General features: G+C 38.3%; 3 protein-coding genes and 1 long non-coding RNA gene across 4 annotated transcripts; 3 read left to right on the top strand and 1 right to left on the bottom strand.

The window, feature by feature from the left end:
• Positions 1-57,400: 57,400 nt before the first annotated feature.
• CEP85L (centrosomal protein 85 like) lies at positions 57,401-212,643 on the bottom strand. The gene is made up of 13 exons (XM_060167295.1): positions 212,556-212,643; positions 191,575-191,736; positions 156,513-157,300; positions 124,488-124,609; positions 115,199-115,316; positions 96,375-96,554; positions 89,670-89,822; positions 87,318-87,472; positions 85,048-85,165; positions 84,451-84,501; positions 68,417-68,521; positions 66,106-66,337; positions 57,401-61,957 (listed from the first exon to the last, which is right to left on the bottom strand). Exons 1-13 carry the CDS (start codon positions 212,626-212,628, stop codon positions 61,794-61,796), a joined length of 2,421 nt encoding a protein of 806 aa, XP_060023278.1. The 5' UTR covers positions 212,629-212,643; the 3' UTR covers positions 57,401-61,793.
• On the top strand, positions 139,979-151,720 carry PLN (phospholamban). The gene is made up of 2 exons (XM_060167294.1): positions 139,979-140,092; positions 148,957-151,720. Exon 2 carries the CDS (start codon positions 149,054-149,056, stop codon positions 149,210-149,212), a length of 159 nt encoding a protein of 52 aa, XP_060023277.1. The 5' UTR covers positions 139,979-140,092; positions 148,957-149,053; the 3' UTR covers positions 149,213-151,720.
• LOC132530253 (uncharacterized) lies at positions 211,995-238,443 on the top strand. Its single transcript, XR_009543744.1, has 2 exons — positions 211,995-212,255; positions 238,101-238,443. It is a non-coding gene; the product is annotated as an uncharacterized LOC132530253 (long non-coding RNA).
• Positions 238,444-279,902: 41,459 nt separating this feature from the next.
• LOC132530320 (large ribosomal subunit protein eL24) lies at positions 279,903-280,451 on the top strand. The gene has a single exon (XM_060167473.1). It carries the CDS (start codon positions 279,926-279,928, stop codon positions 280,397-280,399), a length of 474 nt encoding a protein of 157 aa, XP_060023456.1. The 5' UTR covers positions 279,903-279,925; the 3' UTR covers positions 280,400-280,451.
• Positions 280,452-288,358: the final 7,907 nt, after the last annotated feature.

The following is a 288,358-nucleotide window of genomic DNA, read 5'->3' as shown; positions in this document are numbered from 1 at the left end:
CGCCTGCCGATGCAGGGGACACGGGTTCGTGACCCGGTTCGGGAAGATCCCACATGCCGTGGAGCGGCTGCGCCCGTGAGCCATGGCCGCTGGGCCTGTGCGTCCGGAGCCTGTGCTCGCGACAGGAGAGGCCACAACAGTGAGAGGCCCGCGTACCGCAAAGAAAAAAACAAACAAAAAACAAACAAAAAAAACATGACTATATCCAAAATGTAGTAAATTCATATTATATACTTTACCAGGTGATCAGACAGTAATAAATTGCAGTGTCTTGGCATCTGTTTTTATACTAAGGCTTGAACATTAATTTATTCAATCGGCTAATAGTTATTACCTGCCTGTTCAGGTGCTGGGGGGAAAGCAGGGGACAAAAGGGCCATTGGAGAGTTTTGAGCAGACAAGGGATAGGATACAATTTTTTTTTTTTTTTTTTTTTTTTGTGGTACGCGGGCCTCTCACTGCTGTGGCCTCTCCCGTTGCGGAGCACAGGCTCCGGACGCGCAGGCTCAGCGGCCATGGCTCACGGGCCCAGCCGCTCCGCGGCATGTGGGATCCTCCCGGACCGGGGCACGAACCGGTGTCCCCTGCATCGGCAGGCGGACTCTCAACCACTGCGCCACCAGGGAAGCCCAGGATACAATTTTGAAGGACCACTCTAGTCACCATGTTGAAAATAGACCATGAGGCAGGGGTGGGATGTGGGCGACGGTGAAGCATGAAAACCAGTTAGGAGGCTGTTGCAATGAAGGTGAGCGAGCATGGTGGCTTGTACCAGTGTAGGAGTGGAATGAATGATGTTTTCAAGGAAGAGCCAACAGGATCAGCTAATGCAGTGATGTGAATGTAGAAGGAAGCAATGAGTCGGGGACAACTCCAGAATATTTGACTTCAGCAACTGAAAGAATGCAGTTGCCACTAACTAAAATGGGCAAAACCGGAAAGATGCAACTGAGGGATAAAATTTGTTTCGTTTGGGCATATTGTTTGAACACCCTAAAAGACAGTTAAGAGTGATATTAATAAACACGATTGGACCTAGGAATGTGGAGTTTAGAGGAAATACTGGGTTGGGTAGTTTCCAACTTTAATTTTGAAGTAAAGAGCTTAATTATAGCTCGTTGTCACCCATAAAGGCTGTAACAAAGCATTTCTCACTAGAGTGTTAGTAACTATTATATTTTATGGATTCGACCCATATCTACTTATTAAGCACCGGGCACCATTATAGGTTCTGGGGGATATAAAAATCACTACGGTCCTTATTCTAGTAACTAAATCTAGAGAAGGAGACCAAAGAATAAGAACAAAAACCTATGGTACTAAAAATGTTGTTAAGAGTTTGTTCATGGTGCTAATGAAAACACAGAAGCAGACATAATCAACTACACCCAGGAAGGCCAGAGATAGTGTTTGAGCTGAGTCCTTAGGGTTGAGTTTGAGTTTTGCAGACAGACAAGGGCATTTTAGGCAAAGGAAACATGCACAAATGCACAGGGGCAGGGAGGGCAGGGCTCATCCTGGGACCCACGGAGTCCGGGCCATGTAGGGGAAGGCGACTGTTAACAGCAGGATGAAGAGGAAATCGTGGGCGGAGTGTGTGGAAGGTAGGATGTGCCAGTTGCTATGCTACCCCATAAAAGAAGAGGGAACAAACACAGGCAGCAGGAGTAAAGACACACACGTCCGTGCCCCGTGGCCGCTGGGCTCTGCTGAGTTGCAGTTAATCTCCTGGCAGCAGAGGAAGTGGCCCTGCTGGCAGGGAGGGACAGACAGGTGCCAGGAGCTGACCTGGGCTTGAAAGGGTGCCCTTCAGAGGGTTGTCTCCAGTTGCTGAGAACAGGACGAGCCGCTGCGGGAGCGGGCAGCAAAAGCCCAGGCACACCCGGGAAAGAACTTTGCCTCCATCTGAGAAGATGGAGAGCCACTAGCAAGCTTTCATTCAGAGAGGGGTCCATGATGAGCTTCCTAAGGGGTTACTCCCCGCCAGGAGACTTTGACCGGGAATGATGCTTCAACTCAGAGAAATTCATCTCATTTGGTGGAAATGCATCAGGATCACAAGCCTGTACAGAGCATTGGTCTGATCTCCCCCAGATCAGATCACGTGAAAGGCGAACCACTCCTTTTTCACTTAAGACCACCCTGAAAATGTGAGATTTCTGTCCAGGCTTAGCCTCCACGAGTCACAAAAGAAATGCTTTTACTTTGGATATTTTAGAGCATCTGCAAATGTTTATCAAATTTTGTCAAAGTGTTAAGATTTAAACAAACTGTATAAAGGATAATCTATTAAAACTTTGTTCATTGTGATGTGTGTGTGTGTGTGTGTGTGTGTGTGTGTGTGTGTGTGTTGAAACTGAAGGGAAAGGGAAACACCTAGGGTTATAAAAGAGGATAATATCCGGGAGGAAACCTTCAAGATGGCAGAAGAGTAAGACGCGGAGATCACCTTCCTCCCCACAAATACATCAGAAATACATCTACATCTGGAACAACTCCTACAGAACACCTACTGAACGCTGGCAGAAGACCTCAGACCTCCCAAAAGGCAAGAAACACCCCGCGTACCTGGTTAGGGCAAAAGAAAAAACAGAGACAAAGAATAGGGACGGGACCCACACCAGTGGGAGGGAGCTGTGAAGAAGGAAAGGTTTCCAAACACTAGGAAGCCCATTCGCGGGCGGAGACTGCGGGTGGCGGAGGGGGAAAGCTTCGGAGCCGCGGAGGATAGCGCAGCCACAGGGGTGTGGAGGGTAAAGCGGCGAGATTCCCGCACAGAGGAACAGGGCCGACCGGCACTCACCAGCCCGAGAGGCTTGTCTGCTCACCCGCCGGGGCGGGCGGGGCGCGGAGCTCAGGCTCGGGATTCGGTCAGAGCACAGGGAGAGGACTGGGGCTGGCGGCGTGAACACAGCCTGAAGGGGGCTAGTGCACCACGGCTAGCCGGGAGGGAGTCCGGAAAAAGTCTGGAGCTGCCGAGGAGGCAAGAGACTTTTTCTTCCCTCTTTGTTTCCTGGTGCGCGAGGAGAGGGGATTAAGAGCGCTGCTTAAAGGAGCTCCAGAGACGGGCGCGAGCCGCGGCTAAAAGCGTGGACCCCAGAGACGGGCATGAGACGCTAAGGCTGCTGCTGCCGCCACCAAGAAGCCTGTGTGCGAGCACAGGTCACTGTCCACACCACCCCTCCCGGGAGCCTGTGCAGCCCGCCACTGCCAGGGTCCCGTGATCCAGGGACAACTTACCTGGGAGAACGCACGGCGCGCCTCAGGCTGGTGCAACGTCCCGCCGGCCTCTGCCGCCGCAGGCCCGCCCCGCACGCCGTGCCCCTCCCTCCCCGCGGCCTGAGTGAGCCAGAGCCTCCGAATCAGCTGCGCCTTTAACCCCGTCCTGTATGAGCGAAGAACAGACGCCCTCAGGCGACCTACACGCAGAGGCGGGGCCAAATCCAAAGCTGAACTTCAGCAGCTGTGAGAACAAAGAAGAGAAAGGGAAATCTCTCCAGCAGCCTCAGGAGCAGCGGATTAAAGCTCCACAATCAACTTGATGTACCCTGCATCTGTGGAATACCTGAATAGACAACGAATCATCCCAAAATTGAGGTGGTGGATTTTGGGAGCAACTGTAGATTTGGGGTTTGCTGTATGCGACTGACTGGTTTAGGCTTTTATGTTTAACTTAGTTTAGTATTTAGAGCTTATTATCATTGGTAGATTTGTTTATTGATTTGGTTGCTCCCTTCCTTTTTTCTTTTTATATATAGATGTATATATATTTTTCCTTTTTCTCTTTTTGTGAGTGTGTATGTGTATGCTTCTTTGTGTGATATTCTCTGTATAGCTTTGCTTTTACCATTTGTCCTAGGGTTCTTTGTTTTTAGTAGTTTTTAGCACTTGTTATCAATGGTGGATTTGTTTTTTGACTGGTTGCTCTCTTTTTTCTTTCTTTTTTCTTTACTTTTTTATTTTTAATAATTTTTTTATTTTTTATTTTAATAACTTTCTTTTCTTTTCATTCTTTCTTTCTTTCTTTCTTTCTTTTTTTGTCCCTTTTCTTCTAAGCCATGTGGCTGACAGGGTCTTGGTGCTCCAACTGGGTGTCAGGCCTGTGCCTCTGAGGTCGGAGAGCTGAGTTCAGGACATTGGACCACCAGAGACCTCCCAGCTCCACATAATATCAAACAGCAAAAGCTCCCTCAGAGATCACCATCTCAACACTAAGATCCAGCTCCACTCAACGACCAGCAAGCTACAGTGCTGGACCCCCTATGCCAAACAACTAGCAAGACAGGAATACAACCCCACTCATTAACAGAGAGGCTGCCTAAAATCATACTAAGATCACAGACACCCCAAAACACACCACTGGACATAGTCCTGCCCACCAAAAAGACAAGATCCAGCCTCATCAACCAGAACACAGGCACCAGTCCACTCCAGAAGGAAGCCTACACAACCCACTGAACCAACTTTACCCACTGGGGGCAGACACCAAAAACAACAGGAACTACGAACCTGTAGCCTGTAAAAAGGAGACCCCAAACACAGTAAGTTAAGCAAAATGAGAAGACAGAGAAACACACAGCAGATGAAGGAGCAAGGTAAAAACCCACCAGACCAAACAAATGAAGAGGAAATAGGCCATCTACCTGGAAAGAATTCAGGGTAATCACAGTAAAGGTGATCCAAAATCTTGGAAATAGAATAGACAAAATGCAAGAAACATTTAACAAGGACCTAGAAGAACTAAAGAGCAAATAAACAAAGATGAACAACACAATAAATGAAATTTAAAATTCTCTGAAAGGAATAAGTAGAAGAATAACTGAGGCAGAAGAACGGATAAGTGACCTGGAAGATAAAATAGTGGAAATAACTACTGCAGAGCAGAATAAAAAAAAAAAATAATCAAAAGAATTGAGGACAGTCTCAGAGACCTCTGGGACAATATTAAACGCACCAACATTCGAATTATAGGGGTCCCAGAAAAAGAAGAGAAAAAGAAAGGGACTGAGAAAATATTTGAAGAGATTATGGTTGAAAACTTCCCTAATATGGGAAAGGAAATAATCAAGTCCAGGAAGCACAGACAATCCCATACAGGATAAATCCAAGGAGAAACATGCTAAGACACATATTAATCAAACTATCAAAAATTAAATACAAAGAAAACATTAAAAGCAGCAAGGGAAAAACAACAAATAACATACAAGGGAATCCCCATAAGGTTAACAGCAGATCTTTCAGCAGAAACTCTGCAAGACAGAAGGAAGTGGCAGGACATATTTAAAGTGATGAAAGGGAAGAAACTACAGCCAAGACTACTCTACCCAGCAAGGATCTCGTTCAGATTCGACAGAGAAATTAAAACCTTTACTGACAAGCAAAAGCTAAGAGAATTCAGCACCGCCAGCCCAGCTTTACAGCAAATGTGAAAGGAACTTCTCTAGGCAGGAAACATAAGAGAAGGAAAAGACCTACAATAAGAAACCCCAAACAATTAAGAAAATGGTAATAGCAACATACATATCGATAACTACCTTAAATTTAATGGATTAAATGCTCCAACCAAAAGACATAGACTGGCTGAATGGATACAAAACAAAGACCCGTATATATGCTGTCTACAAGAGACCCACTTCACACCTAGGGACACCTACAGACTGAAAGTGAGGGGATGGAAAAAGATATTCCATGTAAATGGAAATCAAAAGAAAGCTGGAGTAGCAATTTTCATATCAGACAAAATAGATTTAAAAATAAAGACTATTACAAGAGACAAAGAAGGACCCTACATAATGATCAAGGGATCAATCCAAGAAGAATATATAACGATTCTAAATATTTATGCACCCAACCTAGGAGCAACTCAATACATCAGGCAAATGCTAACAGCCATAAAAGGGGAAATCGACAGTAAGACAATCATAGTAGGGGACTTTAACACCCCACTTTCACCAATGGACAGATCATCCAAAATGAAAATAAATAAGGAAACACAAGCTTTAAATGATACATTAAACAAGATGGACTTAATTGATATTTATAGGACATTCCATCCAAAAACAACAAAATACACATTTTTCCCAAGTGCTCATGGAACATTCTCCAGGATAGATCATACCTTGGGTCACAAATCAAGCCTTGGTAAATTTAAGAAAATTGAAATTGTATCAAGTATCTTTTCCAACTACAACACCATGAGACTAGATATCAATTACAGGAGAAGATCTGTAAAAAATACAAACACATGGAGGGTAAACATTACACTAGCAAATAACCAAGAGATCACTGAAGACATCGAAGAGGAAATCAAAAAATACCTAGAAACAAATGACAATGAAAACACGATGACCCAAAGCCTATGGGATGCAGCAAAAGCAGTTCTAAGAAGGAAGTTTATAGCAATAAAATCCTACCTTAAGAAACAGGAAACATCTCAAATAAATAACCTAACCTTACACCTAAAGCAATTAGAGAAAGAAGAACAAAAAATCCCCAAAGATAGCAAAAGGAAAGAATCATAAAGATCAGATCAGAAATAAATGAAAAAGAAATGAAGGAAACAGTAGCAAAGATTAGTAAAACTAAAAACTGGTTCTTTGAGAAGATAAACAAAATTGATAAACCATTAGCCAGATTCGTCAAGAAAAAAAAGAAGACTCAAATCAATAGAATTAGAAATGAAAAAGAAGTAACAACTGACACTGCAGAAATACATAGGATCATGAGAGATTACTATAAGCAACTATATGCCAATAAAATGGACAACCTGGAAGAAACGGACAAATTTTTGTTAAAGCACAACCTTCCAAGCCTGAACGAGGAAGAAATAGAAAATATAAACAGACCAATCACAAGCACTGAAATTGAAACTGTGATTAAAAATCTTGTAACAAACAAAAGCCCAGGACCAGATGGCTTCACAGGCAAATTCTATGAAACATTTACAGAAGAGCTAACCTGTCCTTCTCAAACACTTCCAACATATAGCAGAGGGAGGAACACTCCCAAACTCATTCTATGAGACCACCATCACCCTGATACCAAAACCAGACAAAGATGTCTCAAAGAAAGAAAACTACAGGCCAATATCACTCATGAACATAGATGCAAAATTCTCAACAAAATACTAGCAAACAGAATCCAACAGCACATTAAAAGGATAGTACACCGTGATCAAGTGGGGTTTATCCCAGGAATGCAAGGATTCTTCAATATATGCAAATCAATCAATGTGATAAACCATATTAACAAATTGAAGGAGAAAAACCATGTGATCATCTCAATAGATGCCGAAAAAGCTTCTGTCAAAATTCAACACCCATTTATGATAAACCCCTCCAGAAAGTAGGCATAGGGGGAACTTACGTCAACATAATAAAGGCCATACATGACAAACTCACAGCCAACATTTTTCTCAATGGTGAAAAAGTGAAACCATTTCCTCTAAGATCAGGAACAAGACAAGGTTGTCCACTCTCACCACTATTATTCAACATACTTTTGGAAGTTTTAGCCATAGCAATCAGATGAGAAAAAGAAATAAAAGGAATCCAAATCAGAAAAGAAGTAAAGCTGTCACTGTTTGCAGATGACATGATACTATACATAGAGAATCCTAAAGATGCTACCGGAAAATTACTAGAGCTAGTCAATGAATTTGGTAAAGTAGCAGGATAAAAAAATTAACGCACAGAAATCTCTTGCATTCCTATACACTAATGATGAAAAATCTGAAAGAGAAATTAAGGAAACACTCCCATTTACCACTGCAACAGAAAGAATAAAATACCTAGGAATAAACCTACCTAAGGAGACAAAGGACCTGTATGCAGAAAATTATAAGACACTGATGAAAGAAATTAAAGATGGTACAAACAGATGGAGAGATATACCATGTTCTTGGATTGGAAGAATCAACATTGTGAAAATGACTCTACTACCCAAAGCAATCTACAGATTCATTGCAATCCCTATCAAACTACCAATGGCATTTTCCATAGAACTAGAACAAAAAAATTCACAATTTGTATGGAAACAAAAAAGACCCCGAATAGCCAAAGCAGTCTTGAGAAAGAAAAATGGAGCTAGAGGAATCAGGCTCCCAGACTTCAGACTATACTACAAAGCTACAGTAATCAAGGCAGTATGGTACTGGCACAAAAACAGAAATATAGATTAATGGAACAGGATAGAAAGCCCTGAGATAAACCCATGCACATATGGTCACCTTACTTTTGATAAAGGAGGCAAGAATATACAATGGAGAAAAGACAGCCTCTTCAATAAGCAGTGCTGGGAAAACTGGACAGCTACCTGTAAAAGAATGAAATTAGAACACTCCATAACACCATATACAAAAATAAACTCAAAATGGATTAAAGACCTAAATGTAAGGCCAGACACTATCAAACTCTTAGAGGAAAACATTGGCAGAACACTCTATGACATAAATCACAGCAAGATCCTTTTTGACCCACCTCCTAGAGAAATGGCAATAAAAACAAAAATAAACAAATGGGACCTAATGAAACTTAAAAGCTTTTGCACATCAAAGGAAACCATAAATAAGATGAAAAGACAACCCTCAGAATGGGAGAAAATATTTGCAAATGAAGCAACTGACAAGGGATTAATCTCCAAAATTTACAATAGCTCATGCAGCTCAATATCAAAATACAAACAACCCAATCCAAAAATGGGCAGAAGACCTACATAGACATTTCTCCAAAGAAGATATACAGTTTGCCAACAAACACATGAAAGGATGGTCAACATCACTAATCATTAGAGAAATGCAAATCAAAACTACAATGAGGTGTCACCTCACACTGGTCAGAATGGCCATCATCAAAAAATCTACAAACAATAATTTCTAGAGAGGGTGTGGAGAAAAGGGAACACTCTTGCACTATTGATGGCAATGTAAACTGATGCAGCCACTATGGAGGACAGTATGGATGTTCCTTATAAAAGTAAAAATAGAACTACCATGCGACCCAGCAATCCCACTCCTGGGCATATACCCCGAGAAAAACATAATTCAAAAAGAGTCATGTACCACAATGTTCATTGCAGCTCTATTTACAATAACCAGGATATGGAAGCAACCTATGTGTCCATTGACAGATGAATGGATTAAAAAGATGTGGCACATATATACAATGAATATTACGCAGCCATAAACAGAAATGAAATTGAGTTATTTGTAGTGAGGCACATGGACCTAGAGTTTGTCATACAGAGTGAAGTAAGTCAGAAAGAGAAAAACAAATACCATATGCTAACACAAATATATGAAATCTAAAAAAAAAACGTTCTGAAGAATCTAGGGGCAGGAAAGAAATAAAGACGCAGACGCAGAGAATGGACTTGAGACATGGAGAGGGGGAAGGGTAAGCTGGGATGAAGTGAGAGAGTGGCATGGACATACATACACTACCAAATGTAAAATACTTAGCTAGTGGGAAGCAGCCGCATAGCACAGGGAAATCAGCTCGGTGCTTTGTGACCACGTAGAGGGATGGGATAGGGAGGTTGGGAGGGAGACGCAAGAGGGAGGGGATATGGGGATATATGTATATGTATAGCTGATTCACTTTGTTATAAAGCAGAAACTAACACACCATTGTAAAGCAATTATACTCCAATAAAGATGTTTAAAAAAAAAGAAAAAGAGGATAATCTCCTCCAGCTCCGATCCTCAGGAACCCTTTTCATTGATAGATCGAGGCACCTGTGCCTCTCCATGAAATGAGTTGCGTGCTGTGGCTTACACTGTATATGACAGATACATACAGTTGTAAGCATGGCAGGTCTTAAAAGAGTATATTGGCTGATAATGTTGTGGTGATTTTCCAGGTAGAGAAAAGTCTTTTCCAGGGTGGCTTTCTGCTCCTGGCTTTTAGGGTGCGGGGCTGAATAAGGTAGCCTGTCATCACTCTTTCCTGTCTTTTCATTCCCACATCCTGTCCTCAAGAAAACAGCCAAACAACGTGTATTGCTCTGGTACAAAGTTTCCAGAAGTAACCAGCCAGAATTTTCACTTATTGTTTCATTATTTGGGGGGTAGGGGATCAAGAAACTAGTCTACATAGAAAAAGCCTACATTACGTACACATACGCACACACTCTGGGGATGTGCATGTATTTTTAAAAAAATGTTTATTCTACATATGATGCTAGGATCTTCTTGTGTTTGATCTACCCCATCAAATATCCTGACTCCATAATTTATGGAAAGTCCAATGCCCTTGTCAAGAGTGATCTGAATTTCTGAAGGTATTAGGTAAATATGGTCGCTTCTTTATCTGATCTCCTGCTTCAGCTAGACTGTTTTGTTTACAGTCACTGCCCTGCATGTGAGGAATCTGGTCCATACCACGTGAAACCAGCCGTGGTTGCCTGCCACTTTCACAGAGTTGCCAAACAAACTACTCACCCAGTCTTTGGATGTGAAGGCAACTTTACTGAAGGTCTAGAGGAATGATGGGAAGTTTATAGCACAGCAACTCATACAACTTTAAAGCTAAATATCTTCATCTCTCTCCTTAGAAGTCCTTGGCTTCTCCATTTTATTGCTAAGCCATCTTGTCTCTTTTCTTTCTCCTCTGTATCCTCCTTCCTGCCCCTTTTTTTCTGATCAAAATAAGAGCCTTTACAGATGTCTCTGGAGAGATGGGGAGAGAAAAAAAGATAGGCTATAAATAACCATTATGTACAACTTCCAATGGAAAAATTTTCCCAGTCACCCCTTCCAGCTTGAACTCCAAACTCTCTGCAGCATTCACTCCATTTAATCATAGCTGCCTACCTTCCTTTTTACTTTTATTTTCTCAGGGAAGGAAAAATTGGACATTGAAAGGCAAATGGGAATTCCCTCTGAGTGCAAATGGGAGAAGTCAGGAGGAAGTTTTCAAAGTGCATATTGGAGGCATATACTACTGAGGGACACCGCTGACAGCAAGAGTGGGTTTAACATGAGTTAAAAGGAATTTTCTACATAGGCCTGAAAATAGAAATTAAGTTGGAGCAGGAGAGGACTGGTTGTTCACAAGGGTGTGAAGGAGGGGGCAGATGTTAATTCAATCTGTTACCTGAGTGACCGAGAGGAGCAAAGTCCTGCAAAGAAAGAAACCTGCAGCCTCCGGGAGGTTTAATTCCCACATCTGGGAAGGCTTCCCTGCATCTATAGCTGTGATTTACAAGGAAGGAGACGGTACACCTGGAGACAAACTGATTTCCTGAAAGGGGATCAAATTCTGCATCCTTTTCTCACTGCCTGCTGACCTCTTGTTAGGACCCCGATGAAGACCAAGATATTATTGGAGATCTCACGAGGCAGGCAGGCGGAAGGAAGTCGATATCATCTTTGAAGATGACTTCAGACACAGCGGAGGCCAGTGACAACATTCTGCTTTCAGTTACTGACCTTTTGAATAAAAACACTGGCTTGTATCAGCCCCAGGTTTTTGTTGGGAAACATATTCTAGCATTTCTTTCACATTTGTGTGTGTGTGTGTGTGTGTGTGTGTGTGTGTGTGTGTGCACCCCATGTACTTTCCAGTCACAAAGGGCCCTTTTGTTGTCACTAATGAAAACAGGAGAGACCGTTACAGGACATGGACGGCACTGTGCCCAGGAAATTGCATCCTCATTTCAAGCCAGACAGTTCCAATGGACAGAGTGGCCTTAGCTACTCTCAACTGTTTATGTGTCCTTTGGAGCATCCGGACAAGGAAGTAACTTGTCAGTCAGAAGGAAAGCAAGTCAAAGCAGGATGAACAAGGCGAGTTTATGGGGATGGAAGACTGATGAAATCAAGCAAGAAGCAGTCATTCTTCTCAGCCAGTGGAGCCATAAGCCCTGTCCAATATTTTCAACTTCAGACATTGAACGGATCGTTTGGGGTGAGGTCAGCCAGGCAGAGTCCAGCTCACTCTCTTCACTGTCTCACCTGTCCCCCGCCCCATCCTTTTCCATAAGGAGCCTCAGAGGTGATTTGTGCTGACTACCCTCTACGTTAATATCCTATGTTTAAGTACCTCAGCCCCTCATTGTACTTAGCAATCCTTTCAGGATAGGAATCAAGCAAGTGAGAACATCTCTGAGATGACTGGGCCAGTTCGGGGACACATTTAGATCAGATCCCATGAAAGGCGTTTAAGTGAAGTGTTAAAAATTGGAAGACAACGAACAATTGGCTGAATATTGGGCTGCCATGTTTCGGTGGGTACACCCCAGCTGTGGAGACAGGGGGATGTCCTGGTGAGGGGCTGTGTTTGCAAATTGATAGGGGAAAGGTCACCTGGCAGGTAAACAGGGTCCTGCTGAGAGTGGTGGGCTCTCCCTAGTGGTATTAGGGAAACACGGAGCAGGGAAGGCATTGACTGCCTCCTTGGAAGGAGTGACTCTAGACCTTTCCAACCATTTGCTGCCTTTTCAACCCCTCACCACCTTCTCTCCTCACAGATCTCTGTGAAGCTTGCATTTCACACATGGACACGCGGGGTCATGTGCTCACCGTCCTTTACTCATTCTCTTTCTCTCCTCAAGGGATCACCTGTAATATAAAGTCAGCTTAGATCCTGTGATCCCCAAATACTCCCATCTCACCAGATTTTTCTGAGTCCGTTTAGACAGCAAGATTAAATCAGGAAGAGGACTGAACCAAAATTCTCTGAGGAGAATTTCTTGCATGGCTTTGCTCTCCCTGGCCTTAAAAGAAGCAGCAGGAGAAAAAAGTGATACTGAATGCCACACAATATAGCACATTTTAGGAGAGAGGTAGCTTTTAGTTTTAGTGATTATTTTGTGTTTACAAAGCACAAACACTTATATGCAAGCTCTCAGTAAGAGACCACTTGGTTGCCTTTAAGCTATAGTCAAATATTGCAGGCTTGTTCTGAAGAAATGTACTGAAATTCTGCTTACTTCAAAGGGAAAAACTAGAAGAAATAGGAAAAAAGATATTTTGACTCAACATAAAAAAAGAGTTAACCTTTACTGCCTTGAAAAGTAGTAAACCTGCCAGCACTGAAAATCTTCATTCAAAATGGTGATCTGGTTTGTATAAATTAGAGAAACCTAAGCTGAAACAACAAATACAGCCAAAAGATTCAGTGACTTAAAGAACAAGGTTTGGGGAATTCCCTGGTGGCCCAGTGATTAGGACTCCACGCTTCCACTGCAGGGGGCACAGGTTCGATCCCTGGTCGGGGAACTAAGATCCTGCAAGCCACTCAGCACAGCCCAAAAGAAAAAAAAGAAAAGAAAAAAAAAAAGCTTTTTCAGTGTGTTTTTTCTTTCCTCGTGTAACAGTCCAGAGCAGGTATTCAGGGACTCAGGTAGATGACTATTCTAGTATTCCAGACTTGTCCTGAATGTCACCATCCAGTGTCCTGGAAAGAGGAAACAGCATGAAGAACCACCCAGGGGAAGTCACCACCCTGCCCCCACTGCACTGGCCATAACTAACTGCAACGGAGGCTGAGAAGTATGTTCACCCCAGACAGTGACAGGCTCGCTTGGCACTTCTAATACAGTGAGTGGATAACAGGAGGAGTGGACTTGGGGTGAGTGCTGGGAAATCTCTGCTGTATGAATGGATGCGTTGCACTTGGACTCAGGCCAACAAAGTTTGACTCATGCGCAGCAATTCAATAGCTCTGGTACACTTAGGTGAATCATTTAACCTCTCTAAAGTGGTGTTTCCTCATCTGCAAAACAGGAGGAACCTTAGCAACATCGATCTTACTGATGTGAGAATAAAGGGAAAAGAAACAAGATATCCAAGAGCACTGGGGTCATTAGGCCAACTTTCCGTTGTTTTCATCGCCATCTTCAGTGTACGAGTACACAGTGGAGAGCTTCCACAATGCACTCTACGTCCGGGAACAAATGACAAATGAAGCAGATTTCAAATGCAGAATGAGGATTTTACACTACAAGGGGAAACAGAACCACTTAAACACGGCCATCAGAAATTAGACGTGAAGGAAGGATTGGGGAGAAATGAGCTATTGAAGAGGACGATAGAGCTTCTTTGTCTAGATAATCTTAAAAGAAGGTGTGATTCTTATTTCCTGGGGGAAATGTTTTAGAGGACTGTACCAGGTGATTGCTTCTCCAAGTCCTTTCTAGAGCTGTTTTTCTTGGTCTGGCATTAGCCTGTACAGGCATCACCAAAAATAAGGCACCGTTGAGCATTTTTTCATAGAAAACTTAAGATTCCTCATTCTACTATAATATATAGAGAAGGAAATAGATATTATAAGCTGGAAAGCTGGAGACATTTGTAGACCATGCAAAACATTCATCTGCAATAACGAACCTATTGCGTCAGTAGTACAGGAAAAGTACTTGAACAGAGCTGAAAGTTTGTGTTTGCTGCCTGCCCATTGCTATCTTTAGCATGGCTTTCCAAAAAAAAAAAAAAAAAAAAAAATCAGAAGGCAGTAAATAAATGATTGACTTGAAAGTAGAAATTGAAGGAAATAGAAGTACAGAAATATGTAGTTGCACACTCAATCATTTGCTTATTCATTAAACAAATATGTCCCAGGCGCTTGGAATACATCCATGAACTAAACACACAAAGAACTTATATTCCAGTTGGTGAGAAATACAATAAGCAATAAATGTAATAAGTAAATTATGTATGTTAGGAAATAGTAAGCGCTATGAAAACAAAACAGTGGCAGAGAGGAAGACTAGGGGGCAGGGGTGTGAGCAGTTTGTGCTTTTGAATAGGCTGGTCAGGTGGACCTTATGAGAAGGCAATATTTGAGCAAAGAACACTGCGGGTTGGGGAGTTGGATCCAGAATGTCTGGAGAAAGCGTGTTCCAGGCAGAGGGATCAGCAGGCAAGGACTTGAGATGAGGAAGGGCCTGCGTCACACCCCGCGGGCTATTGGGAGGGGGGTCACTGGATGTGACACTCTTGGCAGTCCTCCAGTGGCCACCCTCCTCCCTTGGGGAAGAATGAGAACACGGTGGGAAAAGGAGCTAGCAGTTTTCCCCTGGAAACATAAAGAATGACGAATAAGATTTTTTTCCCTTAACAATCAAGATTATTAAACTGTACAAATAGGAATAGCTTTAATTTTAGACTAGAATAATTAATCATCACATATCTTTAAAAATCCCATTTTACAGTGCATTGTATAACAGGAACTAGGTCATTCTTATGCTCAGAATATTCTTCCTTGCTTAGCCAATGTATTTCTCTGAGAGGCAACATAACGTTATAAAACCAGCCTAGATTTGGGGGTCAGACTGAATTCAGTTCTAATCTTTTTTTTTTTTTTTTTTTTTTGTGGTACGCAGGCCTCTCACTGTTGTGGCCTCTCCCGTTGTGGAGCACAGGCTCCGGACGTGCAGGCTCAGCGGCCATGGCTTACGGGCCCAGCCGCTCCGCAGTATGTGGGATCCTCCCGGACCGGGGCACGAACACGCGTTCCCCGCATCGGCAGACGGACTCTTCAACCACTGCAACACCAGGGAAGCCCTCAGTTCTCATCTTGACCCCTCCACCTACTAGCTGTGTATTTTACTTAACAGCCTTAGGCTTCAATTCCTGGCTGTAGGAGAGGAACAGTGATATTGGATGAATGAGACAGCGTATGGAGGATAAATAGTATAGTATCCATCCCACAGACTGTGCCTAAAAAGGTTAGCTTCTCCTTAAAGCAGGAGACTCAGTGGCGATGTGGAATGCCTGCTTTCTGCTATACATGAGAAAAAAAGTTCTTCTCCCTGAAACACCGGCTCTTCTACATGAAACACCGGCTCTTCTATATGAAACACAGTTTGTCAAAGTGGAAAGAGAAAATTTTGCTTTCCATTCAAACACCTTAGCTTCATTCTGGGGCTTCCTCTGATAGCATGGTGACCTCAAGCACCACACTTCTAATGAAGAACTGTCTGTGAGAATTCGGTACAATGATGAGAAGGATCGTCTTATGAAAGAAACTATTCTTGTGATGCCTTCAGCCCTAGCTCAAAGTCCTGTGGTTTCCAGTAGATCAAATAAAGCCTGGGGTAAAAATAGAACCTCTATGGAGATTTGTTCGTAGAAGCCAACTTGCTAGAAGGCAGCATTTCTCAATGATTTCACAGTCTGGTATTTTCACTGATGATATTTCAGTTATATGCTGTCAATTGCAAATTTCTCTAACACCATAGTATTGGCTCAAAGCTCTTTCTAATTAAGAAAGATGCTGTGAAGAGTCATGATAAAGGGATTTCAAATGCTTTGATTAAAATGACATTCACAGCACTGACATTTAAATGACAAATTTGGTTCCTCTTCCATTCTATAAGTTCATCCATACTTTTGTATTGTATATGGAAGGAGATTTGGAGAATTTCAGGAGCAAAGCCACCACCTTTAGCAGCAGTCTCTTTATAAAACAAAATCTTTCCTGTTCAAAGAAAAAAATCCTGCTTCTATACAGACAGCTTTATTTTCAAAAGATATGAACATATAATTGGATTAAACTACTTCATAACATTCTTTGATATTCTTCAGCATTTCCCCACAGAAATTTATACCTTTGTCTACTGTAGGATAGCACAGAGAAGTGGATTTTTGGGTTTAAAATTTCTTTGTTTTATCTCCAGACCCACTGGTTGTTTGATCTTGGGCAAGAGAGCCTCAGTTTTCTCAAATGTAATATAGGGATAGCTCGTAGGATTGTTCTGCAGATTTACCAAGAAAATTTTTTAGAAAACATCTAATATTGGGGTTGATGCCTACCAAGCAGTCAGTAAGTGATCGCTATTATTTTCATGAACAGCCATCATAGTACTTTTGTTCCGTTTTTGAAACCTGGGTCAAATGACATACATTCTGGAGAGAGATATTTATAACTAGGGGAAAAATGAAGCAAAATATAATAAAAGAGCATCTTTTAAAACTACCTACCGTTTTTGCATGGTTATTATGTGCCAGGCAATATACTGAGACATTTCTACAAGTTATCCCGTTCGATACTCAAAATAACGTTTTTTCTTTTTTAAAATTCACACACCATAAACTCACCATTTTAAATTGTACAGTTCAGTTGTTTTTTGTACACTCACAAGGTTATGCAACCATTATTTAATTCCAGAATTGTATCACCACAAAAAGAAACTCCACACCCATTACCAGTCCTTCCCCATCCCTCTCTCCCCAGTCCCTGGTAACCACTAATCTACTTTCTGTCTCTATGGATTTGCCTACAAATGGAATCATACAATATGTGGCCTTTTGTGTCCGGCTTCGCTCTTTTTGCATACTGTATTCAAGGTTCATCCATGTCATAGCGTGTGTCAGTACTCCATTCATTTTTACGGCTGAATAATATTCCATTGCGTTTATCCATTCATCAGCTGATGGGACAATAACATTTTACTGTTGAGGATACTGAGACTTAGAAAGTTTAAAGAAACTTGCCAGAGATTGTATAAGTAATATGTGCCAGGGCAAGGATTTGAGCTCGGGCTTCTTTCTTTAAATCCAGAATTCATATTCTTAATCATTTTACCTTACTGTATCCAAATGTAAAAATAAGTTAGTATATAATGAGAAATAAAAAAATATGCATCCACTTCTTTTGCTTATTTTTCTGTTTTTTCTGTCCTTCTTAAAGGTCTACAGGTATTCTCAATATAAATATTATTTTGAGTCTAATCCTATATTGATGGTGTGTATTGTAAGTATTTTCTTCCAGTTTCTAACTTGTCCTTTCACTGTCTTGAATGTGTCCTTCGATAAATAAAACTTCTCAACTTCAGTATGGTCAAATATATCAATATTCATACAGCTGTAATTTTTATGTCTTGCTTAGGAAGCCTTCCCCTACACCAAGGTCTAAAACATAATCACTTATATATTCTAACAAGAGCACAAAGTTTCCTTTTTTATATTTAAGTCCTTAATCAATCTGAAGTTAATTTTGTATATGAAATGTTCTAATTTCACCTTTTTCCAAACATCATTTCATCCATGCATTTCATAGAAGAGGAAACATGCATGGCAAATAAATACTTGAAATGATATTCAGCTGTATTAGTGACAGAGGAAACACAAATTGAAAACAAGCTGTGATAGCATATTATATTCTTTCAAATAACAAAAAATGTTTAAAGTTTGACAATACCAAGTATTTTGGAGAATGTGATTCCACAGGATCTCTTATACATAGCTGAAGGGAATGAAAAGTATTAAAACCATTCGGAAAACAGTTTCATACTATAAAGGTGAACACTGACGCCCCCTGTGAACAGCAGTTCTAAGAGGAGCGATACTTAACACCATCGTTCATAATAACAAAACTTATAAACAACCCAAGAGCTCATGTCAGGAGATCAATGAATAAACATTGGTATGTTCACATCAAAGAGTACAGCAGCCAAAATGAATTACAGTTACACAATATTATAAGTGACTCTTAGCAATATGACATTAGGCGAAAAAAGTTAAGTCCTAGAAGATAACATACAATGTGAGACTCATTTTGGTAAAGTTAAAAATAATTCTAATGACAAATAGAACAAGGGAAAAATGAACACTGATGCAGAATGGAGGTTACCTTATGTTGGGGGAGGCACAGGGGAGTGGTGGAGAAGGACCAATAAACCTGCAGGTTATCATCTTAGTTCTAGGTTTCTTTGTTTTGTTTTGTCTACTGAGTGGTATATTCACGAGTGACATTATTTTCTCCCAATTTTTTTGAGATGTAATTGACATACCATTGTATAAGTTTAAGGTGTACAATGGAATGATTTGTTATATGTATATGTTGCAAAATGATCACCACTGTAAGTCTAGTTAACATCCATCACATTGCACAGTTACAATTTTTTCCTTGTGATGAGAACTTTTAAGATCTACTCTCTTAGCAACTTTCGAATATACAACATAGCATTGTTAACTACAGTCACCATGCTGCACCTTACTTCCCCAGGACTTATTTCTCTTATAACTAGAAGTTTGTATCTCTTGACCACCTTCACCCATTTCCCCCACCCCTACACCCTGCCCCTGGCAGCCACCAATTGGCTCCTGGTCACTATAAATTTGTTTTTTTTCTAAATTCCATATGTAAATGAAATTATACAGTTTTTGTCATTCTCTGTATGACTTATTTCACTTAGCATAATGCCCTCAAGGTCCTGCATGTTGTAGCAAATGGCAGATGCTCTTCTTTCTCATGGCTGAGTAATATTTCATTATATATATAGTGGCACATTTAATTATACATATTATGGAATATATATATATATATATATATGACATACTTTTGTTATCCATTCATCCATTGATGGATGTTTAGGTTGCTTCCATGTCTCAGCTATTGTAAATAATGCTGCAGTGAATATGAAGGTGCAGATATCTTTTGAAGTTAGTGTTTTCATTTTCTTAAGATAAATTCCCAGAATTGGACTTGCTGAATCATGAGGTAGTTCTCTTTACTTTTCTGAGGAACCACCATGTTTTTTTTTCATAATGGCTGCACTGAGTTACATTCCCCCCGACACTGCACAGCGTTGCCTTTTCTCCACAACCTCACTAACATTTGTTATCTATTGTCTTTTGGATAATAGCCGTTCTAACAGATGTGAGATGGTATCTCATTGTGGTTTTAATTTGTGTTTCTCTGATTATTAGTGATGATAAGTACCTTTTCATATGCCTGTTGGCCATTTGAATGTCCTCTTTGGAAAAATGTCTATTTAGAAATTTGCCCGTATTTAAATTGGGTTTTTTGCTCTTGAGTTGTATGACATCTTTTTATAGTTTGGATATTAACCCCTTATCAGATATATGATTTACAAATATTTTCTTCCATTCAGTAGGTTGCCTCTTCATTTTGTTGATCATTTCTTTTGCTGTGCAGAAGCTTTTTAATGTGATGATTATTAAACGTCACTTGCTGATGACATTATTAAAGGAAACCAACCAGCAAAGAAGTAAATAAAAGAGACCATTCATGGAGCAATGTTAAGAGTGTCATGAACCAGAAATGTGATTAATCCAATTCCGAGGAGCTATGGTCCAATACGAAATTTAAAAAAAAGAAAAATAGCTAATAAATCCCCATTTTAAAAAGAAGTCCAGTAGCAGATCGATGAATTTCTATAATAAAGGAGAAGATGCAAGTGACATGAGAAAGGGTCAGCTTTAGCTTGCTTGTTTGTGGAGACACTGTTCTAACTGCCGCATATAGCACTTGGCAGCTATACGAGCAAGGATTCGGAGAACAGGTGGTGAAAGCAAAAGTGCCCAGGACATGGGCCCCCCTGAACACCCCAGCAGAATGGTCCACAGGAACAGGATACTTATCATGGGCACCCAGGTCAGAGGTTGGACCGTTGGACTATTCAGAGACATTTGTCTATTCCCAGCTCCTGCACACACAAATTGTCTAACTAGGAGCATTTTTTCAAATTATCAAAATCCTATCACAATCCTTCTCTGGGCTGATCAGGTGTGAAGCACTGTACAGAACAGAAGTGCTTCTGAGCTGGCCTCAACCTGAGAAAGCTTGAGAGTGACCTCCAGAAGGGTCTGTGGTCGCTTCAGTTTACTACCAGGCCAGCTATTTTATGTTTAGTATTCTCTTGCTCTTCTCGGTGGTTTTACCACAAGTACACGTATCCCTGAACAAAAAAAGATTTTAATTGCTTACCTTTCAACTAGAATTATTTATTTTGTTTGTTGTCTCTCTCCCTCTGACAGATATAAGTTCTCAGAGGGCAGAGATTTTTGTCTGTTTTGTTTACTTCTGTATTTCTGGTGCCTGACACATAGCAGGTGTCACAAATATTTGTTAAATCTATGAATGAACTGATACAGGCGAGTGGAAGTGGTTCCTGACATCACCCTCATCCCTCACTGAGGCCCACCTGTAGATCTATATGAACTTTAACATCTGTGGAGAAAGGACTTCATTAGGTCATAGCCCTTTTTGCTGCCAGTAGTCAAGGATTCACTCCATTAACTCATGAAAAATTCTTGCTGTATCGTATGTATGCACTTTTGTTTCCCATTTATTGCTGTGTCATCAGGCCTATGGCAGGCATGACTAGAGTCAAAGCCCAATCCCATAGTGGTATCATACAGCACCCTTACTATGGTGATTTACAGTGTCTTAGCCCATCCATTCTAAAACCTCTACATATGGCCCCATCTCTGTGTCTTTTCTAAGACAGAGTCAAACCCTAATCTTGCACAAATGGCCTCCGATATGCAGGGTTTCATTGCCGGATTCACGGGACCTAGAGGTCCAGGGGCCTCTGATGAGAGACTTCCCTAGACTGGCATCCTTAGCAAACCTGAGGAAGAAATGAGAAGGAAGAAGGAAACCAGTCTACTTGACCACTGGTCTCTCTAACCTGGGGGAACAGAAAGCAAGATTGCAAAGCTGAATTCGGGGATCTATCTTGGGTCACCTCCAAGCACTAATGCCTCTTCCTCAGCTTGACATCTCCCTACTTCCTCTACTCGGCTTAGATTTTCTTCCTTGCCCTTGAATTCATAGAGTATGAAGCTCCTCTATCAAATGACAGCCCTGCCCCCTTTCCTCATATGGCCCCACTTCATTCTTTGCTTTGTCCAGCCTGTACTCTTTTGATGCCCAGAAACTGCAAAGGCCAGTTCTGAGCTCATCAGAAAGTAAAACCCCTACCTAAAGTTGGCAAGAGGCATCCTTTCGTCAACCTTGCAGTGTTTCCAGAACTGACATCTCACAGACTTCAGTGTAGTTTTGTTCAACAATACCTCACCCAGAGCCGAGAAATAAAAAATACCCCCTATTCAGATACGCTCTTCTGAATGAGGATGCACTGGGATATACAAAGCTGATTTTTGGTCTCAGAAACAGTCTTTTTTTTTTTTTCTTTTTATAGAATTTAAATTTTTTACAGCGAACCATGGGGATTTTCAATATATATCGAGGGAGTTTACAGAGATGAGGGGTATTTATAACATATCATCTTGAATCAAATTCATTTGAACAAGGTAATTGTCCCCTTGTGATAAGGGAGCAGCTTGTTTATGGGGTTGCCATTGTTACCCATTTCTAAAAGGGCTTCTGCCTTTAAAAAGGACTTTCTAACTCATGAGCCACCTATTCCTTTCCTCCTGTCTTGGGTGAAGTCACTGAGCTATCTTTATAATTTCATCATTATTTTCCGAGCAACACACTGAGCAGCTATAAACGGAACATTAGGGAAATTCAAACCCATGCAACTGGTAGGGAAATTGGATTAAACAATGGTCTACCATTGTGGTCAAAAGTGACCACGGTGAAAATTAATTAAAGAGAAATATTTCTGTTGCCTTTGGCATCATTCTGCAGCTTAGAGAATAAATGTTCCAGATAATAGCAATGACTCCCAAAGTGAGATGGTGATTTATATATTTTCTTCCTGAAGAAACTACTGGTTATGGACAGGGAGAAGTTCCCCACTTTCTAGTTGGCCTGTGAAAATGATTTGGTGTAACTTGCAATTTCTGTGGATGCAACTGGAATGTCAGAGGTGAGAATTCTCTTCTAGGACAGAGTTCTCTTTCACCTGGTGTCAGTTTCCCTGCCCACCCTTCATCCCAACACATGTTCGTCATAAATAACTCGCTTGGCAATACAGTCTCTTCTCTGAGTTCTGTCAGTGGTTCTCTGAGTGCTTCCAGCCTGTCTATTTGGGCCACAGCACCCGCAAAGCAAGTTATCTCAGAGCTGGTTCAAAACAAGAAATGAAATCTTCCTGACCTCTTTCTGGCCTCCTCCTTGGAAAAAGAATAGGAGTTGCTTGTTAGCAAGTCTTTGAACTTTTGCGTCATCTTTCCTTGAATTTTGAAGAGGAGTTCTGCAGCAAGTGGCTTTGATTTTTGTTTAATTGACGTTCTGATATCGAGTTCTTGGTTTTAACTGTTTTTTTTTCTCTAAGACTGTATATTATTCATTTAACGTGATGTAGTTTGTGTTTGATCTACTCTCTGTGGAAATAGGTTTTGCATGGATTTTTAAATGTTCTTCTAAAAGAAGATAACTAAATGATGAACAAATTTCTCTCCTACTTCAGTGTAACTAAGCTTACTGGTAGCCAAACAAAATGAGTTGTTATGAGCTCAGAACACAGCTTTTACTTTGTATTTTAAAATAGAAAAAAGGGAAAAAGCACTTAGTTGTATCAAAAACAGAACTTGAAGAAGCAAGTTCTTGATGGAGGCCTTTTGAATCCAGACAGGTAAATACGTAAAATTTCCAAGGTAAGGTGTGACTGGTGAGTGTAGATTTGAAATCAGAAGAGTGAGGCAAAATGAGCGAGCAGATTAAAACCATTATAATATATATATAATATATATTATATATAAATATACTATATATCTATTACTGAATCACTTTGCTATACACCTGAAACTAACACAATATTGTAAATCAGCTATACTTCAATAAAATAATTTTAAAACCTGTAAGATATAAACTTGCAATTAAATATATCAAAACCAAATGTAATAAATACTCAAACCCCACCGCTTCCTACTTATATTACTACATTTGCTAGTATCTGTGGGCTTGAGGTAATTTTCATGGATTGTATCTGTGTGGTAGAAATAGCACATGATGGAGCCTTACTGCACATCTCTTCCCAGCTCCATGTGCAGTGATGTGAGATTGGTAGCTTGAAAATAGCTTTGCTGGAGTATTTACACCATGAAATTTGACAAATGGTACAAAGCAGGGCTTTTCACCAGACCTCCAGTTGTTTCAAACATTTACCAGCACTCTACTACCAAACAGCGTAAGAATCTTGCCATTTCAGAGCGTGAGTAGATCTGAAGGGCCTATTCTGGACGGTTGATTGCTCTAAATGTGTTTTGTTTTTTACCATACAGCATTCTTTCCCTCTTCATCGTTTAGCATTATTCCTTTCTCTGTGGAGTTACCTCTTTCTTATTCCATGCAGTTGGGCCAAAGAGTGGAGACACAAAGACCCCAGCTCTCCCTGTCATCAGGGGTGACTTGAGTCATAGTACTGCAAGGCACTGGCCACAGTGATTGGTTCAGGCATGAACATTTGAGCCAAACTGGAACAGAGTCCTCCTTGAAATGTAATCGATAGATGCTGGCTGGGATTAAGAACAGCATATGTAGGCTTGAAGCCACCATTAGCCATCTTTGCCACGTGTAATGATACATAAGGGGAAGCAGGACCCTGATGACATTATTTGAAATTTGTTTCAAGCCCGATGCGCCTTAGACTTCCCCGTTACCTGAGCCAATATATTCCCTTTCTTGCATGACCAATAGGCATTTTTTTTTATCTTGAGTAACTCTGATAAAATGCCATACAATATCGTACGGAGAACTCTCTTCTTGGGCTACAGGGACAGAGATGCATAGAGGGGATTGCAATTTGATCTATATTGTGACCAGATTTGTAGACCAATAAAATATTCTTTACACACAGTCTTATTGTATTTATCAACCAGGATTTTGTGTAAATTTATGAGATTCTATTTAAAATGCTAAATATTGTATTTGCTTGATTCTTTGAAGTTCATGAAAGATAAGGACAATGCAAAGTCTATCATCACATCCCCAGGACTTATGCCAGCATCACATACAATATAATAAGAAAGTACTCAGGAAATACCGGTTGAGAGAAAGCCTGTCTCCTGAAGACGCTGCATTCATCTGTACCATGATGATGATTCAGCAGTTTTATGCAATACCCCACAGCTTTCTTTGTAGAAAGGCATATGGACTACACTGTTTGATGTGAGGCAGAGTAAGCAGATTCTATAAATAAAGAAATTCGAGCTCATCAGTATGCTCTTTGACCTTGAGAGTTGAAGTTGTTTCTGTATAAGCCAGATTTCCCATTTCTGAGTCTCTGGGCTCAAGGGAACCAAGCCAGAGAAGAGAAATACCCTACCCTGCTTTATAACAAGCAAAAAAGGTTAAGCCGTTGGCTATTCGCAGATTAGCAAATAGCTAATTTAAATTAAATTAGCTATTTTAAATTAAAAGTAATTTAAAGCTATAACTAAGCTTTCAAAATTTAAACATTTTTTTCTGGTATATCTCATACACACCCACAGCAACATCCAACGAGAATGCTTTTGTCAGAACAGAACTGAGGTTGCCAACAGGGAGGCAAGGATTGGAAGTTTGGGATTAGCGTAGGCAAACTATAATATGTAGTATGGATAAATAACAAGGTCCTACTGTACAGCACAGGGAACTATATTCAATATCCTGTGACAAACCATAATGGAAAAGACTATGAAAAAAATATATATATATAACTAAGTCACTTTGTTGTACAAAAGAAATCAACGCAACATTGTAAATCAACTATACTTCAATAAAATTTCAATAAATAAATACATAAAAAAGAATGCTCTTGTCAAAACAAGAGCAGTGTCTGCATCCCAGTTAGAATCTTTTGGGAGAACACCTGCCTCCCCTTCTACGTTTCCACAGAGATGAAGGAGCAATGTCGGAATGAATACCTCTGGATCTTCTCTTTGTCCCTTTACTCATTTTTCCTCATTAGAATAAAAACAGATCTGTCTGAAGAGACAGAGAATAATCTGGCACACGTTTACCAAGCTGACCAGGGTGGGGATGAGGCACAGCACTGAAAGGCCAGTAGCACATCTGTCTCCCCTTCAGCTGGGCCTCTGTTCTGCCAGACATCAGGTTAGTAAACAGCCATGATTCTTTGTGGGGTTGGCTGGAGAAAATGTGCGCTCTGCAGAAAGAGCTCTCCCTACAGGTAAGGAACAAGGCCCAGATTGGGAGGAAAGGAGGGAATTGTGGCCTCCACGTCAGCCTAAGCTCAACCATCTAACACTGTTTATCAGGGGTTGCCGAGCCAGCAGGGGATCTGCTGATTTGCTCTAGCATTGAAGCCGTAACAGGAACAGCAACTATAATCTGAGTCACCGTCTGATTAAGTTCACAGTAATCCACTATCATTCTCTATGATCCGTCTGTCTTCTTCATCAGCCAAATAGCAAATGCAGATTTGGTTGAAATCAACACCTAAACCTTCCAAATCCTTGATGGTGGTGCTAATCTCTGCAGTACCTCTAAGACTGCAGCGTTACTCCTGGTTTACTAATTGGGTAAGCTTTAACGGCGTCCATTTGCTCCCCCTACTACAACAGCTCTCATTTCACAGAACCGGTCTGGGCCTTCTGCCAGTTGCTGAACACGTCTGTTCTAACAGAGCAGTCTAGAATTGAAGGGTGGGTTCAGGAACTTACCGGATACACTGTTACATTAACACGAGCCAGAAGTTCTTTGATCACTTGACATCATTTAACCCCACTCTGACTGGTGGACCACAGTAGCATTTTGTGTCTCCAGGAGATAGTGTCAATTCAGAGCCAGAGTCATAACATCTGATCAGTCTCCTTTCCCCACTGCACAGTCACCCTGGGAAATACCCACAGGTCCCTTTTGGGAAGACTATGAGGAATGTTACCGTATGAACTTTGCCTGTGTAGCAGGGTTTTCCCTTTAGAGAATTCAGTATTCAAGGATCCCTCCTTTATTTTTTTATTTTTATTTTTTACAGGTTATAAAGAAAGTATATTTTCAGTGCAGTCATGACATTCCTGGTTCTTTAAATTAAAGAAGAAACGTCCACTGAAACCCCATGTTTCATCACTTTAAAATATTTTTTTAAAATAGCCAAATAGCAGGTAAATAAATGCAATGAATTTTTGGACGCCAAAGAATGCACGTGGACTACAGCCATAGGAATATTCTTACGTATTTGAAATGCAGGTATTAAGGGTCCCTCCTTTAAGGCATCCTTCATCCAAGGGGCTCTATATTTGTCAAGAGGCTCAAGGCTGGTTGAGAGAATGTGACTCTATTATGGTGATTCAAGAACCTCTGTTCATCAGACTTAGGGCTTTTCTATTTACACAACTCGAATAAGACTTCAGTGGGATGTACACCTACTTTCATTCTAAGGACACCACAATCAATCCCCAATGCCAAAGATTTCTGCGGGTCAGACTATTCTAATGACGACTTCCGCTCAGCTGTTCACCATAGTAACCATGGCCACACTGTCTCTGGCAATTAAGTACATTTAAAGGGCAGATTTTGAATCCTGTCCTCTCAACCACTGTAGAGAGGACCATCTGCCATGGACCTGGGCCCCATCCAGGTGTGCTTCCTGCTTGAGGACAGAAAGCAGAGGAGCACCCCCCATGCCTGGATCCAGAAGAGGAGAGGAGAAACCCCCTGCCCCTGAACAGAGTGAAAAAAGACAAATGGATGGAGACTGAACCCGGCTTCAGGGGCCCAGTTACTCACCCACCAGCTGACTTGGCTCAAACTCAATAGATGTCAAGTCTGAGCCGCATTGCCACTCCTTCTCCCTTGGGGAAGAGCAGAATAAGAAGATGGAGAGAGGCAACATTTCCAATCCTTGCACTTACCCTGACAAGAAAAGGGGACAGATGCCCCCCTATGCGGAAACAAGACTCCTAATAAGACTCTGGATGAAAGCGTAGGATTTGGATTAGCTGAAATGACAGGCTTCACGTGCTTGACATGGGGGGAAACAGTAGTCAGGAACACAAAGGCAGGAGAGGATGGCAAATCCTGGAGGGTTCTGGTCCTGACAAGTGACTTCCACTCTACTAGAGCTCCTGTCCCAGGAGGGAAGTAGGTGTCAATCAGGAACCAAAGCCTGACTTGGGATACAAAATGTACAAACGTGGAGGTCATTAGGAAAGGGAAGGTTCAAATGACACATGGATACATAGGGTGAGAACTTACAGTATTTAGGGCAAAAGAAGTAATTCCAAAGCCATCCTCAGTCCATAAGTAGAGATTTCCTAAAGTGTCTCCAACCTTTATTAGGTGAAAAATAGACAGCTATTCCCCAATCATCCCAACTCCCTAGAAATGTGAAACTTTAGGCAAGTTCGCCCTGAAGTTGCAGTTGTGCAAAAATATGTCATTTATGGAACGATAAGCCTTGGATAATTAATCTTGGTTAATGTTCATGTGGTTATTAAAAATCAACTAAGACTTTAACTTTCATTTGCATTTCATTTTTATACTTTCCAGAAAGAAAAAATTTACAGAAAATACATCTCCTGGTACCAAACCACAAATTCCAGTTCAGTTCAAGACGCTGAAAGAATAGGACCCCTGCCTTCCCAGAGACGCAGAAACCAACAGGTGCTCCGCTTTGAAAAGGAGGCTAAGAATAAAGCAGGCACAGCAAATAGTTCTGGGCAGGAAAGAAACCAGTCAAACTCTTGCCAAAAATTATTGTATTAAGTGCTAAATCCTACTTAAAGGTGGCAACCACAATTTAGTCTTTTAGAAATCTCTCCCTTTATAAATAGAGCCTCCTGCTATTTTCTAAGAAACAGAAGAACTTCTGTCTGCAAGATGATTGATTTTTTTTTTTTTTTTGAGAAGAGCTGGAATTTAAAACTGGCATCAAAACCCAGCCAACTTGAGGCTAGGGAGAAGAAAGTAACACTGGTTATTTTATCTAAAGATGAGCCATTCAAATTTTTGGTACATCAATACCACGTTTGCCTGAGAAAAAATTAAGGAAGTCTGGTTGCATAAATACCTCCTATTCATGACTTTTCACCTGCCTCTGTGAGTGCAAGATTGGGTGATGGTATTGGCAATTATTTGGAACAGTCACCAGGGTCTGCTTCCCCCAAGAGCAGCCCAGTTAAGTGGCATGTCTATGGTGTTCTTTTTCATAGTGACAAATGGACCTGAGGCTGATGAAATTACATGGAGCTCCACATGACGGGCCATGGTCAGGTAGAGACTCACCAGGAGGATGTGGAAAAGTTCTTTTTTGAGGGGAGAAATTTAAAGGTGGAGATGGTAGGGGCAGGGGAGGTGGGATGTTGTGTTTTTAAAACATTCAGGAGGGTCTTCCCTGGTGGCGCAGTTGTTGAGAGTCCGCCTGCTGATGCAGGGGACACGGGTTCGTGCCCCGGTCCGTGAAGATCCTATATGCCGCAGAGCGGCTGGGCCCGTGAGCCATGGCCACTAAGCCTGCGTGTCCGGAGCCTGTGCTCCGCAACAGGAGAGGCCACAACAGTGAGAGGCCCACATACCGCAAAAAAAAAAAAAAAAACATTCAGGAGATCAAAATAGGTATGCAGGCTTGGGTGATCCTTCAGGGAAAGTAGGAATGATGTCACCTACTTCATTGTGGAATAATTTAAAATGACTAATGACATGAAAGTTAACTATCTTCCCTTCGACATATTTCCAAAGCCTTCAGTAATGAAAACAGTTTCTTCTTTGTCAATTTCCTATGCTTAAAAGAAAATTTATGGGCTTCCCTGGTGGTTCAGTGGTTGAGAATCTGCCTGCTAATGCAGGGCATACGGGTTCGAGCCCTGGTCTGGGAGGATCCCACATGCCGCGGAGCAACTAGGCCCGTGAGCCACAACTACTGAGCCTGTGCTTCTGGAGCCTGTGCTCCGCAACAAGAGAGGCCGCGATAGTGAGAGGCTGGCGCACCGCGATGAAGAGTGGCCCCCGCTTGCCACAACTAGAGAAAGCCCTTGCACAGAAACGAAGACCCAACACAGCAAAAATAAATAAATTAATTAATAAAAACTCCTACCTCCAACATCTAAAAAATAAAATAAAATATCTGCATTTTCGCAAATAATACAATTTGTGCTTTCACTTTCCTCATCAAGATCATAAAAACAGCTTGTTGGTGATAAACTTCAGTAGTTGTTCCTTCTATAGCCCAAGAGTCTAGAACAGTTCCTGGCACATAGTAAATGCTTGTCTTAGCCTGGAGTCCCAAGAAAGCAGAGCCTGAGACAAAGGCTTTAAATTCAACCACTTTGCTGGTGGAAGAAATCCCAGAAGAGCAAAAGTGAGGGAAAGGGGTTCTGAGAGCAAATGTTTCATTTGATCTTTTAAGACCATCCTTTGCTAAGTGTAGAAACTGCATCTCAAAACAATCCTCTGGGAGAGGAAGAGAGAAGAATGCATCCCTTGGCCCCCATCTCCCACTGGTCTCCCTTACGTTTCTGAGTTGTGCATGTATGGGACCCCCCAGAGTTCCACACCTCGTGGTCAACAGAAAAGCTGTGAGCAGGCCATGTGGGCTAGTTGCACCGGGGGTAAGTTGGTAAGAGCTCACGCAGAGGAAGAAAGGATGGGAAGTGGTACATAAGAGGAGTCTAACATAGTACTCAAAAAGTATTTGCTGAAAGGATAGAATTTTATTATAATAGTCTGAGTTATTGATTGAAGAGGTGTAAAATGTCCCCAGTAATTCATTATCATAATCATCAGTAGTTTAGTGAAGAAAAGACACAGGTTCTGTTTTAAAAGATCTTGTTTTGTGGAAGAATTTTAATATTTACTGATTTTTGAAATATTTTTCCAACTATCAGCTCAGTCTAACTATAGCTGATTAACTGGGGGACCTGCAGCCATGCGACAAAAAGTCACAGATAATGCAGCTGCCCCTCGACTGGATTAAAGAAAAATTGTTCCTAAAAGCATGGAGCAAATCACATATTTCCACGAGCATCATCAACAATAAGTACCCACTAAGTTAGCTTAAGTGATTTTTCAAATTTGCCACTGTCCCCTGAAGACCTCACACAGACTCATCCTTCCCCATCACATCATCCTTTTCTGACTACGACTCATCCTTCAAAGCTAAACTGAGAAATCAGTTACCAAAAAGCCTTCACATTCCCTCTCTCTCCCCCTTCCCCCATCCCTGCCTTTTCCCCTGTCTCCTTGCCTCCCACCCTTTGTCCCTCCCATTACTTTGTGCTGGGTGCTTTCACGTCACTCAGTTTTGCTGCTATGGCTGCATCTATCATATTCCACTGTAACAGTGAATATTTCCCCCACTAGATTGTCAGCTCTTCCAATGCTGGGATTGAGACACTTCTCTTCTTAGGACCTGACACACAGCAGGTATCCAACAAATTTCAGCTGAATGAAAGAATGAGCCAGTTGCTGTTTGAATAAGAGGGGAAATTGCAAAGGATTTTGGGAAGAGAGGGTAGCTGATGGTGATAGTGGGCTGAGTCAGGGAAATCTTAGAGGAGCTAGATGCAGAAGGAAGATGAGATTCATGGACCTAGAGAGAAGGGAAATGCTGTTCCAGCTGGGGCTGTGGCCATAAGGCAGAAATGTATTTAATTTACTGTGAAGCAGTGGATTCTCCAGCTTGGCGAGGGCAGGAAGCTCTAGAGCAGGTCACAGGAAATAAAACCGGAGACGAAAGTGGGGGTCAGGTTGCAGGGAGCACCGAATGCCAGGCTTAGCAGCCTTACTTTGTCCTCTATTTTAAGTTCTCAAAATATTTTGAGCAGTAGGCAGCACAGCCAAGTGGCATTTAAAAACAGCTGGTAGACGTGTGGAAGAGCAATTGGGAGGGAGAGACCAACCACACTTAGAAGCAGAAAGTGACTTTCCTTGTCAAGCTCTGAGCCAAAGATGAAAGTTCGGCTTTGGAAAAAACAATTGGGGAGGGGTTTAAAGATTATTTGCAAATTCAGTGCTTTTCTGTCCCTAGCTTAGAGCTGACATTCTCCAAGATGTGACCCCAACTCCACCACAGTCTAGTCTCCTGACCTCCTGCCAAACTGACCCTTTTGTGGTCTCCACACATGACCTCTATTGCCTCATCTCTGGGAAGATCTTGGTGCCTGGAAGACTCTCCCTTGTACCCTTTTCCTCTGGTCAAAATGTGACCCGCACTTTATCCCTCTCTTTAAATGCCCTCTCATCCATGATAGAAGGTGAATGTAAGAAGTTCATTCCCAAGTGACACATGTCACTTTCCCTTGGGCCGTCTGGGGACAAGCTATCCCTACCTCAGAATGTGTAGGGGTCAAATCTAACCATATCTCTCTTGAGTTTTACATATGGAGGAAGAATAAAGTGTGATGTAATAAACAAAAACCTGGATTTTAGTTTGTTCTGTATGTCCTGGGTCACACACAACCTTGGTATCCTTACAGGCAAAATAAAGGGGTTGGATGAGGTCTTCTCCGAGGTGCCTCACGGCTCACACTCCAAGTGACTAATAGTGAGAATTTGTTAGTGACTAGTGAGAACTATTAGTCACTCCATGTGACTAATAGTGTTTCAGGGAGACACACGGGGGCTAAAGGCATGGCACCTAGAGTGACTGGCTCCTTGGAGATGCCCAATAGACATGTCTTGATTGATGGACTAACTGGAGATCCACTCTAATCACTTAGATGTTCTATTTGCCTCTGTTTGGAGCTGGCTGGGTGCAGGGCCCAAGGATCAGAGCTGACTGTTGTTATGGCAGTGACTGCAGTATCTTTCCCCCAGTTTTACTGAGATACACTTGACTTACAACAATTGTGTATGTTCAAGATGTATGGGACAAGTTGATATATGTATATCTTGAAAAATGATTCCCTCAATAAGGTTATTTACCACATCCATCATGGCACATAGATTGTGTGCATGTGTGCTGAGAACACTTAAGATCTACTCTCTTAGTAACTTTCAAGTATACAATACAGTGTTGTTAACTATCGCCACCACACTGTACTGACTGCAGTCCTTAAAGCAGTGCTTCTCAAACTCGAATACACATATGTATCACCTGGGAATCTTGTTAAAAAGTGGATTTGGGTTTAGTAGGTCCGAGTGGGGGGGCCTGAGATTCTGCATTTCTATCAAGTTCCCTGTGATGTGGATGTAGTTGCTTCCCCAGCCAGACTTTGAATAGCAAGAACTTAAAGCGCAGTACAGTCCATCCTCCATATCCCTGGGTTCGGCATCTGCGGATGCAACCAAACGTGAGGATGTGGAACCCACTGCTCAGAGGCCAACTGTACATTACACCCTTTTATATAAGGGGCTTGAGCATCCAAGAACTTTGGTATGCATAGAGGTCTTGGAACCAATCCCGTGGATACCGTGGGACAACTGTAGTAGGCCGTAGAGTCCAGATCTGTGATTTTCAAAGTAGGGCTCACAGTCAGACATGAGTAGGGAGGGCCATAGTGGGCTGAGGGCTAACTTTATGGGGCAGATAAAGTATAATTCCACAGACTTTAATTTTTATATTCTAATAAGTGCTGCTTAGTGGTGGAGGTTCCTACTGGGAGATTTGGTTGTCGTGCGGTGTGACTGAAATTATGTAAAGTGCATTCATTCGCCTAACAACTACTGGTGAGCAGTGCCCTGTGCCAGGCACTTGTCTAGGCACTGGGAGTACCTCTGAACAAACAACAGGAAACTCCCTGCTCTCATGAAGCTCATATTTTAATAAGGAAAGTATTGTAAACGAAACAAGACACACACATAGTTAGAATTCCTACACTTTAAAAAAAAAACACACTTTTCATCACTTAGCAGTGTTTTCTTAAGCTGCTTATTGTTGTTTGCAATGCAGCTATTCTTGCCTTTTAAATGTAAATTGATATTAGCTTAGCTTAATTATCAATGTAATTGTGGTCTGTTGTGTGAATCCAAGGGTGGGTAGTTACGTATGTTTGCCCCACTGGTATTTTAGGCCTACACATTTCCATTATCTAGACTCTCAGACATGCAGGCATTTGAGATTCAATTATGAATCATTCACATCCCATTTCCAGCTATCAGTTTAGTGTAATTAGAACCGATTAACTGGTGACCAGCAGCAATGTGACGAAAAGTCACGGATGACAGACTTGTCCCTCCCTCAATTGGATTAAAGAAAAATTATACATAAAAACTTGGAGCAAATCATATATTTCCATGAGCGTCATCAGCACCAATCCTAAAGCAGATTTACTGAATCTCTTATGAAATTCTGCTGGGCTGGTGACATTTAACTGTGATCACCAAGTCCTTTTTTCACAGAAGGAAGAAATGGATAGGGTAGATGGGCCATAATTCTTCATGTTCACTGAATCCTTATCAGCGAGAATCATGTGGAGGTTGAAATTTATAAGAATGCCTGCCATAATCAAAGATTTCTACCACCTGGAGTTTTACAATTATTATTGTATGCAAGAGTCATGACTTTTCTATTAGGCTGATGATTTCATTAGCCATGTACTTCCTTAGTTTCTGCTTCTCTGTCCTCTCTTTTACCATCAAGGGGGCTATTAAGGGCTTGATTTTCTCCTTTTTAGATGAGAGCAGGGTTTCTTTCTAAGTTTGGACATTTTAAGATGTTGGATGCTTCCCCTACACGGGCTCAGTCCAAATAGAAAAGTGAGTGATGTTGTCCTGGTAAGTAGTTTGGAAGTCAGACTGACCAGTGTCACCCAGCTTTTTTCACTTTGAAATACATGATCTTTTTCAAATGTTCTACAATAGGCACATACTGTTTTCATATATTTAAAAGTACTTTTTAGATAAAATAAATGATTTGTTGATGACAATTGACTTAGTACAGTCACTGTTTATGAAATGAGGTGAAATTTTTAAAACTGCTTCTTTTTTAGCTAAAGGAGGAGGCAGTCAATCATCTTTTTTATTTCAGAAAACCGAGTTAGTACCCATTACCCTGGGAAAACTGTATAACTGGACCTTTTTACCTTATGTGACTTAGAAAAGGTCGCCTCTCCCCTCAGAGCTCTGGGAAGCGTCATGATAATTTGTATACTCGTGGAAGGGAAAGCCCAACTCCAAATGCCCTTCCTAACACCCGCAGTTATTTTCTAGCTGACAGAGTGGACCAGAATGGCTCAGACCCAAGTCTTCTGGCCAGAGAGGACAGCCCGGACCCCAAAGGGGACTTCACCTGCAACACAGGGATGATGGCCACAGATGGGCGCGTGAGAGAGCAGGGTCCAGCAGGGCACGTGCCTGCAGCTGCAAGTGCCCTCGCCTGGCCAAGCTGCCAGCGTCTCCTTTTTACAAAGGCAGAACTCACCCTCTCTGAACTGAAGTAGCTGCCACGTTTCTAGACCAATCAAAAGGGAGAGGAGAACTCAAATGGAAGATGCTATACTCTCCTAAAATTTAGCTATTAATAGGGAAAAGATAGCCATATTTGTACCTTAGGCTGGCGAAATAAGTTCATTTGTACTTATTTTGTGTGTTTACCATAGGCAGGTTAAGGAGGCAATATTCCCTCAACAAGAGTTCTACGCAAACATCAGGAGCCTGGATGTTTGTTGAGAATATTCTGAGTAAAGCTTTAGCAGCAAGTTTTAGCTGTGTGGTCACTGCACTATACACCACAGCTGTGAGTCTGAAGGGCCTGTTTCCTGGGAGAAATACTCAGGAGACCCATGGGCAGCACAGGAAGTGATGACAAAGGAATGTAGCAAATGAGCAAATATCTGGATGCATCCGAGTGTCAGGGACCCTCTGAGCTGAGAGGGACTTGTTTGCAGACAGGAGGGTAACTGTGGCTCCTGTCTGTTTGAAAGCCCTTACCCTGGAGGGAAGGGGAGATAGTTCTGCCAAAGCTTCTGGGAAGTTTCCACTTGCCCTGAAAGCCTTCCTAGCCCAGGTGCTGCAGCATCTGACACGACCTCACAGTCTTTCATTCCTTTGTAATGTGCCTTTCAAGGTGCCATTTAAAACATTGGAATGAAAACCCATTAAAGAATATGTAAGCAAGAGTGAGAAGGAGGGTTGCCAGGGACAAAGAAGCCACTCATGCCTCATCACCATTTTGCTTAAGGGCACTGTGTTATTTTCCTAGGGCTAGCATAACAAAGGACCACGAATTGGGTAGCTGAAAACAGCAAAATATACTCTCTCCCGGAAACTGTGCCCCATGGGAGGGAGAAGCAAGACGGAGGGGCTATGGGGATATATGTATACGTTTAGCTGATACACTTTTCAATAGAGCGGAAACTAACACACAACTGTAAAGCAATTATACTCCAATAAAGATGTTAAAAAAAAAAGAGGGTTGGGCTTCCCTGGTGGCGCAGTGGTTGAGAGTCCGCCTGCCAATGCAAGGGACATGGGTTCATGCCCCGGTCCGGAAAGATCCCACGTGTCGCGGAGCGGCTGGGCCCGTGAGCCACGGCCGCTGAGCTTGCGCGTCCGGAGCCTGTGCTCCGCAACGGGAGAGGCCACAACAGTGAGAGGCCCGCGTACCGCAAAAAAAAAAAAAAAAAGAAGCCAGACCATGCTGGCACTCTAATCTGGGACTTCTGGTCTCTAGAACTGTGAAAAATAAATGTATGTTTCTTTTCTAAGCCAAAAAAAAAAAAAAAACCCTGAAACCATGCTCCATAGGGTTAATAAAAACTGGTGGCTAACAGAAGCTCTTGGGCTTATCTTACAGAACAGCAGATAAGGCAACAGCTTGTTAAAAAAAAAAAAACCCTCTGCCTGTAACACAACAAATCTGGCTGAAACCAGATGGAACCAACATGACTGAGCCGAGTCTGCACAGAATAGACCTGCTTGTTTAATAGATGACCTTTTGATGTCACAGCCCCAAATCTCCCCACATTTCACACTAATTCCCCCCGGATTTGCACATGCATCCCAGGAAGAAGCATGTAGCTCAGCAGCACCTGCACAGGAAGAGGATTACGTCACCTTTTCCTGCCTCCATCACTTTCCCTTGCACCTCCGACCACCCTATGCTCTTCACCTGTCGCTCTCCCAAGTTCCCCACCTTCAGGGAGACAGAGCTGAGATTTGTTTTCCTGTCTCCTCAGTTGGCTGCCTCACGGATAAACTTTTTCTCTGCTGCAAACCTTAGCTTCTCAGCATTTGGCTTGCTGCATGTTGGGCAAAGGAACCTGGTTCGGTGACACTGTGGCTAGAAGTCCAAAGCCAAGGTGTTGACAAGGCCTCTCTGAGAATTTTAGGGAAAAGTCCTTCCTTGCCTCTTCCTCGCCTCTGGTGGTCATCGGCAGTGCTTGGTACTCCTTCGCCTGGAGATGCACCACTCCAATATCTGTCCCTGTTTTACATGGTATTCTTCCCTCTCTGTCTGTGTTTCTGTTTTCTCTCTTTATAAGGACACCAGTCATTGGATTAGGGCGCATCCTAATGTAATATGATCTCATTTTAACTAATTACATCTGCAAAGGCCCTACTTCCAAATAAGGTCTGAGGTTCCAGGTGGACATCAATTTGGGGGGGACCCTATTCAACCTGTATATAGTATAGTATAGTACAGCAGCTATACCTCCTTTTGGCTCTATTTGCTTCTTCTAATATTCTAAATATGAAGAATTATCAAGGTGAAAAGAGGATTTCTTATGATTTGGATTAGTACACAGCTGAAAGGAGATTTTTTATTTATTTTAAAAATAAGCTTTTTCACTAGATGAGGTCATTCAAGGTCAAAGATTACCTCGCGTGGGGTTGGAACCCACTGATAATATCTTACATGATCTTCAAACCAGCTGTTGCCAACATTCCTAATGTAGGTAGAAAAATAATTATAAACAGAGCTCTCCCCCAAATCTGCCTTTGGATGTTCCTTTCAGCAAGTTCCCTCTAGAATACCATGATTTACATCCATCTCCTGTCCCCAACCGCAATCTCCTTCTTGTTGACAATAGTCTCTGGGACTCTGGGACATTGAAAGGAGAAAATTCACACAAAATTACTGCTGACCTCTTTCTGTGGGATTCTTTAGGAATACCCTTCCTAAATATCTAGACCTGTATGAAGAAAGAATCCAGAGGAAATAACAAATGCTTGTTAATACATTAATGTTATCTCCTCAAAGTGTAGAGATCAGGCAATCACACACACACCCATTGCCTAAGTATCAGATATACAAGCTGAAACAGGTGGGTTGTAAGCTACAAAACTATCCAGTCAATAATGAGAGAAACAGAAAAGTGTGCTTCCAAAAAATAGAAAATGAAAGCCAAGTGAAGATTTCTTTTCTAAATAAACATATTTTAACAGAATATACTTATGGCTGTCTGTTTCAGTGCTGTGTTGCTTTGCCCAAGGTAGCCTGGTAAGGAAACATTGCACATCTGGATTGGGTTCAGGAAGAATTTATAAACATCATCTATAGCCACAAGCCTCAACAATCTTTGAAGTAATACAAATGTCCCATAATCTAAAGAAAAACAGAAGCACAGAAAAATTTGTAAGGAAATTTGCAATAAGAAAAACTGGTTACTGAGTATCTTCAACAGAAAGTTAGGCATCATTTAGAGCACGGTCTTCCAGGTTATCTGATTTAAGCCTGTCATTGCCTTGAAGCTATTTTACAACTCTTATAAGTTGTAGATAACTGATAATAAGGTAAAATAACTGTCTACTGACAATTCTTATTTATCAATATGTGATAAATTCTGACTAGCGGAGGTTCTGCTGACTTCCCTTCCCCACAAAGGAAAAGCATTTTGCAACCACTTGCAAATTCATTTCAGTATTCCTAATTTATAAATGTGTTTGTTCTTTGGCTTCTCTTTTGAATTACTTGTAATAGCTTTTCCAGTTCCTGCAATTAATTAATGAGTTAAATAAAATCTTTGATGCATGTTCACTTTATATTCATATGAGTCATATTACTTTAAAAAGTTATCCTTTTACAGATTTATGGAACAAAACATGCCACCACTTTCAGACTGAAAAGAAGTCTTCAATGTTTACTGAAAATTAAATCTATCCATTAGATTAAATTTAAGTGAATTTATATATTCCTGTTATATATTCCTGGAATAGCACTCTTGTATGAAAGCATTAATCCCTGCATAGATGGACTGACAGTTCAAGGTTATTAAAGGTACTGTTTTTCCATAGTGTCCTCATTTTTTATCACTTCTGCCTGGAAAGTTTTCTAGACCAGCTCTGCTCCAGAGCTAAGGAAAAACTGGGATACAGCCATAAGAAATGTGAATTCATTTGGCTTGCTTTGTGAACTATCACATACATTAAAGCTGAGATTGACAGCAATGTAATTCTAAAAATAATTAATTGCTTTATAACAATGCCATAGCTACTACATTCAAACAACTTGACAATTTACATGTCACAGAGTAAGTGAAAAAGGAACAGGTAAGTGAGCTGCCCATCCTTTACCTAGAGGATGAGGACCCACAAGACTGACGTTCTGACTTCAGGTAACCCCTCATCCCCACACACTCAGGCCCTAGACCAAGTTGAGAAGAAATTAGAGTATGTCTTTGGTACATTTTAGTTGCCAATTTCTGCCAACCTACTATGACTACCTCAACAGCCAGTATTCTCTAGCCCAGTCTCTGCTGTCAAGAGAAGATTTTGAATAACTCTTTCACACTAAAATATTAATAACTTTCAACATCTTTCCTTTCCCAGAAGGAGCTTTATTTTAAAAGAGAATTGCAACTCCCACATATACAGTTAGCTGATCTTTGACAACGAGCAAAGGCAATTTAATGGAGAAAGGATAGTCTTTTCAGCAAATGGTACTGGAAAAACATGATATACACATGCAAAAAAAGTGAATCTAGACACAGAACTTAGAGCTTTCACAAAAATTAACTCAAAATGAGTCAAGACCTAAATATAAAATGAAAACTACAAAACACCTAGAAGATAACATAGGGAAAAAAATCTATGTGACCTTGGGGTTTGGTCATGGCTTTTTCGATACCCCATCAAAAACATAACCCATCAAAGAAAAAATTTAAAAGTTGGACTTCGTTTAAAGTTAAAATTCCTGTTTTGAGAAAGACACTTTTAAGAGAATGAACTACGAGCCATAGACTGGAAAATGTAAACCATGGCCAACGCATACCTGATAAAGGACTTCTGTCCAAAATGTGCAAACAACTCTTAAAATTCAACAATAAGAAACTAAACTAAACTAAACTCAATTTAAAAAATGGGCGAAAGATCTGAACAGACACTTCACCAAAGAAGACATAGAAATGGCGAATAATAATATGAAAAGATGCTCAACATTGTATATCATCAGGGAAATGCAAATCAAAACACTAAGGAGATGCCACTCCACACCTGTTAGAATAAAGTCCAAAACAGTGACAACACCAAATGCAGTAAGAAATCTCATTCATTGCTGGTGAGAATGCAAAATGGTAGGTCATTTTGGAAGACTGCTTGGCAGTGTTTTATAAAGCTAAATACACCATATAACCCAGCAATTGCACTCCTAGGTATTTATTCCAGAACGTTGAAAACATGTCCACACGAAAAACCAGTATGCGGAAGTTTACAGAAGCCTTATTCATAATTGCCAAAATCTGGAAACAACCAACTGTCCTTCAGTAAGTGAAAGTATAAACTGTGGTATATCTATACAATGGAATATTCAGTGATAAGAAGAACTAAGCCTTCGAGCCATGGAAAAAAGCTATCAAGCCATATGAAAGAATCTTACATGCATACTGCTAAGTGGCTGAAGCCAATCTAAAAAGGTTACAATGCTATATAATCACAACTATATGACATTTTGGAAAAGGTAATACTATAGAGACAGCAAAAAAGATCAGTGGTTGCCAGGAGTTTGAGGGGAGGGAGGAATAAATGGAGCACAGAGTATTTTTAAGGTGGTCAGACTATCCTGTTTAATACTGTACTGCGATGGTGTATACCTGACACTATGTATTCGCCAAAATGCATAGCACTGTTCAAACAACAGTGAACCCAATTATAAACTATAGGCTTTAGTAAAAATAATGTATCAGTATTGGTTGGTCACTTATAAGAAATGTATCACACTAATGGAAGACATTAACAATAGGAAAAATTGTGTGTGGCAGCAGTGGAATGAGAGTGGGTATATTTTCAGTGCAATTTTTCTGTAAACCTAACGTTTCTCTAAAAACAAAATCTATTAAAAGAGAAATTCAAGCTGAGTGAAATGTTTAACACAAAAGTGTGAATCACTCGTGAAATGTTGGCAGATGTTTTGGAATAAGCAATCCCCACTACGTCGCTTCATTCACATAAAACAGAGGCAAGCACTCCTCCTCTCTACCAATAATGTGGCCTTCCTGAGTACCAGAGAGGGATTTTACTGCGTTCTTTCTTAGTCAGATTCATTCTTTTTTTCTGCTTCTGCCCCAGATTCATTGATGGCAAAATATTAGCATCGAATCATAAATCCTTACACATTTGGCCACACTTTTTGCACATAAAAGTTACTATTGGGCTTCCCTGGTGGCGCAGTGGTTGAGAGTCCGCCTGCCGACGCAGGGGACACGGGTTCGTGCCCCGGTCCGGGAAGATCCCACATGCCGCGGAGCGGCTGGGCCCGTGAGCTATGGCCGCTGAGCCTGCGCGTCCGGAGCCTGTGCTCCGCAACGGGAGAGGCCACAACAGTGACAGGCCCGCGTACCTCCAAAAAAAAAAAAGTTACCATCACTTTCATTCTGAACTCAAAAGCCAGATAAAAACACTTGCTATCACACCAAGTTTACCAATCTTTGGTGCCCTCATCAGCGTCGGTGCTCTGTTCCACCACCTTTCCTTCTCCACTACAGTGTTTACTCTAGGCACCTCCTCTAGCTCTGACCTTATGGTTATTCCTCTGTTTACTACTTGCCACTTTCCAACACGACTTAGAGCTATTGAGGGCAATTGTTGAAAGATACAAATACAAGTATTTTTTTATCACAGGTTCAAATACTACACAAAGGTTATTTATGAAAAGGACTAACAAAATTACCCCACTTTACCTACATTAGGAAATTGGACATTTTAATCTAGCTCAAAAATTTTAAAACCCATATCCCTAGACGCGGAGATCACCTTCCTCCCCACAGATACAACAGAAATACATCTACGCGTGGAACAGCTCCTACGGAGCACCTACTGAACGCTGGCAGAAGACCTCAGACCTCCCAAAAGGCAAGGAACCCCCCACGTACCTGGCTAGGGCAAAAGAAAAAACTAAACAGAGACAAAAGGATAGGCACGGGTCCTGCACCAGCGGGAGAGAGCTGTGAAGGAGGAAAAGAATCCACACACTAGGAAGCCCCTTTGCGGGCGGAGACTTCGGGTGGCGGAGTGGGGGAGCTTGGGAGCCGCGGAGGAGAGCACAGCAACAGGGGTGCAGAGAGCAAAGCGGAGAGATTCCAGCGCAGAGGATCGGGCCGACCGGCACTCACCAGCTGAGAGGCTTGTCTGCTCACCCGCCGGGGCGGGCGGGGCTGGCAGCTGAGGCTCCGGCTTCTGTCGGAGCGCCGGGAGAGGACTGAGGTTGGCGGCGTGAACACAGCCTGCAGGGCGTTAGTGCACCGCGGCTAGCCGGGAGGGAGTCCGGGGAAAAGTCTGGACCTGCCGAAGAGGCAAGAGACTTTTTCTTCCCTCTTTGTTTCCTGGTGCACGAGGAGAGGGGATTAAGAGAGCTGCTTAAAGGAGCTCCAGAGACGGGCGCGAGCCGCGGCTAAAAGCGCGGACCCCAGAGACGGGCATGAGACACTAGGGCCGCTGCTGCCGCCACCAAGAAGCCTGTGTGCGAACACAGGTCACTATCCACAACCCCTTCCGGGGAGCCTGTGCAGCCCGCCACTGCCAGGGTCCCGGGATCCAGGGACAACTCCCCCGGGAGAACACACGGCGCGCCTCAGGCTGTTGCCACGTCACGCGGCGCGCCTCAGGCTGGTGCAACGTCACGCAGGCCTCTGCCGCCGCAGGCCCGCCCCGCACGCCGTGCCCCGCCCCCCGCCCCCGCCGCCCCCAGCCTGAGTGAGCCAGAGCCTCCGAATCAGCGGCTCCTTTAACCCCGTCCTGTCTGAGCAACTAACAGATGCCCACCGGCGACCTACACGCACAGGCGGGGCCAAATCCAAAGCTGAGCCCCTGGGAACTGTGAGAACAAAGAAGAGAAAGGGTAATCTCTCCCAGCAGCCCCAGAAGCAGCGGATTAAAGCTCCACAATCAACTTGATGTACCCTGCATCTGTGGAATACATGAATAGACAACGAATCATCCCAAATTAAGGAGCCCTGTGGATAAAAGGCTCTTGGTGCTGCAGCCAGGAGTCAGTGCTATGCCTCTGAGGTGGGAGAGCCAACTTCAGGACACTGGTCCACAAGAGGCCTCCCAGCTGCACATAATATCAAACGGCGAAAATCTCCCAGAGATCTCCATCTCAACGCCAGCACCCAGCTTCACTCAACGACCAGCAAGCTACAGTGCTGGACATCCTATGCCAAATAACTAGCAAGACAGGAACACAACCCCACCCATTAGCAGAGAGGCTGCCCAAAATCATAATAAGTCTACAGACACCCCAAAACACACCACCAGACGTGGACCTGCCCACCAGAAAGACAAGATCCAGCCTCATCCACCAGAACACAGGCACTAGTACCCTCCACCAGGAAGCCTACACAACCCACTGAACCAACCTTAGCCACTGGGGACAGACACAAAAAACAACAGGAACTACGAACCTTCAGCCTGCAAAAAGGAGACCCCAAACACAGTAAGATAAGCAAAATGAAAAGACAGAAAAACACACAGCAGATGAAGGAGCAAGATAAAAATGCACCAGACCTAACAAATGAAGAGGAAATAGGCAGTCTACCTGAAAAAGAATTCAGAATAATGATAGTAAAGATGATCCAAAATCTTGGAAATAGAATAGACAAAATGCAAGAATCATTTAACAAGGACCTAGAAGAACTAAAGATGAAACAAACAATGATGAACAACACAATAAATGAAATGAAAAATACTCTAGATGGGATCAATAACAGAATAACTGAGGCAGAAGAACGGATAAGTGACCTGGAAGATAAAATAGTGGAAATAACTACTGCAGAGCAGAATAAAGAAAAAAGAATGAAAAGAACTGAGGACAGTCTCAGAGACCTCTGGGACAACATTAAACGCACCAACATTCGAATTATAGGGGTTCCAGAAGAAGAAGAGAAAAAGAAAGGGACTGAGAAAATATTTGAAGAGATTATAGTTGAAAACTTCCCTAATATGGGAAAGGAAATAGTTAATCAAGTCCAGGAAGCACAGAGAGTCCCATACAGGATAAATCCAAGGAGAAATACGCCAAGACACATATTAATCAAACTGTCAAAAATTAAATACAAAGAAAACATATTAAAAGCAGCAAGGGAAAAACAACAAATAACACACAAGGGAATCCCCATAAGGTTAACAGCTGATCTTTCAGCAGAAACTCTGCAAGCCAGAAGGGAGTGGCAGGACATATTGAAAGTGTTGAAGGAGAAAAACCTGCAACCAAGATTACTCTACCCAGCAAGGATCTCATTCAGATTTGATGGAGAAATTAAAACCTTTACAGACAAGCAAAAGCTGAGAGAGTTCAGCACCACCAAACCAGCTCTACAACAACTGCTAAAGGAACTTCTCTAGGCAAGAAACACAAAAGAAGGAAAAGACCTACAATAACGAACCCAAAACAATTAAGAAAATGGGAATGGGAACACACATATTGATAATTACCTTACATGTAAATGGACTAAATGCTCCCACCAAAAGACACAGATTGGCTGAATGGATACAAAAACAAGACGCATATATTTGCTGTCTACAAGAGACCCACTTCAGACCTAGAGACACATACCAACTGAAAGTAAGGGAATGGAAAAAGGTATTTCATGCAAATGGAAACCAAAAGAAAGCTGGAGTAACAATTCTCATATCAGACAAAATAGACTTTAAAACAAAGACTATTAGAAGAGACAAAGAAGGACACTACATAATGATCAAGGGATCGATCCAAGAAGAAGATATAACAATTGTAAATATTTATGCACCCAACATAGGAGCACCTCAATACATAAGGCAAATACTGACAGCCATAAGGGGAAATTGACAGTAACACATTCATAGTAGGGGACTTTAACACCCCACTTTCACCAATGGACAGATCATCCAAAATGAAAATAAATAAGGAAACACAAGCTTTAAATGATACATTAAACAAGATGGACTTAATTGATATTTATAGGACATTCCATCCAAAAACAACAGAATACACATTTTTCTCAAGTGCTCATGGAACATTCTCCAGGTTAGATCATATCTTGGGTCACAAATCAAGCCTTGGTAAATTTAAGAAAATTGAAATTTTATCAAGTATCTTTTCCGACCACAACGCTCTGAAGCTAGGTATCAATTACAGGAAAAGATCTGTAAAAAATACAAACACATGGAGGCTAAACAATACACTGCTTAATAACGAAGTGATCACTGAAGAAATCAAAGAGGAAATCAAAAAATACCTAGAAACAAATGACAATGGAGACAGGACGACTCAAAATCTATGGGATGTAGCAAAAGCAGTTCTAAGAGGGAAGTTTATAGCAATACAATCCTACCTTAAGAAACAGGAAACATCTCGAATAAACAACCTAACCTTGCACCTAAAGCAATTAGAGAAAGAAGAACAAAAAACCCCCAAAGTTAGCAGAAGGAAAGAAATCATAAAAATCAGATCAGAAATAAATGAAAAAGAAATGAAGGAAATGATAGCAAAGATCAATAAAACTAAAAGCTGGTTCTTTGAAAGGATAAACAAAATTGATAAACCATTAGCCAGACTCATCAAGAAAAAAAGGGAGAAGACTCAAATCAATAGAATTAGAAATGAAAAAGGAGAAGTAACAACTGACACTGCAGAAATACAAAAGATCATGAGAGATTACTACAAGCAACTCTATGCCAATAAAATGGACAACCTGGAAGAAATGGACAAATTCTTAGAAAGGCACAACCTGCCAAGACTGAATCACGAAGAAATAGAAAATATGAACAGACCAATCACAAGCACTGAAATTGAAACTGTGATTAAAAATCTTCCAACAAACAAAAGCCCAGGACCAGATGGCTTCACAGGCGAATTCTATCAAACATTTAGAGAAGAGCTATCACCTATCCTTCTCAGACTCTTCCAAAATATAGCAGAGGGAGGAACACTCCCAAACTCATTCTACAAGGCCACCATCACCCTGATACCAAAACCAGACAAGGATGTCACAAAGAAAGAAAACTACAGGCCAATATCACTGATGAACATAGATGCAAAGATCCTCAACAAAATACTAGCAAACAGAATCCAACAGCACATTAAACGGATCATACACCATGATCAAGTGGGGTTTATTCCAGGTATGCAAGGATTCTTCAATATACGCAAATCAATCAACGTGATACACCATATCAACAAATTGAAGGAGAAAAACCATGTGATCATCTCAATAGATGCAGAGAAAGCTTTTGACAAAATTCAACACCGATTTATGATAAAAACCCTGCAGAAAGTAGGCATAGAGGGAACTTTCCTCAACATAATAAAGGCCATATATGACAAACCCACAGCCAACATCGTCCTCAATGGTGAAAAACTGAAAGCATTTCCACTAAGATCAGGAGCAAGACAAGGTTGCCCACTCTCACCACTCTTATTCAACATAGTTTTGGAAGTTTTAGCCACAGCAATCAGAGAAGAAAAGGAAATAAAAGGAATCCAAATCGGAAAAGAAGAAGTAAAGCTGTCACTCTTTGCAGATGACATGATACTATACATAGAGAATCCTAAAGATGCTACCAGAAAACTACTAGAGCTAATCAATGAATTTGGTAAAGTAGCAGGATACAAAATTAATGCACAGAAATCTCTGGCATTCCTATACACTAAGGATGAAAAATCTGAAAGTGAAATCAAGAAAACACTCCCATTTACCATTGCAACTAAAAGAATAAAATATCTAGGAATAAACCTACCTAAGGAGACAAAAGACGTGTATTCAGAAAATTATAAGACACTGATGAAAGAAATTAAAGATGATACAAATAGATGGAGAGATATACCATGTTCTTGGATTGGAAGAATCAACATTGTGAAAATGACTCTACTACCCAAAGCAATCTACAGATTCATTGCAATCCCTATCAAACTACCACTGGCATTTTTCACAGAACTAGAACAAAAAATTTCACAATTTGTATGGAAACACAAAAGACCCCGAATAGCCAAAGCAATCTTGAGAATGAAAAACGGAGCTGGAGGAATCAGGCTTCCTGACTTCAGACTATACTACAAAGCTACAGTAATCAAGACAGTATGGTACTGGCACAAAAACAGAAATATAGATCAATGGATCAGGATAGAAAGCCCAGAGATAAACCCACGCACATATGGTCACCTTATCTTTGATAAAGGAGGCAGGAATGTACAGTGGAGAAAGGACAGCCTATTCAATAAGTGGTGTTGGGAAAACTGGACAGCTACATGTAAAAGTATGAGATTAGATCACTCCCTAACACCATACACAAAAATAAGCTCAAAATGGATTAAAGACCTAAATATAAGGCCAGAAACTATCAAACTCTTACAGGAAAACATAGGCAGGACACTCTATGACATAAATCACAGCAAGGTCCTTTTTGACCCACCTCCTAGAGAAATGGAAATAAAAACAAAAATAAACAAATGGGACCTAATGAAACTTAAAAGCTTTTGCACAGCAAAGGAAACCATAAACAAGACCAAAAGACAACCCTCAGAATGGGAGAAAATATTTGCAAATGAAGCAACTGACAAAGGATTAATCTCCAAAATTTATAAGCAGCTCATGCAGCTCAATAACAAAAAAACAAACAACGCAATCCAAAAGTGGGCAGAAGACCTAAATAGACATTTCTCCAAAGAAGATATACAGAGTGCCAACAAACACATGAAAGAATGCTCAACATCACTAATCATTAGAGAAATGCAAATCAAAACTACAATGAGATATCATTTCACACCAGTCAGAATGGCCATCATCAAAAAATCTAGAAACAATAAATGCTGGAGAGGGTGTGGAGAAAAGGGAACACTCTTACACTGTTGGTGGAAATGTAAATTGATACAGCCACTGTGGAGAACAGTATGGAGGTTCCTTAAAAAGCTACAAATAGAAGTACCATATGACCCAGCAATCCCACTACTGGGCATATACCCTGAGAAAACCATAATTCAAAAAGAGTCATGTACAAAATGTTCATTGCAGCTCTATTTACAATAGCCCAGAGATAGAAACAACCTAAGTGTCCATCATCGGATGAATGGATAAAGAAGATGTGGCACATATATACAATGGAATATTAATTAGCCATAAAAAGAAACGAAATTGAGCTATTTGTAATGAGGTGGATAGACCTAGAGTCTGTCATACAGAGTGAAGTAAGTCAGAAAGAGAGAGACAAATACTGTATGCTAACACATATATATGGAATTTAAGAAAAAAAATGTCATGAAAAACCTAGGGGTGAAACAGGAATAAAGACACAGACTTACTAGAGAATGGACTTGAGGCTATGGGGAGGGGGAAGGGTAAACGGTGACAAAGCGAGAAACAGGCATGGACATATATACACTACCAAACGTAAGGTAGATAGCTAGTGGGAAGCAGTCGCATAGCACAGGGAGGTCAGCTGGGTGCTTTGTGACCGCCTGGAGGGGTGGGATAGGGAGGGTGGGAGGGAGGGAGACGCAAGCGGGAAGAGATATGGGAACATATGTATATATATAACTGATTCATTTTGTTGTGAAGCTGAAACTAACAACAACAACAACAAAAAACCTATATCCTTTCAAGCCAACCTTCTGTACATCTTCCTCTGGATTCCTAAATTAACTAACTTGAGTCTATTCTTGAAAATGCTCTCATAAAATTACCCATAGATTCAAGATTAGGAGAACTAATAAGGGGTCTAAATGTTTAAAATATTAGAATTCTTAGATACTAGTCACATGGTTTACCTTGCTACTTGAATTAAAAAGGAAATTAGGGGCTTCCCTGGTGGCGCAGTGGTTGAGAGACCACCTGCTGACGCAGGAGACACGGGTTCGTGCCCCGGTCCAGGAAGATCCCACATGCCGCATAGCGGCTGGGCCCGTGAGCCATGGCCACTTAGCCTGCGTGTCCGGAGCCTGTGCCCCGCAACGGGAGAGGCCACAACAGTGAGAGGCCCGCGTATCGCAAAAAAAAAAAGGAAATTAGTGCATTAAAATTATTCAACTGGGCTTTCCTGGTGGCGCAGTGGTTGGGAGTCTCCCTGCCGATGCAGGGGACACGGGTTCGTGCCCAGGTCTGGGAAGGTCCCACATGCCACGGAGCAGCTGGGCCCGTGAGCCATGGCCGCTGAACCTGCATGTCCGGAGCCTGTGCTCTGCAACGGGAGAGGCCACAGCGGTGAGAGGCCCGTGTACAGAAAAAAAAAAAAAAAAAAAAATTATTCAACTGTTATCAACAGTTTAAAACAGTTATAAGAAATCTGTCAATACCATATCTAACATCCCTTATTTAATTATTATCTAGCCACTCCAATGCTAGATATAACTTCATCAATTTTAGCAATTACTTTATTAATGATTCAAACACTTATGGAAGAAATAATAAAAGACTGACAATACTCCAATGAAAAATAGCTTATCTTTGTTTCTATAACAGAAATATTGATTGAGAAATCACTCAAAGCAAATATTTCAGAACCTGAATCTGATTTCCAGTGAAAAACATGTTTATTGAATAAGCACCAGGTGCAAGCCACTATGAGGCATAAAAGGATAAGGAAGATACGGTTAGACATGATGCCATCTGAACTGAATTTTGAAAAGTAGAAATGGGAAGAGGTTCATTCTAAAGGAGAAAAAATCATTAAGTTGACTAAGTAATTTGGTATTTTTTTAGCAGAGCTGACTGTCCACTTTGATCAGTGTATGTGACCAATATATTTTGACCAGACTAGTGAAAGGGAAAAACTTGAAAAATAGGATGAGAAAAAAAAAAACAACAAACCACAACATGAATGTCAAGTTAAGGATTTCTTTAGACAATGGGAATCATTGCAGGTTTTGAGAGCCTGATTAGGACTGCCATTTTGAAGATTATTCAGAAGCAGATATGCAGGATAGGTTAAAGGGGAAGGAACTTAGTGAAGTAAATATATTATTGAAATAGTCTAGGAAGGAAGGAATTTTTGTGTAGTGATAGCACTTCTTAGTATAAGAACCAACTCTAGAATAACTGCACCCTACATCACTAGAGCAAGCAACTAGAAGAGATCAAAAGTAATAAAGGCCAATATCCCTGGCAAACAATATTTTAACCAACAAGAGGGGATGGTGGAGTACCCATTGTCAAACTGAATTTGTTTAAAAACTGGTGGTTAAAATGTCTTATAAAAACTGTCTTATAGGGCTTCCCTGGTGGTGCAGTGGTTGAGAGTCCGCCTGCCGATGCAGGGGACACGGGTTCGTGCCCAGGTCCGGGAAGGTCCCACATGCCACAGAGCAGCTGGGCCCATGAGCCATGGCCGCTGAACCTGCATGTCCGGAGCCTGTGCTCCGCAACGGGAGAGGCCACAGCGGTGAGAGGCCCGCGTACCGCAAAAAAACCCAAAAAACAAAAAACTGTCTTATAAAGATTTCTGCTTCCAATAAAGTCAAACTAAGAAATTCAGATGAACCCTCCCACAGAGAACAACTAGAAAATGCTGGAAAAATAATCTACTTGAAGACATCAGAGAGCTAATGATGCAGTAAAAAATATTACAGGATCAAGATCCAGTACAAGAAAGAAACAAAATGGGGCTATTTTTCCTTTAGGGATATCTGCCATTTCTGGAAGAGATAGCTCACAGGCAGAGAAGCTGGATAGAGCTTTCCTTATACTTAAGGACCCAGGACATGGGTCAGCAAAATTTTGCAAATAAGGAATAATTTTGGCTTTGAGGGTCATGTAGTCTCTAACAACTATTCAGTTCTGCCGTTTTAGCACAAAAGTAGCCTTAGGCAATAGATAAATGAATGGGCATGATTGTATTCCAATAAAGCTTTATTTACAAAAACCAAGTGTTAGGCTAGATTTGGCCTGTAGGTCATTGCTCACCTAATCCCTGGACTAGGAGGTAAAAATTGGAATCCATAGCTCTCTTAGGAAGGGAAGCCCTGGCAAGTGCCCTTGACTTTGGGTTGGGATTCTGCTAGGTGAGCCAGATGTAGAGGGGCTCTCTCAAGGGCTCAAACTCTTGTTCTAAATCAGCTGAAGCCCTGAGTTGACTAGGGTGATTAGTGCCCCTAGCCCTACCAGAAGCAAATTTAAATCCTATCTGGAGTAATATAACATTATCTAGAGCCTCAAATATTTTCATATAAAATATTCAGCTCTCAATAAAAAAATGATCAGGTATATGAGGAAAAAAGACTTTATTTTAAAAATGAAGTGAAACAACAGACAGTAGAAACAAACCAACTGGGGATACAGATAATGGGCTTTAAAATATTTATGCTTAATAAGCTCAAGAAATTAATGACAAAATTGATAATGTTGACAGAAAACTGAAAATTCTAAGGAAGAACCAAATTGGAATTTTAGAACTGAAAAACACAACACCTGATATTGAGAATGCAATGGTTTGATTTCACAGATAACTAAATATAGCAAAAAGGAGAAATAGTAAATTAGAAGATATATCAGAAGAGAATATTCAGAATGAAGAAAAGAGGAACAAAAGAGTAAAGAACATAAGACACATAGTGGATAAAAGAGAAGATACACATACACATCATTAGCTCTCTGATGTCTTTGATCTCTTCTGTATCTGGAGGTACAGATGTGGGAAAAAAAAAGAGAAAGCAGGACAAAAATGATATGCAAAAGAATATGGCTGAGATTTTCTGAAAGTCACAAAAGACATCAATTCACAGATTCAAAGAGCCCTATCAAACCTAAGCAGGGAAAATATAAACAAAAGCACTCCCAGGCGCATCACAGTAAATTTAACTAAAAAACAAAGATGGGGCCACAACAAAATACTAGTCAACTTAATTCACCAGCATATTAAAAGCATTATACATCATGACTAAGTGGGATTTGTTCCTGGAAGGCAAGAATGGTTCAACATACAAAAATCAATGTAATACACTATATTAACAGAGCAAAGGAAAAATCCCATGTGACCATATGAACCGATGCAGAATAAGCATTTGACAAAATTTGACACCCTTTCATAATAAAAACCTTCAACAAACTATGAATAGAAGGAAACTGCCTCAACATAATAAAGGCCAAAAAGTAAATATTTCCTTTATTATTTTATACAGTGTTTTTTTATACCAGCTTTTTGTTCACTGTTCCTTCTTACTTCTCTATCGTCCTTTCTGAATTTAATGTTTCTTCCTGAAATTTACCCTCTGGGAATTCTTTTAATAAGGTCTATTGATTTGAAACTCTTTCCAAGTTTTGTTTTTATGAAAAATGTCTTTGCTTTGGTCTTACTTGTGAATAATTTATATGATTCTATGATGACAGCTATTTTGTTTCTGTCTTTGGAAGATATTCTACTGTCTTCTGTGTTTTGTTATTGCTTATGAGAATTCTGCTGGTCTAATTGCTTCTTTGAAGTTATTCTACCTTTTATTCTCTACCTCTTTTAAAAACCTTCCTTTTAAATTTAAGATTCTGAGTTTTTCTACAATGTGTCCAGGTAGAATTTCTTTTTCATTTTTCTGGTTTCAGTTTAATTGAATTTCATGACTCTCTAAATTCATGTTTTGCTCTGTCCTTAAAAATTCACCAATCCTGTTAAATAAATATGATCTCTTTAAATATTTCCTATTCCCCCTTTTCTCAAATCTCTCCTTTTGAAAACTCCAATTAAAATTTGTATTAGACTGTCTCATTATATCCTTTGTGTTTCTAAACCTTCTTATCTGGGTGACTTCTTCTTAGCTATCTTCATGAATTCTTTGTTTGTACCTAATATGCTACTTAATTGCTCCATTTAATTTTAAATTTAATTATATTTTTCACTTCTAAAAATTCTATTTTTCTCCCAAAGTTCCTTGTTTATTTTTTTAGTGTAAACTTTTAATTGAATTATACATACATATAGAAAAGTGTGTAAATTATAAGGGTACAGCTTGATGAATTTTCATAAAGTGAAAACATCTGTGTAAACATCACCCAGATCAATATGTAAATGGAATATGCCCAGAATCCCAGAAGTTCCTTTGTGCCTCTTCTAGTCACCATCTTGTACATAACTTCTGCATAGTTTTAAATTTTATATAAATTTAATTACATAGTAATTTCTATATTATAATATACATCTGATAATTTCATTATCTTTCACATTTAGGGCCTAACTCTGTTATTTGTTGGTTTGTGGACTTTATTTTTTCCTTATGTTTTAAAATTTTAGATATTGAGCTGACGTCCACAGGGACAAATCCATGGGACTTCCGTGAGGACTCAATTCAAAATGCTTCCCTCCAGGGAAGATATGTTTTGTTTTGTTTTGTCCAGGATTCCAAGGAGCTGCTAACCCAGAACTCTTTAAGTCAACTTCCAGCCTTAGGATTTTTTGGCTCGCAAATGTAGCATAAATTCAAACCTCATTCCATATGAAGGTAGCGTTGTGGTTGCAAATTCTCAAGGGGACATTTTTTATCCCCCTCAGGTGAGTCCTTGAAAACTAAATTTCCTTTTACTAGAGGGCATATTTTCCTCCATTTCTAATTTTCATTGAATATGTGATCTTTTGGAGATCCTGGCTTTCTGTAAAGTTCTTACTTAGTTCCAACCCTCTACCTTATATGGACCAAGGCTTTGCCATCTGTCCTTCATTTGACAATTAATGTTAAAGGGGATCATTTAGCACAACCGCATGATCTAATTCAGCATCACTAATAATGGTACAAACCATTATCGTAAACTTCCAAATGCGATGAATGAGAAACACACATTACTCATGTAGCATTTTTGCCAAAAATGTTTACCCTAAATCTAATCATCAGAAAGAATCAGACATCCAGATTTTGGCACATTCTATAAGACATTAACAAATAATGATGCTATAAAGATTCAGAAATTCTCAGGAAAAAACACATTTTTTTCTTTTGAGAAGTTGAATCAGGAGTCTTACATGTCTTTTCTTGGGTGAAGCAAACACCTGAATCATTAATGATATAGTTTTAAAGCTGACTTTGGAGGCTCCAATTTAATTCTTTTTTTTAAGCTCAAGTATCTGACATCTGTTTTACAGTAGTTTGAGCCTCAATTAGATGGAACAAAAGAAATGGAAATGAAGTACCCAAGACAAATGTGAAAGAATCAAAGAAGACAGAGTCTGCAAGATTTGACAACTGATTCACTTATGAGATAGTATGGAAAGTAGAACAGTCCCCCAAAGATGACTACATCATAACCCTTGGGACCTCTGAATATATTAGATTACATGGCGAAGAGGAACTGAGATTGCACACCAGCCAACCTTAAAATAGGGAGAATATCACATTATCTGGACGGGCCCAATGTGATTACATGGAGTTCTTAAAAGGGAAAGAGGGAGGCAGAAAAGAACCAAAGAGGTGGCAATGTGAGAGGGATTAGGGTCGGCATTGCTGGCTTTGAAGAGAGAATGGGGCCACGAGTCAAGGAATGTGTTAAACTCCAGAAGCTGGAAAGAGCAAGGAAACAGATCCTCTCTTAGAGCCTCCAGAAAGAAAACACAGTCCTGTCAACACCTTTTGAATTCAGTAAGACCCATTTTGGACTTCTGATCTCTAGAACTGTAAGGTAACAAACTGTGTTGTTATAAACTAATATAAATGGGGATGTAGGGGAAAGAGCGAGCCGGAAAGGATTCCTGGAATGAAGGTGCAATGCACAGAATTGGAGAAGCCTAATGAGGAGGTTTGGGAGAGAGGAGGAGTTTAATTTTGAGCACAAAACCGAGACAAGGAGGAACTCTAGTGAGTGGTTCAGTCAAGCTTTGGAGCCTAAGAGGCCTGGTTCTTACAAGCTATTCCAACTTGGCCAAGATAGTAAACCTCTCTGTGCCTCAATCTTTTCATCTGAAATAGGAATAATAATAGCACCTACTTCATAGACGATTATACAGAGGAATAAATGGGATAATTTATGCAAGGCTCTTGTACTTAGTTTATGCTCAAATGTTGGTTGATGATAATGATGATGATATAGAAAACATGCTGTGTATTGCTTTTAGTCATCACAGGCCACTACACAACTTTAATTTGGTTTATGACCAAATATCAGTGTAGGAATAAAAAATGTAAATTAAACTACCTTGCTTCCTTGTTTAGAAGGGATGTCAGCTGTACTATTTCTGTTTCAATGATTATTCTCCAGATTTGTGCATACACACACACACACACACACACACACACAGATGAAACTGCATTCATTGTTCAAGCTGACATTTTGTTCCTCTTCTAAGACCTTGGATGTGCCCTTAACAAAACCTACACAGCTGGCCTAAAGCCCGATGAGACTGCTATGCTCCAGGAACACTGGGGTTGGGAAATAGCTGTGTCCAATCCTGTAGCCTGCAGGGCAGGCTTTCTGCCTCAGAAGGGCAGAAAGAGGACAGTCACAGGAGAGATTAGCAAGAGGTCCAAGAGATGGAGGAAAATGGAACTTGCCTAAGTAGGGTTTATTATCACTTTACCTGTCCCATTAAAAGCACCACACCCTCCTAGGATGAATTATGCTTTAAAGATCCTTCTTTTCTTCTTGGAAATCGTTCTTCCTTCCTGGGGCTAAGGACAGGTATTTGCACATCTCTGGAGGTTAGTATTTCCTACTTGCTCATTAAAGACAAAGTTTAATAAGACAGTGTGCCTGCTCTAAAAGAGCTCAAAGTCTGGTGAGTGACCAGCACCCAAACAATGGTATAAAAAATTTGTTTCAAGAAGGGTAAAACCAAGTGCTTCACATCAAGTGTGGAGACTCATGGAACACAGGTGGCAGCATAACAAAGGAAAATGCTCCAGAGGGAAGTGTAAACAAGTGCCTCTGGTAGAAAGGAGGTCTGTTTTCCAACTCTGATGCTCCATTGCCTCGTGGTCTATTAAATTTTACTCCATTTTCCCAAAGGATTGACATATAAGCGACAATCAATTAAAACCCGAGGTCGTGAGAGAATGCTGTTTTTCAACTCGAGGCCGAGAACCCTTACTGACAGATGTCTGTGCTATTTCCAGTTTTTGATTATTATGAATAAAACTGCTGTGAACATTCATTTACAAGTCTCTTTTTAGATGAGTGTTTATCTCAAATAAACACCTAGAGTGGAATTTCCGGGTCACAGGGTAGGTGTATGTTTAATTAAAACAACTATTATAAGGGAATCAATAGAGATCGTGAGGCAAGACTGTTTAAGTAAAAACGGGTTGGCTAAAATGGAAAGTTTTGTGTGTGTGTGTGTGTGTGTGTGTGTGTGTGTGTGTGTGTGTGTGTGTGTGTGTGTGTGATCGCGCCGAATTTGTCAGGGGCAGCAGTTTTATTTAAACATTGAAGAAATCTTTTATCTCAATTTCAGTCCTCAAACTGGAATCTCCTCTAAATCAAGGAGACCATCTTGACTGACATGATGTTAGAGCACTATTCATTTGTAAACGGTTTGCTCTACTGGATCCACACGCTGCCATTTTGCACCATCACTAACAGCATATTCTACCCCTCGTTTTAACTGAGTCCTCTGCATTTCTACATAGAATGACTCTGGTTGGTTGGGAAAGCTGGCATAAAGAAAAGCTCTAAGTACTGGCAAAATCACTGGGATGTACCCCGTAAGTCCTCTGCTGACTCCATCAAAACACTTTTTTTTAAACCAGATCAAAATAATCATATCTTTCATTATAAAGGAGAAACCTCTTCATTAATCACCTTGGAAATACTCTAGGATTTTATCCATTCTGTTATTTCCAAATCATTTGCTTGCAACCTAAGGGGTCTGTAATGCATGATTCTTCTTCCTGTTAACTGAATTAGATGCCTCATCTGAAACTCCTGATAGCAATGCCAACTTAGCTGGACTAGAAACAGATGCTTCTAATCCAAATATTAACCAGCTAGAGACACTAAGGCACGTATGACTTAGAACAAGGACCCAGGTGCCATCAAAGCTGAGATGTCAAGGCCTCTGCAGAGTAACCTTCTAACAAGGTTTTATTTGTATATGTTTCAGTTAAGGTTTTAATCTCTGATTAGAAGGGAGAAAATAAAAAAGATTTAACTTGCCAGCCCAAGCTTTCAGCAATATAAAAAACTGAAATCTGATTTGTCTGTTGGAAAAGTAGAAAGAAGACTTGATTCAAATAAGTACCTTAGAAATTCAAAGTACAGACACAGTGCTATGAGCTGTGCTATGAGCTGAAATGCATAGACATGCCCTTGTATTTACAGCACCTGCCATCAGAAAATCTCAGTGCCCTTCAGGGGAAGGCCCTGAGAAAAAGCTTTTTGATGACTGCAAAGAAACTGTAAGATAGACGTAGAAGGCAGAAGTGTCCCCGATCTAGTAAGATTTTCTCTTGCGTATTTAAAGAAAACTTTAAAAAGTCAAGTCTTATTGAGCATATTCTTATTGAGATATTCTTATTGAGAATTCAGAGAGCATATTCTTATTGAGAATTCAGAGAGTCTGAAATTTCAAATACATTTTTATAATAACATTAGGCACTTGGTAGACATAAATCTTTTATAAAAAAATTTATTTCTCTGTTAATACAAATTCCAACATCAACAAACAATAGTCCAGTGGAAAAATACTTAGCCATTAACATTGAAAACTTCTTTTATTTAATAAATAGAACTTTGGCATTCAAAATTCTAGCTGTAAACCCTATTAAAAAGCAAAAACAAAAAAACAACCCCTTTACAAAAAAAGAGGCAAGGATGATAGATCAGAAGGCATAAGCCAACCAGTGGCTTCACATTCTTCTTACAATAACTGTATTTCAATTAAGTCATGACCATTGTATTTACACATGAGGTATTCTGGGTGGTTCAAAAACTGAACCTAGTTTACAAAAACCACCAGTCATAGTGACTGATTATACACTCTGCTGTGCTTTTAATATAACCACCTAGCACCTTACTACTTCTTGTCATCACACCAATGTGATGCTGAATTTTATGTTTACATATTTAAATAACTATTTATACATATATGTACACATATACACACAAATGACTATAATCCAAAGGAGCTTCCTGCTCACTAAACAGGGAAAAGGCTGGGCTCCAAAGACATATATCTGATACCTCCCCTCATGTTTACTAAGGTATCTACCTAGTAACGAAAAACTGCTCCTTGCTTTAAAAAAAAGGAAAAAAAAATCCTAATCAAGTCTATTTACAGAAGAACAAGGTGCAATAATCATCAACATTCTTACAGCTCACGTAAAATAGAAATGAATGCTTACTGCAGGCAAAAAGGCACAAAAGGTTCTCTCTGTATGCAGCTGTAACAGTGTTGTTAATGACTTATTGATTTGAAACTACATTCTTTATACACTCAATACTTCTTTTAAAAAAGAAAAATATCCAAATATCCAAAACCTTTCCCTCTTCATGATTAAATGTAGAACATTATCATGTAGCAATTTTCACCATGACATTTTGGGGTGAAGCTAGAAATTTTATGTTTTGTGAACACTGGGAAAAAAAACTGTCAAAAATGGAAACAAAATGAATTAACTTTGGCTCTGAGAGCTCTAGCTACTGGCAGTTTCAAATGACACAGTCTGAGTGAGCATGGTTATGAGAATTGCTTATTTCTGTAATTACATATCTACAGTGATAGAAAGCTGCATAAGAGAATGCCAATAATCCAAACTGAAGATGTGCCTGAGCTGAACTGTGTGATGTAAAAATATAGTCCAAGTTCTCAGCTACTGTATTATTCAATGAACTATTAGTGATACTGAAAGAACATTTTCCCAATAAAGTAGTTCCTTTAAAAATGCCCTCTAAGAGAATCGTATTAATAAGTCTTGAACTATGACAGAATTAATTTAGAAGCTCATTAGTGAGTCAGAAATGTACAATATCCATTTTAGCAACACTTTCCAGCTCTTGAGCTTGTCTCTAACAGGCTACTGGAAGAAGTCTAATTCAGTTTAATAAATTGCCATGACCAAAAAACAAATTCCACTAAAATAAAATACTGTTAACATTAAATACCGAATCCTATTTCAAATACAAAAAGGGGCCACACTTATTTATTTATTTATTTAATTCAGGCATGGCTTACCTAGTCAATACTTCAGCAAAATTTCAAACAGATTTACTTTAAAACTTAGGTTAATTTTCACCTCAGACATACAATCACTGTAATAACTTCCAAGAATATCCTAGTTCAAACTAGGACAAGATACTATAGTGTTTCTATTTGCCCATCTTACCTAGCCTAACAGTAAAATCTTTGTTTTTAATGAGATACTGATATTCTTACTATTCTAACACAAAAGGTTGTCTTGGGAAAGGGGAATTTTCTGAAAAATCAAAATCAAAATTAAATACTGACAAATTAGAATACTACTAGTTTTATTTCCCCCCAAATTCCCTCCAAGTCTGTCTACTTATTATCTAGGCCCCTTTTCAAAACCCAGACTCCAAGAGATTACATTCTGTACTTCAGGGTTATACTTACACTATCACATCTTAAATCCCCTTTTTATGTGGAGCATACATTTTGGAAACTGAAATACATCAGCAGTAGTTAGTTAATTTTCTACTAGGTTAAATTTGTTTTAACCTCAAGATACGTGAACTAAGTCAAATTCTGTAAGTTTTAGAAAGCTAACTTATTTTTTAAAAATATAAATTACTTAATCCCAACTAAGCCAGAAAACAAAGTATCTACAGTGATCAAAACAAACGATCAAAAGTTTGTTTAAACAACAATACTAACCATAAACCCCCCAAACATATACATTTAAAAATCTAGTGACCCAAATCAGTGATTATTTGCCCATTATCACTATTATTTTAGGGTACCTTTACTTTCAAAATTATGGAGGCTGGGGTGTGGGGGAGGGGATTCTATTCAAAGAGGATGTAAAAGTGTTGTGTGCTACACTTGTGGTTTATCTATTTCAGATGCTATTACCTACTTTACTGTAAAGGGCCATTTTTACAGATCTTAATTTTTATAAGGCAGAATTCTTTGCATCAGATTTTTGGTACAAATTTACTACTCCCTGATTGTTTTCAAACCACCAACATTCAAAAACAAAAGAACACATGAGAAAGCCAAATTCTTGCTAGTGACTAAGTCCTTCCTTATTAGGTTAGGGACCTTGGGATGCAGAATCACTACAATGCACTGATTTCTTAGTGCCCAGATCCTAAGGCTTAAAAGGGCAGGGAGGACTCAGGCACTGAATGGAAGGGAAAGTCTGATGTCCTTACAATGTATTATAACTGATTGTTGAAATATAACTATAAAATAACTATTGAGAGCTGTATATAAGCCAATTTCTGAACTGAATGTCTTCCTGGGTAGTTTCCTTGAAGGCCTTATCCCAAATATGTTCTCACTGCTGAAAACTTTAGGAGCATATTTTTCTAGGAGCAGCCTTTATACCAGTATATAAGCCCGGCAAGAAAACAGACATGTGATCTGCTCTTGCCTCAAACAATATTCTCCTGCTTGATTAACATCCCTCATTCCTTCTACCTGTTATTTAGTCTTGACCTAAATGAGACCTGGGGTTGCATCAAGAGATAAATCAAAACAACTTGTAAAGGACAATGACTGCCGTAACTAAGTACATTAAAAAGAACGTACATTTAAACGCTCTGAAGGCAATGGAATATACAGTCCTTCCAAAATACCAGTTAAGACAGGGAAATACTCATTTGGAAGCTTAAATGATTATATGTCTACAAAAAAGTCAGTTGCATTTCATAGTGATATCCTGTACCCCAGAAGAAGAACTAACCTGGCCAAATTTGTATTCTATGAAGAACCCTGTTTTTAATGTACTTTACCTAACAAAAGGAATTGCAATATCACCTGGGTTTAGATTTTGTTTTATGCTAGTGATAATTCAGATATAAAGAATACAGGTTGATTTTTTTCTTAAAGTAGTTTCAACTTTAAAACAGATACAAAACTGTTAAAATGTAAACATTTGAGATTTGGATAAATAAGCTATTGTTCCAGAGTCATTTTGTTAATCTTTCTTTTACAATAATGATCTGAGGCCTTAGGTTTGCATTAATTATATATGGCTTTGTTTACATTGATATATATATATATAGATATATAGATAGATAGATAAAATATATAAACAAAAAGTTGTAAATAGTAAGGGACATGTTAAAATTAGTTCAGATTACGTTAAATTGCCTTGTAATACATACATTACAATGCTAACGGGAAAATCATCACATCAAAATTTCACATCTCTTCAGCAATTCACAAGCACTCTGGAAAAACAGCTGACCTATCTACAGTACTAAAATCAACCCAACCCTACAACCTCACCATCTCAGCACAGGGATTGTTCAAACACAGATGGTTTCGCCTGCTGTACTACTATTTGAACACTTGCCTGCTGTGGCAACTCTCGTTCAGCCAGCCCTTGAAAACCCCAAGTACAACACAAGCTTCTCCATGAACAAAGAAGCAGCACAAGAATACAGTGTGTGCCTTTCTTAGAAGCTTTGCTTTGATCCTAGAAATCTTTATAATTTTGTGAACACACACACATACAGACACACACACACACACACACACAAAACTACAGGATTAAAAGAAATCCTATCCCTTTATCTGAAGGGCACTCTTCACAGCTTGGTCCTACAATCAGTAGTTTGAGAATACAGAAATTTTTTTCTTATACATTTTATCATATTTTTCAACTGGTAATTTAATTTTTTTCCTGATTAGATAAGCCCCTTCGATACTTCCTCACATCCCAATTCCTCCCCAACAGAACAAATCCACAGAAAAAAATACTTATGTGCAAGTCGTATGTCACTTGCAAGTTTCTATCATGGCTCCTAAAAGAAATGTGAAGAACCTAGCACAGCAGCATGTAACAATGGGTCGTTATTGCTGTGGGACCAACACTGGTCACTGGGTTACACAGTTGTCTCCCATGTCCTGAGCATAGCGGTCTGATATCGTGGTCCGTAATTCATCTATGTCCCTCCGTAACTGGCATACATCTGACAGTTTTTTAGTGAGTGTTTCTGGGCTGTGGTCATTCTCAGTCTCTTCAGCTGAACAGTTCATTGCTGTGGAAATAAAACATGGAGAAAATCTCACATTTTTTGGGAACAAAGTCATTTTAGGATTTTCAGCTTATTATCATTGTAAATATAATGCTGGATACTGAATACAAGTCAGGCTCAGGTTTAAATTATGCATCACTCAATAGTAAATGCATCTTATCTACTTGGTCCTTTTAAAATTTTGCTAACTAAAATGCATTAAATTCATACAGTGATAACACACAAATTCAACAGGTTTAATGGATGACAATATTCCAAAAGTAAAAAGGAACATGCTCTAACAGCTCTCTTCAAACTCAGAAACAAAAATCTGAAAATCACTGTGTGGTGAGGGGCATTATCTTATATTTTTACAGATTGCAAAGTATTAACAATCGAGTGTGTGTGTGTGTGTGTGTGTGTGTGTGGGTTGGGACCCTATGATTCTAAACAACTGAATCAGGCTGATAGCTAGTTGCCCAGTGGCTGAATCACTGAGGGTAAGGCCCTGAGTTAGCTAGCTTTTAATTAATTGGAGGCATAAGAGTCAGATAACTTGTTATTTATAACAAACATTAATTGAACTGTTTCACTGTTCATGAATCATGATCTGGGCACTATGCTGAGTGCTGAGGTCAGCAAAATAATGCATACAGTGGCTTATTCTTAATGATTTAAATACAGTTTCACAAACAAGTAAATTCAGTCAGGTACCACAGGTGACCTGCCACTACACAAAGGCTACATTATAACAAAGAAGAGAAAAAAAAAGGCCTCACTGGAGAGGGGACAGGTTCACTGAATGGGACAAGGAAGCAGAATGAACAAAGGTATACAGAAGCAGAAAACAAAACAGTCTGACAGAAATTGAGAAATATCAAGAAAACCAGCTCTAAAATAGCAGAACACAAATTAAGAGAGGGGAGGTCCAAGAAACAAGGCTGGAGAGGCAGGTGGGAGCCACCTTTATCTCTATTCTCAGGGAGGGTATTAGGAAATCAGAATCACAGGTTAGACAGATGGCTCTGGCAGCAATGTAAAGATGGACTGGGGTGGGGAGGGCACAAGGCTTGGCAGAGAAACCAGTCCAGACGAAGGGCTACGAAAGCTTGAATTAAGGCAACAGTGCAGTGGAGATGTGGCAGCAGGAATAAACGTCACAAGTAGGAAGGGACTCATAGACATGAAGAAGTTCGATTATCAATCAGCTTGGAAAGGGGCCAGGGACTGGACACGGGACACAGATGGGGGAACGAGTAGGGTGGAGGACAAAATCTGGGTTGGGGTGATAGGTGGATAGTGGTTCTACTTATTGAGAGGAGGAACGGGTTTAGGGTAGGGAGGAAAGAAAAGTAGGTTCTGTTTCAAACATATTGAGTCTGTGATACCTGTGAAACTGCTGGTCCTAATATACAGGTGAGTACAATCAGGACAAAAGGGACATTCTAGGCAGTGAGAGATGAATGTCTGTATGGGTCAAAGGTGTAGAGAAAACAGCAAACAAGTGGATATGTACAAGATTACTCAGAGAAAGTAAATAGAAACAAAAAGACCAACAAGAAAAGTTTCCTGGGCGACCGCCAGTATTTAAGTGGTGGAGAATTTCACAGATTGAGGCTGAGCAGTCATAAAAGTAGAAGTGGAGCCTAGAGAATGATGTCATGGAAACCATGGTAGCCCATATTTAAGAAGGGTGGGGTGAACAGTATCAACAGATAACTGATGGTGTGATGAGATAAAGGTTCAAAACACCTCCATTGTTTTTGAGAAATTAGTTGGCTGGTCAAATTTGCAAATGCCAGCCTATAAGGTAAGGGCTCTGGGGTTAGACTTTGAAGACTGGAAGGGCTGTACACTGTGTGGGGGAGGTGCTGAGTCTCCCTTCTGTTCACATTAGGAGCATGCTCTTATCCTGGTACTGAAAAAGTAATAAATGCTACACAGGACAGTGCAGATGTAGAAGGTTACAAAGTAACTGAAGGGGTGACCAGCTCTAAAATGGTGGAGAAAACTAGTCTTTTGTGTGTGAGCTTTTATTTCTTGCTCCAAGAGATCACTGCTAACTAAACACCCCATGTTCACCTGGCAAACCTCTCCTCCTTTAAGATTCAAGCCAAACACCAGCTCCTCCATGGAGCCTTCACAGCCCTTCCCAGGTAGATTTAGTGGTTTTCCCCCTGTGCTCCCACTGCCCTCTGATCACATTTCAATTACAGTACTTACCACAATGCTGTAATATTTTGGTTAATGTGTGAGCAAGGGCTGTATTCAACTTACCTGCATTATCAGCACCTTAGTGCTTGGACCATAGAAGGCATCTGATAAATGTTTCCTGAGTGAGTGAATATACTTAAACATTGAAGTGTCTTTCAAAAAGAAACAACCCAATCAAAAAATGGACAGAAAACCTAAATAGACAATTCTGCAAAGAAGACACACAGATGGCCAACAGGCACATGAAAAGATGCTCAACGTCGCTAACTACCAGAGAAATGCAAGTCAAAACCACAATGAGGTATAACCTCACACCAGTCAGAATGGCCATCATCAAAAAATCTACAAACAATAAATGCTGGAGAGGGTGTGGAGAAAAGGGAACCCTCTTGCACTGTTGGTGGGAATGTAAGTTGGTACAGCCACTATGGAGAACAGTATGGAGGTTCCTCATAAAGCCAAAAATAGAGCTGCCATAAAAAGAATGAAATAATGCCACTTGCGTCAACATGGATGGACCTAGAGATTATCATACTATGCAAAGTAAGTCAGAACGAGAAAGACAAATACCATATGATATCACTTATATGTGGAATCTAAAATACGACACAAATGAATGTATCTATGAAACAGAAACAGACTCACAGACATAGAAGACAGACCTTTCATTACCAGAGAGGAAAAGGGGAGGCGGATAAACTAGGAGTCTGGGATTAGCAGATACAAACTACTATATATAAAATAAACAATAAGGTCTTCCTGGGAACTATATTCAATGTCTTATAATAAGCTAAAATGAAAAAGAATAAATATTTTATATGTATAACTGTATTGCTTTTCTGTACACCATAAACTAAAACACAACACTGTAAATCAACTTATACTTCAATATTTTTAAAAAAGTGTTTTTTACATACCCACACTCATATATGTGTTCTCACATTTATGAAGTGGAGGGGAAAATTCTGCTGACATCTCTGAGTACAGTTACATGGTTCATTTAACAAGTGAGATACTTCGATAAAGAGTATTATTTGGTTTGCCAAAATAACTACTATGAGGCAAGACGGCAGAATCTTTTTGATGAAACTGGAAACAAAACTAGTCTCCACTCAGTCACATATTAACCATATTATTAGGCAATTACTCAATACAAACATGTTGGTACATAAACACTATGGTCTTACTCCACTCATATCTCCTTACTGAAGTCCATTTCCTCCATATTAAAAAGAGACCAACATGTCAATATTATAATAATTTAGAGCCATGTAAGTTGAGTGTTCCAGCAAAATTAGCACAGACGGGAAGAGACACTAGGATATTCTTGTGGTGGTTCTCACCATTATGTGTTCAGGAAGGCAGAACTGAGGCAGAATGAGTGGGTGTCACATTGGAAGGGACAAAGCCAGCAGGTGTGCATCACAAGGGCAACAGATCTATGGGCCATGAAAACTGGCTCATGTGACAGCATTGGCACTTACTTTAGACAGTTGCCATAGAACATACGTAAGAAAGCTTACGAGTACCTTCTCTCAAATACTTTACCAGTGGACTGATGGCTGGGTCATTAATTTAATACAACTGCTACATGAAAGCAAAGAGAATCATTACTTTTAGAAGAGTAATCAGGAAATCACACCCAACTACCATTCCAGTCACATATTAACAGAATCAGCATAGGAAACATCTCCTAGCAGGCACATTTATAGGCATTCTTCTGAGTGGCAGTCCATATCAACTACGACCCTGCTCATTTCTATAAACATAATGAGGCAAGTTCTAGCAATGAAGTAGGAACAGGTATTCAGACCCACAGATTGATTCAGAAATATATAAATCTAAGTACGAAAGGAGATAAAAACAAATAGGGAAAAGGCAGTCAGAAGTTCCCGATTCATGAAAACACATTTCTAATTGTTAAGCAATACAGTAAGAACAAGTCATTAGCCACTTACATCGGATTCCCAGTAATAATGAAAGATTAGGCTCTTTGCCCTGAGCACGCTGATTAAGAATACTACACAATGCCTTCAAGTCCAACAAACAATAGGACATTTCCTTGAACAGCTGATCAATCACACTCAAATCAAATAGTGGCCTTTTGGAAAGAATGGTCTGCTGCCTGGATTGGTCTGCTTCCTGGCCCTGATCCAATAAAGAGCAGGTCTCTTCTGTTTGTCTTTGGTTCTGCAATGGATAAAGAAAACAAAAATCTGGTTGTTAGAACAGAGGAAAGGTACTCAAAAGCCATAAAGGTTAACAATCCCTCATCCAATTCTATAAAGAAAACAGTGGAATATTACATGCCCATTAACCAAATTTAACTGCATACATATAGCAGGAAAAATAAAAAGGGAGCAAAAAAGAATTTAAATAGTGGAAACGGTGCCATCTGATGGCCTAGAGTAAACCTGAGAGAGGAAACGTGAATTCAAACAGCCTCAGTTTCTAGGGGGTCTCTCATGATCTCACATAAAAAGTACCTTGGTTGTGTATATATTTTGCTATGATATGTATCCCAAGAACAAAAAGAACTGCAAAGAAAACTTAAACCTCATCCTACAGTTTTATTGTTAGTAGCCACAGTGATTTAGTTACTCTGAAACTATTTTTTGTACATTGGGAAAAAAGTATATATGTTACTATATTAATGTTGACAGGAACCAAACTTTTCAGTGTAAGAGAAAAAGAAATAAAAATATAAAATCAAAGGAAAAAAAAAACGCCAAACAACTCTGAATTGTTAAATTTGAATTGGAAGTATCAGTACAAACTCATGATTTATTATGCTCAGAAAAAGCTACGCTCACCTCTTCCCCAAATTATCACCATTTACTCCTCATCCTGAAAACTGCTAATTAAAGGTAAGTTTAACTAGCTTTCCAGTTGGAACTGTATTTCAGAAAAGCCAAATAGCCTGGGTTGATGAGGAAAATACAAATTTTTACAGACAAATGCCAGCTAATAAATGTAAAGGGAATGATATTAGAAAAAATTACTGTTGTTTTAATCATCTAATGATTCAGACAATGATCACTGGTGTAAGCTAAAACCATCAAGGGAAAGGTTGCTGGCAAACTGCACATCCACACACTTGCCTAAGTATCAACAACCTCATTAACTGCTGACTACAGAGGCTACAATGTTACAATGGAAAGAATCAGTCTGTCACCACCTTAACCCAGTGAGATGGGTACTTGTGACACTTACAGTGGGATAAACAAACACGTATAATTTGATGATGTGAACAATACCTACAAAGTATTCGTGCCAAAAAATGTTTGCACTGAATCTAATATCTTTAGCTTTAACTCCTAGCTTACAAGAAATACAGGGGGGAGAGAACAAGATAAACCACACCATGAGGAAATGATCAGACAAAACTAGGTGTGACAAGTTTACAAGTCTGTAAGACAAAATGCCCAGTTTCTTCAGGGAGAAGAAAGAAACTTTAGGTTTATAAGACAAAATGAAACACAACACACGGTCCTTGTTTGAATGCTGGTTTCAACAGCCACTATAAAAAACACTTGGGGAGCAAGAGGGAGGGGATATGGGGACATATGTATATGTATAGCTGATTTACTTTGTTATACAGCGGAAACTAACACACCATTGTAAAGCAATAATACTCCAATAAAGATGTTAAAAAAAAAACATTTGGGGAAGAAGGGGGTAATTTTCATAGGACTAGGTATTATCAAACGCCAAGGAAAATTATTATTCTTATTGGGTGTGACAATGGTGAAATGGTTATATAGGAAACTGTCCCTAAGTTTTGGAGATGCATTCCTAAGTATTTAGAGGAAAATGTCATGATGACAACTCAAAAACTAAAATAAGCATTTTTTATATAACATGTCCTTAAATGCAAGCCAAGTATTTCATCTCATAATTAAATGAAGAAAGTGTGACCTGTTCCAGTGATGAAGTGTCTACATTGCACCTTCCCTTAAGGATTTTCAAGGGTAATTTTGTTTATATTCAACTTATGCATCATTTGATGACTTTAGGATCTAATCTCTGTATACCATTTGACTTTGCTATAGTTAAGTTTGTGCAATTGTTTCTAAGACATTAGAAAAATAAAAGTTTGTATTTTAGATTATAATTTTAGTAAGAAACCTAATGGATTTAATTAACTGGCACATCAAATCAAGGCTTCAATTAAAAAGTGATTTATGAATATGTACAAAATAGGCATTTGCTTTAACTTAAGTAGGTACTGAATCATCCTTGAAAGCTATCTGAATTTCTTTTACTCACATCAAGCAATGTTCTTAATCTCTGAAGGTTTCTTTCTTTCTTTTCCAGCTCTTCCATCATCTTTTGAGTAGTCAATTTTTCTTTAGAAAGCTTCCCTTGCATAGACTAGAATAAAGAGAATTGCAAAGCATGTTAATGCTTAAAGCAAAATGCAATCAGGTAGGTAACCAGGAATACTGGCTCTGAATACTTTAGATGTTCTGACCTCCCTCACCCCTTGGAAGATGATGCCTTCACTTTTCAATCAACCCATATTACTTCTAGAGTGGATAATTCCAAAGCAGGGGAGGAGGGAGGAAGGAGAAAATATCATCTTTACCAAGACAGTTTTTAATCTGGGTAAAACATGTTAAATCTAATGTTGCTGTTTAACAACTATATTACAAACAGTTCTTATTTTATTGACTTTTGTTTATATATTGGGAGTGTATTAGCAAATCTATATTTTAAAAAAACCCTTTTTCTTATGATTAATAAGGTACAAGATAATAAGATCGTACGACTATCCCTGTTTTCTATCATTTGAAACAGCTAAACAACCTCTCTCAGTGTACAGTATTCCAAGCTGTGAATATGATGTTCAATTCAGGGCAAAGGTCGATTATGGGACTTAGATAAACTAATCTCTCTTAATTCCATTATAAAATTATTCAGACATGATACTATTGTGAGATAATCTTGAGTATACCAAAGCAGAATATAGGATATTTTAAGAGTGCTTGGGTCATTTCAGCTTATAAATCTGATTTTCAGCTACATACCAAAGAACTTGCCATAAACCCTGTACTTATCAGTGATTTTTTTTTCTATCAACTTTTCCCCTTTTAAACCACAAGATCAATAAACATGACTAAAGAAGAAATTTCATTATTTTTTGCTTCAGGTCTATATTTAGTCTCAACTCTGAAAATACTTCAGAATGCTGATGACCTAAATAGCACACAATCTACTGTGAAGGTTTTTTTTTTTCCCTCACATTATCTCTGGATGGAATAAGAGAGGATAGCTGTCACCACGGGTTGAGATAAGACTCTAAATATAAAACAGTTTTCTCAGTAACAGTATTCAACCTTGTTGCTTTTTAATTTCATTTGTCTGCTAAACTCTGTAAAAATACTATATTTAATTACTCAAAAGCTGGATACAAATGAATCAAGCTCTATAACAAGTACATTTTCTTCCAGGGAAAACTTGTTTTACATTCCACAAAGATCAATTCCACAGTACAAAGTCACATGGGCTATCTGATAATATATATTTTTGGATATTGAAATTCCTTTGTAACTGAATCAAAACCCATTTGATTGAATGATATGTTGGGATTTATTTATCTAGCTAAAAACTCATACTTACTGGCATGACAAGATTATTCGGCTAGAATCCAGAATTCATCCTAAATTTTCTTAAGATTTGTGACTGTTTATTTTATTACAATTGTAGAAGAAAGGCACCACAAATAAACTACTCTAAATCTCATATTTTAACAGTGAAAACAGAACCCAAGAGAGGTATTTTCACAATGCTGTAATATAATTCTTTAGAAGATTATAGTGGTTTTTATTTTTATCATATTGAACGTGACTAATAAGTAGCTAATAAATCTGACTAATACATTACTGTGTAAGACTAAATTTAAATCACTGAAGAAAAAGGTAATCTCCATCAGAATAAACCAGAAATGTCTGGTAGTACTGCTGTCTGTCATAAGAAGGAAAATTGAATTGGGGAAATTCATTAAGCTTAACGTGTTATGTTGGTTAGGTTCAAAGGCACTAATCAAGTAGCCCTTTAATAGAAGAAAGAGTTCACAGACACATTCTAGTAAGACCAAATGCTGTACAACTTATAGGATAATACTAGGTGTGAGTGCTATAGCTGTCTGACAATAACATTTCACCTAAAAGATTAATTACTTCTCTATCCCAAATTGTATGAAAAAGCACATGTCTAAAGTTTAAGAAAAAAGCAAGGTGAGGGGAATCTCTACTACGCTTAGAATGGGATTACTGAAGTTAAAAACGAAATCATTTTTAAATGTCTACAATTTCTCTTTAAATTTCCTGTTTAATAACGATTTTTTTAAAGTCTCAGTTACTAATCCACAGGTGTTGATCACAATCATTCTTGCAGTTGAAAGTGGTTTTAAATTCATTTCTTATTTTGATGTAAATATCCAGAAACGCTAACCATTTTTTGGCGCATATACAAACAGCTCCAATGAAGGAAAGCCAGACGTGCCTGACTCAGTGCATTCTATGTACTCCACAAACCCAGTTTAGGAGGAAGTGTTTTGAAAGCCACTGAAGTTAGCAGTTTTACCATAGAAACACAGCAAGCGACCAACCTCACCCCGCCCCACACGCCATACAAGAGTTCCACAAACACATTCCTTCCTACAATCATTCATTTAGCAGAAATTACAGCCAAGCACTATCTGTTCACTGGATGGTACACCAATGAACACAACAGTCAAAACACTTGGTCCTTGTGGAACTTGTACTAGGAGGGAAAAGAGCAAAGAAAATAAACATAATAAATACATAAGTTACGTAGCATCACACACTGGGACTTGCCTCGTGCTTTGGAGAATAAATAGGGCGTGGTGAGGCAGGGGGGTTAAAATCTCAAATGGGGTAGAATAAGGGCTCATGGAAAAAGGTGACAGCTGAGTAAAGTCTTGAAGGAGGTGAGAGACTGTGTCCCATAGGTATCTAGAGAGTATGTTTCAGTCAGTGCAAAGGCTCTGAGGCGGATGGTTTCTTTTCTGTTTGAGAAAAAGCAAGAGAGCCAGGATGACAGAAAAGAGTAAGAGATCAAGTCAGAGAAGGAAGGCGAGGTGGGGAATTGATCGCATAAGTTCTTCTAAGCCAATGTTACAAACTTTGATTTTTTTTTTTTTTTTTTTGCGATACACGGGCCTCTCACTGTTGTGGCCTCTCCCGTTGCGGAGCACAGGCTCCGGACGCGCAGGCTCAGTGGCCATGGCTCACGGGCCCAGACGCTCAGCGGCATGTGGGATCTTCCCGGACCGGGGCACGAACCTGTGTCCTCTGCATCGGCAGGCGGACTCTCAACCACTGCGCCACCAGGGAAGCCCACAAACTTTGCTTTTTTAACTCAGGAAAAAATGAGGAACCACTGAAGGGTACTAAGAAGATATGATGTGATCTGATATTTGTTTAACAGCTCACTCAGGTTGCTGAGAAAACACTGTGGGCAAGCAAGGGTAGCAGCAGAAAGAAATAATCCAGATAAAGAATGAGGATGCTTGAACTAGGGTGGCACAACAGTGGCACAACAGTGGAGGTCGGGAGAAGGTGCCAGATGCTAGATATATTTTGAAGAAAACAGGATTTGCTCACAAAATGTAAGGCAGAAGAGAAGTCAAGAGTAAGTCTTAAGGTTTCCAGACAGAGCAAATGGAAGGGCAGATCTGTCATTAATAGCTATGGGAAATATGGAAGGTGTAGCAGGTTTATTATTTTTTGGCTTAGGGGAATAAGAAATTCAGTTTTGAACATGTTATGCCTAATACATCAAGTGGTGACATTGAGAAGGCAATTGGATATACAAATTGTAAGATAAGGGGAGCACTTTGACCTGGAGATAAAAATTAGGGAGTAGTGAGCACACACATTATATTTAAAGCCATAAGACTGGGTAAGATCACCAAGAGAAGTATAAATAGAGAATCCTAGGAAAGAAACAAACCCCTTTTTTGAAATATGACACTGTGTGTGTGTGTGTGTGTGTAGTTTAGCAGTATAACTGACCTACAACACTATGTTAATTTGAGGCGCACGACATAGTGATCTGATATTTCTATACAAGACAACATGATCACCATGATAAATCTAGTTATTATCTGCCACCATACAAAGTTATTACAATATTACTGACTATATTCCCCCCACTGTACATTTCACTCCTGTGACTCATTTATTTTGTAACTGCAAGTTTGTACCTCTTAATCTTGCTCACTGGAATATGATACAATATTTTTGAAAGTAATTTACATGTCTTCAAAATAAACCTTAACATAAATATCACAAATGAAACTAAACTTATCCTTAGATTATAAACTGGAAAAGTTTCTAATAAGGTAATATGTCCAATTTTTATATACTAGTCTACTAACCTGCCTATACATTACAATAGGATTTATGCAACGGACCTTAAATTCATTGTGTCTAGTTAAATCAAACAACAAAAACAACCAAAAAAATCTTAAAAAGCAAGTTCCTCTGAATTCTTTTTTTTTTTTTTTTTTTTTTTGCATTACGCGGGCCTCTCACTGTTGTGGCCTCTCCCGTTGCGGAGCACAGGCTCCGGACGCGCAGGCTCAGCGGCCATGGCTCACGGGCCCAGCCGCTCCGCGGCATGTGGGATCTTCCCAGACTGGGGCACGAACCCGTGTCCCCTGCATCGGCAGGCGGACTCTCAACCACTGCGCCACCAGGGAAGCCCCCTCTGAATTCTTTTGATTGTCATTTTACTGTACATATTTCAATTATCTAGAAACAAGGTATAAGTCAGTCACTTTAAGTTTATTGCTGAGAACAGTCAAAAGGCTTCATAGTAACTGTTATGATTTTATTAATACAAGCACACTATTTTTGCAATAGCATATGTAACTACACATAAAAGGTAAGATAATAGTGCTACTATCATAAGAAATAGCAATCAATAAAGAGCATGCATACTTAACAAGATAATGGCATTTAGAAATCATTAATAAGAAGACTATATTCTTTTAATAAAATTTAATATTTTTCTCTCAACACCTTTTTAAAAACTAGTTAAGAAAAGTTCATCTCCTACACGAGGCCATCCATTCGTTCAAGACTGGGCGAGATAGCTGTTTTATCTAGTACATAGAAGCCAACACAGAGAGTCAAGGAAAATGAATATGTTCCAAATTTAAGAATAAGATAAAACCACAGAAAAAGACCTTAATAAAAGAGAAAAGTGGTTTACCGGATAAACACTTTAAAGTAATGGTCATAAACATGTTCACCAAGGTAAGGAGAACAAAGCAAGAACAAAGTGACAATTTCAACACAGTATAAGATAGTACCAAATGGAAGTCACAGAGCTGAAGAATACAATAACTGAACTGAAAAATACAATAGGGGGTGTTTAACAGCAGACTAGATGAGGCAGAACAAAGGATCAGTACATCTGAAGACAGGGCAGTGAAACTCAGCCAATGAGAGCAGTAAAAAGAAAAAAAGATTGAAGATAGTCTGAGGGACTTATGGGACATTAGGCAGACCAACATTCACATTATAGGGGTTCCAGAAGGAGGAGCAAGAAGAGAGAAAGGGACAGAGAACTTAAGTGAAGTAATGGCTGAAAACTTCCATAACCTGGGGAAGGAAACAGACAACCAGATCCAGGAAACTAAGAGTTCCAAAGAAGATGAATCCAAACAGACCCACTGCAAGGCACATTATAATGAAACTGTCAACAGTTAAAGAGAGAGAATCTTACAAGCAGCAAGAGAAAAACAACTTATTACATGCAAGGGAAAGCCCATGATGCTACCAGCAGATTTTTCAGCAGAAACTTCGCAGGCCAGAAGAATGTGGCACTATATATTCAAAGTGCTGGGGTGGAGGGGAGGGAAAGAACTGCCAACCAGTAACATTCCACTTGGAAAGTTGTCCTTCAGAATTGAAGGAGAAATAAAGAGTTTTCCAGACAAGCAACAGCTGAAGGAGTTCATCACCACTAGACTGGCCTCACAAGAAATGTTAAAGGGACTCTTTAAGCTGAAACAAAAGGGTACTAATTAGTAACAGGATAAGTATAAATCTCACTAGTAAAGGTAAATATATTGTAAAATTCAGAATAATCCAATGTTGTAAAGGTGGTAGGTTAATCACTTATAAAGCTACTATGAAGGTTAAAAGGCAAAAGTACTAGAACTATAACTACAATAATTTGTTAATGGATAGACAAGATAAACTGTGGCATCAAAAATATAAAAAGGGGAGGGTGCTATATCAAACTAAAAAGCTTCTGCACAGCAAAGGAAACCACCAACAAAATGAAAAGGCAACCTACAGAATTGTAGATAATATTTGCCAATAATGTATCTGATAAGGGGTTAATATCCAAAATATATAAAGAATTTATACAACTCAAGAGCTGAAAAAAAAAATCCAATTTAAAATGGATACAAGTTTAAATAGACATTTTTCCAAAGAAGATATTCAAATGGCCAACAGGCACATGAAAAGTTGCTCAACTTCACTAATCATCAGGGAAATGTACATCAAAACCACAATGAGATCACCTCACACCTGTCAGGGTGGTTATTATCAAAAAGACATAAGTGTTAGCTAGGATGTAGAGAAAAAGGAAACCCTTCCACTGTTGGTGGAAATGTAAATTGGTGTAGCCACTATGGAGAACAGCATGGAGGTTCCTCAGGAAACTAAAAACAGAGCTACCATGTGATCCAGCAACTCCAGTTCTGGGAATTTATCCAACGGAAATGAAAACACTAACTTGAAAAGATATGTGCACCTCACTGTTCACTGCAGCATTATCTATAATAGCCAAGACATGGAAGCAACCTCAGTGTCCCTCAATGGACGAATGGATGAGGAAAATGTGATTTTATATAATACACACACACACACACACACACACACACACACACACACACACACACACACACACTGGAATATTATTCAGCCATAAAAAGAATGAAATCTTGCCACTTGCAACAACATGGATGGAGCTTGAGCACATAATGCTAAGTGAAATAAATTAGACAGAGAAACACATACTGTATGATTTCACTTATATGTGAAATATTAAAAAAAAAAACAACTCAGAGATAACAGAGAACAGATGTGTGGTTGCCAGAGGGGAGGGAGTGGGAGTGGGGAGGGAATGAGCAAAGGGGGTCAAAAGGTATAAACTTCCAGTTTTAAAATAAGTCCTGGGGACGTAATGTACAGCATGGTGGCTATGGTTAACAATACTGTATTGTACATTTGAGTTGCTGAGAGTAGATCTTAAACGTTCTCATCACAAGAAAAAAAATTTACTAAGTAGTGATGGATGTTAATTATTAGACTTACTGTGGTGATCATTTTGCAACATATAAAAATATCAAATCACTATTCTGTACACCTGAAACTAATGTTATAACAGTTTGAAAGAAAGAAAGTATAGAGTTAATGGTAACAAGATAAGATTTTGGAGTCAGACAAAATTAGGTTTTGGGTGCACAGCTTATGTGTTGTATAATCATGGGTGAGTTATCCAACCTTTCTAGGCTCCAAATTCATCAGAAAGATTTTCCAACCTTGTAAAGTACTGTGAAAGTTATGTGGTATATATGTAGACAATACCTTTGGATGCCTGCCTATTCACAAATCCCATGAATCATACATAAGTAGTCATATTTGTACTGGGATTCTATATTCTTGGGTTATAGCTCACCGGGTCAGGCTGAATGAACACTTGACCAAACCTGAGGAAGTGAGACCCAAAGTCTATGAGTTAGTCTCTGCAGGTGGCGGGAAATGAACTACAGAACTTCAGGGCTGTGGGACAGCCATGGTCTGCCATATGAGTTAAGGAGGAAAGGAAGTCAGTCTGCAGAGAGAGAAAAGAACTGAAACAGAGGGGAATGCGAGCAGCAACAAAGCCTTTTCCTTCCTGAAGCCAGGCTTCATTCCTACCTATGGATTCCACAGATATCTCTGCATTCTTGTAATACAGTATATTCTACTATTTTTGCTTAGGCTAAATTGAATTGGTTCTGTTGCTTACAATCAAAAAGCCTAAATTACTTTTACCTAGTACAAAATACTTATGCAACTAACACTAATTCCTTTCTTCTTATACTAATATTTAAAAGCCCATTTCTTATTTCAAATCACCATGATATCTTAAAATGATATCTTTAAATATCATATATATATATGATATATATATATGATATAAATGATATCTTTAAATATCTTACAATTTTATTTGTCAGCTATACTTCAATAAAGCTGGGGGAAAAAAAGAGCCCATTCCAGGGACTTCCCTGGCAGACCAGTGGACCAGTGCAGGTTCAATCTCTGGTCGGGGAGCTAAGATCCCACATGATGCACGGTGTGGCCCCAAATTAAAAACAACAACAACAACAACACCACAAAACAACAAAAAAGAGCCCGTTCCAAATTCAGCATTATGGGTGAATTTTCTTGTGGAAAAAGGTTTTTTTGTCTCTTTTCACTAGTCATCCCCTAGAAGAGTGCCTAGCCCGAGGTAGAAACTCAGTTAACAATTACTAAATGACCTGAATTGGTGAATAAATGACAAAATATGAAAAAGTAACTATTTAACACCTAGTTTTGTTTAAGTAAGAATCTGTGTTTACTCATTCAAAACAGTTACTGAGCCTCTTTTATGCACAAGGCACTGTGCTAAGTGCTGAACTGGATAAGGAATGTTCAAAGACCTTAGTGTACCCATTATAAAGCTCTTGAGGGCTTCTCTGGTGGCGCAGTGGTTGGGAGTCCGCCTGCCGATGCAGGGGACACGGGTTCGTGCCCCGGTCCGGGAAGATCCCACATGCCGCGGAGCGGCTGGGCCCGTGAGCCATGGCCGCTGAGCCTGCGCGTCCGGAGCCTGTGCTCCGCAACGGGAGAGGCCACAACAGTGAGAGGCCCGCGTACCGCAAAAAGCTCTTGAAATAAATGTATCAGAAAAAAAAGGCATTTTATTCATCTCAAGGAGCAAATAATGCCACCACACTGTAGAGTGTAATGTACTAAAAGATTTCACTTTGGAGACAAAATTTCCAAATTGTGCTTCTAGGTAACTGAGCATAAGATGCTTTCCGCAGAAGACTAGTTTCCCAGTGTGCTCCAGTTTAAATATCTTTCATTCCAGGAAAAGACCCTTAAAACAATTCCCTCCCCTAAGGCTTATACAAGGAAGAAATCAGACTAACATCTTTTTTTCTTTTTCTTGGGACTTTTCACTTTGAGACATCCAGGATTAACACCCAAGGCACAAACTCTGAAGTCAGACAGACAAGAATTAGAATCTCAGCTGTCGAGACCTTGGGCACACCTTTTAAATCTCAGCAGCTTCAAGTATAAAAATATGCTCTTTCTTACCTTGTAAGATTACTGTTGAGGCTTAGAGATAATAAACATAAACCAGAAAGAACTGCTCCTGTAACAGGTAATATCATCACTAGCATCATCTCTGACACCTCTGCATTTGGCAACAGAGGTTCTATTTCTCACTTTGGCCTAAGTGTAGACAAATATTAAACTCCTTTTCCTCATTCTTCCATACTGATAAAAGAGAATTTTCAAAATATTTGTAAAACTAAGGAATATGCAAGCACCATAGAAATTGCAATTTTTTAGGTTTCTGTTTAATAATAATTGAAGATAGTGTACACCTCAAATTCCTTTCTTAACTATCACCTTGTTACCTGATATCATTTTAAAAATAATCTCCCTGAGGGCTCTGCTTTCAGCATGATGGCATGAGGAGCTCCTCAGACCTGCTCCCCAAGGAAACTGCTGAAAAACCATAAAATAACACATTTAAAGCTTCTGGAAATGGTTCATACAAGCAAATGAAGAAACATATTCAAGAAAAGCTATTAAAACTCAGAAGAGCTGAAGTCTGTGGTATTTGAAACAAAATCCACTTGATTCCTACCCTCTCACAGCTAAGCAAGATGGAAACTCCAGACTGGAACAGCCAAGAACAGAGGGCTCCCCCTCCCCCAGCTCCTAGTTGGACCGCTGTCTTCCTAGGAAGGGCAGGGCGTCAGCACTTCTCATCTGTAGCTGATGCTAAGTTCCAGGCAAGTGCAGCCAAAAGGTGGGGGCTCCGTTCTTCAGAGCCCAGGCCGCCTCAAGGGAGGAAGGCTTTACCTGGGGTGTAGCCACGAGAATACTGGGGCCCTGACTGCCCTTGCGTTGGCTTCTGGGGCAGGAGTATCCACTGAAAGAGGCAAGCCGAGAGACCTAGAGCTGCTGCGCACCCTCCCTCCACTAGCACTCAGCTAGAGTCACTCAGAATCTTGACATTGTTCCCACCCACAATGACTAGGCTCAGAGATTTTGCCTGGGGATAAATAGGCCACAGAACAGAGACCGCTGAAGGTCTCCCTAAAGGAACTGAATTCTTTTGCAACAGAGTATAAAGTTCAATCCTAAGGGCACTCTCAAAATAGCGGGAGATTGTGGCAAAGGCAGTTGGGAGGACAGTGTTAGATTCACTGGAGCAACAGGCTCTACTGTAGGCTGGCTAGCTTGCAAGAGGGAAACAGTAAAAGAGACAGCTGGGAAGAACACTCCTGGGAACAGTAAAAATCTCAAACATTAACCCAGGAAGCTAGTCCTTCAAAGGAGCCAGAATGGACCAGTCTATGAAGCAATTTATGCCACAGGGCATTGCTGAAAACAGCAGAGTGTTGGCAATTAATGGAGCTCAACAACTGGTGTGGTCAGAGAAAGAGTCACAAAAGACCACAGATTACATTTATACAAAATGTCTAAGAGCAGGCAAATCTATAAATGCAGGAAGTAGATTAGTGATTGCTTATGCTGAGGAGGGCATGGGGTTTAAGAGAGTGACAGCTAAAGGTGTTACTTTTGGAGGTGACAAAAATGCTCTAAAATTGACTGTGGTCTTGGTTCCATACATCTGTGAATATACTAAAAATAACTGAATTGTATATTTATTTTTGGCCACTTGGCTTGCAGGATCTTAGCTCCCCGACCAGGGATCAAACCTGAGCTCCCTGTGTTGGAAGCGTGGAGTCTTAACCACTGGACCACCAGGGAAGTCCCTCTGAATTGTATACTTTATATGGGTGAACTATAGGGTGTGTGAACTATATATCAATAAAACTGTTATTAAAAAATCTGCACAAAATTAAAAAAGCACCACTTGCCTGGGTTCCTTTTCTTCCAGGTCATGATTTTCTCAGGCTTATAAAGCAAGAGCTACCAAAAGAGTTTAAATGTGCCATTACACACCTAAGGTTAGTGTCTCAGAATTAAATCCTTTTTTTTAAACTTAAATCTCAGTCTTTCCAGTCAAGTCCCACTTGTGGTCCCATGAGCAAGCTGAGGATTGTACAATACTTCCTAAAGGCTCTAGGACTAGGACTACTACTGGGCTATAAGGAAGAACTGCCTAGAGAACTTATTAATAATACATTATTTCAAGCTTCACCCCAGAGATACTGACTCATCAGACTCACAATGGGGCCCAGATATCTGTATTTTAGAAAGCAACCCAAGTACTTTGAATATCCATATAGGTTTGGTGACCCCTCATAGCACAGGCTCAAGAATACTCTTTCATGATTCAAGTGAGCTGACTCCCTTCCTGCAACTTCCCACCTCAGACACAAAGAACTGACTTTTCAAAAGTCACCTTTTACATATCTTATTCTAAGATTTTAATTAACAACTATACTGTGCACACAAAAGGCCTATACACTAAAGATTTTTTCTCTTTGTAAGTACAAAGACTAGAGAGAAAGCTTATTTTTTAAAAATCTACTTTTCCTTTGATAGAATACATATTTTTGGCTGTTAGGATTTTCAAAAATTAGTACTGATTTCTGATGAGAAATTTTCAGTTTTTCATGCATTATATAAAGCATTTACACATAGGTAAAATTTTTAAAAATTAAAAAACTTTGGGAAGAAAGAACTTCATGTCAGGACACATTACAAAACTAGGATAACATAAAAAATGGAGATAAAATCACACGATAATAATGAAAAACATTAAATCAATATTTATTTAGGTTAAAGAAAAGTTATATTCTGCCTGTATGACATTGTATTGGATTACGATCCATTTTCTCACCATATCTACTGAAAAAACCTGTTTGATGAAAGCTTTAATAAGAGAGATTGCTAAAAATTGGAATAAAATCTTCTGAGGCTGTGGAAACACCTTCTCTTGAAGCGTTATAAATAGGACATACTGTCACAGTTTTGAGATTGGTGGTCCCAACCATGCCATTAAAAGTGAACAGTCTTAAAGACTTTTAAAAGTGTCATTCTTACTTTGTAATATTATAATCATTCATTGATAGCTGTCAATTCAGAAAGGCCATTTAAATGCGTAAATTCTTTTAATGAGAAAACTTTTTAACATGTTAGAGAAAACAAGTAAACATAACAAACTTTTTTACTTTGTATCTCCTCTGCCAAAAGATTACAATGATAACATAAAGATAGCAGCTCACTGGAAACAAGGTTATATGGGTGAAATGTCCTTTTGAGGGATAAATAGGAAGGAAGGTAATAATGCCCAGTGAAGAACTCATTCACATTCTGACTGTAGCCATGTTTATGGAAATGATGGGAAACATTCTACTGCAAAATGTCTTTTTATAGTATATATATTGACAGAAGAAAAACCTGTAAGAGGAGAAGTCAGTTTAGCTACACTGGTTTCGGGGATATAAGGAAAGGCAATATTTCTAAAGGATCAATTACTAATCAAGGTATTCATGCCAGTTAACAATATCATCTTGACGGCTGAACAAAATAGTAGATAAATCTGTGTTTTTATAACACTGAACTCAATTTCAAAATCAGCATATACTGTTACATGAAGTAAAACTTTTTCTATATTCAACAACAAATACAATATAACTAGTAGAAGACTGATTTCTCCCCAAACCTCCAAAGTTGTGAATCAATAAACTTGCCACTGACCTAAACCAGGTAAGTATTTATTTGAGTTCTGGTGCAAGGTAGTAAACTACATGTATTTTATTTTCTTTTTTTAAATTTATTTATTTGTTTTTGGCTGCATCGGGTCTTCGTTGCTGCACGCGGGCTTTCTCTAGTTGCAGCGACCGGGGGCTACTCTTTGTTGTGGTGCATGGGCTTCTCACTGCAGTGGCTTCTCTTGTTGTGAAGCACGGGCTCTAGGTGCGCAAGCTTCAGTAGTTGTGGCTTGCGGGCTTTAGCGCACAGGCTCAGTAGCTGTGGTGCACGGGCTTAGTTGCTCTGCGGCATGTGGATCTTCCTGGACCAGGGCTCGAACCTGTGTCCCCTGCATTGGCAGGCGGATTCTTAACCACTGAGCCACCAGGGAAGTTCAATAGTTGTATTTTAAATATAGCATTTTCACTCTATAACAATGCCTTATTTTTACTGCCTATAAACTGGACGTAATAAACATGGCAAGGGATTTTATTTTTTGTGTCATAAAATTTAAGCTATAAGAATAACCTGCATCTACCCAAGACAATGCAGTACTCCAAATCAGCCAAACGAACTTCTAACAAATTTGATATTCTCAACAGTGTGCAGGGGCATAAAGAAGCAGTGAAACATGAAACTCGAATAATACTAAGTTGGCTTTGTCTACTAAACACCCAAAAATGGAACAACTTCCCAGCACTGTGGAGGAACAAAACACGCAAACTACAATGGCAATGACATTTTACAATAAGTTTAATACTATACTAATAGCTAAAATGCATAATTCATGTTAAAATTGGTTGGGAAGTTCTCTGTTGTTCTTAATTATAAAGTATTTTGTGTTATTTTGGCTATGCCAAGGAATTTGAAGTAATATAAAACAGAGTTATAGCATGTTGGAAGGACATCACCATCTACATAGGACTAAGGTTGGCCATTCTTGATGTAAGCAAAAGGAAAAGCTAGGAGCTTTAAATAATCAGTAATTGACAGGAATTGCTCTATTATGTGGTTCAACTTGATGACATGCCCATTGACTATAGTATAAAGCAACAAGAATACTTCTTCAACCCAGAGTGTTCTCTTTAGGATTCTGCAGTTTCCAATGCTAGGTAAATAATTAGTATTCATTTTTTCAGAAGAGGCAATATTCTGAAAATTTCAGGTTTTTACAAATTACGCACTTTTTATATCCATCACAAACCACCAAATAACAAATGAAACAAAAAACCTAGCCTTCTCAACTGTGAGGGCCCCAAAATAACAAGTTTAAACAAGTAATGTTAAGCAAAAAATTTTCTCATTATCTGAGGCATATCTGTCTCCATCTGTAATTTTCAAGATATTTTCAAATAATATCTTGGTAAATACATGGAGTTTAGTTGGCCAGTTATCAACATTTGCTGTCTCTCTCTGTGAGGAAACTATATCCTAGACCTATAAACCTAGATGATCACAATGGCTAAGAACAAAAAACAAAACAAAACAAAACAAAACAAGATAGGCTTTGCTTCCAAAGGTAGACAATAGAATTAATGAGTATACTGTCTGGGCCCAAATATTTGGAAATAAATGTACCTCATTAATTTGACTTCCATTCTGTAATTAATTTGAAGAAATAAAAGAATGTTAACTCAAGCATTTTAAGAACAAAGAATGGAATGGCACATAATTATATATTCTTCTACATATTCATTTATATATAGTCATATCTAAATGTGACTAAAGACTTGGTTAATGTGTAAGAGTAAATTGCATTACGATGCTTCCACAAATGGGGAAAATGCACATTTCAATTAATACAAATATACACTAAACATCTATAATGTGAGAGAGAGTATGCAATAAATCCTACAAATAAACAAATTAAAAACAATAAATCCTACATGTTTTATCCACCAAAATTTCAATGCCAAAGGACAAAGTTGACTGTCCTTAATTTGTATCGCGATAACTTTTATTAGATTTACCTCCTGGATATTGTTACCAAATGAAAGAGAAATTCCTTTCATTGTGGTCTATGATAAGAAGTCAGATAATAATGGCTGAGGGAATCTAACCATCTCGTAATTCGAATGGCTTGCAGAACAACTGAAGGAATACACACTAAAGAGTATAACCTCTGTGAATCAATCCAATAAGACCACACACTTGTTGAATTGGACTAGTGTTTGACTAAACTGATAGATCACTTAATATGGCCAAAAGACAAAGCAGATTGTCCATAAATTCTGACACTCAAACCATTACGTTTTTCTTTTTTACTTCCAGTTTTGAGAATACTCAAATTAGGAGATATAAAAATAATTTATTCAGCAAAATTTGTCCAGTGGTTTTCTATCACACAAAGAATAAAATACAAAGACATATACCTCTATGTGATCTGGCCCCAGGCTACTGTCTACCATCAGTCACCTCTCACTATATCTCACAATCACTGTACTCCAGACTAGCAGCCTTCTTGCTTGTCTTAGAGCACACCAGGCACATTCAGGGCACTGGCTGCTCTCTTTGCCTAGAATGTTCTTCCCCTGCTTATCTTCATTCAGGACTATGTTCAAATATTACTTCTTCAGGGAAAACTTCATGACCACTGCATATAATGCAGCACGATCTGTCATTGCCCTCTATCCTCCTTTTTTTTTTTTTTTTAAATAATAGTACATATCCGTAACTTGACATTATGTTTCCATTTTCTCCATCTCACCCCACTAGAATGGCCAGGGACTTGCTTTGTTCACTGATGAATCTCCAGTGCTAAGAACAGTGCCTGGCATATATGCAGGGGCTCGGTAAATATCTGGCAAATCAATAAAAGAATGAAAATCCACTTAATCTACAAATTTTGGTTTATATTTTGGGTCAGATACCCTAAGCTCTAGATACAGACACAAATATGCAAAGTGTCATACTTTGATAATACAGAAAAATAATATATAGAATTATTAGGAGGGAGAGTGCTCTTGCCGAGTTACAATGGACTAAAAACAGTTAATTGTCTTTAATTTTAGATCACTGATGACCTTAACCAAATGTGTTCTCAGTAGTAGAGACAGACTGCACCCAATTGAAAAGAGGAGAGGTAAGGAATAGAGAAGAATAATTTTCACAGTTTTTGAAGAACTGATTTACCAAGTATCATTTTCATTCTAAAGAACTGAAAGATTAATATTAAAGAATTTGCAATGTCACCTCAAGTGTTATTAATATATTCATACAAAAACATATATGCTTTGATATTTTTTAGATATGCAATTACTAAGAGTAAATCAGCACACAGCTAAATTAAAATAAGCACAAAGTATTCCTTACCTGAATTTCTAAAATCATTCTGTCAATCTCATCTTGTTGGCGGTCTATTATCTACAACATAGGAAATATATCAGTCTGAATCAAATTTTTTTTTCCATTGCTTTTTTGGAAGTACCAAATTTCAAGAAAACAAAAGCACAGGGAATTATGAATTTATTTTTTTTAAATCAAAGTGTGTGTGGGTTTTTTTTTAACAAAAGTATTCATACAAAGTATCCTTTAAACAGCTGTATGATTTGGATCACACATATGTAAAACTGTAAACGTCTTACTCTAGCTCTTGATAAAACTTTAATCTTTACAATTTATAAAAATAAGTTTGAGACAGATTTTGAATAATTTAGGATGGAAAAAGATATCCTTTTGTTTTTGCTAAGAAATAATATAAGTTTAGTTTGGCTTTTATTTAAATTTAAATTAAAGTTACTTAAACTGCTATTTTCTTTCCTAATAAAAACATTCAAACTAAAAATTCCATAAGCTATTAAATATTAGCAAAAATATAAATCAAATAAACTAGATAAATTTATATCTACGCACGTATCCATATAGTATAGATTTCACTATCAAATTTCATTATTAAAGACATATACTGACCTTACTAGCATTCTCATTTTGTTTTCTCAGGTTATCATTTTCATTCTGAAGCTGTTTTGCATCTAACATGGGAAGGCGAATTCCATCTTCAAGGCATCTTTCTACTTTTTGCTGCAAACTGTTTTAGAAAGACATAATTATATGAAGAAAATAAGCTCTCTGTGCTGATTTTGGTAGATGAACGAAGTCTCTTCTTAGCGTCTATAATATTTTTTAAGCAAGCAATAATCAAGGCCTACAGACAACAGATGACTAAGTTTGAGTACCTATATTTCATACAAATAAGAAATATAACGCAGGCAGATTATCTTTTCAGAAATAGCAAATACGAGACCAGAGTCAAGAGCTGCTTAGTATGTGACAACATTAGGCCCTGGTGAAGTCCTTCATGACCCTAATCTGAGCTCTACAATCTAAGCCGTGTTCTTTCCCTCTCCCCCAAAGGAGAGTTCCTTGATTAAGATGATTATGGTAGGGAGCCTAAGAATACGGATACACGTCTTTTGCCCTGCATTTTGAGTTCAGCAAAAGTTTGTTTGTAAAGATAATTGTTGACTAAATCAGCAGAATTACACTTCTCCTTCATTAATATGAGGAACAATCTAGTTCCTTTTTACAGTAATCTGCATTTCTATCAATAACCTTTCTTAGTTCCTTCAGCATTTTTACTACCTCCTTTTTGAACTTGGGATCTAGTAGACGAGAGGTCAGTTTCATTCTTTATTCTTTCAGGGAATTCTCTTGATCTTTTCATTGGGAGTAGTTCCTCTGCTTCTTCATTTTACTTATATTTCTCTGACTGTATGAGTTTAGAAGAAACAGTTACCTAGTGGTCTTGAAGGGCTTTTTTTGTGGGAGCGTCCCTGTATAGCCTGCGTGCGTCTAACGTTTTTGATGCGAGGGCTGTTTTTAGGATGGATGCCCTGCCACGTCTTTCCTCAGTGTGTGCTGCCCTAATGGGTGTGATTGGTGTTGTGGTGACCAGAGTTTGCACTGGATGCTGAGTGGGGCCTCCTCTTTGAAAAGCAACAATCCAATATATTTATTCCTTGACCTAACAGTTTCTTATGCTATGCTTTTAGCACAAGAGTTTAAAAGCTTGAGTTTATGATTGTAATGCCCTATAAAACAGAACAAACGCATTACCTCTTTTCATTTTGTCATAAGATTAAAGAAAAAGATATGTGGTTGAGTTAATGGAGGTCAGGAAGCTGTTTTGAGACTAGAGAATAGGATATAAGATGTGGAGTAATAAAAAGAAATTAAAGACCAAGAAAGCAGAAAACAGGAGAAAAATAAAGGTAGAGTCAAAGGTATATGGATTTTTTTTGGAGCTGAGATTAGAAACACAGAAGACTGAATTGTCCCAGAAATCAGAGGTTTTCTGCACTGAAATCTAAGGAAAAAAAAGTAGACCAGGCATATTTAAGACTTTGAAAATAGCAGTAAAGCAATATTAACATGGAATTATCAGGAGGATTTTGACAAAAAAGTGAGTTACATTGAGTTATATATAATTGATAGAAGCATAAAGAGTGCCTTTATTAAATTTAGTTTTTTGCTGCTTCGTTGTCTTCTTCTTCAGGATAGTGTTATCTACTTATAGTTGACAATTTATTAAGGTTTTTTAAGTTCTACAAAACAGTGCACATGTAGATGCATATATAGCATAGTTTTCTAGGTTTTTCATGAATCCAACATTAATTTTCCAGCGTAAATACATTAACAAAATATACTAACAAATAATATTCACTGCAGTTCTAACTGTATTAAATTCGAAGAGACCTGTGAGGCAAGAGATATGTGAGTAAACTCGGAAGGTGCATGGCAAACGGCCGCATCTGTTACTCTGCAGTCAGGTGAAATGGGAGCCAATTACTTCACTTTGACATGTCCCATTAAGGAGTGCAGTCCGGCTGCCCCTCTTTTTGTTACTTAGAATTTTTACTTATTCTTTGACAAAGCCATTAGATAAAGGGTTTGTGTTAATGCTTCCAGTTTTCAACTGATGTTTTTTTTTTTTAGAAAACTATTCTCATCTAAAACCTACTCTTATCTAAAACCGAGATGTCAGTATGTTGCATCGCATTGTTAAATCACAACTGAGACAACCTGTTTCGATGACATAATACTTCTGGTTCTCAATAATACATCTTTAAGAGAAATAATAGAGTACTAATTATAAATTAACATATTTTAAGTGAAATGCTTTATGACAAATAAGGAATAACTTAAAAATAACATAAAAGAATTACTGAAGGTTTTCTTACCTCTGAACTGTAGTTACCAACTCCTTTTCTTTCTTTTTCTGGCATATTAGCTGTGCCTCATTTTCTTGACACTGTTTTTTGAACTCTTCAAGCCTTTTTTCCATTTCCATCAAAGTCTCTTGCAAATTCTTGTTTTTTTCTTCTAGAACTTGCAGCTAAAGAGAAATTTTTTAAAGTTCATGACACAAAGAATATTAAATATGTTCCTACTAGAAACTGATACTGGGTTCTCAAGAATTAATAGACTTATGGTTAAAATTACACTATCTTCATTTCATGGATAGCACTTAACACTTTATCTCTTCCTTTGTGTAAAGGGAGCTGAGAGAATGAGATTATGGAGAAGAGGAGAATAGGGTCAGAAATTTCTAGAAGACAGAGAAAAGTGAATGATCTCAATTTGGGGATATTTTTAAAATTTTAATTGTGGCAAAATATACCTAACACAAAATTCACCATCCTAACCATTTTTAAGTGTACAGTTCAGTAGAGTTAAGTACATTCACATTGTTGTAAACTAATCACCAGAACTCTTCTCATCTTTCAAAACAAACTCTCTACCCATCTACCTCTCTGTCCATCTACCTCTCCCCTCAAGCCCTGGCAATCACCCTTTGACCTTCTGTCTCTACGAATTTGACTACTTTAGGTATCTCATACCTATTTTTCTTTATCTTTAATCTATTTATCTTTGCTTTTTTCTTTTTTTTAATTAAATGTCTCCTTTTCAATTCCTAAAATAATTACTGTAATCATTTTTTTCAAATTTTATTTTATTTAATTTTTTATACAGCAGGTTCTTATTAGTTACCCATCTTATACATATGCCAATCCCAATATTTATCTTTGTGATTGGCTTATTTCACTTAGCAAAACGTCCACAGGTTCACCCATGTTGTAGCATGTGTCAGAAAGTCCTTCCTTTTTAAGGCTATATTGTGTGTATACATCACGGTTTGTTCATCCATTCACCCACTGATGGACACTTGAGGTACTGTTTGGCTATTGTAAATAATGCTGTTATGAACATGCATTGTGAATAAACACCTGTTTGAGACTCTGCTTTCAATTATTTTTAGCATATACCCAGAGGTGGAATTCGTGGAGCATATGGTAATTCTATTTTTAATATTTTTGAGGAACCATCATATGGTTTTCAATAGTGGCTACACCATATTACATTACCACCAACAGTGCCTGAGGGATTATAATTTCTCCACATCATCACCAATGCTTGTTACTTCTGTTTTTTAGATATTAGCCATCCTAATGGGTGTACTGTGGTATGAACACATGTTTTAAAATCTATAGTCCTCTCTGTTCCTGCTCAAGCTCCTGTGGGTCCTTCTTTAGTTCCTTCATGATATCACCCTCTGTTAGTTTTACAATTTATAAATTAATGTAAACAGAAATTGTATTATAGGTCTAGAGTCTACAGAATAATGATACTCCATGGATTAGATCAATGATTCTCAACTGGGAGTGATCTCCCTCCACTCACCCCAGCAGACATTTGGAAAAGTCTGCTGACATTTTTGGTTTAGGGGGAAGGGAAGAAGCAGCACTATTGGCAACCAGTAGGTGGAGGCCAGAAATGTTGTTAAGCATCCTTTAATGCACAGGACAGAATCCTACAACAAAAAATTACCTAACCTCAAATGTCAAGAGTCCTAAAACTGAAAGTCCCATGATTAGTAAGATTTTGAGAAAAGACTGAAGAGTAGGTTTAATAGATTTACAAATAAGGCTTCAAGAGGATAGGCCTCAACAGAGTTAGTAGAAAGACTTTGGACGAGGTACTGCTAAGAAAGGAAAATGGCCAGAAGAGAAGTCAGAGGAGTGAATGGAGGTCATAGATTAAAGTATATGAAAGAATTTATAGAAAGATTAAGAAGAATGATGAAAACAAAACAAGTATCTGGAAAGATGGTCAAAAAAAGGTCCTGTTAAGCCTTGGTGGATCCCACAGAATACTGGGAAAAGTCAGAACTGAGGTGCATGAGTGTGTGTGCATGCGGTGGGGTGTCACTGGTTTAGAAACTACCTTTTAGAGTAGAACACTAAGTGAGAGAGTTAAGACAGGTTCATTAGGAAGGAAACCGCATATTAATTAAGAACAAGAAAGATCTATTCATGCTCAGATGAACAAAGTTTCTAATTAAAGTTAATCCTAAAAACAGCAATTAAGCACACAGATTTAACTTACAATTAGCCAAATATACAACTAAAATTTTAAATGATAAAAATTTACAAAATGAATGAAAAATTATAAAAATGAAATGTCTAAAGAGTCAACTTAAAAAAGAATATGTTTCCCTCTCATTTAAAGATCAGAATTTTATTTCATGTTACCTGTAGACTCTGACTCTGTACATCATCAAGAGTTGGAAGATCAGCCAGATACTTTTCTAAGGTCTCAATTCTTCTCTGCTTTTCTTTATTCTGTTCAGATTCCTTCTGGCACTTCTTTTTCAGGCTACTGATGTATCTATCTCTGGTTTTAAGCTAAAGAAAAAGATTATGAAGCTTCAGTGGTTTTGTCAAAAAACAGTAATATAAAAGCCAACATTCTAATCTTAGGCATCACTGAATTCACCAACCGTTCCAGATATAGTTAACACCACTTCCAACTTAAGTATGACTTATCTTATTTCATAGATTCGAAGATTCACATTTTTTTCAAATTCTTGTATCATTGAAATCAAGAGTTTTGAAATTTTTATTTGATTTTACAATTGATGATATAAACTGCAGTCAGGCAGCAGTAATGATGTAGTTTTTATTGCCTGCACATGTGCAAATTTGGTCAAGGCTATTCATATCTTTGTCATTTCAACAGTATTATGTACATGTTGAATGTGTGTTGAGTTTAAATCATATTTAAAATACCTTTGAAATGTTACATTATAATTTGGCATTGAAAAATGTTATTGGGTACCCAGCAAGACAGTTTCAGGGAACAACTGAAAAATCAGTGAAGCAAGTATTCATCTCTGGAAGGATGACTTTAATTTCTTACTTATTGCAAAGTTATATGCAATGTTTTATGTGAATTAAGAAAGGAAGATATCTATAAGTAATTAAAGCTGTTTTGTTACTTACAGACTTACAAAGGAATCGCTTATCATGCACTAAAGCAAAGCAATCAAAGCCAGGGCACTCACCAAAATTACCAAATACTTAGGAACAAATAATGGGACTAGTGAGACTAATTCATACCTCAAGCAAGACTATTGTTAAGGCATTGTGTCAGACTGAACTTGTACTATATTCTCTTACTATACAAAATAAAGATGTGCCTTACCATTAATGTCACCTTAGGACTGATGAAATATGCTAATTGAACACCTACTATGGAATACATACAATTCACGATCTTTAGTAAATCCCAATTTCTGTAGGTTGAACCTCAGACTTTTATGTGCTATTTTTTTTTCAGCTTTCCACCTAAAACATACGATCTTTAAATTTTGTAGATATACTATCTCTAAAGCTCTTTCATAATCAAGATCAATTAAAAACAATGTATATACAATTAGTTGCCTAAAAAGTAAACTCCAGACTCACATTTACTTTAATTTACCAGTCTTCCAAACATTTAACATTCTTTCAGAGGCTTACAGGGTTCTAAAATATCTTTATAGCCTTTTCTCATATTCACCAGGGAAATAAGTACGAGTAATTAGTAGTATAATAGATTACTCTTTCAAATTTTATTAAAGCTAATGCTTGTCCACAATCCAGTTTCTTTCATGCCTTATCTAACTTATTTCAGTTCCAATGTATAAAAACTTTTATTAAAACAATTTCAATTGGAAAAACAAAACACAAAACAAATATACACTACCAAATGTAAAACCGATAGCTAGTGGAAAGCAGCCACAGAGCACAGGGAGATCAGCTTGGTGCTTTGTGACCACCTAGAGCGGTGGGATAGGGAGGGTGGGAGGGAGGGAGATGCAAGAGGGAAGAGATATGGGGATATATGTATATGTATAGCTGATTCACTTTGTTATAAAGCAGAAACTAACACACCATTGTAAAGCAATTATACTCCAATAAAGATGTTTAAAAAAAAAAGAAAAAAAACTCCCAATTTCAATTGGAGAAACAAATGACATCGCATTTCATCTATTCATTCCATCAATAACGTTAGGATTCACTTAGGTCCTTGGGTAAGGAGCAACAACGGTAAAACAGACAAAAACTTTTATTTGGGCTTTCTTAGGACTAAAATCAAGTATGCTGGTGTGACAATTTAACTTTTGATCTATCAGAACTCACAGACTGTCGGCCCTGGCCGTGACCTGAAAGACCATATAATCCTGCTCTTGCCTTAGCAAATGACCCTGTAAATTACAGAAGTAAACATAACTACCAGCCTATTTTTACTGCATGCTCCCTAATTTACACTTAATTGTTTGTGTCTTAAATGTGACATAATTGTTTAAGTGACATAATTGTGTCCTCAAAAAGCAGCCACTGGAATAAGTTAGTCATGCTGTCTTCTATGCAAAGGTGTCCTAGGTTTCTTCTTTTCCTTTGGTCAATTCTCTTCTTTGCTATCATGTCAAGCTTGCTGCTCTTGATCACAAATCTCGGCCAACACTCTCCTATTGGATACCATCTCTGTTATTTGTGGCCACAAGCTGATCACACATAATTACTGGATCTTTTTTGTTTATTTTTTCCAGCCCTGCTCACTGATGAGAAGCTCTTTATTTTCTGGTTTTTTTTAACTTCCAAGTTTTATGTTGTTGCAGATTAGCAGATCAACAGAGGTTACTGAATTCTTAACTCCAGTAATTACCTACAGGTAAATGAGGCACCACTAATAAATCTTCCCTATTCTAGTTATAAAAAGTTAAGTAAAATTTCAAGGAGGTATTATGCAATACTGAGATCATTCCGAGTAGGCAATTCCCCATTTCAGAAGAGGTTTACAAACAGATTTATTTTTCTTCATTTTAAATACAATTATTAGAAGAAAATAGATTAGGGAGAAAATGTTTTCCAGTAAAATTTTTATAAATTATTATTAGAACCAAGGCATCAGCTGGAGAGTTAAATTGTCTTGAATTTTACTTCCAGCTTTTCAACAACTTCTATCTACATGCAACTGGACAAATTACTTTTCTCAAAATTTCAGTAACCTCATTTTTAAAAAAATGGGGTACAGTATATACCTCATAGGGTTTCTGTGACACTAGGATTGAATAAGAAAATGCATTTAATGTACATTAACATACTATCTGGCACATAAAAGAAAGTGTTCAACAAAGAGTAACTTCCCTTGTTATTCTTACTTACCGCATTAAATGTTTTTCTGTCTTAGAATCAGTCTTGATCAGGGTTACTGAGACTAAATGTAGAAGGAAAACAATGCAATCTAATCTCATGTGGGCCCAGGGTGCTGTTTAGTTGATGCATGAGTCTAATTTCCTAGCTTCTACACTCCCTTCAAGAACTCAGGTCATCTCCATGTCCTCTGACACAAAGTCTACCCTCTATATTAACCCCACTCCTCAAGGTCCACTGGTATAGACACGTCCATTCTTAATTGTCTCACTTCACAGAGAGGCTATTTCTCTTCTTTTCCAAGAGGAACTCTTCTACCTTGGCATCTGTTATCAACATTCTCCTATTTCTCCTTAGGAATTTGGTCCATCGTGCACCCATTCTGACATCTTCGATATCTCTAATTATTCTTTCCCTAGTCCTTTGTTGGGGTTATCTCATTCCCTGCTCTCCCTTTGTGGCAAAAATCACCTGAAAGCATTTGTTCATTCATTCATTCAATATGCCAGGGACCATGGCTGGTGCTACATATGCTACAGTGACACATTCAGATACATCCCTGCCTTCACAAAACTTACAGAGATGTATAAAAAACATAGCAACATTCAAATTTGTGCTGAGAACAAAATGCTTTAAGCATGTATAAGAAGCGGTTGGAGGGAAAATATATCTAAGTTGAGACTTGATAAAATATTGATAAATAGGTGACTGGGGAGCAGGAAAAGAGAGCCAAGTATTCATCAGGCAAAGAGGACACTTTATGTAAAGAACCTATACCAGAAACAAGGTCTGACCTGCTTAACAACTGTAAGACACTATACCAAGACACAGTGTACCAGAGGGAGACTGGTAGGGCCCAAGGCTATATAATTAGGCAGGCTCTTTCAGGTCATAGAAAATATTAAATTCTTATTTTAAAGACAATGAGATGGCATTAGTGGGTTTTAACCAAGTAAGAAAAATGACTGGATCTTCATTTTAAAAGGTTCATTCCTCCATACTATTAAGAATGGATTTGCAAGGCTGTGGAGCACCTGGAACTCTCACTCATTGGTAGTGGAAGTGTTAAATGGTACACACACTTGGGAGGACTGGGGTAGTTTCTTATAAGTTAAACATCTACACTATGAACCAAATGACCTAGAAATTCCACTATTAGAAATTTCTCCAAGAGAAATGAAAACTTATGTATACCAAATAAAGTCTAGTATAAGAATGTTCACAGCAGCCTTATTCATAATTTTCCCAAACTGCAAACAATCCAAATATCCACTAACAGGACAATAGATACATTGTGAGAGATCTATATAATGGAATGCAACTCAAGGATAGACAGGAACAGACTACTGATACGTGCAACAACGCAAATAAATCTCAAAGATATTAAGGGAAAGAAAACACACACAAAAGAACATATATGGTATGACTCCATTTATACAAAGTCCAAGAAGACTCAGAACTAATCTACAGTGATAAAAAAGTGTTTTGGGGACCTCCCTGGTGGCGCAGTGGTTAGGAATCCATCTGCCAGTGCAGGGGACACAGGTTTGAGTGCTGGTCCGGGAAGATCCCACATGCCACAGAGCAACTAAGCCTGTGTGCCACAACTACTGAGCCTGTGCTCTAGAGCCCACAAGCCACGACTGCTGAGCCCACATGCCACAACTACTGAAGCCTGTGCGCCTAGAGCCCGTGCTCCGCAACAAGAGAAGCCACTGCAATGAGAAGCCCGCCCACCACAACGAAGAGTAGTCCCCATTCGCCACAGCTAGAGAAAGCCCGCATGCAGCAATGAAAACCCAATGCAGCCAAAAATAAATAAATAATAAATAAAATTTATTTAAAAAAAAAGTGTTTCAGGGAAGGGAAGAAGACTGACTAGAAAGAAGCACAAGGGAACTTCTTGGATAACTGAAATGTTTATGATCTCATTTTAGACAGTGGTTATATGGGTATACAGTTGACCTTTGAACAACAAGGGGGTTGGGTTGCTGACCCTCCATGCAGTATACAACTTACAGTCGGCCCTCTGTATCTGCTTTTTCCTCCACTATACCACATGTGTAGTATTTACTACTGAATAAAATCTATGTATAAGTGACCCGCACAGTTAACCCATTCCGTTAAAGGGTCGACTGTATACTATTAGCAATATTCATAAAAACTGAACACCCAAGATCTGCACACTTGACTGTATGCAAATTATGCTTCAATCTTTAAAAGTATAATAAATAAAATACACAGAATTATAACAACAACAAAAGTGATTGAGGAGAACAGGTAGACAGGGCAAGGGTGAATTCAGAAACACCAATGAAGAGGCCATTACAAAAGCTTTGCCAAGAGCTAAGAACCTGGACTAGGCTGGTAGTGTTGGACAGGTTTTGTATAGATTCAGAAGACAGGCTTGATTAACTTAGTAGAGTTTCTAGCATGAGTAACTGAATACACAGCAATGAACATTGAAGAAAATGTTGTTTTATGTCGTTTGAGAATAGGGCAGTCAGAAGGCAAAATTAAGAACTGATTTTAGACATGAGAAGTCTGAAGTATTTTGAAGACATCCAATTAGGAGCTGTCTCATAGGTAGGTAACATATAAACTGATTTTATTAAGCAACAGACATGAAAAATAATAAAAGATGAGAAAAATTTAGATAAAACATAAAAATATATTTTAAAAACTGCCTCCACTGAATCTTCACAATTTTCACACAATCTTTTAATTAACAAGTTTCAGGTGAGAAAACATTTTAATCCCTCCCACTTATGTATGACCGATGGATATTTCCATAGCTCCCTCCAGATTGTGGTATTAGATAAAGCCCAAAAAATACACAAAAGAAACAAGAAACAGTACCTGTTTCAAGGTACTTTCAAGTTAGCCACAATAAAATACATCATATAGCTGAGAAAGAGAAACCATGTAAAATTTGTCAGATTTTTGGAAGATAAAAATTTTAGCTCGTGTGTGTGTGTGTGTGTGTGTATGTGTGTGTGTGTGTACTGACTCAAAAACGTCAATGAGCTCTCAATTAATAGCTCCAAACCTGCCTACAGAAATCATGGTGACGCCTCAAGATCACTTGAAGGGAAGGTTAGTTAATAGAATAATAAGCTGGGTATAACAAGAGAAATCTAAAACCAATTATGCAACTAAGTAGTAGCTTAAGGATCTATGCCTCTTCAATAAATCAGGGCTAGCTTGTATCCTTATCTTACTTGATCTTTAATGATACTAGAATGGAATGAGATGAAGTCTGTGAAAATACTGTAATAAAGGCAGAAAGGTCAAATAAATGGACAGATGTATTGTGTATATAGAGGTATCTGGCTTTCAGCTACTTATTCTGAATCAAGGGCTTCAGCTTAAATAACGTGAAGTCATGTGCTTCTGAAAGAAGGACCACTTTCATTTCATTTACCAATCCTTCATATCCCACATTACAAAGACACAGGGCCCCAAAAGGAAAAGGAGAACAGTTATTGGTGTCACATCTCAGTGTAGACAACTAACTTTAAAAAAAGCTTTACTATTACTTAGAAAGACATAATATAATACACAGTGGTATTTTTATCTCTCAAAAAAAAAATGCCTGGATTTTTGTAGATAGCACAGGGTTTCTCAAAAGTTACTGTAAAACTAATCACTTCAATGTAAATAAAACCTGGTATGACACCTGGCATACAATAGATGACAAAAAAATCATATGTTGAAGGAATGCCCTTGACCCAATTCAACTTTATTAAAAATACCTACCTTTTCCTCCAGTTTCTTCTTCTCTTCACTAAATTGGCTTATCCTTTGCTTTAGAAACTGATTGAGCTGTAAAACCTCTTTCTCAGTAGATGCAAGCTTTTGCTCAAGCTCCTCTTGCTGGGAATGGGATGTTGACTGGTCTGAAAATGGAGTCTGGAGGGAAGTATTCTCATATTGTGGCTATTCAGAAAGAAAAAAAACATAGGTAAGACTTTAAAAGTTTACCTGTCTTGAATAAATGGAAAGAAATTAGAAATGAGGTACCTACAGTACAAAGAGCACAAATAGCCTTTAATGACAGACCTTGGCATAAATCCCAGCTCTCCTGCTTCCTAGTTATGTGCCATGATCAATTCAAATTGCTTACCATCAACAAGTTATGTAAAGTCCCTAGCACACAGCAGAAGCTTACTAAAAAGCAGTTATTATTTGGTTAAAAAGTATCAGAGTATAAAAAGTACATTATAAAGAAGTGAAATCTCAGGGGAAATAAATAAAAACTAAAGAAATATTTCCTCACAGGTGATCATTTCTTAGCTAATATTAAACTCAGTAAGTATTAATAGAGTGTTTCCCCTAACTAGAAACTAAGGTCCATGAAATCAGGAATTTCTGTCCATCTTAGTTGCTCTTATATCCCTATTTCATAGAGCAGTGGCTGGCACAAAATAAATGTTAAAAAATAATTGCTTAATGAATAAATGTATTATTCTTTTCATGAGCAAGGCTTTGAAGGAGAGTCAGACAAAATCTCTTCCCTCCCCTTCCCCCTGCAGCATTACAACCTGGAAGAGGAGGGCAGGAAATACAAATATTTCCTCAAACAAATTAGAATGTGATAAGAATGTGATACAAACAAAGTAATGTGAAAATAAAGAAACAGATTACTTTTCTATTTACTAAGCACATATGTTAGGCATTGTGTACTGGGGAGTCAACAGTTAATAAAACAAGGTCCCACCAGTTTAATAAAGTGTCACACACAAAAAGACAACAAAGACTGCCTAAGTGCTAAGATAGCTGTATGTGTAGTAGCTATAGAATGGCTTTATAGAAGTGAACTTGAACTAGGCCTTGAAGAACTCATACTGTTTCAAAAGGCAGAGATGCAATTCAAAAATTATGTACACGGCATGGTACTGGCACAAAAACAGACACATAAATCAGTGGCACAGAATAGAGAGCCCAGAAAAGAACCCATACTTATATGGTCAATTAATCTACGACACAGGAGGCAAGAATACACAACAGGGGAAGAAACAGCTTCTTCAATAAATGGTGCTGGGAACACTGGACAGCTACATGCAAAAGAATCAAACTGGATGCTTTCTCACACCATATAAAAAATAAACTCAAAATGGATTAAAGACTTAAAATGTAAGACCTGAAATCATAAAACTCCTAGAAGAAAACACAGGCAGTACACTCTTTGATATCAGTTTTGGCAATTTTGGGGGGATTATGTCTCCCCAGCAAGGGCAACAAAAGCAAAAATAAACAAATGGGACTAAATCAAACTAAAAAGCCTTTGCACTATGAAGGAAACTATCAACAACAAAAAGGCCACCTACTGAATGAGAGAAGATAATGGCAAATGATTTATCTGATACGGGGTTAATATCCAATATATACGAAGGACTCATACAATTCAACATCAAAAAAAATTAAAAAATGGACAGAGGACCTGAAAAAACATTTTTTCAAAGAAGACATACAGATGGCCAACAGGCACATGAAAAGATGCTCAACATCACTAATCGTACGGGAAATGCAAATCAAAACCACAGTGAGATACAACCTCACACCTGTCAGAATGGCTATCATCAGAAAGACAACAAATAACAATAAAGTGTTGGCCAGGATGCAGAGAAAAAGAACCCTCGTGCGCTGTTAGTGGGAATGCAAACTGGTGCAGCCGCTATGGAAAACAGTAGGTCAATTTCTCAAAAAATTAGAAATAGAACTATTATATGATCAAGCAATTCCACTCCTGGGTATCTATCTGAAGAAAACAAAAACACTTAATTTGAAAAGATACATGCAACCCTATGTTCACTGCAGCAGTGAACAACAGCCAAGCTATGGAAGCAACCTAAGTGCCTATGGATAGATGAATGTATAAAGAAGAGGTGATATCTATGTCTATCTGTCTATCTATCCTTCCAACAGAATATTACTCAGCTATAATATAAGATGAAATCTTGCTATTTGCGACAATATGGATGGACCTAGAGGGTATTATTATGCTAAGTGAAGTTAAGTCAGACAGAGAAAGACAAATACCATATGATTTTGCTTATACACGGAATTTAAAAAACAAAACAAATGAACAAACATAACAAAACAGAAATAGTCATAGATACAGAGAACAAACAGATGAGGGAGATGAAGAGGTACAAACTTCTAGTTACAAAATCAATGAGTCACAGGTATGAAATGTGCAGTGTGGGGAACATGGTCAATAATACTGGAATATCTTTGTATGGTGACAGGAGGTAACGAGACTTAGTGTGGTGATCGTTCTGTCATGTATAGAAATACTGAATCAATATGTTGTGCACCAGGAACTAACATAACATTGTAGGTCAATTACACTTCAAAAACAAACAAACTCATAGAAAAAAAGAGATCAGATCTGTGGTTACCAGAGGCAGGGGTGGGGGAAGGGGAAGTGGATGAAGGGGGTCAAAAGGTACAAACCTCCAGTACTAGGGATGTAACGGACAACATGATAAACATAATTAACACTGCTGTATGTTATATATGAAAGTTGTTAAGAAAGTGAATCCTAAGAATTCTCATCACAAGGAAAAAATATGTTTTTTTCTTTTTCTTTTATTCTGTATTTGTATGAGATGGTGGATGTTCACTAAACTTACTGTGGTAATCATTTCATGATGCATGAAGGTCAAATCATTATGCTATACACCTTAAATTTATACAGTGCTGTATGTCAATTATATCTCCATAAATCTGGAAGGAAAAAAATTTTGATTATATAAACAGCATTCATCATGTGCATGGTATTTCAAAGATAACCGACTCAGGCACTGCCCTTTACAAACTCAAATTCTAATCAGAAGCATAAGAGAAACCCTTAGATAATTATATACAGGATACAATATAGTATGGCAGCCAAAGAAAAGCCATCTTCAGTACAAAGTGTTGGAAGGTGGGAGGATAAATGAAAAGGGCATGGGGAGAATGAGGGAAAAGGCTTTACTGGAAAGGTGGCTTTTGGAACAGACTTTGAAAATAAGGAGGATTCTGGCAGGAACAGAGAAAGGAAGAAAAGCATTCCAGAAAGAACATTTTAAAAAGGTAAAAGACGGAATATATGCACAGAGTACCCATAAAGTTTAGGTTACAAGAGGGGGGAATATAAGAGAAAATTGAAACATCTACGTGAGACCATACTTTAGAATCACAAGGTTCAGAATTCAACCTTAATGCATAGGAAATGGGAATCCGGTGATGGTTCTAGAACAAGAAAGTAACATGTTTAAGAAGTCTGTGAACTCTGTTTTGTAAATCTCTGTATTCCCTAGCACTTACCATAGCGTAAACTACCATAGTGTAAACTCTTAGTAACTTTAGATTAAAGGGAAAAGAAAAGAAGAAAAAGGACAAGAGAGAACTATAACAGTTGGAAGTAATAAACAAGATGAATTAAAGGATATGGTGAATGGATATGAATATATCACTTTAAGAAATTATCCTAACCTATTTAGCTGAAAAAACCAAGGAGCTGAACAAGAATACTGAGAACAGAAGGAAGAAGCTCTGGAAGCAGAAATGAGAGGATTTAGAGAAAATTATTTTTTAAGGTGTGAATGGACAAGAAATGTTAAAGATAACTAAAGGTTCGAAATTCTGAGTCTAAGTAACAGGGAAGATCATATTCTGAGCAGAGGTAAGTAGGTCATGTGGGAGAACAGGTTTAAGCAAACGTACTTAATTACAATTAGAGCCTATTGATATTAAGATGCCAGTTAATATCAATTTAATATTAAGATACAAATATATATGAACATCAGGCAAAGAGATGGGTCTAGAACCCAGAAAAATGGCCAGGATAGGCTAGGAAACTGTAAAAAAGTGAATACAGATTTACAATTTCCCATCAGGCATATAATGAGCTCAGAAATTGCCAACCTGTTTTACTGACAAGTGAAAAGCTGAACAAACTGAAAAATCAACAACTCTTCTTAGCTCTGTCAGAGAAGTGAGGTTATCAGGCAAACTGCCACCCCCAAAATTGGAGAAACAGGCAAATAAAGAAAATCACACTTACTGGAACAGAATTATCCATGGGAACCAGTGCTGAAGTAGGAAAACCAGAACTGTAATTGATGAATTTGTTGGAGGCTCAAAGTGAAGGTCTGAGAGTCAAAATCTCCAGGGGCACCCAGTCATAGGGGACACCCAATATCCTTGAATTATACCACTAGAAGCTCTACCAGGTCCTCAAAATGAATCCCTTTGTGCGTCCAGCAGAGGGAGGAGAAAAGAAACCATTCTGAAATGCCAGAGCTCCATGTTCTTCTTAACAAGGCCTGTCCTCAGGAGAAACTACTTTACCAGAGACTAACCTACCTAGAAGGGAACTAACATACCTAGAAGGAAAAAATCCCAAACCAGCTCCCTCTAGCCTTCCACATGGGGGAAGGGTTAATATCCAACTCAGTTGCCTCTAGCCATCCTGTCCTACCTAAGGGTGGGAAAGAAAAAACTAAGAAGCACTGGTGAAGTTCACAGTCCAGGAGCACAGGCTCATGAAAAGACTAAGTCAGAGGGCCAGGGAATGCTTCCCCTGCCCCACACCCTACCATGACATTACTAAAGGCCTACCTACCACACTTCCTTTTATCAGTACATCTGGAGAGACTGAACAAGCATCAGAGCTAGAGTCAGATATGTCACAGATGTTGGAATTATCAGAACAGACATTTTTAAAAATGTCTATGATTAATATGCTTAAGGGCTTTACTGATGAAGTAGAAAACATTCAAGAACAGATGGATAATATAAGAACAGAGCCGGAAAGACTATAAAGGAAACTCTAGAGACAAAAAACACTGAAACAGAAACGAAGGATGTCTTTGATGTGGTTATCAGTAGACTGGACCTGGCGCAGGAACCAATCTGAGCTTGAGGATATGACAGCAGAAACTTCTAAAACTTAAGAGCAAAGAGGAAAAAGATTGGAAAAAATAGAAGAGAATATCCAAGAGTTGTGAGATAACTACAAAACTTGTAATATACATCTTATGGGAACACCACAAGGAAAAGAGAGAAAGAAAACAGCAATATTTTAAACAAGATGATTTTAGAATTTCCCCAAAAGGTCACATACCACACCTCAGATCCAGGAAGCTCAGAGAACACCAAGCAGAATAAATGCCCCCAAACTACACTTAAGCATATCATATTTAAATTTTTGAAAATCAAAGATTAAAAAAATTGTGAAAGAAACCAGAGGAGAAAATACCTTACCTATAGACAGGAAAAGATAAGAGCTTTATACAACTTCTCAGAAACCATGCAAGCAAAAAGAGAGTGGAGTGAAACACATGAAAGTCAGGCACTTTCTTTCCTATATAACAGCAATGAACAAGTGTAATTTGAAACTAAAAACATTACCATTTACATTAGCACCCTCAAAAACATAATAGTATAAATCTAACAAAATGTGTATATACAAGATCTATGCAAGGAATACTACAAAACTCTGATCAAAGATATCAAAGAAGGACAAAATAAATGAAGAGATATTCCCTGTTCATGGACAGACTCAGTATGGTCAAGATGTCAAGTTCTTCCAAACCTGATCTATAGATTCGATGCAATTTCAATAAAAATCCCAGCAAGTTATTTTGTGGATAGTGACAAGCTGATTCTAAAGTTTATATGGAAAAACAAAAGCTCCAAAATGGCCAACATAATACTTAAGGAGATGAACCAACCAAGATGGAGGGCTGACACCCTGACTTGAAGACTTACAGAAAAGCTACAGTAATCAAGAATGTGTGGTATTGGGGAAAGAACAAACAAACAGGTCAAGGGAACAGAATGCAGAGCCCAGAAATAGATCCACACGAATACAGTCAACCAATCTAATGACAAAAGAACAAAGGCAGTACAATGGAGCAAAAACAGTCTTTTCAACAAATGATACTAGAACAACTGAACATCCACATGCAAAAAAAAAAACAAAAAAATATTCTAGACACAGACCTTACACCCTCCACAAAAATGAACTAGAGATTGGTTCAAGATGGCGGAGAAGGACGTGCTCTCACTCCCTCTTGTGAGAGCACCAGAATCACAACTAACTGCTGAACAATCATCTACAGGAGGACACTGGAACTCACCAAAAAAGATAGCCCACATTCAAAGACAAGGGAGAAGCCACAATGAGACGGTAGGAGGGGCGCAATCACAATAAAATCAAATCCTGTAACTGCTGGGTAGGTGACTCACAAACTGGAGAACATTATACCACAGAAGTCTGCCCACTGGAGTGAAGGTTCTGAGCCCCATGTCAGGCTTCCCAACCTGGGGGTCCGGCAATGGAAGGAGGAATTACTAGAGAATCAGACTTTGAAGGCTAGCGGGATTTGATTACAGGACTTCGACAAGACTGGGGGAAACAGAGACTCCACTCTTGGAGGGCACACACAAAGTAGTGTGCGCATCGGGACCCAGGGGAAGGAGCAGTGACCCCATAGGAGACCGACCCAGACCTATGTGCTAGTGTTGGAGAGTCTCCCGCAGAGGCGGGGGGGTCTCGGAAGTACTCCTTGGCATGAGCCCTCCCAGAGTCGGCCATTAGTCCCACCAAAGAGCCCAGTAGAGCTCCAGTGTTGGGTCGCCTCAGGCCAAACGACCAACAGGGAGGGAACCCAGCCCCACCCATCAGCAGTCAAGTGGATTAAAGTTTTACTGAGCTCTGCCCACCAGAGCAACAGGCAGCTCTACCCACCACCAGTCCCTCCCATCAGGAAACTTGCACAAGCCTCTTAGATAGCCTCATCCACCAGAGGGCAGACAGCAGAAGCAAGAAGAACTACAAGCCTGCAGCCTGTGCAACAAAAACCACATTCACAGAAAGACAGACAAGAGGAAAAGGCAGAGGGCTATGTCCCAGATGAAGGAACAAGATAAAACCCCAAAAAACAACTAAAGAAGTGGAGATAGGCAACCTTCCAGAAAAAGAATTCAGAATAATGATAGGGAAGATGATCCAGGACCTTGGAAAAAGAATGGAGGCAAAGATCAAGAAGATGCAAGAAATGTTTAACAAAGACCTAGAAGAATTAAAGAAGAAACAAAGAGAGATGAACAATGCAATAACTGAAATGAAAACTACACTAGAAGGAATCAATAGCAGAATAACTGAGGCAGAAGAACGGATAAGTGACCTGGAAGACAGAATGGTGGAATTCACTGCTGCGGAACAGAATAAAGAAAAAAGAATGAAAACAGCCTAAGAGACCTCTGGGACAACATTACACACAACAACATTTGCATTACAGGGGTCCCAGAAGGAGAAGAGAGAGAGAAAGGACCCGAGAAAATATCTGAAGAGATTATAGTCAAAAACTTCTCTAACACGGGAAAGGAAATAGCCACCTAAGTCCAGGAAGCACGGCGAGTCCCATACAGGATAAACCCAAGGAGAAACATGCCAAGGCACATAGTAATCACATTGGCAAAAATTAAAGACAAAGAAAAATTATTGAGAGCAGCAAGGGAAAAATGACAAATAACATACAAGAGAGCTCCCGTAAGGTTAACACCTGATTTCTCAGCAGAAACTCTACAAGCCAGAAGGGAGTGCCGTGACATATTTAAAGTGATGAAACGGAAGAACCTACTACCAAGATTACTCTAGCCGGCAAGAATCTCATTCAGACTCGATGGAGAAATTAAAAACTTTACAGACAAGCAAAAGCTAAGAGAATTCAGCACCACCAAACCAGCTCTACAACAAATGCTAAAGGAACTTCTCTAAGTGGGAAACACAAGAGAAGAAAAGGACCTACAAAAACAAACCCAAAACAATTAAGAAAATGGTTATAGGAACATACATATCAATAATGACCTTAAATGTGAATGGGTTAAATGCTCCAACCAAAAGACACAGGCTTGATGAATGGATACAAAAACAAGCATATATATGCTGTCTACAAGAGAACCATTTCAGACCTAGGGACACATACAGACTGAGACTGAGGGGATGGAAAAACATATTCCATGCAAATGGAAATCAAAAGAAAGCTGGAGTAGCAATACTCATATCATATAAAATAGACATTAAAATAAAGAATGTTACAAGAGACAAGGAAGGACACTACACAATGATCAAGGGACCAATCCAAGAGGAAGATATAACAATTGTAAATATTTATGCACCAAACATAGGAGCACCTCAATACATAATACAAATGCTAACAGCCATAAAAGGGGAAATCTACAGTAACACATTCATAGTAGGGAACTTTAACACCCCACTTTCACCCATGGACAGATCATCCAAAATGAAAATAAATAAGGAAAAACAAGCTTTAAATAATACATTAAACAAGATGGACTTAATTGATATTTATAGGACATTCCACCCCAAAACAACAGAATACACATTTTTCTCAAGTGCTCATGGAACATTCTCCAGATAGATCATACCTTGGATCACAAATCTAGCCTTGGTAAATTTAAGAAAATTGAAATCGTATCAAGTATCTTTTCCGACCACAACGCTATGAGACTACATATCAATTACGGGAAAACCTCTGTAAAAAATACAAACACATGGAAGCTAAACAATACACTACTTAATAACGAAGTGATCACTGAAGAAATCAAAGAGGAAATCAAAAAATACCTAGAAACAAATGACAGTGGAGACATGATGACCCAAAACCTATGGGATGCAGCAAAAGCAGTTCTAAGAGGGAAGTTTATACCAATACAATCCTACCTTAAGAAACAGGAAGCATTTCAAACAAACAACCTAATCTTGCACCTAAAGCAATTAGAGAAAGATGAACAAAACCCCCCAAATTTAGCAGAATGAAAAAAGTCATAAAAATCAGATCAGAAATAAATGAAAATGAAATGAAGGAAACGATAGCAAAGATCAATAAAACTAAAAGCTGGTTCTTTGAGAAGATAAACAAAATTGATAAACCATTAGCCAGACTTATCAAGAAAAACAGGGAGAAAACTCAAATCAATAGAATTAGAAATGAAAAGGAGAAGTAACAAGTGACACTGCAGAAATACAAAAGATCATGAGAGACTACTACAAGCAACTCTATGCCAATAAAATGGAAAACCTGGAAGAAATGGACAAACTCTTAGAAATGCACAACCTGCCAAGACTCAACCAGGAAGAAATAGAAAATATGAACAGACCAATCACAAGCACTGAAATTGAAACTGTGATTAAAAATCTTCCAGTAGGGCTTCCCTGGTGGCGCAGTGGTTGGGAGTCCGCCTGCCGATGCATGGGACACAGGTTTGTGCCCCAGTCCGGGAAGATCCCACATGCCGCGGAGCAGCCGGGCCCGTGAGCCATGGCCGCTGGGCCTGCACGTCCGGAGCCTATGCTCCGCAGCTGGAGAGGCCACAACTGTGAGAGGCCCGCGTACTGCAAAAAAAATCTTCCAACAAAAGCCCAGGACCAGATGGCTTCACAGGCGAATTCTATCAAATCACTGAGAGAAAAGCTAACACCTATCCTTCTCAAACTCTTCCAAAATATAGCAGAGGGAGGAACACTCCCAAACTCATTCTATGAGGCCACCATCACCCTGATACCAAAACCAGACAAAGATGTCACAAAAAGAAAACAACAGCCCAATATCACTGATGAACACAGATGCAAAAATCCTCAAAAAATACTAGCAAACAGAATCCAACAGCACATTAAAAGGATCACACACCATGATCAAGTGGGGTTTATTCCAGGAATGCAAGGATTCTTCAATATATGCAAATCAATCAACGGGATACACCATATTAACAAATTGAAGGAGAAAAACCATATGATCATCTCAATAGATGCAGAGAAAGCTTGCGACAAAATTCAACGCCGATTTATGATAAAAACCCTGAAGAAAGTAGGCATAGAGGGAACTTTCCTCAACATAATAAAGGTCATACATGACAAACCCACAGCCAATACCATCCTCAATGTTGAAAAACTGAAACCATTTCCACTAAGATCAGGAACAAGACAACGTTGCCCACTCTCACCACTCTTATTCAACATAGTTTTGGAAGTACTAGCCACAGCAATCAGAGAAGAAAAAGATATAAAAGGAATCCAAATTGGAAAAGAAGAAGTAAAGCTGTCACTGTTTGCAGATGACATGATACTATACGTAGAGAATCCTAAAGATGCTACCAGAAAACTACTAGAGCTGATCATTGAATTTGGTAAAGTAGCAGGATACAAAATTAATGCACAGAAATCTCTGGCATTCCTATACACTAATGGTGAAAAATCTGAAAGTGAAATTAAGAAAACACTCCCATTTAGCACTGCAACAAAAAGAATAAAATATCTAGGAATAAACCTACCTAAGGAGACAAAAGACCTGTATGCAGAAAATTATAAGACACTGATGAAAGAAATTAAAGATGATACAAATAGATGGAGAGATATACCCTGTTCTTGGATTGGAAGAATCAACACTGTGAAAATGACTCTACTACCCAAAGCAATCTACAGATTCAATGCAATCCCTATCAAACTACCACTGGCATTTTTTACAGAACTAGAACAAAAACTTCACAGTTTGTATGGAAACACAAAAGACCCTGAACAGCCAAAGCAATCTTGAGAACGAAAAATGGAGCTGGAGGAATCAGGCTCCCTGACTTCAGACTATACTACAAAGCCACAGTAATTAAGACAGTATGGTACTGGCAGAAAGACAGAAATATAGATCAACGGAAAAGGATAGAAAGCCCAGAGATTAACCCACGCACAGATGGTCACCTTATCTTTGATAAAGGAGGCAAGAATAAACAGTGGAGAAAAGACAACCTCTTCAATAATTGGTGCTGGGAAAACCGGACAGATATATGTAAAAGTATGAAATTAGAACACTCCCTAACACCATACACAAAAATAAACTCAAAATGGATTAAAGACCTAAATGTAAGGCCAGACACTATAAAACTTCTAGAGGAAAACATAGGCAGAACACTGTGACATAAATCACAGCAAGATCATTTTTGACCCACCTCCTAGAGTAATGGAAATAAAAACAAAAATAAACAAATGGGACCCAATGAAACTTTAAAGCTTTTGCACAGCAAAGGAAACCATAAGCAAGACCAAAAGACAACCCTCAGAATGGGAGAAAATATTTGCAAATGAAGCAACTGACAAAGGATTAATCTCCAAAATTTACAAGCAGCTCATGCAGCTCAATAACAAAAAACAAACAACCCAATCCAAAAATGGGCAGAAGACCTACACAGACATTTCTCCAAAGAACATATACAGATTGCCAACAAACACATGAAAGAATGCTCAACGTCATTAATCATTAGAGAAATGCAAATCAAAACTACAATGAAATGAGATATCATCTCACACTGGTCAGAATGGCCATCATCAAAAAATCTAGAAACAATAAATGCTGGAGAGGGTGTGGAGAAAAGGGAACACTCTTGCACTGTTGATGGGAATGTAAATTGATACAGCCACTATGGAGAACAGTATGGAGGTTCCTTAAAAAACTACAAATAGAACTACCATACGACCCAGCAATCCCACTCTCAGGGCACATACCCTGAGAAAACCATAATTCACAAAGAGTCATGTACCAATATGTTCGTTGCAGCACTATTTACAATAGCCAGGACATGAATCAACCTAATTGTCATCAACAGATGAATGGATAAAGAAGATGTGGCACATATATACAATGGAATATCACTCAGCAATAAAAAGAAATGAAATTGAGTTATTCATAGTGAGGTAGATGGACCTGGAGTCTGTCATACAGAGTGAAGTAAGTCAGAACGAGTAAAACAAATACTGTATGTTAACACTTATATATGGAATCTAAGAAAAAAAATGTCATGAAGAGCCTAGGGGTAGGACGGGAATAAAGACACAGACCTACTAGAGCATGGACTTGAGGATATGGGGAGGGGGAAGGGTAAGTTGTGACAAAGTGAGAGAGTGGCATGGACATATATACACTACCAAACGTAGGGTGGACAGCTAGTGGGAAGCAGCCACATGGCACAGGGAGATCACCTAGGTGGTTTGTGACCGCCTGGAGGGGTGGGATAGGGAGGGTGGGAGGGAGGGAGACGCAAGAGGGAAGAGATATGGGAACATATGTATGTGTATAACTGATTCACTTTGTTGTAAAGCAGAAACTAACACACCATTGTAAAGCAATTATACTCCAATAAAGATGTTTTAAAAAAAAACAAAACCAAACTTGGTTGGTGGGAATGTAAATTGGCGTGGCCAGTACAGAAAACAATACGAAGGCTCCTCAAAAAAATAAAAGACAAATCTACCATGTGATCCAGCAATTCCATATCTGGGCATATACCCAAAGGAAATGAAAACAGGATTTCTACAAGATACATGCATCCCCCCCCATGGTTATCGCAGCATTATTCACAACAGCCAAGGTATGGAAACAGCCCAATGCCCATCAACAGATGAATCGACAAAAGATGTAACACACAATGGAATATTACTCAGCCACGAGAAAGGAGGATATCTTCCATTTGAGACAACATGGGTAGACCTTGAGCACATTATTCTAAGTGAGATAAATCAGAGAAAGGCAAGTATTGTATGATACCATTTATATGTGGAATCTAAAAAAGTTAAACCTGTAAAAAACATAAGAGTACCTCCTTACCAGGTATGGGCGGTGGGGAGCTCCCACAGGGGATAAGAGTGATGGTGTTTAAGGGTAAAACTTTAACAAGTAGTAAATATGCCATAAAAACCTAACACACAGTGTAATGAATACAGACAATTATATCGTACTATATATGTTATGTAATGTGATAAATACCACTACAATAGCAATCATATTACATACAAATGTAAGAAAGTAACACGCCACACACCTTAAACTTACACCATATTACATGTCAAATCTGTTCAATGAAAAAGTGAAGAGAAATAACACTATTCACATGCCAAAATAATTCCTTCACTAAAGAAAATTTTATTATCTTATTAGTTGTTTCTCCTGAACTTTTGCTGTTTTATCCACTCTCTGTATCAATCTCCTGGAAAAATGTTTATCTTATATATTTATCATATCATTTAGTACTTAGGGTTTTCCTTGTATTTCCTTTTATTAATTGTACTTTTCTTTTAAAATGAATTTCTCAACAATATTTTAATTCCCCACATAATTTAAAATTCTTCTAATATTTTTAGTAGCCCATTTTCCTTACCTTTCCAGATATTTCTATCTGTCCTTGCAGACTGACTTAGAGAGCCCTCTTCTGGCCTGATGCTGTGTCAAAAAACATTTTCTTCAGCTTGCAAATAATGTAAGTTTTAAATGCTTTTGGTAATATAATAATAATTGTATAATTCAAGTAAAACCTTTCTTCAGAATAATAAAGTTATAAGGAGAAACTGCATGGTTCTATTAAAATACCCTTATCAAAGCAACTTATACTACTTAAGTAGTATAGAAATACCACTTTCGAATAACTGTACACTATTAATCTCAGTATGACAGAGCCTTGCTATCATGTGATGGAACTTGAAGATGAAGCCACATAATAACAAGGTATTTGATACACTAGTAACTGAAGTATGATAAACAAGCTGGAATCTCTGTTAAGTGCCTCTGCCTCAAAGAAGTCTGATAGTTATTTGGTCTTTAATATGTCCCGATTTTAATATAACAATGCCTTTAATAAAACTACAAGTTTGAAAATATAATGGCGGAAAGAATTCCACTTAAATTGATTTTTTTTAATTCTAGGAATAAAGATGTTAATGAAAGTGACCAAACAGAAGTACATACCACCATTAAGTAACTTGCCAATAGTTTTTCTTCTTTTTGTAAATAAACAAGCCAATTATAAAGTTTACATAGAAATATATAAAAACAAATATTAAGGACAATTCTTAAAAACAGTAATAATTTGAGAAAGTAGTCCTTCCGGCCACATAAATTTTGTTATGAGGCGTCATAGACCCTATGTCTGTGTTCCCATTAGACTGTACTCTCAAGGACAAAACCAATCTCACTCACATTTCTATTCCTAGCACCTAGACAATGCCTAATCTATAGGAATCATAATAAATTTTAAAGGATTGGGTAAATGTGTTTACCTGTATGGTCTCTCCCTTTATAGTTTGAGATTCATGAAGGCAGGAACTATTTTTCACTTTTGTGACCTCAGAATTTAGCACAGTGGATGTTTAATAATTGTTTGTTAAATGGGTTCATTTCCAAAATGGTTTATTTATAAATACTCATCAGAATTAGAGAGACTTCATGGTAGAAAAAAATAGATAAAGGAAAAGAATGAGAAAATGATATAAATAGAATGAAAATATTATGACAATTCAGAAAATACATTATCAAATCAAATTATATGTAAAAGAAATTAACTTTTTTCCATTAAAGGGTTCATAAAATCCATAAGCAAAAAAACCAATACAGAAAAAATAAGCAAAAAATACGAAAAAACAATTGACAGAAAAAGAAACATGAATGGGTCTTAAATATATAAAAAGAAGTTCAACATCAGTCTTAGGAGAAATACATATTAAATCCATATGGAGAAAACAAGAAAAAGATCTCAAATCAACAACATAACTTTACAACATAAGGAACTGGAAAAAGAAGAACAAACTAAATCCAAAGCTATCAGAAGGAAGAAAATAAAGATCAGAGCAGAGATAAATGAAATAAAGAATAGAAAAATAATAGAGAAAATAAATGAAACCAAAAGTTGGTTCTTTGAAAAGAACAAAATTAACAAACCTTTTTTTTTTTTTCGGTATGTGGGCCTCTCACTGTTGTGGCCTCTCCCGTTGCGGAGCACAGGCTCCGGACACGCAGGCTCAACGGCCATGGCTCACGGGCCCAGCCACTCCGCGGCATGTGGGATCTTCCCGGACCGGGGCACGAACCCGTGTCCCCTGCATCAGCAGGCGGACTCTCAACCACTGCGCCACCAGGGAAGCCCGCAGAAAAACTAGATGAAACGGTGAATTCCTAGAAGCAAAACCTACTAACACTAAATCATGAAGAAGTAGAAAATCTGAGTAGACCTACAACTAGTAAGGAGATTGAATCAGTAATCAAAAATCTCCAAACAAACAAAAGCCCTAGCCCTGAACCTGATGGCTTCACTGGCAAATTCTACCAAACATTTAAAGAAGAACTGATATCTATCTTTCTCAAACTTTTCTAAAAACTGGAAGAGGATGGAACACTTGTTAACCCATTCTGAGGTCAGCATTATTCTGATACCAAAGCCAGATGAAGACACTACACGAAAACTACAGACCAACAACCCTTTTGAACACTGATATAAAAATCCTCAAGAAAATATTAGCAAACTGAATTTAGCAGTATATAAAAAGGATTATACTCCATGACTAAGTGGGATTTATTCCTGGAATGTAAGGCTGGTTTAACATTCAAAAATCAATCAATGCGGGCTTCCCTGGTGGCACAGTGGTTGAGGGTCCGCCTGCTGATGCAGGGGACACGGGTTCATGCCCCGGTCCGGGAGGATCCCACATGCCACGGAGCGGCTGCGCCCATGGGCCATGGCCACTGAGCCTGCACGTCCGGAGCCTGTGCTCTGCAACAGGAGAGGCCGCGGCAGTGAGAGGCCCACGTACCGCAAAAAAAAAAAAAAAAAAAAAAAAAAATCAAGCAATGTTATTATACAGCACAAAAAACAGCAAAAAAAGAAAAACAATCATCTCAACTGAGGCTGAAAAGAGCATGTAGTAAAATGTGACACCGTTTTATGATAAAAACACACAAAAAGCTAGGAAAAGAAGAAAACTACTCAACATAATAAAAGCTATATAGAAAAAACCCACAGGAAACATCATACTCAATGGTGAAAGACTGAGAGCATCTCCTCTAAGATCAGGAAAAAGGATTCCCACTTACAACACTTCTACTGAACAGAGTACTGGAAGTTCTAGCTGGAGCAATTAGGCAAGAAAAAGAAATTAAAGGCATCCAAATTGAAAAGGAAGATGTAAAATTATCACTGTTCACAGATGATATGATCATTCACATTCTTTAGCAATAAAGAATGGATTCAGGGACTTCCCTGGTGGCGCAGTGGATAAGACTCCATGCTCCCAATGCAGGCACCCTGGGTTTGATCCCTGGTCAGGGAACTAGATCCCACGTGCATGCTGCAACTAAGAGTTTACATGGCACAACTAAGGAGCCCGCCTGCTGCAACTAAGACCCAGTGCAACCAAATAAATATTTTTAAAAAATGTATCTCCACCCTCCTGGGTTTGAGCTGGAGAAATTAAAAAAAAAAAAAAAAAAAGAATGGATTCAGCAAAGTATCAGAATACAAAGTTAATACAGAAAATTTAATTGCATCTCTATACACACTAATAATAAATGATCTGAAGAGGAAATTATGAAAACAATTCCATCTACAATAGTATCAAGAAGAATAAAATACTTAAGATGTAATTTAGCCAAAGAAATAAAAGAATTGTACAATGAAAACTAAAAAACACTGCTGAAAGAAACTGAAGATGACACAACTAAATGGAAATATAGCCCATGCTCACGGACTGAAAAACTTATATGGTTAAGATGTCAATACTACTCAAAGTGATCTATAGTTTCAAATGCAATCCCTATTCAAAATCCCAATAACATATTTTTTGCATAAATAGAAAAACCCATCCTAAAATTCATATAGAATCTCAAGGGACTACAAATAACCAAAACAATCTTGAAAACGGGGGACAGAGGAGGACTTACACTCTGTGATTTCAAAACTTTCTACAAAGCTACAGTAATCAAAACAGTGTGGTTTTGGCATAAGGAGAGACATATATAGACTGATGGAACAGAACAGAGAACCCAGAAATAAACCCTCACATATATGGTCAAATGACTTTTGACAATTCAATGGGGAAAAGATTGTCTTTTCAACAAATGATGCTGGGAAAACTGGATATCCACATGCAAAAAGAATGAAGTTGGACCCTTACCTAACACCATATACAAGAATTAAGTTGTAAGGGATCTAAGACCTAAAACTATAAAACTCTTAGAAGAAAATATGTGGCAAAAGCTTCATGACACTGGACTTGGTAATGATTTCTTGGTTACGACACCAAAGACACAGGCAATAAAAGAAAAGTAGACAAATCAGACTTCGTGAAAATTTAAAAATCTCGTGCATGAAAAGACACAAAGGACTATCAACAGAATAAGAAGGCAACCCCCATAATGAGAAAAAATATTTGCAAATCATATATCTGACAAAGGATTAATATCCAGAATAGAGAATCTCTAAAACTCAATAAAGAAAAAACCAAAAAGTCCAATTTAAAAATGGGCAAAGGACTTGAATAGACCTTTCTCCAAAGAAGATACAGAAGTAGCCAATAAGCACATGAAGATGCTCAACATCATTAATCATTAGGAAAATGCAAATCAAAATTACAATGAGATATCATCAGGTTGGTTACTATCAAAACCCAGAAAATAACAAGTGTTGGTGACAATGTGGAGAAACTAGAACACTTGTACACTATTGATGGGAATGCAAAATGGTACCTCCACTGTGGTTAAACAGTGTGGCAGTTCCTCAAAAATTTAAACAGAATTACCATATGATCCAGCAATTCCATTTCTGGGTATATACTCAAAAGAAATGAAAGCAGGGTCTCAAAGAGACATTTGTACACCCAAATAAATAATATAAAAAATGTTCATAGCAGCATTATTCACTATAGCTAAAATGTGGATTCAGCCCAAGTGTCCATTGAAAAATGAGGGGAAAAGCAAAATGTGGTATACATAAAATGGGATATTATTCAGCCTTAAAAAGGAAGGAAATTCTGACACATGCTACAACATGGATGAACCTTGAGGATATTATGCTAAGTGAAATATGCTAGTCACAAAAAAGACAAATACTGTATAATTCCACTTAACATGAGATACCTGGAGTAATAAAAATTATAGAGACATGAAGTAGAATAGTAGTTGCCAGGGGTCGGGAAGTGAAATGGTGAGTTACTGTTTAATGAGTACAGCGTTTCACTTTTATAAGATTATGTATAATAGTCCCAAACTAGAAACAACCCACATTTTGACAAGTAGAGACAGGTTGAATAAATTATGCTGTCTCCATAAAATGGGAAATCAAGCAGCTGTAAAAGCAAAGGAAAGGGATGCTGCCTATTTAATGATATGAAAATAATCACTGTATTTTATATAATTTTATATAATATTAAGGGAAAGAAGCAAGGTGTTGAATACTGTATTTATTTTGATACCTTTTGTGAAGGTAGGAGGATAAAATACATTTATATGTGTTTGTTGTGATATAAGTCAACTCTGGAAGGCTACACTAGAAACTGTTAATAGTAGCTCCTGTTCGTGTGGGGAAAGGGTGTGAACTGGACAGATGGAAAACAGCACTTGGACATCTTTCACTACACATATAAATATGAACCATGTGAACAGATTATTAACTCCAAAAAATGTCCTAATCTTTCAAGCTTAGTATATAATTTACATGTTTTACTAATAAATCGACTACAAAATCCTTTATAATCTTACCTGCAAACTAGCCACATAAGAATCCTCACAATTTACGTAATGTCCTAACATGGCATGTTGTGCTCGTAATTCATTATCCCTTATTCTTTCATGCAGGTGGGTAATTTGTTGCTTCTGCCTGCAAAACATAAGTTGAGGTACCACATTACAAAAAATATACTTTTCTAAGTGATAATTAAAAGCAGAACTTTCAGTATTCTAATTTGGCATAAGAGTTAAAAGTATGATCAATCTTAAAATTCATAATAGGAAATCTTTTTAAACCACAGTACCATGAGATATGTTAAATACAGAAAAAGTTTATACTGTAGAGTACTTCTGACACTTTAAAGAACATAATCTTTTGTAGAATACTCTTCTTAGATTCGAACAAAGTCATGCTTTGCTCTCTTTCTTCTTGTTGCCTAACATAAAAACTGTTCCAATCTCAGTCTGGAATGTCTTTACATTAATATTATTATTTCCATTCATCCAAATTCTGTTCAACACTTAATACCAATTGAAGCTTCTGAAAATTTCATTGTCGGGGTGAGAGGTATTTTTATAAATATCATCTAGCTCAACTGCTGTACTATGCCTGCATCTTATCTACAACATCCAGGTTGCATGGTCTACACATACACATCACCAACGATGGAGAACTCACATGGTGGCAGATTTGCATCTCTGGATAGCTCTGAAATTTCATTTTAATATAACCTCATGCTGGAACCAGGCACACTGAAGTTCAAGTATTTCCTCAGTGGATCATAGCTTTGCGGAGCACAGGCTCCGGACGCGCAGGCCCAGAGGCCATGGCTCACGGGCCCAGCCGCTCCGTGGAATGTGGGATCTTCCCGGACCGGGGCACGAACCCGTGTCCCTTGCATCGGCAGGCGGACTCTCAACCACTGTGCCACCAGGGAAGCCCCATAGCTTATTTTAATCAAATTATTTAACTTTTGTGAATATGTATCCTTAAACATTTGAAAACCATTATGTGCCAGGCAACATGCTAAGACCTTTATATGTATTATCATTAATCTTCAAAAATTTAATAACAAGTCTCATACTAAGGTTATAAGAGAGAGAGTGAGAGCAAAAGAGAGCAAGAGCACGTGCTTTCAAGGAATAATAAGGATACATGTGGGTAAACAAATAGCTTGATGTTTTCCAAAATTACTTACAAAATAACTTTTGGAGCAAGTTCAGACTGCATCAAAGAGCTTATTCTATTCAGAGCTGTTTTTATTTGTTTTTCAGATATGCTATCCTTTATGAACATCCACACAGAAAATATCAAACAGGAAACAGATAGGTTAGGAGAGATTACTCACATGGTACTTTTCAAATAATGTAAAACTTTACAAAGAAAACTAAACTTCCTCTTCCAGCCAGGATGGAGTAACAGGAACCAGTTTTGCCCTTCCCCTTGACATAATTACAAAATGGAACAAAATACAGGTAAGAAAGACTCTCAAGACACTGGACAACAGGCAATCACCGTGACTTCTGGGAGGTGGACAACAAATTCTATGAGTCCTAAGATTGCCAGAGATTAGCGTCTTAAGCCTTAGCCTCTGAACAGGGAAAGTGACCTCTCTGAGTTGAAAAAACAAAGCTGGTAATCTGGAGAAATCAAGGCAGCTAGAGTTCACAGTGCAGAGCCACCTTGAGTATTCAGTTGAGTGTTAACTAACGAATGCATGAAGAAACTACTTTAAGTGGGGAGGGGGCGTTCATGGGGTGGGGGTGGGGGATATGTTAGCCAAAAAGATTAGAAGAATCAGTGCCTGAGGCTCACATCGGGCCCGGAATTGTGCCTGTTCCCAAATGCCAAAACTTCATAATTTACAGGGTATCAGTTAGCAGCAATTTCCAACTGAGGGCAATTTAGGGCTCAGAACAAAGTGCAAGAATACAAAAATAACGGCTTCCCTGGTGGTGCTGTGGTTAAGAATCCGTCTGCCAATGCAGGGGACACGGGTTCGAGCCCTGGTCCAGGAAGATCCCACATGCCGCGGAGCAACTAAGCCCGTGTGCCACAACTACGGAAGCTGCGCTCTACAGCCCGCACGCCACAACCACTGAGCCCGAGTGCCGCAACTACTGAAGCCTGCACACCTAGAGCTCATGCTCCACAACAAGAGAAGCCACCGCAATGAGAAGCCCATGCACCACAACAAAGAGTAGCCCCCGCTCGCCACAACTAGAGAAAGCCCGCGTGCAGCAACAAGACCCAACGCAGCCAAAAATAAAAATAAACAAATTTAAAAAAAAAGAATACAAAAATATGTAACATCCAAAACAAGTTAAAATTCATAATGCCTGGCATCTCAAAGAAGCAGGAAAATATGACCCACAATAAGGTGAACAGCCAATCAACTGAAAGTGAGCTAGAACTGACACAAATGACAGAATTAACAGTGAAGGACACGAAATCAATTATTGTACCTATTTTCACATGTTCAAGAAACTAGAAGAAAGACATAATATGTTAAGCAGAGACATGGAAGGCATAAATATTATCCTGAATGGGATTAGGGCAGATTAGAATTTGCAGAAGAAAAGATTAGGGAATTTGAAGACATATCAATAGAAATGATCCAAAAAGAAACAGAAAAAAAAAAATAGATAAAACAAAACAAACAAAACAAAAACTTAGAGAATCAATGAGTTGTGGATTTCTTTAAAAGGCCAAATATATGTGTAATTAGAATCCCTATAGGGGAGGTGAGGGGAGGAGGAATGAGCAAGAAAAAGTATTTGTAGAAAACCGGCCAAATTTTTTCCAAATCTGCTGAGAATGACACACCCACAGATCCAAGAAGACCAAAGAACCCAAAGCACAAATAACAAAAAGAAAACTAAACCAAGGAACATCCTAATCAAATGACTTAAAATCAGTGATAAAGAGAAAATCCTAAGAGTAGTCAGAGGAAGAACGGTAAATGCGTTAAGGGAGTATAGCCTGAAAATACTCCCAAAGTATATTAAAAGGATGCTTTTACATTTAGAGGCAGACCTTGGAGATATTGCAGGTTTGGTTCCAGACCGTGGCAATAAACTGAATATTCCAAGAAAGCCAGTCACACGAATTTTTTGGTTTCCCAGTGCATATAAAAGTTATATTTACATTATACTGTAATCTATTGCATAATAGTATGCCTAAAAAAAAAGTCTGTACCTTAATTTTAAAATATTTTATTACTAAAAAATGCTATCATTTGAGCCTTCAGCAATGTATATGTCTCTCATTTAATTACATGTGGAAGTAAAATCACATTACAATTTTGCTAAGTAAACTTAAAATCAGTGGTGGATTCTTTGGTATAGTGTGGATTTTTTTTAATGGAATTCATGTTAAATGTCCTTCTAACTCACCTGCTTTAGAAGCTAGGACTTATCATATTTCTAAAGCAAGGCCTAAGTGTACATATCATGGTTATTAAAAGTTATTAAAATTCCAACTTCACAGATATGATCAATTAACATATGACAGTTTGCTCATAGCAATTTGCAGAACATCTTTTACTTTGAGACGGACCCCATAATGCAAGAGTCATATTTATTCTCCATCACAAGTGTTGAAGTAAGATTTGGTTATTTTTATCAGCTTATCTGAGTATTTAAATACAGTTTCAATAGTTTGTTTCTATCTATTTTGGTTGTTTACACCTAAGTATATAGCTTTATAAAATCAATTTCTGAATCTATTTTGTTTCAAGGCCAACTGCTACACTGTGTGAAATTTGATTCTGACACTAAACACCTTAAGTTAGCATCAGACTCCACAGCTTTAAGGGCATGATCCCCAACAAGAAAGCCTCACTTCAGATGCCAGACTCAAGTGGGATCCCCAGACCATCCACACTTCTAACCAAACGGCTACAAATCTGGAGAGTTCCCAGAGTTTTTATTATAGAATTTCATTGTGTGGGCAAGATTGATTAAATCACTGAACTCAATCTCCAGCCTCCTCCTCTCCCTGGAGGTTGGACTGGCTCAAAAGTCCCAACCCTCTGATCACAGGGTTGGTCTCTATGGTAAATAGCTGAAGCTGCTATCCAGGGCCCAAGAATCACCTCATTAGCATAAATGCAGGTGTGCTCCAGGGCTCATGAATAAAAAAAGACATTCTAAAGATTTACAGTCTCCTTTCCAAGAACCAGAAGCAATGGCTAGTCAGATTCTCTATTGTTGGACAAGATCTTAAGAAGATTTGTAGATACTATATTGTAAATTGCAAGTAATGACAAAATGAGAATTCTCCTCTATACTGCCAGTATCATTTACTAATAGCATTAACTCAGCCGTCACCACAGAGGGTATAGGGTTTCCTCTCTGAATCTGGCTCCAGTGCACTGACTTACCCCTATATTTTATCTGTTCAATTCAGCGGCACAAGCTATGCAATTTCTAAGTGTAAATCATCATATGAACTACTAGTATCAGCAACAACATAGGTTAACCAACAACCTTAACCTCTTTTTCATTAAAATGAGGCTATTTGCTCTGCATGAATATTTAGTGAGTACCTACTATGAGTAATAAAATGTACACGAAACTGTCTCTTCTGTGAAGAGATCAAAGTCGACTGAGGAAAGACAAGCACGTAAACATAACTATTACATATACAAAACATGTATAATGTGGCTACTGTTTGCTGATGGGCACTATGCATCAGACAGTATTAGTGCTTTTTACATACATTTATTCATTTAATCCTCATGCTGTACAACTAGGTGGGAGAGGAGAGTTGCCTAGAAGAGTGATCTTCAAAAACCTCATTTTTTGCTTAAGTGGTGAAACTCCTTGTACCCAGGCAGATGAGAAGATCAATACGCAAAAGGTCAAGTACCCTATTCAGAATTACCTAAATGGTTAGTGTCAAATATAAAGCATTAGAAACCAGGTTTCTTCCTTTTTTTTCTGAGTTGTTTTTGAAATTAACCTATTTGCTTTTTCTCACAAGATGGGGAACATTTAAGAAGTTTCTTTTTCTTTTTAATTAAAAAAATTTTTTTACTTTATATTGGTGTATAGTTGATTAACAATGTTATGTTAGTTTCAGGTTACAGCAAAGTGATTCAGTTATACATATACATGTATCTATTCATTTTCAAATTCTTTTTCCATTTACGTTATTACAGAATACTGAGCAGAATTACCTGTGCTATAGAGTAGGTCCTTGTTGGTTATCTATTTTAAATATAGCAGTGTGTACATGTCAATCCCAAACTCCCAATCTATCCCTCCCCGCACCCGACTCTTCCCCACTGTTAACCATAAGAACAGTTTCTATAGCAGTTATTTTTCCTTAACATTTATCTGTTTTGACCTAATTATCCAAAATCTACGAAAGCTATATGCATTGCAAAAAAAAAAAACCCCACGTTTTTCTCATGCAATCATGAATAACTTGATATTTTCAGGAATAATATCCAGCATACAATTTTTAGTTAAGTGACTTAAAAGGTATCATCACCCACACTGTATTCCAAAGTAGAAAAGTTCAGCATCTTTACTCTCAGTTCCATCCAGGAAGAAACTAAATCCTGTCAATTCTGTCTCTGAAATAGTCTCTGCATGTGTTATCACCATTTTAAAGGCCATTAGTCTAATCTGGTTCCTGGAAAAAAGATATACTATAATTTTGTTCTAATTTTCATCACTATATGTGCTATAAAGATCTTTATATATGAACATTTTTACTTTTTTTTTTTTTTTTTTTTTGCGGTACGCGGGCCTCTCACTGCTGTGGCCTCTCCCATTGCGGAGCACAGGCTCCGGACACGCAGGCTCAGCGGCCATGGCTCACGGGCCCAGCCACTCCGCGGCATGTGGGATCTTCCCGGACCGGGGCACAAACCCGTGTCCCCTGCATCAGCAGGTGGACTCCCAACCACTGCGCCACCAGGGAAGCCCGAACATTTTTACTTTTAAATTCTGGTCATGTTGCTTTAGAAACAGGAGTTGCTACTTTTTCTTCCTCTGTTTTATATAATATCAAATGCATTAATCATCAAAAACTTTATAATAAGCATGTAAAATATCAAAGATTATTTAAGACACTGGGTGTGGTAGATTGTTTACAAAAACATCCACAAGTATTCCCTTCCCTGTATTACTCATACTCCTTTTTGATGTGATTTTGCTGTTCCTACTGTCCACAGGTGAAGTCTCCTGGCCTTGTGACCAATAAGAACATAGTGGAAGTGAATTTTTTTTTGAAGCAGACTTTATTTTTTAGAGAAGTTTTAGGTTCACAGAGAAATTAAACTAAGGGTACAGAGATTCTCCATAGGGACTTTGTGCCAGTTCTGAGCCTAAGCTCCAAGAGAACGTGTGTGCTTCATTTTCTCTTTGAACTTCACCCTATGAACAAACCCTGGTTAGCATACTGGAGGATGACAGACCCCCATGGAGCATAAGGACCATCCAGATAAGGCTAGCCTAGGCCAGCCAACTCCTACTTGACAATGTGGCTACCATAGATCCATAAATGAGACTAGATAAAGAATCGGCCAAAAATGGGCAGAAGACCTAAATAGACAATTCTCCAAAGAAGACATACAGATGGCCAAAAGATACATGAAAAGATGCTCAACGCTGCTAATCATTAGAGAAATGCAAATCAAAACTACAATGAAATACCACCTCAGACCAGTCAGAATGGCCATTATCAAAAAGTCTACAAATAATAAATGCTGGAAAGGGTGTGGAGAAAAGGGAACCCTCCTACACTGTTGGTGGGCATGTAAATTGGTACAGTCACCATGGATAACAGTATGAAGGTTCCTTAAAAAACTAAAAATAGAGAGCTACCATATGATCCTGCAATCCTATCCTGGGTATATATCCAGAGAAAACCATAACCTGAAAAGACACATGCACCCCAATGTTCACTGCAGCACTATTTACAACAGCCAAGACACGGAAACAACCTAAATGCCCATTGACAGATGAATGGATAAAGAAGGTGTGGTACATATATACCATGGAATATTACTCAGCCATAAAAAAGAACGAAATAATGACATCTGCAGCAACATGGATGGACCTAGAGATTATTATACGAAGTGAAGTAAGTCAGACAAAGACAAATATAATATGATACCACTTACATGTGGAATCTAAAAAAAATAATACAAATGAACTTATTTACAGAACAGAAACAGACTCACAGACATAGAAAACAAACTTATGGCTACCAAAGGGGAAAGATGGGGGAAAGGGATAAATTAGAAACTTGGTTGAGTAAATACACACACTACTATACATAAAATAGATAAACAACAAGAACCTACTGTATAGCACAGAGAACTATACTCAATATTTTATAATAACCTATATGGAAAAAGAATCTGAAAAAGTATATATATATATATATATATATATATATATATATATATAAAAAACTGAATCACTTTGCTGCATACCTGAAACTAACACAACATTGTAAATCAACTATACTTCAATAAAAAAAATTTTTTTAATTAAATAACAGAATTGGCCAACTGAGCAACTTGAATGATTTTGGATTATTTCCTTAGTATCCATCTATATATACAGAATTGACAAATATAAATATATTTTAATAGATTACATCAATAATTATCTACATTTCTTACTGCCATAGACTGAATGTTGTGACATACACCCCCCCTCCAAATTCACACATTAAATCCTAATGCCCAATGTGTGGTATAGGGGGTAGAGGGCCTTTGGGAGGTGACTAGGTCATGAGGAGAGAATCCTCATGAATGCAATTAGTACCATTACAAAAGAAGCTCCAGAGAGCTCCCTTGCCCCTTTCATCATGGGAGGTTACAGCAAGAAGACGGCCATCTATGAATCAGGAGGTTGGCTCTCACCAGACATTGAATCTGCTGGTGCCTTGGGACTTCCCAGACTCCAGAAGTGGGAAAAATAAATATTTGTTGTCTATAAGCTACCCAGTCTATGGTATTTTATTATAGCAGCCCAAATGAACTAAGACACTTATTAACTTATACCCAATAGAATGGTATAATGGTGTTTAAAAAATAATAAAAGCCAAGTGATTCTGATTGAGGGCAAGTCTATTCATATTAATGAAAGTCTGAATTTTGGTGTGTTTAAAAACGGTATTAATTTCAAGTCTATACAATGAGTTAAATTATTTAAGTGTTCAAAATATATATCCAACAGGGTCTATAATTATTTATACATAAAATTCACTTGTACTAGAAGTATCTAATATTTTAAAATAGCCTTTTCATAAAATCAATTATAACTATCTCTTACAATCTTCATTCATTTATCAAACAGGGAAGTATCAAGCACTAAGTACATGTACTACGTGCCAGGTTCTGTTCAAGATGTTGAGAACATAGTGGAGAATAAGGAAGCCCAGATGTCTATGCTCTAGTTTACTTCCCAGCAGATCTTGCTTAACACTGCTAAGTTTCTAAGCAAAATCTTTTGAAATTTCAACTATTAAATATATTTAAAGATTTGAATTAGGATTTAATTTTAAGGCTAAAATATCTACTACTTTATCCCATATAAGCACATGAAAATAAGTAGTAACTAGCACTGATTAAGAAAAAATGCCTCCTCAAACTAGTTCCCAATTACCATGATATGCAACATGTTTAACTATCCCAAAAGTATACATAAATGATGTAGAACCAATATAGATCATAAATAATTAAGTAATATTAAGGTTTTTTGCTGAGAATAATCAGGAGACTATTAAGTTTAAAGAAATTTGTTTTCAGAGCTTTGGTACTGAAATAGGCAAAATTTTGGAAATGTCTCCCAAAATTTTCAAAATTCTTATCTGTAGGTCATTTAATTTTAAACATTCATGATTTTCATGCTTTCTGTGCTATCAGATCTAACATATATTAGTTAAAGGAAGCTACCACTTTAAAGTAGCTTTCCAATTTGATAGTTCCCAAGTATAAAACACAAAGACACTAGCTTTGATAGTTCATCAGCATTGCAGCTAACTTGTTACATGTACAAAAAAGATGGAGAGGAGTTTCCAAATAATGAGTTACCCTAATATAAATGAGAAGATGGTAGAAAACAGACACAGATAGACAGATACATAGATAGATAGGCAGATAAACCAACTGACCCTCAGTTCTGATAGTGGTTCTTAAAAGTACTGGGATTGGGGATGGACAGACATGAGACATCAGTGTACTTGTAAGGTTCTATTTCTTAAACTCTAAGCAGTGGGTACAAAGATATTTGTTTTATTAATCTACATTTCGGCATGCCTGAAATATTTAGTAATTAAAAAAAAAAGACTCACCGATCAATTACAATTTCTTTCTGCCTTAGTAGTCCTTCTTTTATTTTCAGCACTGATTCCCACTTATTGAAATCTTGATAGCCAGGAGGTGAATAACTTTGACGAGATGATCCAGTCAAAACCTGCACAAACATGTTTAAACTATTAGTATACTAAAAGTGGCTAAAGGGAATATTTATATGTCACCTTGTATTTTCCCAGTGATTTTCATTTTAAAAAGAATAGAGAACCGTCCATTTGATTTTTTTAAAAAACCATCTTAAATCACACCTGTGAATACAACATAACTTGAAGAATTTCAAGGAAGTTCTAAAGTAAATGTACAAATCTAATGAAGAATTGGTGACAAGAGAACATTATTATAATACTATATGTAAGATCCTGTTCTCATTACCTTGTGGAAGCTTTCTGGAAATAAGAAAGAAATCATTGCCTAAGGAAGGAGTACAATAAAAGAACATACCAAGGCTAGACTGTACAAGCATTACCAGAAGGGTTTCCACAAGGGAATAAAAATAGTATATGTAGCATTCAGACTTCAAATTGTCATTCATCACATCAACCTTTAATTACACTGAAATTTCAAAAGCTAAAATATTTTCACGAAGTAGTAAATATATCCATAGAAAATGACTATTAAGCAGATAATCTAGATGATTGCTGGTCTCCAGTGTTTATTATATATCATTAAGAAAAAATTCGATTTAGACTTTAAGAAAAATTTAAGATATTTAAAACAGATAATAACAAAACCCAATACAGCAGATATCCTCAAATTTCTATCATTGAAACAAAATCAAAATTTTAATACTGGTGGTACTGGTTGAACTGTGTCCCTTCAAAAAGATGTTGAAGTCCTAACCCCTAATACCTCAGAATGTAGCCTCATTTGGAAATAGGGACTTCACAGATATAGTCAAGATGAAGTCATGAGACTGATGTAAAAGGGGAAATCTGAACGCAGACATGCACACAGAAGACTATGTAAAGAGATACAGAGAGAACACCATGTGAAGATGAAAACAAGAGATTGGAGTAACACAAACAAGCAAAGGAACACAACAAGACTGCCAGAAAACCACTAGAAACAGGCCTGAAACAGATTTTTCTTCATAGCCCTCAGAAGGAACTAACTTTGCTGACACCTTGATTTTGGACTTCTAACCTCCAACACTGTGAGACAATAAATATCTGTTGTTTAAGCTACCTTGTTTGTGTCCTTTGTTATGGTAGCTCTAGGAAACTAGTGAATTTCCAATACAACTGGTAAATCAAATAGGAAAATAAATTCCTTGGCAAGCTAAGAGATGCTATATAAACACCACAAAGCAACTTTAGGACAATCAAATGTGCAGCAAAATTTTTTATCCTTTGTTTTCCAAAGATGCTACTGACAAGACCTACTTCTGAATAAACCACTAACTGGGTGACATCAACTAGTCCTAGGTTAAACCTTTAAATTAAGATGATTGTCAAGTAATACTAGGACAGGATGTTTCAGGCAGCACAAAGACAGCACAAGGTGATCAGATTAAGAAGCGTAGAAACTAGATAACAGGGTATATAACTTTGTCAGATGGTCACATATTTGGAGTCTAAGTGACACATAGGGTTACAGAGACAGGTTAGTCAGAGATCTGGTCTTTGAATTTCACTCTTTCTCTTGCCCAACATATAGCTCAGGCTGATACTGGGCCAGTACGCACCAGTACAGATATATTAGTTGTAGCAGTACCGAAGTACTTTCACTGTGGTTGAACACTAGCTGCTGCCCAAACCCAATCCTGAGAACTTGACATCATCCAACAAATAGTTACTTCCTGGCATAAAAAGGGGCCCGTGAGACACTACTTATGGCATCCTTCCTGATTGGTTGGTTTCCACTAGTCAGCCCCTCAAAATTCCCCCACCCCAACACTACCTACCAGCTTATATTTAGTTGGCAGAGCTAGGATTCAAATATAGGCAGCCCAACAAAAGAGCACCACACTGTCTCACTCTTTCTACTATGGCCCAGTTGACCAAGAGGTATTTCAAATTTCATAGCATTACAGGAACTGGAAAATATGTTTGAAAGTAATTGCTCTTAAAAACCAAGAGAAGATTAAGCACTATAAACAATATTGTTGATATTAAGAGAAAGCCTATGCTTATTGCAACTCCATGTTACTTAATGACTATCAGTTTAATAGGTACTCATTTCATGAAATTTATTTTGTCAAACTGTAGCTCAAACAGGAATTCATTAAAACTGGTAAAAACTAAGCAAGACAAAAGACCATATCAATAATTCCAAAACTCAACATAAGATGTGGAAATTATCAGAATGATATGGTGAACCATTTGTGCTATAATTTATAATACTAAATATTTAATTTATTTGTAGTATAAAAGTGAATATATATTTTATTTATATATTGAATTATATATTAATATCCTGATAACAGGTTACAGATATTTTAAATATTGGTTTTTGTATATTGTTACCATGCCTAACAAAAAACTTCTAAGATAGCTTGAGGATCTATGGTATCCTCTTCCAAAACTTTATAAAAGGTTCCTCCACTGCTGATTACCACAAATCAGGAATGACCTATACCATAATATTTTAAGCTATGCTTTACCTTACATATCTTGTACCTATTTCAATAAGACAAGTGCCTAGACAATAGATGATGATCTTTTCAAGAAGACATTAACTATTCTATTCTTCCACCAGTCATCTGCTAAAATTTTTCCCATGGCTGACAACTTAAGGAAAAGCCTTTTCTTGTTTTATAAAACTTCCTGGCATGAAGAAAGAGGGAATAAAGAGAAGAAACAAGTAGATCTGCAAGACAAAAGCAAACAACAGTACTACTTGGTTTATAGCACCTGAGTCACCAACAGGATGGAATGCTGAAGTACTTGCCAGATACATCCAGTGAATATACATAAAACAAAACATGAAACTTTATTCTTCTGATTTGTAGCTCCCTTAACCTAAACCCTTTAGAAAACAAAAATTGACCCATAAAACTGAGCAAACAGGAATAAAGGAAAGGAACCCTTTCTCTGTAATTAAGATGCAATAAACAATTACCAAATCAGCAGCATGGCAGTCTTCCTATGAAACTTTAATCCTGATTCATAGAAGTAGTTTAAAAAGGAGAATGAATCCTGACACACAACCTAATGCTGCAGGTGGAGTTACACGTAATTTTAAAAACCTGTTTATATCTACCTATCACTGAAAATGACAATTACGGAAACATGTTACCTTTTAAGGCTTTTGTAATGAGGCCATAGGGCATGCTATACTAAATGAAGTTATAGAACACAATTTGAATTACCTAGCAAGAGTTATTAAAATCATATTGTGACATCTCAAAATAGCAAGGCAGCTACTGTACCTTTATGATTTTGCATACTATATAAACAATGCTGTACTACTAAAGATATACAGAAAAGAAACAACTGAAGAAATTTTATTTTTATTATAATTTATAGCAAATTGGAAGTTTGTATCCTCTGACCAACATCTCCCCATTTCCCTACCCCCTACCCTCTGGTAACCACCATTCTAGTTTCTGTTTCTATGAGTTTGGCATTTTTAGATGTCACATACAAGTGACATCATACAGTATTTTTCTTTCTCTGACTTATTTCATTTGGTCAACTAACTTCCGAAGGGGCAAAGCTGATTAAATGGGGAATTGAATTTGGTATCTAATCAAAAGAAGTGAAAACATATGTCTACAAAATCCTGAAGGCAAATGTTTAATCACCCAAAACTGGAAACAAACCATTAACTGATAAATGGATAAACAAACTGTGCTACATCCACAAAATGCAACACTAACTCAACAAAAACAAAATATATACTAACCATGGGCCTAGACTTTATTTTTCTCTCTACCTCAAAGTAGGATTGAGGGGAAATGAAGGGCTTGCCTGCTGGGGGAGAATATGTAAGTACTCAAAGATGCTCTGTAGATGATACAATGCACTATCTCGGCTATAATTTCCTATCTATTCATTGCTACGGTGCTATCCTACATAGGCAAATAATTGAGAGATAAATGACCAGATGAAGTAAATACTGTACACCAAGAATGCAAAAACAGAGTTGGAAATGAAGGGTAGCACAATATGCTACCCCAAAATACGACTGTAGGAGTTCAGGACACGCCACCATAATTAATGACATATTAATTATTTTGAGCTGTAGGCACTTGAAAATGAGCAAATGCAGGGAGAGGCTTTTTCTGAACTCCACTCTCTGCCTAAAGACAGATCCTCCCAAAGGAACTCAACTGTCATAAATCCCCTCCCTGGGAGTTTCATCAATCTGGGAGGATTAGCTCTTGTCACAGGAAAGGAGACTAGAAGCAGACATTGCACCCAGACAAACTTTCCCACAGGAGGTTATCGTCTTTCCTATCTATTCTTCTAAGGGCCTATTCAACTCTCCTAAAAATCGTCTATTGTCCCCTGAGAGGCCTGCATCCCTCCTCTGCTTTTCCTGAATTGGGTGGTATTTAATCATGAATTCTAAAGCCACCTCTCTGAGTTCCTCATTTTCGTACACAAGGTACATAGGTTAATAAACTTCTATTTGTTTTTTTCTTGTAATCTATCTTTTATTACAGTGGTCTCAGCTAAGAACTAAGAATGGTAGAGGGAAAATTATTTGTCCTCCCCTATAACCATTACAAGCTGGTTCTTAAGAGTTGTCAATACTTAAGAAGAACAAAGAAGCCTTCTCTTAAGATGGGACAATGCTGCTTCCAAATATGAAAAAGAAGAAAGTATTTCATATTGAAATAACCTCTCCCCATAACCATTAGTAACACATTTTTATCCCAAGTAGTTAGAAAGCAATTAAGAATTTCTATTCAATTAAATCCTAACTGGTCATGAGAGGAATACCATTTTGTGGCAGAATTTCAAGTCATCAGTCATGTTTCTACTTGACTGTAACCAATATAAGTAATCAAGGAGAATATAATTTAAACATATGAATATATAATTTATATTTATAGCTTGTGAATAATAAAACTGTAACTAGACATGAACATGAAGTCTAAAAGATAATTATCAAGGCATATAACTGTGAGCTAACTTCAAGCACGGAACAGAAAGGACATCAACAAAGTAATGAATATTTCAAAATCTGTACAGCAAAACAAGGACAACTTTTACAAGTAAACATATTTTATACATATTTGGTAGTTACCAAACTCAGGGAGGGAAGGGAACTCCTCATTTAGATGTTTTACCTAAAAATACATAAGATACAATTGTTGCAGTGGTGGTTTAGAGGAGAAAACAGTAGACTAGCCAAATAGTCTAGCCAGTAGACTAGCATAACTCTTCTGCATCTAGAGCCCAACCACCCAGAGATATAACACATATATTGGCACCTCTTATTGTAAACAGCAAATTCCACTCTCATAACTGAATAGGGAAAACAAGCATCTACAACAATCCCAAACATATCTATTTAGATGAGACCCAGATGCTATGAAAAGTTGCCAAAATATGTCATGTAATGGTCAAACATGCTTCTAAAATAAGCTCACTATTTGCATCTGAAAATAGTTCCAAATTCTTTGGCTTCAGCCTGGACAAATACTGTTAAATTTAGATAATCTAGTGCTGCCACACTTAACTAGAATACAGCCTCTGCAGTTCTTCAAGTTTGTTATCTCTCTTTCATTTGCTTTTGTTCCTTAGCTCATTCACCACTCACAACATGTCAAATAACACAGCAGATCTTCCTCTCTTTCCTGGAATAGTCTATCTGAAGAGATACTCTATGAGTGCTTTTTGGTAAAAGGATCAGGACACCTCACCCAGAAGTAAGTTCACAAAGCTCAATAATGAAGATGAAAATAAATTACAAATTACACAGAGTTTAGAGTTTTTATTCAACGAGAAGGAAAAACACGGACTATATGATTACTGAAAGAACTGTCATTAAAATAAAATCTGTATCTTACATATTATATTATTACTAAAAGAATGTGCATTTAATAAAAATAATCTGTATCTTAACTAAGCCCATGTAATTATTTACGGAATGTATTACTACATATTTCTTTAACAAAATAAAAACAAATCATATAAAAAAATTCTATCCATAACCTCTTCATCAGAGTGACTAATTATAAACAGAAGTATGCATCTTAACTCTTGAAACTTAAAGAAGGAACTGAGTTTTTAATGATCTCATTAGTTCTTCAATTTGTCTTTATAACTAACTCTATAATGCTATTTTTGCCATCCTAATATGCTTTACTGAAATAACAATGCAAATATATCAAGTTACTTCAAGGGTAAAAGACCCTAAAAAAATGACAAAAAAGAAACTAATGAGAGGAATATATCCTACATTTTATATCTTAAAAATACATGTACATGAAAATAAAGAGAACCCTAAACATATTAGTGATTCTCACCATGCTAAACAACTAAGTTACTATTAATGTAACTATTTTCTTTTGGAGGAAGGGACACTTTTCCTCTCAAAAATCAATCTGGTTTATGTCTAATCTGTGTTAGCATGAGCATGTTTTCTAAAAATGCCAACAAAGGAATGATCTATGCATGAAACATGATCTCATTACAGTTATAATGCAAAAGTGAAGCGGGTAAATGATATATCCAAGATTGAGGAACAAATCATTTTCCCTAAGAAATCAATTAGAAGATTGGGGGTGGGGGGGTGTTTAAGTCTTCAAATTTAATCATGGATTTTACTTATAAACAAATAGAACGTAGCATTTTCCAAAGGTTTTGTATAATTACTTAAGGATAACAAATGTACCAGACTACAGAACCAGATTCTACTAAAACGGAGCTGTAGCATAAGCGCTAACATATTTCACTTATTTTTAAAAGCAGATTACCAAAATATGTTTTATCAAGTTTTTTATCATATTGTACTATTGAGAGATAAAAGAAAAATATATAATAATACATGTGTTTGGGGACCAAAGCACTGCCTACATTATTTTAAAAATGAAAGGATTTTTCTCAAAGTATACAAAAATAATTATTAATGATGGTTATTTTGTGAGCAGAGAGGGAGGAGGCTTTTACTTTATATCAGTTGGGATTAACTGACTTTGCTTACCATACATGTACTACTTACTTCTTTTCGGACAGTGTAATTATGGGCCATTAAATACTTTATTCTTCCATATGTTAAAATTACTGTTTTTTAAAAAAATATTTCAAGAGTCAACAATGGGTAATCTTCTCAGGGTAAAATTGTTGAGAGGAGTTTAGAGGGGCAACTTGATTGCTGTTCAATTTAAACATCCTTTCACATATTTTGCTAAAAAGTATAAGCACCAGAAATGTTAGAGATTTTCTTTTTTGTCATGCCCAGAGTCTAGTTCATCCCTAGCCCATAGCACACAATCAACAAAAAGACAATGACTAACAACAATCCCTCAAGTATATTTCTCAGCCTTCAAAAGAATCCAAAGTTATTTTGAACAGCACAGACAGGTATTGTAATTAGAGTGACAGTACTTATGACAGTACTTACGGCAGTGGTTCCTTTCCCACTTTAGTCTGCATCACGATAAGCTTGGCCTTATTCTTTTATAACTCCTGGTACTCAGCACAGAACCTGACAATATTTGCTAAATATTAAGCAATCTAAAAATTTACAATCTACAAAAGTCTACCATCCCTGAAATTACCATTACTTAAAAATCTCTACTATCATTTTTAGAGCAATGATATACATAATAAAAAGAAATGTATATACTCTAAAGATTAGAGTTCAAAGATCAATCCACAAACTTACATTTGAATAAAAATCATGCTTTCCAGCTCTTGAGGTTCAGCCTCATTTCTTTCAGACCCAGGAAATCTCTGAATAATCTACATAACTAATTTAATTTTAGTTTGCATTTTAGAGATACATTTGAAAGAAAGTCTTCAGTGACCATACTGTGTTTCTATTTTGTAGGTGTAAAGTCTCAAGAGCATTTTCTGATTCTCAAACAATCAGTACACAGATTCATAATGATCCAAATACTGAATTTTTAGATATTTTATGTTTTTAAGTTAGATTTTAAAAATCAACATATTATGCTGGAGTCAACAATCAACTCTTCAACTATCCATGGCCCTAACTAAGCAATAAACCTATAAAAATGAATACATTAACAGGGCAGTCTGATAAACTTTGCCAAAAGTATGCTCTTGATCTTAATGCTAAGGGCTGGTCCTGGAACCTACTCACCACCTTTGACCAACTCAAGGGCAAATGAAAACCCCAGATGATGACATGTTCACATCCTTTTGCTGTGCTATATAAGCTTTTAATTTGGAGATGGGTTAAGGAGGAAGTACAGATTACTGAGATATAGCAAAACAATGTACAACTCGCAGTACATTAAACTGCTGATAAAAAGTTACAATGTCTGCGTATTAGAAAGTTGGGCTTATTAACCTTTTCCACTGGGACATCGCTTGCTTTATAAGATAAACATGAATTTTACATATCAAAATCCATTTTACATAACCTTTTCAAGAATGCATCTATGCTGAAAATTCAAGGGTCAGTTGGTCAGTTGCATTTGTATTCCATACCTTCCTTTAACTTATCCTTTTACAAGCTCACTTGTAATGGCAAAGTAACATTAAAAATATCCATTAACCTTAATTTCCAAGGGATTAGCAGTGTGAGGAGTAAAGAAAAAATAAATCAGTCCCTATTCATGAAATTTATGGTAAAGAAAAAATACCTACAAAATGTATAAAGTCCCCCTCTAACTTCTGCTTTATCTGAGTTTCCTGAATTGCTAAGAGATATTCACTTATTACTTATGCAATTAAAAATTAAGAACAAACAAAACAGGCTTCTCCCTACCTATTTTTGAATAATAAAGGCATTCCAAAGGAACAAGAAAGTAAGGAATAGATTCCAGATAGAAGAAATAACACACACAAACGGCAGAGTTGTCAAATATGGTGGGAATAGATGACAACACCAGATTAGAAAAAACCTCTGTATGCAGTGCTGGAAAATTTGGGGTTTTAATCTTGAGGGACATGGTGATAATAAAGAAAAGTTCTCAGCATGTGAGAACCAAATTTACCCTTGAGAAGGCAACTTGGATATCAGGGTAAAGAAGTGGAGAGGCTCAAGACAGAAGGTATATGTAAAAGTTCAGACGAGAGCTGATGAGGCTATGTGAACACAGATTTCTAACTGGCAATCTGCATTTGATTTCTTAGTGGACCAGAGTCTGGGAGAAGACAGAAAGAAGGATGAGTCTCAAATTTCCATTTTGGATGACAAAATAAATAATGATGCCATCATAAAGATTGGGAATGCAAGGAGCTCAGTTGCTGGGATGCCAAGCACAAAGATAATGAATATAAGGGACGGGGTGGGACTACAAATTATTGAAGTGGATTAGAATCTTCCTAACAAAGGAACAACATCATGGTCTACAGAGTTCTGAAGCAAGTATCTGGAGACCTGAGGGTTGTTTTTTGTTGTTAAATTGGTTGTGTGTGTGTGTGTGTGTGTGTGTGTGTGAGAAAGAGAGAGAGAGAGAGATTTTCCATTTCTTATTTTGGCTTCAATTCTGCCAGCTTCTTTCGTATAAAATATGTAGTTCTCTTAGAAATCATATTGCTTCTTACTACATGTGCTAATTTGACTCTCGATCCTGAATTTTCTTGACCTCCTAGTGTTATCTTGCAATAGTGGTTAACTTTCAAATGTTAAATGTTTCACCTGTATATTACTTGTTTACCGATAGACAAGTTCCTTAAAAAGCCGCAGAACATGCTATAGCATTTCTTTCCATCACTTAGAGTGTATTTTGTACGTTTCCCCCAAATTGTGTAAACCTACATGACAAGCCCCTCCCTTAAACTAACTGGCTTCTCTTGATGTCAAACTTCCCCGTTGCTAACTGGGATATTTAATAAGGAAAGAGAATCTGTCCAGAGTTCAGCACTTACGAAAAAATAAAATGCTTGAGCCTTCAAGTATCTGACAAGTCAATTTTAAAAGCAAATCTACCTCCCTAAATGATCAAGTTTTATAAGTTACTTTATTATTGGTCTTTTTTACCCACGACTTGATGAATAACTCCTATTCTCTCTTCTCTATTACCTTAGGCACTTCCCCATCCCCTAAGTCTCAGACTACTAGTCTCATCATTTTTGCTCTTAGATGTTTTTTTCAACTAATCCTTCTTTAGGTAGCTTTAAATTTTAAGGCAGTAATTCTCAAACTTTTAATAGAACAGAACCCTTAAGAGTTAGGTAAAATCCTTGGGAGTCTAGGGGGTCTAACCTTAAAAAGCTCCCTATCTTTGAAGTATCACAAAAATTTATTCACAGCTTGCATTTTGCTGTATTATATATTTAAGTATTAAAATGCTTTAATTCTGTCACCACTTAAATTATCTTTTTGTCAAAAAGTTTCCAGAAAAAACAAAGGTCTACCTTGAAGCTTCTTTTGCTTCTGACATACCACTACAACTTGAAGTTTAAATACTCAGCGTAAAAAAGATTTTTATACATCACAATTTCCTTTACATAGAGTTAAGTAAAATTATAAGAACTTTTAAGGAATACATAATTTAAAATGCCACAAAACTATAAAAACAAATGTAAAGAACTTAACCCAGGAATCAGAATAATCATTTACTTGGGTAGGGAAGATAGGGGGAACATGGCAAGACCATGTGGTTAGGTATAAGTTATTAACATCCCAGCTTATGTTCAGGTGGTAATCTTAGAGGTGCTTTTATTTTTCACTATTAAAATAAAATAAAAACTAAATAATTACATAAATAAAAGCAGGTCTTGCAATATTAAGAGTATATAAAGTAACATGAATTATTATGAATCCAATGAGCAAAGAAAACAAAAATTAAAAAAAAATTTAGAGGCTCAATTCAGGAAGCATGGGCTTATGGTTCCACCTTCCTTCAGTCTTTACAAATATACTTACATCATATTTAAATGACAAGAAAGTTTATTTTCTCAGTTACTGTACTCTTATCCCCAATCTCTCCCAATTATTCTCCTCCTCCCCCATGATGAGCTTTAAAAGTGAGAAGAAGTTTTTAACTGTTTATAACACTTACTTCTGCAGAATCACTCATTCACTAACACCTTGCAATCTTTCCTCGTCCCCCTTTATTCACTCACTCATCCAATCATCCATTCAGCCAATATTTACGAATTGCTATAAGCCAGGTTCTATACTATAAGGAATAAAGAGGGTATAAATTGGATAGTTATAGAGTCATATAAGTTATATATAGTTATAGTTACATAAGAGTTATTGGATAGTTCTCAAGTAGCTTGGAATCTAGTCTAGGCAGATATACTAATAAACACAATAAAATGAGACATAATAATAGGGGTAACATGCAAAAGTATATAGCATAAGAGAGGGCTGCACAGAAGACATAAATTGAAACTAGCACTTTAATGGGAATAAAGGTTAGTAAGGGACATTCCTACAAAAAGTGAGGAGGCTTAAAATAGAACAACAGCCTGTTCAAAAAGCCGCAGGCAGCTGTACAAGGCCACAGCACAGGATACAAGGGAATGTGATACGAGACAAAGCTGGAAAAGCAGTGCCTAAAAAAACAAACTAGGAGGTCTGGATTTTAGCCTGTTTGAGAACTCAGTCTTCTTTCCACAAAGGGCTGCCCCATACTACGACAGAAACAACCCCCAGCATAGGACTTCTTAATTTTTTGTGCCATGGACATTTTTTGGCAGACAGCTAAAGCCTACTGACCTGTTCTCAATGTTTTTATATCATAAAATACATAGGATGCCAAGTAATTTTTATAGACACTCCACTCTTAAGGTAGTGAAGCGTAAGGGTGGGCTGTGCATAGTAACTTTCTTCTGGAGAGTACAGTAAGGAGGGAGAGGGAAAAGAGTAACTTTACCATGGAGAAACTTGACGAATACTTCACTTCAGCCAGGTGATCAAGGTTAACGACATCGGTAAGTCATGCTGGTAGTTTGTACACTCGATATATGATGAAAACGGCACTTTACCTCTCTGATCTTCCTCTCAAAAACACATTAACCAGCCCTAGCCATGAGAGAAACATCAGACGAATCCCAACTGTGGACATTCTGTAAGAAACGGTCACAACCAAGTGGACCAAAGGAGGCACGACTACTAAATGTAATCTGGTGTCCTGGAAAGAATCCTGGGCAAGAAAAGGAACACCAGGGGAAACAGGAAATCTGCATAAAGTATGGGCTTTAGTATCAACACTGGTATAACCGCTGTGAGAAATGTACCATACTCATGTAGGATGTGTTAACAACAGGGGACACTGGGTATGGGGTATACAGGAGCTCTCTATGTTTGCAATAAGTCTGTAAATTTAGAACTGTTCTAAAATAAAACTTTAGGGACTTCCCTGGCGGTCCAGTGGTTAAGATTTCATCTCCCCATGCAGTGGGTGCGGGTTTCATCCCTGGTCGGGGAGCTAAGATCCTACATGCCTCACGGCCAAAAAACCAAAACGTAAAGCAGAATCAATACTGTAACAAATTCAATAAGGACTTTAAAAATGGTCCATATCAAAAAATAAAATAAAATAAAACTTGAAAGAATTAAGTGAGATACATAGGATTAGAAAGGAAATAAATTACACTGAAATAAATATTTTAAAAAGAAACAAATTTGTGTTGTAATATTTCTGCTTTTCTTTTATTTTCCGTTTCTGTTATGCTTCTTTATTAATGTATTAAATAACAATATATTTACAGGCAGGTCTAATTTTGTAATTTCAAGTGGTATGAATGTAAGCAGTATTTCAAGCTATCTGCAACAACTATACTATATGAAATTACCTAAGATTGCTAACGGCTGACAGTCAAACATACTGCTAATACTTCTGCAGTTTGTGGCCTACAGTCAAAACTGAAGAAATGCTAAACCTCATTTAGAGTTTAGTAAAAATAAAGATGTCTAACATTTTTCCTATCCAAGTTCAAAGGGCACTGAACTCTATCCATGGACTGCAGATTAAGAATCATCTTCAAAAGGAAAATAAGTGCTAACACTAAATGGACACTGTGTTGCAAGATCTCTAATAGTCATTATACATACTTCTTCTCATTAAATCCTCACAACAAACCCATTCCACAGATAAGGCAGCTTCGACAAGTTTGTATAAGGTCATGCGGCCAAAAATGGATTCAGACTATAGTCTGACTCTAAATGAAGATTCTGACAAAGCGTCTCCAAAACCACTTTCTGGCCCCTCACTGTGGAATTTTTGAGGAACAATCTACTGACTATACTGCAGCTCACCAATGCTCCTGGTAAGCAACTTTCTGTTTAGGCAATCAGCCTAAAACGAAGGTGTAACGCTTCCTAGAGCTCCATTTGGAGTAATAATAGAGATCACCATCCTCAGCAGCAGCAGCAGCTAACCAAAACGAAAAAGGGAAACACAGAAGCTCCCCGCCCTTGCACCAATCCGAAAAGTAAATTTTCATCTCCATTTTCCAACTCTAACACACAGTTTGTTAGTATCCTTCTAAGGGTGTGTGTGTCCGCCTATATATGCTTTTAAGCAAATCTGCCAACATGTGAAATATCTAGGCCATATTTTATTTGGTCTGTGGAGGTTTCTTATACAACTAAGTATTACTAATTCTATTTTCTTAGAACTAGAGGTGCAACTACAATGATCTGTCCCCTAAGCTTCACTTTCAAATGAATGTGTAGGTGAACTTAAAGCAGACTTTCTAAAAATAGTTTGAGTTTTCAGTAATTCAGCTATCTCCATCTTAAAATTCCCTAGTTGACATATACTACTCTCTGAAATCCATGTCCAGATTATGACTTTCCCCCCACACAGCATGCCAACCTATCAGAGAATTATAACTGAACAGATCTGGATTTAAACCCTCAGTCTGTCCCTTAGCAGCTATGTCATCTTTGACAAATTACTGTAAACCACTTTAGGGTTATATTTCAAGGCCCTAGGTTTTGTATTTCAGTAATCATTGGCAATTGTTAATAATAAGAGATCCTCATTATGTAATGACTGAAAGAAAAAATGCTTGAATAGCACTGAGCAAACTGTGAAACATTCATGCAATTTATTTAATTTGGGGTTTTACTTTTAAGTTGTAAAATTTTCCCTTAGCAATGTTTACAGAGGGCCTTTGCTGAATGTTATTTCTGATAGTTTTACTTGATTCTTTAAATAACAAGAGATTTGTTCTAGCAAAGGATTTATCTTTCTTTGGAAGAAGCCAAAATCATCTCCATTTAAGGACACATAAGCAGCTGCTGCAAGGGCTTTTAGTCACCCACAAGAGAGTGAAGCAGACTGGGTTCACTCTGCTGTAAGTATTCTAAAAATTAAAAATAACAAGTAGCTTCTCCAGAATTACAGTCAAGATTTAAGAATTAGAATCTGGAGGTGTGGTGATTTAAGTAAATCTAATATATAAACAAAAAAATTAGAAAAAACAGGAAAATGATGCCTGGCTTGTCGAAGGAATCCTTTTCTGTTCTCAGAAGTTCAAAACATCATTCCATTTACTAAAATTTCATTTACACAGTAATTTTCAGGAAAACAACTACTGCATTAAATGAGGCACACCCTTTCAGAAGTACTAAATTTCCAAACACATGCACACCTATTGTCAATAAAGTATCACTAGCTAGGATGCCACTGATTAGTGATTTGTGATTATTTCTTTTTTGCTAGAAAGTTACTCTTGATACTGTCAGCTTATTGGAATTTTAGTAAGATTTTACGGTAAGTTAATGTAGCTGTTAAAAAATCCTAAGTACTTAAATGTGTAAACAGTAACTTTTCTTGGGGTGATATCTATCAGTTCAAATGAGAATTACTATTCATAAAAATGTTGTTAAAGCCCTAACTGAGAAAACACAAAATTTTTAAAACCAGAATCAGATTTCTCAGCCTGGCTTTCTCACACATACTCTTCTCCCCCATACACACGTAGGTATGAGAAAAGAAGAAAATAAGTCAGGAAAAGGTAAAGAATTTGATTCTGTGACAATGTTTAATTACTGTCTTGCTAGAAGCTAACCTAATGAAGCTGCAGTATTAAAGCAACAGCAACAACAAACTCAATGAAAGCTGTTTGGCTTAAGCCAGTATTATTATTCTCATTCTATTAAAATTCCTATTACTTTATTTTAGTTCTTCAACATTATCACCCTCAGTTTACAATTACTTCTAAGCCTGAAGATGCATGAACCTCTAAAAAAGAGCTTTCTACCACGCTGAACTTACTTTTTCACTTATCTCCCATATACTTTTTAAAATAAAGAACAAAAGGCACAAAGTGTTAATGACCTTTCCATACCTAAGGTTAAGATAAATGACATTCTAAAAAGTTTGGTTGTGATAAGACTATGGCTAACCAATCATAACTTCAGAATTCCTGCGTGACATCATAAGACCTCCCTAGAACACTTTTTCTCCTCCACCTACTTCAATTGTTCCCATAACTCTGGTAACAGTCAGAAAACTTTCCAGCTAAACGCCGGATAATACTTCATACAACTTACAATATTCTATATTGTGATCATCACAACAGCCAAGGTAAGAAACAGATTTCACTGATTATGGCAATTCTTACTTTCTATAACTCAAACTTACTGAACTTTTTAAAAAGCTAATCATATTTTATAAACTTCAGTTCAAAGTTAGATAATAACATGTCTGACTGACATAAAGCTTAATTTCTAAACAAATGCTTACCCATTCAGTGATAGTAAGAATAAGACTTAACCCAGAAATGATAAAGATAGCATTCATCTTTGGTCCTGGTTGTTGGTTTATCATTTTAATTCAAACTTCACTTTTATTTTGCTCTTCAAAAGTAAATTTCTACCAATTAAAATATCTTTCAATCATGATACCACGTTTGGTACTAGTGGTGATTTGATTTCTCCATGCAAAAATATGGTTTCATTTTGTTATGTGTTACTCTGCTGAGAAGTAGGGTAGGACTGAGCTGTCTGCTTACATCCGGAATACTAAGAACAGTTGTGTTACTGGCATCACTACTCCAATATTATCATTATGATTCTTTACAGGGAATATTAATGAAGTGGAGTTTAAGAACATATAGCACGAACTAAGTTCAGTCAACTTCTATTAAAAAATCCAAGCTTTTAATAAATTGAGTTATTTATATTAAATTCAATATTATATCATAAATAACAAGTTTGGACATTTCAAAACACTTGTCAAAAACATGTAAAATTCTTTCTGAAGTTACAGAACATTAATTTCTTTATTTTAAAAATAAAGAGACGTTATTTTGGTAGCACAAATATTCCTAAGTATCTCATTTGAGTGAATTTGATCAAATGAATGTTTATTTTGCTATTAATGAATATACTTTTATCAAGTTACTAGCCTCCAGTGTTCCTCAGTTTCCTCTCTTGTATTTGGAAGGTGGAGAGGAGGATGAAAAAATGCCCAGGAATGGAGATGCCACCATAAATTTTATAACTTCTGTTTAAATTCTACTCTACTCTTTATCCTCAATTTAATATATGAAATGTGTTTTCATTCTTAACTTTCAGTCAGGGCATAAAGGATACTACATTGATTTTATTTCATTATTTTTATTTATATATATATATGTCAAAATAAAATTTACCTCTAGAATTCTAAGTTCTTATGACCAATGTTAACTCTACTGCTTTTTATAGATAAGAACTTTGTATAATTCCTTAAGCAGCTTTCCTTGAGGCATGCAAAAGCATTTATAATTTCTGTCTACCACTGAGGCACCCTAACTGCCTCTAAGTATCTTCATATTCATAAAATGTTTTTCCTTTGATGTTACACAAGAGTCACTCAGTGCAGGTGTTTTATAAGCAGATTTATGCGTTTTTACTCAAATATCTATCAAATTACATTCTCACACTTCATATGAGATGTTCATGAATTCTTTTATAGTACCAAAATTTCACATTATAGTACCAAAAATTCCACGAAGTTAATTTCTAGAAAGAGCAGAAATTCTTCTATTAAAGTTATCCTTCGTGTGCCAGATTAACGGAAATTACATAGTTACAGTGACTGTTACTCAAATTTGACACATAATGCCCTAGTGCCAGACATAATGTCCCAACTAGTTCATCTCTTTCATAAGGTGAAATTTAAGTACTGTCTTTGTTTCATGTGGTTTAAGACTAAGTGCTTAAAAGAAAAAAAAAGTGTCTGATGAAATAAAATGGAAGAAATGTGAAAGATGTTTAAATTATGAAAAATTGATTAAGTCTTAAAAACACATAAAAGAGCTAGAGTACTCTGTCTAACTAAGAGGAGTCATGTCACTATCATTTCCTAAAACTCAAGTATCAAAATTATTTTAACAGTATTTCAGTGGACATAAAGGAAAATAATATTTCAGAAAAAACTGCATTTCGTTACTTATTGATATTATTTATTTCTTAATCTCACTAATTAATTGGAGATAGAATATTTACATAAACAAAATAGTTCCCCAGAAGAATTAAAATTTTAATGTATTAAATGTATTAGGTAAAATATTAACTGTGTCATGTATTAAAGTTTTAAGTAAAAATTAAATGTAAAAATTAGAGTACCTAAATTAGACTGTATATTTATTACCAATCCTAGAATAATGAGGGCAATTAAAACTTCCTTCTTTATTCTTGAACAATATTCTAAATGCACCATATACAAATATTTCATCTGATCCTCTTAAATCCCTATATGTTTGACACTCCATCTCTATTTTACAGTTTAGGAACAGATGCAAAAAGGTGAACTGCCCAAGGTCACAGAGCTAGGAAATGGTGGAGCCTTGACAAGAGCCAAGATTTTATGACTCTAAAGCACACACACGTCTCATCCACTGATCAACATGGCTTAAAAATAAATCATGACATTGGCAAAACAAAATAAATTGAAAGTCCTCAAATGGCACTCTAAAAGGCAAAGTTAGAGGATACAAACTTCTATTTTAATTTAAAACCATTCCATTTCATTTAAAGTTAAATTTATGCATGAGGTATGATGTCCTTAATAGCCTTATAATATTCTGATCACTTTCAAAGCCCGGAATATAAGAAAGTTATAGATGTCCTCAGTTATTAAGCGATACACCCTGGAAGACAAAACTCAAACTAACTGCACAGATTTTAAAGAACAATAACATGCACAAATTAAAGTTTCTTTTTATTTAATTTGTTTCATTGCTAAAATACTCATGTCTTTAATCTTTAGCTTTGATACCTAAAATTCAGGTTAATTTCTCCTCAAAACTTTTCAAAAAATTACATTTTGTTATGTACTGTTTCTTAATCTCACTAATTAATTGGAGATAGGAGAACACTTGCATAAACAAAAACCACACTTTCGTATTTTATTCCAGTTCCATATTAAATCCTTGTCTTTCCTAAGTTTCATTTCTGACCTCCTCACATTCTACCATTTAAAATATTTAACCTCATTTGTTCTGAAGTGCTTGAATAGAGCAATCTTGCTTTATTTACGCTATGAAAATCACTAACTTTCATCTAAACTGTTAACACGGTACTGATCACACCAGCAAAGAAGAAAACCTAAAGGTCAGAAATCAAGGAAGTGATGTTTCTAAATTACAGTGACCTAAATCAGATAATATGTAGTCTCTTTGAACATTTCCAGAAATAGTACATCAATGTTCTTACCCTACATAACTCTGAAGCATGTATTACCAGAGAAACACAAGAAAATGAGGCCTGGGTGTACATCTCCACCCCAGTAAACTTGTAGTCAACTGAGGACCTCTAGTGCTTTCTAAAATGTATTTCACCTTCAGGTCTTTCCAAAACAGGGAGAGAAGGGAGGCCAACTTACCCACATTAGTGGGGATATATTTAACTGGCATTCCTTTTCCTTAAAACTTCCTCTACACTTCCTCCTCACATGCTTTTCCCCCCCCGAAGAAAAACCTGAAGGTTAAAAAGAATATTTTAATTGCAAATAAATTAATCTTAGCATAATAAACAGACAATAAAGACAAGCCTACAGACTAGCAACAGCAGTGTGCCAATTTCAAAGAGAAAATCTGTATGCTGCTGTTTAATGAATTTTCCTAAAGGCAGAGCTTTGAACTCAGGGAAACAATTTATTATGGGGTCAATTTAGGGGTGGAGAATATGTTGATTTTTATATGTTTACACAATTCTTCTCATAACCAGGCAGAAGCAGCTTGAAGATTCTTTCAAATAGCCAGTGTGGACCAACAAAGCTCTGGAAAGTTGCTAACACAAAATAACTTCCAATACAACTTCCAAGTTTATTAGCATTAGGCAATCTCAAAAGGAAAATGATTCTACCAAAGTGAACTTTTGGATGCCAACAGATTGATGACAAATCTAATGATGAACTGTCCTGATTTAATTCAACAACCACAACAAAGAAGATGCATACCCAATCGCTTCTGGATTATCTGAGAAAATGACAGCAAAGAGTAGGAAAAAATAACGCCCCCCCCCAATAATCCTAATATAGACAAGTCCTGTAACTCAAATCTATAGAGAATTCTAATCTTCTGAATCAACCTAATGGGAAAAATTTTTCAAAAAATGATCTGTCAGACTGTAGTCTTAGATGTGTATTACTTGAATTTACTAGCAAAATATGTCCATGTTTACTTTACTAAAAGCATAAACAAGCAGATAAAAATTAAAAGGGAAGCAAAATTCTGAACACCACAAATAAAGAATCTAAGGAATTTATGGTTTCAGCAGAGGGAGTACTGAAAAAAACCTGAAGTTCAGTTAAGTTCTGCAAAGCACTGAAAGTGCTTAAATTGCACGTGGGGATTACTGCTCAGTGTATATAACATCGTTAAGGTATCAATTGCCTAGCAAGTCATAAAGCAGACACCAAAAGTCTGCAAAAGTCTACTGAGGTTCCTTTTGCACAGGAATGCATCTGATGTTACCTTAAAAAATAGAAATCAATGCAGACAAAGTGAGAACTACTGCAGAAGCTGACAAGGTACCTTGCACCCAAAATGTTGCCTAACATGGCACATGATACCTGTTGAAGGATTAGAGTTGCCTGTAGTTTGGTCTCTCCTTCTTCCACTTCAAAAAAACAGAATACTATCTTGAACTTGACTGTATTTACTTCCCAATTTCATCTTTTTGAGCAAAAGAGGAAAAGCGGACAAGCAAAGGCTTTATAAATCCTACAAAGAACAGTAAAGAGTTATTCTTCCCATCCTTCCAAAAATTTGAATAATCACAGTGCCCACAGACATACAAGATATTCTGTGGGTACTTTTCTGCCTCTTACATGTAACTCAAGAGACAGGGATCTGGCACATCTACAACCAAATTCCTATCAAAGCATCTTTCATATTTTCAATATTCTGATACTAGGGCCCAGATGATGAATTAATTTTCAAAGTATCCTTACTCCTCTTGTCCTAAACACTTAACTTACATAACTGTCATCCTTTTAAAAAGCCCCCCCCGGGGGAGTGTTGGGGGGGTAGAGCTAATTTCAGTCTCCTTGGTTGTTTAGGCCAGATGTAAGTTCAGAATACCCCAACACAATCTATTTCTGACTATCCCAAAAGAATGCTCTAAAAGATTAAATTAAATGAAAATACAGTGAAACTATTTTTCTAGGCTCTCTACCAAATACTACTGCATTAACAGCTTGGCTCTAAGAAAGAGAAGGAAAAAAAGACTGCAGGAGTTCTAAACTCATAGGATGGCTGTGACCACAGAGGAGGAAAAAAAAGGAAAGATAAACACCTGACAACCATGCCATAAATTATGATGTAGTGAAGGTCACAGACAACTCTAAAAATAGGACTGTGCTGTTCCCACACACGTTTTTCCAATTCTCAACATATGACTGGAAGCCCCATCTTGTAGGGATGAATTTTGGCTTAATTATTATCATACAGATTTTGGAAGTTCAGCAGAATTAGGACTCAACACATTGCAGATTGTACCACTGTAAAATAAATTGGGCCCAATAAATTGCATGCATATAGCTGACATTTCAGCATGTAAAGTAGGTTTGTTTTGGTTTTAGCATAAGGTTATAAAGTGGCTACAAATCACTTTAGAATTATAACATATTTCTAAGTTTGACAAGAAATAAGACAGTATTTTTGGTTGTCTCCTTTATAATCAATTTGTCTCCAGGAACAAACTATCCTTTTCCAACAATAGTTGGCTGAAGTATGATGAGATCATCTTTAAAATCTATTCATTGTATATTCATCATTAGATAGCTCATCTATTTAGGGCACACCTCTTTGTATTTCACAAACACCAAATATCCACTTGTACAAAGCCCAGTTCAGGCTAACAAAAAGAAAGAGACTTGAGAAGAATATTGGAGATTATGTGTTTATCAAATTCTATTTTCTACATGGTTAATCTGTTAATCACGGCACTATCTTTGATCATTAATAATTTTCTAAAAATATTAAAGTAAATCATAAAAACCCTTGTTCAACTTCACTGACTTGTTCAAATGGTACTAATTTTGCACTAAGTACTAGAATACAAAATAAACACGTGATTTCTTATACTCACGAACTAGAGTTCTAGTGGGGGGCACAGGCATGTAAATCAAAATTACAGCACAGCCCAATAGCCACATCTTGATACAGGTAATACCAGAGCCCTAATAAAACCCAACAGAGGTGATAACCAATTCTGCCTTAATGAGTAATGGAAGGTTTCATTAGGAAGTGATATTTAAACTGGGCCTTAAGGATTAACTGAAGTTTGCCTGGCAAAGAATCAAAGGTAGAGGCAGGGGGAGGGAAGACATTCCAGGCAGAGCCAGAACAACATGTGCAAAGAACAGAATCATAAAAGGGAATGAAGTATTTATGGAAAGGTGACATGTTTCATGTGACTCAAGTACCACTCACCAGTGTCAGGGTAGGGAGTGCCTCTTGTATATGCTTCATGATGAATAACTGGCCTGCTCTTCCTTTTCCATGTTATATCTCACAATAATTTTAAAATTTAGACCTTTTATACCATTTAAGTCCTGAAACTTCACAAAAATTAAGTTTAAATAGGAATTACCAATGCTAATTCTTTACAACCTTCTTAGTTGTACTCTGTTATATAAAGAGATTAGTCAGATTTGTATAATAAAGTAACAAAGAAAACCTTCTCCACAATTACCCAACAGTATAAATCCGCTATATCTATAATAAACAAATATAAGCTGAAACAACTTAAAGGATGCTTCTTCTTAAGGAACAAAAGAAAACCCCTTTATTTCTATAGTATTTTACCTGAGGAATTAAAAAAAAAGTAATTAAATTAAATTTATACCAAGATTATGCTGTCATTTTCTATTAAGTAACAGCCACTTGTGTTGGAGAATGAAGAATATATGCTAAAGACATATATATATATATATATATATATATATATATGTGCGCTAGAGAAACACAGTTTGTTACCAACTCTTTGAAAGAATGAAGTGTGACCTAAGTTGGTTTTTTGGATCTCCTCACTATAGGCCAATACTATGAAGGAGACCAGAGTCTTCAGCCAAATGAAAGCCCATAATTCAAACATATATATACACTACCAAATGTAAAATAGATAGCTAGTGGGAAGCAGCTGCATAGCACAGGGAGATCAGCTCAGTGCTTTGTGACCACCTAGGGTGGTGGGATAGGGAGGGTGGGAGGGAGGGAGGGGATATGGGGATATATGTATGCGTATAGCTGATTCACTTTGTTATACAGCAGAAACTAACACACCATTGTAAAGCAATTATACTCCAAAAAAGATGTTAAAAAAAATTAATAGAGCCAAGTTGAAGTGCTGAAATTATATAGAATCTAACCACCATATACCACATGGTTTCTTTGTAACAATAAATGAGGAGTTCTAACTGATCAGTCCTAATATATATCTTCCCCTTCCTCATTCTTTCAGTTCTTCCCTCTGCTGTCTTCAGCACTAGTCTCTCTCAGAAATACAGCTGAAGGTTGAGATGGGTTTTCATGAGACATATAGCCACTAGAGAGAAAATGAAATCAGGCAGCTGGGGTAAGGTAGTAATATCTTGATTAGCAGTGATATATCAACAAATGTTAACAGCTATTATCTTTGGCAGTTAATTACAGTTATTTTTAAAATTCCATTTCTAATTTTTCTTATTTCAAAATTTACACAGACGTATCCTGATTGACAACAAATATCACCAAATGTTAATAGCTATTATCTCTGGGCAGTTAACTCACAGCTAATTTTTAATCTATATCTAATTTTCTACAATGATCTGTTGTTTTAAGTTTTGTTTTGTTAATTAATGAGCACCGATAATTGATTAGGCAGCAACTAATTAATTAATTAGGCAGAATAGCTTGTGGGAGCTCTGAAAGAAAACAAATGGAAATGCTGTTCTTAAGTACAGGTCCTTTGCAAATAGCAACTGTCTGTGGTAGACAGTGAGATAATGATAATTTTATTACTATGCCTTCTGAGTCTTGACAGCCTTCAGTACTTAATATCATCTTGTTAAAAAGTTACTTAAAATAGCATATTCTACAAAGCTATAAAATCATAAAAAGGAATGAGAAACATTTGAATCTATAGTTCTGGTAAAACACTGCTCATTGAACTATTTTATTCTGGAGTGAAATCAACATCCAGAGAATAATTGAATGCATGCATTTCTTATTATACGACTTGCTCTGGAGCTATTTATATACTAATGTTCACAACAATTATGCTCACAGAGAAACAGCCTTAATAAAACTATATGTAAGGACTTCCCTGGTGGTGCAGAGGTTAAGAACCTGCCTGCCAATGCAGGGGGCACGGGTTCGAGCCCTGGTCTGGGAAGATCCCACATGCCATGGAGCAACTAAGCCCGTGCACCACAACCACTGAGCCTGCGCTCTAGAGCCTGCGAGCCACAACTACTGAGCCCACAAGCCACAACTACTGCAGCCCACACACCTAGAACCCGTGCTCCACAAGAAAGAGAAGGCACCGCAATGAGAAGCCCACGCACCGCAACGAAGAGCAGCCCCCACTCGCCGCAACTAAAGAAAGCCCACGCACAGCAACAAAGACCCAACACAGCCAAAAATAAATAAATTCATTAAAAAAATAAACTATATGTAAGAACTTTTGCCCAAGGGAATAGCCCAAAACAAGCTGCACCCTAACCAAACTATACTTCCAGTCATTTTGAGAGGAGGAGGCAAAGACTAAAGTTATTACACCCCAAATACAAGACATCATGGTGACCATCACCAAAACAGACTGACAGAGACAGAGCAACACACACACAGACTATAGAGATATTTGATGTCATAAATACAAATAATGTTGAGGAAGAGGGATTAACGCAAAACTGTTTTGCCTGTTCAGAGGATAGGTTACACATATTATGCTAATCCATTTTCTATTTTTACATTCCAGACAACCTAAAAGAAGACAGTGATCTCACACTTGGCTGGCAGCTTTTTATCTTTCTCTTGACCGTTTAAAACTTCAGGCTTCCTGCCGTCCTGGTGTCATGGATAAAGTCCAATACCTCACTCGCTCTGCTATAAGAAGAGCTTCAACCATTGACGTGCCTCAACACGCACGTCAAAATCTCCAGAACCTATTTGTCAATTTCTGTCTCATCTTAATATGTCTCTTGCTGATTTGCATCATCGTGATGCTTCTCTGAAGTTCTGCTGCAATCTCCAGTGCTGCAACTTATCACCATCAGCTTAAAATCTGTCATCCCATGAAGAAGGGAAAACAATACTACATAAGAGACCACTTCCTAAGTAGAAGAATTTCTTTGTGAAAAGGTCAAGATTTGGAACAAAACAAATTGTTAGCAAATGTATTCATCTGCTGGATGTTGTAAACATAAAAAGGGCTTTATTTTAAAAAATTAACTTTAAAATGACTATAATGTAACTGCTAATTTTCTCAAAAGAGCTTATAAGTTTCTATCCCAAATCTTTCCTAAGGATGAACTGGGGTTTAATTTTGAAATTGCACTGCTAACAAGTTCACTTCATATATAAAGCATTAGCTTCACTCTTTGGGGGTAAATATAATTTATACTGTACTGTAAAAGCCTCTTTGATGTTTATTAAGTATTTTTCAGGTCTTTACCAAGTATATCAAAATAATCATTCAAATGAAATGTCATCATTTGAAACAGCCCTAACATCTGTTATCTTTACTATCATCATACAGAAGTCTTTGTAGTAATTCTATCAGAACCTACATTCTAAAATAGAAATTATGTTTTTTGTATACTACCCTAATATTTTAAGTTTATGTGAATCAAGTTAAAAAAACCAAGATCATACCCTTACATAAGTAAAATTTAACTAATTTTTTCAAAGAATTACAGAATTTTAGCACATGTAGGTAAACTGTAAATCTGTTCTCTCTAGGACTTTATGATCAATAGACAAGAACTGTTGGTTAATTTAACATCTGACACTGTGATTAGCCATAAATACTAATACACTAATAGAACAGAATCAACCTTAATTTAAGGCACTATAGCTAATTATCTGAGTTAGAGCACATAACTGCCACACTGTATCTCTGGAATCATGAAATTTTAAGACATCAGAATGATTTTACAGGTTGTCTTCTGTTCTAATCTCACACTCAATGTAGGCAAGGAACAGAATAAAAGAAAAAATATTATTTCAAGCATTAAAAAATAAAATTTTTAACTATCTCTCCAAAACTAACAAATTCTTTGATTAAATTTTGAAATGAACTTTTTTTTTTTTTTGTGGTATGCGGGTCTCTCACTGTTGTGGCCTCTCCCGTTGTGGAGCACAGGCTCCAGACGCACAGGCTCAGCAGCCATGGCTCACGGGCCCAGCCGCTCCGCGGCATGTGGGATCTTCCCAGAACGGGGCACGAACCCGTGTCCCCTGCATCAGCAGGCGGACTCTCAACCACTGCGCCACCAGGGAAGCCCTTGAAATGAACTTTTTATCCCACTATTGTTTATGATAGGGCTTAGCTATTTTCATTAATCTATCACCCAGATGGTAAATACATATTTGGTAGGCCACTCAATTACACTAAATTATAGATCCAGCAATACTAATCTAGTCTCCTCTAGTCATTTAAAAATATCTTCCAACAACTCATTAAACAATAGAAGTAAAAACTGGTTTAGAAAATATATTCACCAAAATTTGGTAATTTAAATTGACTCAGTTTAAAATTAAGTCTAAAATGGTTTACACCTATATTGCACAATCCGGTAATTTTAACTTACGTTCAAGACATACTAGCGATATAGTAATTATTAAAGGAGTAGAAAATATGTAATTTCCTACGATTTGCCAAAATATGGTTGCTAAAAGAACTGGAAAAGTCAGTGCTGACCTTGGTTTGTAACACAAGTGCTACTAAGAAAATAGTGAAGGAAATATTGCTTTTAAGTTTTTTCTGAATCCCTGAGGGGTACTGGAGACAGGAAGGGGGAAAATTTTGGTTCACTGATATCTGAGAACAGAGGGAAAAGGGGTTTCTTACTAACAGAGGGACTTCTTGAGTGAAACCTCATCTATGGGTTGGATATCCCTAACATCAACTAGAAGAGCTTATAAACAAGAAGTAATGCATTCACTTCACTGGTGTCAATAATAACCCATGCAAAAAATAACCAAGTTCTGTAATTAGCTGCAATGATCTCAAAAAATAAGTGGAAATTTTACAATAATAAGTTCTATCCTTTTCATTATGTTGCTCATTACAACATCAACTTCAAACCATAAGCTGTGAGGTTATGGAGTTTTTCCTAAGTCAAACAGAAATAAAGAATTTTTTTGTTTTTCATTCTGCCTTTAACAGAAATTAAAACCTTATACTTGAGGATTACAGAATACTGTAACTTAGATTATATTGTAATGTACCTTAGATTATATTGTAAAACAAAAACCCATTCTTTAAATGCAACTTATTTATTCTGTTTATCATGATGTGTAAAGAGTAAGATATAATGAACTATGTATTTAAACATTTTAAAATACCAAATGCTCAAATACTTTCTACTGTAGAATAAACTCTAATCTAACTTTACAGGGTACCAAAACTGAACTAATTCTTAAATGTTTAATGTTGTCTTTTTTATTTTATCTCGTCCAAAATGTTTATTTAATGCAAATAACCTACATTAAAATGAACCTTCTTGAACTCAGTGAAATTGCTCATGATTGATATGACCATAAAATAATCTAATTATAAGCAGTTTTGATTTTGTAGGTTGTTTTCAGTGACTTTCCCCAAATAAAATAAGATCAAGATTTCCTAGTACAGACACAAGAGGGCAGACCTACATAAAACAATGAATTTCCTCCTGTCTAGAAGTTATTTATCCTTCGATTATTTTTGAGTTCTGGAAAAGCAAGAAAATGGTAAAATTTCAAAAACATTTGCTCTTCTTCTAAGTAACAGCACACTTTAAAATGTCTAAAAATTATATGCCAATACTATACAGAAAAGATGACAGATTGAAAAAAGCCAAACATATTAATAAGTTTATTCATTAAAACATGTATACAAAAATCAATTATATGCATTTTAGTTAGCTAGTGAATGTCATATCCTATCTATTGAGAGTGTCACAGTGTCCACATCTTTCATTGCAGTTGTGCTATATTATGTTAAACAGTAAAAAAGTTAAAAACAAAACAGGGTGCAAAAATAAGAATAAAAACAAGAAAACTTTCTTTTCAGAGAATGTAATAGAATACACAAAATACTCTCACATTAAAAATAAAACCTTTCATTCATATGTGATGTTAGACAAAAAGCAGGTCATTTAGCTTTAAGTCATTCTACCAAATATTTATATTTTTTATTTATATAGGAGAAATCTTCCAGTAAAATACGTTGAAATCATTAGGTGCCAATATCCTGGCTGATCAAGCCTCTCCTTGGTTAAAACAAGCACAAAATTTTATCTTCCTCCACTTAATGACTGCAACCCAGAACTCAGAAAGATCCTACAGAATAAAAGAGAAAAGAAGAACTACTTTGTCAAAAAGAGAACACTTCTTCACTTCTGTCTGGGGGGTCCACTGTGAGCTTATATGGACCCAATGGACACTGCTGTGTGTAGAAGTATGCATCCTCCAATCCCTTCTCACCCCACCCCAAAAGGGAAATGCAAAAGGGTCCTGGAATGGGAAACAGTCTTTCCAAAGAGAAGATGATAAGACTTTGCTGTTTGTTTTTCTCTTATGTCATAGTCCATGTAGGGCTAGACAGCTTTTGGGGAAGGTGGAAAGAGAGCAGCAAATGTAGAACAAAGGAACGAACCAAAGATTGTGGTGGACATTGCACATGGAGGCCTATACTCTAATCAACTGAGGGCATTGATGGCTTCTCTTCATTCACAAGGGAAAACGCTTCAGAGTTCCACATCACCTACACTCTAGCTGATTTAACAGGAAACCATGGGAATCAAAGAACACCATGCACATTAAGACTGTGAGGCTGGCTCAGTAATTATTTAGAACTGAGTTCTAAGAGGAGTGACACTTCCATGTTACAATACTAAACTTTTGAGGGTGTAAAGGGAGAAAGGACGTTCTGAGGATCAATTGAGATAAAACACTCTGACAGCTACAAAGTTCTAGATAAATTTATGGTGATGTTAGATTGTGACTCTCAGCCAAATTCCTCTTCTTTGTTGTAAATAGTTTTTGTGTTTTTTTTTTCTTCACGGTGACAAGCAGTTGTCCTTGAAAATCATACACATTCTCACAATTTATGAGATGGGATAATTATTATTAAGCCTCTTCCCTTTATGCAAAAATTAGACTAAAAGAAAATCAATGTTTTTAAAGAGACTTAAGACAAAGATGACCGCTTTTAAAATACAGTATTTAGAGGCTCCAAGGAGAAGGTATTTAAGAATTTTTTTTCTGTAGTAGTCCAAGAGAATTAGAAGAGAAGCGGTCATTTAAACACTGCAATTAAAGTGTCTAGGTTTTCCTTACCTGGTTTCATCTTTCTACTATGAAACTTAAATGCACTATAAAGAGACCATCCCAAAGAAGGTTAATCAAAAAGTAGGGCTTCCCAAGCACAAGCAAGTTTTGTCCCTTATAGCCTTCTTCCTGTACCACGCACCAAGAAGATTTAAAAATTAGTTTTCTCCACAAAGCACCTCCAAGCTCCCTACCCTCTCTGCACTGCTTCAAGGTCGGGGAAAACTTCGATTACAGAAGCGGGTCCTCCCACCAGAATGGAAGAAAGAATGAATTAGTACTTATTCCTTTAAATTCACTCAACTCTCACTGTTACCTCCCTATCGCACCTACCGTTCTGCAGGTTGGAGCAGAACATTCAGCCCCTCCCCCCACCACCCGAGGCCGCTCCACTTCTGTGTAAAGACACCAGCTGCAGAAACAACTACTTGAACCCTGCTCTCCTATAATCACAAGCATCTGAGAACTAAAATATGGTAGTATTTGATAAATTAGGTCTCCTATCTTTCAACTGCTTGAATAGATAAATCACAAATAAATCTGGTTAAATTGCTCTTTTCTGATTTGTAATTCACATATCATAATGATACTTCTGTTTGGTTATGCAATTTAAATATATATAATCAAGATGATAAGAACTATGTCCAAAACAAGAGTAAAGAAGGCACATGCGATGTGTTAAGGGTTCTCCTGTGAATGTAGCACATTAGGTTATGCATATGTTTTGGAGCTGCACTCAGATTTGTGAGGTTCCTAGGTAAGTGATTTCCTTATCCTTTCATAGAATATATTCCTTTAATCTCTGTTACTTTTTTATTAGTAATTGTAACGATTAGTAATTTTAAGTTTTTGCTCTAGGGAAATTTTACAATTTTCAATGGAATTACTTTGTTTCAGAAAATTCTGGCAATCGAAAAAAAATTGGATGATAGAATTTATGAAAAATTCTACAGATAATTGGTTTCCCAGTTAAAATGAGCTGTAGAAAATTACCATGGAATAGGAAACATTTCCAGATCAAGAAATTTAAACATTTACATGTTACATTAGGGGGTACACACCATTTTTCTTTTATGTAATATTATTGTAAAATGTTTTCCTTAAAATGATTAATATATGTCCATGCCTCTTTACCAAACGTAAGGTAGATAGCTAGTGGGAAGCAGCCGCATAGCACAGGGAGATCAGCTCGGTGCTTTGTGACCGCCTGGAGGGGTGGGATAGGGAGGGTGGGAGGGAGGGAGACGCAAGTGGGAAGAGATATGGGAATATATGTATATATATAACTGATTCATTTTGTTGTGAAGCTGAAACTAACATACCATTGTAAAGCAATTATACTCCAATAAAGATGTTAAAAAAAAAAAGGATAAAAGAGAAAAAAAAAAAGATTAATAAATCCTGACATTCAATTTAATTAAAAAAAATAAGCACATCTATTTTATAAACCTAAATACATACCAACCACTACCAAAGCTTTATAAATGACTTTAGTTACACCTTCTCATTTTATAGATGTAGAAACCGAGAAGAAACATATATATGGCAAACAGGTTCATGAAAAGGTGCTCAACATCACTAATCATCAGGGAAATTCAAATCAAAATCACAATGAGATATCACCTCACACCTATCAGAATGGCTATTATCAAAAAGACAAGAAATATCAAGTGTTGACAAGAATGTAGAGAAAAAAGAAACATGTACACGTTGGTGGGAATGTAAACTGGTGCAGCCACTATGGAAAACAGTATGGAGGTTCCTCAAAAATTAGAAAGAGAACTACCATATGATCTAGCAATTCCACTTCTGGGTATCCATCTGAAGAAAGTGAAAACACAAACTTGAAAAAATATATATGCACCCCTATGTTCATTTCAGCTTTACTGACAATAGCCAAGACATGGAAGCAGCCTAATTATCTATCAGTAGATGAATGAATAAAGAAAATGTGCCATATATATGTGTGTGTGTGTGTGTGTGTGTGTGTGTGTGTGTGTGTATGGAATACTACAATAAACAATGGAAAGTTATTCATCCATAAAAAGGAAATCTTGCCATTTGTGACAACATGGATGGACCCTGAAAGCATTATGCTAAGTGAAATAAGTCAGACAGAGAAAGACAATTATGTTTTTAAAACAAGCAAACAAAAAATCACAATCATATATACAGAGAACAGATTGGTGGCTGCCAGAGGCTTGGGCTGGAGAGTGGGTAAATGGATGAAGGAGATCAAAAGGTACAAACTTTGTTATAAAATAAAAAAGTCACAGGGATACAATGTACAGCATAGTGATTATAGTGAATAATGCTGTACTGTATATCTGAAAGTTGCTAAGAGTAGATCTTAAAAGTTCTTATTACAAGGAAAAAAATTTTGTAACTACGTATGGTGATGGATGTTAACTAGAGTTACTGTGATGATCATTTTAAAATATATGCATATATTGAATCATTATGTTATATACCTGAAGCTAATATGTTATATGTCAATTATATCTCAATTCAGGGGAAAAAAAAAAAAAAGGAAAGAAAGAAAAACTCAGGCCCAGAGATACTAAGTATTAGGTGACAGGTAGAGAATCATCCAGACTCTGAATCTGATACAACAAAATCCAAGCCTTCATACACCCAAGTTAATGTTCTTTCTGTTATACCATGCCAGCTCCTTTGTTTCTGTTTCAAGTATTGAAACAGAATTGAGTATTTTTTGCTTTGTTTATGTTTATGCCCATTTAAAAAAATGAGAAGGAAAATAAAGGCCAAGGCAGGTAAAGGTTTAAAGTTTTCCGTGTTAATCAGTCTCAAATATTTTTTAAGCTTTGTTTACCAATGCAATACTTTTAGAGTTTATAACATTTATGCTTATTATCCTGTAGGGGAAAGATAAAGGAAAACAACCTGTGCCTATGGACACACTGTCATATGCTTACTTCAAGTGCGCTGGTACTCATAACATCCACTGGAGGGAAGCAAACACTAGATTTTGAGCCTTACCTGCACTGGTGTTTCAGTTTCTTGTCGAAACCCTTCAATCTGCTGCTGCTGCCAAGGAGCTATACTGTGAGAGTCCTCTGTAGTTCTACCTTCCAAAGGGTTTGTCCGCAACTGCTCAGTAAGCCACATCTGCGTCCTCACAGAAGGCTGAATGGGAACTCCACCTACTGCTTGTTGACCAAGCATTAAATATTTCGGCGGTTCAAAAGCCTCTGAGCTTGTCATAACGGGCTTGCTTTCAGGTAAGGCACTATATGTCATGTCTAAGGCCTGTCTCCTAGGAATGGAGGAAGAAGCTCTAAAGTCCTCTTTGCTGCAGCTCTCAAATTTATATTTGTTGTCCAGAGTTGATGGTCGTTTTTTATTTATTTCCTTGTCCTCTAGCTTAAGCATCTCCATACTGTCATGTAAACAGCTAGGTCCAATTGTCCTTAGTTGTGATGTTAAAGCCTTGTCTCTCCCTGTCTTTTCTAAACCTCTCCTTGACTCTTCTGTGTGCACAATGCCACCCTGGCTGCAGTTACCTGGGACAGTGAGTTTGGATAAAGATGACCATTTCCGGAGAGGCCGGAAGTCCTTCATGTCTAGTGAAGAGTCCTGCTCTCCCCTACTGTGGTTTCCCAATGTTTGCATAAGGCTTATACTCCATTTTGAGCCATCTGATGTCAATGATTCCCTATGTTTGGAAACTGAAGTGCTGGAGTTAGATGGCATGACATGGGCAGTAGGAAGAGTAACCAACGATCGACTAGGCTTAAAAGATAATGTGCCACTTGAAGTTGAATGATCTGGAAAGAAAAAAGAATGCCAAATTAGTTGTAATTAACAGAAAAAAAAAAAAGAGGCAAAATGTAAAACGCCAAAACAAAAATCTGAACATGGTTTCCCAGCACAGGTTTTTCAGAGGCACTTTCATCAAAATGAGGGGCTTATTATTGTTACTATTATTACTCCTTTAAGTTTATCTGAAACAAATCAAACATACTTTCAAATATCATTTTCTAAAAACGGATACATAACAAAATATATGCTCATCTGCCATCTACTTACAGATGAAAAATGACTGGGAAACAGGTTTATATTCATGCTATTTAATCTAAGTATTGTGCCTTAAAAGAAAAATCCATCTCTGCATTGAAAGGTCTTATTCATGATCTATCACTGAAGCCTCAGGCACAACTTTATTAAAAAATCGTATCTCTTAGTGTCTTTCCTCAACTGTGGAAATAGAGGCCCAATAAGAACATTTTAGCACCTCTCAAACTACAATTCAAATTAGAATATAGGTAAAGATGCTCCTGCAATAATGGAAAATAATCAGAAAGTGTTCTAGCAATATATTTGCAGATACAGAGTAGTTCCTACACTCTCAATCTCCCTTAATGGCATCATCAATAATATATTTCCCAAGCTAGAACACTTGGAGTCTACTTTGATTCCTATCTTTCTCTGCGCATTTACTAAATCCCCATGTTGTACATTTATTTATTTATTTATTTATGGCTTTGTTGGGTTTTCGTTTCTGTGCGCGGGCTTTCTCTAGTTGTGGCGAGCGGGGGCTACTCTTCATCGTGGTGTGCGGGCTTCTCACTGTCGCGGCCTCTCTTGTTGCAGAGCACAGGCTCTGGACACGCAGGCTCAGTAGTTGTGCCTCAAGGGCTTAGTTGCTCCATGGCATGTGGGATCCTCCCAGACCAGGGCTCGAACCCGTGTCCCGTGCATTGGCAGGCAAATTCCCAACCACTGCACCACCAGGGAAGCCCACGCTGTACATTTTTACTTCCAAAATGATTACATAGTTACTGCTGTAGGTCAGGCCTTCACATAATACTATCCTACACATAGGAACAGCTGTAGTAGGCTCTACGGAAGCCCAAAGGATAAATAAGGGCCTCTATACTCAATGGACTTACTATCAAGTACCAAATTAAAATCAAAGATTATCATTTTTATCACATGATATCTAGAAAGGGGATAGCGATTTGAAATGTAGGGGGAGAGGAGGTGGGTGGTGAAAGGCAACTTTTACAGTTTTTTCTGTATCTTTCCATGTTGTTTGACTCATAACAGAATATATTTAAATATTAGTTGTGAGCTTTGATACTGTTTTGAAGAAATAAAGTAATAGAAAAAGAAATGTTGAGAAAGTCATAAGAAAATTCAGATGAGAAAGACCCAGGCAAACTAATTAGAAAATGGAATTCCAATAGGTCTTTGCACAGAATTTATTCACCTGGAGATGAAAGGGGAAAAACATTATAGATGAAAGAATACAAGAAAAAGTAATATAGTAGACATTTACCATGTAACAGTTTCCCATCAGCTTCTGCAGAAGCTTTTCATACTCAAGAAAATTCCCACATTACAAACCCAACCTCCCAAAATAAATTTTAGACCTTAAATTCCCAACATACCCTGCAACTATGATACAGACATTCAGAAGGACCTGCACAAGATTTGTTTGGAAGTGAGTCACGTGAGAAAACAGGCTCAGTGTGGAGCTACCACGTTTGGCAACAACAGAGGCATTAGCCCCCAACAATGACAGCAGCAGAGGTGGCCAAACCAGGTTCTGGCCCAGAAGTGGCAGCAGTTGGGCAGCAATGGTGGTTTCCTCCAGTGGGGCCGGAGGGTGCCAGTTCTCAGAGGTGACTGAGGTATATTACCTGGAAGCTTAACCATAAGCCTGGCTCTCCAGCCCTCCTCAAAAATTCTGAGTTAACCAAATGCCCTTAAATAAATTCCTCATCTGCTCAATCATCCAGTCAGCTTCTTCTACTGATTCAGAACACTAACTGATCCAAGTTTGAAGCCAGGAGAATATGGCCTCAAAAGAAGAAAAACAAATTATCCCATTTATCTGCAGTATGCAGTAAGTATCAAGAAAAGCTGCCCAAGATAATTCTTGAAAGGTAAATGTAAAGCAGAGCTGTGCAAATCTTCAAACGCCCTGCTACAGAAACAGCCTACCCTTCATTCGGCAAGAAATGTGACCTACCAAAAGTTTCCAAACAAAGGAGCAAGTGACATGACCAAAACTGTACTTAGGATGATTATTCCAGTAACTGCTGAGGACAAATTAAAGCAAAATGGTTGGCAGCAGGAAGATTAATGGATTATTATGGTAATCAGTAGAAGAAGGAAATAGAGAAGAATATGCTACTGAAGGTCAGTTCTAAATAGAAACAGGATAAATGACCCCCAAATTCTATGGAATATTGGTATTAATACATTACAGCACTATATCTACATCTATATATGTGTTTGTGTTACTATTCCTAAAGGAATATTTGTATTAAAATCATCATAGCCTCTCAAAAATATCTTCAATTCTTTAAATAACAAAAAATGAGTTTTATATCAAATTTAAAATTTTCAGACTTTTACATTTTTAAAAAGCTGTAAGTAAAGATGGTGTAAAGGCTAGTGTAATATTTTTGAAACCAGCATTTTTAGATTCAAATCCTGGCTCTACCACTTAGTAGTTGCATGTTCAAACAAGTTATTTAACCTTCTTGCATCAGTTACCTCATCCATAAAGTAAAGAGGACAACAGTAAAGATTAAATGAAATAATACATGTAAAGGACTCAGAAGAATTCCAGGCAAAATAAAGACTATTACCAGAGACAAAGAAGGATACTACATAATGATCAAGGGGAAAAAAAACTGATTGATCAAGGGATCAATCCGAGAAGAAGATATTACAATTGTAAATACTTATGCACCCAACATAGGAGCACTTCAATACATAAGGCAAAAATGCTAACAGCCATAAAAGGGGAAATCAATAGTAACACAATCATAGTAGGGAACTTTAACACCCCACTTTCACCAATGGACAGATCATCCAAAATGAAAATAAAAAGGAAACACAAGCTGTAAATGACACATTAGACAAAATGGACTTAATTGATATTTATAGGACATTCCATCCAAAAACAACAGAATACACATTTTTCTCAAGTGCTCATGGAACATTCTCCAGGGCAGATCATATCTTGGGTCACAAATAAAGCCTTGGTAAATTTAAGAAAATTGAAATTGTATCAAGTATCTTTTCCGACCACAATGCTATGAGACTAGATATCAATTACAGGAAAAACTCTGTAAAAAATACAAACACATGGAGGCTAACCTAAACAATACACTACTAAATAACCAAGAGATCACTGAAGAAATCAAAGAGGAAATCAAAAAATACCTAGAAACAAATGACAATGAAATCACGAAGACCCAAAACCTATGGGATGCAGCAAAAGCAGTTCTAAGAAGGAAGTTTATAGCAATACAATCCTACCTCAAGAAACAAGAAAAATCTCAAATAAACAACCTAACTGTACACCTAAAGCAATTAGAGAAAGAAGAACCAAAAAACCCCCCAAAGTTAGCAGAAGGAAAGAAATCATAAAGACCAGATCAAAAATAAATGTAAACCATTAGCCAGATTCATCAAGAAAAAAAGGGAGAAGACTCAAATCAATAGAATTAGAAATCAAAAAGAAGAAGTAACAACTGACACTGGAGAAATACAAAGGATCATGAAAGATTATTACAAGCAACTATATGCCAATAAAATGGACAACTTGGAAGAAATGGACAAATTCTTAGAAAAGCACAACCATCCAAGACTGAACCAGGAAGAAACAGAGAATATAAACAGACTAATCATAAGCACTGAAATTGAAACTGTGATTAAAAATCTTGCAACAAACAAAAGCTCAGGAGCAGGTGGATTGACAGATGAATTCTATCAAATTTTTAGAGAAGAGCTAACACCTATCATTCTCAAATGCTTCCAAAATATAGCAGAGGGAGGAATACTCCCAAACTCATTCTACGAGGCCACCATCATCCTGATACCAAAACAGACAAAGATGTCACAAAAAAAGAAAACTACAGGCCAATATCACTGATAACATACATGCAAAAATCCTCAACAAAATACTAGCAAACAGAATCCAACAGCACATTAAAAGGATCATACACCATGTTCAAGTGGGGTTTATCCCAAGAATGCAAGGATTCTTCAACATACGCAAATCAATCAATGTGATACACCATATTAACAAACTGAAGAAGAAAAACCATATGATCATCTCAATAGATGCATAAAAAGCTTTGGACAAAATTCAATACCCACTTATGATAAAAACCCTCCAGAAAGTAGGCACAGAGGGATCTTACCTCAACATGATAAAGGCCATATATGACAAACCCACAGCCAGCATTGTCCTCAATGGTGAAAAACTGAAACTATTTCCACTAAGACCAGGAACAAGATAAGGTTGTCCACTCTCACCACTATTATTCAACATAGTTTTCGAAGTTTTAGCCATAGCAATCAGAGAAGAAAAAGAAATAAAAAGAATCCAAATCAGAAAAGAAGTAAAACTGTCACTGTTTGCAGATGACATGATACTATACATAGAGAATCCCAAAGATGCTACCAGAAAACTACTAGAGTTAATCAATGAATTTGGTAAAGCAGCAGGATACAAAATTAATGCACAGAAATCTCTTGTATTTCTATACACTAATGATGAAAAACCTGAAAGAGAATTTAAGGAAACACTCCCATTTACCATTGCAACAAAAAGAAATTTTTAAAATACCTAGGAATAAACCAACCTAAGGAGACAAAAGACCTGTATGCAGAAAACTATAAGACACTGATGAAAGAAATTAAAGACGATACAAACAGCTGGAGAGATATACCATGTTCTTGGATTGGAAGAATCAATATTGTGAAAATGACTATACTACCCAAAGCAATCTACAGATCCAGTGCAATCCCTATCAAACTACCAATGGCATTTTTCACAAAGCTAGAACAAAAAATTTCACAATCTGCATGGAAACACAAAAGACCCCGAATACCCAAAGCAATCTTGAGACAGAAAAATGGAGCTGGAGGAATCAGGCTCTCTGACTTCAGACTATACTACAAAGCTACAGTCATCAAGACAGTATGGTACTGGCACAAAAAGAGAAGTACAGATCAATGGAACAGGTCAGAAAGCCCAGAGATAAACCCATGCACATACACTCACCTTATCTTTGATAAAGGAGGCAAGAATATGCAATGAGGAAAAGACAGCCTCTTCAATAAGTGGTGCTGGGAAAACTGGACAGCTACATGTAAAAGAATGAAATTAGAACACTTCCTAACACCAAACACTAAAATAAACTCAAAATGGATTAAAGACCTAAATGTAAGGCCAGACACTATAAAACTCTTAGAGGAAAACAAAGGAAGAACACTCTATGACATAAATCACAGCAAGATCCTTTTTGACCCACTTCCTAGAGAGATGGAAATAAAAACAAAAATAAACAAATGGGACCCAATGAAACTTAAAAGCTTTGGCACAGCAAAAGAAATCATAAATAAGATGAAAAGACAACCCTCAGAATGGGAAAAAATATTTGCAAATGAAGCTACCGACAAAGGATTAATCTCCAAAATACACAAGAAGCTCATGCAGCTCAATATCAAAAAAACAAACAACCTAATCCAAAAATGGGCCGAAGACCTAAATCGACATTTCTCCAAAGAAGATATACAGATTGCCAACAAACACAGGAAAGGATGCTCAACATCACTAATCATTAGAGAAATGCAAATCAAAACTACAATGAGGTATCACCTCACACCAGTCAGAAAGGCCATCATCAAAAAAATCTAGAAACAATAAATGCTGGAGAGGGTGTGGAGAAAAGGGAACCCTCATGCACTGTTGATGGGAATGTAAATTGATACAGCCACTATGGAGAGTATGGAGTCCCTTACAAAACTACAAATAGAACTACCATACGACCCAGCAATCCCACTATTGGGCATATACCCTGAGAAAACCATAATTCAAAAAGATTAATGTACCACAATGTTCACTGCAGCTCTATTTACAATAGCCAGGACATGGAAGCCACCTAAGTGTCCATCGACAGATGAATGGATAAAGAAGATGTGGCACATATATACAATGGAATATCAGCCATAAAAAGAAACGAAACTGAGTTATTTGTAGTGAGGTGGATGGACATAGAGACTGTCATACAGAGTGAAGTAAGTCAGAAAGTGAAAAACAAATACTGTATGCTAACACACATATATGGAATCTAAAAAAAAAAAAAGGTTCTGAAGAACCTAAGGGCAGGACAGGAATAGAGATGCTGACGTAGAGAATGGACTTAAGGACACAGGGAGGGGGAAGGGTAAGCTGGGATGAAGTGACAGAGTGGCATGGACATATAAACACGAACAAATGTAAAACAGAGAGCTAGTGGGAAGCAGCCACATAGCACAGGGAGATCAGCTCGATGCTTTGTGACCACCTAGAAGGGTGGGATAGAGAGGGTGGGAGGGAGACGCAGGGGGATGGGATATCGGGATATACGTACACGCACAGCTAATTCACTTTTTTATAAAGCAGAAACTAACATACCACTGTAAAGCATATACTCTAATAAAGATGTTAGAAAAAAAGAAATAGCTAAACTAAGTGATATTTTCAATATAACAGGCAAAAGGCTAAATATCCATACTGTACAAAGAACTCCAAAAAAAAAAAATCCCCAAAACAAAAACCTAACAACCTAATTTTAAAGTAGGCAAAAGAAATCCATAAGCAAACCACAAAACAAAACAGAACAAAAAGCAAATAAAGAATACATGTTTAGGGCTTCCCTGATGGTGCAGTGGTTGATAGTCCTCCTGCCGATGCAGGGGACACGGGCTCGTGCCCCAGTCCGGGAAGATCCCACATGCCGCGGAGCGGCTGGGCCCATGAGCCATCGCTGCTGAGCCTGCGCCTCCGGAGCCTGTGCTCCGCAACGGGAGAGGCCACAACAGTGAGAGGCCCACGTACCGCAAAAAAAAAAAAAGCATACATGTTTAATGGAGGCAGCTGAGGTGTCCGTCGACAGATGAATGCATAAAGAAGATGTGGTACATATGTACAATGGAATACTACTCAGCCACAAGAAATAATGAAATCATGCCACTTGCAGCAACATGGATGGACCTACAGATTATCATATTAAGCGAACTAAGTCAGAAAGAGAAAGACGAATATCCTATGATATCACTTGTATGTGGAATCTAAAATATGATACAAATGAACTTATCTACAAAACAGAAACAGACTTGCAGACTGTGGTTGCCAAGCAGGGTGGGGAGTAGGGGGTGGGAGAGGGATGGACTGGGAGTTGGGGATTAGCAGATGCAAACTAGTATATATAGAATGGATAAACAAGGTCCTATTGTACAGCACAGGGAACTATATTCAATATCCTGTGATAAACTGTAATGGAAAAGAATATGAAAAAGAATGTATAAATGTATAACTGAATCACTTTTCTGTAGAGCAGAAATTAACACAATATTGTAAATCAACTATACCTCAATAAAATAAATTTTTTAAAAAAGTTTGTTTTTCAAAAAAGATATTTCAACTCACTAAATAGAAGTACATTCCCTATCATATTCATAAAATTATTAAAGGCTGCTAATATCCTACGATGGTAAGAACATAAATTGTTATAGCCTTTGGAAGAAGAGGGGCAATCTGTCTGTATACATCAATATTTAAAATATGCAAACACATAAGTAAATATATGTATACATGTGCATATGTGTATGTAAATACATATATATTCATGGGCACAGAAATGATCTAGAGGAATATACCACAAATTTAATAAACAAAGGTAGAAAGAGGAGAAAAGGAGAAAGATGCTTTCACATTTTACTTTACACAACATCTTATTTTAATTACCATTTGGCCAAACTTCTGCAAAGGTGTTTTATTTTGTGACCTCAGAGAGTTTGAAATATCTCAAAGAACACTGTTACTAAAGTGTGAATTATGTATCAGGTGACTGTCTCACTTTCTATGTCACAGCTGAAACTTCTGAGACCAGAGATCACCAGTCCTGGGTGCTACTTTTATCTGATAACAGGCTAACTTCCTGTCTACCTTGGTAGCTCAGTATTTCCCAACTGCAGAGAAAATCAACAATTGGTGATAAAAATCAATTCCACATCAGACTAGTATTTACTCCTACAAATCTGAAAGCTACTGATAATATATGCTGTTCATAGAACATTACATTGAGAATAGAATTTACTCCAAAAGTCACTTATACCTGAAGTTCTCAAACTTTAAAATACAACAAACTTAGCTGGTATCTGGAGCCCTACTCCGAGAGATTCTCATTCAGTTAGAGTAGAGAGGGTCCAGGAAACATCACTTTTTAATAAGTGATTCTGCTGTTCTATTCACCACATCATTCCACCTAGGACTGATTCCAGTTCTGAAGCCTTCAAGTTTAAATATCTTAAGTTCAACCATCACCAGTATCCGAGTTTCACTGTAAAAACTGATTTACTGTGACATTCAGAATTCATTACTGTGAAAACTAAGGATTAAAATTCAGTCTACCCACATACATATGCACATACATACACATGCACATATACACCATGAATTAATGAATAAAGTATTAAATATTTGACAGTTTAAGTATCTGAAAAAAAGGACCATTCTATCTAAGAAATGAATCAAAACATAATTTATTTTGCCTAACAAAACACAATCAATTGGAGGTAGATGCAATGTGATTCCTAATGTGCTTTCTTATACTACCTAATTGTAGCCACAAATCCCAAATGCAAGCTATTATGATGGCATCCAGCCCATATCTAAGTTAGAACAAGTGAAATCTAAAACCAGCAGAAGGCCGTCCTTTTAAAAACCAGAGGACATGGGACTTCCTGGGTGGCGCAGTAGTTAAGAATCTGCCTGCCAATGCAGGGGACATGGGTTTGAGCCCTAGTCCGGGAAGATGCCGCAGAGCAACTAAACCCGAGAGCCACAACTACTGAGCCTGCGCTCTAGAGCCTGCGAGCCACAACTACTGAAGTCTGCACGCCTAAAGCCTGTGCTCCACAACAAGAGAAGCTACCACAATGAGACAACAAACAGTAGCCCCGCTCGCCTCAACTAGAGAAAGCCCACGCACAGCGATGAAGACCCAATGCGGCCTAAATAAATAAATAAATTTATTTTTAAAATTTAAAAATTAAAAAAAAACACAAAAAACCAGAGGACAGGGTTTATAGAGAGCACAGAAGAGCTAACGGTTTCAGACATAGGCCTAAATCATAGGCCTAAATCATAGGCCTAAATGTAACAGCTAAAACTATAAAACTCTTAGAAGAAACCATAGGTGTAAATCTTCATGATCTTAAGTCAGGAAGTGATTTCTTAGATACAACACCAAAAGCCCAAGCAACAAAAGAAAATAAACTGGACTTCAATAAAATTTAAAATTTTTTTGCTGCATCAAGAGAGTAAAAGGACAGCCCAAAGAAAGGGAGAAAATTTTTGCAATTACGCAACTGATAGGGACTTTCATCTAGATTACATAAGAAACACAACTCAATAATAAAAACACAAATAATCCAATTTAAAATGGATGTGGAATTTGAGTAGTCATTTCTCCAAAGAAGATATACAGATGGTCCTATTAAAGCATACAAAAAGGACATTTTTGTTTGTCATTTTTAGGGAAATGCAAATCAAAACCACAATGAGACATCACTTCACACCCATTAGGATGGCTATCATCTGAATGACAGATAGTAAGTAAGTGTCAAGTGTCTGGCAAGGATGTGGAGAAACTGGAACCCTCATAATAATGCTGATGGGAATGTAAAATGGTGCCACTGCTTAGGAAACAGTGTAGCAGTTCCTCAAAAGGTTAAACACAGTTACCATATGATCCAGCAATTCCACTCCTAAGTATACACCCAAGAGAAATGGAAACATATTCACAGAAGCATTATTCTTAACAGCCAAAAAGTCAGAATAATGCGATGTCCATCAAGTGATCAATGGATAAATGAAAAGTGGTACAATGGAATATTATCTTTTATTATGGTAATAAAAAGAAATGAAGTACTGATACATGCTACAACATGATGAGTCTTGAAAACATTATGCTAAGTGAAAGTCAGTCACAAAGGACGATATATTAGATGATTCCATTTATATGAAATGTCCAGAAAAAAGAAATTTATACAGATTAGTGGTTGCTTAGGGATGGGAGGGAAGATGGGGAGTGACAGCTAACAGACTTCTTTTGGGGAGGAGGGGGGCAGGCTGAAAAATGTTCTAAACTTAGACTGTGGTTAACAGTTGAACAATTCTGAGAATATATTAAAAAGCATTAAATTGTATACTTTAAATGGGTGAATTGTATAGTATATGAATTATAGCTCATAAGAGATAGTGTGTATAACTTCTAATAAACTAGAAGGAAAATGTCATGAAGAAAAAGTGAAACAAAAGAAGGCAAGAAGGAAAATACTTGAGAAAAGCAGACTATAAAGTATACAATATGATTTAAAATGCATCAAAGTTTAACAATCACAGTAAATGAATATCCACTCAAAAGACAAGAATTGTCCACATAATTTTTTTAATCTAGCTAAAGCTAAATGTTTACAGAAGATACACCTAAAATATGAAGTCCTATTTTGGCATTATGGTATCTGCATAGAGACTGAGAATGATTACATAAAAGAATTACACAGAAATAACTATCAAGAACATTAGGAAAAGTGTATGTCAGGTATCAAGATTATGAAAAGCATAGCTCCATGAACTGCTTGCTTTTATTCATTATATCTTAAGGATAGAGAGAAGCTTCTGTTTCCCTACTGCCAAACCTATGACCTATTCTTTTAGCAACTGTACTTGATAGCAATAGTACACAATTCTGTGCAAATCTTGGTTCTCACTTTGTTATTGTCTAATCATTATTACCGATCACCTTTTTTTCTTGAATATTTTATTTTTTTCTCAATTGTATTTTGTGAAGTCACTTCAAATCCTATTGAAGCAGAAAACGAGTGAGAAGTTCTGAAATTACTTGTTTAAAATAATTACAGAAGTCTACACTGTTCACAAATTAGTTCTCAAGCTCTTTTTGTACACTGTCTCTGAGCAACCATTCACAACAAACTAAGAAACTTCATTCTCTAAGTTTATATAAAACAAGATGAAAAGCTGGTTTTTAAAAAAGGGGGGCATTTCTGATCTCCAACCAGACTACTGGCAACTTAATTAAAGGACAATCTGAAGTACAGTTTAAAGAGGTCAACAATTCAAAGCAAAACTAATTTTAGGGACTTCCCTGGTGGCGCAGTGGTTAAGAATCCGCCTGCCAATGCAGGGGACACGGGTTTGATCCCTGGTCTGGGACTATCCCACGTGCCACAGAGCAACTAAGCCCGTGCGCCACAACTACTGAGCCTGTGCTCTAGAGCCCACGAGCCACAACTACTGATCCCACATGCCACAGCTGCTGAAGCTCACGCGCCTAGAGCCCGTGTTCCACAACAAGAGAAGCCATCTCAATGAGAAGCCTGTGCACCACAACGAAGAGTGGCCCCCACTCACCACACCTAGAGAAAGCCTGCAAGTAGCAACAGAGACCAAACGCAGCCAAAAAATATAAATAAATAAATAAATTTTTTTTTTAAAAACCCTAATTTTAAAATTTGGTCAGTAAAAAAGCTCCTTTTCGTATTTACACAAAAATTTTAGTTATTTTTTTCTTGAATGGCTTTTGAAATTTCATTCAACTGTACCATTTTCTAGATATCTCCTACTAGTTTCAATTTAGATTAAGTTTCATCAGGCAGTTTACTTGCAAAGAGCTAAAAGTGTTATTTCTCTCCTATAAAAATGGTTATAAATCAAATTGTAATGATCTCAAATTATGGGATGTGATTTTCAAAAATTCAAATTTTCTCAGGGAGAAAAACTGTAATTTATGACAGAACTGACAAGAAATTATCATTTGGTCCTCTAACCACTTGCATGCCTGGGGAAATGTGAAGTCATTAACCTCTTCCCTAAACCCATGGCTGTGCGACTGAAGGGCTTTTCCAGGTCAGAAGTACATGGGTTCGGGCTTCCCTGATGGCGCAGTGGTTGAGAGTCCGCCTGCCGATGCAGGGGACACGGGTTCGTGCCCCGGTCCGCGAAGATTCCACATGCCGCGGAGCGGCTAGGCCCGTGAGCGATGGCCGCTGGGCTTGCGCGTCCGGAGCCTGTGCTCCGCAACGGGAGAGGCCACAACAGTGAGAGGCCCGCGTACCGAAAAAAAAAAAAAAACAAAAACTAGGTAGAAGTACATGGGTTCATCACAGTTCTCGAAAATGGACTAAATTCAGCTCAGCTTGATCAGGTTCATATTCTACCAGGCCAAGAAGCAAAATGATATGAAAAAATGAGTGAATGAATAGACAAATGGATGGATGAACAACAATGAAGGTAAAAATGAGGGCCATAAAGATACAAAATATACCTCCAACAAACAATTTTAATTTCTGCAAATTTACTACAGCTGTAATGTTCTTATATGCCATGTTTAAATTGAAATATTTTAAGCAGTAAGGTAAGATTAACAAGAAAATTAAGTAGAGATGGGGAGCAAAGGAAAAGGGTTATTTGGTTTGCAAAAGAATATAAATCATAATTGTTTTGAATACTGCCTTGAAATTATTTGATTTCACAAGCAAAAAAGTATTCTGTGTATAACCCCTCACCTCTTTCCATATGCAAATGAAGAACTAAGTCCATAAAGGTTAAATTACTTGACCAAGTACAGATCTCAAAAGAGAATCCTGGTCTCCTGTTTCTCAGCCTAGTATTAGCTATACTATCCTACACTACACCTCTCAGTTCTTCCTCTCTAGTTTCTCCCTTCAAGAACAGATATCTAACAGTGCGGTTAAGCGCAGGGCTTTAGAGTTAGACTTGAAGAATCTCAGCTCCACCACATGAACCACTGTATAAACCCAAATGTTATTAATGTCCTCTAAGTTTATTTTTCATCAGTAAAGAGAAAATAATTATATTTGACCTCAGAAGGATTCTATAATGAAAAAAATTTTTAATCATGTATAGAAGTATAAAACCTCACACTGAAAAAAATCTATGGTACATACTCTTATTAACGTTAAGGTCAACAGACCAACTAATCCACTGTAATATCTGGAGGTCATGTTATGGAAGTACTCATCATCAGAGTCCTGAAAGTTCCAAAGCTATGAAGTTGCAGCAACATAAGATTATTCACCAATGAAATGAACCTTAATAAAGCAAGGAAACAGGTTAGAGAACAGTCTAAGAAAATATCATTTACTTTGCCTATAAAATGGATATAGAATTGTACCCAACATGTTATTTTTGAATTAACTGAAACAATCATGTAAACCTCTTATCATGATAGATACATAGTAAATGCTCAATACATATTATTACTATTGTAATTAAAAGGTTAAGGGGAGCTCTTGATTTGTTTGAAAATATCACCTAAGGTATGGGGGTGAGCACAGAATATCTGAAATAAGATTGCCACGTGTTATAAATTTACAATTGTATAAGTTTGGTGTTGTGTACATGTGGGTTTTACCATTTTGCCTTCTTTTTACTTTAGTATATATTTGATATTTTCTGTAAAAAAGAAAAAAAAAACAAGAGTAAGAACAAGAGGATATTTTGCATTAAGATGAGGTGTTTGGTTTTTTTTTCTTGCTGTATGCGGGCCTCTCACTGTTGTGGCCTCTCCCGCTGCAGAGCGCAGCCTCCGGACACACAGGCCCAGCGGCCATGGCTCATGGGCCCAGCCGCTCCACGGCATGTGGGATCCTCCCAGACCGGGGCACGAACCCTCGTCCCCTGCAGCAGCAGGCGGACTCCCAACCACTGCGCCACCAGGGAAGCCCAAGATGAGGTGTTTTAAAGAAACCATTTAGCAAAGTAAACTAATAAAACCTAATCACTGTAATAAAATACACAAGCAAAGAAAACAGAGCCTTGGGAAATTTTTATGATGTCTTCCAAAATTAGTGGTTGCCTATGGTAGGGGGTATAGGGTTGTTGGAGGAGGGGGTGATGGCTAAGGGGAGTGGGGTTTCTCTTTGGGGTAATGAAAATGTCCTAAAATTCATTCAGGTGATATATATACAACTCTGTGAATATAATACTAAAAGCCACTGAGTTGTACATTTTAAATGGGTGAATTACATGGTATATAAATTATATCTCAATAAAGCTGTATAAAAGAAAGAATGTATGATTTTCATTGCCTAACTATCTCCTGAATCATCTAATTTTCTCCTTTCCTACTGTCTCTTTTTATGAACAAGTCATCATTGGCTCCCACCTGCAATGCCAGTGGTCTCCTGGCATCCCGTTTTGCTCTCCTCTTGATTCATCCTCAGAATGTTCTCTCACCAGTTTTGACCATGCTGTCCTCTCAGCCTAGACTACTCTCCTGCCTTGTTTTGCTCTGTCAGTTCTTACTCACCTTTTTGGTCCTCAGCTCAAACATCACTTCTGCCAGCGGTCCTTCCCTGAATCCAGTGGATTTAGGAATGTCCTCCTACCCTGTGTACTTTGCCTATCATACTGCTCATATTTTATGATAATTATTTCCTGTCTTGTCTTCTCCTCCACTAGACTTTATGTATACAATGAACAGAGAAAATGTCTGTTTAATTCTAACCACTAGCACAGGACCTGACACACAGTAGATAATAAATATTGGTTACTTGAATAAATGACTGAACAAGTCCTTACATTACAAGGCCTTCATTTCTTCATAAAATAAGGACAATGCACCAAACGTTAACTTTTCTTCCTTTCTGACATATACTCACAGGGTGACCTCAAAATTTATACTATTCAACAGTCCTACTATTTCTTAGTAAAAACAACTAACTAATGAAGATATGATTAAATTGAAGTCCATTTTTATCAGTCCCTCCTACTTGAAATAAATGAGGTTAATTAGATAAGAAAATTATCTCTGATACAAATTAGCAGTTGGAAATTATCAAAGAAAAAATATTTAACTCTATTTGTACCTTTTTTTAGTAAAATATATAAATATGCTTGAAAATGAGCCCCAAATAGACTATTAGAAGCTACACTTAAGAGCTCAGATTTAAAAAACTAAAAGAACTGCAATGTGAGCCTGCCTCTCAGGCACCACGTGATTCGGGAGAGGAAGACCGTCCTGTGGACGGTCTTTGCTTAGCCAAGTCTAAGCAAAAATGCTTAGACTTTTAGCCAAGTCTAAGCAAAAATTAAGTTTTAGCCAAGTCTAAGCAAAAATTAAGTTCTTTTCTAGCCTCAGGGTCCTCTGCTCCCAGTCCTATAGTCCTCTTGCTTCTTCCTTCATTACTCAACTCTGGGACCACATCTAGGTTATGCCCTACACAACAAATGCTGTATACTTCAAGAACAGCTCTCCTTTCTGTGCCAGCGCCAGCGCCAGCTATTTATACATGGCCTCCAGGTCTCAGCAAAGAAAACCAAGAAGGAACTTGGTGATCTGCTGATGTGGCTTATGTTACAATTTGGTAGTTCTGCAGGCACATCTATCCTTATGTCACAGATCTACTTCCTCCCACCCTGGAATCTGACACCCCATGAACAAATTACCACAGTTAAAATGTGGTGCCGCTAATGTTAGTGTTCCAACTTATTAAATATAAAAATCTCACACTCTTATTTAGCATTATTTGAAATCTCAAAATACCATGGCTAAAAGCAAATCACTCAATGGTAATTTTAGAATATTTTTCTGTACTAGAGTTCCTTCCCTGCTGAGATTTTGATGTAATCCTCTCCATGTTGATCTCTGCAGTTCTGCAGTTTTTGAAACAAAGTACTCAATAAATATTTATTAAGTGAATAAATGAACTTCTAAAAGCTGTATGTTAGCAAAGAATAGAAAGGTACCTTTATTTGTGTCATATCATTTACAAAGCTGGATATTTATCATTCCTAGAGCATTTAGAGTCTGTGTGATAAATATATATTCTACACTCATGTGTGAATTTAAAATTTTTAAATAATTAAAATAAAACACAACATTAAAATTAAAAATAATATGTTATTCTTCCAGATGATTCACAGAATACCTTGAGGATTTAGCAATGGCCAAAGAGCGTCGACTGGAACATCAGTTATAAGCATACAGTACTATAGGGCAAAGAAGGGGGAGGGAAAGTGAAGGTCTAACTAGACAGTACCTTTTAGTTTGTTTAAGGTTTGATGACTTACTTCACAGCTGTACTGTTTACTTAATGTATCATGGAATTTAAGTAAAATTTATTCATGTACTTTCATCTATACCCCCAAAATTAAATTTACATTTAGTAAAAAGAGGTATACCATTTAACCATAATTGTCTTTTAAACAAAGATAAATAATCATTAAGATAAATAAGAACTCAAAATTTACTATTACAGGTTAAATATTTGAATTATATAACATGAACATAATGTTATTTGCAAAGAAAAACTTTCAGAGGCTTGTGGCAAGATAGGCTTTTTCCTCCTAAAACTGAAATTGCATCCAAACTTTACATATGAAAAACTGGTGCAATCACACTCTTTACCTGCTCACTTTCATGTGGGTACCCACTGGTCTAGCAGTCAGCTATGTGAGACTCCAGGATAATGTTCCGTCTTCCTCCTAATTAAGTCTGAGGGCTTATACCTCACACCTGATGGGAGAATTCCAGCAGGGATTACTGACATTATTCCTTTTCCCCATTCCTTAACTGAGCAACAGAACTCTTCAGAATTTCAGGGATTCTCCAATCTAAAATCTTTCCTAACCCAAACATTTATATCTCACCACAGAAACCTTAACTTTCTCTTTGCCAAAGGAACCAGGGCAATCCCACTGCAGTGAAGCTTTTACCACTGTCAAAATGATGAAAGGAGTATGCTCTTAGTAGCCCCAGACTGACAGTAGAATATAATTTATCATAGACATAATGCTATGGATATAAATTTCTGTTATATTAAATATTAAGCGGGTGACAGTAGCTATTTTGAGAAGCCAATATTGTTTCTACTGGGAAATATATAAACATATATACACACTCGTAAAATCTTTGAAAGTAAACCCTTTACAAATTATACTGTCAATACCAATATGTCCAATAAAAATATAATGCAAGCGGGACTTCCCTGGTGGCGCAGTGGTTAAGAATCCACCTGCCAACGCAGGGGACACAGGTTTGGTCCATGGTCCGGGAAGATCCCACATGACACGGAGTAACTAAGCCTGTGCACCACAACTACTGAGCCTGTGCTCTAGAGTCTGCAAGCCACAACTACTGAGCCCTCGTGCCACAACTACTGAAGCCCACACACCTAGAACCCGTGCTCCGCGACAAGAGAAGCCACTGCAATAAGAAGCACGCGTGCCGCAACCAGAGAAAGCCTGTGTGCAGCAATGAAGACCCAACAGAGCCAAAAATAAATAAATAAATTTATTTTAAAAAATAATAATGCAAGCTACATTTGTAATTTTAAGTTTTATAGTAACTACATAAAAAAAAAAGGTAAAACTAACTTCAATAATATCTTTTATTGGGACTTCCCTGGTGGCGCAGTGGTTAAGAATATGCCTGCCAACACAGGGGACACGGGTTCGAGCCCTGGTCCGGGAAGATCCCAAATGCTGCAGAGCAACTAAGCCCGTGCACCACAACTACTGAGCCTGCGCGCTAGAGCCCGCGAGCCACAACTACTGAGCCCATGTGCCACACTACTGAAGCCCGCGCACCTAAGGCCTATGCTCCACAACAAGAGAAGCCACCGCAATGAGAAGGCCGCGCACCACAACGAAGAGTAGCCCCCGCTTGCCGCAACTAGAGAAAGCCCATGCACAGCAACGAAGACCCAACGCAGCCATAAATAAATAAATAAATAAATTTATTTTAAAAATAATACCTTTTATTTAACCCACTATATCTAAAATAGTATATCATTATGTAATCAATATTAAAAAGTATTAATGAGATATTTTATATTCTTTTCTTAATACAAAATATTCAAGTCCAGTGTGCAGCTTACATCTCAATTTGGACCAGGCATAGTTCAAGCACTCAATACCCCCATGTTACTAGTGGCTACCATATTGAATCACACAGCTCTATACTATTGTTTTCCATAAACTACCCTGAATATCTTCAGAAAGGAAATGACAGTAATTTACAATAGTTGTAAGTGCATATATTGTATCAAGTATATTACGTAAATTGTGATAAGTTACATTAAAAGTTTTTCTTAATAAACCCATGTAGTATGTAAATCATGCAGTTATTTGCTACATGTATTGAGATTTTTACAATAATCAGTCTTTTAAGAATTCAAATGAATTCACACATTTCAGCTAAAAATTGTCACAGCAAACCAAAATAATATAGCACTTCATGCCACAGCCTCAGAAATCAAGTAGGAATATATACCCTCCTCCAAGACAAATATTAACAGTAACAGAGTTAAAGGCAGTTAACTAAACTATTCTGCAGATACATTCTAAAACAAACTCAAATTATATTTGGTAACAGGTCCAAATTTCATGTATATTATTTAAAATTAATATAATTTTACACCACCGTAATTCTCAACTGGGGGTTTAGTACAAAGGAGATGAACACTTTTTAGGTTATTCTATTATGCTTAGAATTTAATAAGGATAGATTTAATTTTATAAAAGAGAAAAATAAATACTTTATAGACCTATGATAAGTGGATGACAAAAAGATTTATGTAATCAAAGACCAAAGTATGTAAAGCATATGTAAGTGTGTATATAGATATATGTATAAAGTATACACAACACTGATATGAAATAATCCAATACACAGCATGTTTTAATGCTGACATTATGTTATAAATACAACCTATTAGTTATATTCTAATGTAAGGCTATTTTCAATATTCAATAATCCTCTACAATGGTTATTTCCCTGAGACCTTTATATTAAACAGATATGGCATGTAGCAAATCCAACAAGGAAAAGCAAAGATTACAAATTAGATGACTCAAGAAACTTACCAAAGAACAGAGACGGTAAATAGCTCCCATGAAGCAGAAATCATGAGAACTTCAGAAAGACATATATTCAGGAAAGAAAACTACACTAATTGGAATCAAGTGTTGTATCAGCAAACACCCTAAGCTTTTGTTCTAAATAAATAATCTTTAATATGCCTGCTAAAATTATTCCCTATTTTTAGATAACACTCTTAAATAATTGATTTTTTTTTTTTAAACAGGAGTACCCTTCACCTCTCCTGACAGTCAATAAATAAATGTAATCAAAGTCATTCGTTACCGGCACTGTCATTCAAACCATAATTCTGATTCATTTTCCACAGGAGCCTCAAGTTTCTGTTATTTATTGTCAATCTCCCAGAGTCCTACTACTCCATCTTATTTTCATGCACCATTGTTATACTCATCATCCTTTCCTAGAACTCTTTCCCTACTTGCCCTTTGTCTTCAAATTCTGACACTGCTTTATCCACATAGAATAGCCTCTAAATAACATTACCTACTATGATCACGCCTTGAACTCAATGGATTCTTTGTCCATTAGAATATTTTGTATAGTGCTCTGTAACATACCAGTAAAATCACTCATTGTTTTATGTATTAATTAAAAAACTAGCAGGGAAAGGAGTTGGGAGTTCAACTTGGAGGTAATGGCAAGATCTAATGGAAGGCCAAAAATAAATAAATAAATAAAAATAATATCTTCACATCAGCCCAATTCAAGAAGAAAGTGAGAATCATACTCTTCATCCCTAAAAAATTATAGGGACTTGCATTTAACACCTGATGAATTATCCAGTGAGAAAAGCAGTGATATTTGCTGTTAACACAAATAGTTTTAAATTAATTCAAAGAATAAAAAGAAGAAGCAGTTTTCTAAACAGCAATAGAAAAGGTGAGTAATTATATATAATAATACACAGCAGAATCAAAGAGTTTCTGGAGATTATAAAAAAGACACCATTATAGTCCTATTCTCAATGAGGTATTCTCAGTTCTTCAGCCAGTCATTATGAAAATGCAGCATCCCAGCCCTGACACTGCGTGGCCTAGTCTGGGGGGAGAGAGGGGAATTTTTTTTTAAGCTCTCCCTGGCTGAACTGAGGAAAGAAAATTCCCAGCTGGACCCAGATTAATACCATAATATTCTATGGAGGTTGAAGTAACTGACTATAAAAAGATTATTAGTACTGAGTTTCTAAGACAAAGCTTCAAAAAGCCAAAGAATTTATCTCTGAACCTCAAGTAAATTTTTGAGAAGTCATAACACAGGAACAAAGTTAGCAGAGAGTATGATTTGCTTAAAGCAAACAGCTTTGTAATAGCACTAAAAAAAAACCCCAGAGCATCCATTCTACAATTTTTAAATCTCCAGATCTGTATCCTTCCCTCATCATTCTATCCTCAAAAAAAGTTAATTTTTATAGTTCAGTTACGAGACCAAATAGCTAATAACACATTTTTTTTAAGCCTTCAAAGTAGTTTCCTGTTTTATTTTCAACTCTACTTAGATCAAATTACTCTCCAAAAATTTTATGGCTCTCTATTTAACCACATAGATGTAATAGAGTGCTGTCGATTAAACTGTGTGCCCCACACAGATACACTGAAATCTTAACCCCCCAATACCTGTGAAGGTGATCTTATTTTCAAGTAGGGTCTTTGCATATGTAATCAAGTTAAGATGAGGTCATACTGGATATGGGCGGGCCCTAAATCCAATGACCAGTGTCCTTATAAGGAAAGAGAGAAAGAGATATCTGAAGACACAGAGGAGACCTAGAGAAGGTGGCCATGTAAAGGAGGCAGACATGAAAACTATCATGCCACAAACCAAAGAATGCCAAGGATTGCCAGTAACCACCAGAAGCTAGAAGCGGCAATTAAGGAAGACTTGTCCCTAGAGCCTTTGAAGGAAACATATCCTTGTCGATACCTTGATTTTGAACCTGCAGTCTCCAAAACTGTGAGAAAATATACTTCTGCTGTTTTAAGCTACCCAGTTTGTGGTAATTTGTTATGGCAGCCCTAGGAAACTAACAGAGGGGAATATGGGTTAATAGTTCCGAACCTGCTTTACTTGTATACTGAGGGCTGAATAACTATGTAAATAGATGGTAGATGGTGGAGGTATCTCACTATTGGAAAGGGAAATTATAGACAAGGGGAAAAAGCTAAAATGAGCTCTGCTATACTGGATTAGAGTCAGAGTCATCAGTATGAACTCATTTAGCTTAATATGGACACTTATGAATAGACACAGAAATAATTATAGATATGCATGTATACACAGGCGAGTATACATACCATATAACCTAGTTCTGCTTCCGTGACGGTGTAGAAGCAATAACACCCCAGCGGTAACAAGCACTCCCGGCACCCAGATCTCGGTTTCTAAATACTATTCTCCAGTAAAAAGAACCAGGGATCTTTGGAGAAATGGCTGATCCTAGGGCTACAGTAGGGAAGATATAAGATGACCATGGAACACCTTACACTACCCAAAAGGAAGTGCTCAAAAAACAAAAGGATGGGGATGGAGCACAGAGTGTCACAGGAGTCAACCTGAAAGAGTTCCCAATGGCAAAAGGTGGAATAATTTGAGCAAGAAAATAAATATTATTGGATAATAACCCAAAAGATAAATATACACAGTCCATACTAACATAAATAAGTGATTGGATAAATAAATAAATGAGGGAAAACAGTTGAGTCTTTCTTATGACAGAATTCCAAACAACGTACGTAGATATTTTTCCCTCCAGGATGTAAAACTCTGTACCCCCACCCCCATTTTGAGTTTGGGCTGGACTTAGTGACTTGCTTCCAAACAGTAGAATATGAAGAGGGTAAAATAATAGTCCTATAGCAGAGAAATGTTGCAAACACATCTTAACTAAGTAATCAAAGTAAACATCACCAGTGATGTCATGTGAATATCATGTACCCCTTGATATGCTACGAGCACCTGTAGTATATTATTCCCCAAAAGTACAGTCTCAGTCTAATCATGAGAAAACAGCAGACAAATCCAGTTTGAGGGACATTCTATAAAATGCCTAACCAGTCCTCCTCAAAACTGTTAAGGTTATGAGAAACAAGGAAAAAGTAAGAACCTGTGACAGACCAGAGGAAATTAAGGAAACATTAGTGTGGTATCCTGAATAGAAATTAGGAACAGATGGTCACTGATGGAAAAATTGGTAAAATTCTAATAAATTCTGAAATTTAATTAAAAAATAAGTATGTGTATATATGGGCCCATATTGATATATATAAATTATTGAATAAATAGGAGACAAGGGACAAGTATGCCTTAAAGAATAATTCCAAGTATTAAATTCAGATACTTCCTCTTCCAGGAGGTGGAGTTTAATCCTTCCCCTCTGACTTGCATCCAAAGAACAGAATATAGAAAGGGGAAAAACTGTTACTATATGGTGGAGAAATGTAGCAAGTCTGATACTACCAGTTCCTGAGCATTTTTGAGGATTTTTAATAATATATATTGACAGTTTGTTCCTGAATTTCTCTGCTGCTGGTTTCAGATTTAGCTCTTGGGATCTGCTAAGAAAATTTGTATTGTTCTGACTTATAGCTCCCAGAATTTTACTGTTGTTTTCTCTTTTTCCCCCCTGTCATCATATGGTTGTTTTTTGTTTTGTTTTGTTTTTTAATTTTTTTTCCTGACTTTTAGTGGGATTTCAGAAAGGAACAGAATTAGAGAACTGTGTTTAGTTTGCTATCTTAAGTTGGAAATTCGCTTGAATATATTTCTAGGTTAGTACATATGTAGCTACCTAATTAACTGAATACACCGTGATATATTTAACCATTTCCCTACTGACACCTGGAGTTCTAACTTTTCACTAAACAGTGTTACAGTGGATATTCTTGTACATATTATCTTTGTTCAGCTGTGTGTGTGCTGAATCAAGGATATATACACTTTACATACATTATAGGTAAGTAATTTAACCTCTAAGTGTTACTTAAAGGTTGACCTCACTTTCCCTATCAGAGGGCTGTTGTGAGGGTCAAAAGTTAACATGTATAAGTGCCTAGAACATGGTTAACAGTTATATAGCTGTTAGTTAGCATTGCCAAATTGCCCCCTATAAAGGCTGACTACATATCCTAGTTATTAGAGTACTATTTTTCCCATCTTTGCTCAGATCCTGGATATTACAGTCTATTTTTAGGGAAAAGGGGGCAATTTTGCTAGTGAAAAGCAGTATCTCACTGTCTAGGCTTTCACTTCACTATGACTGAGTTTGATCATCTTTTTGATGTTTATTGGCCATTTGTACTTTTTACATGAATTGTTTATTTCTTTTATCTATGAAATTTTAAAATTATGAAATATTTAAAATTTTATAGATAAACACCTATTTGGGGGCATTATCCTTATTTATAGGAACTCTTTAAATAATATAGATATTAGTTTCTTGTTAATTTGATTACAAACATTTATTCCTAGTATGTCCCCTTTTTTATTTAATATCTTTTACCAGTGTTCAAAATTTTTGAATTTCTATTAAAGTCTGTGTTGTGTGGCTTAAGAATATATTTAATGTAAAAATATAAAATAAATTTCCTATTTCCTAGTACTTTGATGATTTTTAAAAGAAATCATTAGTTCTTTGCTCCATTTCAAATTTAATTTTCTTACAGTTTGAGGTCAGTATCTATTAACACTTTTTTCAGGCTTAATCCTTCCTTACTATTTTGAAATGCTGCCTTTATATCATGTATTAAATTTCCAAATAAACATGTGTTTTTAAAAAGTACTTAGGTTGGTATGTGTGCTACAGAAATCTACATATCTAATAGAAAGAGTAGACTTGTTGTATTCTGTGATCTGTTGTTTGGGTCATCTGTTGTAAGCTGGCAGGAGGACTTTCATTCATTCTGTGAGTTACTTCCAAAACATCAAAAAGTAGGCCCCCATGAAATCCTGCCTTACTCTCAAACTCCTGGGTCAAACCTAGTCCTTGGCTTATCTCAGTGGTGGATCTCCTTGGAGAAGAGAGCAATTCTAGGAGCCTCAAGTGACGTAGATTAGGTCATGTGACTCGTATCACAGTGATAAAAATTTTTTTTAAGAACTCCAATTCAGAGAAGTTAAAAAAAAAAAAAGAAAGCCTATCACAAAGCATATATGGGATGATCCAGTTTTATTTTAAAACCTCTATGTATGTAAATAAATGCAGAGCAAAAGATGTGGAAGAACATGCAACACACTAATAACACTTATGACCTCTGAAAACAAAGCAAGGACTGGAAGAGAGAAAATAAAGGGAGATTTAACTTTTTCTCTATTTAATTCTATGAGTTCAAATTTTCAAAGACCATAAATTTAATACTTGAAATACAAATTTGTTTTTAAAATTATATTAATCTTTATGCTTTTTTAAATGTGCATTTTTCACCTTTTTAAAATCAGGGTGGGGAAGTAGAAGAAATACACACAGTAGCTGACATTAAGGAAAAGTTTTACAATCATCTTATAGTTCTTTTTCTCTTCATTTTTTTTCATTTATATTTATATGACAAAATTTCTTGTTTAAGATCATTGCCTGAGTTCAGAAAGTTATATTCTCTCCCTCACAAGACCCACTGAAATAACAGAAAAGTAATAAAGTGGAAGCTCATGACAATGAACAATATAGGACTGTCAACAACAAAAGATTACAACAGAATTCCAGAAGCTAGAAAATGAAGAGTGTTAACTTTTGAAAATATACAGTTTTTGGTAACGCAACACAGGGCGTTCATCTCTCTGGGGAAACATCAAAGAGGCTCTAAGCTCGTAAATATCAAGTACAAAAGTAGGTTAAAACAAGAACCTTAACTGCAAGTGTGTGTGTGTGTGTGTGTGTGTGTGTGTGTATTTATGCATTGTTTCATTGAACACTACTGAGCACCCAGTACATACCAGTCCCTATTCTATGATACAAATAATTAACCCAAAGTAAAGCAGGGTTGTAGGTACAAAGCTGTGAGGGTGGCAACAGAAGTATCACTGTTTTAGGGAGCAGGGAAGGAGAACAAAAATCACTTTTAAAGTAATGATGGTAATACAAAGAAACTGCACTAAGCAATTTAAAAGTCATATTACTAAATCTTCATAAGACATTTTGAAAAGTCATTATCTCCAATTTGGAGATGAAAAATCTGAGGCTCAAAGAAATGAGAAATTATTCAAGGTTGCACAGATAATTAACCGATAACAGGTTTAACCAAAGCTTAAGCTCCAAATCACCATATTGATAAGAGTAGTCATTTCATTTTTTGAGAACTAGTTTACTCATTTATATAATGGTCTAATTAATTGTATTATCTCTAAAGACCCATCCAATTCTAACACTATGACTAACACCAAAAGAAAATAATTCTACTACCACTTATAGCTTAAGAAAATATTCCATTAGTATAATCAAAAGCTTGAAAAAAATATATCTATATAAAGAGGCATTTTCTTAAATACTTAAGGATTATCATCAGTCTCTCACTGAAAGTAATGCCCTTAAAAGCAATTTTTTTTAAGATAATAAATTTTTGCATTTAGAGAAAACTAAATTTGTTTGGTTTAGTTTCTACTTCCTTACTGAAATCTAATTCTTTCTTTAGTGTATCAACTTTTTCTCAAAACTCTGACATCAACTTCAAAAGTAATGCACATAAAATACTATACTAAAATGCTATTTCAGATCAGTTAAGTAGAAAACTCCACTATACAACTGTCAATTAGCCTGTCAACTTTATCCCAAGGGTGCAAATATGAATAATACTTGAACAAATTTACAATAAAATCAATAGTTCTAAGAGTATTCATTCACAAACTAAATAAGGCTGTGGAAAAAGGATATAAAATCTTAAATTTAGGGAAGGTAAAAAGAAAGTTAAAGAAACAGAAGCACTATATATTTAAATTATTTTCACCTTTCAATTTAATAAAAGAAGAGTATTTGTCACATAATATGGGGTTTTTTTGTAATTCACCTTCCTATTTACCTATCCCTGCACCACCTTGCATATATTTCCTTACTTTCCTTGAGTTGTATGTTTTAGTCAACTGATACTATTTGCAAGACCATAATGAAATCAATATTCTATGCAATTGCTAGCAAAGTTATGACAGATAGTAATAGTTAAATAAGATTATTTTAACAGTCATTAAAATGACAGTAAGAAGATGGAAAAAAGATACTCTTCTCTATACTTACCACTAAGTGTAACTAAAAGCTCTGGACGTTATATATAAAACGAGATATAATTCAAAGTTGGAGAGAAGAAGGCAGACCAACTAGTGGTCTCAGGACCCAAGCAACAAGATGGTGGTGAACTCCCTGTGTTTTCTTTTTGTCTCGTACCTTCCAGACTTGGAGCTGGAAAAGCCAGCAACCAGAAGAACCAAAGGGCACAGCCAAGAAAGTCCCAACAAAAGCGTGTTCTCCCTAGTCAACAGACCAAGAAAGAGGAAGCCTAACAAGACAGATGATTTTTAGACAGTAACCACTCTTCTCGAGGCAAATATCACAGAAAAAACTGCAGCCCTACCTGCACCCACACCAACGAAAATCAAGTGGGGAGCCTAGACTTCCAACCTTGCCAAGTTGTAACAATATATTCCAATAACCCCACCAGGGTAGTATCAAAGAAGTCCAGGTAAAGAGACAGAACTTTCATCCCCGTCTGGCAGTCTGAAGCCCCCTCCCCTCCACCCCCCCCCACACGTTATGTTAGAGGAGGACTAATAGAAAGTCTAGACATTCACCATCACCCAGCAGTAGTGAGGCCACTCACACGGTGGTGTCAGTGATGATGATATGGAAAACCAGACTCACCACCTCCACCCAGCAGTAATGCACCCCCTCCAAACTTCTCAGATGTCAACAGAAGCCAAGGGGAGAACCTGGACTTCTAACTCCACCTGGCAGTAAGGATACAGTGCCTTTCCCCGCTTCACATGCTCAAGCAGTATCTAACAACACTGTCTAACAGAAAAATTTAAATATGTAAAGTAATTAATATTTGTAAAATTTTTATTATGTTTACTTAGATGTAAATATAGTTTACATTTATAAAACATGTAATAAATGTATAAATAAAAACAATATTTATTATGTAGTAAATAATTTAAATCCAGAACGTCATAACAAACAAAATTCTCCAAGTTTCAAATGAAAATCATTTATCATACACAAGAAACAGTAAGTTCCCAAACTGAATGAAAAAAAGAAAATCAATAGATGCCAACACCATGGTAACAGAATTGTTAGAATTCTCCGACAAACATTTTAAAGGAATCATCATAAAATCGCTTCAGTGAACAACTGAACATGCCTAAACAATGCCTAAAACAAAGACAAAACAGAAAGCATCTACACACACACAAAAGGTCTCAGCAAAGAAACAGAAAATATAAATGAGGACCAAAATTAAAAATTTATAACTGAAAAATGCAATAGAAATAAAAATCTCAGCAGATAGGCTCAACAGCAGAATGGAGTGGACAAAAGAAAAATATTAGTGAAGTGGAAAACAGAACAAGAAAAATTACCTAACATGAACAACAAACGAAAAACAGAAGGAAAAACAATCAAACAAACAAACAAGGACACACCGTCAGGACAATAACAAAAGATTTACAATCTGTGCCATCAGAGTCCTAGAATAAAAGAGGAAGAGGCTAAAAAAGTACTCAAAAACAATAATGGCTGAAAACTTCCAATATTTGGCAAGAGACATAAACTTGCAGATTCAAGATGCTGAATCCCAAAAACATGTACAAATCCCAAAAAGGAAAAACCCAAAGAAATCCACCTAAAGACATGTGATACTAAATTTCTGAAAACTGAAGACAAAAAAATCTTGAAAGTAGCCAGGGAAAAATGAGAGCAGATTTGTCATCAGAAACCATGGAGGCCAGAAAGAAGTGACGATACTTTTCAAGTACTGAAAGAAAAGAACTGTCAAACTAGAATTATATACCTACTGAAATTATCCTTCAGAAATCTAGGGGAAATCAAGACATTCTCAGTTGGGGAAAAATTAAGATAATCTGTCACCAGCACATGTATCTTAAAAGAAGGACTAAAGGAAATTCTCTGAACGAAATGGAAACAATAAAAAGGAACCGTGGAGCAACACAAAGGAAGAGCACAGGAAGCAAAAATGTGAGTAAGTACAACAGGCTGTCTGTTTCCTCTTGAGTTTCCCAAATTATGTTTGATAGTTGAAGTAAAAATTATAACACTGTCTGATATGGTTATAAATATATGCAAAGGAAAGAGCTAAAACAATTTTATTATAAATGGGGTAGGTAAAAGGATATAAAGGGAGATAATGTTTCTACACTCCACTCAAACTGTTAAAATGGTAAGCTATGTATATATAAGTTATCTGTATTACATATCCACATTATATATGACAAAACACATAATGTAATACCTAAACCAACCACTAGAAGAGATACCCTTAAAAATACTATGGTTAAATCCAAGTAGAATTCTAAAATTGTTCAAGTAACCCACAGGAAGGCAGGAAAATGAAAATAGAAACAAAGAGAACAAACAGAACACCTGAATATTAATACATCAATAATTACATTACATGTAAATGGTCTAAATATATCAATTAAAAGACAGAGACTAGCAAATCCAACTGTATGCTGTTACAAGCAATTTAACTTTGAATATAATGTTACAGACAAGTTAAAAGTAAAAGAACAGAAAACATACAATTTAAACATTAATCAAAAGAAAGCTGGAGAGGCTATATTAAATCAGATAAAGTAGATTTCAGCACAAAAAAAAATTACCAGAGATAGAAGGACATCATATAATAATAAAAGGGCCAATCCACCAAGAATACATAGCAATCCTAATTGCATATGCATCAAACTACAGAGCTGCAATATATGCAGAAAAAATTTATAAAACTAAAAAAAGAAATGCACAGATCCACAATCATAGTTAAGACTTTTAATACTTCCTTTCTCAACAGTTGAACAACTAAACAGAAAATCATCAAGGATATAGAAAAAAAATCAACAACACCATCAACCAACAGGATCTAATTGACATTTACAGAACATATACCAAATAGACCATATGCTGAGACCTAAAAGAAATCTTGACAAATTTAAAAGAAACAAAATCATAAAGTATGTTTTTGACCACAATGGAGTTAAACTAGAAATTAATAACAGAAAGTTACCAGAAAAATCTCTAAACACTTTGAAACTAAACAACATGCTACTAAATAACCCTGGGGTCAAGAGGAAGTCTCAAGGTAAATTAAGAAAATATAATGAACTGAATGAAAACAGAAAATATCAAAATTTGAGAATCACAGCTAAACCCTGTCTGAGAGACAAATTTATAGCACTAAGTGCATACATCTTAAGAGGAAAGTTTCAAATCAATATCTAAGCTCCCACCTTAAGAACTTAGAAAAGGAGCAAAATAAACCCAAAGCAGTAATAAAGAAATAATGAACAGCAAAAACCACTGAAATTGAACATAGAAAACAAGAGAAAATTAATGAAACAAAGAGTTGATTCTTTGAAAAGATCAATAAAATTGACAAATTGCTACCAAGACTGAAAAATAAAAAAGGAAAGATGACACAAATAACCAATACCAGAAATGGAAGAGGAAATACCACTACAGAGGCTGCAGAAATCAGAGGTAAGAGAATGCTATGAACAACTCTACATTCACAAATTTGACAACAGACAAAATGGACTACTTCCTCAAAAAAAAAAAAAACTACCACAACTCATCCAACATGAAAAATAATTTGAATAGTTCTATGACTATTAATGAAATTTAATTCATGATGTTAAACTATAAAAAAAGAAATTTCTAGGCCCAGATGAAGAACTCTAATAAACATTTAAAGAAGAATTAACACCATTCTACACAATCTCTTCCAGAAAATAGGAGGGAACACTTCCCATTTCATTTTATAAAGCTAGTATTACCCTGATATCAAAAGGAAAAACATTCTTACTTATAGATGACATAACTGTCTACAGAGAAACCTCCAAGAAACATACCCAAAAACCCCTCCTAGAACCAAAGAGTTCAGCAATGTCACAAGATACAATTAACATATTGATACCAAAATTGGAAAATTAAATGCCATTTACAATCACTCCTCCAAAAATGAAATACTTAGCTATAAATCTAACAAAACATGTACTGGACATGTATGTTGAAAAGTATACAACACTGGTGAATGAAATTAAGATCTAAATAAATGGAGAAACATACCATGTTAACGGATTAGAAGACTCAACAGAGTAAAGACGGCAATTCTCTCCAAACTGATATATGGACAACACAATTCCTATTAAATTCCCAGAAAGATTTTTTGTAGATATAGACAGAATTATTCTAAAACTTATATAGAAAAGCAAAGCAACCAGAATAGCTAAAACAAGTTTGAAAAAAGAATAAAGTGGGGAAAAAAAAGAATAAAGTGGGAATTATTCTGGTTTCAAGATTTATTAGGCAAAGAAAACAAACCTTAATCTAAAAATCTCACACTGTGCAGAAAGGATCAGCATGTCTGAGTTTTCCACACTCTGCGCATTCCAAGAAAGGTTTGGCCCTTGTCTGGCTCCTAAGATGCAACCACTAAACCCTTGAAATATCCTGCCTAATGAGAATGTCTTTGTTTACCTGGGGACCTTGAGTGACTCCATATAGTCCATGCTAATAATGTGATATATGTTTGGAGCCTTGAACCATGTAATATCAGCTTGACTTCTCAAGGGCTGGAGCCTAAGGTCATCCACAAAGGCAGTCAACCACACCAACATAACCTACCCACAGTAAAAATCCTGGACACCAAGGCTTGGATGACCTCGCCTGGTGAGCAATACTCTGTATGTGGTATCACACACCACTTCTGAGAGAATTAATCACTGTCCACACAACTCCACTGGGAGAGGACAACTGGAACTTTGGACCTGCTGTCTCCTGGACCTTGTCCTTTGCTTCTTTTTCTACTACTAATTTAAATCTGTATCCTTTCACTGTAAAAAAAAAAAAAAAAAAGTAACCACTAGTATAACAGCTTTTCTGAGTTCTAGCAAATAATTGAGCCTAAGAGTGGCCTCAGGGACACCCAAACATACACACATTATACAAAATTAACTCAAAATGGATCACAGACTTAAATGGAAAATATAAAATGATTAAAATTTTAGAAAAAAGAAAAAAGAACAATATTCAAGATCTGGGACTAGGCAAAGAGTTCTTACTTAGCCTTGACCCCAAAAGCACAATCCATATAGACAAAAACTGATACACTGGACTTACAAGCTTAAAAACTTTTGCTCTGCAAAAGACACTGTTAGAGGATGAAAAGGTAAGCCAGACTGGAAGAAAATGTTTGCAAACAGAAGAGCCAACAAAGGATTAGTATCTGAAATATATAAAGAACTCTTAAAACTCAACAGAAAAAAATCCAACTAGAACATGGGCAAAAGACATGAAGAACATTTCAACAAAGAGAACATACAGATGGCAAATAAGCATGTGAAAAAATGTTCAACATTATTAATCTTTAAGAAAATGAGAATTAAAACCACAATGAGATATCACTACATTCCTATCAGAAAGGCTAAAATTTAAAAACCACCAAAGAAAATAATTAATTAATTAAAATAAAAACCACCAAGGGCTAGCAAGGATGAAGAGAAGGTTAGATCACCCATACAGATCCACTTCCACCGCTGATGGAAATGGAATAGTCACTTTGGAAAACAGTGTGACAGTTTCTTTAAAAACTAAAGATGCAACTGCCATACAACCAGCTACTGTGCTCCTGGACATTTACCATAGAGAAATGAAGACGTGTTCACACCAAAACCTGTACATGAATGTTTATATTTAGAGCAGCTTTATTTCTAATAGCCAAAAACTGGAAACAACCCAGATGTCTTTCAGTGGGTTAATGGTTACGCAAAATGTGGTCTATCCAATACCACCATTGCTAACTACTACTCAGCAATAAAAAGAAATGAACTATTGGTACACACAACAACCTGGATCAGTCTCCAGAGAAAAAGGTCAATTCCAAAGGGTTACATACTGTATGATTCCATTTATAGGGCACGCCTGAAATGACAAAATTACAGAAATGGAGAATAGATTAGTGGTTTCCAAGAGTTAAGAAGGGGTGGGGGGCTTCCCTGGTGGCTCAGTGGTTAAGAATCTGCCTGCCAATGCAGGGGACATGGATTCAAGCCCTGGTCTGGGAAGATCCCACATGCCGTGGAGCACTTAAGCCCGCGAGCCACAACTACTGAGCCTGCCCATCTGGAGCCTGTGCTCCCCAATGGGAGAGGCCGCAACAGTGAGAGGCCCACGCCCCGCGATGAGGAGTGGCACCCGCTCACCGCAACTGGAGAAAGCGCTCGCACAGAAACGAAGACCCAACACAGCCAAAAAAATTAATTAACTAAAAATAAATTAATTAATTAAAAAAAAGAAGAGAGGGGAGGGGAAGTGGGTGTGAGCAGAATAAGGTATACTGTGGTGATAGGAATGTTCTGTATTTTGACGATATCAATGTCAATATCCTGGTTGTGATACTGAAGTGTAGTTTTGCAAGATACTAAATGGGGGGTGAAATAAAGGGTATATAGAATCTCTGTGCTATTTCTTTAAATCACATGTGAATCTACAATTATTTCAAAATAAAAAGTTTAGTTAAAAAATGAATGAAGGGGGCTTCCCTGGTGGTGCAGTGGTTCAGAGTCCGCCTGCCAATGCAGGGGACATGGATTCGTGCCCCAGTCCAGGAAGATCCCACATGCCACGGAGCGGCTAGGCCCGTGAGCCATGGCTGCTGAGCCTGCGCGTCTGGAGCCTGTGCTCCGCAACGGGAGAGGCCACAACAGTGAGAGGCCTGCGTACTGCAAAAAAAAAAAAAAAAAAACTTTTTGATGATGGCCATTCTGACTGGTGAGATGATATCTCATTGTAGTTTTAGAGAAATGCAAATCAAAACTATAATGAGATATCATCTCACACCAGTCAGAATGGCCATCATCAAAAAATCTGGAAACAATAAATGCTGGAGAGGGTGTGGAGAAAAGGGAACACTCTTGCACTGCTGGTGGGAATGTGAATTGGTACAGTCACTATGGAGAACAGTATGGAGGTTCCTTAAAAAACTACAAATAGAACTACCATATGACCCAGCAATCCCACTACTGGGCATATACCCTGAGAAAACCAGAATTCAAAAAGAGTCATGTACCAAAATGTTCACTGCAGCTCTATTTACAATAGGCCGGAGATGGAAACAACCTAAGTGTCCATCATCGGATGAATGGATAAAGAAGATGTGGCACATATATACAATGGAATATTACTCAGCCATAAAAAGAAACAAAATTGAGCTATTTGTAATGAGGTGGATAGACCTAGAGTCTGTCATACAGAGTGAAGAAAGTCAGAAAGAGAAAGACAAATACCGTATGCTAACACATATATATGGAATTTAAGGAAAAAAAATGTCATGAAGAACCTAGGGGTAAGACAGGAATAAAGACACAGACCTACTAGAGAATGGACTTGAGGATATGGGGAGCAGGAAGGGTAAGCTGTGACAAAGCGACAGAGAGGCATGAATATAGATACACTACCAAACGTAAGGTAGATAGCTAGTGGGAAGCAGCCGCATAGCACAGAGAGATCAGCTCGGTGCTTTGTGACCACCTAGAGGGGTGGGATAGGGAGGGTGGGAGGGAGGGAGACGCAAGAGGGAAGAGATATGGGAACATATGTATATGTTTAACTGAATCACTTTGTTATAAAGCAGAAACTAACACACCATTGTAAAGCAATTATACTCCAATAAAGATGTAAAAAAACCCAAAAAACAAAAAAAACAAAAAAAAAATGAAGGAAAAATTAATACGATCAGAATAACAATTTCATTTGATATATAACACTGAACGTTATTAAATATTCAAACACTACTTTATAATTTCTTAGTTTCGAACAATAAAACATATCCCTTGAATTTTCTCAATCACAGCCATTCTACAAAGATTCATGTCTAACCAGTAAGAATTCAGCTCACCTTCCACACTGTCAGAACAGGAAGTTCCAATGCCAGTGTCACCACTGTCAGAAGCTATACTATGTCTCCTGATATGGTTATTTCGCTGGTTAGATGGAACAGTTGTGGCCTGCCACAATGATTCATTACCAGGTAGCCATGCTGATGAAGAATAATCTGGGCCTACAAAAGAAAATATGCAGAAGTTAACATTTATAATGTCTGTGAGTAGATAGAAGACATCTTCTGACCTTGTAAAAAATGCAAGTAAGGTAAAATAAGCTTATTTTCTGCCAAAAATAATTTAAATAGATTGGTGATATCTAAGATTCACCAAATAAACTTACTTATCACACATACACAAATTCAATGCTGATTTAGCAGCTTCCTCTGGCTGAAGAGCTCTGATTTCTGCTTATAGACATTGAACTTTTATACATGGAACTACTGTCTGATTTAAAATATCAACTCTATCATTAATCCATCTGGAAATGTCAGCACTCTGCTTTGTAATATTTCATAGTTAGGCATCTGTGATCCCAGACACAGGCATTAGCTGAGAATTGGGACTCAGGGAAAATCTAATCAAATCGTATTGCATGACAATGTAAGTAGAATGTGCTCATGGAAGGTCAAAAAAATCTATTTTTTTCCACTATAACCTAACCACTTAAAATTTTAAATTCTTTTGCATTATTTTAATTGATTTTATTTCTTTAGTTATCTTTTGATAAAAGTTTAACACCAGAGCATCTTCCTGGCTCTTTGTTTAATTTTCCCTTTTGAGTTACATTAAATCTTCATTGTTTAGCTAATGTATCACTTTTCAGTGTTCTCTTATAATCTTTATTTTCACTTACGTTGTCCATTTTTACTTAACTTCCATTTGTCTTTTTCTGATTTATCCATCATTTTATGTTTTTGCTCACTTCATTCTTTTACTGTCTACAATGCCACTAGAAATATACCCATGGGGCTTCCCTGGTGGCGCAGTGGTAGAGTCCACCTGCTGATGCAGGGGACATGGGTTCGTGCCCCAGTCCGGGAAGATCCCACATGCCATGGAGCGGCTAGGCCCGTGAGCCATGGCCGCTGAGCCTGCGCGTCCGGAGCCTGTGCTCCACAACGGGAGAGGCCACAACAGTGAGAAGCCCACGTACCGCAAAAAAAAAAAAAAAAAAAATATATATATATATATATATATATATACACACACACACACACACACACACACACACACACCCAGGGACCAATGCCACTCTGTGAACTATTAATTACAAGTTCATAAAAATTAGGTGCAGAAATAAAGGACAAGCATTGAAGAATGTTTATAGTAATTTGAAAGAGCAATTTTAAATCTTGAATTTTATACAAAGCTATAGTAGCACATGTTTTTATCAACGGTTAACACAGTGGCTCTAAAATTGAAGCCTGTAGACTTATTTGTGGGAGTTAACAAGCTCTGTACAAGAATTTTGAGCCTTCAATTCAATTATACCCTTGAAAATTAATAAGCATATTATAGATGATGTGAATAGCTACCTTAAAGCAGATATTTTCACATAATTATAATACTCCCATTTGGGTTTTATGTTTGCAATTGCAGTTGCTTCTAAGTAAAGCAGAAATGACTGGCCACTTAACATCATGATGTGAAACAAAACATCATTACAGAATTATCATGTTACACGCTACTGAAATTGGCACGCAGGGAGAGCTTTCTAGCAGTTTAATAAACATAAGAATCACAAAATGACAAACACATCCACAAAAGTAATTACATCATTTTTACCATAGAAGAGTCATTCTCTTTATTAATATCAAAATATATAAAGAGATTAATAATAAAACCAGGGACTTCCCTGGTGGTGCGGTGCTTAAGATTCCATGCTCCCAATGCTGGGGGCCGGGGTTTGATCCCTGGTCAGGGAACGAGATGCCACATGCATGCTGTAACTAAGAGTTAGCATGCCACAACTAAGGAGCCCGCCTGCCACAACTAAAATCTGGTGCAACAAAATAAATAAATAAATATTAAATTGTTTTAAAAAAATAATAAAACCAGACCTGAAGCTATTTTCTACCATATTAACCCCAACATTAAAGTTCTAGTTCTAATAAAACATTATGCCAAATTATTATTATCTTTCATTTCTATTTATAATATAATTTACAAATTAAGTTTGAGTTTTATAGATCTATCTATGAAGTATACAAGCAGCCTTAAAAGTCATATACATTTAAATTAACTCAAGCTTAAAAAATAGTGGCCAAAGAAACACTTCTACCAGCTTTGAGGTCTAGAACAACCACTTAAAACTTTGTAGATTCTAGACCTATCTCAGAATGGGACTTATCTTAATTCATCTAAGCACTCACACATTAAAGCACCAGGTGAAGGCATTCTGTCACCAGATCTGCTCTAACTCTGATTTGTCTATAATCTGCACCAAAGATATTTTCTTTAAACAGCTCCTCAGGTAATATTCCTTTAAATGAACTCAAAGTCCTATCTAAACCATTATCAAAAAGGGCAACCAGCCCACTACTTTCTCTCCCAAGTGCAAACCTATTAACTGGACAAATTTTTTTAGGAATACTCAGAAAACAACATAAATAGGCTGGTAGTACATGGAAATGGCAAATAAAGATATGAAAAGATGTCCAACCTCACTAATAATGAGAGAAATGAAAAAGACAACAATGTTTTTATTTTTAGATTTTTAAATTATCTATAACATTAAATACCACTGGCAAATATTTGAAATACCAATGTCAAACAAAGTGCAGGGAAAGTTCACATACTTTTGTAGGTATATAAACTGATAGAACCTTTCTAAATTAGGGCATCTGGAAACAGGTATCTAAATTTCAACATGTACCTAAATTTCAACATAAGACCTCCTACTAGGAATTTTTATAAAGAAGTAATAGAGAAGTATAAAAATATATAAGCACAAGGACAGTACTTTAATAATAAAAATAAATGCCTAGAAACAAAATATGTAAGTTAGTTGATAATCTTCAAGTGCTAAAAATAATTTTACTGACCTTTTTTTTTTAACATGTAGTGACATCCAAAATATTAAGTATGTGTGGGAGCAAAGCATTTATATCACTACATATATAGTATGATTCCATGGTTAGGGAAGAGATTGTACATTTACATATATGGAAAAAGGAGCTTTCAGGGAGCTCTACGTCTAAATGTCAACAATGACTACAATGTTTTACTAAAGGAACAAATACGTTACAGAACATTTACTCTATCACTAGGGATGATGACGACGATGATGATGATGATTACACACTATCATCTTCCGGGGAAAAATGCTGAAAATTACTTATATTGATTTGCAGATTACATTAACATTTGATTCTGAAAGGAACCAGCTATAGAGCAAGATATGTAAATTCAACAGATTCCTGGTTAACAATTTTACAAAAACTGCATAAAACCACTGAAATAAAGTAAAAACTCTTGCTTTTAGACAATATAACCATCTTGAGCAGTATAAAGTAGTATTACATGTTTAGGCCACAACACCTCCACCCCATTTATTGTTAACAAATCTTGGCCCAAGGAAACCATTTGTAGATAAAAAGATATAATCCCCCCCAGCCCCCCCCCACATACACACCAGTAACGGGGGGATAAAAGAAGAAAGAAAGAAAAAAAAACACTGATAATGATATGGTGTTATTACCAGAAGCTAGGAAAGATTTTCAATAATTAGTCTTAAATCATTAACTATTACCAGGAAGAATGGCTCAACAAAACTTTTTCTGAAGTTTTCTGAAGGTCAGACAGTAAGTATTTTCACCTTTGCAAGCCATTTGATTTCTATCAAAACTATCCAACTCTGTCACCATTGTGGTAAAGGCAGCAGCAGACAACAGAATGGGTATGACTGTGTTGCAATAAAACTTTATTTATAAAAACGGATGATAAGCTAGATTTGATCCATGGGCCCTAGTTTGCAGACCCCTGATCGAGAGTAAAAATTTATTCTAATAGATAAATATTCTCTAAAATCCAGCTGACTCAAAATGAGTAACTTCAGCCAGCATGTTAATTCATTCCTTTATTCAGAAGAAATTCTAGTTCATCCTAGAGCACATACCAGCAAGTCCTGCTGCTCTAAATCTGAAAATTCATCAGAGCATTACTGAAGTTATCTGAGGACTACCAACACCAACAACTTTTTTGGATTTCTTTTTCCAGAATAAACAGTCTCAGTTTGTAATAAGGAAGAAACTTTTGCATTCTATTACAAGTTAATCACTAAAGGGATGTTTCCTATAAGCTTAAATTATACATAATGGCCCATCTCTGGGAAACCTGCCTCCCAGGTAATGAGCATTAAGGTGAAATACCTCTGTTTAGCTCACGGGAGAAACATCCTGACCAGGCCCACCTGTGAATGACTACAGGGAGGAAGAAATTAACACATCCCCTCCAGAGGCTGACCGGAACCAGGAATGTTTGACTTTACTCCCTCCCCTTTTAGTATAAAAGAAGCCTGAATTCTAACTCAGGCAAGGTGGTTCTTTGATGCATGAGCCCACCATCTTCTCAGTTTGCTCGCTTTCCAAATAAAGTCACTATTCCTTGCCCCGACAACTCATCTCTCAATTTAACAGCCTGTTGTGCAGTGAGCAGTACGAGCTTGAACTCGATAACAAGTTGACCTGTATGGTTTATTTATTTATTTTTTGGGCCACGCCGTGTGGCTTGTGAGATCTTAGTTCCCCAACCAGGGATTGAACCCGGGCCCTTGGCAGTGAGAGCACAGAGTCCTAACCACTGGATTGCCAGGGAATTCCCCTGTATGGTTCAGAACTCTTAGACAACATCAAACATAGTATGATGATTAATTTTATGTGTCAACATAACTGGACCATGGGGTGGCCAGATACTGGGTCAAACATTCTGCATGTTTCTGTGAGGCTATTTTTAGGTGAGATTAATATTTAAATTGGTAGACTGAGTAAAGCAGATTGCCCTCCATATGTGGATGGGCCTCATCAAACCAGCTGAAGGTCTGAATGGAACAAAAGGTTGACCCACCCCCAATAAAGAGAGAATTCTTCCTGCCTAAAGGCCTTCAAAATAGAACACTGGCTTTTCCCTGTCTTTGGACTGGAAGTGAAACATCAGCTCTTCCTGGGTCTCAGGCCTGTCAGCCTTCAGAATAAAACTCCAACATCAGCTCTCCTGGTTCTCAGGCCTTCAAATTCAATTTGAAACTAAACCATTGACTCCCCTGGGTCTCCAGCTTGCTGACTCACACAGCAGACCTTGGGTCTTACCAGCCTCCATAATCACATGAACAAATTCTTTACAATAAATCTCTTCCTACAGATATATAGAGATAGAAAAAGAATATAAATACACATTTTTTTTCTCAAGTGCACATGAAACATTCTCCAAGACAGATCATGTCTTATGACACAAAATAAGTCTTACTACATTTAAGAAGATTTACACCATATCCAGCCATCTTTTCCAATGACAATGGTATGAAATAAATCAATTAAAAGAAGAAAACAGAAAATTCGCAAATATGTGGTGCTTAAACAACATGCTCCTAAACCACCGATGGGTCAAAAAAGAAATCAAAAGGGAAATCAAAAAATATCTTGAGACAAATGATGGAAACACAACGTAACAAAACTTATGGAAGGCAAAAGCAGTTCTAAGAGGGAAGTTTGTAGTGATAAATGCCAACATTAAGAAAGCTCAAATGAACAATCTAACTTTACACCTTAAGGAACTAGAAAAAGAACAAACTAACCCCAAAGTTAGTAGAAGGAAGGAACTAATTTAGGATTCCGGGCTTTCACTGCCGTGGCCCGGGTTCAGTCTCCGGTCAGGGAATTGAGATCCTGCAAGCTGCGTGGTGACGTTAAAAAAAAAAAAAAAGTTTAAAGAAGGAAGGAAATAAGAAGAATCAGAGTGGAAATAAATGAAATATAGATTAAAAAGACAACTGAAAAGATCAATGAAACTAAAGCTATTTTGAAAAGATAAACAAAACTGACAAGCCTGAATGACTACGGGAAAAAAAAGTCTCAAATAAAATAAAAAAGGTGACATTACAACTGCTCACACAGAAATACAAAGGATCATAAGAAACTGCTATGAACAATCATAAGCCAACAAATTGGCCAACCTAGAAGAAATGAATAAATTCCTAGAAACATACAACCTACCAAGACTAAATCATGAAGACAAAGAAAGTCTGAACAGATCAATTACTAGTACAGATATTGAATCAATAATCAAAAACCTTTCAACAAAGATATGTCCAGGACCAAATGGTTTCACCAGGGAATGAATCCTACCAAACATTTAAAGAATTAATACCAATCCTTCTCAAACTCTTCCAAAAAATGGAAAGGGAGAGAGTAATTCCAAACTCTTTTTAAGAAGCCATCATTACCCTATACTGGACACTACATTACCCAGACAAGGACACTACAAGAAAATCACAGGCTAATATCCCTAATAACATAGATACAAAAATCCTCAACAAAATATTAGCAAACCTAATTTAACAGCACATCAAAAGGACCATACACCATAATCAAATGGGATTTATTCCAGGGATGCAAGAATGGTTCAACATATGCAAATCAATAAATGTGATATACCACATCAACAACATAAAGCATAGACATCATATAAACTCAAAAGATGTAGGAAAAGTATTTGATAAAATTCAACATCCTTTCAAGATAAAACTCTCAACAAACTGGGTACAGAGGGAACATAACTCAACACAATAAAGGCCATATACGACTAGCCCACAGTTAACATCATACTCAACAGTGAAAAAGCTGAGGAACAAGATCAGGAACAAGACAAGGATACCTACTCTCACCACTTTTACTTAATGAAGTACTGGAAGTCCTAGCCAGAGCAATTAGATAAGAAAAAGAAATAAAAGGTATCCAAATCAGAAAGGAAGCAGTAAAACTGTCTCTATTTGCATATGACATACTATATATGGAAAACCACCAAAAAACTGTTAGAACTAATCAGCAAATTCAGTAAAGTTACAGAATACAAAAATCAATACATAAAAATCAGTTATGTTTCTATATACTAACAACAAACTATTGAAAAGACATATTAAGAAAACAATCCATTTACAATTGCATTAAAAAGAACACTAAGAAGTAAATTAAACCAAGGAAGTAAAATATCCACACATCAAAAACTATAATACCTTGAGATGAAAGAAACTGAAGAAGACACAAATAAATGGAAAGATATTTCATACTCAGAAATTGGAAGAATATTGTTAAAATGTCCATACTACCCAAAGTAAGCCACAGATTCAATGCAATCCCTATAAAAATTTTAATGGTATTTTTCACAGAAATAGAAAAAACAATGCTAAAATTTGTATAGAACCACAAAAGACCTTGAATGGCCAAATCAATTCTGAAAAAGAACAAAGCTGGAAGCATCAAACATCCTGATTTCAAACTATACTATAAAGCTATAGCAATTAAAACAGTATTGTCACTAAATAAAGACTCACAGATCACTGGAATGGAACAGAGAGCACAGAAATAAACCCATGCATACACAGTGAGTTAATTTACTATCAAGGATCCAAGAATATACAAAGGGGAAAGGATAAATGGTGTTAGGAAAACGGGATAGCCAAAGGCAAAAGAATGAAACTGTTCCCCTATCTTACACGATACACAAAAATGAACTCAAAATGGATTAAAGATTTGAACATAAGACCTGAAACCATAAAACTCCTAGAAGAAAACATACAGGTATGCTCCTTAACATTGATCTTGCAATGATTTTTTTTGGATTTTGACACCAACAGCAAAAATAAACCAATGGTACTATATCAAACGAAAAAGCTTTTGAATAGCAAGGAAAATCATCATAAAAAGAAAACGAAAGAAAGGAAGGAACAAACGAATGAACGAAGGAAGAAAGAAAGGAAAGAAAGAAATAAAAGAAAAAAGAAAAGAAAAGGCAACCTATAGAATGGGAGAAAATATTTGCAAACCATATATCCAATAAGGGATTAATATACAAAATATATAAAGAACAACTCAACAGCAAAAAAACACCCAAATAAACTATGGCCAAAGGGCCTGAATAGATATTTTTCCAAAGACACACACACACACACACACACACACACACACACACACACACACACACACACACAAAAACACACACAATAGAATATTATGCTAAGTCTTAGCATCTAATGTAGAATATGATGACTATAGTTAACAACAGTTTTGTATACTTGAACTTTGCTAAGAGAATAAAACTTAAAGTGTTCTCAACTAAAAAAAAAAAAAGGAATTATGTGAGGTGATGGATGTGTTAACCAACTCTAATGAGAATCCTTTCTCAATGTATATATATATCAAAACATCACATTTACACTTTAATACATTACAATTTTATTTATCAATTATACCTCAATAAAGCTAAATTTAAAAAAAAGAATCCAACATTTGGGACAATGGGGCTATTGAATGTTCCTTAAGCGTTATTTCTAATAAGGAACTGTTACAAATAAACCAAAAGGGAGAAGGGAACACAATTTTGGCCATTAAAATAGTGAAGACCTAAAAGTATAAAATGTTTATATTGTCAATCTAAGTAAGACATAAAATTTAATAAATCAGAAGTTCACAAATAACCTCAGATTTCATATTGTCTAGGAATTCTCTGAACTCTTTTTTTGCCTGTTTCTAGCTTAGCACTCACCATATCAAACTGAAGTTATCTGTACCTGTATCTGTCCTCCTTCTAGACTGTAGTAATAGTCATTGAGGGCAAGGACCATGTGTTCCAGATTTATTCAGTGCTGCAGCCAGCATATAGTAAACATTCAAACAAACAAAAAAAACTGCATAAAGTAACTGGAAAGAAATACATCAAAATACTACCTGTGGTTTTCCCTAGATGGTAAGATTACTGGTAATTTCTTTGACTTTTATGCTTTGTATTATTACTTTAATAATCAGAAAAATAAGCTTTATTTTTTTAATCCTTAAACCCCACCACTAATAAACCAAATAATTTACTTATTAAGTACCTCTTAGTTATTCTATACCTGTGCTAAGTAACTATTAATGAAAGTCTTTGGAGATATGTTTTCTGGGAAATGGGTATACAACTTACTTGGCCTAGTTTGGAACAAAATGCGTACATTCTAACACATAAATCAAACTACCTTAACTTTTTTTAAATGTTAAAAAATTCAAAACTACAAATTAATGTTCACAAAATGAATTATATTTATACACTTAAAAGGAAAAAAATTTCTTCAAAGTAAAGAACTTAGAACAGACTGGTTCTATGTTTTGGTTGATAGCTACAAGTCTGTTTCAATATCACAATTAATTTAGTCCAGTAGAAGAAAAAAATTATGAAGCTTTTTAAAGCTGTAGGAGAGTCTACCGGGGAAACATAGCCAACTCATATACTTTGACAAAAGACCAGTGCAGTCCTTTTTCTAGGAAGGTATCCTCATCAAAAGAACTCTAGAAGAAGGAAGCATATAATAAGTCCAATCACATCAGACAAATCATTCGATCAATCAATGGGGAAAACATGTCCTATTCAGAACAGCATCTTATTCTTTTAAATCAGCAAGACATTTTAATTTGCTTATGATGGTATCACAATGATCTTATTTATGCTAAACTTTTCCTTTTAAAGGAATAGGCAGTTCATTCAGGTTTCCCAAAATGACGAAATTATCTCTAGAAGGTGATCTCCTCTAGCCTGAATTCACATTTGTCTTAACCTTTAAATATAACTACTACTTTCTTAAAAAGATCCAATATTTTATGTGCCTAGAACACTGAAGATAATTAACAAAATGTCATGATTGAAATAACATTCTAATCTTTCATTTAGATTGAATGAATTCAATCTGAGAAGAATGACATGGCGTGTCTCTATTCAACATAATCCAGAATCACAAAGCAGTCAGAATTAGACACGAATATGTTTACCAGGTGATACAAGGAAAATTTTCTCACACAATAGTTATAAGACTACACTACTAAAAGGGAATTACTCAATTTCTAGGTATGTAAAAAAAAAAACAAACTTTAAGGCTCAGTGATCTCTGAAATAAAGTATTACCTAGGTCCTATCATATTAGAGCAACTGAATGACTGTGTAGAATCCGCTCTCTCTAGAACAAAGATGCATTTCTGCAAGAACAGCAGATTCCCAAGACACCATACATTGGGACTTCTCTTTGGAAGGCAATACGTTACATTTTTTAATACCAATTTCAATAATTTTAAATAGAATACTGAATGCCCAGGGATAACTTATTTAATAATTACTAATATTTCTCACATTGGAAAAACAGGAAGATTAGCATCAAATGAATAAGTAACCTATTATATTTTATTTTATTTCTGAAGCTTTTTTTCTAAATTGGAAGCAAAAATGCATACAACATCAAGTCTTCCACAATATGCTAACATAATTGTAACTGCACTTACAAGAACTAATCTTACTGAATTTTTAAAATGACAATGCTAAGCCAAAAAAATAAACAACACCATTGACAAAGCAGATTTATAGTTGTAAATAAAAAGCTGAATATACAATACAAACTATGAATACAAATTACGGTGTCTTTTAAAATGCAGGTTATCACCCATTCAGTGCACTGAGACCAACCTTTTTTAATAAAATAAAACAGAAAAAAAAAGAAAATATCAAATCATATTTACCCTTATTTGACATAAGATACACAAATCTCACAATATAACATCTCTGAAATGTTAACAAGTACTTCTCCTCGAAGTTCAGAACAGTAGCCTTCAAACTGCCCCAATTCTATCAATAGAAACCAAGTTAAAAAGAAATAAATGCAGGGAATACAACAACAAAAAAAATCTCTTTTCCTTAACTCATACACCTAATCCATTTCTGAAACTCTTCAGTCCATTTCAGAAGTATTCACTGAATTAGTTCTCTCCTCTTCTTCCCACTGTCACAGATCATGTCTTTTGGCTGAATTGCTGCACAGATGTCCTGCTGGAGTAACTCTGCCCAAGCCAGCCTCTACCCTACTATCAGAAAATACATTTACGTCATTCTTTTGCTTAAAACTCAAATTCCTTAACTTTGGCAAAGTTCTTCAACTGGCAACCTCATTTTCTAAGACTTTACAATCCTACCCCTCCCACATCAGCTCCTCTACACTCTGTAGCTGCACATACCTAACCACTGCCTCCAAACAGATCAGGTTCTTTCGTTGACTCCAAGCTATTTCTCTTCTCTCTCTTCTTTAAGAGTCCTGATTCAGAATTAACTTACTCTAAATGTTTTCTCTGATTTCTCCAGGTGGTATTAAAATAACTACTACTTTGTGCTCTCCCAATATATCACTCAAAATACCATAACAGCATTTACTAAATTATATTAACCCATATGTATATGACTTACTTCTTCCTCACCAAAAGGCAACATTTTTCGTCTCTAGCACAGAGCTGCACAGTTAAGACAGGGTCTCAATAAATGTAGTCATTATAACTACTGGGTACCCAATAAATGTTCCTGGCATAAAATTAAAATTTTGGAAGCTTTATAATTAGATCTTAAAAATAGTCTTTGTTTTAGAAGGATTAAAACAGGGTGTTTTTTTGTTTCGTTTTGTTTTTGGTTGTTGTCTGTTTGTTTTAAAATCCAGGAGATTTTAAACTATCCCTTGAGCCAGTTTGCATCTAAGTATCTATTTAAAGATCAGTAAATATTTTCCAATGCAGATAAAAACAAACAAACAATAAATCACTAATAATTATAAGTGATTTGAAAGGCTGTTGGCCAAAATTCCTAATAAATATGGGAAAACAATTTTCAATAGCGTCAAAAGGCACAAAAAAACAGAACATTAAAACACAAGAAAAATATTCACATTAATAGTAATCAGGAAAACAAAAACAGAAAATCTTGTACTACACTAGAAAATACCTAGCTAAAGTGAAAGAAACATAATATAGAGATATTTATGTTATTCATCCTACTCTTCTACTTCATTTCAGTACTGTTTATCTCTAGGGTAAGTGACTCCAATAGTTTTAATTTTTCTTTAATTATAGAATTAATAGTATAGCTTAGTGGAAAGGAATATGGACTATGAAACTAGACTGCCTGGGTTCAAGTTCTGTACCACTCTTACAAGCAGTGAGATCTTGAGTAAGTCACTTAGCCAATCTGTGCCTCAGTTTCTTCTTATGTAAGAAGAGAAAAAAAATTATAGTATCTATCCTATAGGGCTGTTGTGATAATTAAATGAATTAGTATGTAAAGATATTTTTTAAAGTGCCAGGCATAAAAACAGACACAATAGATCAACAGAACAGAATAAAGGGCCCAGAAATAGTCTCTTCAATAAATGGAATTGAGAAAACTGGACAACCACATGCAAAAGAATGAAACTGGACCTTATCTTACACCATACATGAAAATCAACTCAATGGGTTAAAAATGTAAGACTTGAAACCATAAAACTCCTAGAAGAAAACACAGGGGTAAGCTCCTTGACATCAATCGTGGCAATGATTTTTTTGGATTTGACACCAAAAGCAAAGGCAACAAAAAGTAAAAATAAAAAGTATACTACATCAAACTAAAAAACTTCTGCACAGCAAAGGAAACCATCAACAAAATGAAAAGGCGATCTGCTGAATAGGAGAAAATATTTGCAAGTCATCTATCTTATAAGGGGTTAATAGCCAAAATGTAGACGTAAATGATACAACTCAATAGAAAAAGAACAATCTGATTAAAAAATGCGGAGAGGAACTGAAAAAACATTTCTCCAAAGAAGACATACAAACGGCAACAGGTACATGAAAAGGTGCTCCACATCACTAATTAGTAGCGAAACGCAAATCAAAACCACTGAGATAGCACCTCATACCTGTTAGAATGGCTATTATTAAAAAGACAAGAAATAACAAGTGTTTGCAAGAATGTGGAGAAAAGAGAAAACTTGTACACTACTGGTGGGCATGTAAATTGGTGCAGCCACAGTAAAACAGTACAGAAGTTACTCAAGAAACTAAAAATAGAACTATCACATGATCCAGCAATCCCACTTCAAGGTATATACCCAAAAGAAATGAAATCACTATCCCAAAGGGAAACCTGCATCCCCCATGTTCACTGCTGCACTATTTACAACAGCCAAAACACAGAAACAACCTAAGGGTCCATCAACAGATGGATGACTAAAGAAAATGCATTTGCACAGAATGGAGTATTATTCAGCCATAAAAAGAAGAAAATCCTGTTGTAACATGAATGGACCTTGAGCGCATTACAGTAAATGAAATATGCCAGACAGAGAAAGACAAATACTGTATGATCTCATTTATATGTAGAATCTAAAAACAAACAAACTCATAGAGACAGGGAACTGACTTGTGGCTTCCAGGGGCAGGTGGTGGGAGGGTGGGGGTTTGAAACAGGTGAAGGTGGTCCAAAAGTACAAACTTCCAGGTATAAGATAAATAAGTTTGGGGATATAATGTACAGCATGGCAACTATAGTTAACAATACTATATTGTATATCTAAAAGTTACTAAAATTAGTAAATCTTTAAAGTTCTCATCACAAGAAAAAAAAACATAACTATGTGTGGTGATGGACGTTAACTAAACTTATTATGGTAATCATTTTGCAATATATACATACAGCAAGTCATTATATTGTACACCTTAAACTAATACAATGTTATATATCAATTACACCTCAATCAAACTGGAAAAAAATCTACCTCAATCTAAGTTAATTGGCTTTCTTGCATTTAAGGATTTAAATCGAATTTTAAGTAATCAACACCTAGTATTCTTTGCTTTCTAAATATAAAAAAGAAATCTGGAAGTTCATTAACTATTACTATTAAAACTACTTATTAGTACTATTATTACTAAAATTAATAAAAATAATTTAAAAAATATTACCACAAAAGGTATAAGACTATAGTCTTCAGATGTGATTCTAAATGTCCTTACTTTCAATTTGAGTATAACAAGGAAGAGTTTTAAACTAGGTTGGTTCAGGTGGAGGTTAAAATTAACTCAATTAAGAACAATGATCAGATGGATAAATAAGCGGTTCACCTTTCACATAAAAAGTATGAATTCAAACCAGTAATATTCACTCATGATATAAAACAAGGAACTCAAGAGCGTCAGGGTAGCAACCAACAAAGGTAAGACCATCTCCTTCTACGAAAAAAATCATGTGCCTGTTGATTTCAATATGTGGAGAGGCCAAAGATTCCTATCTTATACTCTGGTTACATGAAATGCTGTATTCAAAAGAGTATTTTGGTAGCTATTTGGAATGAGGGCCACATATTTAATTTAGTCTCTCATAAGCCTTTGTTTCTGTTTATAAACTGGAAAAAAATGAGGTATGATAAAAACTAATAAGAGGTTTTTTTTAATAAAACCACTACAAATGTGAGGGAGTATAACAAGTCGTATTCCAGAGGGGTTTACCTTTGTCTTTGAATATAACTATTTCACAATATCAATTAATAGAGAAAATATTCTACATGGTAGCAAATTATGTCCAAACTTAAGAAGGATCATCAGCCCAGGAGAAAATAAAAGCCTCAATAAAAATAAACATTCCTAAATAAAGTTGTTAAGACCTAATGCTGCTAGACCTAATGAAAATTCACATAGCCACTGACCTCCAAAGAAAGCACAGTAAGCTCATTATTTCTCAATTAGCCTTTTGTTTTCTGATACTTAGGAGCCTAAGTGCTTTACATAATACATTTAAATGCCAAAACGAAAACAAAACTTTAGTTTTAAAACACTCCAAAATAAAGTTTTGAGAAAATTTATAAATAACACCCCCAATTTAAAAACTTAACTTCTAGTTAAACTTTTCAGTACGTTATTCCTAAAATGAGACGGGATGCTCAGAATTAATGAAAAAGCTTCAGTAATGTCATGACAAAGCAATGTATATTGATTATGATCAATAAACACACAATATCTGCCTCTACAAGACAGTGAAAGCACCTCATAGAATACTTTAAACTTTACATGAAATGTAGTCCAAATTTTTCATCCCATTCTCTTTCAGAAGGTTAACTAAAAACTAGAGTTTTCAGAACTCTGAACTTTTAGTGTTAAAACAGCATCAATAAAGCAATGAAGGCATCTACTATGTAAAGAGGGCATAAAACAAAGTTCCTGATCTTGAATCTACTATCTTTAAAGTAATTTAAAATCTCTTTAAAGTAATTTAAAACCTTACACCAGTTCAGATGCCCTAGGCAGAATCCTATAGTCAAGACTCAGTGACTGTTCAATGTAAGGTAACCCAGGAGACACCACCGCTGGTTTTAAAACTGAATGTCCCAGGCAAACCCAGATAGTTGGTCGCCCTAGCTTGAGAGGTGGTAAGGGCAAAGAAAGCAACCCAAACACTCACTGAGAACTTATGTACCAATTCTATGTAATAAAATGTGCAGACTCGATTAGACTATCTTTAATCCTTACTAGTTCTAACTTTTTAAGTCTCTCACTGGAAGTATGCAGTGGCACTGGTCCATCCTCTTCTGTCTCGTCTTACATGGCCTCTTGGAAGCATGCGGCTCTGGTGGTGAAGACTCCTTCCTCAGTCTCCTCTCCTCTGGAACACCACACCCTGCTGGGTGCACTCCTACTTCACTGGTTGCTCCTTCTCAGTCTCTTTGGATGGCTCCGCCTCCTCTATCTGACCAGAAGACGGTAACCTCTGCTGCCTTCTCCATACTCTATGTGATCACGTTTAGACATCATTTAGACACAGCTAACTCTCAAAATCCCTACCTCCACCTTCCCATCTCCCCACTGAGATGCAGACTTGTATACCCAACTTCTCACCTGAACCTCTAAAATGCATCTCAAACGCCACACGGCTAAAACAGGACCCTTAATTCCACTTATCTTCCTCACATTCCTCCACACCTCAGAAAATGGCACCGCCATTCATTATAATTACTGAAACCCCAACTAAGACATCATCTTTGATTCCTCCTTCCTTCATTTACCACCCCCAAACCATCAGTAAATCCTGTCAGCTTTATTTCTCGAGTATATTCCAGACCCATTCTGTTCTCTCCAATCCGATCTTACCACTCTGATCCAAGCCATCATCTCTCACCCAATCACCGCAATGACCTATTAACCGGCTTCCCTACTGCCAGTCTTTCCCCCACTGCGCCACAATTTCTTCCCCCACAAAACAGCCAGGAGTGATCTATAAACACCAAGGACAGGGATATCTACTTCATCTCCCCAGGACACAGAACACAGAACGAGGTTTGCCTCACAGTAGCACTCAGTGTGCTGAGCGAAAGAATGAACAGTCATCTCCCCTACCCACCCACAGCTGCCTTCCCCTCACACAGAAAAGAACCCCAAATTCTTACTAATTCTTACGATGCCTTACATCAGGCCTCCCTCACTTCATATCCCTACTCACTGTGCTCCAGACTCACTGACCTCTGATATTCCTCAAGCTCCCCTAATTCATTTCCACCTTGGAGCTGTTTCTGTACGCTCTGCCTGGACACTCCTGCCCCCATGTCTGGCTCCTTCTCATCATTCAGGTCTCAGAGCAATGCTACCTCCTCAGGGAGGCCTTCTCTACCCAGCTCTACCCACACCATCTCACCAGCTCCCTTTTCTTCACAGTACATAACATCAGCTGAGTTATCTTGTTAGTTTACTTACAGACTGTTTCCTCCCTACTAGAACGTAAGTTCCCTTAGAGCTGGGACCCTACCTTTCTTGTTCAATGATGTATCCCCAGCACCTAGTACAATGCCTACCACACAATGTTTACTGAAAGAATGACTCATATTTACCAAGTACTTATGTACGTGCCAAGCACTATGCTAGGTAACAACAATGAATTTTTTTTAATTAAAGAAAAATAGAAAGTGCAAGTAAAATATTAGTATGAAGAGCAATTTGATGTTCTTTTATGTTGATCAGTCCCGTTCTTAAAATGAATGACCTTATACAATAAATTCCACTTTGTAGAATATTATTTTGCCAGTGTAAAATATATATATCCTTAAGTAGTAACAATAATTAGTATTTCATTGTAGCTTTAGAAGTTATCTAAATGATCACATTGTTCATTTTTTAATATACAATTTGAAGGAACTAATTAAGCTATAACTCAGTAAAATCTGACAGCCTTCATTTCTTCATCTTTTTCTCAGAGTACAAATATACACATTTCATCCAGTCAGAAAACTCAAGACTGTGTAAAAACTTTCTGTTCTCAACATACAGAAACATTCACAACAGAGGCTGAACTCACCATTTACTGTCTGGCCTCAGATTAATTTACCAGCTTCATTCAAGCCAAGAAGCTATCAGTAATAATCAGGTTCATTTCACAAAAGTCATCACTAAAGTTGAGATTCACCCCTCATCCCCCAAAGCCTATTATAAAAGAACACGTCCAAATGAGTTTAGGCAGAACAGTTATGTTTCATTGTTATCAGAGTACTTTTGGGTCCATTTAATTCAGAACCACAGAAAAACTTTGTATTTGACATAATCATACCAGTTACTACCACCATCATTATGACATTACTAAACACCTTATGGCCAGGAATCAACTAGGAAAAGGCAGATTTAAAGCTTGAGGCACTGAACAAATGACACTTCTTCAGATCATGTAAGTATTTTCTATAGCATTTTCTCTTCAGCACACTTGAAAACTATCATATCCTACCTCCAAATGTTTTAGGGTTAAATGTATTAATATTTTGAAAGTATGATTTATAAAAAAGAACAAATTCAGTATACTTAAGTGTAAGTACTCAAAATATCCCCATATCATACTAGATTTTTAAAACCTAAGGGAAATACATCTATCTTTCATCCAAATTTGAAACTATTATACATTTTGAATAACAGGATCTTCTCAAATGCACTCAACCAAATGCATAAAAGACATAACATTTGTTCTATTTAAAATTAGCTTTCTAACCACACTTGCCAATTGAAAAAAAAAAGGAGGGGGAGGGGCCTTTTGTTTGATCTTTGTATGGACATATAAGAAAATATTCATTTTATTTTCATTTATAACAATTATCTCTGTAAAGCTGAAAAACTGTGGGTAAAGCCAAAACAAAATTAAATCCTAAAGAAAAGGTCAAAAGTTCAGTATTTTCCAAACCACGCTAATTAGTCCCACTTGTTTTAACTGCTATTACCTTAAAAAGAAAGTTTTCTCCAATTTTTTAGAACACTGATTCTACATTACCTTTGGTTTTCCCTTTAGTTACATAACTGTATAAACAAACCAGTTTTAGGACACCTAGAATTAACCCACTTACTGAGACAAACTCATTTAAATACCAGAAATAATTTACATATCTGTCTTCACACAGGCCATCAAAACCAAAATGATTGCTGATAAATTCAATCAGAAGACTGGTTCCTTCTGCTTTCAGAAAAGCCCTAAAATCACTCAAGGTAGTCAAAAGATAATACTGGACAGTGTTTCAAATATATAAATTCCCTTTAAATTCTAAGAAAAAATGCCTACATGAACCAATTCAGAGGTCATTATCTTGACCTTCACCGTCTGCTCATTTGCTAAAGAAACCACACAAGTTTTTCATCTAAGGTATAAATTTTTAAACTAAAAAAATTTTAAAGATTTGCTTGGCTCAAGAAGAAAATAAACATAATTATATCACTATTTTGTAAAAGTAATCTATTCTCAGCATATAGCTGAAAAAAAAATTTTATTGGAAAGGCATGTCCTGACTTACCAAAGGTTTATCACTGTCAAAGGTTAGATAAAATATATTTGTTGTAAAGATATACTGTCCAAATTTATTAAAATTGGGTAGTACTTATAAAGTATCTTCTTCCACTATATTCTTTGTCACAACAAAGGTTTAGAGGGTACAATATAACCTCAAAGTCCTTCCTTCAGTTAATTAAAAATTTCTAAGCACTATGATGTTTTCTTCTTCATAGAAAACAATGGAAAAATGGATACAATGCTTGGGGAATATTAAGCCTTCAAACATGTTATTATTACAAATAAAGTTTAAGAGGTTAGGTTACAAAGACATTACAGATGGCTTCTGACATGTACAGATAAACTGAAACCATTCCCTCCAGCCTCTAGGGATAATGAAGTACCTTCTCATTCACTGAAGTTACTTTGATTGCAGAGTTTGTAAGCACCCAGTGAGCATCAAAAACCTCTCAAGTGCTGTCTCCTCTTCTTAGGACAAATGGTATACATTTCAGAGAAAATAATTTCCTACTTATATGATTTTTTTTTTACTAAACTCATGCCTACGTTCAATTCTATTATTTCTAAAAGTGTTGCAGGACCAAATTTAAGAGAATGATTTCAAATCTAACTCTGGATTTAAAAATTTTTATGTCTAGATCTAACGTACAGTATGCTACTACAGTTAACAATACTGTATTGTATGCTTGAAATGCGTTAAGAGGGTAGACCTTAAAGTTTTCTCACCAAACACACGACACAAAAAGACGGTAACTATGAGGTGATGGATATGTCAACTAGTTTGAGTGTGGAGATCATTTCACAATGTGTGTGTGTGTGTGTGTGTATATCAAAACCAAGTTGCACATATTAAATGTATCTATCAATACAATTTCTATTTGTCAATTACACCCTAAATAAAGATGACAAAATGATATATGTCTAAAAAAAACCCCACATCACAAATTTCTAAACTATCACAGAATTGCATTATTTGAAATTTTAATAGAAATCTGAGTTTGTGCCTGATATTTTTTAAATAGCAAAAATACTAACAACAAAAAACCACTTCCAAATGCTTCTGCTTTTTTGTTTCTCAAACAGCTTTGAAAATGTATACCAAAATGTCAGTTACACAGTAGAGCTCATTTTGTGTAACAAGGTTACTTAACAGGAGTCCTAGAAGCACCTAAAGTTGTAGGAAAATCTTTGTGTAAGTACATATGGCGGTTTTTTCTGGATAAATGATCCATGTAACTTGCAGCTTCTCATGGGGGGTTCAAAATTCAATTAAGATTAAAGTGCGTGAAAGAACCGTCAACGTCAGATAACTTGTCACAGGCAACCCAAGCCTTATTTTTTATATCACAAATTAGGGGACGATTTATCCTAATTTGGCGGCTCCTACACAACTTTTAAGTGATAAAGGCATGAAATGGCTGTGCGTTACAAACAGCTCTCTTCACACACCCAACGCGGCAAACCCCCAATTTTCCTTGAAAGGGCCAGGGCCAGGCAAACGGATTAACACCCCTATTGCTCAAAGATCGACTGGCTTTGGCAGGACATGTCCTCCAGAGAGGGCTGCTGGGCGGTGACCAGGTCGCAATGAGGGGCAGGACCCCTCGGCGGGCACTTGCAGCCAAGGCATCACCAGCAGCCTCCTTCCGCCCCCAAACGCGCCCTAAAGTAGGGTGTGTGGACGCGTCTGCAGCAGATCCCGGTCCCCCTGGCGCACGCCGCGCCGCCGCCGCTGCAGCACGGTCGCAGCGACCTTCCCGCCCGGGGCTCCGTGAGCCCCGTTACCCACGTCGGCCACACACCCCACGAGAAAAAGGGAGGAGGACGCACAACAAAGCCTAACCCGAGGAGGCCCAAGCGAGCTGTAAGTTGGGGCGCCCGGGCTGCGGCCCGAGGAGGAGCGGCCCGGACACCGAGCCGCGCCGAGCCCGTGTGCCGCGATGCAGGGCGGACAGGGCCGGGGACGCGGGGCGCCAGAAGTCAGCCCGCGGGGCCGGGCGTCAGCAGCCGGGAAGAAGCGGGCTGGCGGGCCGGCGAGCGGCGTCGGGGGCGGGCGGCCAGGGGGAAACCAGGCCTGAGGAGGGAGGGGAGCGTTGGCGGGGTCCCGAGGCGCCGCGGTCGGCCGCGACCCCCACCCCAGCCGGGGGCCTGTCCCGTTACTTACCCGCCGGGAAGCTGCGGGCTCCGCCGGGGCTGTCCCGGCCGCCGGCCTCCGGGGCCAGGAAGCGCCCCCACATCGCAGGCGGGAGCGCCGAGTGGGCCGGGGGCGCCCGACTCCCCACGTCCGTCCTCCCTGCCTTCGCCTCCGGCGGCGGAAACTTGTCTGAAGCCTGGGCCGCTGCGGCACCGGCGGGGGGACCAGCGGGCGGGCTGGTTAACGGCCGATCAGCGACGGGCGGGGAGCGCAGGGGCCGGATTCGCCGCGGCGGCGGCTGCCATGGTCGAGCCGGCTCGGTTGAGGCCCGGGCCGGGGAAGCGGCGCCTCTGCGATGTCGGCGACTCGGTCCCCGGCTGCGCCCAGCCTCAGAGGCTCCAGGCGAAGTTGCAGCTGCGGCTTCTCTCCGCCCCGCCTCCGCTGGGGGAGCCCGAACCCAAGCCGGGGAGGGGCGGGGCCTGGTGGGGGCGGGGCATCGGGCGCTTACAAACGGCGTGCGCGGCGCCGGGCGGGGCTGCGGACGGGTACCAGTGGGTACCTTTATTCCCCTTTTCTCCGCAGGTGGCGAATAGTCGCTCGGACACACCAGCGGCATTCCCTCCTTCCCCATCCCCGCGCCCTGCGAGATGAGGAGAGGGAGGAAACTTGGCCCCGGGCCTCGTCTTTTGGTTCCCCTCCCCCCCCACCTTGGGTAATCCCTCAGGGCCTGCAGGGCATATCTCAGCAAAGGGCGTGGAAGACCTGCCCTCCCGTCACGACTGCTTGTGATGAAAGAGGTTTCCTCGGGAGAGGCTGAGGGACTCCCAGTCTCATTTGGGATTGGGATTAAAGTTGTCATCATGCATTTCATAAGCATCGTTTATAGATCACTGTGGAGGATAGAGAAGTAGTCATTTTCCTCAACTCGCAAATTCAATGCCTGGGTGTGGGGTGGGGGGAGAGAACAGGTACCAAAATATCTACGACACGGAGACCTGCGCAGAAAATAGCAGAAAAGCCCCAAGGTACTCAGTACCAGAAGGTTCAGGGAGGGGCTGTAAATTTTAATCTAGTAGCCCAATGTTTCAGATAAGCAATCAGAAAGGAGTGAAAATGGCACGAAAGTGTGTAATGGGAGTGTAACTGCCTTACACCCTAAACCTTCACGTTCCTCCGCTGCCTGGTCAGTTCCCACCCTTCACCTGAACCCATAGTACAGGAGCAGGTATCCTGAGAAGGAAAAAAGGGTGCAGCAATCTCTTTTTAAATCTTACTTCTCATGGGCAATATTTATAATCCTTCCAATATTTAGATCTAAAATAGTGCATTTAATAAATATTGGTCGGGCACTGTAGAAGGAGGCGAGCTCTGCGCATGGCCGATGAATCAGGTAAACCAGAAAGCAGGTCCCTAACCCTCAACAGTCTTTGAGTCCAGTGATGCTTTTTCCTGTTTTGGATGTTTGCTAACAAAGGCCTCATATTTGTATTTAAGCACCCTGTAATTGGGAAATACTGCTTAAAACTTTTAGAGGTTAAATTACATCTAGGTGTATAACCTATCACTTACCACAGCTGTTTTGTAATTTATCAGATTGCAGTTTTACATTTAGGGTCCCCTGGGTACAGTTCCACTTATTTCTCCAAATCATGAGCAATTGGCCAAGGGTCAACTGTTTCTAAGGATAGAAAGTGACAGAAACATGAAAAAAAAAATGTGACTGGTTCCTTTCTGTGATTTAAATGTACATTAGTTCATGTAATATGATGCATGCATAGTATAGGTTCAAAAAGAAACCTAAAAAAGTAAATTCTAAAATGAATTATCAGAAGCTATAGAACCAGATGAAAGTATCCTTTTTTTTCATGATTTATACTTACCATACTCTCATATTAGGTATAGCATTTATTAAATACCAAACTTTTTCTACACAGTTCCAAGAAATGTATGAACTATTGCAGATATATCTCAATCCTTTGTGAGTTTAATATGTACTATTGTTATTCCAAAACTCTGCCTACTTCCATTCAATTCTAAGCAGTGTTTTAAAAAAATCATTTACTCAGGTTTTCTACATGTTTTTGTCAAACTGAAGGGCATGCCACTATATACAGCAAAAAAGTATGTGTGAAGCTGACTATGTAAAATATTTCAATACTTATTGAAATAAGAGTAAAAGCAAAGAGAAAAACATGTTGCTATTTTGGAAGTTGGCACCAAAGATAAAAAGTTTTGTGTCCCTACTAATTAAACTTGAGAGGATAGAGATCTAATGCAATTAAAATAACTGAAATACTAAGAATATTATGTATATGAGGTAAACTATAACCATCCTTTTTTTATCATATGAATTCTGAATATATATACAGTTGATCCTTGAACAACACAGGGGTTAGGGGGTGCCGACCCTCTGTGTGATAGGCATTTTCGAGTATAATTTATAGTCACTCCAAATCCCTGGTTCTTCAGTATCCACGGTTTGACATCCGAGGATTCAACCAACCAGGGATCCTGTAGTACTGCAGTATTTACTATTGAAAAAAATCTGCATATAAGTCAACCCACACAGTTCAAACCCGACTGTTCAAGAGTCAACTGTATACTGAACTGAGATTTCCCTCCACATCCATGACACACCCAGTATCCATGGTTCTCAGAATGAGTAAAATCAGTCATAGCACAAGACTGAGAGACAGGACTACCTAACAATTACTAAGCCCAATTTTGTAAACCAGCTTGTTTTTGTTTCATTGTAACAGTAGGTAAAGACCATAAGGAGGATCTTACAAGCTAAGACATTTATTACAGAACTTCAATATTTTAGTAATTTTTCATAAGTAGAGACAATACAAGTAAGTAATAAAAACAGTGATTGTGTATGCTTGTGTGTGTGTAAATATGTGTGTGTGTATATATATATATATGTATATATATGCATAGTTGCATGCGGGGACAAGGACACTGGCAGCAGAAGTTCTGGGAAGTACTCCTTGGTGTGAGCCCTCCCACATTCCACCATTAGCCCCACCAAAGAGCATGTATGCTCCAGCGCTGGGTCGCCTCAGACCAAACAACCAACAAGGAGGGAACCCACCCATCAGCAGACAAGCGGATTAAAGTTTGACGGAGCTCTGCCCACCAGAGCAACACCCAGCTCTACCCAGCTCTACACCCAGCTTCCATCAGGAAGCGTCAACAAGCCAAGAGGTCACTGAAGAAATTGAAGAGGAAATTAAAAAATACTTAGAGACAAATGACAATGAAAATATGACAATCCAAAACCTATGGGATGCAGCAAAAGCAGTTCTAAGAGAAAAGTTTATAGCTAGCTATACAAGCCTACCTCAAGAAACAAGAAAAATCTCAAACAAACAATCTAACCATACACCTAAAGAAACTAGAGAAAGAAGAACAAACAAAACCCAAAGTTAGCAAAAGGAAAGAAATCATAAAGATCAGAGCATAAATAAATGGAATAGAAACAAAGAAAACAATAGCAAAGATCAATAAAACTAAAAGCTGGTTCTTTGAGAAGATAAACAAAATTGATAAACAATTAGCCAGACTCATCGAGAAAAAGAGGGAGAAGACTCAAATCAATAAAATTAGAAATGAAAAAGAAGTTACAACGAACACCACAGAACTACCAAACATCATAAGAGACTTCTACAAGCAACTCTATGACAATAAAATGGACAACCTGGAATAAATGGACAAATTCTTAGAAAGGTATAACCTTTCAAGACTGAACCAGGAAGAAATAGAAAATATGAACAGACCAATCACAAGCAATGAAATTGAAACTGTGATTAAAAATCTTCCAACAGGGCTTCCTGGTGGTGCAGTGGTTGAGAGTCCACCTGCCGATGCAGGAGACATGGGTTTGTGCCCCGGTCCGGGAAGATCCCACATGCTGTGGAGCCGCTAGGCCCGTGAGCCATTGCCACTGAGCCTGTGTGTCTGGAGCCTGTGCTCTGCAACGGGAGAGGCCATAGCAGTGAGAGGCCCGCGTACCGCAAAAAAAAAAAAAAAAAAAGACACATGAACACCAATGTTAGTTGCAGCACTATTTACAATAGCCAGGTCATGGATGCAACCTAAATGCCCATCGACAGACAAATGGATAAAGAAGACGTGGTGCATATACCCCATGGAATATTACTCAGCCATAAAAAGGAACAAAATTGGGTCATTTGTAGAGAGGTGGAGGGTGAGGATACCTCATCTCAAGTCCCTGATTCCTGGGAGATACAGAAGATGAATCCCACCTAGAGAGTGTCATAGAGAGTGAAGTAAGTCAGAAAGAGAAAAACAAATATCATATATTAATGCATATATGTGGAATCTAGAAAAGTGGCGCAGATGAACTGGTTTGCAAGGCAGAAATAGAGACACAGATGTAGAGAACAAACGTATGGACACCAAGCAGGGGAAGCAGGGGTGGGGGTGGGATGAACTGGGAGATTGGGATTGACATATATATACTAATATGTATAAAATAGATAATAATAAGAACCTACTGTATAAAAAATGAATAAAATAAAATTCAATTAAATAAATAATAAAATAAAATGTATTGTGCATAATATAGGGAACCTTAAGAGAGTTTAATATTTACAAAAATATAAAATATCAAAAGCAACAAAATGTAGAAAAATTAAGCCAACCAGTAACAATTGAAAGTGTTCCCAAAGAACAATTGCCACTTGATAGAAACAGATGTGTGGATGAAGTCTGAAAAATTTGAAGGAATAGATAATTCTGGTGTGTCAAGTGTGTAAGAAGGACTACAGTATATAACCTCTTTCAGATCACAAAAATGACAGGTTACCAAATTTATTATGGGTTGTCATAATCTCAAATAACCACTTATAATAATAAAAAAAGAAAACTAAGAAATTATTTCTCCTGACGACAAGTTTGAAAATCTTAATTGGATTCCTAGCAGATTCATTCAACTATACAAAGGTGAAAAGAAGAGATATAAGTTACTTAACCTGTCTGTGCCTCAATTTCCTCGTCTGTAATTTGTGGATTACAATAGTAATTACTTCATAGGATTTTTGTGGGCATTAAATGAGTTAATATTTGTAGCATGCTTAGAACAATGTGCACCCTGTATTGGTGACACAGACATACAATCTAGAAATGGAGTCCCATTATAACTCACCAAGGAAAAATAGCATTGATTGGTACATCTAAGTTAGTTATAGATGATGCTTTGTATCAGAATGGTATATCAGAATAGTGTAAAGTACTGATTGATATCATTTCCTGACCCTTTGGGGTTGCTAATTAGTCCAGGGATTATGGTGAAATGATACACTTATGAGAAATATTTACCAAATTCTTTGGGGCCAAGTCCATAGAAGCCTTCATTCTAGGCTGTGATTCCCTGAACTCCTCATATGGATGTCTGCTTAGCTACTGGGTTTCCTGTCTCTGCCCAATGCTACCAAAATAGAAGAAGGAAGATTAGGGAGAGGTGGCTGGGTGGTGTAGCCAGGCCAAAAGGGTGAGAAAACCTCATCTCAAGTCCCTGATTCCTGGGAGGTACAGAAAATGAATCCCACCTATAACTTTGGCTCCAGAGTTGGGTTGCAATGGCTAATGAAAAAGTAGGTAAGATATGGATCACTGAATAATGGAGCAGTCCTATGGGTGGGCAGTGAGGCTGTGAAGGATGAAATTAAACCAAAAGATAAAGTTTAGTCTTCCAGGGACCATCAATGTTTACTGGAGCTGCTGAGGACTGACATCTTTGTCAGTGGAACTTATTATGGTCGCCACCTGGTCATACTGAGCCTCAGAAAAGATTCAAGGTCATTTACAATGAAAGGGGACAGCAACCTTGACAAACTATAAGGAAACAAATTCTTCCCTACCTGTCTTCCTTTTCAAACACCAAATGGATGTGTGGAAGGAGGGAAGTGTGGAGTTCAAGAAAGCTGATCATGCCTTCACTAAAGACACACACACAGAGTTTCCTATCTAACCTGCACTAGTGGAGAAGAGGACTGTTTTAATAACAAAATGTACAGAATGTTATGAAATTGGATTGGGATGTACTCAGTGGAAAGAGGAGTTTTCAATAGGGTTCAGTTGGTAGCAGTTAGTGGGGAAAAAGCTGAGGGTATATACTCTCAATGGTTTGAGAATTTTCACTAAACTGATGAAATATTTTATGTAATCCTGAAAACAATCTGCCATCAACTGTTAATATTAGCTCCATTTTAAAGATTGAGGAGGGACTTCCCCAGTGGTACAGTGGATAAGAATCTGCCTGCCAATGCAGGGTACACAGGTTTGATCCCTGGTCCAGGAAGATCCCACATGCAGCGGAACAACTAAGCCCGTGTGCCACAACTACTGAGCCTGTGCTCTAGAGCCCGCAAGCCACAACTACTGAGCCCACACGCCACAACTACTGAAGCCTGTGCGCCTAGAGTCCGTACTCCACAACAAGAGAAGCCTCCGCAATGAGAAGCCCACGCACCACAGCAAAGAGTAGCCCCCACTTGCCGCAATTAGAGAAAGTCTGCGCGCAGCAACGAAGACCCAGCGCAGCCAAAAATAAATAAAATTAAATCTTTAGAAAAAAAAAAAAAAGGACTGGGGAAAAAAAGACCTAGAAGTTAAATAAGGCCACATAGGCAGGAAAGAGCTACAATTCAAATCTAATCTAAGGAGCTTTCCCTATCATGCTCTTTAACATGTTGCAAAAACAAATATTATAAGATTTTTCTTCCGGTGCCATGTGAGAAGGAAGTACCTAATTATAGGATTTCTGTGCAGTGTTTAGGCTTCAGCTAAGATTGGAAACCATGTGACATTAATCTGTAGTATTGTATGATTTTCTTTAGCTGCGGCCATCATTTTGAGTATAGGAATAAAGAAGGCAGATGGATAAACAGGATTTTGCATTGTGGGCATTTAGGGAAAAGGAGCAAAGAATTTAAGGATATTGGCTGGAGCATGGATGAAGTGATGGGGAACTGGGTCTGGCCTATCTGGAGAAAGCAGTGATGTCAAGAAAGGGTGAAATGTTGAGAGAAGGTTCAAGGAGTAAGGGAGTGGAAGTTTCACATGAAATCAAACAGCAGATATAATGAGAGTAAGGGAGCGAATGGTGGAAAGATAGGGCATTAGGGTGAATGGGTAGCATGTTGGAGTTTCAGATTTCAGAGGTGGGGCAGTGGAGGAATTCAATCTATGAGGTAGCATTGGAGTTGCTTCTCTCTGATTTCCCTTCAAGAAAGACCTTGATGTTATCCACAAGGACATTCAGTCCACACGCTGTTAGCACCTGAGGGATCTGCCTTAGCTTTGGAGGCCTCTCTTTTCTTGGAGAGCCCCAGCCAATGGCTGAGCACAGCAGAGATACTGGGGCCTGCTAGTCTTTCCAGTGCAGAACCCTTCTAATCATCAGTCTTTGTCCTCTAGCTCCCCATTGGATTGACTGAGACCTCATCTGATATGCACTGTGGTCTGAGCCTTTCCTTTCCAATCCTATTTCCTGCCCCTTTTATCTTTCACAAGTGTTAACCCTCCAATAAACGTCTTACACTCCTAACTCCATTTTAGCATCTGCTTCCCAGAGAACCCAACTGAAACAATACGTGAAGATAAAGATATAAAAGAGTTAGATTTTCATCTATGTATCTGTTTGTTGTAAATAGTAAAATGGGGGTTCTTAGAGCATGCTGAAAGTGTTTCTGAGGACTGTCAACAGAGGATGAGTTACCAGAAAGGCAGCACAGAGCAGCATGGACTGACACCAGACAATGGTATAGATAAATAAGCACCTTACATTTTGAACAGCAGAGGAAGGCAGGATTGAGAGAAACAACAGGTTTGAGTGGACTCAGAACGCCACTTGGGCACACATGAAACTCACGGGACAAAGTCCTCAATAGTCCTGCCTGGGGTGGTCCTGGCTGCTGCTGCCCCCGTTAGATAAGTTTGCCGCTATCCAAAGTGCTTCCAGAAGCAGACTACAAACTTGTGCAACTTGTCGAGTTCATTGAGGTCCACAGGATTTAATTAGCTAATTAAGAGTAATTAATTTGTTACAACTTCACTACTCAAATAATTTTAAAACATTAAGACAGTTTTCACAGTAGCTTTGTTACTTCTAGGTAGTAGGTAGTATTCAATTGAATAGCTCTGCTAACTTTGGTAAGTTTTCATTCCAAAGAATTTCCCCCGTATTGCTTACACAATAGAAGAATGTGTAAGGATCTCCGGAACTGTAAATAGAGCTAATATCACTAAAACAATCCCTAGAGTGATCTGGGCTGATTTAAAGAGTGGACATTTTAGCTAAAATTTCAATGGAATTTTAACAAGTATTATAATATATTCAGAAAATAAAAGACAAGTCTAGCTATAAATTCTGGATTTATGGGGGAACTAATTTCTTACCTTTGTTATTTTTTTCTGATTGTAAAAATAATACATACTAAAAAACTGAAAGAAGGTAGTATATAAATGTTCATTACTTACTCATTTATTAAATATCTGTTGAGTACCTAAGCAGAGCAGGAAAAAGTAGGGACAGGTATGAAAGTTTGGCTTACTTCACTATAACCCTTTATAGCTTTTGAATTTTCTGTTTTGTAAACATACATACATATCTATAAGGTGTGGGTTGTTTGGGGGTTTTAACCCAAATTATCACTCAGAAAAGATAGAGTCACGTTGTGCTCCAGTCCTTACAAGTCTCTAACATTATGGATCACTCTCTTACTTTATTTTGATCAACAACATACTGATTGGAAAAGTCATCTAGCTTGATGTAAATTCAATCTATAAAATCGGGAATCTGTATTTTTTTAAAAAAAGATAAATTTAAAACATAAAATGTACTACAATAATTACCACATTGTAGTGATTAAAAATACATATTAAATGTGAAAGTGGAAAAAAGGAACATATCTCGTGTTATTGTTAAGCAACAATATTGTGTTGACATTTAACCATTTCACTATCTCAAAATTTTAACATGTCAAGTTGTCCCAAACTTGGGACACATTTTTGAAAATGTGTCTTAAAAAAAATGGGGATCACCTTATATTTGGACATATCTAGACTAACTTAATTAAAATTAATTCACTAAAATTGGTCTATTTTTTCTCTACTTTGAGCCATAGTCAAGATATTTCTTAAACATTTCTAATTTCTTATAATGTTATATTTGGGTCATCTATTTTAACATACTACCTAAAACTGAATTCAGAAGGAATAACTTCTTATAGACTTTTCTTACAACCCAGTAAGACTTAAAAGTTTTTAAAAACCTAGAATAACCAATTTGTACTTTTATTATAGTGATTGAGACTTTTTGTTTTGTTTTGTTTTTTTGTTTTTTGCGGTACGCGGGCCTCTCACTGTTGTGGCCTCTCCCGTTGCGGAGCAATGGCTCCGGACGCGCATGCTCAGCGACCATGGCTCACGGGCGCAGCCGCTCCGCGGCATGTGGGATCTTCCCGGACCGGGGCACGAACCCGTGTCCCCTGCATCGGCAGGCAGACTCTCAATCACTGCGCCACCAGGGAAACCCAATTGAGACTTTTTAAAAATGTTCTCTGCACCTTTAATCACCAATTACTGAACTGCAAAATTGCAAATGAAAGCACAGAAAAGCCACCTGAACATCAAATATTCATTATCATAAGTACTCACAGAGAATCTGAGATGAATTAACAATGAACAAAGCATCTAAAATTAAATTCACACTCCTCATACATATATTATAAATGATGACAAAATAAATTACAAAAGATATATATATGATATACATAAATTTATATGACCTTTTCCTAATTGGGATATTATGTAAATATATTAAATAATTAGGTACTTTTTTATTCCATTACAGATAATCTAATGAAGTTATGAGCAAACTTTAGCCTTAGTAAAACTGGGCAAGTTATCTATACTGTGACCATCACTGAAAGGTAACTGTTTTCAACTGAGACCAAAAGATAGAGATAGCGGTAGGATTTATTTTCATTGTCTTAAAAAGGTGTATGATTTCAGCAGGAGGCACCTGTTGTGACACTAAGGAGGCAGGGGATGGATTGGGGGCATCTGACCAGCATTGGAGAGAACAGAGCCAAAGGCATTATCCAGAGAATTCTGCACAGCAGTTGCCTGAAGGCTGCTGCCTTCTTTGCTCACCCTTGAATGCCAGCCTGGTTCTGGCCCAGGCCCAAGAGCTAAGTTTCAGATCACGGCAGGCTTAGGACAACGGTGCAGACTGGAACATCTAATCCCACCCGGCTTACCCTAAAATGGCCCCTGAATTCACCCAGCTCCTGAGCCTGTTGCCTGAAGCTGTTTCTAAAAAATCGAAGCGTAGAAGAGCAATGCAACTTTTGCTCTGGGTTTGAGTTTGGGTTTTACCGTATCATTTTTTTAGAGGAATTTTCATCTTCCTCCATACCATCTCTTAGGACAGATTGCTTAACATTTCTTAGAGGAAATGAGACTCAGTTAGCAGATGAGTGTGCAGATCTCCGTGTTTCCAGGGCAGAGGTAGTTATCACCCTGTAAGTACCTACCAGCTACACAGGAAGCCGATACCAGGCACTGTAGTTTTTCTGTTGCATTTTCATCTAGGGGCTTATAATGCATTCCCTTAGAATGTTTTGGTATGTATGGGCATTCTCCGGCTAATACAGTCTCCAGTAAGAGGTGACCTTCCTCGGCTGCAAGGTGGCTTTCTGCTGAGGTGACGGCCGGCTCCTGGAGAAGTTCTGCTGAAGGAGACCTACAGTGACAGCCACAGTGAAGCACATGTGCCTTGATCCCTTTTCACATACTGGCAAAAAGCCAGACCCAGAGCATTGCTCCAGTGAGTAGCTGGGAGAATTGTCAGATTGCCAGATGAGGGGTAGACTGTCATTTATAAAGTGATGGTTTTTATAGACTCCCAGTAACCCACACTTCAGCCACTTACCTGAACCCTGTAGTTTCTGGGAGAAAAAAGAGCCAGATTATTCCCATATTGGAATAAAACCAAAACGAACACTGTATTTAGGTTGGCGGGATCTATATCTTTTCAAAATACTTTAGTATTTAGTTCAGTAAATAGCCTTTGTGTGATCGTGTCCATAACTCACACTTTTCCTGAGTCTTGAGATGCTCTCTGCTCCTCTAGTTGCCATTAAGGGTCCCTCAGTCTACCATGCCCTGGGGGGGGCTTTGTCATGTTGCCTGTAACTGCGTCATTAACTCCCTCCCCTCTTGGGTTATCTGAATCTGGTTTTCTTTCTTTTTTTCTTTTAATAAATTTATTTATTTTTTTAAAAAATTTTTGGGGCTGTGTTGGGTCTTCATTGCTGCACCCGGGCTTTCTGTCGTTGCAGTGAGGGGGAGCTACTCTTCGTTGAGGTGCTTGGGCTTCTCATTGCAGTGGCTTCTCTTGTTGCGGAGCATGGGCTCTAGGCACACAGGCTTCAGGTGCGCGGGCTTCAGTAGTTGCAGCATGTGGGCTCAGCAGTTGTGGCTCGTGGGCTCTAGAGCACAGGCTCAGTAGTTATGGCGCACGGGCTTAGGTGCTCCGCATCATGTGGGATCTTCCTGGCCAGGGATTGAACCTGTGTCCCCTGCATTGGCAGGAGGATTCTTAACTACTGCGCCACCAGGGAAGTCCCTGGTTTTCTTAAATATGATAAGAAGAATATCACTCAATGTGAGAGATCAGAATGTTCAAAGAAAAAAATGAGCGAAATATGAGAACTGAGAAAAATATGATTACCATAAAATGTCATCTTAAGAAATGTTCTTGTAGTTTAAGAGTTATATAAACAGAATTGATATTTATTAATGTGTTCTATTAATGCATGCCAGAGTAGATTATAATCTATACCCAGGGCACTTTTTACTATTCCTTGGGAAAAAAATAAAAAATAAGGTTTCATGAAATGTAGTTTACAAATACATTTTAATAAGACATTATTTTTCCTTTAAAATTAAATTTTTATAAGTCATAAATTTTAATCTTACTGCAGCTAACTGTTAAACACTCAGGATCATTATGGGGTTATTTTAGTTAGAAGGCTTAGGATTAATGCATTCATGGACTGAAATTTGGGCGCAGAAATTGCATAAGATCTTTACTTTGTCTTATTAAAAAAAAAAATCAGAGAAAAGTCATACCAAACTTAGAGATCTTAAATCTCTAACAATGTAAATATAATTATATTATATAACTGGTAACGTTTTTTGTTGCACTTAAACATATATCTAGTTTTATAGAAGCAATAAATATTTCTTATAGAATATTTAGAGAATATAGAAAAAGAAAACAATTATAAATGGAGAAAGAAACTGGGATCTAACTATAATGATTATCTTAAAGAACAGTGCTAAAACTACCTCATAGGCCATTAATATTATATCATGAAACGGCTTGTTAACTTTCAGGGGTGATGGTACTGCAGCACAGAAATGCACAATGTAAGGTGCCAGCTACCAGAGATGCAAGTACAGACACAGCCCTGTTCCCTGCTGGCCCTGGACCTTTCGAGCTCAGTTTCCTCATTTATCGAACGGGATCACTGCAGTACTACCTCATAAAGCTGTCATGAGGAGTAAACAGGATCATGTTTGATAAAGTGTTTCCAAAGTTGTAGGTGAGCTAATCTTTTTAAGAAGGACAAGGAGCAAGCAATCCAAAAGAGAAACTAGAGCAATAATGAAAGGTAGTGCTGAGTGCTGAACACTGTGCCAAGAATTTTGCCTAACTGTAGCATTTAATCTTCATGACAACATAAAGAATAGTAGGAATGATTATATCTCCATTTTCTAGATGAGTAAACCGTGACACAGAGAGGTCCAAAGAGACATGGAGAGTGAGAAGCAGAACAGGAATTCAAAGCCAGTTCTATCTGACTCTGGGACCTGAGTACTTTGCTATGAGCTATGCCATAGGAAAGAGTTTAACTTCATTAGTAATCAAAGATTTAACAGTTAAAAGATATAGAAATGGAAATGCAAAGGAATGATAAACATCCAATTCCAGTTGTCTCTGTAGAGGGGGGATAGGGAGTAAAATTGGGAAGGGGGTACACAAAGACTTCAACCATATATGTAATATTTTATTTTTATAAAACTAGTGAAAATATGAAAATGTGTTAAATTTGATAAACCAGGGCTATGGATTAATATTTTTCTCCATACTTTTCTGTATGTTTTAAATAATTCGTAGTAAAAAATTAAAAGTGAACTAACATCATTTTATTTTGTTTATATGAAGATTATATAATTAAGAAAATAATTCTGGGGAAAATCTGGAGAAACGGATATTCTCATATGTTTCTGGTGATATAAATAGGTCCAACTCTGGAAACCAATTTGGCAATATGTTTCTAAAACCATAAAAATCATCATACTCTTTGTTTCAGTAATCTTCCTTTGGGATGCTATCCTAAGAAAAAAATATGAAAATACACATGCACGTACACCATGAATACACACACTGAAAAAACTACATGCATAAATATGTCAACTGCAGTATCATTTATAATAGTAGACTGTAATTAACAATCTAAAATTTTAACAATAGTCAACATTATGCAGGCTTTAAAGTAATATTTATGAAGACTTATAGCAATTAGCATAATTGTGGTGATGTAACATTAGTTGAAAAAAGTCAAAATATGAAATTGCATCACCACTGGAATTAAATCAGTGAAAAAAATAAGCATAGAAAAAAGTTTAGGAAAAAACACCCTAAAATGATGAGTACAGAATTAGTGTTAAGATGATGAGATTATGAATATTTTTCTTTCCTCTCTCTTCCAAATTTTTGATAATATTGGTCTCTGACATATTGTTTTTGTAATGCAAAATTGTTACGTAGTAAAAACCTAGCTTTGGAAATAATGAGATATATTTGAAAATGAACTAAAATTCAAGGGAGAGAATGAGGAGTTCTAAGGAAGGTGGTAGACCATCCACAATCAATGCAGTAGTTCGGAGGAAGGGGCGCTCATCAGGCTGGGGTCTTTAGGAATGCTTCCTGAAGGAGGGGCTGTCTGGGGGTTCGATAATGGTAGAGCAGGGTAAGAGCTGAGAACTAGGAAAGGGGCTAAGGGCTGTGCAAGCTTCGAAAGTAGAAAGATGTGAGATAATCGTAGGAAACAGCACTTCTTGTCATGGAATATTTTATTTTCAGTTTTTATCTGCAGTGTTTTTTTTTGGAAAATATGATGACTTTAAAGTTGTCATGGTTGAATTAATTCCACAAAACAACTGGTTATAGAATCACAGCAACATAATTATGAGCTGTGCTTCTGGCTTCAAATCTTTCATCTAAAAATAATCACAATGACTACATCTTGGGAAAATAAAGCCGTTACCTACTCTTGGGTTCCAACTATCTTGGTAGTCATTTACTGGAAAATGGATCATAGGTAAAATAACTCCATGTTTTTAAAACCCTGCTTGTCACTCTTACCCCAGCTGAGTTGATTAATGAAATAAGTTTTAAACTTTCATTGTATAAGCATTCTCTAACATGAACATGACAGAGGAAAAAATCTTTTCTAATCACACAAGCCTGCCTATGCTCCCGGAGGGGCACAGCCCTGGCCCTCCTGAAGGCTCAGGGAGTGTATTTTCTGGTGCAGAAAGACAGAGGCCAGGGGTAGAGGAGTGGGGGGCAGGAGGAGGGATGTTAGGTAAAATGAATGAACCTGTATATGCTCCACTGCCCTCAACATATACCAGCTGCTCTTTGCCCAGCTTCCTTGGGTTTGATAAATAGTCACTGAATAATATATGAATTAACAGGCTGAATGGATGATAGTTATCATTTATAGAATGATTACTTTGTGCTAGGAGTTTACATTCATTAACATTAATTGTCATAAGAATCCTGGTGAGTGTGTAGCACAAATGCCAGGGTACTTCGTTTCTTTAACTGACTCTTGGGTTTTTTTGGTTTTTTTTTTTTTCATTTTTTAAATCTTTTAAGATCAGTGTAAAATAAAAGTACTTGATTGCTCTCTCACACTGGTGAGAAATCTTCTGGTTTTCCCCACTTTTCCAGGTTTCTTTTCCTGACCTCACATTCTATTTTCCTACCCAGGCCAAATTTCTTCATCTCACCTCTACATCCCTCTTGTGTTTTCATTCCCTTCTACTGCACTGCCTTCCCCAATACCACAAACACATCATCCCAATTTCTTCACTTCCCAAAGTATCACCCACACATGATTCCTTGTGCGACAAACATCTATTTATATTCTGGTGAAAAGGTAAGGAATGGTCCACTGCGGTGCCAAGTAACAAGTCAACATTGACTATTAAGACTCTCGCCCCGGGGCTTCCCTGGTGGCGCAGTGGTTGAGAGTCCGCCTGCCGATGCAGGGAACATGGGTTCATGCCCCGGTCCGGGAAGATCCCACATGCCGCGGAGCGGCTGGGCCCGTGAGCCATGGCCGCTGAGCCTGCGCGTCCGGAGCCTGTGCTCCGCAACGGGAGAGGCCACAACAGTGAGAGGCCCGCGTACCACAAAAAAAAAAAAAAAAAAAAGACTCTCGCCCCAAATAGAGCCCCAGGTTTTTGGCTCTGTTGCTGGACTTTTCTCCTTCCTGGGGTTGGTGCTTTCATCTCAAATTCTGGAATGCTCAAAATTCTTACTTTATCAGGCAAAGCAATTTAGTTCTCTGCCTGGGGCTTCCACCTTCATGTACAAAGTAGGCTCATCAAGGTGTTTTCCTAAATGTAGAGTCTTAGGAATCTGAAGGCTGTGGTCTGCTGTAGTTTTAAATAGCATTTTCCCCCCACCCCTATGTTATTATTCACATTTTACACAAGATGAAACAAGTTTAGTGAGATTAAATGATGACACAAGAAAAATGGCCAGAGTATGAATTAAAAGCCTGTCTTGACTAACTCAAAGCTTATGCTCCTTCCACTGAACCACGATGAATATATGAAAGTCAGTACTTACTGAACGTTTACAACATGCCTGGCTCTGTTCCAAGAGCTTTAGGTGCATCAACTCATTAAATCCTCACATTAACTAATATCCATGTCATAGATACAGAGATAGTAAGTAACTTGCCCAAAGTCACATAGCAAACAAAGGCCAGGATTAGAACCCAGGTAGTCTCTCTGGTTCCCTCATCAGCTGCCAGCCTCATGCTCTAGCTCCTTGCGGTTCTTTCAGTGGCTGGAAATGGGGGCAGATACTGGATGACAGTTCAATCTGCACCCTGAAAATGGCATCAGTGTGGTTTAGAAACTCAAGTTTTCTGGGAAATTCCCTGGCAGTCCAGTGGTTAGGACTCCACGCTTTCACTGCCAAGGGTGCAGGTTCGATCCCTGGTTGGGGAACTAAGATCCCATAAGCCATGGGGTGCGGCCAAAAAAAAAAAAAAGAAAGAGACTCAAGTTTTCTGAAGCTGTGACAATGCAGGGGCATTGTTGGGGTCTGAAGGTACAAACTAGATTTGCTCAGTGACAAACTGAGTTATAAACTTTATAATTGCTGCTTTTGAAAATAATAAAGTAATTCAGTCTTTTCTTGCTTAACGAGTTGCCACAAATTCACTTAATTCATTTAGTCAGTCATTCAAGATTTATCGAGTGTCCTTAGTACCTCAGGCCCTGTTAGGCGCTGAGGAAACAAAAACATATCCTGCAGTAGCTCAGAATCTTATGGGGAACTTGTAGTCTAGAGCATGCTGTAATATGACTCATTCATCAAATAGTTACACATTTGATGATGTTTGAATCTATAGAGAGTCGTATTTCAGATCAATGTATAAACGAAATGTCTAAGAATTACCCCTTGGAGGAAAGAGAAATGACTCTATCTCCAATGGTAGCAAACCCTCAATCGTAGGAAATGCACAAGGCAGAGCCTGGCTCAGGTGTGTTCAAACATACGATGACCTGAAAAGTTCTCATCCTGGAGTCTACGATGCATATTTTGAATGTTAGGAGGACAGTCATGTCAGGAGTATGGAGATCTACATGGAGACATAAAAAAGGCAAGTTAAAGGGTAAGGTTTCTTCCAACACTGATCTATGGGGAATGGTGCTGAGATTCTAGATTTCCCTGCCCACTTCTTTAGAGAAAAAAAAAAATATATTAGCATGAAGAAGGGCATTAAGCTAGGTCAACCACTGCTTGACAGAACTATTCCTCAAGAATAGAGAACTTGTGGTGAATTCCATAGCAGTTCAGTGGTTAGGACTCAGCTCTTTCACTGCCGAGGGCCCGGGGTTCAATCCCTGGTCAGGGAACTAAAATCCCACAAGTCACACAGCCCAGCCAAAAAAATTAGAGAACTTGATTTGATTTATTTTATGCTCAAAGTTCTGATCTAAGGTTTGATTTCCTGAATGGACATGACCATCAGGGCTAGATGTCTCATGGAGATGACCACTAGCAATTCTCTGGGAAGGAACATCTCTCACTTTAATAAGTGGGCATCTTCATTTAGAGTTAGATCTTAAATGTGAACTAAATCAGTGGTTTTCAAGGTGTACTCCTAGGGCCTCAATGGCAAACAGTGAAAGTTTTAAACTGCATGTGAAAATTGTGTGTTGTTTTGTGTCTGGTTTATACATTGGAGTTTTGCAATTAGATCTCATTTAGGAAAAGAAAAGAGCCCCACTGCAAAAAGTGAACACCTTTGAGATTTTGGTCCATTTCTCTATTCATAAGGAACTGAGGCCCAGAGATTAAATGATTCACTGAAAAGGCCATGGTAAATCTTAAAACTAAGTCACCACTCTCAACCCAGTCCACTGTGCAGACCTTCTGCTTTCTGTCCACAAGCCACTGCTGAGTCTGGGGAGCATGGCAGCCACCCAGGCCAATGTAACTCTGGATGAACTATGCATTCCTAGTACTGCAACAGCTAAGAATTAGGTTCTAAATGGGAAGATTCTACTCAAATACCGACTGGCCAGCTACCATTTATTGTTTATATAATTAGGTGCTACATAATCTAATTTGAACCTCACAGTATCTGTTGAGTTGGGTAGAGCAAGTATCTCCCCAGCCCCCATCCTTAATTTTGCAAAAGGTAAAAGATATATCAATATCTCAAAGATACTGATTTCCTCAAGGAAACATATAGTAGATTGAAAAACAACAAAAAAAAAGGTCCTAAACTCCAGTCTTCTTTTAGAAAGACAAGGCTCAGTTCATTTTCTTATGTCCTGATTAATCCAACTAGTAAGAATATGCAGTGCCTGTGTAGAGGGAGACCAATGATGTCATTAAATAGGACAGCTTCCAAAACTGACAGGCATAAAAATGGAGAACAAAGTTTAGATGCCAAACTATGAGCCATGGACATCTGCCAATCTTTATAATTATTACAGGGAGACCCACATACTTCCATGAAGTATGCTTATATCTGTACCCTGAATAAGTTGGCTTGCATTGATATGTATGCCTATTCTTCAAATGAATGTAGATGCTCTTTTGTTCAATAAAGTATGATTTTAATTAAAAGCATTACTGAATTCATAACAATGTGCTTTGTCCTAATGTGCCGTCTCAATCAAATTCTACTAAAACTACAATTTTACTGTTATGTGGGGCTCTGTGAAATTTTTTCATCTTAAAAATGGGATCCTACTTGAAAACTTGGGGACCATCTGTTTGAGGGTAAAATAAAGGGAACAGAACAATATTAGGATAGGAAATATTTTAAAACATATTTTGTATCTTTTCCTAGGCCCCTTTGTTAATGTTGTATAGCTAAATTATCACTCTGTTTTTTACGTTGAATGGCTGCTTCTTATCTGGCTTTGTTTCTTATGTGTGGTCAGATCACTGATTCTCAGAAAAACTACTCTCTAGCCTAGCCCTACATTCCTCCAAGATAATATCATCTACAGGGGTCAAGTTTCTTGCTAGAAGTGTCGATTCACAGAAGTAAGCAAACCAGAAGTACAACCATGAAATGTTAAAGAAACTTTCAAACTTGGACAGGACATTAATAACAAATACTATATTAACTATTAAGTATCTCTTAAAAAAGAAAAAGTAATATCCAGTCACACTGACCAACAAAATTGGCACAGTAAACAGAACACAGAAAGGGCTGTAAGCAACGCATGTAGGAACACTGAGGTAATGGATAGGCTCCACGTCTGCTGAGGACTCGGGAGGAACAGCTGTTCCCTTCTCTCAAAACAAACCCGACTCCAGTGCATTTCAGTGTGCTTACCAGCTCAGATCTGCTTTTGAGGAGTAAGCCAAGCACATAGCCACTGGTGATTTACCTTAGGGAGGACATTAGGGAAACTTAAAAAACAAAAGTCAGCTTGAACATGACCTGTTTTATAGCTTTCCAACATCGCTGGCAATCTTCCATTCAGTCCACCTCCCCTCCCCCTTGCCCTTACTTACATTTGATTCTTTGTCAGATAAAACATGGAGACAATGGAAAGCAACTGGGAAAGAAACTAAACATTTCCTTCTGGAAACATTACCTATTTTTAAATAACAACTCAGCCTCTGTAAATATTTTCATTAGAAAAACCCTATGAGAACCCAATTTTTTACAGTCAGAACCTAGAATTTAAGGTCTCCCTTCAGTGTACTATCAAAACTCTTTACATCTGCAGCCAATCTAGGCTTTTATCTCTGGAGATTGAAGTTTAGGTCCTTAATCCTAGATTTATCTCATGAACTAAACTCATTTAATTCCACATAGAGCTGGGGTTTGGAAGTGGAATGTAGAGAGGAAAGTCAGCGGTACAACATTTAGTTTCACATAGCAGAGCTTTGAACTGACTTATAGGCAAGTCTTCTAGTCTCTCTGTGCCCCAGATAATTCATATTTAAAACAAAAAGGATCATACTAGACAATCTTTAAATTTCCTTACTAATCCAATGTTGTAGGATCCTTAGAGGTCTGAAATGGGAAGTGAAATGTGAAGGGGTGTAGCAAACAGAATTATGGTGATGGCAATTGGATTGTCCCTCCCTGATGTGGAATTACATGGCATCTGTCAAGTGGCTCTGCAGCACCTCCCACTAGAGTAGGCAGAATATATTTCCCCACTGACCCTATTGGGCTTGACCATGTGACTTGCTTTGGCCAACTGAAGTTAGCACATGGGATGCAAGCAGAGGCTTTACATATGCCTGTCTTTGGCTTTAGCACTTCTTTGCTTCTGTAATCTACTGGCTAGCCACTGACTCAAGAACGAGGAGATGTGGAGCTGACCAAACCTTGAGCAAGAAAAACAGGAGAATGGGATTGACATATATACACTAATATGTATAAAATGGGTAACCAATAAGAACCTGCTGTATAAAAGAATAAATAAAATAAAATTCAAAAAAAAAGGAAAAATGTGAAAGTGAAACATTAAAAAAACAAACCAAAAAAACACCCCAAGCATCTGTTTTAAGCCTCTAAAATTTGTGGCTGGTTGTTATGCAGCACTACTGCAGCAGAAATCTGACTAATACCACAGACCTCTTGCTCTTTTGACTTTTCTGGTGTATTTTATCCAACAATATGCCCACTGATCTGAAAATTTCTTCAAGGCTATTGAGCTGCATTAGAGGCGTGGTGCCATTTCAACTTGACCATGGAAATGTTCTCCTCATTAGGACAACCAGCAGGGTTACTGTCAGCACTAAAAACACTGCACAGCTTAAATTTAGTCTACTGAACTTTCTGTTTAAAGAACTCTGTGTTCCTAGCCTATATTGAGAAATGACTTCTACAAAAGGGTGCTGTGTTGACTGTAAGGATGGTGATCATTGTAACTTACAGTGTCGTCTTTGTGACAACCTTATGGAGAAATTTCTTTCTGGTTTCAGTAACTGGAGAAACTGTATTTATCCCAAGCAATTTGTTTGAATCTATGGACACCAGTTCTGCAACTGGTTATGAGCCCTCTTGATACTGCTTGCAAAAGTCAGAACCAAATATGTAGCTTTCCACAAGCAAGTACATGTAGGTGACCTTGCAGCATACATTTTGTGTACTAACCTCTCTCCTGGTTTTACCTTTTTTTCCTACACCCATTTTCTCTCTCTTTGTTTTCCTTATAACTTACTATTGTTATTACATTAGATATTGTTATATTGTATATGTTTATGTCAACTACCTTAAATCCTTTTCGGAACTGAATTGAGAATATATATATATTTTAAACTACTATTAATAATAAAAGTACTAATTTCAATTAATACAATGGAGATAAAAGTATAATTACACCACTGATCTGTCAACTCTTTCACTGTTAAAACTTACTGAGACTATGGTATTTCTCTAAACTATCTCTAGGAAGGTATTGTTTAAAAAGTACTGATATCCATTTGTACCATTTCAAATCCACCACCAAAATAAATGTAAGGATGAAAAACTATCTTCAGGGGCTTCCCTGGTGGCGCAGTGGTTGGGAATCCGCCTGCCAATGCAGGGGGCATGGGTTCAAGCCCTGGTCCTGGAAGATCCCACATGCCATGGAGCAACTAAGCCCGTGCGCCACAACTACTGAGCCTGCGCTCTAGAGCCCGCGAGCCACAACTACTGAGCCCATGCCACAATTACTGAAGCCTGTGTGCCTAGAGCCCATGCTCCACAACAAGAGAAGCCACCACAATGAGAGGCCCACACACCGCAACGAAGAGTAGCCCCTGCTCACCGCAACTAGAGAAAGCCCACGCGCAGCAACGAAGACCCAACGCAGCCAAAAATAAATTTTAAAAAAAAACAACTATCTTCAAGCTGTTAGAGAAGTTTTTTATTTACTAAGAAATTGACATATTATTCTATTAATTATTCAAGTGAATTTTTAAATATTTGTTGAGCACCTACTGTGTACATATGTGATGCTAAGTGCCATTGGCAATATAAAGATGAATAAGGTACTTCAAAATCTTTCAGAAGCTCCTATGTGTGTTAGGCGCTTATACATTACAAGGATTTGGTTACCTCAGGTGTAACTGGGGTTCACTCTAAGAATGAAGAAAGGTGAGGCAATGTGGAAATTCTCAGGACCTCCGGCAGAAGCACAATCTGATCTCTAATTGTAGTTTATTGCTCTAAAACATCAAGAAATAAATCAGTCACCAAGGTCAGGGGGCTGGTGACTAGGGCAGGACAAGTATAGGAAACACCAACAAAAAACAGAAAATAACCATTCAGGTTGATGAGAGTAGGAAGCTGAACTAATGTGGGTCGGTAGATGGAAGCCAAGAATAATCAGTAATGAGCAGAGCCAAATCAGAAGCTGAAAGAAGGGCTCTGATGCAAGACACTGATCTAAGTGTACATGTTTTAACTACTATTGAATATCCAAAGGGGTATAAAAAGGGGGGAAATATGAATTGGCACTTGCTATAAACCTTAAGGGCTCGCTATTAAAGTGTTCTGTGTCTAGAGGTAAATGTGAGATATAGGGCAGTTAGGGAGGGACAAATACCAATCCTACCAACATCTATAGGAAGAACACTAAATGCTAGAGTCCACAAAGAGCAATATCCCAGGACATCCCAGCTTACCCTTCATATACTGAGGTGAGCCATAAGAAAACAAGAATTCTGTGACACAGTGGTTGTCTCTGACCCTGCCCCCTCTTGCTGTAACTCTTCCCTTACTCCAGCAGACATCTGGAATCCAACTTATTAAAGTAGAACTGTGAAAAATCTTAATTTTTCCCTTCTCCCATTGTCTGCACCTAATATTTGAATAGGACCCTCAAACAATTCTGAAACTTGTGAACTTCATCCATGGAGATAAACACAGTCATAAAAATGAACAAGCAGAAAGAACCATCTTCTAGATTAAAAGCATCAGTTTTAATCTATAAAAGGCAATTAACCAGAGGTGTAAACATAAATGACCTCATCCATGAACAGTTAATAATACAAATAAAACAAACAAAAAACTTTAGCAAACTCTAAAACCCAGGAAAAGATGCTGGGCTATCAACAAGATGCAAAAGAACATCACACCATATACACATTATATGCAAAATTTAGCACAAAATAAATCATAGACCTAATTGTAAAAGCTAAAAGTATAGGGACTTCCCTGGTGGCGCAGTGGTTAAGAATCCACCTGCCATTGCAGGGGACACGGGTTTGAGAGCCCTGGTCTGGGAAGATCCCACATGCCGCAGAGCAACTAAGCCCGTGTGCCACAACTACTGAAGCCTGCGTGCCTAGAGCCCGCGCTTCACCACTAGGAGTAGCCCCCACTCGCCGCAACTAGAGAAAGCCTGTGCACAGCAAAGAAGACCCAATGCAGCCAAAAGATAAATAAATTAAATTTTTTTAAAAAAGCTAAAGATATAAAATTCTTAAAACATGGGCGTAAATATTTGTGACCTTGAATTAGGCAATGGTTCTTAGATCTGATGCCAAAAGCACAAACAAAAAAGACAGAAACAGATAAATTGGACTTCATCAAAAGTAAAAACTTTGTGCTTCAAAAGAAACCTGGAGAAAGTGAAGGGACCACCCAGGGAATGTGAGAAAGTATTAGCAAACCATATAACTGGTAAGGAACTTGTATCCAGAACTCTTACAACTCAACAATAAAAAGACAAATAATTAATTTTTAAATCATCTGAATAGACATTTCTCCAGATAAGATAGACAAATGGTCAATAAGTATCTGAAAAGTTGCTCAACAATATTAGTTATTAGGAAAATGAAACCATGATGAGATACCACTTCACACACAGTTAGGATGGCTGTAATAAAAAAAGACAAACAGTAAAAAGTATTGGTGAGGGACTTCCCTGGTAGCGCAAGGGTTGAGAGTCCGCCTGCTGATGCAGGGGACACGGGTTCGTGCCCCGGTCCGGGAAGATCCCACATGCCGCGGAGTGGCTGGGCCCATGAGCCATGGCCGCTGAGCCTGCGCGTCCGGAGCCTGTGCTCCGCAACGGGAGAGGCCACAACAGTGAGAGGCCCGCCTACCGCAACAAAAAAAAAAAAAAAAAAAAGTATTGGTGAGGATGTGGAGTAAGTAGAATTCTCATACGTTGCTGGTTGGAGTGTAAAATGGTACAGCCATCTTGGAAAACAGTTTGCCAGTACCTCAAAAAGTTGAACATTGAGCTATCATATTACCCAGCAATTCTACTCCTAGAGAAATGAAATATACCCAAGAGAAATAAAAACGTATGTTTGCACAATACCCTAAACAGAAATGTTCAGACCAGCATTATTCATAATAGCCAAAAAATGGAAATAACACAAATGTCCATCACCTGATGAATGGATAAACAAAATTATACACACACACGGAAATATTATTCAGCAATAAAAAGAATGGAGTACTGATACATGCCACAGCATCGATGAACCTTGAGAACGTGCTAAGTGAAAAAAGTCAGACACAAAAGACCACATATTTTATGCTTCTATTTATGTAAAATGTCCCACTATAGACAAATCCATAAAAACAGCAGATCAGTGGTTGCCAGGGGCTGGGTGGCAGGTAGGGGAAATAGGAAGTGATTTTTAGTAAGTAAATAGGGTTTCTTTGGGGAATGATGAAAATGTTCTGAAATTAGACAGTGGGAAAGATTGCACAACTCTATGAATATCTTAAAGCCCACTAGACTGTACACTTTAAAAGAGTGAATTTTATGATATGTGAATTTTATCTCAATAAAGCTGTCACTTTAAAAAATATTACATATTTTAAATGGGAACTATTTGAAATTAGGAGCAATTGCTTTAGAAATAAGAATAGGACTGTAAAAGTAAAATAAAAAAAAAATTTTAAAAAGCAATGAAAGCAGCAAAGAGCAAGATAGGAAAATGCCAAAAATCAAATCAATGAATTTGAAGACGAACTCAAAAAACCTTCCAGAATCCAGGGGAAAAAGATATAGGAACAAATAAAACGAGAGAAGAGATGATATACTGAGAACAGATCTAGGATATCCACCTACCAGGAATGTGGTTTTAAGCAAACTGTTTAGCCTCTTTGGGCCTCAGGTTGTCATCTGATAGAAACAAAAGCTTGAACAAGATGACTTAAGCATATAATATGGGCCAGAGCAGTGGTAGGAAGTAAAGAGAGAAAGCTAGGCTGGGAAAGATAATGAAGTCCTGATCTTACAGAACTAAAATATTGGGGGTGGGGTGAGGAGGGGGCAGGGAAGTGCACACAGTCCTGCCACTGTCCGTAGTGCTGAACCATTACTGTTTGTCTGAATGCCGATTGGAGGAGTTAGGAATTGCTTTGGTAAGCAACATGGAGAGCTCACCATTTTAGAACTGAACAGTGATACTCTGAGCTAATGTACATTTACGTTTTTAATTACCACATGTGTGCTAATGGTCACCAAACCCATGTGTCTAGCACTGACCTCTCTCCATCTCTCAATGCATATTTTCAATTATACATACCTTGGAGACATTGCAGGTTCAGTTTCAGGCCACAACCATAAAGCAAATACCACGATAAAGCAAGTCACATGAATTTTTTGGTTTTCCAGTGCATATGAAAGTTATGTTTTTACTATACTGTAGTCTATTAAGTGTGCAATAGCATTATGTCTAAAAATACAATGTACATACCTTCATTTAAAAATACTTAATTGCAGGATTCTCTGGTGACGCAGTGGTTAAGAATCTGCCTGCCAATGCAGGGGACATGGGTTCGAGCCCTGGTCCGGGAATATCCCACATGCCGTGGGGCAACTAAGCCCGTGCGCTACAACTACTGAGCCTGCACTCTAGAGCCCGCGAGCCACAACTACTGAGCTCACACGCCTAGAGACCATGCTCCGCAACAAGAGAAGCCACCGCAATGAGAAGTCTGGGCACCGCAGTGAAGAGTAGCCGTCGTTCACCACAACTATAGAAAGCACGCGCACAGCAACGAAGACACAATGCAGCCAAAAACAAACAAATAAATAAATATAAATAAAGCTTATTAAAAAAATACTTAATTGCTCAAAGATTCTAACCATCACTGGAGCCTTCGGTGAGTTGTAACCTTTTTGCTGGTGGGGGTCCTGCCTCGATGTTGACGGCCGCTGGTCAGGGTGGTGGTTGCTGAAGGCTGGGGTGGCCGTGGCCCTTTTTAAAATAAGACACCAGGGGCTTCCCTGGTGGCGCAGTGGTTGAGAGTCCGCCTGCCAATGCAGGGGACACGGGTTCGTGCCCTGGTCTGGGAAGATCCCACATGCCGCAGAGCGGCTGGGCCCGTGAGCCATGGCCGCTGAGCCTGCGCGTCCGGAGCCTGTGTTCCACAACGGGAGAGGCCACAACAGTGAGAGGCCCGCGTACCACAAAATAAATAAATAAATAAAATAAAAGACACCAGGGAAGCCGATTTACTTTATCACAGCACCTAATACACTCTACTTATTCTTGATACACTCTTCTCTATTTCTCATTAGACTGTGATCCTTGTGGAACAAATGATTTGACTATATAAATCACTACTGTATCCTCAATGTTTGGCACAGAGCATGTCATTAAACAATTTATCAAATGAATCATTAAATGGATGAATAACATGAATCTGTTTTCTCTCCATTCCTTGCTCCCTGGTGATTCAGTCAAACCAAACTAATTGCAGTTTCTTGACTCTCCCAAGCCTTCCCTTGAACCCAGGCTTTGGCTTCTCTATCTGACTTGATTATCAGCTGAATGTTTCCTTCTCAGAGTCAGCTCAGTTGTCGCCTTTGGAACACTTTCCCAGGCAGTCACAGCCTTCATCCTCTGTGTTTCCACAGCCCTCAGTTCCTACCAACTATCACAATCCTGTTACTTTTAATGTTCACGTCTGATCCCCTTCAGGGGATATTAGACCGTGAGCTTCATATCCATTTTTGTTTCCTTAGCACCTAAAAGGGGTCTTTCACCCAGTAAAGAAAGAATGACTGAATAAACAATACATACATGAGTTAGGCTCTAGGAATATTAGCAGGCAGTGTGTGCAGAATGAACTAAGTAGGAAGGAAGACGATATAGGGGAGAAAATTATAGAAGGTTATGTAAGAGCCATGCATTTGTAGCTACTGAATGAACTGTAATTCCTTACTTCCAAAATTACTTTTTCCCGTGTGCAAAATGAAGAGCAGAATGGTGATATCAGCACAATTGTTGCTTTGCCTAACATGTCTTAGTCACACCATCTCTCAGTCCATTGTTTACTAACTGCTAGCCTTTAGGTGTCAACTTTAAATAACCTCAGGTGCCAGGCAGATATCCTAAAGGTGTGATGGGCCTGTGAGGAACTAAATGTCCATGCGAGGGGCATCAATTTCAATTTTTAGATCATGTGGTCACCAAACAGAACAGTATTTGGGCCTGATGTGGTCTGCAAGGAACTGGTTTACCTTCCCTTCTACACATTTTGAAATCAAAACATCTTCTAAACTACAATGGAACTGAGTGGGGAGAGATGTGGACAATCTTTTCAACATTGTAGAAAAAGAGGCTGTTTCTATAATTCTGGTAAGAAGTAAAATTCTTTCTGAAGTGGTTTCATAGTCTGCCAGAATATTAGATCAGAAATTTCACTGGCAGCCCAAAACAGAATCTTTTCCTTCTATGTAAAATATCTTGATATCTACCGTTGGCACTGCTTTTGCTTTTTTCTAAACATAGTTTCTTTGCTTCTTGATTACAAAACTAACACAAACTCTATGTAAAAATATTTGGAAAATAGAGGGGAAAAAGTTAAAAAACAATTCCTCAAAATTAGTCCACCAGTGGGCTTCCCTGGTGGCGCAGTGGTTAAGAATCCACCTGCCAATGCAGGGGACACGGGTTCGAGCCCTGGTCCGGGAAGATCCCACATGCCGCGGAGCAACTGAGCCCGTGCGCCACAACTGCTTAGTCTGTGCTCTAGAGCCTGCTTAGTCACAACTACTGAGCCCGCGAGCCTAGAGCCGGTGCTCCTCCACAAGAGAAGCCACCACAATGAGAAGCCCGCACACCACAACGAAGAGTAGCCCCCGCTCGCCGCATCTAGAGAAAGCCTGCACGCAGCAACGAAGACCCATCACAGCCAAAAATAAACAAATTAAAAAAAAAAAATTAGTCCACCAGTGATCAACGTCTACCAACCAGCATTTTAGTTTATGCATCAGATATGAGGTAGAACTGTGCAACTGACGTGCATGCTCAGAGCTACGTAGCAGGTAAGCAGGAAAATACTTTAGTTCTAAACAGCTGGTTATCTGTAAGAACTTAAGATCCAGCTGAACTATTAAAGACATTCTGAGGTGATGCTGGAGTGCCTGACTGAAACCACATGTCTGCAGAACAGGGCCTGATGAGGAATTTACGATTGTTGAAATGGAACTTGGTTCTGAATCCACAACAGAGCTATTGTGCATATGACATTTGCTTTGAGAACTGAATTCGGGATTAACAGTAAACAAGAGCTTTTGAGTCCTGCCCATAAAGAACCTTCCCTTGCTTGCCAAGTAATTCAATGTAGAAAATGTACTCACCAGTACATTCAACATAGAAAAGTACAGTTTTTGACCTTAAAACACTGAATGCAGTCTGAAAATTTAAAGATGTGGATTATACAAGTCAAATGAGAGAAGACAGTTTCAACAAACAACATTTTTTTTTAAGCAAGGAACTGTGCTGTGTTTTTATGTAGAGTGTATTGTGTCCATGTATTCTTGGGTTCATCTATAGAACCATAAGAGGGAGAAGCATTGGAAAACAAGGAAATGGACAAGTCTGAACACGAATTATCAGGGATCTGGGGTGAAAAAAACCCAATATGTCCATTATTAACAGTAAAGAGACCGAATACTCATATTTTCAGAGAAACTTTAAAGATTTCAGAATATCTAAAGTTGTTCTTTTTTTCCCACTTAGTTTAAAAAATTTTTGCAGTTTTCCTTTTATTTTGTCTTTTTTTTTTAAATTTTTAATTTTGGGGCCATACAGCATGTGGGATTTTAGTTCCCTAACCAGGGATCGAACCACAGCTCCCTGCTTTGGAAGCACGAAGTCTTAACCACTGGACCACCAGGGAAGTCCCTGCAGTTTTCGTTTTGATAGTATGTGAACCCCATGAAATTTTCCTGCACAGTCACTGGTATATCAGGGGACAGAGTTTTAAGAATATCTCAGATGGGGACTTCCCTGGTGGCGCAGTGGTTAAGAATCCGCCTGCCAACGCAGGGGACATGGGTTTGAGCCCTGATCCGGGAAGATCCCACATGCCACGGAGCAACTAGGCCCATGCACCACAACTACTGAGCCTGCGCTCTAGAGCCTGCAAGCCACAACTACTGAGCCCGCATGCTGCAACTACTGAAGTCTGCGCACCTGAAGCCCGCGTGCCTAGAGCCCATGCTCCACAAGAGAAGCCACCACAATGAGAAGCCCGCACACCACAACAAAGAGTAGCCCCCGCTCGCCACAACTAGAGAAAGCCCACGCGCAGCAAAAAAGACCCAATGCAGCCAAAAATAAATAAATTAAATAAATTAATTAAGAATATCTCAGATGAGGGACTAGGAAAATGTAATCTATTAGAGGTACTTTTGAAACCCAGATCTATTTATTATTTTACTATAATTAAACCTGTGATGCACTTAAATATCATCAAACAGTTTTAACAATGCTTTCACCTACCTTAATATTCATTTCAAAATTATTAATCTCAGGAAAACAAAAAACAATCAAGGAAAAATAAAAAGTGGGTAGCTTTCAAAAACCAAGCAAGCTGTTCATTCAACCTAAATATCATAAGCTGATTTTATTAAGTAAAGCCTTACATTTCACAGTCACAGCAGTTTATCAATACATGTTTACTCATTCATTGATTCCTTTTATTCATCAATCATATTTTTAGTACTTTATGTAGTAGGGTTATATTGTACTAGGTGCTGGGATTTAGAAACACAGGCCTTCCGGGTGTGAAATGTGGTCTTCACCTCCAGGACCCCATGGTTCAATTCCATAAAGAAGTTTTAAACAAGGGGTGCCTTAGCCATGTATTAAGGGCACAGAAGTGATTTGGCAGACAAACTGTGCAAGGAACGTGTCCCCTCCACTGCTCAGTTGTTCACATGTCCTAAGTTTGTGTTTCAGGCAGAGGTGAGTGGAGCCTCACATAATATTATGCCCTAAAGTTAAGTCCTCCTACTCCTGAAATACACACACACACGCACTTTCAACTTGCTCTAAATTTTTGCTCTTGAATATCAAGCACTTAGTGCTAAAAAGTTATTTTTAGAGTTCTCAGCTCCAATATGGAAATGTTTCTAGAGCTTGGATCTAGAAGTTTATGCCTTACTTGAATTTCCAGAGTTGTCATAATCCACTGAGGACAAAGGACACAAAGCACTGCCACAGGGGAGATATGGCCCCAATTCGAAAAAGTACACGTTTTTACAGGCATGAAGATTAAGGCAGCTAGAATCCTGTAGTTTCCATGACGAGAAGTTCTGGAGTTCCCGGAGGCCTCCTAGGAATGATCCGTCCTACATCACAAAGCTTATGTGTTCTCCTGAAGAGTGCAGACAAGATGATTTTGAGGGTTCTCATACTCTGATTAGAAAAAGCTGATGGCTACATTTAAATATAGTGCGTTGTTTTTACCACTTAAGGTTGCAGCAATGTGATCAGACAGCTTTCTTTTGGGAAGATTTCCAAATCAATGTTTGGGACAGAATCTAATCTTTTTCGTGCCAAGCTGGAGGTTTTTTGTTTTTGTTTTTTTTCTCCCTTGAAATGTTTATATGGAAGAATATGAACTATAAATATTTTTATATGAAAACTTAACTTTTTAACGTTTTATTGACTGCATTGCAAGGAGTCATTTGGCCCAGGCAGGGCAGGGAGAGTAACATCTCTCAGGGTCGCCTGCAACCACTCCTCTGTCTCCTTTCCCAACTCCAGCAGTGCTGCCTCTGGGTGTGTATATGCAACATGGTTTGACAAAGATCATAACGTTCTCATCAACATGTAGTGACAGACCAATGTCCGTTCATAAATTCCAGTGTTTTTTCTTGTTGAAATAAGTGATTAACACGTGGGTATAACTGTCTACTACAGCTACCTGGTTTTGTAAGGCATATTGTTAATTAAAGGGCAGGATTCAAAAGCTTAGCCAACTCTGTAAAAGCTCTAAACTTAATCATCTGTTTCTTGTAAACTTCAGCCTGTGGGGTAAAGAGGCATTTGTTGGATCATGGCCTGCTCGTCTTTGGGGAGGATCTTTCCACAGACTGGACTGTTTTATCAGGGAGCCTAGATAAAGGTCTCAGGGCCACCTATTTTGCCAAAGTCTTTCACCCTGTCAAACTAATTTTCCTTTCAAAGAAAAAAAACTATGTGGAAAGTTAATGTTTAATTTTTCATAATAATATTTTCTCTTCACCTGTTTTTTTCCATTGGTTTCATATCTCAGCTTAACATCCATCCCAAAGCACTTACACAGGAAATGGAGACCAAAGCTAAAACAAACTCACACCCTTTTCTCTAGCAGCCGACTTTAAAATTAGCACTTAAAAATCAAAACATAGGGCTTCCATGGTGGCGCAGTGGTTGGGGGTCCGCCTGCCAGTGCAGGGGACGCTGGTTCGAGCCCTGGTCCGGGAGGATCCCACATGCCGCGGAGCAACTAAGCCCGTGAGCCTCAGCTACTGAGCCTGCGCTCTAGAGCCCACGTGCCACAACTACTGAAGCCCGCGTGCCTGGGGCCCGTGCTCCGCAACGGGAGAGGCCACCACAGTGAGAAGCCCGCGCACCGCAATGAGGAGTGGCCCCCACTCACCGCAACTGGAGAAAGCCCGCATGTAGCAACGAAGACCCAAAATAAAAAAATTAAAAACTAAATTAAAAAAAAAATCGAAACATAAAACTCTCTCTGCCGAGAGGCTCTCCCTCTAGGTTACATTAGAAAAATCTACCCTACATCTAAATGGAGTTTTTGCTGTTTATGACCTCAGCTGTCATTATTGTGGCTTAACTAGCATATGTAAGGTTTAAAGACAGTTGAAGCTGTAAAGAAATCTCATAAATTATGAGCAACCTACAGGAAATGAAAGGTCAGCATTGTTTCTTCCTATCCTTCTCCCAACAGGGCTGAAGAGTTTCCTTACAGCCTTGAATGCAGTCTGCTGTGGCATGTCTGTATTTATCCATCTCCCTTAAGGCAAGACATAACAGTAACCTCTGATTTCATAATCTCACATAATAAGTAATTATGAGCTACAGTCCTGATTGTTTCCTTTCAGCTGAATTTTAAAGAATTTAGAAGCTCATTCTTTTACATATTCATAACCAAGAAATGAATTCTGATAGTAGAGACTATTAATATGCTAATCTTTCCCAGCATTATATATTTCACGTGAAAGGAAAATCCAAAGATGATGACGAATCCATCATCTGTTCTACTGACAGGGAAATTTAATTTTGCTTAGTTATATCTACAATTTCCCTTTTGCTTTTAAGAATGTATCAGGAAAAAAATTGCAATAAAACAAGATAGGAGGTCGGCCAGTGGAACAATTATGTATAGCACTTAACACATAAAGGTGCTTAAAACCAGTTAAATAATGGCAGTCTCCAATTAATAAACCAAAAATAAACTCTAAATCTTGCTTGGGCTTCAGACATCATTTTTTTTTTCTATAGAAATAATATGATAACTAGTGTGTGCTTTACGGGGTCAGCCTACAAAAGTATTTACATTGATATCAATACAATACTTTTTTTGCTATTATTCTTGTTCATAATGAAAAATAATTTTAAAATACAGTTATATACAAATAAGCAAAAGTTTAAAAATATGATTTAATACCTTTACTTCCCATGAATGTAGTAGAGAGAGAAGCAGGTTTGATTGTGCAATAGTGAAGTAGAGGGAAATTTTGAGATATTTTTGAGAAGGATTTTTTGGTACTTTCAAGTTTAGAGGCTGATTCGGCAAAGTATCGCTTAGTCTTTCCTTTTTCTTGGTACTAATAAAGTGTCTGTCCCCAGTACCGTTCTCCCATGTAAGGGCCATGATTTTTACAGTCGTTTTGTGGGATCACAAGTGGAGCAAATACAGAGAAAGAGTGATGGGTGACAGCAAAGAAAACAAAGGTAGAAAAGGGAGGAAGAGAGAAGAAAAGAAAGTAGTAAAGAAAAACAATTTTTTTAGAAAAACACAGTTGACAAAAGCTAGAAAAGTGAGAGAAAAAAGTGGGTGGGCTAAAGGTAATAAAGCAATTTCTTACGGAGGAACCAACCAACCGGAGAGTTCTGAAAATAGGAGGCATGGGGAAAGCTTGGAATGTCTGTGATCTCCTGAGAGGGAAGAAAGTTGGGAGAGGAAGAGGCTTAACTCAACCAGTTCCGAAGCAGGACACTGGTGAGTGGAAAGCCCGGCCAGCTTGGTGATGCCTAGAGCAAGGGGTCTGCAGGGGGGAGCTGAGGTCAGGCCAAGGTCTGTACAGACCGAGGGTCCACGGGATCTGAGGACATATGTCCTCAGTTTAGAAATATCTGTGTGTGTTTAGAGACAACTTTACTGAGGTATAATGTACATGCCTTAAAGCTCACCTGTTGCAAGTATGCAATTCAATGATCTTCAGCAGGTTTACCATTTTGTGCAACCACCACTGCCATAGAGTTTAGAACGCTTCCACCATTCCAGTGAGATCTTCCTGTTCCTGTACAGTTAAGCTCTGTTCCCACTCCCGGCCCCAGCAATCACTTGTCTGCTTACTCTACATACAGAGCTGCCTTTTCTGGACATTTCATATAAATAGAATCATGCAATATGTGGTCTTCTGTGTCTGGATTCTTTCACTTAGCATGGTGATTTTGATGTTCATGTTGCAGCGTGCATCTAGATCTCCTTTTATTGTTAAATAGTTTTCCATTGTATAAACACATTTTGTTTTCCACTCACCAGTTGACAGACATTTGAGTCGTTTCCACTTTTTGGCTATTATGAATAATGCTGCTTAGAACATATTGTGTGCAAGTCTGTGTGGACACCGCGGACGAGAGGGAGAGATTAACTTGTTTATGGAAAATACAAATTCTCAGGTCTGTTGTGTCCCAGGGAACACACTGCCTGGAAACAGTCTCCACGCAGCAACTCGAGCAGACTTTTTACAACAGAAAATCAGATCACATCCCTCTGATTACCATTTTCCAGTGACTTCCCATCTCACTAAGAGTGAAGCCTGACCTTGCCGTAGCCCACAGGGCCCTGCCTCACCTGCCCCCAGCCGACATGTCTCACTTCTTCACTTGCCACTTCTCTCTCACTTTCAATTTCACCAAACAAGCGCTTACGCCGCCCTCAGGGCTCCTACGTAAACGGTTCCCTTTGCCTAGCATGTTCTTGCCTGACCTTCATTTAGCTCATTCCTTCTCATTCAGGTCTCTTCTCAGATGTCATTCACGTAGAGAAGTCTTCCACAGCTTTTTAGGGTGCTACCTAAAATAGCAGCCATGCTTCTCTCGCTATTAGCTCACCCTGGTTCATTTTCTATGAGCCCCTATAACTGAATAATCAGAAATCATCTTACTCATTGTTTGTGGGCTGCCTCCCAACCAGAATGCAAGCGCAACGTAGCGGGTACTTTGTTTATCTTGTTCTTTGATGTATCTCCAGCACCTAGCATGTGGTAAATGTTCATTAAATTTGTTGAATTAATGCATAAATAAAAAGCAGAATTTGGTCGTCTTTTTTTTTTTTTCCAAGTCTATACTTTATCCCTAGAATCTCTAAGTCAGTTAAACGATGCTGTGAATTCAGTTTGTGAATTTCTAAGCCAACAGACCAAAGGTCAAATACTGGCAAACCATGTACCGTATCTGGCCTTCACATATGTTTGTTTTAGGCAACAGATACCTTGGAGCCCCATTCTCATTTCTTTGGCCCACCTCTGTTTCATCTGCTGAGAGTTCAGGTTCATCTCCTGTTGACAAGGTCCCATCTCAAGCAGGTACAGAAGTATTCTGCCTTCTGCCCTGGGTCTCTCCCGTGCCCTGGAGCAACTGGGCTTATGTATAAACACAGCCCTAAGGTGAGCTATGTTAGTGCTCCCCAGCGAAACGTCAGCCATAAACAAATGTGGGAGCCATGCTTCATCCTCACTTCCCTCAGATGGAAAATTCTGGAAAAAATTCCCACTTTCCAGAAGTCCCAGCCAAACTGAGTCCCTGTGCCTTCAGCAAAGACTTGGATACCACACGCTTGTATCGACTTTACCACTTCTCTTGTCCCACTCTCCCTGCTCCTCTACTCCTGTTTCCTGGAATCACCTCCTTCACATGTGACCTGCAGCCAAGTCTTTGTCTCACCCCCTGCTTTCAGTGGGAGCCAAATTTAGTCTACACCTTACATAGCTTTTTATTTTAAATTATAAATTGTCCAAATTTAAAGCTCAAAATATCTCACGTTAAATTCTGGGTTTTCAACTTTGTACGCTGCATATAGCTTAGTATACTGCATGTAACATCACAAACAATGCTTTTTATGGTTTTTGTTTGGTAAAAAAAAAATTATAGTTTATATGGACATTAGCTTATCTTCAAATCTTCAACCTTTCTGTTGTTAATAGGTCATTTCAGCTGTTGCATGAGGAAAATGGTCTCAGAGCTGTGATTCCATTAGGAATGAGAGGAGGTAGGGAATTCTTTCTATTATAGAGTGTGGCAGAAAAATCGTAAGGGGTTCTTGGCTGCCTTAGATTTCCTGTGGGATGGGAAATCAAGAAATTAATGGCTACAGTACTAAAATAGACAGTGATCAGCGCTTGTGAATAGAATTGCTTCATTACTTCACTACTTCATTACTTCATTACTAAAGCAACTCAGCCTTACTGTTTGTAGGTTAAGACAACTGTAACATGTGACCACCAGAAGAATCTTTCTTTTTGTTTTGATTTTGAAGCCCCATAAGTACAACTCATTCATTCAAGCATGTAGTAATAAAAAAAAGATTAATTGCAATAATGTTACTTTCTTCTTATCCTGCACACCATGCTTTGCTTGTAAGAGTACATCCTTTATCTTTCCACCTTCAACAGAGTCAATTATTGGGGGAATTCCCTGGCAGTCCAGCGTTAGGACTCAGCACCCCTCACTGCCTGTGGCCCGGGTTCAATCCCTGGTCAGGGAACTAAATCCCACAAACCGTGCGGTGCGGCCAAAAAAAAAAAAAAAAAAAAGTCAATTATCTGTGGTTCTTGCCTCAGGTTAAGTTTTGCATCTAGGTCCCTCCCTTCTGATTTGCCCAGTTCACTTCAAAGTAACTTGTATGTCTGAATCCATCCTGGCATTTGATCTTACATGGGATTTACGTTTGTCTAATACTTGGGGGACTTTTCCCACACCTTTGGTGACACAATGTCTCAGATTGCTTATGACTGAACCAGTTTTATAATCAATTATTCCTAATTCTTATGTGTCTGACTTGTAGACCATATCAAATTTATCATGTGTAACTATAACTCTAATAATCTGCTCTGGTATACCTATATCTCTAGAATGAATATTAGGAATACCATATTTTATCCAGACCTGTTACTTCGTGAACGTCCTAAAGCATTTCTTTCCAGGAAATGCCTCTCTGCTCCCTGGTAGGACTGCCGATCACAGGGCACCATCTTTCCTTTCACAGGAATGGGTATGTTATCCAGGCTGACCAATCAGAACACTCCATCTGTCCGTCGCAGGATTTGTTCGGGAGCCATACTGGGCCAATCATAGTCCTTTCTTGAAATTTTGCTGGAACCATTCAGAAAGAGGTTACATCTTTTTCTTTTCATTGGGATTGCTGCAGTTTAATGTAAATCCAAAGCTGCTAGTGGCCATGTTTGCCAAAATGGGAATTTTCCTTGAAGGTAGACTCAATAGAAAGGAGAACAAAGACGGATAGACAGAAAGGGAAGAACAGTTTAAAAAAGAGAAAGACTGAGATAAACAAAAAGAGACAGATAAACAAAAAGAGATAAACAAAAAGAGAAAGAGAGCAAAAGACTCTGTCAAATGACAGAAGTTAGATGACATTATCTGAAACTCTACGTCCAGCCATGCCTGAAGCAAGCAAGATCTATCTTTTCAGTTTTCTTAGCCAAAGATATAAATATTTTTCTTAAGCAAATTTCAGATAAATTTTTGTCACGTTTACTTGGAAGAGGCCTGACTAATGCTTCGTACAGCTACTCAGAGGGTAGGACTGGTGGGTTAGGCTACACCACTGTAGATGTCTTTTTTTCTTCCATGAAGCTTGTGGTTCTCACCAGGATCGATTATCTGGGGAGGAAGGAGGTCCTCAGGTAGAAACTCAGAGCTGAGAAGATGGTCCTGAGATAGACGGAAGCTCCTGTTCTTCTTTGGGTCTTAATGATGACAAAGCCAGATATTTGGGGATATGTACTTGCAGAAACAGAACTCAAGAGAAAAAGTAAAGAGCCCTGTAATGGGTTAAAAACCGAAGATGAGTAAGCTATGCAACGTCTGTTAGATGGGTTACTTTTATGGTTTCACTCTTATCCAGTTTGCCATTTTGTTAGCCTTTCGTAAAGCTTAATTTGGGCGTTAAATCTGTCTCAGCGGAGCTAAATGATATACGAGAAAAAGTCATGTGCCCATATACGGGACAAAGCATTGGAAGCAGCGTATCAGTCTTTGCCTCCCAAGGCCAGCAGGTGATAACAGTCATTAAAATAATCCCCGAGGAGAACGTTCAGAGCTAAGAGCTGAGACTGTAGAGTACAGCCTCCTCTACGAAGAAAAGCCTCCCCCTCGTTGACTGCGTCAGAACATCTGGGTTTTATTTCATCACGGAAGGCATAAATGTACTACACCAATTACATGAAAGCATAAAATTATACATCTGAAGTAAATAAAAATATTAATCTTCTAAGTAGAAAAAGCAACATGCCCACTTCTTGTAATCTAACAGATCTATTAAGGCTTCTGCTTCATTTCCAGATTTGGGGCACAGACAGCAGTGAGCTAGGCCAGTACAGAGGAAATGAAACAACATGCAGATATATCGATAGAAGGGGGCATCTGGGATTTTTGCTGGTGGGCGGGGAAAGAAATCATTGGAAAGGAAGTTTCGCTAAATCTTGAACTTTGTCTCTTTTGGACACCGGGGTACCCTCAGTGCCAAGAAGCATGCCCAGCACGTAGTAGGCCAAAATGTGAGATTCAGGCTATTTAGTTTGTCTTACTTCTGATTGGAATTGGGCCTAAGAAATAGGCATGCACAGATTGTGAAGGGGGAATCTTGTGGCCCCAACTGTTCAGATGAGACAGAAGGAGAACAGAGACCTCTAGCCCCGCTAGTTGGGAAAAAATAGCTGAAATTACAACATTCAGTACATGACCGAGGACAGTCCCAGGATAAAATTTAAAAGTCTCTGTGAGTGAAACATCTGCCTATCTGCTCCTCTGGAGCAGTAACAAGTAAGGGCTAGCACCACAGCGTATATGGAAGGCACTGCCTTTATTTTCCAATTCCAAACTGCATATTTACTCATAGTTTCCACTGAGTCCATTATTAATACATTTTTTACAAATTCCCATTCTTTCAAAGAAAGATGTTTTCCTCCTTAATTATTTTTACCAGCTGGAGATTGACCCAGGCAATACTGCTGGTAGGTGGATGAACATTTGTCTTTCCTAACTTTTAATAACATCAAAAAGTAAAACTTACAAAGAAACACTCAATTCTGAAAACAATATTAATGTTGCAAAAATACATTTTTTTCTTTTGGACCAACATCTCACAGACAATTTTATCCAGAAGACCTATGTCAGCCAGAGAGCCTCACTGCGAACAACAGATATGGACTTTGCCTGGTTCGGGCAGAAAAGGGATTATTTAAAAGATATTGGTTAGTTCAAAGATTGTCCAGGTTCAGAAGCCATGCATCCAGGGATACAATGAAAATCATATCACAAAACTATTCCTGTGAGGACACAGCTGCTGCTGCCACTTAGTGTCAGAAATCACAGCTTGCACAGTTGACACTGTTGGCACTGTATCAATACATTGGATGCTACTACAGATGCAGCTGGCCTTAGAAACCAGATGTTGTTCCTACAACCACTACAAGTAGAAATGCTCCCCTCTCTCTTCTTATTTGTAAGACTAGCTCCCAATTCAAAGTGAGGCAGAAGAAGAGACCACCTCTTATTTTTCTTTTTAATAGGTAAAGAAACTCTCACAGAACTAACCGCATAGCAGACTTCCTTCAATGTCTCATTGGCCAAAATTGGGTCACATGGCCGTTTTTAAGCCAACCACTCATATGGAAAATAGAATAACCATGATGGGCTAGATGAATTGATTCACCTGTTGGGATGGAGATGTAACCAGCCTTCCTTGGAGTGTAAAGGCACATGGAGGAGCATGGGTACCTATACAAAACTGAAGTTTTGTTCTCAAGAAAGAAGAATGGCTATTGGGTTCACAACCAATGTGGTGGACATTTCTTTGGAACCGTAATGTCTTTACAACATGGCCCATTTTATGAGACACGTCCACATGCTTCTTCCCAAGCTTCTTTGTCACCAATTCTCTTGTCTTATTCTTTTCATGTCTATGACAATCTGACCAAAATATTTGTTACTGTCCATCAACTTATCTCTCTTTCCAGGATAAAACAAGGATGTTATACCACTTAAAGTTCTACCTACTGGGAGAATTTTGCACCTTCAATTAAGTGGGACTGAGCGGTACTCAGCAATCCATTTGAGGCTGGTGTCAGCTTATTATGCAAAGCCATCTGTAAACTACACTTTCTTTTTCTTCAGTTACCTGATACTAGAGAAGTGTTCATGGTGTTGTAAGTGTTGGTGGGGGGAGCGGTGGCCTGTGGCATGAGTAGGCATGGTAGGAAGACATCAGCCTGTGAAACCTTAGCTTTCAGGACCTGCTCAGATGCACTCACCTATATACTATTTCCACTTGGATATGTCTGACTTTATAGCTGGGTAGATCAGATAACACTCAGTTCATGACGGGCAGCTTATATTTCGTAGTCACCTGGTTTCTGTCAGGGCCCAGTAGCAAGCTAAGTACTATTCCTCCAAAGAGGAACGGAACGGACCTCGCTGAGGAAGGCATAGCTTTGTTCTCAAACCTTGATGTTTCTGTTGTGAGTCTTGTATTCAGTCTTTCCGCACCACAGACTTCATTTGATTTTTGAGCACCACTGATCTTGTTGGGTCCTAATAGGCCATATGGAAAAGTTGCGGCCTGGACCAGCTAGAGAGTCTCCCTCTGGACCCTACTCAAAGCTGTCAGCCTTTTGGGTCACTCAGGAAAGAGCTGACGGGCACACAAAATGTTATATCTGTTGCTTCTAAAATCCAAAAAGCACCAGAAATCATAGTACTTTTTTCTAGAGGTAGGAAACAAATTGTCCTTGACGTTAGAGAGGATAAACTCACATGCCACATAGCACAGATCCCAAGAAACGTCACTGCATTAGCATAGGATTTATTTCCTACCTTCTGGCATGCATGGTTTCAATCTAAAATACCAGCCACTTCCTGCTCTTTGGAGCTCATCAGTATATTATTGCCGATTTAGCTGGGGATGGTGAGACAACCTAGTTCTTATAGACTAATTTATGGCACAGAGAATAGAGAGTTAAAATAACCTGGAGTTGAAAATATGTTTCTGTCATTTGAGGTGTAATCAAACTACTTCTTGTGTTCTCTGTTGGAATGGAGAAAAAGGAGCGTCCAGATACAAGCTGCAGTCATACAGTGTATGTAGATTTGCTGCATAAAAAGCAACTACATTCGGAAGATCGTGTATGCTTGGAATTCCCACTTGACTTCGCCTACAGCAATCCTCTGTGATTCTCAAGACTCACCTATCTTTTGCACTGGCCAAAAGTGGGGATGGATAGGAAACACTACGGCCTCATTCTCTGTGATTCCCCCCAGAGATGAAGTTTAAAAAATATTACAGTAATTTTTTATTCAACATGTCAGTGTAGGAAGTCTGCCACTTTCTGAGGTCATCTATCTTAATAATATACCCAGAAACTGGGGAAGTAATCATGGCCAGGGCTTCGGGTCCTATTGGGATGCATCAGTGTTCAGGGCACAGGACTACTGTAGGTAGTTTAAGTAGAAAGGTACTTTAAGTAGGTACTTTAAGTAGAAAGAGTTTTAAGACAGAGAATTAGGTGCTTACAAAAATCACTGGAAAGGCTGGAAAGGAAGGTGTCAGAAGGCCACCACCAGAACTACCATGTTCAAGAACACAACACCAGAGCTACAACCATTAATCCTGGAGTATTTTCCATTATACAAATGAATTAGAACTCTAGTAGGCTGCCATCTATTTTGATGTCTGTAACTCTACTGAATATAAAAGACTTGCAGAGATTTTTGAGAGTTGTATCATTTTGAATACCATGCCAATCCTACTGCTGTTATTATGGTCAGCATACCCACCTTGACTTTAGCAGTTAAGTACCACAACTTGCCCTCTTCCATCTTAGCATCCCTATTGAAATCAGGAGCCCTTTTCAACCACAGAGTATTGTCTTCTTACCCCAGCATATGAAGAAGAGCCACAAAGTGCTTTTTATACCTATGCAATTCTCAAGCCTCTGGTCTAGGACATATTTTCTGGCCATTTCTTCCTTTTCCTAAGAGGCAGGAAACAGTTGGGAATAGGTGAGTGGTTCACATGTGAGGATCTACCCCAATATTTATATCTCCATAAACTTTTGGATTTCTTCCTCTATATTAAAATAAGAAATTTCTAGTATCTCTGGTTAATTTAGAATGGACTGCTGTTGAGCACAGCTCAAAAGATAATTTAGCAAATAATTTAGACAACTTCCAACTGTTTGAGCTAGCACATTAAATCCAGAATTTCTGATAAATACGTCTCTATTGATAAATTCTATCTGGTCTATAATTTTGTTCTTCCTTCCTTGGTCTAGTACTCTCAGAATCCATTTCCACATATATATTCTCCATATTTTTCCAACATAAATTAGCAGTCTTTCTATTCTTTTGGCAAGTACATCTTCTGATCCTGGATTTGGCTTTATAATGAATCTCCCGAGGCATACGGAGATCTGAATCTGCTTAAATGTTTGGTTATGTTGAGGAGCAGTGGGAGTGACGTGTGAGGAGAATGACTTGCCTTGTAAAACCATTCCATGGACTCTCTTATGTGAATCATCAAGGACACCTCAGGCGAGACAAAAACAGCATCATCAGACAGGAAGGACTCTTTTGGCTACCCGTGTGAAACTGGCCTAAAGAGCCAGATGTTTATTACATACATAATAATATTTCTAGAGGAAAGGTGAGTTTCAGGAGCCTCTGTGTTTACTTTGTCCTTAGGTGGGCATCCTTTGTGGTTATTAAGGTGGCTGCCAGACTCTAATACTTCCTTGTTTATATTCAGTAGGGGAGAGGACATTTCACAGTCATGGAATATAAGTTCTCCCATTTAGAGTGATTTTCAAACTCTGCATCAATGATAGTCACCATGGAGATGGCATGTACAGAACAGCTTTCAAGACTGGGTTCTTGAACCAGTCATTAGGAAGGGGAAAGGAACTAACATGATGGCTCAACCTAATAAGTTTACCCCTGTACATGAGGATAGGTTGAATACCCCAATAAAATTGAAGTTTCCATTAGGAAGGAGGAAGGGGAAAGGTCCACATGGTGCAACATCTACTGATATGGTTCAACAGCTACTGAAAATTAGAAATGTTTTCTTTTACCCAGTGGTCAGAGAAGAATAAATGTAATAGAGTATATAATTCTAATGTTCAATCTTGGAAATAAATGTGTTTTTTTTCTTTATATTTACTCTATAGATAGCTCTGCTTTGGCATAACAGAGCTTTCACTTTCTAATGAAAATTTTATGCCTTTGATATCATTTTCTAGTTCCTAATTAGACATATGCCTACTAAATGACTACCTCTTATTTACCTAAGTAAAAACATGTTAATGCAATTTCTGTTATAAAGTGGTTTAAGTGAAATAAGTATGTGTGAAGGAGGTGGGAGTATTTTGTGCATTTCTTTAAGTATACCTCTTGACACACCTACACTTTCTAAAACAAGCTGACATTTTCCAAGTGTGGTGGGTTAAAAATGGTCACAGAATTGTTTACAGCTCCTTTCATCAAGAGGTGGTCTATTTTCCACCCCTTAAATCTGAGCTGACCTTGTGTATTAGCCTGCTAAGGCTGCCATAACAAAATACCATAGACTGGATGGCTTAACCAACAGAAATTTATTTTCTCACAGTTCTGGAGGCTGGAAGTCCAAGATCAAGGTGTTAGCAGGGTTGGTTTCTGGCCACCCTTTCACTGTGACCTTTTCTCTGTATATGCATGTCCCTGGTGCTTCCTCCTCTTATAAGGGCACTGGTCCTATTGGATGAGGGCCCCACCCTTATGATATCATTTGACCTTAATTTAAAGGCCCCATATGCCTTTAAATTACATTAAGTCACATTCAGAGTTAGGGCTTCAACATATGAATTTTGGGGAAGTACAATTCAGTCCATAACACCTTGCAACTTGTTTGACAATAGAATGCTGCAGAAGCGATGATTTGTGGCTTCTAACAAGGCCTCAAGAAGCCTTTGCAGCTTCCTCTTGCCTTCTTTGGAGCCTCAATAATATGTGAAGAAGCCTGAGCTAGCCTGCTGCAGAGGTTCTGTGGAGAACTGAGGCACCCTGATCGTTAACCCCAGCTAACTGCCCACTGACTGCAATTGCAAGTAATCTCAGTCAGTGCCATGTGGAGCAGAGATGAGCTGCTGCAACTGAACCCTGAACAAATTGCTGCCCCAAGAATTGTGAACTAATAAATGGTGTTATATTAATCCACTAAGTTTTGAGGTAGTTTTTATTCAATGATAGATAACTGATACACCAAGCCTTGTCCAATTTTCATTGGTTCTTCATGTTGTATCCTTTCACTGTCATTTTAGTGAGATGTGGGAAAGAAGTAGACCCAAAAGTATATTATCATTCAACATGCTTACTTAGAAATCAATAAATTATATGTTATAGATAAGACAAATTTTTTAAAAGAGGAATAACTTAAAAACTTAGTCCTATTTTATACGTAGAAAAACAGAAATAACGTATCACCCAATGTGGTTGTCAATAATGTAGGTAATTCCATGCAGCCCTGTAAAACATGGTGTGAGAACCCTGAGTAGGGACTGAGAAAATGCCATTCCACTTCTGTCTTCTGTCAATACCTAATGAGCCCCTACTATGTGCCATTGCGTTATGCCCTGTGGTAGGTAGGTGAGCTTCGGGATGGGTGGGGGAATGAAGGTGAAGGTGGGGAGGAGAAGGTTCCATTCATAAACAAAACTGTTAATTAAATAGAATTTAAAATATATATTTAATTTTATCTTTATCTCATCTTTCTTAATATGGATCTCATAATCTAATGGCCCATGTATCATTAGATAATACATGCATAGAGTTTATGAATAAAAATGCACATATACTGGGAGGAAATGCTCGCAATATTTTTACGTACACATGTAAATGATCAAAAAATGTGAAGGATGAGCTAGGAAGCACGGCTGCCCTTTTTAAGAGACAAACGTAGGTGAGAACTGTACCTGTCATGTAATATAAATAAACACACCCATGCGTACAAGATTTCATCTAACTGCCATGACAAAGGCCTTGGGAAAACATCAAGGCATATCTACCCATGGAAAATATCACAGTAAAGACCTACTCTGTGCTGACACTGTAATAACCTGTTTGGAGGAATCAAAGATGGAATTGGGAGTTTTCTAGCCTGATTTAAATTACGTCCAATTCTCTTGGGGTTTTCCTTTTAGGTCAGGCCTGATGTAGTGGTCCCAAAACCTGAAAGTTCTTTTCAGATCATTCTAAGGGTTCATACCTATTATAAAATATTACAAAAAACATCCTTGGAACCCCTCTACCTCCCGGCTCATCTTCCAAGTGGCCTAATCAGACTCAGGTGGTTTGGACTCTGTTCCAGGAACCTTGCATCAAGTCCACTCTGATGTGACCTCAAACACCAGGAAAGAGCCATGTTTTAAGCTGAGAGTTCACTACATTGGGGAATTTTCTCCCACCAGTTGCCTGGCTTCCACTGAAGATGTTTTCTTATCCTTCTGGCTATTTTCACCTTTCTTTCAGTTACTTTTTTTCCAGAAGATTTTTATTCATAGTCTTCTGGTTTTTAAGTACCTATCACATCCATTTTCATGCTTTTCCTTTACTGTTTTATTTTCCAGTCTCCTCTTAGCCCTCCCTCACCGCCACATCTGCTTTCCTCCTTTTCATTTTTTCCACATTCATTTATTCCATGCCATCCCAGCTGCTTTCCTTTGTTCAGTTCAGAATATTAGCCAGAAGTTTCCCTATTGCTAAGTAACAGTATCACCCACACACACCCTTTTCCACTCTGCGCATTTCTTCTCCTGCTTTTATAAGTGCATGGGTCAAACAGGCTCTCAAAGAACACGAAGGGTGGTGCTTTGATCTTCTCCTCGTAACCAGGGGATGCACACCATTCCGCACACTGCCTCTTATTAGATTTTGGCTTCTTGTTTTACCTGATAATTTGCCCCAGGCTGTCAGATAACACTGAAACAGCACAAAACATCCCTTTGAGCTTAGACAATTTATAGACGGGAGGAAGGGATATAATTTCTGCTAAAGGAACAACGAAAGAGAAAATGTTTAAAGTTTATTTACATGGCCTGGCCTGGGCTCATCAAATCCAGGTTTTAAGAGCTTTCTATTAGGGATCAAGAGAGCCAGCAAGTCCCTCTTACAGACTTTTATCTTGTTGAGTTTTGAAGAAGCTACTAATGGCATGTGGAGTATGGTGTGCACAAAATAAAGGATAAAAACAACAAAAGAACTCATTATGCAGTTTTTCAAATCTCAGTCCTTTTCCAGACATCAATCTGACATGACAGTTGTACCAAAAGCATAACTGGAGTTGTGTCATCAGCCCTTCTCAACATGCTATCAAGAGATTCCCAATCTTCTGGCACCTTTTAATACTTTAATGGCAGTGGGTACTCCATATGTCCAAGCCCTAGGATAGAGCACTAGAGATACCAGGACCTTGAAAAAATCTTCTTTTCACCCTTGTAATGCCATAAATAATTTTCCTCCCTGGTGGGAATTCTTTCTCTCTCTCTCTCCTTGTACATTGATGCAATGCCTGGGAAGCCTTCCCTGATAACCCTGCCCCACATTGTTGGTCTCAGCTCTTTGCTACAGTCAACACTGAGCTAACTGGGGAGCATTGGGGCTGCTTTGTCTGTAGGAACCACAGCCTTTCACTAGCTGTGTGTCCCTGCTCCTCGGGTACTTCTCTCTGTAAGGGAAGGACTCAGATCTTGCATGTAATGTATACTTGATCAATCGCCTTAAATTTAGGCATAGAACACAGGTACTCGGATGAGGGAGTTGGTTTTAGTTTCATTTTCTAGAGAGGAGAAGGAACAGTAGTTTTCTTTGTATTAAAGACCAAGTGCATCAGCACTCAAAGTGCCAGAAATGAAGCTTATGTGTTTCCATCACTATCCAGGTTTGCAGACTGAGCATTTCAGTAGAGAAAATTTTCAAGAGCCTTATTTTGGCCCTTTGGTTGATTTCTGAAAGTAGAATCCCTCTGAGACTAAAATCCACTCCAAGGTATTCTAAGAATGCCTGACCGGAACTGGAATTGGCAAGCTACTATGATTTTCCTTCTAGAATCGAGCCTCTTTGGGATGTTATATCTTCTGAAAGGTTCAGAAAATTTTAATATGATTTTAGTTTTTAGCTTAGGGTAATCTCAACTAATGAAACATATATTTGAACTTCCTGGAATTTTTGATTTATGTACTGCTTACTTTAAGCAACTGAAAATTAAACAAAATTTTTACTACCCTTCAATATTTGCTTCTCTTTTAACTCTTTTCTCCAACTTGTACGGGTCAACACCACTTATGTCATATTGATTTCTTTTCCTCACATCTCTACGTGTCTAATTCCTTTGTCCCCTTCCATCCCACCTCCTCAATGTGACCTATAGTCCCACAGTCCCTCCTGTGACTGAAAACTGGCACTCTTCCCAGTAAACAATCTTACAATCCACCCAGAACATCTGCATGGTAATACAACCAGAGCTCTGGAGGACTCTCATATTTCCTGACCTCTCAAAGCTAATGACTCCTCTGTTCATTCAGCCACCTATAACCTTGGCCACACCCTCAACCTCATCACCTGGGACGGCTTCCCCTCTGAAACATTTAGGTAAAAATTTTTCTTCCAACCATAATCTCCTTCTCTTCCAGCCTCATTTAGCTACTTTTCACACACTCCACCAGAACTTTCACTTCACAAGCCCAGCCCAATTCTTCACCTAGTAGTCTCCTTTTTTCACTCCTTTCCTACCTGCAGAGATCTCACGATCCATCACCTTAACTATGTTCTCTAGCATCGCGACTCCATTGCTCCTCGTTAGCAAATCCCCAACCTTGAATGAGTTCATCTTCATGTTTTCCCTGTCCATCTGCACCCACGCTACTGAGATGTCCTGGAGAAATAACACAACTCTGCCACGGGTGTTTTCCAAGCCCCTGTCATCAAGCCCTGGTCCCTCAAAGCTGCACAGCAATCCTCATCATCTATCTGATATAAACCATCATCCATTCATTCATTCATTTACTTATTCCTTAAATATTTATTGAATACCCGCTCTAGCAGTATGCTGGGTCCTGAAAAATAACTGTGAGCAAGACAGACAAGGTCTCAGTCCTCAAAGAGCTTAAAATCTAGCCTGGAAGACTGAAACCAAAACCGTTCCAGCGAATTGAATTCCAGAGAATTGAATTATTTGGAGGCTAATGTTTAAAAAGAATGGTGAATGGATGAAATAGTTACTATGGTGAGTGGGAGAGAAGATGGCTAGCGAAACAAAGGAGGAGAGCTAGCAGCTTTTAGGGACCAGTGCTTAATGACACAGAGTTGGAATAGTACCAATGGCCGACTCGTGTTATTTCTCCAGAATAACTCAATAGTGTGGGTGCAGACAGGGAAAACATGAAGATAAACACTTCCAAGGCTGGGGCTTTTCCATGCTGATGACAGGCAAGGGAGTTGAGAAACTAGAGAGAAACCTTATGCAAAAGATAATTCAGATTAAAAAGTATTAATGGATTTGAAGTGCCTTTTGATAGTTATTTCTTTTCTAAACGGATACTAAAGGTACAACTGCTATCATATGATTGTCTGGAAAATTATTAACAATTAAAAGGCATCCTCATACTCCAAAAAGTTGTAATCTCCTTGTATATTGTTCTAAGAGATATATAAAATCTTATTTTTTGCTAATTCCTAGTGATTTTCTCTTCTCATTTTTTAACATTATACAAGTACAAAAGAATGAAAATATTTTCATTTTTAAAATATTCAGACGTTACAGAAGTACTCAGAACAAAAGCGAACTCTCCCAACATCCTTCTTCCCCTTTCCCATTCCCTGTCCCTGCACATAGGCCCTGTTAAGAGCTTGATATATGTCCAGACAGGTCTCGTTTTAATGGGTTTACATACAAAAAGATGTTTGCAGGCATATACATAACACACCTAAGTTTTAGAAACTGCATAGTTAAATCATCTTTTTGAGAGGGGAAAATGTAAACATTAGAAAGACATGTCTTGCTTTAAATAGGAATAAACTTCATTGCAAATCACTTGGATCTAAACTTAAGCTGCTTTCTATAAGCTGATACGAAAGCTCAATGATAGAGAATATTAATGATTCAGGGAACAAAACAATAAACCCACTTGCTGACTCATCAGGTTGAGCCGTGATCTTAAGTAAAATTACACTTCGTTATACACTTCTATCACAAATAAAGTTAGGAAACAAAAGAGAAGATCTGTAAAGATAGATAAGGATTCTATTAAATGTTTTCACTACAAACACAGCATTTACCCATCTGAAGTGTAAGCTAACTTTAGCTATCAATATCAGGGTTTGTGAAACATGTTCTAAATAAAATACAGAAAGTCATAATATATGGCAATATAGGATTGATAGATAAGAAATCATAGCTCTTGTTAGTCACTTCAGAACTAATTGAACCCCCAGGGAACTGACTCACTGGGTTTTATTTCTTTTTTTTAATTCAATTTTTATTTTATATTGGAGTAGAGTTGATTTACATCTTTTTTTTCTTTTTTTCCCACATTGGACTAGTCATATATTTTCCACACTATAAAAACTCAATGCATCTTTTGGAATGTGACCTAGATTTTACAATTGCTATTTGCTTGCTGCAATGTGACTCAAATATATAGTTTTTGATAGTTCCTAAGATTAAGGACAAATAGTTTCTTCCACAATGTGCATATGTACATATATAATTTTGGATAGAGCTATGCAATACATCTTCTACAACTTTCTTTTTTCACTTAACAATATGCTGAATTCCTTTTATGCAGTACATGTAGATTTACCTCATTCTTTTTTAATTCCTCATTCTGTGTCATAATAAGGAAACACCATAATTCATTAAACTACTTTCTTTTCACTACACTTAATTTTTTATTACTACAAACAATACTGTAATGGGATGCTTTGCATATATTTTTGTTTACATATCTAAGTGTTTCCATAGGATACATACCTAGAATTGGAATTTTAAAGAAAAGGGGTTTTATATTTTTTGGTTTTATATATCTTGAAATAAATGCAAACTTTTCCGTGTCAAGATGGACAAAGTATATAAAAAGTTAATTCACAGAACAGCAAATCTAAATGACCAACAAACACATATAAAGATACTCAAACTGATTAACAGCAGGAAAACAAAAATTAAACAATGGGATATCACTTTATAGCTATTAAACTGGCAAACATTTAAAAGACCAATAAAACCTATTACTGGTAGAAATATGGGAGAAAATTGCTTTAGCTTTTCTTGGAAAGCAATCTAGCAACATCTATTAAAACTAAAAATATATATAGACTTCTACCAACAAACTCACTCTTAGAGAATCCAATCCCATAAAAAGGCCAAAAGGTCAGAATATAGAAACAAAGGGGCTCTGGGCAACATTCATTTTTTTCTACAAATACTTGTTAAGTGCTGACTATGTTGCCACCGCTTCAGAAATGAATACGACACAGGCCCTGCCCTCAAGGTACTCACAGCCTCTTGGGGGAGAGAGTTAAGTGCCCAAGCAATTGGAGTTCATGAGAGAGATGCAGAGGAAGCAATTCAGGCATTAGATGGAGGGCTGCAAAAACTTCTCAGAAAAGCACACTCACATGACTTGGTAAAAGACAGCATGTTCCTAAGGCCTTGGATTAAGTTGTACGGTCCACAAGAGCTAAACAGAGTAAAGATAACTGGACATGGGGAAACATAACCCTAAACTGGCCATGAAACAAAAATCACAGGTAATCTAATTTTTCTAATGGCAGGGGTGACAGAATATGAGGTGCATGATGGAAAAAGGATTTATTATACTTTTTGGGAATAAAATCCAAAGAGTCTGTGATTAAGTGGTAGCCAAAAATGCTGTATTGTTCTACGCCTAGTGCAGAGTACACTCTTGAAAGTATTTGTTGAACCAACAAAGACAGAATTGGGAAGAGCATGTAAAAAGGTTTAGCTCTGTGGTGATCATTTTGGAATGTATAGAAATACTGAATCACTATGTTGTGTACCAGAAACTAAGATTATGTTGTGGGTCAGTTATACTTCAAAACCAACCAACCAAACTCACAGAAAAAGAGATCAGATTGGTGGTTACCAGAGGTGGGAGGAGGGGGTTGTGAGGGGATGGGAAATTGGATGAAGGTGGTCAAAGGGTACAAACTGCTAGTTATAAGATAAATAAGTACTAGGGATGTGATGTGTCACATGATAAATATAATGAACACTGCTGAATGATATACACAAAAGTAGTTAAGGGAGTAAATCCTAAGAGTTCTCATCATAAGGACAAAAATTTTTTTCTCTTATTGTATCTATATGAGATGAAGGATGTTCACTAAACTTATTGTAATAATCATTTCATGATGTATATAGGTCAAATCATCATGTTGTATACCTTAAACTTATACAGTGCTGTATGTCAATTATATCTCAATAATACTGAAAGAAAAAATGTGGTAGAATAAGTGTTTAGAAATGTGAATGTAATTATTTACCTTCTTTAATTAAAAAAATATGTATTAAAAAATGTTTAGCTCAGATAAACTTAGATTTAGTCAATAATCTCACCTATTCAAGACTTTTCCTTGAATAGACTCTCCTCCTTCTCACTCACCCTACCTTCTCTCTTTCCTTCCATCCCTCCATTCTTTTCTTTCACCATTTTTCAGAAGGAAAGACTCCAGTCAAATTGAAATTCTAAATCCCATTAACCTCACTTTGACCCTGTTATTTCACCATTTAACCATGAGACAAAATCATCAGCTCTTAAAACATGAGCTTTAAATGCCAAAACTGTGTTGAGCAATTTTTAAAGGATGAACATTCCATAGGAGAAGAATGTCTAACATTAAAAACAAACAGTTCATTAGAATCATAGTAATCTATGACAACCAAGATAATATCAGTAACAGACTTCAGGAAGGGGTCGTCAGACTGTGGAGAAATAAACGCAGCACATCTAGAAAGAAGGTAGGTACATTTTCTCCCTAACGATTGTCATTAAAGGAAAAGACATTGGTGTGGGTTCGAATGAAAAGCCTGGGACCTCCATGGACTAATGCAAATGTTCCCAGGGTCTAAGTGCTGCTTGGCACGGCTCCCATATAAACAGCAAAACAACTGCATAGCAACATACATATGCCCATTTCTCACCCTTTACTGTTTGTCCAGAGAAGAGACCCCTACTACTCCCTGTCGGCTTCGTAAATTTTGGCAAACAGGAGTTGCGTCTGTATGCCAAGTTGAGGAGTGCCACAGGCTGGCATTTCCCAGCACATGCTGTTCATCACGTGGGTTCCTGGCACACTGCCTCTTGGCTTCAGAGGAGCTGGAGCCCCCCTTCCCCTCCCCTATTTCCTCTCACAAAGAAAACACACAATAACCGTTAGCAAGTGTGTGTGTGTGTGTGTGCGCGCGCGCGTGTGTGTGTGCGCGCGCGCGTATCCCAAGTATCTTTCCATCTGGTGACCTGTTTTAGGAATATTAAGAGTTTCCAGCTTGTTTCTTGCATTCTCAGGAGTACACAGAGTTCGCAGTGACAGCAGAATAACAGACACTTCTAAAACAAAGAAAACCCACTCTAAATGCTGCTTCGCTGGGACCATTCGCCATCTGTTTATTTCCTCATGGCAGTGTTGCTCATGGGGGACTCCAGCAAAGGCACCAATGTGCAAATCCAGACCGGAGGGCTTTTCCTCTCCAAGAGGGTGTTTCCTTGAACTTTCCCATCTGCCTCTGAGTAAGATGTAGAAAATATTATTTATAAAATAAGACTAGCAAATGACTCGCAGTGAATAAAAATAAATCAGGATGCAGTTTGTCATCTTGAAAAGAAAGAAAGGAAAATGCTCCACAATTGGAGTTACAACTCACTTTTTCACACCTCCTCAAGGAACATCTTCAAATGATAGGCAGGAAGTGGGTTTGTGGGAGTTAAGTTAAGCTCAAGAACACTCAAGTGGCCAGAGCGAGATCCAGCCTCGTCATGCATATTCATGAGAGGCAACCTGAGCTCCGGTGTGAAACCACAGTGTTACTGTGTTTCCTGTACACACTTTGCAGCCCACACTGCCAGGAAACGCTGTAACGCTGAGGAGCCCCGGAGCCTCGGTTTATAACACAGTTCAGAATGATGACTGTTCACTGCCGACTTAACCCACACATTTAACTGGATTTTCTTCATCGCCTTATGACAGCTCAAGAAGTATCCATCTGCCAGGATGCATTTTAGAGCCATCACTGTGCAAATGTGAATTGCAAGGCTTTGGCTGATAAGAAGCAAAAAGGAATAAGCTTATTTATTTTCAGTAGAGCCTTGGGCATTTATTATTAATAGTCTAATGGAGAAATAGGTCAGTAGAGCATATGCACAGGAAGATACTTTTCCTCTACACACTGCTTCTTTTCTCAACAGACTTTCTACAACAAAATACCCAGAGTGAGTTTCACCTGCCAGAAAACATAAACCAAGGGCCTTGTCCCAGTGGGATTTAGGGAGGCATGTACTGGATTTTTCATTCCTTCAGCCAACAAATAATAACTGAGTGTAAATGCGTACTGTTCTAGGCACTTCGAAAACTGCAATGAACACGAGATAAAAGTCCCTCCATCATGAAGCTAATGACAGTTTATTGTCATGTTCTTCTAGGGAGAAAGAACACCTTACTGTGTACCTGTCACAAAAGATTCTGGAACTTTTAGTTCACTATCTTTCAAATGCCCTTGATGACTCTGTGGATGAAAAACTCAGTATGTGTGTCCATGCATGCTGTGTGAAAGAGAGAAAAAAAAGAAAGAGAGAAAGAGGAAAAGAAAGCAACACTGAAACACAAATAAACCAAGAGGAAGACTATTAAAAAATAATGGTTTCCCTTTATGATCTAATGAAAGCACAAAAGACTCTAGTACTGGGAACTGAAAAAGAGACACAAAGGAACACTGGAACAGATGGGAAAACCTGATATGTTTTGTGTTGGGAAGACACAAAATATTATTGAGATACCAGCTCTCCTGACTTAATCTATAAATCTGACATAAGACCCCAAAAATCTTCATAATGATATTCTCAACTAGATAAGCTGATTCTAAAGCAAGAAGAAAAATCTCCAGGGAAAAATGTAATGAGGGGTAGCCCTATCAGATACTGAAATATAAAGCTTCAGACTACTCCATAGTAAACAGACAAAACAATGGAACTGAAATAATGCCCAGAAGTAGTTCCAAATGCATATGGGAATGTAATATCTAATCAACATGACACATTCCCCACGGCTCTGTTTGCCTCACTAACCCTGTCAACCATGTTGCATGGTCCTTTGCCTCTTTCTCATTAAGGGGCTCAGTGCTAACCCTAGGCCCTTGGCACAGAACCGCTTGGCATTAGGAAAGAGGGCAGGGTTTAGATGGTAAGAAACAGAAGTAACAATTCTACTCCACCACTTGTAGTTTGGTGAGCTTGAACTTGGAACTTTACTGCACTGAGCTTTGGTTTCATTGTCGATAATGTGAGAATAATAAATCTATCTCAAAGAATTGTTGTGAGGGTAAAATAAGTTGGTATATATGACTCGACCTAACAAATTCTGGTACTGAAAAAATAAACATATCCTATTTGAATAGCTTAGTAGGCATCTTAACTCTGGGTTGATTGTTTAACAACTTGTTTGCAGACAGAAACTGCTTTCTAAAAAATTCTTAAATCTTTCTTTTCCACACAACATTAAAGTAAATAAGTTTTGGAATAAAGAAAGAATTATTTTTAAACTCAGTTTTTAGACTCAATGACTTCCTTACACAGAAAATTCTTTACAAAGGAGATAAATTTTTTAGTGGGTTGATTAAATCCAGCAGAAGAAGTTTGGTTACATAGCATGGAAGGACCTCCTGACTTCAAAGTTTGTAAGGAGAATGTGGAATTTTTAAAGATGATCTCGGACTGAGATGGGACAAATGGAAACCCATCTTGTGTGTAAGGACTGCCCAATGCGCAGGTGCAACATCAAAAATGGAAACTGACTCTTCCACAAAAGAAGCTTGAACAATTTATGGAGCAGGTAAGAATACAAACACAATGGCACATAAATTTTTAATTTCAACCTTTCCTTGTATTGTATATCAGCGCCTAAGGGATAAGAGGATATTGAAGAAAGTTGTGGGGATGAAAACACGGAAACCACGTATTCTCTGGGAAAACATGACAAAGAACAATCTTGAACACTGTTGGAAAGGGATGAAGCGGCATCACTTGGTTGGGAAGTGCCAGGCTGAATGGTGTGTGGATATATCAGAGGCGGAAGACGGTTGAAGGAAGAGGCAGTAAAGGGTCTGATGGGCATAGCAAAGACCTGCAAGACAATGAGTTGAGTAGTAAGGTGATAGAATACTTGCTGAATAACTCTAATTAAATTTTGTCAGGGAAATGATGAAAAGAACGCTTGCTAGGATGGTTCGTATAAGGAAGGAACTAAAGGTGGGAGATTAAAAACTATTCCCCATGTCTAGATGCAATGCTTCGGTCCAATGCAGCCTGTCCCCGTGGGAATGGAGAGAACATGTGACTTCAAGAGGCCTCACAGAGCAAGGATCCTTAGAACTGGTGATTTCCTGGATAAAATTATAGAAGGGAAAGAACTGACCAAGTTAGGAACATAGGAGGCTGGCAGGAGAATGGAGCCATCGACAACAATGGGGAACTTCAGATGTGACAAGGGTTTGTAAGGAGAACAGGTAAGGAAATAAGCCCGAGTTTGGCTAAATTTAGCTGTAGGTGACAAACAACCAACATATGACCCAAACCCTCTCAGAAAAAAATATCCAAACTCTAAATATAATAATTTCATAATTCTTAGCAAAAGAATATTGTGCTGTTTTTTCATCATGAGGCTAAATGTTTTTTCCCTATTATAATATGCACAAAAAGTGTTTATAAAGGTCATGCCTATCACTGACCTACATCTTGTTTAAGGAAAATGTATCTGTTGCAGACACCAATAAAAGAGTCTTTCCTCCCACCCTCTCCTTGATAGAAAAAACAGCAGAGGAGCACATTTTTGGCAGTCTCGCTGAGAGGGGAAACATTTCATACAAAATCATCACTTCCACCATCTGTCTTGCTCCAAAGTCCACCAGCTGCTAGATTAATGCATTTCATAGAAGTCATCATTTTGGTCCTCTCTTGGACATTGGTCAATGAATAGGTGAGATGTTTCTAGATCACTGTGTGGACTCTGAGATGGATGTCAGTGCCGGGGCCACAGTTGGTTGTGATGGAAATACAGGGCATACACCGACAGTATACATGTCACAATATCACATAAGAAAATTGACATCATTATTTTATCATTCATACCTTGATTTTAATAACTGGATTGATTATTCTCCCAACTCACCAGGTTTGGTTTTGAATAATCCTCAGGTGTTCCCCCCACATCCAGTGCTCAATGGATTTTCAAAACATGTTGAGAATTTTCAAAAGAGTGTATTATTTTTGCAAACTTTTTTAGCAGAAGAACTTTTATTATCCTAATGAGAACCCCTACATATGAAATAGGTGATTGTCATGAAGGTCTTTCTCCTCCCAACTAAAATTTCAGGGATTAATGGGCACTATGTCATTCTCTGTGAACCTCTGAGGTGTCTGTGGAGATGAAGGCAAGTCCAAAAGAGAACCCAGCCTCTGCTGAGCACCAACAGAAGAGCATGGCTGCCCAATGGGACTGCATGTAAGAGCCAACACTGTATGTGATCTGATGTGCTTCTAGATACATTAGCCACACCTTGTAATACATGAAAGCACAGGCTTTAGAGTCAGACAGACCTGGGTCTGAATCCTGCTGGGTGATCAACAGGTTATTAGCCTCAAAACTCAGTTTAAACATCTATGAAATGGATATCATAATACTCATCTTAAAATATTTGTTAAAAGAGCAAGAGGAAGTCATGTATATAAAGAGCTAGCATAGTGCCTAATATATAGCGAGTGCTCAAAAATGGTAGGTAATAATTATTATTATTATAGTAGTAACAACAATAACAACAGTTGCCTTACTTTATAGAGTATAATCACCATACTTTATAGAGGAATTAAGAAAGCATCGTGTTGGTAATAAGTTCATACCTGGCTAGTCTGACCTGAAATGGAATTTCTAACTCTCCTAACAGGAATAGCCTCAGCAAGCAAGGTGTTACGGAATCAAAACGCCACCTGCGTATAAGAGCCCTCAGTGGTTACCTTGAGTAGAGTACCTGTGATTTTAGTTAGAAGACCTTGCCAGTCAAACTAAGCGCTCTACCTTCTGTCAGGATCGTGGAACCCTCTATAGAATAGGCATTGTTTTAATAACCTCCAGGGAAACAGATTCCACAACTTCCCTTAATAACTATTTCAGTGTTTAGCAACTGTCTCTCCTGGTAAATCTTCAGAGCTCATCTAAGTCCTCTGTGCTCTAGTTTTAGGCTGATCATCTCACATATAATTCAGATAGTATTGATACTCGTATTGGTATTGAACCAAATTACAGCTAGAAATACAAACACACGTGTTAACACAAGCTTTCGGTGTCAGCATAATCAACTATGATGAGTAAACATGCTGGAGAGTGAGGCACCGTTGATGTAATCAGAAACACATCAGCAGTGTTTGCTTAATGTCACAGCCCAAGTTCCTCAACAGTTGTCACACACGGGCCTGCGTGACATGAAACAGAGTGAGCAGCATTTTAAAAGCCAGCAAAATGAAAGGAACTGTCCTCTGAGTTGCTTCTGCGTCCCTTGGTCCTGGCTCATTCTCTTAGACGCTATCGCTTCCTACCCACCTTCTGGGAGGTCTCGGCCTTTTGCACAGTGTCCAGGATTAATCTAACAGCCACAAAAACAACAAATTCCCTGAAGCCACCTTTACTGTGCAGGTGACTTTCCTTTCTTTATCACTGTGTGTCAGAGAAGCTCCAGCCCAGAGGCCACTGCTTTGTTCAGTGGATTAGAAAAGCTGTGCTAAAGGGGGACTCAAGCTGGGCGGCAGCATCTGCCCAGATGCCTTCCTTGCAGAGCCAGGCTAGCTGCCCAAGACCCTGGACACTTTACACTTAGACTCAGAGTTCTGGAAGACTGTTTCCTTGAAACATGGTGTGCCCACCGCCCCCCCAAAAAAGTGTTCAGAAAATATGGATTGACCATGACCTAAGGAAGCATAAGTTTTGTTTGTGTGGGTCCCATCAAAGCTGCAGCTACACCTAACTTACATTCATGATTTTGTGTTGTATGGACAATTCCCTGGACTGCTCCGAGACCCACTTCCCTCTTCCGTGTAACAAGATTAATAATATCTCACCCACACCTAGTGGTTCCTCTTCTGCAAGGAGGCTGCCAGAAAGAGCTTCAGGACCCTGCTCCTGACTTCATACCGTACTCTTCTTTGGGAGACTCAGAACACCTGTTGGTTTATTAAACTCACCAAATCCTGAAGGAAAGACTTCTGCTGAATTTGACTGAATCTAATGTTTCCTCAAGTGGTAGCAGGATGACGCCTTCTCTTACCTAGTGACCAGCCTGTCACACGGGAGGGAGATGACAGGTGAGAGAGTCCACAGCAGTCCTCGTGTCACCCGGACCCCTCTGGAGGTCTGCAGGCCCCACCTCAGCCCCCAACTCTCCAGACATTCTTTCCTTAAAGGGGTAGGTGAGCAGGACTCCAGTGTCCCTATTTCAGCTCCCCAGTTGTTCACTGGAAATGGCTGTCTTTTCCAGAGCTTTCCTGTCAGGTCCATTGCCACTCTCAGTTAGAATCTTCTGGGTGCCTGAGCTCACAGGCAGGACTGGGTGCTTGAGACATAAAGAGAAAAAGCAGTGGAAAAGATAACCAGGAAGAACAGTGACTGGCAGACTGACCTTGTGCTTACATCAGGGGACCATAAAATGGACGTGAATATAATCCTTAACCAGCCCTTTGTAAGTTTGTGTATAAGAATGAATTGATGGGCTTCCCTGGTGGCGCAGTGGATGAGAGTCCGCCTGCCGATGCAAGCGACACGGGTTCATGCCCCGGTCCGGGAAGATCCCACATGCCGCGGAGCGGCTGGGCCCGTGAGCCATGGCCGCTGAGCCTGCACGTCCGGAGCCTGTGCTCCGCAACGAGAGAGGCCACAACAGTGAGAGGCCCGCGTACCGCAAAAAAAAAAAAAAAAAAAAAAAAAAAAAAGAATGAATTGACAACAGTATTTTACTTTCCTTTTAAGGATTTGACTTTTAGGCGACCCTAAACTCCATTTTAAACTTGGGAAGAGAGGGCTACTTTCATCCGTCCACCATGCCTGTTCACGAACGCTGATGAGAGAAGAAGACATCTCTAGGGTTTCCCACTCTCCCACCGGAAGTACCCTACCCACCCCACCCCCAAAGGTCCACTGGTCCAAAATTCAGAGTAGGGACCTGGCTGGGGGTGAGGGCCTGGAGGCCTGAGACTAAAATGGCTAGCGCAGTTTCCAGGTGTGATAGGCTAGGGGCAGCCTCCTTGAAAAGTTTGTCCTTGAGGGGCAGTTGTGTTGGAAAGAGCCCTGTGCAGAGGTCAGAGGGTGGCTGGAGTCGTAGCTCTCCCACTTACTGATCCTGTGCAATTTCTTAAATCCCTCTGAGACCCAGTTTCCTCTCTATGTAACAGGATTCATGGTACCTGGTCTGCATTTAGTAGTGCTCAATAGCTGTTGCCCCTGAGTCTGTGATGAGGCGATAGTCAAGGACACTGGGTCCTCAGCAAGCATTAAACAGAAACCGCCCCTTGGGGCTGCACGCTGACTGCAGCAGCGCTGTCATTCCACCTCCTTGCCCATCACTCAGACCCGGTCCCCTGTCATTTTCACTTTCTCCTGCTAGGATTTGCACCTACAGGGACAGCTGGAGGTCACGGCGCCAGGCAGACACCAGCAAGCCCAGATGGCCAGCCTCGGGCACCAGCGCCCACCACAAGTGCCTGCAATGGAAAGAGGGCTGCTGGAGGTTCGCTGAGCAGCTGCAAGACGAGGGAATGCTGAGCACAGGGTGGTTTTGGTTTTGGTTTTGATTTGGGGGTTTTCTCTGCTTTGCACTTTCCCGGGAAAGCATTTGAATCCACACTTATCTTCCTGGCTGATTTCTTGTCTGAGTCTACTCTTTTTGTTCTTAATCCCACAGGATTAATGTTCTTAATTTCATTTCGCTTTCTCTTTCTCCCTTTGAACTCCCATCTCTACCTCTTCTGTTCTGATCTCCTTTCTTCACATCCCCATCCTTTTTGCCTCTTTGGTCCCCTAATGTCCTTTTGAAGCTTCTACACAGATAAGCAGATGCACTTTTCTCAGTAGGGATTGGGAGAAACCTCTCCCTGCAAACACCTGCAGCTGCCTGGGAGCCCCTAGGTTCAGACTGCTGCACCCACCGTGAAATGCACTCACACAGCAAGCCAGTGCCTACGTCCAGATGTGACTGAAATAATTTTTATCCTTAGAACACATGAGGCACCCCGATATTTTCTATACCAGTCTATTTAATTTTTGTCTTCATTTTCCCTTTCCTTCCTTCCTTCTTTACTCCCTCTCTCCATCCCTTCTTCTCCCTCTCCCTCCCTCGCTCTCCCCTACCCCTGCACTGTTCCTCACCCCCTACACTGATCTCAGGACTCATTACTGTCATTACTGTCATTCTTGGATTGAGACTTAGGAGCCCTGGCCACTGGCCCTGGAGAAGAGACCCTCTCCTTCATCTCTGAAACACATAGCATTTGTATATAATGAGAAATCCATCCCTCCCCAAACAGATGAAGTTTAAAAAATTCTCCTAGGGCTTCCCTGGTGGCGCAGTGGTTGAGAGTCCGCCTGCCGATGCAGGGGACACGGGTTCGTGCCCTGGTCCGGGAAGATCCCACATGCCGCGGAGCGGCTGGGCCCGTGAGCCATGGCCGCTGAGCCTGCGCGTCCGGAGCCTGTGTTCCACAACGGGAGAGGCCACAACAGTGAGAGGCCCGCGTACCCGCAAAACAAAACAAAAAAAATTCTCTTAAAGTAAACTGGGAGACAAGACAGAAGGACAACAGGTTTTTAAGGTATATTGTGGAGCCATCTCGGGGTTTAGGAAATGAGGATAATTGTTCTGACGCTTTGAGTTTCCCTGGCTCTTCTCTTCATGATGCCCCGGTGCTTTCTGCCCCCCGGCCTCCTCCCCCACAAAAGTTCTGAGGAAGGATCTAGTAGTGGGCAGAATAATGGCCCCTCAAAGATGTTCGTGTCCTATCCCTGGCACCTGTGCATATGTTGGTTCTGTTATGTGGCAAGGGGAAATTAAAATTGCAGATGAAATTAAGCTGATCTTGTAATGGGAAGAACAGGCTGGGCCGTGTGGCTGGGACCCCTGTAATCACAAGGGTCCTTGTGAGCGGAAGAGGGAAGCAGGAGCATCAGAGTTAGCTGGACGCCATATAGAAAGAGTCCATGACTCTGGTTTCCGGGTCTGCTGTAAGGAACTTGGAAGTTGTCTCTCCATCTTAACAAGAAGTAAAAAGCTAAACAGCCTGAAAAATCAACAACTCTTCCTGGACTCATAAGAGAGAGGAGGACACAGGGCAAGCCACTGCCCACAAGACTAGACAGACAGACAGGCGAATACAGGGCGTTTCTGCCTCCCTAACAGAGGCTCGAGAGGGGGAAGCACCACAGGGACCAGTGCCAGGGTTACAGTGAATTATAACTGATGAGCTGCTGGAGGCTCAGTGCAGACAGTACTGAGAGTTAAAAACTCCAGGGGGACCCAGTCATAGGAGGTCCCCACAATATTGTGAGATTTCTCTCCAGGAGCTTAACCAAGTTCCCACAGTAAATACTGGAGAAAAAAGACCCTCCCATACTTCCAGCAAGGTCAGAGCATTCTGCTCTTAGCAAGGCCTGCCCTCTGGAGAAACTCGTTAGTGCTGGGGTATTCTCTAAGCCTAACTGACAGTGGGAAAGGAAATACCCAACTCCACCTAAGGGGGGAGGGGAAAAAGCCCGAGAAACACTTATGAGTTCCCAGCCCAGAGGCACAGGCTCACTAAACGACTGGACACCTGATCGCAGACGCCCCCTCCCCCCAACCTCACCACCACCCACGGTTCACAGCAGCTCCTTCTACCCGTTACATCATGTTCGGCTATCAAGAAAAAATGACAAGGCGTACTAAAAGACAAAAGACACAATTTGAAGAGACAGAGCAATCCTCAGACCCAGACATGGCTGGGATGTTGGCATTATCAGACTGAAAATTTAAAACAACTTTGATTAACATGCTCTAATGGATAAAGTAAACGACTAGCAAGAAAGACTCCACCAGCCACTGTTGGCTTAGAAGGTGGAAAGGAGTCACAAGCCAAAGAATTTAGATAGTCTCTAGAAGCTGGAAAAAGCAAGAAAACGGATTCTCTCCTAGATGCTCCAGAAAGGAAATGAATCCTTACAGCACCTTGATTTTATCTCAGTGAGACCCATTTCAGCCTTCTGACCTCCAGAACTGTAAGATAATAGATGTATGTTATTTTCAGCCACTAAGTTTGTGGTAATATATTACAGCAGCAATAAGCAATGAATACTGATGTATTTTTGGTCAATTACAACGCACTATGAGTTGAAGCATTTCTGAGTCCAGGGTTTATTTTAAATACCCACTTTCTTATTTCAAGGCTGGCCCTGGCACTTGGCATTGTCCCCAGTCTGGGAAAGGAAGAATGAACAGAGGTCTGGCCTGCAGGCCTGCGGAGCCACTGAGGTCAGGGTAGCTGGAGGATAGGGTGGGTAACTGTGATGCTGAGAAGTGGGGGTTCCCTGGAGGGCCGGTTCTTCCTCCTACTTCTCAGCAAAGATCACAAGTCTATCATCCTGCAAATTGTCATTTTTACCTGATTTTTTTTTTTTTTTTTTTTTTTTTGGCTGCGCTGTACGGCTTCCTGTATCTCAGTTCCCCAACCAGGGATCAAACTCACGCCCTTAGCAGTGAAAGCACAGAGTCCTAACCACTGGACCCCCATGGGATTCCCTACCTGGATTTTTTGAAGGCTAAAGGCAGTCACTGTGCTTCAGGTCTAAGCTGGCTAAGCAGGGGGTCCCCCTAACTGCACTTCCAAACCAGAGATTTCCTAGAGCAGACGGTGCTGAGGAGGGCTTCTTACGACACAGTGATGAGTGCTGTTGTGAGCTCCTATCCAGCTGGACCCGACCTTCTAATTCTCCTTCACCCTCTTCACTGTTAGATTCTACCTCAGGGCTGCCGTTGCCTGGACAAGAGGTCTTGAGAAAATAAGTTAAGCTCCCAGACTTAAGTTTCCTCCTCAATAGAATACCAGCACTGCCCCATTCAGAAACTCTGACTACACAGCACGCACTTAACCTTCACTGGTTTATAGCAGCTTTCTCTCTGCTGTGAAGCCCAAGGTTTTGTGTACATTTCCATCTGGACTTGAAATGAACTGTGTGTGTGTGTGTGTGTGTGTGTGTGTGTGTGTGTTTATAATAATATGTTAAATACACAGAATTCTGTTTCTGATTGTGGGTCTGCTCACTAGGCTCAACAGTTACCCTCCGCTCAGGATCGTCGTCTCTATGAGGTCAGTGACGAGCATACGGCATTCGCTGATGACACCAGAGAACTATTAGGAATGGATGTTTCGCCAAGATTTTTCCTCTTTTCCTTCCAGCCAAGACACAAAGCTTAGACTGCTTCTACCTCAAAATGTTTTCTGTGCCATAGATTTACAAGTTCTGACATGCATTGTGATTTTCAGAAAGCTAGATTCTTCACTGATAGTCTCCTTACATTAGAGAAGCAGCCTAGAACGCTAACAACTCCCAACGCTGCATGGCTTTAGAATGGATGATTCAACTCTATTCTATTACGAGTCATGGTTGACTAGTTAGCTAGTCCATAGTGCTCCTGGCTGTAAGCTATGCCCGGCTCAGCCTCTGCCAAGCCTCTGACTTTAGGCAAGGGGCTGCGGGTGCATAAACTTTAACTCCACAGTCTAGAAGTTAGGTCCAGTTACCCTTTCCGGACCATCTCTGTTCAAGATCTGGTAACAAGGATTCTGAGTGCTGAGAATGTTGCCTTTTCGACCTGCCAGAATTTCAACCTGCTAGAATTCTCCAGCCGTTTGAGGCTTGAGGCTCTGCCATGCTCTTATCCATCTCCCTTCTTGGAACAATGCTAACCATGAGCTGCTGACAACCTTGCCCAGTATCTTCTGCCCATCTAAGTTCTTGTTGTATCCCAGAAGGTCGCGACGAACTCCACTGGGACTCCCTGCAGCCTTGTGATCATGGGCCATCCCTATACTCATTCCTGCCGTGCTACCTACTCTCCCGACTGCGTTTTTTTCTTGGCACCTGTTCCATGGTGCTTGTTTCTCCAGCCCCTCCCAGGCTGCCTGTCCCACTGCAGTTAACTGGGTTATGCCTGGCCATATCCCAAGGTATGTCAACAATTGATAGATCACACTTTAGGAGCCAGAAAATCTTATTAGACTGAAATGTTAATTAGGACAGGAACTCTTGGAATGTAGCAGCAGGCAGAGCGATCAAGGTTTGGACAGTGGGAATGTGTAAGCATCACATCAGGGAATTAGTCTCTGAGCCAAACACAAACGAGATGCTTAAGACTGAAGGGAAAATAAATGGCTGCTGATTTTACAAGGCCCAGAAGTTTTAAAATTTCTTCTTGTTGTCCGTTTGTTTTTATATATTTTAAAATTATGTTTAACTGTGGTAAAATACACATGACAAAGTCCACCGTCTTAACCATTTTGAAGTGTACAGTTCAGTGGCATCAAGCACATTCACACTGTTGTCCAACCATCCATCTCCAGAACTGTTTTCATCTTGCAAAACTGAAACTCTGTACACATTGAACAATAAACTCTTCTTCCTCCACCCTCCCTCCAGGCTCTGGACACCACCCTTCTACTTTCTGTCTCTGTGAATTTGACTACTCTAGGTACCTCATGTAAGTGGCTATTATGAATAATGCTGCTAAGAACATGGGTGTACAAATAGTTTTGAGTCCCTATTTTCCATTATTTTGGGTATATACCCCAAAATGGAATTGCTGGATCATGTGGTAATTCTATTTTTTCATTTTTTTGATGAACTGTCACACCATCTTCCATAGTGGCTGCACCACTTTACATTCCCACCAGCAGAGCATAAGAGTTCCAATTTCTCTAATACTTGTTGTTTTTCTGTCTTTATGATAGTAGCCATCCTAAAAAAGTTGAGGTAGTATCTTTAAGTTTCTTCATAAATCATCTGTAAGTTTTCAACCTCTGAAAATATTTACACCCTCTTCCCCACAGATAAATATTGTTCAAGTTAAGTGATATCATCTCTTGGTTCTCACTCATCTGTTGCCTGGTTGTATTTTCAACAACATTTTCCATCTGCCTAAGTTTCGAGTTTAGCGAGGGCCTCATCAACAACTCTTAGGTAAAAAATGAACTAAAGATCTCAATATGAGTATTTGATTTTATTTGTTTTTATGAGTTTATGTATATAAGAGTAGCTGTAAGTTTGTTTTTACTTTGCCCTCTTTCAGAATCCTAGTAAATTTATTTTCAAAGGTGATGACATATTCTGTAGGTATGCAGAAAAAAAAGTTTTAAGGTTTCTGAGGGTCTTTCAGGAATAACTAAGTCCTTAGAAATGTGGGAGTGGTCATAATTATTCACAATAATCATTACTCAAATTATCCCACTACCAAACATTTCAAGGAATAAAGACATGTTAAAAAGCAAATTACCAGTGAAACATATCTAAATCATTATATTTTACATATAACAAAATATACTAAGAATATAGCATGATTAAAAATTATATTCTATTTAATTAATTTTAATTACTAATTAAAAGCATCCATATTAATTCCTATTATCCAAACTATTTTTTTTCTTTTATTTTTATTTTTTTAATTAATTTATTCATTTTTTTGCGGTACGCGGGCCTCTCCCGTTGCGGAGCACAGGCTCCGGACGCGCAGGCCCAACGGCCATGGCTCACGGGCCCAGCCGCTCCGCGGCACGCGGGATCCTCCCGGACCGGGGCACGAACCCGCGTCCCCTGCATCGGCAGGCGGACCCTCAACCACTGCGCCACCAGGGAAGCCCCCAAACTATTTTTTGATCTATGTGATCATGGTTTTTATCAATGGCTCTTAGGTACACAGAAGTGGAAAAAGTTATATTCATTAAGTGATTCTGCCATTCTTTTATGCCTGATACTCTTCTGGTTTCATGTGAAACAAACTCTATTCCCTATGCTTAGAATGCTTTTCCTTGTACACCCGTCTAAATTCTGCTCATCCTTCAAGGCCTAGCTCAAGTCTTCCCCTACTAAAAGGTAATCTTCAGGAGGGCAGGGAGTTTTGTCAGGATTGTTTAATGCTGTAGGACCATCACGTAGGAGAGTACCTAGTGCTAGAAAATGCTCTATAAATGTACCCTGAATAAATGATGAATGAATAAGTGAATGCATAAATTAAAATCTTAGATTTTATTGCTTGCTCACGCCTCTAAATGTCTACAGCATATGGACACAGTCCATATAATGTATTTGACACTTAACATGTACATTTTGTAGTGATCATTTATGTTGTCCACCAAATATGTATAGTTCCCCTCCTAGCATATGGTAGAATCATACTCTCCCACCCCCCCTGAAGTTAGGTGTGGACGTGTACCTGCTTTAGACAATGACATATGAGCAGACGTGACAAGCATAGCATCTAGGAGGAAGCATTAAGAACCACTGAGTGATTCATCACCTTCCTTTTCTCCTGCTGCAGTGATCATAAAAGTAAGTCAGTGTGGAGCCCTCATTAGCCTGGGTTCCTGAGTGAATGCAAGGAGCAAAACCCCCATGCCAACCTGTGATGACCATGTTGAAGGAGTGAGAAATAATCTCTGTTGTTATAGTCCTCCAAAATGTGGAGGTTATTTGTTTCTGCAGCATAACCTAGCTGCTTCTGACTTGTACATACTTTGTACCTGTATTTATCTATTAATTTGCATCTTCTCTCCGTAAATGGATCTTAAGCTCTTTGAAAAAAGTAATTATGTTTTATAGTCTTTTGATTTCCCTTTTCCAGTTCAGTACCCTAAACACTGTAGACACTTTACAAATGTTTACTGATGGTGGGAGGTGGGGATGATTGTGTTGGTGGTGAAGATGCCAGGGAGTCAATATCAGGTGTACTTATATTTTGAAGCAAACATTTTGGCCTCTGTATTCTTGATTTCAAGAAAAGCCCAGTTAGGGCTTCCCTGGTGGCGCAGTGGTTGAGAGTCCGCCTGTCGATGCAGGGGACACGGGTTCATGCCCCAGTCCGGGAAGATCCCACATGCCGCGGAGCGGCTGGGCCCGTGAGCCATGGCCACTGAGCCTGCGCGTCCGGAGCCTGTGCTCTGCAAAGGGAGAGGCCACAACAGTGAGAGGCCCGCGTACCGAAAAAAAAAAAAAAAAGAAAAGCCCAGTTAAAAACAGACTGGAGTTTGCCATGGTTTTTGAACTTATAAGATATGTACATTTTGATTATATTTCCTATGCACTCTAGAGGCCTGGTCACACAAAAACGTATGTAAACAATGCTGAGATTCTAGTCATATTAATTTTCATGTTAAATTTGATTGTTAGCTATAAACCATAATGGGAAATCATAATTAAGAAGGTACCTCTTGATCTTTTCTTCTCGCCGGCGCTAGCAGCAATGAAGGTCGAGCTATGCAGTTTCAGCGGGTACAAGATCTACCCAGGACACGGGAGGCGCTACGCCAGGACCGACGGGAAGGTTTTCCAATTTCTTAATGCAAAATGTGAGTCGGCATTCCTATCCAAGAGGAATCCTCGTCAGATCAACTGGACTGTCCTCTACAGAAGAAAGCACAAAAAGGGACAGTCGGAAGAAATTCAAAAGAAAAGAACCCGCCGTGCAGTCAAATTCCAGAGGGCCATAACTGGTGCATCTCTTGCTGATATAATGGCCAAGAGGAATCAGAAACCTGAAGTTAGGAAGGCTCAACGAGAACAAGCTATCAGGGCTGCCAAGGAAGCAAAAAAGGCTAAGCAAGCATCTAAAAAGACAGCAATGGCTGCTGCAAAGGCTCCCACAAAGGCAGCACCTAAGCAAAAGATTGTGAAGCCTGTGAAAGTTTCTGCTCCCCGTGTTGGTGGAAAACGCTAAGTTGGTAGCTTGGATTTTTAAATAAAGATCTGACTATAAAAAAAAAAAAAAAAAAAAAAAAAAGAAGGTACCTCTTGCATAAACATGCTTTCAACCTGTCCCTCACTGGTTTAAAACATATTTCCCTCCATGTTTGCCTAGTAATGCCTAGTATAGTGCTGGATATTTTGCAGTCTCCCAAGTGGCTTTAAGGGTATCCTGCTCCAGTTTCAATGACTGCCCATTCTGTAAACATCCTCTTAGCAAATGGAAAAACAAAGTCATCCCTGGAGTTTGACTTTGGGTGTCCCTAGATGTATTGAAATTGCCATGGATAACTTTCCCCTGGAAATGAACAAGGGCTTCCCACCTTAAGTCATTTGTACAGACTTGGACAGAGGATTATGATAACATTTGCCATGCTTTCGTATAAGAACAACTGAGCTCGAATCTAGTTTACAATCAGCTCTTGAAAAGTGTGACGATTCTCTTGGGGCCACTTCCTCAAGATTGCTTAATCCCATCGTTTATGGGGCACCTGAAGACTGCACCACTGATGAATGAAGGAGAGACGAGGTCAATCCTTCTGTTCGCTCATCCCCAGCATGGATTGTCATTATTTCCCCCCTCGCCTCTGGTTCACCTCATGGTCATGGAGACCACTGATACCTGCTCTTGTCTCCCACTGTGCAACCCTCACTTGTTCTCACAGTCCCAGGCTTGGATTTCTCCTCCCTCCTGACCTTCATCGTTATTTTAACCTCCCATCGTTTCTCCAGTGACAGTGCGTATCTTCAACATTGATTCCATATCCCTGTTCTCATTTCTCTTTCCCTAAGTGCTTTTTTTTTTTTTTTTTTTTTTTTGCGGTACGCGGGCCTCTCACTGTTGTGGCCTCTCCCGTTGCGGAGCACAGGCTCCGGACGCGCAGGCTCAGCGGCCATGGCTCATGGGCCCAGCCGCTCCGCGGCATGTGGGATCTTCCCGGACCGGGGCACGAACCCGTGTCCCCTGCATCGGCAGGCGGACTCTCAACCACTGCGCCACCAGGGAAGCCCATAATGTCATTCTTTTGTTCCACTGGTACGTCTATAGTTCCCAAGAGTAAAATCCCAAGCACTAATGAAAGTTCCAAGGCATAAAATGAGCTGTCCTCTGATTCTTTCCTGATTTCGTCTCCTACTACTTCACTCCAACCCCACTGACCTCCTTGCTGTTCTCCAACATTCCTTGTAAGTTCCTACTTTACAGCCCTTTGCCAACACTATTCCCTCTGCTTAGAGAGGTGCCTCCCTAATACCCACACGACTCTTTCTTTGAATTAGCTAAGCTGCAAGCTAAGCTACTCTAACAAAACACAGCCACTTAATTCAGAAGAGAATGTTAGTTCTCTCTGTGTAGAAGTGCAGGGATGGTAGCCATCTCACTATGCGGTCTCCAAGGTCGTTCCAGTTGTCACCATTTCCCAGTTAGCGGGAAAAAGGCAAATGTCCTTAAAAAGATGACCCAGAAGTTGCACACATCACTTTTTCTCACATCCAATTGGCCCAAAATTAGTCCATGGCACACAGAGGTGCAAGGAAAGCTGGGAAGTGAGTCAGTACAAATGTCAACCATTTGCTTAGCAAAAACTCTGAGGTGCTATCACGGAAGACAACAAGGGTAAAGGATACTGGAGCGCTGTTAGCCTCTGTCATACCACTTCCCTTGATTCAGGACTCAAATATATCCTTATCAGAGAAACCTGCCCTTTTTATCCTTCTGAAACTATCCTCCCCCAGCCACTCTTTATCCCTTCACTCTACATTTTATTCTTTTTCAGCAAGTATGAGCAGTCGATACATTCCAGTTTTATTTGTTTATGCTTTCCCTCATCAGAATGAAACGCCAGACACCCTGAGGGCAGGGATTTTGCTTGGTTCACTGTTGTATTCCAGTGTCTAGAGCAGCGCTGGGCACATAGTAGCCATTTAAAAATATTTGTTGAATGAATAAATGAATAGCTGTTCAATCACATTTATAGTTCAATAAATATGCAACGGAGCACGGTGGAGACCGGGTTTTAACCTACTCTTGAAAGCTGAAGGAGCGCCAATGAAAGCTGCTAGCAATTTTATGTCTCACATTTCCTTTCATTGAAAATAATTAGTAGAACGGGCCATTGATATTTGTTTACAAATGTGGAGTGTATTAGCGTTCTCCAGAGAAACAGAACGAATAGGATATAGATATATAGAGGAGATTTATTACCAGAATTGGCTCTCAGGGTTATGGAAGACAAGAAGTCCCCCAGTCTCTCTGCCATTTGCAAGCTGGAGAACCAGGAAAACCACGGGTATGATTCAGCCTGAATCCAAAAGCCTGAGAATCCCGAGGCTGGTGGTGTATTTTCCGGTCTGAGTCTCAAAGCTGGGAACCAGGGGCACCGATGTCCAGCGTCCAAGGGCAGGAGAAGATGGATGCCTCAGCTCAAGCAGAGAGAGAGTGAATTCATGCTTCCTTGGACTTTCTGTTCTGTTCAGGTCCTCAGCAGATCGGACGATGCCCATCCACGCTGGTGAGGGCGATCTTTACTCAGCCTGCCGATCCAAATGCTGACCTCTTCTGGAGACGCCCTCACAGACACACCCAGAAATCACGTTTGACAGCTATTTGGGCATCCTTAGCCCAGTCAAGTTGACATATAAAATCAACCACTACATGGAGCAAAAACACCACACATTGTTTTGGGGAAAATGCGGAACTATTGTTAAACTGAGGATATTGCAACTTGAGATGCTGAATGTTCTGCGTAGTAATAAAAACTGTACATTTCATGAGACTTGGTCGAGTTAAAGAAGAATATTAGGAAATCTGGCATTGAGATTGGACCATCCTTGAAGTTTCTTATTGTTTCTTAAAGTTATCTGTGTGTCTTCAGGCCCAAATATGTACCCACAAGACGTTATGAACCTGAGTCACACAGGGAGTGAGAAGCAGCCTGACCTTCCCTTCACCTTAAGCTGAAAGCTGAGGGAGGCCATGGGAAGGAGTGGACTGATGGACCAGGCCTCGCCAGGTTTGACCACTGGTGTCCTAACATATAATGAACCATCTGCGTGCCTCCTCTGGTCCGTGGAGGAAGCCTAAGCATGTGTGTGGGTTAAGCCTTCTTGAAGAAAGTGGACGTTCCCCCTGTGAGCCATCTTGGTGTGGGAGTGAGTTGGCCTAGGATGGAGGAGGGAAGTAACTTCTCTTCCTGAGACTAGACTGCACGGTAGGAAGATGCCTGGGCATGCTCTTTGGTGGGGGTTGGTCTGGCTCTTCCATGTGGAAGCCTGATAGAAGTTTCCATTAATACCCCATGCTCTGCAAGCTCCGAGGCTGATCTGGGCACACAACCGTGAGGTGTGCCCGTGCAGCAGCAGTGTCTGTTTATCCCCACCACAGCCCAGACTTTGCTTGGCCATGAGGACTAGAGCGAGCAACCCGAGCCCCTGCTCAGAGCGACAGGCACAGGGGAACCAGAGCAGCCTGGAGAAGTTAGACGCAGTCTGGACTAGAAGATTCGTGGCGGTCCAGAGAGCCAGGATTCAACAGGTTACACACCTTCCTCTAGGATGTCCAGAAACCAATTGAGAGGTAACTTCAGAAGGAAAACGGGCTTCCTGCAGTCCATGAGTAGGGCTCCATTGCAATTTGGATATTAAAGAAAGAATGTTCTTGTTTTTCTGGCTGGTGAGATATGGGGACATATCAGTTACATCTAATTGGGAATACTGAGAGAAGGATTTATAGTTCTTGTTTCTGACATCCCAGAGTGTTTCTAATTGTCCCAAGGAGCATCACAGCTGTCCCAAATATTTCTCAGAAAAGAATTATTCTAAAATATAATGTCATACTGCCTATTAGGAGAAAGGAGACTGACAAGCAAACTAGAGTGTACAACCTGCCCCATGAGAAACAAATGAGCCTTCCTTAGACACGGCTTTCATCATTTGATCCTTCTGCCTCCAAACAGCTAATGGCTCCCGGCTTCCTCTACCGTTAAGCTGCCATCTTACTGCTTATTCTCTCTTTGCAAGGGAGCCCTTCTTAACTGCTAAACTTATTCCCATCATGAGCTTTCCCTTCCATCCCAGGAGTTTGACAGACTCCCTGCCTATGACCCATTTTGGTCATCTTGGCCCTTAACTTTGCTCATTTTGTTCACACCACCAGAGTTATTTACCCCTTGATTTAGGCACTGTCTTGAATTGTGTGCTAAATGTTTTGCAGCTATTTGTTCTGATTCTTCAACTAGATGAAAAGCATCTCTGGGGAAAGGTAGTATTTCTTATTCCTTTTATGTTCCTTGCTGCGTCTAGTGCCATTCAGGCACCTTACATGGCTCAATTAACACATTTAATTCAATCTTGAAGAAGAAGTTAGGAATCACTGATCTATAACTAGTTCTTATAACTAAGTGCCCTTCCTCCTGAGACACATGAAGAAGGGTTAGTGTTTCTTTCTTTTTTTTTTTTTTTGCGGTACACGGGCCTCTCACTGTTGTGGCCTCTCCCGTTGCGGAGCACAGGCTTGGGACGCGCAGGCTCAGCGGCCATGGCTCACTGGCCCAGCCGCTCCACGGCATGTGGGATCTTCCCGGACCGGGGCACGAACCCGTGTCCCCTGCATCGGCAGGCGGACTCTCAACCACTGCGCCACCTGGGAAGCCCGGGTTAGTGTTTCTTAATGCCACTGAAACAACTGGCCACAAACTTGGTGGCTTCAGACAACAGAGATTTATTCTCTCACGGTTCTAGAGGCCAGAAGTCCAAAATAAGTTTCACTGGGCCAAAGTCAAAGTGTCAGCAGAGCCACTCCACTGGAGGTTTTGGGAAGACTCCATTCCTTGCTGCTTCCAGCTTCTGGTGGCTGCCAGCACTCCCTGGTTGTGGCCACATCACTTCAGTCTCTGCCTCCATGGTCACGTGATCTTCTCTTCTGCATGTCAAATCTCTCTGTCTCTCCTTTATAAGGACACTTGTGTTTGCATTTGGGGTCCTCCTGGATAATGCAGGATAATTTCTCCATGTCAAACTCCTTAATTTAATTATATCTGCAAAGATCCTTTTTCTGTTTAAGGCTACATTTACAGGTTCCAGGGACTAGAATGTGCTACCATTAGGGGCCACTATTCAGCCTACTATAAGTTATCATTTAAACAATATTCTTAAAATTTGATTATGGAAAAAGATGATGTCAAACTAGAAGGAAACAAAAAGTTCTCAATAAAGTAATGACCACTCTACACACATACACATACACACCCGCATGCATGTACCCGCACATACATGAGTTTGTATGTTAGCAAAAGTATTTCCTACACCATCTTCAGCTTCACTATGGACCACTGTCTGATTTATTTTTAAAAAGACAGAATTAAAACACATGTCAGGCATTTAATTGAGACTGCCAACATGACAAAAAGAAAGATTGGGTTCTATGTACAAAGAGATTTGTTTATAACTAAAGTATTTTAAAAATTCAATAAAAATGGCATCTAAGGTTAATATAGGTTAAAGAACTATTTGGACAGGTAGCCTGAGATAAGACATAATTGAATTTGCAAATGTTTCTATCAAGCGATGTTCTTTTTTTTTTTTTTTTTTTGCGGTATGCGGGCCTCTCACTGTTGTGGCCTCTCCTGTTGCGGAGCACAGGCTCCGGACACGCAGGCTCAGCGGCCATGGCTCATGGGCCCAGCCGCTCCGCGGCATGTGGGATCTTCCCGGACCGGGGCACGAACCCGTGTCCCCTGCATCGGCAGGCGGACTCTCAACCACTGCCCCACCAGGGAAGCCCTCAAGCGATGTTTTTACTCCACTATTTCCTTCCAAATTCCATGGGTTTAATAAATGATATGAGATACAATTATAATACTCAACATTTGTATAACAATTTATAGTTCACAAAGCTCTTGACGTACCTAATCTAATTCGATTCTCACCACAAGATGGTGAAATATGCAGAATGAGTATTATTTTTTCCAATTTTCAGATGAACAAAGAGATTCAGAGAGAGTAAATGACCTGCTCAAGAAAATGTGGCAAGTAATCATCAGACGTGAACCATGACCCAGGTTTCCTACTCTTGAGTCAATATATCTTCAAGTACACTAGTATTAAATTCAAGATAAAAATGATAGTAATGAAAAAGAAAAGTGGGCAAAACACATGAAAAGGCATTTCATTCGGCTGCAAATCATAAAAGACTCAAACCTCATTCGTGATCATGGAAATGCAAAACAGACAACAAAGAGATGAAAACACTAAATGTTGGAGAAAATGGACCAAACAATTCTTCATCCATGGCTGATGGGAAAGTAAATTTATACAACGCTCTTTGAAAACAGTTTGGCAGTGCCTTATAAGTTGACCATCATATTCCCTACAACCTAGCAACTCTTTTTCTAGGCATATCCAAGGTGAACTTTTGTACATGTGCACATAGAGAGATTCACAAGCATGTCTAAGCAATGTAGTTTTTAATAGCAAAAACTGGAGGAAAAAAACCCCTCAAATGTCCATCATCAAGAAATGGGTAAATAAATTGTAATATAGCCATGATATGGAATAACAAATTATAGTTATATGATGTTATATGAATGAATTTTAGCAATGCAGTTTTCAGTGAAAATAAGAAGTCTTGGAAGATTTCAACCATAATAATAGCCATTTTATAAAGTTTAAAATAAACCCAGACTACGCAATCTTTTTGAATGACAGTAAGGAATTTAATCATTAACTGAGAAATGCATAAATTGACATCTGAGGGAGAGTTCCTGGCTGATGAGCTGTTTGTTCTGCTGGAACCCTGGCAGCTACTCACTCTACCAATCTGCCTCTTCTGTCTTTGTCTGGGTCTACCTCTAAACTGGCCCCCAACTTAAGCCAAATCTGGGGATATTCCTGACATACAAAAGAACTGGCAGCAAGACCAGCAGTCTGGTTTTTATTTTGGTTCTGTAGCTTCGTTTAATGAGCATATCTTGGAACCTAGTTCTCAGTCGATCAGATGGTAATAGTTATGATCCAAAAATATGCATAACACATTGTGTCAGGTACTATGGGGAACCTCAGAAAAGCACCCATCATTCACATACTTATCCATCCATCCATTTATTCATTTAATATTGACTGCTTATGTGCTATGACCAGGCAGTGGAATCTAAGTTGAACAAGATAATGTTGCTACTGTTAAGACACTCACACAGTCCAATGAAGGAGAGAGACATATTAACAGATCAGTAAAAGAAGATGTGGTAAGTCCAACACTGGAGTCATAGGCAGGGGTCAGGAAAGCATGCCCAGAAGAACATCTGAAATGCATCTTTTAGAACAAGTGGAGTCAGCAGAGGGAAGAAAAAGAGAGGTGGGGCAGAGGGCACATGAACAAACGCCCAGATCTGAGATACAGCATGGTGTGCCTTAGCTGTGTCTCTGCATCGTCAGGATCGATACCTCTGAAACCTTGAATCCCATCTTTCACTGGCTTCCACTGCAGGCTCCAAGCAAGAACCACAGACACAGAGCACAGACGGGGCAAGCGCACTTTATCAGTAGCGGAGGCTACTCTGTTATTTGAAGGTGATGAACTCTGCAGGACTATGAGTTTGCAGCCCTGCTTTACGTGGAGGGAAGAGAAGGAAGGATCTGGCTCCTTGTACTCCACCAGCCCCAGAGTGAGCGGGTGCCTCAAGAATGTCAACAACCGTCCAAAGGAAGAGTCAAAGCTAAGAGGGAGACCCAGAAAGACCCTTCAGGCGGAAGCACAAAGGTTTAATATCTGACATTTTTGAGCCTCTCCTGGAAAGTTTCAGCCTCCAACCCAGCACCACCGTTGTTTACCCCGGACCCTTCTCAGCATTCCTTTCTCTTTCCTGGCGTGGTGAGGTTGCAGATGACCATCAGGGTTCCCATACTCAGCAATTTCAAGCCAGCCTGATTTGTCCATCTC

This window comes from Lagenorhynchus albirostris, chromosome 12 (assembly GCF_949774975.1).
Source record: "Lagenorhynchus albirostris chromosome 12, mLagAlb1.1, whole genome shotgun sequence".
NCBI classification, from domain to species: Eukaryota; Metazoa; Chordata; class Mammalia; order Artiodactyla; family Delphinidae; genus Lagenorhynchus; species Lagenorhynchus albirostris.
The sequence above is the reverse complement of the archived record's forward strand: the minus strand, read 5'-3'. Positions and strand labels throughout refer to the sequence as shown.

Bases quoted from the DNA above. Each gene is read 5' to 3' on its own strand.
- PLN (XM_060167294.1), top strand. From the start codon at position 149,054: ATGGATAAAGTCCAATACCTCACTCGCTCTGCTATAAGAAGAGCTTCA.
- LOC132530320 (XM_060167473.1), top strand. From the start codon at position 279,926: ATGAAGGTCGAGCTATGCAGTTTCAGCGGGTACAAGATCTACCCAGGA.
- CEP85L (XM_060167295.1), bottom strand. From the start codon at position 212,628: ATGTGGGGGCGCTTCCTGGCCCCGGAGGCCGGCGGCCGGGACAGCCCC. The intron at 87,473-89,669 runs GTAACATGAAAT...ATTTCTCTTTAG, and splicing joins TACAGAGTCAGAGTCTACAG to CTGCAAGTTCTAGAAGAAAA. The intron at 84,502-85,047 runs GTCAGTATATGT...CCTATGTTGTAG, and splicing joins AAAATGAGAATGCTAGTAAG to ATAATAGACCGCCAACAAGA.